Source organism: Tursiops truncatus, chromosome 5, assembly GCF_011762595.2.
Source record: "Tursiops truncatus isolate mTurTru1 chromosome 5, mTurTru1.mat.Y, whole genome shotgun sequence".
NCBI lineage: Eukaryota > Metazoa > Chordata > Mammalia > Artiodactyla > Delphinidae > Tursiops > Tursiops truncatus.
In genome coordinates, this window is record NC_047038.1 from 44,726,761 (window position 1) to 45,015,118 (window position 288,358).

Below are 288,358 nucleotides of genomic sequence, written 5' to 3' on the forward strand. Positions count from 1 at the left end.
ATAAATATTTCTATAAATAGGGAATAAATTCATCCTTCTTTATCCTAATTATGGGGACTGCATTTAACCAAAGGCCCATGGAGGGAGAGTGTGAAAGTGGTAAATTCACCCCTAACCCCACACCATGGCGCACAAAAAGAAGTAAAGGCTTAAGGCTTATTTAGGTACCTATCAATCATTTTGTGCAACCTGGAATTACTTATATACAAACAAATGGGTTCAAATCTGGGTCTTGACTGCATATCTGACACTTTCCTCTTCAAGTATGTTTCTTTTCTAGAGCTGCCAAGTCACCTCCTATCAGATACACTGTATCTCTATGGACTCTATTCAGCACTTGGTGAATGTTGAATATGCCTTAAGCAAAGCAGAATCTATTTCATTTGTGAAGAATAAATGACCATACTCTGTTCAGCATGTACAAAGCTGTTGGTTTATTCAGCTGGGAAGCTGGGGAAAGGCTTCCTTTGGGAATGAACAGCAAAAATGTGTTCATGAACAAGGCACTTTTACACACACACACACACACACACACACACATAGGAACATATTATGGTTACATAAACATCAACAGATTTTAATTTTTAGACCCCTCTACCTCTTCCCACCTTCCCCTAAAAAAAAAAAAAAGAAAAAAAAAGAAACAAAGAAAGAAAGAAACAGGTTTTTGTAACATTTTAAAAACCAACTTCATAGAACATCTACATAGGAACAGTTACTGATACATTCAGTTACACTAACATTATATGGTTTCAGTTCAGTAACAAATTTTCCATTAACAAGTATTTTTTTCTACCTACTATAATTCCCTCCTTTTTCCTTAAGAGGAGACAACTAAGGTTCAGCAGAAACTACTCATTAGGTTATAAACATTCTCCTCTCTCCTTAAAGTTGCTATACATTTATAGAATTTGTGATTCCATTAATGCTTCAATTTTTTGATGCCACACTGTATACAGCACTTAATTATGGAGAACAGGAAAAAGCAAAACTAAAATAAGGAGAGATATATATCTTTAACAATCTGTTTTCTGATTCCCTTTAGATGCCCAGTCAACCAGGATCACACAAAGGTTTCACTCTTTATTGTAGGTGTGTGAAAAGACTTACTGGTCTCATGCATTTTATGTATGTTGATTTCTACGTTTTGACTCATCTAAATAAACACAGCAAGATTCATTTACAAGGGTACATATGCTTTCTATTCAGCCAGAAAAAAAAATCTAAAGCTAGATGTAGAAAAACAATGATGCTAAAAAACTCTTCAACTTCAGACTGTATTAGGCTGAGAATTTCTGCAGTAAAGTTCCTGAAAAGTTTGCAATGGACATGGAAAGTGCATGAAGTACTGCTCCAGGGAACATCATACAGATGAAATACTTTAATCCACTAACATAAATGCTCTCTTAATTTTTTCCCATTGGTCTTTGGAATGGGTTTTATTTGCTCTTGACTAAAGTCTGGATGCCAAGATGCAGGAAATATATTGCCTACGGAACAGGAGTCTGTTTAATCCCCAGGTATGATCTTATAAGCCACTTTAGCTAGAGACTGCCTGGTGGGAGCCTATAAAATGTTTATGCTGTAACTGCAGGTTCCATAATAGGTTTGGAGCAGTGTAGGCTACTACTACACTACTGCACTCCCTCCCCCCAAAACAGGAACTCCTAAAGGGTGCCATATATAGGTCTACCAATATAAAAAGAGGGAGATAAATCCATATTCCCACCATTTTCTTTTATCTAGTTATTCAATTTAACTCAGCTACCTCCCTAGAAATGAGTATCAGAGAAAAGTATGCTCAGAAAGGTGTTACTGGGAGTAGCTAACTTACCGCTTTCCACAATGGCTACTCTGAAGGTTGGGTAACAAATGGGGTAGTGGCCTCCTTTTCCTTCCCATTAATAATTAGGTATCTAGTTAAGTCCATTAGACAGGCAGAGTAAACTGCGGGGAGAACTAAGTGTGGAGAATAGTCAACTTATCTCTTGTAATAAGGTCCCTTTTGACTAATTCTCTACTGAAGTTCTCATTTTAACCACAGGGTCTTTCAAAGTGAATGCTCACAATGCACATCTTCTGCACTGGAGTTACAGGACTCTTGGGTATTATATTCAGTACTTGATCGTATTTTGGCATATCAGGACAGTTTGGTTGAGATGTTTGTTAGTTCCTCAACTGTGGGCTGTGTAACTGTATTCCTTTCTCAACTGGCAACACGAGAGATATGAGAAGGAATGGTGGATCTTTATAGTGATGCAGTTAGGAGTTTGTTAACTGCCTTTTGGAAGTCAGTGTAGGAGTAAGTAGTGTTGATGGGTTCAGTGCGGGTTGTTTCCTTAACTGTTTTAGTTAACCAGCCACAGCAACAACCAGAAACACATGAATTAGGAATTTGTTTTAGGTACTCGGGTATGGGAGTGGCTCTACTCAATGTTCGGCTCAACTGTTTGGTGGCAAATTGCAGTGCCCCATTTAGAGTGGCATGATCTCTAGAAAGCCGGCTGGGACTCATAAGGGGCTTTTGAAAAGGTGGGACTCCACAAGAAGCTAGAGGAGGCCATTCAGGAATTGGTTCCAGTTTGGGTACACAATGGGAGCAATGGGAGAGTCTTAGTCCTATCTCTCGTAGTATATGGACTGGTGTGCTAGCATCCAAGAGTTTAGCATGATACAACCAGGAATTAGGATTTAAAGGTTTCCAAGTTGTAGAATATTTTAAAAGGCACTTAACCTGCCAGGCAAGACTCTCAAGAGGTGTTAGGTTGGGCACCACAGGGTCCTCTTCTTCAGAGGAATCCCACTCTTCCCCAGAACTCTCATTTAGGTAGTTAGCATTTTCTTCTTCCTCACTTTCTGATTCTGATAAGGGGTCAGGAGAGGGATTTCTAGGACCCATTAGAATAGAACAACAGTATAGAAAAAAAGGTAACAGAAAAAGGTAACAATCTAAGCCAGTAAAACACTAACACTGGCAAATAGAAGCAGAAGATGAGAAATCCTTTCAATAGGATTCATTTGTCTGTTTCTCAGTCTGTTACACACACACAGTATGCCTCTGGCTCGCACCACTGTGCAGTTCTTCAAGATTATGTTGTATATTCTTCACTTACAAAGAAGACAGCTCAGTTCTCAGGACCAGTTCAGTGTGTAAAATTTAGTCACTTACCAGTGGCACAGGTCAGAGTCTCTCCTTCAAATCCTGGCTACCCAAGAAGAGAAGGGGTCCTCATCTAGGCAAGCTGATTTTCTTAGCATGGTCTCAACTGGTTGTGAAATTATGAAGAGACACTTTGTGTACTCTTTTTTGCTGGCAGAGATATTATATCTATTTCATAATAAAAAGAAACTCAGTGGTCGCCTTCTTTGTCCGCTGGTGCAGCAACTTTTGCGCAGAGAGATGGTGGGACGAGGTGTCAAGGATCTGTCTGGTGTGCACGGATCTGATGTTTTCCATAGGTGGTGCAAATGTCCTTGGAAACTGGTGACTTAGTTGTTGGACTATCTGGAAAGGTAGCCTTAACCTGTGAATGAGAAGACTAGAGACATGATATTAAAGCCTGAAAGCACTAGGTAACATTATTATCCATCTAACTTCATAGACTATCCAAGCACATGGTGTTGAGCAAGAAGCCTTATCAGCTTTCCCATCTCTAGCACATAAGTTTAGGCAGAGTTTCCTACTGGGAATGGATCCTACCAAGACAAAATTGGGAAGAAGAGCATGGGGCCACTTTAATCTTTTGTTGGTACATATCTGGGCTAGTTTGTTTTTTATCATGCAGTTCTAGCCCAGGAAATTACTTCTGCAAGAGCAGATCCCTTATGCTCCAAACTCCAAATAGGGAGCTATAAAAGATATCTTTTTTATCTTTAGAGGTGCTTGTTGGGATTAGTTCTAGGGGACCTGTGCTGGTTGTAGAGCTGGTTGTAGAACTCTTGCTGGGACCCCAGAGGTTGTGGTCCTATGACCATACTCTACAGATAATGAGGGAAGATGGCAGGTATAAATCTTAATATAGCAGGAGTTAAAATGAATATAAACAGCTTAAATTGACAATTGAAAGGCAGACACTCAGACTGGATCAACCAAACAAAACAAGATTTAACAATATGCTGCTAACAAAAGATATTTTAAAGCAAAAAGAACCAAAAAAGGTCAAAGCTAAAAATATGAAAAAATATATATCAGGTAACTGTGGACCAGAATAAAGCTGGGACAGCAATCTTAATATCCAACAAAAAATATTTCAAGGCAAAAAAATATAAGGGACAAAGATTGATGATAATACTAGTAAAAGGAAAACAATGAAAGTGATACACTCATCATAAACATCTATGACCCTAAAAGCACATCCTCAAAATTTCTCTAGTAACAACTAATAGAACTGACAGGGGAATATAAGCAGGGATACAAACATTCTGAAAAAGTTAAAATATTAATATACTTTAGGTATTATATTATTTAAGTATACAAAACTCTATACCAAACAGAACAGATATTAAGTACACACATACACACACACACACACACACAAATAGTTCATGCATTAGGTTATAAAGTATAACTAGATTCCAAAGGGTCAATTTCATTTAGACTAAATTCTCTAACCATAATGCAATAAAAGTAGATATTAAAGGTTAGTTAAAAGTAATCCTGTTAGGAAACTAAATAGCTCATGAATCAATAAAATGGAAATCATAAAAGATATTAGATATAAAACTGAATAATAATATAACCTCACAAGCAAACATTTGTGGGGTATGGCCAAACCAGTACCTAGAAGAAATTTATAGCTTTAAATACATTGATGAGGAAACAAGGAAGTTTAAATACGCACAAGTTAAGCATTCAATTCAAGACAATCTAAAAGCGCAACAGCAAAATAAGCAGAAAGGAAATAATAAAGGCAGAAATTAAATAGTATATAAACGAATAATAGAGTGATAAAACTGAAAGACGGTTTTCTGAAAATATGAATAAGAAAAACAAAACTGGTGAGAGTTATCAGGAAAGAGATTTTAAAATACCCCCCCAAAATTAAAAACATAATATATGCTAAAAAGTGAAAACCTAGATAAAATGGCTAAATTCTAGAAGAATATAAAATACTAAAATTTGTACAGGAAGAAATAGATAACTTGAATAAAACAGACCAGTATTAAAGAAACTCAAAAGGTAACAACCTATTAAAAACACCAGGTGCAAATGGTTTTATAAGAGAGTTCCACTAAACTTCCAAGGAAATTAATACATATTTTATATAAATTGTTCCAGAAAAAAGAAAAATAGCATAAAACTCCTTTTATGAGGATAATAAAATATTAATTCCAAATCTAGAGATGAAGCAAATAAGAAAGGCTCATTTCACTTGCAAAAATTTCAAATATTACCTAACAAAATGTAATAGTGTATTAAAGAAAAAAAGAATGTCACAATCATATAGCGCTTATCATAGGAAAGCAAGAATATCTCAACTTCATAAAATTTATAAATATAAGTCACTACAGCAATAAATTAGATAATTTTATTAACTATGGATATTTAACCGTTCTTGGTTCTTGATCAACACCTATTTATGTTTTAAAAAACAAAATGCTCTTACCAAACTAGGAAGAGAAAGTTACTTTCTCAACAAGGTAAAAATTATCTATGAAAAACTTTCAACAAATATCCTAAATGAGAAACTTCAGATATATTCCCTTTAAAAATGAAATTAGGGAATTCCCTGGTGGCGCAGTCGTTAGGAATCCGCCTCTCAATGCAAGGGACAAGGGTTCTACCTGTGGTCCAGGAAGATCCCACATGCCGCGGAGCAACTTAGCCCGTGCGCCATGACAACTGAGCCTGAGCTCTAGAGCCCGCGCGCCTAGAGCCCGTGCTCCACAAGGAAGAATAGCCCCCGTTCGCCACAACTAGAGAAAGCCTGAGTGCAGCAACAAAGACCCAACGCAGCCAAAAATAAATTAATTAAAAAAAAGAAATTAGATAAGGACGATAAGGACTGATATTGTATAACAAAGTACCAGTGTAACAAAGTACCAAAGTCCTAATCAATGTTTTTTTAAAAAAGGTGTGAGAACTGGAAAAAAGATATAAAACTACTAATTTACAGATGATATGGTCATCTAACATTAAAAAAAGCCTAACTTATAAACTATTAGAGCTAATAAAAGAGTTCAACAAAGTTCCTGGATCTGAGATTAACCTATGACTATTCATTAATTTATTTATATAGCACTTAAAATTTTCCAGGTACTATTCTAGGAACTGCACAAATGTTAACTCATTTAAAATTCTCCTAACAATCCTATAAGATAGGTACTTTTATTGACCCCATTTTATACATGAGGCTTAAGCTACCTGTCCAGGGTCATATATCTACTAAGTGATAGAATCAGGATTTGACCCCAGGCACTCTTAACACCAGCAATACTAACCATGAAATGTATTACATACATCACTTGCACAATAGGGGCAAAATACAAAACCTATAAAGGGTTTAAGAACTAATCAATAATATGCGAGACCTCTATGAAGAAGACTGTAAAATTCTAATGAAGGACATAGATGATTTAAAATAGACAGACATTCCATGCTCTTGGATGGAACAATGAATATTATAAAGGACTTTTTTCCAAATTAATTTATACAATTCCAATATGTTAAGAATAAAATTCCACATATAGCTAAACAAACTATTTAAGCAGAAGAGTAAAGTAAATATCATGGCCTACAAGATATTAACACATATTATTACACATGTTACAGAAGCCACAGAAATTAAAGTAGGGTGGTTAGTATAAGAACAAATAGTCCAAGGGAACAAAGCTCAGAAATAGAGCCACATAAGACTTAAGAATGTAGTATACAGTAAAGTTGGCACATAAATCAAGGGGGAATGAATGCATTTAGTATGTAGTAATACTGGTAAAAACTGGCTCATTACATGAAGAAAAATAAAACTGTACACCTATATAATGCCACATACAAAGGAGGACTCATGACAGGTTAAAGACCTAAATGAGAATTGTAAAACTATATAGTTAAGAGAATATAATGCAGGAGAATATCTTTGTGACTTAGGGCCAGAGAAGCACTTCTTAAAAAAACATAACGCACAAGACCAAAATACGATGAATTCAATCACATCAAAATTAGTATTTTTGGATTGAACTAAACACATCAAGAACAAAGTTAACTACAAATCAACAACAACCAAAAAGGTAGCAGTCTCAATAAAGAAATGGACAAAGGACAAAAATATCCAATTTACAGAAGAGAAAATCCACAGGCCATTAACTATATGATGAGTAAATAGATATCACACTATTCTATTATTTTTGGTAAAAATTAGAAAGCTGGAAAAAGCCAAGTGTTCGTGAGGGGACTAAAGGAACTCCCTTAGAAACCTGCACTACTGGTGGGATTACAGACTGGGGTAACCTTTCTGAAGAGCAATCTGGCAGCACTACTTAGTCAAACTATTTGCACAACTCATGATGTAGGAATTCCACTCTTGGGTATATATAGCAGAGAAATTCTCCATAAGACCAACATGTACTCTGGGGAGTCATCTTTGATGGTAAAGAAATAGAAGCATTCCAGGCTTCCATCACTGGAGGAGTGGATAGGTTAACGTGTTAAAAGCACATTAGAAGTATACATAGCAACATGGATGGACTAAAGGCATAGGTCTGAACGAAAAAAGCAAAACCAAAATATCAAGATCCCACTCATGCCATCATGTAGCAATGATTTCCAAAATGAAAGTTAGTAAACATCTCTAGTTTCAAATACACAATGAAGTGGATATGGTCTGGCTTCGTGTCGGTACTATTCCTCTAAAAAACATTTCTCTGACTTCTACTCATTCTTTATCTAATTTAGTTCTCTGCAGTGTCCGGCACATATTAGGGGCTTAGCAAATTTTTTGGAAAAATTAATGAGAGAATGATGAAGGCCTGCTGTAAGTAACTATACAAGCATGTTTCACTTTTATTCTAGGGAGACAAAAATTCCTAAATTATATTCAGGTGATTTGGTAGTATGTTGTACAAAGACAAATGAAACAATTTTTTTAAACAAGATCAACAAAGATAATGCTACTAAAGCAATATAAAGGTCACTGCTTATAACTTCATCTTTAAGAACATGAGTGCAAATACTTTTAAAAGTTTATAATATTATTACCTACTTCAATCTGAAAACAAAAGGAAAATTTAAAACATACCGTAAGTATTTTATTGAGACAGGTGTTAACTTTTTTAAAAAACTAATTAATTATTTATTTATTTTTGGCTGTGTTGGGTCTTTGTTGCTGCACCCGGGCTTTCTTTAGTGTGGCGAGTGGGAGCTACCCTTCGTTGCGGTGCATGGGCTTCTCATTGTGGTGGCTTCTCTTGTTGCGGAGCACGGGGTCAGTAGTTGTGGCTCCCGGGCTCTAGAGCACAGGCTCAGTAGTTGTGACGCACGGGCTAGTTGCTCCGCGGCATGTGTGATCTTCCCGGACCAGGGCTCGAACCTGTGTCCCCTGCATTGGCAGGCGGATTCTTAACCACTGCACCACCAGGGAAGTCCCCAGGGGTTAGCTTTTAATTCTTCTGTCCTCTTATATTTTTACTATTTTCATTTCAACCAGATTCCATTTGCATGATTATTGATTGGCTATACTTCAGTAATTATGTTGCTCAAAGCATTCTTTAAAAGGCTCACCCTACTTTTTTTTGTTAAGCAAAAATAAAACAAAGTTTCTTTGAAGGCATATGTAAATTCTAGAGTGAACCCATCACTGTTACCTCTTTACATTCCATGAGTAATACCCTCATATCAAAAGTGAATTAACCACTTACTCTGTACACTCCCATGCATAATTTACTTTGAAAGAACCATTTTTCTGTAATTTCAGAACTAAATAGCCTTACCATACGAATTAGTTAGTTTGCTTAGTTTAGTTGCTACAGTGTGTTCTTTTCCCTATAGCATTTAGAGAAAAAGTCAAGACACAGGTAACCTAAAGGCAGTGAGTTTAAGCTTAATATAGCATCTTTTTTTTTTACCAGTTTTATCGAGGTATAATTAACAAATTACATATATTTAACATGTACAATGTGATGCTTTGATATACGTATTCACTGTGAAATGGTTACACAATCAAGCTAATTAACATACCCATCACCTCACAGTTACTATATATATATATATATATATATATTTTTTTTTTTGCATGTGATGATAACACTCGAGATCTATTCTCAGCAAATTTCAAGTATACATGATCAACTATAGTCATTATGATGTACATTAGGTCTCCAGAAAGTCTGTATGCTTTGATATCTATTTCCTCCACCCGCTAGCCACTGATAACTCCCATTCTACTCTTTATTACTATGAGTTCAACTTTTTAAGATTCCACATATAAGTGGGATCATACAGTATTTGTCTTTCTGTGTCTCGTTTATTTCACATGGCAGAATGTCCTCCAGGTTGACCCATGTTGTTGTAAGTTGCAGGATTTCCTTCTTTTTAAAGACTTAATTGTGTATGTATATAAATGTCACATCTTCTTTATTCATTCATTCATTTATGGACACTTAGATTATTTCCATATCTTGGTTACTGTGAATAATGCTGCAATAAACATGGGAATGCAGATATATCTTTGAGATAGTAATTTTATCCTTTGAATATATACCAAGAAGGGGGATTGCTGGATCATATGATAGCTCTATTTTTACTTTTTTGAGGAACCTCCATATTGTTTCCCACCAGTGTGTATAAGGGTCCTAATCCTCACCAACACTTGTTATCTTCTGACTTTTAGATAACAGCCATCCTGACAGGTGTGAAGTGATACCTTATTGTGGTTGTGATTTGCATTTCCCTGATGATAAGTGATGTTGAGCTCCTTTTCATATACATGTTGGCCATTTGTAGGTGTTCTCTGGAAAAATGTCTATTCAGGTCCTTTGCTCATTTTTAAAGCAGGTTATTATTAATTTTTTTGCTACTGAATTATATGAGTCCTTATATATTTTTGATATTAACATCTTACAGGATATATGGCTTGAAAATATTTTCTTCCATTCCAAAGGCTGCCATTTTTGTAATCTAGTATCTTTTTTTTTTAACTTTTCAGATAATGTTCCAAAAATACTGAACAAAAACATGTTATTAATCCCCCCTGCCCAAGCTGGTCAAAATATACTTAGGCTGACCTCTGGTGGCCAGATGCCTCATCCCTCAGTAATGACAAAATGGTATGAAGTCACCTCTCATTTGTGGGTAACCAAATAAAATATGGTAAATGAAATAATATTGTTAGAAATTTCACAGTTAAACAAAGCAACAAAGGTAGCAGGCACCCAAAGCATAAGGAGAGCTGAGCAATTAAAGGCCACAAAATAAGAAAAATTTCTCCAAATATTAGTTTGTTCTAACTTTTAGTTCACCAGTTGATTTTACATGAAAAACAAATGGTATATTCAGTGGTTCCCAAAGTAAGAATAGTTATACACTAATACTGTAGTCACTAGCCCCATGTTTATTGAGCAGTTTGAAATGTAGCTAGTGTAAAATAATTCCCAATTCCAAAGACTTAATAGGAAAAAAAAGAATGTAAATTATCTCATCAATATAATTTATGTTGAGTACATGTTGAAATGATACTTTGGATATAGCTGGTTAAAAAATTAATGCCCGTTCTAGGTTTCTTTCACCACAGCTGTCTAGGTATTCTACATTTTAGCTATAGTGAGATTATAAATGTTATCGACTATATTCCATGCACTCTTAAACCTCTGCTTTCCCTCTAGCTGATTAACCTAAAATACCCACCCCTCTTGCCTTTTCAGAAATTAGACATTTTGATAATTTTGAAATTATGGGCAACCCAATATTTACTATTACTGCTACCATATTTACTATTTTAACTAGCATTTGAATACCTGCAATGTTTCAGGAATTAGGACTATGAAGAGAATAGATGAATAAATTATGGCATGCTCATACAATAGAATTCTAGAGCAACCTATATGTACCTCAGTTTCCTCTTCTTAAAAAGACGGAAAGAATTTACAAGGGTTGTGCCTAAGGATTAAATGAAGTAAAGTGCTTAGAACAGTGTCTTGGCATATAAGGTGATGAAATAAAATTCATACTTTATGGCAAGACAAGAAAAATTTAAACGTAAAATTTTTCTCTGCCTGTTTTGGGCCTCCTCCCTCCCCTTTAGTGTGTGTTGTGTATCCGCACTAACCAAACCTCCTTAGGAGATAACCTTCCTTCTTAATCTTGTAAGGAGTCAAGATGACCCATGACCTACTACTCTCTTTGTAACTATAGATCTGGATTGTGTAAACTGTCAATAATACGTCATTTGACGTATAACCCTTTGTCTCAAAAACATATATTACTGGGCTTCCCTGGTGGCGCAGTGGTTGAGAGTCCGCCTGCCGATGCAGGGGACACGGGTTCGTGCCCCGGTCCGGGAAGATCCCACATGCCGCGGAGCGGTTGGGCCCGTAAGCCATGGCCGCTGAGCCTGCGCGTCCGGCACCTGTGCTCCACAACGGGAGAGGCCACAACAGTGAGAGGCCCGCGTACCGCAAAAACAAAAAAAAACAAAAAAACCCCCATATATTACTGTGCTTAAGACCTCAAAAGGGCAGGACAGTCCTGAGCTTCCTGAAAGATTGTCTCACAGGTTACAACCCTCAGGTTGGCTTGAATAAAATTCTCCATTTCTTTCCTAGATCAACCATTGGTTAATTTTTCCTCGACAATGGGTCCAAAAGGTGTTGTTATGGTTATGAAAATATCAATATGAATAAACCTCAAAAATAATACTGAGTGAAAAAAGCAAGTTGCATACATAGGATCATTCATATAATGTTAGAACATGAAAACAATACAAGATACTTATTCAGAGATTTATTCAGATATCATTAATACATAAAAATTAACAGTAAATTCAGAAAATCCATTGCTGCTAGGGAGGAAAGGTAGTCCAACAGGAAAAAAGGCGTACAGGCTGCTTTGTAATCTATTTCTTTAGATGTTAATAATTGTCTCAAATAATTCCATTAAAGAACAGTTTAAATAAAGACTTAGTTCCTGCCGGAAGGCACTCCAAATTTCTTTATCTTACCATTACCCTAAACTCTTTTTCCATTCTGTGTTGAAAACATTGCCGTTATGCACCTCTGTAAACAGGCCTCGAAAGCCGGTACATCTAGAACAAGCTGTACCTAAATTAACCCGTGCCTCTCTTCCCATACTGCCTTACACGTTTGCAGACTCTCCACCAGACGCGGACCTAAGGCTTAAAAATACTGCGGCCCGCCTCCATCTGGAGACCTCGGAACATCCTCCCTTCCAGTAGAAACCAGGCCGCCGCCCAGCACTCCCGCACGCCCTAGCTCTCCCTTCTTGACGGATCTCCGAACGAATCCCTCCTCCCCTTCAGCGGGGGCAGGGATTCGTCCCCTCAGCAGATTCCCTTTCTCACCCAAGAAGGATCCGTTCTTCTTCCTCGCCTCACTCCCAGCCTCAAGACACGACTAAGCCTGGCGCCACCAGCTCTGATCCAACAGTCACTCCGCCGTAAGGCTCGCACTCCGGTGGATACCACTTCCGGGGGCGCCAACTCCTCCTCCTCTTAGAAACGCCACTTCCCACTCGGAAAACGGTTTAAAAGACCCTAAGCGCAAGCGCCCCATCGGTGGGGTTGAAGGGGGTGGTCCCATCTCTTCCCACTCTCGCCGCTCTAAACTCTCGCGATAGTCTCGCGTATTTCCTTCTCCCGCGGGAGTTATTTGAACGCTCTGGCGGTTACCACGCCCTCGGCTGTCGGCCGCCTGCAGACTGGAGACTGAAGCGTACCTGTGGAGTCCCTGACCGTGGTCAGTCGGTCAGCTGAAGCCGAGCGCTGACAGGCTTCGTCACGACAGGGTCCCGGCGCCATGGGGGCGGAGAAGAGGCTGCTGCCGATTAAGGAGGCCTTCCAGCTGGCGCAGCAGCCGCACCAGAACCAGGCGAAGCTGGTGGTGGCGCTGAGCCGCACCTACCACTCGGTAAGCGATGCGGCCCGCGGCACCGGGCCCCCACCCCTCCCTTCCCCGGCTCGGCCTGGCCTCTCCCGGGGGCTTCCCGCGACCTTCCCAACTCCGCGCATCAAGACTCCAACCTCCTTAACTTTCACGACCTGGTTCGGAGAGGCACACCCTCCCCTCCCCCCCGCCTCTTCCCAGCGGCCTCCGGCGCGGACCGTTAATCCTCTGGCGGTGAACTTGGAGAAGAGTTTGCGCGTACCGTGGCGACCGGGCATCTAGTGTAGGGCCGCAGCGTGGATCCTGAACGCGGTGTTGTCCCTCAGATCACCGCCCACATTTAATTACGTAAACCTCGCCCCACTGTTAAATTGTATCAAATCACCAATTAGCAAATTAATCGTTAGGACTTGGCTCTTCTTAGTCATGTAAATACTGTTTGTTTCGTTTTTAAATGAAACCTCAAGAAGAATAGGACCATGAATTTACTGTTTGTTTCGTTTTTAAATGAAACCTCAAGAAGAATAGGACCATGAATTTCGGGAGAATAAATTATCTTGAGGTCCGAGAAAAACTGTAAGTCAGTATAGGGCTTGAGGATATGAGGTAGGATGTGAGTTATATCAAAAGGAAATTGCTGTGTAATATTAAGGGTAATACGGTAAAATGCAAAAGCTGTGGTTGATTTTGGGTTGTTCATGAAGAAGCAGATTTTTACTAAACTGGTACCAAGGCATCATATTGAGAATTCAAGGGTGTTAAAAAAAAAAAAAATCAGAGGAGTCCTTTCACTGTCAAAATTCATGTTTGTTTTCTTCCTGGGAGAAATAAATTTCTCTGGAGAGAAATTAGTGCAAATTTATTTCCCCTTTGATGGTTTGGATAATTGAGAGTTTACTAAATAATGATTTTAGTTTGTTTGCGTTAGGGCTGGTGTTTTCAGTGTCTTAGAGTAATGTTGAGAAAAAAGGATTTTATCCCTGCAGTTTGTGAAGGGTTTCTTTTCTCTTTCAGGTGGATGACAAAACAGGTTTTTATGAGGAGTTTGTTAATTACCTTAAATATGCTATGGTGGTCTATAAACGAGAACCAGCTGTGGAGAGGATAATAGAATTTGCAGCAAAGTTTGTTACTTCATTTCACCAATCAGATATGGAAGATGATGAAGAAGAGGAAGATGGTGGCATTTTAAATTATTTGTTGACTTTTCTATTAAAGGTATACGAAAACTAGAATTTCGAGGGAATATTGTAGAAAATTTTACTATTTTAAATGGGCCATGGGAGTTTGTATATCTTAGAGAATGAATATCTGGTAATTGAGAAAATGTCTGAACGAATCTGCCTTTTATAGGAAATATTAGAACTGTCATTAAGATTAAAAAGTGAACTTTTAAAAACTCCAGCATGAAATTTTTAATGACCATTCTAAACCAGTTCTTACATACATTTGTTTGAAATGGGTTCTCTAGTTCAGAAGTAAAGAGTTCCTCCGGAGAGGAATATGCTCTTGTAATTTAGCAGATACTTTAGACTGTGTATTTTGAGATTTTTATGTTATGTAATGTGTATTTAGCATGTATATATGGATCAAGGTAGCATTATAGTTTTTCTGCAAGGAATGAATTATTGCTATAAATTCTTGAATTCTAAACATAGAATTCAAATGGTATGTCATTATTTAGTAATGGTATGTGACTTGGAATAAATTTTGTTTTGTTTCTGTTTTAGTCTCATGAAGCAAACAGCAATGCAGTTAGATTTAGAGTGTGCCAGCTCATAAACAAGCTCTTGGGAAATATGCCAGAAAATGCCCAGATTGATGATGATTTGTTTGATAAAATTAATGAAGCCATGCTTATTAGATTGAAAGATAAAATTCCAAATGTAAGGATACAGGCAGTTCTTGCTCTTTCACGCCTTCAGGATCCCAAAGATGATGAATGCCTGGTGGTTAATGGTATGTATAGCTCCTTAAATCCTTTTTCAGTTTCACTGACTTTGTTAAATTCTCAGCAGATGAATTTTCTTATTATGAAATATTATGGAAGAGCATAGTTTATATACACACACACACATACATGTATGTAAAATATATGATTAAAAAAAAATACCCAAGTAGCCACCATCCAACCTAAAAATAAATAGAGCATCATCAATACCTCTGAAGCCTATCTTACGTCCCTTTCTAGTTATATTACTCTCCCTCTGAATTAACGAATATCTTGAATTTTGGGTTCCCTTTTGTTTGTTTGTTTAAACAGTTAACCACATGTATATACTTCTAAATAATGTTTAAGTTTTGCGTATCATTTTGTATGTTTTGTGGATCATACTATATTTTTCTGTGCTCTCAACATTATTTCTCATTGTAACATTCATCCATGTTGATACATTACTGATATACGGTTCTATTGTATGAATGTAAGACAATTTTATTATTTCTATTATTGATGGACCTTCTAGTTGTTTCCAGTTATTTTCCTCTTAAAATACAGTGTCGTTGCTATGAACTTTCTTACACAGTACATGGCTTCTGGTGCACAGTTTTTCTAGGATATGTACCTAAGGGTGGACTTGTTGGGATATGTGCATTCAGCTTTATTAGATGAGGTACAAGTGTTCTACAAAACATTTATCAATTTATATTTCCAATAACAGTGCATAAACTTGTTCATTGAGCCATATCCTCTCTAGTGTTTGGTACTGTCAGATTTTTAAATTTTTGTTAATCAGGTTGTGTGTATCATATGTCATTGTTATGCATCTTTTCATATATTTAGCAGCCAATTTTGTTTCGTCTGTATAATGCCTATTAACGTGTTCTCATTTTTCTATTGGTTTGTCTTATTAATTGGAGTTCTTTATATATTCTGAAGGGAAATTCTTGGGTTATATGAATTGTTAGATCTTCCTGATTTCGATGGATTATTTCACTGTCTTCACTATGTCTTTTTTGGGGCAGAAATTCCTAATGTCAGAATTACCAGTCTCTTCCTGTATGATTTGCACTTTCTTTTATTTAAGAAATCTTTCTCTACCTCTGGGCTCATAAAGATAGTCATATTCCAGTTTTCCATATATGCCTAGGTTTATTTTGGGAACTCTTCTGGTTTGTTTTTCTCTTTGTCCCTGTTACTACCTTTATAATTTTGATAACTGGTGGTAGTTGATATTTTTTGGTGTTAAATGAGGGGCATAATAATATGTGAAACATATATGTTTAGTAGTCAACATATACTTGATTATAAAGCATGGGAAAATCTGAGAAATAGAGGTGAATAAATATTTAAATACAGGAAATGAGTTTTGTTCAATGATAAGATCAGAAGTTATTTCTTTTTAGGATTCATTAAAAATCAAAATACTGAGCTCTTTATAAAGCCATATCCGTTTAAAATAAACTGGCTTCCATCCTAGACTTGTTTCTAAATCTTAAAGAGTAGCAAAGACATAATCTGAATGATGGATTTGCCATGATCTTTAGGGTTATTTATTTTCAGTTTTAGCCTTCCTGCCTAGTCCATTGACTAATTTCTAATTCTGTCCTTTTTAAGGGATGTTGGCAGAAAAAAATCTTCAGCTAAAATTAAATGTGTAAGACTAAAAAATGATTTTTATCATTTTAAAGATTAAATATCAAAATGTGGGTTATCTATGACTATGGCTAACTAAATAATATGTTGTTAGCGTACTAAAATGTATTGCTCTATTTTTAGCATATGCTACTTTGATTGAAAATGATTCAAATCCAGAAGTTAGGCGGGCAGTGTTATCATGTATTGCGCCATCAGCAAAGACTTTGCCAAAAATTGTAGGGCGCACCAAGGATGTGAAAGAGGCTGTCAGAAAGCTGGCTTATCAGGTAAATAAGTCCAATATCTTATATAGACATGTTCTTAAAAGACAAGAAGCTGTATTCTTAAAATACTTTTTTTTTTGGAGTATAATTATTGGAGTATAATTGGAGTATAATTGCTTGACAATGGTGTGTTAGTTTCTGCTTTATAACAAAGTGAATCAGTTATACATATACATATGTTCCCATATCTCTTCCCTCTTGTGTCTCCCTCCCTCCCACCCTCCCTATCCCACCCCTCTAGGTGGTCACAAAGCACCGAGTTGATCTCCCTGTGCTATGCGGCTGCTTCCCACTAGCTATCTATTTTACATTTGGTAATGTATATATGTCCATGCCACTCTCTCGCTTTGTCACAGCTTACCCTTCCCCATCCCCATATCCTCAAGTCCATTCTCTAGTAGGTCTGTGTCTTTATTCCTCTCTTACCCCTAGGTTCTTCATGACATTTTCTTTTTCTTAAGTTCCATATATATATGTCAACATACGGTTATCTGTCTTTCTCCCTCTGACTTACTTCACTCTGTATGACAGACTCTACGTCCATCCACCTCATTACAAATCACTCAATTCCATTTCTTTTTATGGCTGAGTAATATTCCATTGTATACATGTGCCACATCATCTTTGTGCATACATCCGATAATGGACACTTAGGTTGTTTCCATCTCCTGGCTGTTGTAAGTAGAGCTGCAGTGAACATTTTGGTACATGACTCTTTTTGAATTATGGTTTTCTCAGGGTATATGCCCAGTAGTGGGATTGCTGGGTCATATGGTAGTTCTATTTGTAGTTTTTTAAGAAACCTCCATACTGTTCTCCACAGTGGCTGTACCAATTCACATTCCCACCAGCAGTGCAAGAGGGTTCCTTTTTCTCCACACCCTCTCCAGCATTTATTGTTTCTAGATTTTTTGATGATGGCCATTCTGACTGGTGTGAGATGATATCTCACTGTAGTTTTGATTTGCATTTCTCTAATGATTAATGATGTTGAGCATTCTTTCATGTGTTTGTTGGCAGTCTGTATATCTTCTTTGGAGAAATGTCTATTTAGGTTTTCCGCCCATTTTTGGATTGGGTTGTTTGTTTTTTTGTTATTGAGCAGCATGAGCTGCTTGTAAATTTTGGAGATTAATCCTTTGTCAGTTGCTTCATTTGCAAATATTTTCTCCCATTCTGAGGGTTGTCTTTTCATCTTGTTTATGGTTTCCTTTGCTGTGCAAAAGCTTTGAAGTTTCATTAGGTCCCATTTGTTTATTTTTGTTTTTATTTCCATTTCCTAGGAGGTGGATCAAAAAGGATCTTGCTGTGATTTATGTCATAGAGTGTTCTGCCTATGTTTTCCTCTAAGAGTTTTATAGTGTCTGGCCTTACATTTAGGTCTTTAATCCATTTTGAGCTTATTTTTGTGTATGGTGTTAGGGAGTGTTCTAATCTCATACTTTTACGTGTACCTGTCCATTTTTCCCAGCACCACTTATTGAAGAGGCTGTCCTTTCTCCACTGTACATTCCTGCCTTCTTTATCAAAGACAAGGTGACCATATGTGTGTGGGTTTATTTCTGGGCTTTCTATCCTGTTACATTGATCTATATTTCTGTTTCTGTGCCAGTACCATACTGTCTTGATTACTGTAGCTTTGTAGTATAGTCTGAAGTCAGGGAGCCTGATTTCTCCAGATCCGTTTCTCGTTCTCAAGATTGCTTTGGCTATTCGGGGTCTTTTGTGTTTCCATACAAATTGTGAAATTTTTTGTTCTAGTTCTGTGAAAAATGCCAGTGGTAATTTGATAGGGACTGCATTGAATCTGTAGATTGCTTTGGGTAGTAGAGTCATTTTCACAATGTTGGTTCTTCCAATCCAAGAACATGGTATATCTCTCCATCTATTTGTATCATCTTTAATTTCTTTCAACAGTGTCTTTTAATTTTCTGCATACAGGTCTTTTGTCTCCTTAGGTAGGTTTACTCCTAGGTATTTTATTCTTTTTGTTGCAATGGTAAATGGGGTGTTTTCTTGATTTCACTTTCAGATTTTTCATCATTAGTGTATAGGAATGCCAGAGATTTCTGTGAATTAATTTTGTATCCTGCTACATTACCAAATTCATTGATTAGTTCTAGTAGTTTTCTGGTAGCATCTTTAGGATTCTCTATGTATAGTATCATGTCATCTGCAAACAGTGACAGCTTTACTTCTTCTTTTCCGATTTGGATTCCTTTTATTTCCTTTTCTTCTCTCATTGCTGTGGCTAAAACTTCCAAAACTATGTTGAATAAGAGTGGTGAGAAGGGCAACCTTGTCTTGTTCCTGATCTTAGTGGAAATGCTTTCAGTTTTTCACCATTGAGGACGATGTTGGCTGTTGGTTTGTCATATATGGCCTTTATTATGTTGAGGAAAATTCCCTCTATGCCTACTTTCTGCAGGGTTTTTATCATAAATGGGTGTTGAATTTTGTTGAAAGCTTTCTCTGCATCTATTGAGATGATCCTATGGTTTTTCTCCTTCAGTTTGTTAATATGGTGTATCACATTGATTGATCTGCGTATATTGAAGAATCCTTGCATTCCTGGAATAAACCCCACTTGATCATGGTGTATGATCCTTCTAATGTGCTGTTGGATTCTGTTTGCTAGTATTTTGTTGAGGATTTCTGCATCTATGTTCATCAGTGATATTGGCCTGTAGTTTTCTTTCTTTGTGACATCCTTGTCCGGTTTTGGTATCAGGGTGATGGTGGCCTTGTAGAATGAGTTTGGGAGTGTTCCTCCCTCTGCTATATTTTGGAAGAGTTTGAGAACGATAGGTGTTAGCTCTCCTCTAAATGTTTGATAGAATTCGCCTGTGAAGCCATCTGGTCCTGGACTTTAGTTTGTTGGAAGATTTTTAATCACACTTTCAATTTCAGTGCTTGTGATTGGTCTGTTCATATTTTCTATTTCTTCCTGGTTCAGTCTTGGAGGTTGTGCATTTCTAAGAATTTGTCTATTTCTTCCAGGTTGTCCATTTTATTGGCATAGAGTTGCTTGTAGTAATGTCTTATGATCTTTTATATTTCTGCAGTGTAAGTTTTACTTCTCCTTTTTCATTCCTAATTCTATTGATTTGAGTCTTCTCCCCTTTTTTCTTGATGAGTCTGGCTAATGGTTTATCAATTTTGTTTGTCTTCCCAAAGAACCGGCTTTTAGTTTTATTGATCTTTGTTATCGTTTCCTTCATTTCTTTTTCATTTATTTCTGATCTGATCTTTATGATTTCTTTCCTTCTGCTAACTTTGGGGTTTTTTTGTTCTTCTTTCTCTAGTTGCTTTAGGTGCAAGGTTAGGTTGTTTATTCGAGATGTTTCCTGTTTCTTATGGTAGGGTTGTATTGCTATGAATTTCCCTCTTAGAACTGCTTTTGCTGCATCTCATAGGTTTTGAGTCATCATGTCTCCATTGTCATTTGTTTCTAGGTATTTTTTGATTTCCTCTTTGATTACTTCAGTGATCACTTCGTTATTAAGTAGTGTATTGTTTAGCCTCCATGTGTTTATATTTTTTACAGATCTTTTCCTGTAATTGATATCTAGTCTCATAGCATTGTGGTTGGAAAAGATACTTGATACAATTTCAATTTTCTTAAATTTACCAAGGCTTGATTTGTGACCCAAGATATGATCTATCCTGGAGAATGTTCCATGAGCACTTGAGAAAAATGTGTATTCTGTTGTTTTTGGATGGAATGTCCTATAAATTATCAATTAAGTCCATTTGTTTAATGTATCATTTAAAGCTTGTGTTTCCTTATTTATTTTCATTTTGGGTGATCTGTCCATTGGTGAAAGTGGGGTGTTAAAGTACCCTACTATGATTGTGTTACTGTCGATTTCCCCTTTTATGGCTGTTAGTATTTGCCTTATGCATGGAGGTGCTCCTATGTTGGGTGCATAAATATTTACAATTGTTATATTTTCTTCTTGGATTGCTCCCTTGATCATTATGTAGCGTCCTTCTTTGTCTCTTCTAATAGTCTTTATTTTAAAGTCTATTTTGTCTGATATGAGAATTTCTACTCCAGCTTTCTTCTGATTTCCATTTGCACGGAATACCTTTCTCTATCCCCTCACTTTCAGTCTGTATGTGTCCCTAGGTCTGAAGTGGGTCTCTTGTAGACAGCATATATATGGGTCTTGTTTTTGTATCCATTCAGCCAGTCTGTGTCTTTTGGTGGGAGCATTTAATCCATTTACATTTAAGGTAATTAACGATATGTATGTTCCTGTTCTTATTTTCTTAATTGTTTTGGGTTTGTTATTGTAGGTCTTTTCCTTCTCTTGTGTTTCTTGCCCAGAGAAGGTCCTTTAGCATTTGTTGTAAAGCTGGTTTGGCGGTGCTGAACTCTGTCAGCTTTTGCTTGTCTGTAAAGGTTTTAATTTCTCCATCAAATCTGAGTGAGATCCTTGCTGGTTAGTGTAATCTTGGTTGTAGGTTTTTCTCTTTCATCACTTTAAATATGTCTTGCCAGTCCCTTCTGGCTTGCAGAGTTTCTGCTGTAAGATCAGCTCTTAACCTTACGGGGATTCCCTTGTGTGTTATTTGTTGTTTTTCCCTTGCTGCTTTTAATATGTTTTCTTTGTATTTTATTTTTGACAGTTTGATTAATTTGTGTCTTGGCGTGTTTCTCCTTGGATTTACCCTGTATGGCACTCTCTGTGCTTCCTGGACTTGACTATTTCCTTTCCCATATTAGGGAAGTTTTCAACTATAATCTCTTCAAATATTTTCTCGTCCCTTTCTTTTTCTCTTCTTCTGCTGGAACCCCTGTGATTTGAATGTTGGTGCGTTTAATATTGTCCCAGAGGTCTCTGAGACTGTCCTCAGTTCTTTTCATTCTTTTTTCTCTATTCTGCTCTGCAGTAGTTATTTCCACTGTTTTATCTTCCTGGTCACTTATCCGTTCTTCTGCCTCAGTTTTTCTGCTATTGATCCCTTCTAGAGTATTTTTAATTTCATTTATTGTGTTGTTCATCGTTGCTTGTTTCATCTTTAGTTCTTCTACGTCCTTGTTAAATGTTTCTTGCATTTTCTCTATTCCATTTCCAAGATTTTGGATCATCTTTACTATCATTATTCTGAATTCTTTTTCAGGTAGACTGCCTATTTCCTCTTCATTTGTTAGGTCTGGTGGGTTTTTATCTTGCTCCTTCATCTGCTGTGTGTTTTTCTGTATTCTCATTTTGCTTATCTTACTGTGTTTGGGGTCTCCTTTTTGCAGGCTGCAGGTTCATAGTTCCCGTTGTTTTTGGTGTCTGTCCCCAGTGGCTGAAGTTGGTTCATTGGGTTTTGTAGGCTTCCTGGTGGAGGGGACTAGTGCCTGTGTTCTGGTGAATGAGGCTGGATCTTGTCTTTCTGGTGGGCAGGTCCACGTCTGGTGGTGTGTTTTGGGGTGTCTGTGGACTTCTTATGATTTTAGGCAGCCTCTCTGCTAATGGGTGGGGTTGTGTTCCTGTCTTGCTAGTTGTTTGGCATAGGGTGTCCAGCACTGTAGCTTGCTGGTCTTTGAGTGAAGCTGGGTGTTGGTGTTGAGATGGAGATCCCTGGGAGATTTTCGCCATTTGATATTACGTGGAGCTGGGAGGTCTCTTGTGGACCAGTGTCCTGAAGTTGGCTCTCCCACCTCAGAGGCACAGCACTGACTCCTGGCTGCAGCACCAAGAGCCTTTCATCCACACAGCTCAGAATAAAAGGGAGAAAAAGTAGAAAGAAAGAAAGAGGATAAAAGAAAATAAAATAAAGTAAGATAAAATAAAATAAAGCTATTAAAATAAATAATTATTAAAAAAAAATTTTTAAAAAGAAAAAAAAAAAACGGACTGATAGAACCATAGGATAAATGGTGAAAGCAAACCTATACAGACAAAATCTCACACAGAAGCATACACATACACACTCACAAAAAGAGGAAAAGGGGAAAAAATAATAAATCTTGGCCTCAAAGGCCACCTCCTCAATTTGGGATGATTCGTTGTCTATTCAGGTATTCCACAGATGCAGGGTACATCAAGTTGATTGTGGAGATTTAATCCCTGCTCCTGAGGGTGCTGGGAGAGATTTACCTTTCTCTTTGTTTGCACAGCTCCCAGGGCTCAGCTGTGGATTTGGCCCCGCCTCTCCATGTAGGTCGCTGGAGGGCGTCTGTTCTTCGCTCAGACAGGGGTTAAAGGAGCTGCTGATTCGGGGGCTCTGGCTCACTCAGGCCGGGGGGAGGGATCGGTATGGAGTGCGGGGCGAGCCTGCGGCGGCAGAGGCCAGCGTGACGTTGCACCAGCCTGAGGCGCGCCGTGCGTTCTCTTGGGGAAGTTGTCCCTGGATCACGGAACCCTGGTAGTGGCGGGCTGCACAGGCTCCCCGGAAGGGAAGGGAGGGTTGTATAGTGACCTGTGCTCGCACACAGGCTTCTTGGTGGCGGCAGCAGCAGCCGCCTTAGCGTCTCATGCCCATCTCTGGGGTCCGCGTTGTTAGCCGCGGCTCGCGCCCATCTCTGGCGCTCCTTTAAGCAGCATTCTTAATCCCCTCTCCCCGCGTACCAGGAAGCGAAGAGGGAAGAAAAAGTCTCTTGCCTCTTCGGCAGGTCCAGACTTTTCCCCGGACTCCCTTCCGGTTAGCCGTGGTGCACTAACCCCTGCAGGCTGCGTTCACGCCGCCAACCCCAGTCCTCTCCCTGCGCTCCGACCGAAGTCCGAGTCTCAGCTTCCAGCCCTGGCCCCGGCGGGTGAGCAGACAAGACTCTTGGGCTAGTGAGTGCCGGTGAACACCGATCCTCTGTTCGGGAGTCTCTCCACTTTGCCCTCCGCACCCCTGTTGCTGTGCTCTCCTCCGTAGCTCCGAAGTTTCCCCCCTCCGCCACCCGCCGTCTCCGCCCGCAAAGGGGCTTCCTAGTGTGTGGAAGACTTTCCTCCTTCACAGCTCCCTCCCACTGATGCAGGTCCCGTCCCTATTCTTTTGTCTCTGTTTATTTTTTCTTTTGCTCTCCCCAGATACGTGGGGGAGTTTCTTGTCTTTTGGGAGGTCTGAGGTCTTCTGCCAGCGTTCAGTAGATGTTCTGTAGGAGTTGTTCCACGTGTAGATGTATTTCTGATGTATCTGTGGGGAAGTAGGTGATCTCTGCGTCTTACTCTTCCACCATCTTCCCTGCCGTAATCCCTCCTAAAATACTTTTGAAAAATATTTGGCACATAATAATTCAATTGAGATTTTTATGGACGGAGAGTGTAGATAATTTAGGTAGAATCTTATTGCATTAATGTGTTACCAGATATTAATTTTTTTGGAAATTCTGGATAATTTTCTTAGGTGAAGGAGATATTACTAGTTATAAAATACATAAATTATATTGAGTTTAATGGCCATTTTTTTATTATCATCTCTTTAAGGTTTTAGCTGAAAAGGTTCACATGAGAGCTATGTCCATTGCTCAGAGAGTAATGCTCCTTCAACAAGGTCTTAATGACAGATCAGGTAAGTTAGATATCATTATAGACAAAACATTAGTAGATTTTGAGGTTAGATTTAAAAGGTTTAGGAGAGTGTCCTAAATTAGGTCAGGTAAGCCTATCATTCCCACAGCCTGTCAAAGTTTATCTACGTGTATTGTATAGAATACATTTTCTAGGGTTAAAGGTCTTGGTACTTAGAAGTAGCAGTTTGTTTTAATTTTTCTGTGTTTTATGTGTGGAGAAACTAAAGCTTAAGGCTATAAAAATAACATCAGAAGTAGGGCAGGATCTCTTTTTCACCCCTTTCGCTTCCTTAAAAAAAAATGCTGTCTTATCCCTTTTGTGTATATCCTCCTATGAATGTGTTCTGTGTATCCGAAACAATTAGAAATGGTCAGACCAGTATAATTTTTCTAGTCCCCCCCACCTTTTCTCTTTGTTACAGCTGGAGAATCAACTTATAGCAATGATATGAAGAATGATATATTTTAAATTTCCAAACCCCATGAGAAGGTTAAGATGGCTTAATTTTGCTGTAGCAAGAAAACATGAGTTTGAAGGACTAATGACTAGGATGACTTTAAAAACTAAGAATAAGGTTTTTCAATCATATGCCTGTATGATTCACTACTGCACATATCAATCATGTAATAAATGGATGAAGTCAGGCAACAAGTAAAATAATAGGTATTATATATAGTCTAGACTAGTACCTGAAGCCCAGTGAACTCAGGGGAGAAGGAATGCAAAAATATTTTTGTAGGCCGTGGTAGTGGTTGTATATTTGGTTCTGACCTATTCCATTTTCATATGAAAGTGAGCATCACAGTGACTTTTCACTTTTTACAATATCATTGTACTTTTAAGTTTTTCTTTAGTATGCGTTGTTTTGCCTCTGTCTGGTCCCATTTTTCTAGTAAATGTCGACTTAGTTAACATTGATCTGATAAGAGTTAATTAAAACTGACAAAATATAGGAAATGGAAGCTAGAGGGAGACTTTGTTCACCTGTGTTTCAAATGACTTAACAGATGCTGTGAAACAAGCAGTGCAGAAGCATCTTCTCCAAGGCTGGTTACGTTTCACTGAAGGAAGTATATTAGAGTTGCTTCATCGGTTAGATGTGGAAAATTCTTCTGAAGTGGCAGTCTCTGTTCTCAATGCCTTATTTTCAGTGACTCCTCTTAATGAACTGGCAGAAATCTGTAAAAATAATGATGGCAGGTATGTAAAGTATTCATTATTTGAAATATGATACGGATGAACCTCTGCAATTAAAATTAGTCCTCTTCTGCATTACTTAAGATTGTATCAGTACTTTTTATCTACATGTCTTTTCTTTAGTCTGGTGGATGTCTTTTTTCCCTTTTTTTCCTCCTTGTGTTAGAACTCACTACTTTATCATAGACTACTTTAGCTGCGTTTTTTGTTTTGTTTTGTTACTTTGATTTTTGCATTAGCTTACCATGGAAAGTCCAACAGCATGGATCCCTATTGTGTTTGCTCATTTGATTTTCTTTTTTTCTCTTTTGGTTTAAATATTTTCATTCTCTTTTGTGTGGATAAGTTAATGACTCTGCAGTTAAAATGATGGTGGTTATAAATCAAGTCTGCTTATTCCCACTTTTCTACTCAGTTCATATTTTTACTGGATATTAAGATATATTCTGTCTCCCTTTTAAATGAAGGAAATTGATTCCAGCAGATACATTAACTCCTGAAATTGCTTTGTATTGGCGTGTCCTTTGTGAATATTTGAGATCAAAAGGAGATGAAGGTGAAGAATTTTTAGAGCAGATTTTGCCAGAGCCTGTAGTATATGCTGAGTATTTACTAAGGTAAAATTGTTTTCTTTGGTTTGGTATGTACTTGTGTTGTACTTGTGTTGTTGTGTGTATTAACTTTCCAGCCCCCTCCCTCAAAGCAATGCTTGATTGAGAATAAGTTGAAAACCATTTTTTTGGACAGGCAAGGATAAATAGGTATACACATTGAGTCTTTCTAAAGAATATCCTGTGCTGGTCAGTATACTGAAAGACCAAAGTCAATATGTTTTGGGACATTTCCTTAAAACTGGTAAGATGTAATGATGAACATTTCTCCATAAAGTTGATGATGATGTGTTGCTCTTTGAAATTGGTTGGCAAACTTTTTCTAAGTGCCAGACGGTAAATATTTTAGAGTCTGTGGACCATGCTCTGTCCCAACGACTCAGTTCTGCTGTGGTACTGCAAGAGCAGCCACAGAAAATATGTAATGAATAAGTGTGATTGTTTTCTGATAAATCTTTCATCAACTTTTATGGACACTAAAATTTGAATTTCATATAATTTTTACACATATATTTACATATATATATATCATTTAAAGATGTAAAAATCTTAGCTTGCAGGCTGTACAAAAACAAGCAGCAGGCTCTCTCTGGTGCATGGGCCATAGTTTTCCAACTGACAGGGTGGACCTCTGGCCAGTTTTAGTATTAATTAAAACTGTTACGGTTTGGCTTTTGTTTTTTAAAAAGTTTTTTCAAAATATCTTTTTCTTAAATTATTTGAATTACTCTAGTTTCTACTTGGTTCACTTTAAAATTATACAAGTAGGGTTTCCCTGGTGGCGCAGTGGTTGAGAGTCCGCCTGCCGATGCAGGGGACGTGGGTTCATGCCCCAGTCCGGGAAGATCCCACATGCTGTGGAGCGGCTGGGCCTGTGAGCCATGGCTGCTGAGCCTGCGCATCCGGAGCCTGTGCACCGCAACAGGAGAGGCCACAACGGTGAGAGGCCCGCGTACCGCAAAATTATACAAGTAAAATTGTACAAGTAAAACATGAATGCATTTTTGTCAAAATTCAAATACAGAAGTATACAGAATAAAAGTGCGGTATTTCCTCTTACTCCTAATTCCTCAATCCCATTAATCTCCTTAGAGTTAACATCTAAACAATTTGGGGTATACACTTTAAACCCTCTTTCTCTACATTCACATACACATATACTAAGTGCATGGTTTTTAAAAATATAACACATTATACATATTTTTGGTTTTTTTCAACTACTATCTGAGATCATTATATTGGTACATATCAGTACAAATCTATCGCAATCTTAATAACAGCCTATCACTCCATAGTACGGTGGTAATGTTTAATTTACTTTTCTACTGATGGACATTTAGGGTGTTTTCAGTTTTCACTGATGAAGGTGTTTTAAATTTTCTTTACATTTTTATGTATGTTTGGGATTTTGTAGGGTTGATTCCCAGAAGTGGAATTGCTGGGCCAAAGGTTATATATTTTTTCAATAGATATTGGTGTGTAGATTTTTAACTTCATGATTTTGATGCAGTTTTTAAAAAGCTTTACATATAATATGGATTATGGGCCTGAATTCTCTTGGTGTGAAATATAGTGTCCTGCTTTTGTGTATAATGGCCCCACATATAAGTTAGGGAGCGAAGCTAAGAACGTATTTGAATTTTGTATGCAAAACATTGAATCCATAAATATCTTAAATGTGAGCCAATATGGAGACTTACAGCTTGAGCTCATAGTAACATGAAAAACGTGGGAATCTACTTAGAGTTTTAAGGATAATTATTTCAGGCTTTAATGCTTAACTGGAGTATTCATTATAATGGTGTTTGGGCCATGTTGAAATGTACCCAAAAGGAATGAATTTTGATGCAATGCTTAATAATATATGTTTATATAAAAGTAATAAGTGCTCATAGAAGATTGAAAAAATATAAGAAAATATGAGGAAATGTTAAATATTATATTTAAATAACAGAGGGTGAGCATCTCAAAGACTGGTTCACAGATTGATTAATTCTTAGTTACTGAAAATTGACATGTAAAGAGCTTGGTTCCTCTAACTTTAAGAGGTCAGGGATTCTTATATTTCCTTTGTCACTTAATCTGTGAGTTTTGAAATAAGTTACTTGGATCAACTTGTTTTTTTCACATATAAAAAGGAAAACTTTAAAGATCATATTTAATTATTGAAAGAATACTTAAGAAATAGGATGATTTTCTTTTTGAAGCAGTGTCACTAGATAGGATTCGTTTTCTCAAGAACAGAGACAAAATTAAATGGAAAAATTGTTTCTTGATAATCTCAAGTGTATTCTCAGACATTTTGTAGCAGGAAGAGTTAGTGACTCAGAATGCTGATACAAAATGATTTCCTGTTAATTGAGGTGTTCACATAAAGAGAGAAATTGGGGATGTTAAATGAGGCCTATCAAATTTGAGTAAGAAAAAGGGACACTAATAGAATTTTAAGAAATCTACCTTAAATTCTTAGAGAGTTTAAAAAAAGACTTTCTTGAGTGGTCTCTTCATTATAATGACTACCTTTAAAAATGGTTGGAAAGAGACGATTTCATGGTAATTAAAATTGGTAGGTCGATTTTAAGTTGTATTTATGCAGTTCAGGATTTGTAATTATTAATGAAACAACTACTCTTTAGGTATTTTTAAAAATAAATTCAAAGTCTTGATACTATGCATTGTGCTAAAGCTGGGATGGAGAAGTAGGAGGGATTCAAAGGTGAGTGAAGATTTCTTAGCTTGTCAGAAATCAGTAACTCTACTGATTTATTGATTTTGATAATTATCAGTTTTGTAGCTTTAGTTTCCTGCTAGAATCCAAAGGGTGGCTGATGGCCTTGAAGGTCCTAATATCATTGCCAGAGATTTATGAGCTTTTATTTACTCTTGGCTGTCATTTTATGAGTCAGTTCATTTATTCATCATTATTCTGCAGTGTTTATAACTTGATTTTTGTTGACAATTTAAAATGACATTTTTCATCAGGATTATCATTTCATATATTACTTCCAACCTAAAGGCACCTAGTTCTATAGGTTTAAACTCTTAATTCTACTTAAACTCTTAATTCTGTTTTTAAGTAGCTATTTTTGTTCCACATAAAAAAGGAGACCTTCTGGTAGACTCTTGAATGTTATCTAGGTGAGGGTTGTAAAAGGCTTTACTTTGGGCAGTGATAGTAAAAATAAAAGGGTAGTTGACGGTGCTTGCTTAGTAGCACCTACACTAAAATAAGAACAATATAGAGATTAGTAGGGCCCCTAAGCAATGGTACTACAAATTCATGAAGCTATCTATATTTTTCTGATTTTTTTAAAAAGATCGTTGTATTCATGCATTACTTATGTAATTACTATTTCTACTACTATACTTTTAAACAAAATAATGGTTAATTAAGGATGACGAGGGAAGACTAGCTCTTTCTGAATAATTGGATTTTGGAGACGGGATTTAGAACTTTATAATTGAGAATACTAGTGACATTGAAATAGTTATTTTGAGAGATACAAATATGTACCTTTTGAAAATTTCCCATAGGAAATTTGAATCTTTAATGAAAATATATTTTCCAAATTCTTTTGAATCAAGCCAGTAAGTTCACAGAAGTTCATGACAGTAACACAGGAAGTTACTCTGTAGATCTGGATTAGTATAACATGGTATAAATATCCATATATTTGGACTGATATGAGCAGAAAATGACCTTTTCTGACTTAATGGGGAGCTGTTTAATGTTTAATGTTTCTAAACAGATTCTACATCTTATTAATTGTGCTTGTTTTAGTTATATTCAGAGCATTCCGGTTGTTAATGAAGAACAGAGAGGTGATTTTTCTTATATTGGCAATTTGATGACAAAAGAGTTTATAGGTCAACAATTGATTCTAATTATCAAGTTTTTGGATACCAATGAAGAAGGAGGAAGGTACATTTAAATGTAAACCCTTGTTCTTATTTGCGCTTCTAATTTTATGTGTTGAAATATAGTCTTGTTACAATATGATTAAATATATTTAACCTAGCTCCCTAAAGTGTTATATGAAGTGTTCTCTTTCCTCTTATATAATATATATGGAGTATGTAAGAGGAAATATATTTATATACTGTCTCTCTCCTAATTTTTCTCTCTATGAATATATGTATATATGGAAATATAAGTTTCTAATTCAGTTCCTTGAGAATAAATCAATAAAATTGCAGGTTTTTGCTTAAAAATTTCTATTAGTATTACTAGTCCTCTCTAATAAATACTGTCTAAAAGATTTGATTCAAATATGGTATTTTGTCATTTCATCATGTTGATTTATGAAAGATTATAGGGCCATTTATAAATTTTTTTCAGAACGTGAATTTTGGTCTAAAGTCTGTACATATATTTTTGTACCTATAGTGATAAATATAAAAAAGAAGACAAATTAAGCCTGTAATTAAGTCTGCAGAATAGGTGAAACGTTAGAGATATAATGTGTTTCTACTCTTGTACTGAAATTAAAATAGTTCTTTTTGAATGCAGGAAACGACTGCTGGCTATCTTACAGGAGATTCTTACTCTACCCACCACCCCAATATCCCTAATTTCTTTTCTTGTTGAGAGACTGCTCCACATTATTATAGATGATAATAAGAGAACACAGATTGTAAGTAATTTTCTTCATTCTTGATAAAAATAAAAGATTTTGGTCAATAACATTGAGGGCTGTCTTATTCTCTTTTCAGTACTTTTGGCTTTAATTGCTTTTGTTTTAGTTTTGTCTCTTTATCAAGTCTTTAAACTTCTTAAAACCAAATCTCTCTCACACACACATTTTAAAAAATATCTCCTTTCTTTTACCATACCTATCATTGTGTTGAATCAGTTTGAAATGGAGCAGGTTAGGGAAGAGGTGACATATAGGCATTGGTTGCTAGAAGGTTTGAGGGCCGACTGAATTTATACATACCTGGGTTCAAATCCCCTCGGACGCTTTCTCGATTTGTGGCTTTGCCTGAGTTATTTAATTTAGAATTTTTACCTGTCTGCAAAATAAGAATAACAATGAAATTTATCTTTCATTGTTCAATGAAGCAATGTTCATAAAGTGCTTGGTAAATACAGAAATAAATATTATCTATTATTTTACTATATTCAAGTGTTATTTTCTCTGGGGTAGCCCAAAAAGAGAGGCCTGTATCGTTGATTTTCATAAAATCGTATAGTCTTGGAGTTGCGAGTTAATTCAAAGGTTGTCTTTTCCACTCCTTCCTTATATAGATATACATAACATAAATTCTTTCTACAACATCCCCAGTTAGTGGTTATCCAGCACCTGCTTAAGGTACCTTCCTTTGGGATGCAGCTTTTTCCTGAATTGGCCAACTCCAATGCCTAGTGGCTCTGAAAGAAAAGTGTTTAATCTGCTGTCATTATTTATGCCTTGTATACCCAAAGGAAGAATAAAAGAGTATTCTAATTTTTTATATTCCACTTCCATTGGAGCTGAACAAGGGAGGGAGTTGAGGATTTTAGGCAGAAAATTTTAGTTTTATGGTGCCTAAGATTAGATGCTCTTTTCATTTTTTCTGTTTTAAAGCACTATATGAAAGAGAATTTATCTTCAGTGTCTATGTGCCTATTTACCTTCCCATAATCTTAAGGGTTTTTAGTCAGATGTATTGTTTGGTCATTTTTTTTCTAAAATTGTCTAGCAAATAGAATGTGTGCCATTTTTGCTTGTATATTTTGCTCTATTTTTCAAGAGATTGTGGATACAGTTTGGAGTTTTGTATAACAGTTCGATGTCATTTTCTGATATATAACATATATTAAAGCATGTATTCTGAATTATAACTTATCAGGTTACAGAAATTATCTCAGAGATTCGGGCACCCATTGTTACTGTTGGTGTTAATAATGATCCAGCTGATGCAAGAAAGAAGGAACTCAAGGTAACTGTCTTCTAAATTAAAGAAATGCTTGAGTATATTGTAATTGCACAAGTCTTTTATTTCTTCTTGTACATTTTCAAAATTGCACAAAGTCAAATTATTGGTTAACTATTAAACTATATAAGAGTATCTAAAATGTTATCAGATTATGTCAGTCTGAAAGATTTGCCAATCTGTTTCAGGAAGACTACCACTTTTTCTGTATGTACCTGACTGCTTAACTTCTAGATGGTTGAAATGGTTTTAAATAATACTCTTCAGTTTGCTACAGATTTCACATTAATAGTTTTTGTTTGGTGTTTACACAATTTATATCTTTTCTTAGATGGCTGAAATAAAAGTTAAACTTATTGAGGCAAAAGCAGCTTTGGAAAATTGCATTAACTTACAGGATTTTAATCAAGCATCAGAATTAAAAGAAGAAGTAAAAGCGTTAGAAGATGCCAAAATAAACCTATTGAAAGAGACAGAGCAACTTGAAATTAAAGAAGTCCACATAGAGAAGGTATAGATACATTTTTCATATTAAATTTCAGCTACTGTTAATCATCTCAACTAAACCTTGTTTTCTTAACTCAGCTGCTGGAATATATTCACTTAGGAGGGATTTTTTTTTTTTTTTTTTGTGGTACGCGGGCCTCTCACCATTGTGGCCTCTCCCGTTGCGGAGCACAGGCTCCAGACGCACAGGCTCAGCGGCCATGGCTCACAGGGCCCAGCTGCTCCGCGGCATGTGGGACCTTCCCAGACCGGGGCACGAACCCGTGTCCCCTGCATCAGCAGGAGGACTTTCAACCGCTGCGCCACCAGGGAAGCCCTAGGAGGGATTTTTAACAATACCATGAACTAATACAAAAATAATATTTTTCCGCCTGTTCCTTTCTATTTTGGACTTCGAAAGGCTTTAATGAACTTTAATTATTGTAGCTAAGACTTTATTTGATTTGCTCCCTTGTCATGCTAATCCCTAGAATCTGAAGTCTTTCTTCCTTGCCAAGGAAACCTGCTTTCCAGTGGTTTCCTTCTCTTTGTTTTGTTCTGTTTTGTTTGTCTTGAATGGTTTAGAAAAGGAAAATGCATCTTTCTCTTATTTGTGGAAGACTCATGACCTTTCCACTGCTAGGAAAAGAATTTCTATAGTAACAGTGCAATTATACACATATTTTTTTAAAGTTTAATTACTCTTTTGTTTTTAGAAAAAGCTAAGTAACTTTGTTATTTTAAATGAAATACTGTATAAAATAGATAACTAATAAGAACCTGCTGTAAAGCACAGGGAACTCTACTCAATACTCTGTAATGGCCTATATGGGAAAAGAATCTTAAAAAAAAAAAAAAAGAGTGGATATATGTATATGTATAACTGATTCACTTTGCTGTGCACCTGAAACTAACAACATTGTAAACCAATTATACTCCAATAAAAATTTTTAAAAAAAGAAATACTAAACATATATCTAATAACATTTAAAGCTTCGTTTCAGCAGTCTTTTTTAATTAACTTAGTTGTATTTGATACATGAATATTATTTTAATGTAAGGTAAAATGGTATCAATTACTATAATATTTGCTATTAACTTTAATTCAGGAGGTCTTTTAGGATCTTGCCTTTTGTAGTAAACATCATTTATTACTGTAGTTTTGGTTTGGGAAGTGCTGATTATTCTTATAAAGAGAATGCTGGATAGGGAAGAGTTTACTATACAGGAGAGTTTTGTAAGTTATGTTATGTCCTTGAGCTCTGCAGCCATAGATATCCCTGCTCTAACACCCTACCTTCCCAGTGGGTATGCCTGAATTTTATTTTCATAGCTAAGTAGCTTATTTCTTTTGTTTGACCAAGTCAATGGATCGTTATAGGCTCTTAAATTTGAGGAGCAAATTTAAAGTGAAAAATGAAAATATAAACTGAAAAATGATATAAACTGCAGGTCTGAATTAGGAAAATTTTAACTAGGGTGATCTATCATGGTTATTATTATCTGTTTAACTTTACCTGCTTTGACCATTTATCTGTTCACTTGTCCTATTTTAAGGGTTATAAATCTATTACAGTATAATTACAGTATAGTATAATAAATGCTATGTTCAGGTAAGTATAGGGGTTTTATGGAGAGGGTGGTATTGGCTTCCCCAAAAGAAATGTTTCAGCTTGAGATTTGAATAAAAATAATATAAGCAAGTAGTTACAGGATCCTTTTTTTGTGGTATTCACAAGTATAAATTCATTTGATTCTCATTATGACCTAATGGAATTGGTACAATTATCCTTACTTTATAGAAGGCAAGTAACTTGCCTGAAGTTATACAGATAGTAAATGGTAGAGGCAGGATTCAAACCCAGGCAAGTGGCTTTGATTGTGCTTTTAATGCACTCTGTGTCATCTCTCCTCAGTGAGTTGTTAAGGGAATGTTATAGGCAGATGGAATGACGTGTGTGAAGGCCTAGAAGTTAAAGAGTGCCTGTTGTGTTTAAAAACTTCAGGTCCACATGACTAAAGAATTGAGGTGGAGAGATAAGAGATAAATCTGGGGGGAAGAAATTAAGGGCCAATTCATGTAAGGCCTTGTATAAACAATATTTTAAAAATTGTCCCTTACCCAAAGATCATGGTGAACCACTAAAGATGAGATTTATGTCTTATAAAGATCACTGTTACTCAGGAAATGAATTGCAGGCAGGCATACTAGTTTGAAGACTGTTAACAGTAATGTAGGATTGAGATGAGTGCAGTCTGAACAAGATAATGATGGTGGATATGGAAAGAAGTGATGGATTTGAGAAGTATTTAAGAATTAGTAACAAGGAGAAGAGTGAGTCAAGAATGTATCCTAGGTCTTTTGGTTTGGACAGCTGGGTAGATGGCAGTGAAATTTATGGAGGTAGCACAGGAGGAGGAATTTGGGTAATGATTGGTTAGTTCCCTTTTGGCCATTTTGAGTTTGGGAAGCCTGTGGACCATACAAGAGGAAATGTCTTATGGCAGTTTTATATATGAATCTGAAACTTAGAAAATAGTTGAACCAGCTTATAAATGGTAAGTTTTGTGACTGGATAAGGTTGTGCAGGAAGTGTGTATAGAGACAACATATCTTGGACAAAAAGCCTCGAGAAAGTAAACATTTAAGGGATGGGCAGAATATATTTTTACTAATGCTGAATATTTTGTGTTTCATTTTAGAATGATGCTGAAACACTACAGAAGTGTCTTATTTTGTGCTATGAACTGTTGAAACAGATGTGCACTTCAACAGGTATAGGTGCAACCATGAATGGCATCATTGAATCTTTGGTATGTTGGTGCACTTTGAGGCTTTATTTTAGCTCGCGCCTTCATCATTTTATAAGTAATATGTTCCTTGGGGTTCAAAAGAATGAAAAGACGATTTTAAACATCTGATAAATATAAATGGTAAAAAAGAAAAAATAATACAGTGGCTGCTTCATATTGTGAGGATTAGATTAAGATAATGCATGTAAATGACCTGGTATATAAGTTATAATTATTCCTTTAGAAAATTTGAAAAAATTATTTTATGCTGGAAAGAGATGCAGAATATCTTCATTTTTTGAATAGTAAGAGGAAATACTGAGGTACATAAGGAATATTTAAGTACCAGAATCTTGCTGTGTAGAAAGACTGAGAAGGTTACATTGTAAGCCCTGTGAAGGGAATTTGTTTATTATTATATATTTAAGGACTTTACTAAAGTAACCCTTCATAGGTAATCTCCATTTTACTGAGCAGAGGGATATAAATACCTCAAGCCTTTAGAACCACGTTGTCTGACAGAAATATAATGCAAACCACATGTAACTTTAAATTTTCTAGTAGCCACATTTAAAAATTAAAAAGAAATGTGAAATTAATTCTAATATACATTAATTTAAATATATTTTAATATATTTAACCCAGTATACCCCAAATATTATAATTTCATCATTTAATCAATATTTTATTGCGATATTTTACATTCTATTCTTCATACTAAGTCTTAAAGCACAATCTCAATCTGGACTAGTCATATTTCAAGTGTTCAGTAGCCACATGTGGTTAATGGCGACAGTATTAGACATGCAGCTTTAGAGTATTCTTTTTAATAGTGCTACTTATCCAAAGCAAATTTTGAATGTATCCAAACTCTTCCAGGATTCTCCCCAAATTGATTTTACTTGGGATTAGTGAAAAACAGCCAATGAATGTGATCTAAAATCTAGTTCCTTGGATTGTCATGAGTTTCTAAATGTAGTAAAGAAAACCAATTATTGTTTATAACAGTCCAGAGCTGATTAAAACTAGATCTGTTAAACCGTTAGAATTTAGTTTTATTTTTAACAAAGCAGATATCTAGTGAAAAGTGATACTGTTAAAGTTCTGCTTGTATACTTTATGTCTGGTTCTATTGCAAGAGAATGATAAATGATGGTATAATTAATTGCACAATTGAAGTAGTAAATATAAAGACTTACATATATATGTGGGGAAACACTATTGAGGGAAGAAAGAACACAAAATTGAATGGTCATAATGATTTTAAGTATATAAAAACAATCTTCTAAAGATTGAAAGAGACTATAGAGGGATGTAAATGAGTAAGGTATTTAAATATAGGAGTTATAATATTTTAATGAAATTACTGTGCTTTAAATAAAAATCATATATTAAGTGAACAAATATTTATTGAACATCTATACACCCAGTGCTGGGGATAGAGTGCACATGGTGTACAGAACACATATAGACTGCCCTTTTTGGATCTTCCGGTCAAGTGAGGGGGGGCATCAATCAAATAAACAAGTGAAAGCTTATGCCATTGATAGTTGCTATGAAGAAGAGCTTTATGGTCATATGTGAATTTATGATAATGAGATTTCATCTATTTATGGAAGGTGACCTTGAGGTGATGTTTGAGTTAGACGTTAACTATGTGACAAAGAGGGAAGAATGATCTAGACCTACTCTCTTCAGTATGGTAGCCACCAGCCACATGTGGATATTAAAAACCTGTGGCTATTAAATCTAGTCCAAATATATATATATATTTATACATATTTATAAATGTAAAACTACATTGGGTTTCAAACACTTAGTACAGACAACAGAGATTATCTCAATTTTTTATAACATGAAAAAAGCCACAGCTAAAAAACAAATCTCAATTTTTTAACATTGATTACATGTTGTATTGATAATATTTTGTCTATATTGAGTAAAATAAAATGTATTAAAATTAGTTTCATCTTTTTCTTTTCACTTTAATGTGGCTACTAAAAAAATTTTAAATGACATACTTGGCTTGCATTATATTTCTAGTGGACAGCACTGAATGGGAGGCGTTGAAATCAGCTCAATTGAATAAACAGAGAGCAAGAGATAGCATGGTATAAGGTGATACTGGGAAAGACTACAGAATGAGGTGTATCATATATTATGTTAAGGGGTTTTATCTTTTCTATGAGCATTGGGAAGCCATTGAGTCAGTTTCGGCAGGTGGAGGGAAGGTATCTCATGATCAGACTATATTTTGCTCTGACTGTATTCTTCTGTTTTACTGATTTAATATTTACCTTTTTTTAAACCAAAGGTTGACTTTTTTGGGTTAATAGACTACATGGAAATGAAGTAGGTCTGCAAAATCATACAGAAATTTGCATTTTTTAAAATATACTATTGTAAATTTCTTATCCTAGTCAAAATTATTTTAATTTCTAATTCATTTTAGATTCTTCCTGGAATAATAAGTGTTCATCCTACAGTAAGAAATCTGGCTGTTTTGTGCTTGGGATGCTGTGGACTACAGAATCAGGACTTTGCAAGTAAACACTTTGTATTACTATTGCAGGTAGGATTTATCTTGTGATTAAAATCTTGATTATACTTCTTGAGATAAATACTCAATCTGTGGTGATTTTGCTAGTGTTATTAAGTTTAATTGATTCCAGGGCTTGTTGATGATGATGATTATGGATGACTTTTAAGGGCTCAGTTTTTATGTTTTGATTTTTTTGTTATTAAAACTTTTTTGTAGAAGAAAGATGAAATGTCAATTATTTAAGGTATTTAAAAAATTAATCATATAGCAAATATTTATTGAGTGTATATTATATGCCCAACATTATTATAGACTTTAGAAAACAATAAGATAGGTAATGAAAAACATAAAAGTTGCTGTCCTAATGGAGCTTACATTTTAGAAGAGGAAATACACAATGAAAAATAAACAATATGTAGTATGTCAGATGGAAAAAAATAAAGCAGAGAAGGGGAATGAGGACTGGAAATAGGGAAAAGGAGCAGTTTGGTTTAGAAAGACCTCACTAATAAGTCAAAATTTGGGCTGTTACCAGAGGGAAGTGAGAATGAACTTTGTAGATCTGGGTAAGAGGTTTCCAAAGAGAGGGAAGAGCAGGGGAAGGGGTCCATCAGTAGGACTCTGCTTCACATATTAAAGGAGCGGGAGCTCATATGGCTAGGCCAGATTGAGCAAAGAGGAGAATAGTAGGAGAAATGATTTGCAGGCAGCTGGTCATCCATGTCTTCTAGGGATTTCTAGTCTGTAAAGATGTAGCCTTCACAGTGAATGAGATGGGAAAGAATTGGTAGTTTTTATTTTCTTTTTTTTTAAAAAAATTTATCTATTTATTTGGTTGTGTCGGGTCTTAGTAGCGGCATGTGGGATCTTTTGTTGTGGCATGGGCTCTTCATTGCAGCATGCAGCCTTCTCTCTAGTTGTGGTGTGCGGGCGTTGGAGCACACGGGCTCTCTAATTGTGGCCTGAGGGCTCTAGAACACAAGGGCTTAGTTGCCCCGTGGCATGTGGGATCTTAGTTCCCCAACCAGGGATCAAACCTGCATCCCCTGCATTGGAAGGTGGATTCTTAACCACTAGACCACCAGGGAAGTCCCAGAATTGGAAGATTTTGAGTAGGGGATTTTTATGCTGTGACTGGATATAGTGTTGGTTAGACCATGGGTTGGTTGGCAAACCTTTTTTCTAAAGGTCTAGAGAGTAAATATTGTAGACTTTGCAGGCCATATGGTCTGTCTCAACTGCTGCTTTGCTGTGGTAGTATGAAAGCATCCATAGATGATACATAATTGAATAAGCGTAGTTGTAGATCAGTAAAACTTGTATTTATGGACACTGATACTTAAATTTCTTATAATTTTAGCATATAATGAGATATTATTTTTTAACCATTGAAAAATGTACAATTATTCCTAACTTGGAGGCTGTATAAAAACAGGCAACAAACTGGCCCATGAGTCATAGTTTGCAGATCCCTTATAGTAACTATAGGGATACAGTATGGAAGGAAGGATACTCATAAGGAAGCTATTGCAATAATCCAGGAAAGAGGTGATGATGACCTGGACCAGTGTTGTGATTACTGGGGTCATGAGAAGTGATGGTAATTTAAGTTTGAAGACAATGTCTATAGAATTTGCTGATAAATTTGATGTGGCGTGTGAGAGAAAGAAGTGGAAGAAAACAGGATTTTGGCCAGAATAACTGGAAAGATGGAATTGCCCTTTCCTGTGATGGGGAAAACAGAATAACAGGTTTTACGGCAGATAGGTGAGATAAGGAGTTCAGTTTTGGACATGGTAAGTTTGAAGTTTGAGGTACAAGTGGATATACTGAATAGGCATTTTTAAGTGGGTTTGGAGATAGGAGAGAGGCCCAGGCTGGGGAGAGGAATCTGGAAGTCTTTATTCTATAATAGTATCCAATGCCTAGAAACTGGATGTTACCTGACAAATGAGTATAGTTGGAGAGGAGATCTCAACTTTATAGTTCCCTAGGCCTCAGGTAACATTTAAGGTAAGAGAGATGAAAAGGAACCAGTAAAGACCAAGGTGAAGTAGATAGTTAGGGGAGAGTGTGATGTCCTAGAGGGCAAGTGAAGATGGTATTTTAGAGAGGCCAGGGTGACCTAACTGTCTAATGCTGGTGACAGGTTAATAAGGATTCATTGTTGACCATTTTTGGCAAGTAAGGAAGTGTTTGGTGACTTTCATGTGCCCTAGTTTATGCACAGGGCAAAGCCTGTTGGAGTGGTCCAAAGAGAATTATGGGAGAGGAATTGGAGACAACCAGTGTATACTACTCTTTCAAGATTTTATTTTGTTAGGAGTAATGGAGAAATGGAGTGGTAGCAAGAGAGGATATGGGGTAAAAAGAGTTTTTGATTTGGTTTGAATTATTTGAGGATGGAGAAAATTACAGCCTGTTTGAATCCTAATGAGAATGACCCATTTGAAAGGAAAAAAACAATATAGGGAAGAGAGGGCAGTTGCTAGAGTGCTACTGAGTAGACAAGAGGGGATTAAGTCTAGTGTATCAGTAGAATGCATTTGACTTTTTAACTCCTTTGGACATGTTTTTAACATTTTTGGGCCTAGTTTTATTTGGAAAATATACTTCCCTCCACCTCCCCCTGTAAAAAGACAGTGTGATTCATGTAGCCTCTTGGTGTTGTCAAACGTAATGGGATAAAAAAGCTGCAAGGAATTTTAGTGCAAATTGCTTGCCAACAGGTGAATGGGAGTGCTTTGCATGTTCAACATGAAAATAACACATGACAACATGGATTATCATTTTTATGAAGATTATATTAAAAGACTCAACCAATAGTTGAATTTTCCCCCAACATAAAATCCTTATCTTGAAGCATCCTTTAATGTTGCATATGACATTGCCAAGAAAAAGAAAACATACAATTAGGGAGAAATTGGGGAAGTCATGTGTTCTGGAAATGGTGAAACTGTTTGTGACTTGTATCAAAGGAAGAAAATTAAAACCATACTTTTGTCAAAAGGCAGTCCTCAGAAATTTCATTTTGTTGTAATTTCCTTTTTTGGAGTACTTGACATCTAATCAGTTCATTTAATGTGCAAGGATTAAATTCCTGACAGTGCTTTGTTTATATTTATCATCGCATGCTTGTTATCAGAGAAAAATTTCTATTATTGTGAGATCCTTTTGGAAACTTAGAATGTCAAGTATTATCTTTAAAATGGTGTACAGTTTCTTTTCAAAGAAACTGGAAGAAAAATCTTGGTACTTTGTCCGGATGAATCATTTATAGTGCTTGGCCATACATCTGGTTTTGCTCCAGGATGAATGAATGAATCTCCCTGTGTTATACAAAGTCATTACTATTTATATCAGCAGGTACTGGCATGAGTGATTCTGGTAGTAATTCTAAAGGGAGTCTTGTTTACTATTTTGAAATCTATTGGCTTTATAGGTGCCCAGGAAATAAAATACTACATTTTCAAAGAGGTTTTGCTAAGAAATTAAACCAGTAAGTTCTCTATTTCAATTTCCTGGTTTTCTAGAGGATGGGTCATTAAATGCTAGATTGACCCCTGGTCATTACTTTTTATTTAAGTGGAAGAAAAATCTTACTAGAAAATTTGATAGTGAAGGGTTCATTTATGTCTAGCTTATTAAGTATAGCGCTTTTTACTCTACAAATGAGGTAGAATGTTCATTAAGATGCCCTATATACCATTATGAGTACTTCTGAAAAATTGTATTGAGAAGTTGTTGTTTTCAAGTAGAGGAGATTAGAGTTAGACAACTATATAAAATTTCTAGTACTGCAGCAAAAGAAATACCATAGAACTCTTTCCAAAGACACATAAATTCACTTGACTTTTAAAGATGAAATGTGGATTTTGATCCTTTTAATTTTTGCTGACATAACATCAATAATAAGTGTTCTGGTCATTTCAGACAGAAGAAATTAATATGAATTTAATGCTTACAAGTGTCCTGGAGCATTAGGAAGCTATTTAATACTAACTCATACCCCATTTGACGGAGCTATAGGAGCCTTGATACTGTTTGCTCCTATATAATTTTCTGTAGTGAAAAAGAATTGTCAAAATCAAGTTCATGTGAAAAATAAATGAATGTTTCTTATCAAGACCATTCCATAATTTTACCTTAATTTCAAATCAAAACAGTTAATAGCAGCCTTGTCATAGAATTAAAATTTTTAAAAATGAAAGTTTAGGGGCTTTCCTGGTGGCACAGTGGTTGAGAGTCCGCCTGCCGATGCAGGGGACACGGGTTTGTGCCCTGGTCTGGGAAGATCCCACATGCCGCGAAGCGGTTAGGCCCGTGAGCCATGGCCGCTGAGCCTGCGCGTCCGGAGCCTGTGCTCCACAACGGGAGAGGCCACAACAGTGAGAGGCCCGCGTACCACAAAAAAAAAAAAAAAATGTGAATGATACCAGATACAAATGCAGTAAAATAAATTGTTTGTGGAATTTTGCCTATATTTTGACTGTTATTTTGAGGTGGGCTCTTATTAGGTCCTCAAAGGGGTTCGCAATCAAAAGAATTTAACCACTGAGTAGATTCAATTATTTATCTTTATAAAGGTATTTTCAGAGCTATCATTGGAAGATTTTAGATTAAGAGAAAAGAGCAGTATTTTGGGGGAGTAAGAAATCAGTTTTTTTTTTAAATCAAGTTTTAGTAATAGAAATTGACTTAAGAAATATATCCACACTTGTTAGAAAGGCAGGAGAGGGAAATTATTTCATTTAGAAATCTTAAATAAATATCCAATATTGAGAGCTATTGCTAGCCAGTGAGGGACTGAGAAGGACAAGGAAAACCAAGATGCTGTTGAGAGTAGCATGTTTAGAATTTGTAGTGAATAGTCATGACAGTACATTCTTATAAATAAGCATTTGGCTTTGGCAGATTTGCAAGTCTTGCCATAAGAAAGTATGTAATAGATGTGTCTTGAAATTTCCTTCAAAGTTTTGTAATTTTGAGCCATTTTTCTCGACTCATTCATTTGACCAACTTGTGGGTGATTTTTCTTCATTCTATGGGCTAAGCTGTATAGCCAAGTAGCTTATCAGTGACCAAAATTTAAGTGTATTAAAAAATATAGTAAATCTTTTCATAGTAGAAATATTCAGCTCTATTTTTTTCATGGCTTTGAAATTTGGTATGTAAGAATTTGGTTTTCTTAAGTCAGGATAGATTCATACAAGCTGCTGGGTTTTATGGATTCAGGATAGACTCATAGAAACTGCTGGGTTTTATGGTTCACTTTCTTTTGTAAAGAAGTCCAGTTCAATGAAAACTGAATTCACTATTAATGAAATCTGAATTTATTGAGCTAATAAGAAAAATTTCTTTAATGAAACTTGATAACCTAGAAGAGTACTGATGTTCCAATGAATGCTTTTCATTGGTTAGAATGTAATGTTTTTATCTTGATAGATGGCCCCAAACAATTGCAATATATTGAACAGTTTTTCTAGATCTTAAAAAAATAATAAAATCATAGTTAAACATATACTTTTTTGTATATAAAAGGAACAAATAATATAATTCAGCTTGACTTCAGGGATTTTTTTTGACTGAAGACAGAATTTTTCTGAAGGAAATATAAAAGTGTCATGGTCTAAATAAAAAAAATAACTAAAATAAACTTCTAAGTTTTAAAAAATATTTATATAGACTTGACACTGTTGTTGCAGTTCGATTAATAATAAGATATATGTTAATTTTATGTAGCATAAACAATAAAAATATACCTAATTTGCTTTTGGTGGGGCATGTTTCGATTTAGGTTTTGCAAATTGATGATGTGACAATAAAAATAAGTGCTTTAAAGGCAATCTTTGACCAACTGATGGCATTTGGATTTCAACCATTTAAAACGAAAAAAATCAAAGCTATTCAAAGTGAAGGTGCAGAAGTAAACACTAATGAAGAGCAAGAGTCAAAAGAATCTGAAGAAGAGGCTGATACAGCCAAGAATGTTCTAAAACTACTTTCTGATTTTTTAGATAGCGAGGTAAGAAATAATCATAGCCCTATTATTGTGAAAGGTAATTGTCAGCATATATATGTTTATCCTCTTTGTAGTTTTTAGGCTGAAGTTTAAACTTGGCTAACATTTTTTTTAAATTTGCCTTTTGAATATTATAATTAAATCCTACTTTCACTTCTAATATATCTAATTTCTCACTATCAAATTACATTGTGTAGAGAATTGAAGTGTAAACAAAAATGAAATGACTGTTGGGGGGGGTTATTTTTTTATCTTTTTTCTCTGTCTTTGTGATCTGTGACTTACAAGTTTCCCCCCCAAGGGTCTTAAGAAATAATTTAAAATAATCTTACATTGGGTGGGTAGAAGTTCTAAGATATGATATGGGATTAGATCTCTTTCCTTAGGGTACTCATGAACTACATTTTTATAGCATATGTAAACATTTAAATTATAAAATTTTTATTTTTTTTGTTGAGGTGAAATTGACATTACATTAACAATTTTAGAGTGAACAATTCATTGACATTTAGTACATTAAAAATATAGTGTAACCACTGCCTCTGATTTTTAAAACATTTTCATTATCCCAAAAGGAAACTACCCATTAAGCAGTTGCTCCCTATTTCCCCTACCACCAGCCCCTAACAACTACCAATTTGCATTTTGTCTCTATGGATGTAACTCTTCTGGATATTTCCTATAAATGGAATCAGAAAATATGTGGCTTTGTGTCTGCTTTCTTTCACTTAGCTTGTTTTCAAGACTGTTGTGGCTTATATCACAAGCCTTCTTATGGCAGAATAATATTCCATTTTATGTATATACCAGAATTTGTTTAGCCATTCATCCATTGAAAGATATTTGGGCTGTTTCCACCTTTTGGCTATTGTGAATAGTGCTGCTATGAAGATGTATTTGTCTGAGTAGCTATTTTCAATTCTTTGGGGTATATTTCTAGAAGTGGGGTTACTGGGTCATATATTAATCCTTTTTTGTTGTTTTTAGGATTTTACCCCTGATCCCTATCCCAACTAGTTAATTAATACATCCTCACATATTTATCTTTTTTTTTTTTTTTTTTTTTGAGTGAGAACATTTAAGTTCTCTCAGCAAATTTCAGTAATACAGTAGTGTTATCAGCTAGTCACCATGTTTTACATTTGGTGTCTAGAACTTATTCTTTTTTTTCTTTTCTTTTTTTTTTTTTAGGTATAATAGAACTGATAGTATACCCTTTTCCATATTTCACCCACCCACCAGTCTGTGGCAACCATTTTTTCTACTCTGTTTCTATGAGTTTGACTTTTAAAAAGATTCTGCATATGTCATATCATGCAGTATTTGTCTGTCTTTGTCAGGCTGTTTCACTTAGCATAATGTTCTCAGGGTCTACCCCTGTTGTTGCAAATGGCAGGATTTCCTTCCTTTTATGGCTGAATAATATTGCACTATATATCTCACATCTTCTTTATTCATTCATTGATTGATACGTGGGTTGTTTCCATATCTTAGCTCTTGTAAATAATGCTACAATGAACATGGGCATGCAGATATCTCTTTGAGATTCTATTTTCATTTCCTTTGGATATATACCCCCAAATTGGATTGTGTTTTTAATTTTTTGAGGAACTTCATTCTGCCTTCCAAAATGACTGTACCAGTTTACATTCCCACCAACACTGCACTAAGGTTCCCTTTTCTCCACATCCTTACCAACACTTCTCGTGTCTTTTTGATAAAGCCATTCTAACAGTGTGAGGTGATATCTCATTGTAGTATTGATTTGCGTTTCCCTGATGATTAGTGATATTGAGCAGCTTTTCATGTATCTGTCAGCCATTTGTATGTCTTCTTTGGAAAAATGTTTATCAATTCCTCTGACCATTTTTTAATCAAATTATTTGCTTTTTGCTATTGTGTTATATGAATTCTTTATATATAATTTTGGATATTAATCCCTTATCAGATATATAATTTGCAAATATTTTCTCCCATTCCATAGGTTGCTTTTTCATTTTGTTGATAGTTTCCTTTGCTGTGCAGAAGGTTTTCAGTTTGATATAGTCCCATGTGTTTATTTTTGCTTTTGTTACCTATGTTAAGGAGCTTACTATCCTGTTTTTTGTAGGCGTTTCATGATTTCATGTGGTAATTTCTTTAACTTTTTGAGGACTTGCCAAACTGTTTTCCATAGCAGCTGAACCATTTTACATTCCCACCAACAAACACTTGTTATTTTAAAATAATTTTGTTTTATTAATAAGAAAAAATTGTTAGTAAAAATTTTAGCCATCTTGTTTTGAATTGCCTTTCCCTAATAACTAATGATGAGTATCTACATGTGCTTTTTGGCTATTTGTATACCTTGTTTGGAGAAATATGTATTCAAATCCTTTGCTCATTTTTAAATTGGGGTGTCCTTCGGAATTCTTTATATATTCTGGGTAGTAGATCCTTATCAGATAACTGATATGCAAATATTTTCTCCTATAGGTTGTCTTTTCAGTTTGTTAATAATGTCCTTAGATTTTTAAAAAGTTTTAAATTTTGGTGAAGACTAATTTATCTTTCCTTTTGCTGCTTGTGCTTTTGGTGTTATCTCTAAGAATACATTGCCAAATCAAAAGTCATGAAAATTTATCTCTGTTTTCTTCTAAAAGTTTTACTCCTTTAGCTTTTAATTTAGGTGGATTGGTGCATTTTCAGCTAATATTTGTACATGGTGTGAGGTAGAGGTCCAACTTCATTGGTTTGCCTGTGGACATCCAGTTGTCTGAGCACCGTTAGTTGAAGAGACTATTCTTTTCCTATTGAATTGTTTTAGCACCATTGTGGAGGGTGAGAGAATCAATTGATCATAGGAATATGGGTTTATTTCTAGACTCTCAATTCTTTTCCATTGTTTGTGTCCACCCTTGTGCCATTACCTGACTGTTTTGATTCATGTAACTTCATAGTAAGTTTTGAAATCAGGAAGTTGAGTTTTCCAACTTTGGTTCTTTATTTTCAGTATTGTCTTGGCTATTTGGGGTATCTTGCAGTTCCTTATGAATTTGAGGATTGGCTTTTCCATTTCTGGAAAAAAGTCTATTGGAATTTTGATAGGGATTGCATTGAATATGTAGATTGCATTGGGCAGTATTGCCATCTTAATGTTATGTTTTCCAGTCCATGAACTAGAATATCTTTACATTTATTTAGGTCATTTTTAATTTCTTTCAGAAATGGTATATAGTTTTCAGGGTACATGTTTTTTACTTCCTTGATTAAATTTATTCCTATATATTTTATTTTGGTTGCTATTGTAAATGGAATTGTTTTCTTAATTTCCTTTTTTGGATTGTTCATTCTTGTTGTATAGAAACTCAGCTGTTTTGTGTGTGGATTTGATTTCATATCCTGCAACTTGGCTGCATTCATTTGTTAGCTCTTGTACAATAGTTTCCGTGTGTGTGTGTGTGTGTGTGTGTGTGTGTGTGTGTGTGTGTGTGTATTCTTTGGGATTTTTTCTATAAGACCAAGTCATCTGTGAAGAGACAGTTTTAATTCTTCCTTTGCAATTTGAATGTCTTTTATTTGTTTTTCTTGCCTAATTTCTCTGGCTAGAACTTGCTGTACAATCTTGAATAGCAGTGGTTAAAGCAGGCATCCTTGTCTTGTTTCTGATCTTAGGGGGAAAGTTTTCAGTCTTTAACCATTGAGTATGATGTAGATTCTTCATAAATGCCCTTTTTTATTTTGAAGAAGTTATCTTCTGGTTTTTTTTTCCAGTCATAAAAGCATGTTTAATTTTGTCAAATGGTTTTTCTACATCAATTGAAATGATTATGTGATTTTTTTCTTTTTTTTTTTTTTTGCCGTACGCGGGCCTCTCACTGTTGTGGCCTCTCCCTGTTGTGGCCTCTCCCGTTGTGGAGCACAGGCTCCGGATGTGCAGGCTCAGCGGCCATGTCTCACAGGCCTAGCCGCTCCGTGGCATGTGGGATCTTCCCAGACCGGGGCACGAACCTGTGTCCCCTGCATTGGCAGGCGGACTCTCAACCACTGTGCCACCAGGGAAGCCCATGATTTTTTTTTTTAATTGCTATGGTACATTACATTGCTTGATTTTCTTATGTTGAACCACCCTTGCATTCCTTGGATAAATCCCAGTTGGTTATGGTGTATAATCTTTTTAATATGTTGTTGGATTCCATTTGCTAGTAATTTATTAAAGATTTTTACATCTGTATTCATAAGGGAAATTGGTCTGTAGTTTCCTTGTATTGGTCTTTGTCTGCCTTTGGCATCAGTGTAATACTGACCTCATAAACTGAAATAGGAGTTGTTTTCTCCTCTTCTATTGTTTTCGAAGACTTTGAGAAAGATTGGTGTCAAGTCTTCTTTAAATATTTGGTAGAATTTACTAGTGAACACATCTGGTCTTGGACTTTTCTTTTGGAGAGGTTTCTGATTTCCTTATCCAATCTGTTTATTGTTATAGGTCTGTTCAGATTTTCTATTTCTTCTTGAGTCTATTTTTGTAATTTGTGTGTTTCTAGGAACTGGTTCATTTCATCTAGGTTGTTTAATTTGTTGGTATTCAGTTCTTATTATTCGTTTATAATCCTTTTTATTTCTGTAAGGTCAGTTGTAATGTTGCTGCTTTTATTTCTGATTTTAGTTGTTTGCATCGTCTTTTTTTCTTTGTTAGTCTAACTCAAGGTTTTTCAATTGTGTTCATCTTTTCAAAGAACCAACTTCTGGTTTCATTGATTCTCTCCGGCCCACCCCCGATTTTCTATCTCTTTTTTAGTTCTTTAAAGTGTAAAGTTATTGATTTGAGATTTTTTTTTTTAAATGTAGGCATTTACTGCTATAAATTTCCCTCTGAACACTGTTTTTGATGCACACCATAAGTTTTTGTTTGTTGCATTTTCATTTTTATTCATCTAATTATTTTCTTTTTTTTTTTTTTGGCTGCTTTGGGTCTTTGTTATTGTGCTCAGGCTTTCTCTAGCTGCAGCGAGCGGGGGCTACTCTTCGTTGTGGTACGCGGGCTTCTCATTGTGGTGTCTTCTCTTGTTGCAAGCTCGGGCTCTAGGCACGCATGCTTCAGTAGTTGTAGCTTGCAGGCTCAGTAGTTGTGGCCTATGGGCTCTAGAGTGCAGGCTCAGTAGTTGTTTCACACAGGCTTAGTTGCTCTGTGGCATGTGGGATCTTCCCAGACCAGGGCTCGAACCCATGTCCCCAGCATTGACAGGCGGATTCTTAACCATTGCACCACCAGGGAAGCCCCCATCTAATTATTTTCTAATTTCCATTTTGATGACTTCTTTGACCTTTGGTGTGTAAGAAGAGTGTATTGTTTAATTTACAGACTTGTGAATTTTACAGTTTTCGTCTCTTGTTGCTTTTCAGGTGTATTCCATTGTAGTTGGAGAAGATATTTTGTATAATGTCATTCTTTATGAATTTATTAAGACTTGTTTTGGGCCTAATATAGCCTCTGTTCTTGAGAATGTTCCATGTGCACCTGAAGAATGTGTAGTCTGCTATTTTGGGGTGGAGTGTTCTATATGTTTGGTAGTTCTAGTTCGTTTATGGTGGTGTTCAAGTCCTCTATTTCCTTATTGGTCTGTCTAGTTGTTCTATCTATTACAGAAAGTGGAGTATTGAAGTCTTCAGTTATTATTATAGAGCTGTCTATTTCTCCCTGCAATTCTGTCAGTGTATGTTCATATATTTTGGGGCTCTGTTGTTTGTTGTGTATATGTTTATAATTATCTCTTTGATGGATTGACCTTTTTTTAAATCAATATTTAATGTCTTTTGTATATTGTAACAGTTTTTTACTTCACATTTGGACTGCAGAATAGTGGAAATAAGTCCTTCCTTATCAGTATTTTCTTTTTTCTTTATTGGAGTATAATTGTATCAGTATTTTCTTAAATTTTGAGTTATTAGCCAAGTGATAGACTAACTTCTCATTGGCAGTTGTCCAGTGCTGTGGGCTTGCTGACATTGCATAGATGGAAAACTGTTGCACATGAAAACTGTTTGACAGTAGATGAATGGTTTTTGTTTTTTTAAATAGTGCAGGTACTTTAATCTTCTTTTGGCTAAACTAGATTCTGTGGCTTTGATTTTATTTTTGTCATAAACACTAAAAAATCTTGACTTCCTTGACTGTCCTCTGGACCATAAATAATAGTTTTTCACATGCTTTAAAGACTTGCAGTCCTTATACTCCAATAAAGATGTTAAAAAAAAAAAAAAAAGACTTGCAGTCTTGTCCCAATTAAAATTCCCATATTAGAAATTTTTAAAAAGACAGAGGGCATGCAGCCTTTGGAGTTGGAGACTTAAAGATTTGTGTTCTGGTAATGTCTGTGAATCTTCAATAAGGTATTTACTGTCTCTGTCCTGTTTCCTTATCTTTAAAATGGAAATAATGATGCCTATTCAGTGGGATAATTCTTTAATTTAGTCAACAAATATTTGAGAGCTATTTATGTGCCAGTCATTATATGCTCTTGAGAGTACAATGCTGAGTGGAACAAAGTCTCTGCTCTCATGGTTGTTGTGAGCCCTAAATGAGTTTGTATGCGGAAAGCACATGCCAGTACCCTGGCACTTATTAATCTTATCAACCTCTACATTTTTCTTCTTATTTTTGAGTTTTGAAAAATTTCTGAAGTAGTTCTTGTATCTGCTCATTCCTCTGTTTTTCCTCCTGTCCCCTCTAGTTTAGACTTGTCTTTCATTCCCAGATTATGGCCTGTCTAGATAATTTTTCTGAAATCTCATTCAAATCTTATCTCCCTACCCTTTCAAAAATCTTCAACCATATTTCTTTACCTAATTTTCGAGGTCTCTCTAATCTGATCACTGAGCAAACTTACTTTCCATCAATAATAATAATCACTGACATTTGTTGAGGATTTACTGTGTAGATAGCACTCCTTAGAGCTTTACATGTATTATTTCTTTGTGTTTTTTGATAAGTAGTTTTATTATCCCTTTTTTTTTGTATATGGAAAAAGTGAGGCACAAAGAAATTAAGTAATATGCACAGGATCAGATCATGCAGCTAGGAAGTGTCAGAGGCTTGAATTTAATTCAGGCTCAATAACCAATATTTTTAATTACTACTCTTTTATACCTGTACCTGCATTTGAATACCACTACATCTTTTCCATTTTCTTCTCTAGGTTTGTTTTGGTTTCTCTTTCTAGGAATGCCTTTTTCTACTTGTACATGTTCTATTCACATTTTACCTATTACCTATCACACACATTGCCACACCCACCTCTGGAGCTTTCATTTATAGGCACCTCTGATGGCAGAGACCATTACTGAAGGTTTTCTATATCTTAGCACCATGATAAGTGTTTAATACATATAGTTTTGATTTCTGGTTTCACAATATTATAAGATCTTTTGGTTTTTCTAAAGAGTTTAAAAGGAATTGAAGTTTTCATAGCTAGACTAATAATTTGTCACATAGCCTTAACCTAAAAGGAAAAAACAAAATCTTTTTATATGCCTTTAAAATAATTCATAATAACAGGAATGATTTTGGATAGTTTATATACAAATACTTATTTTGGGCTACAATGTAAGGCTTAAAAAGGAAATACAAATAAAAAATTTCTTTTAAATGAAAGTCATTTTTAATAGGTGTCTGAACTCAGGACAGGAGCTGCAGAAGGACTAGCCAAGCTGATGTTCTCTGGGCTTTTGGTCAGCAGCAGGATTCTTTCTCGTCTTGTCTTGTTATGGTACAATCCTGTGACTGAAGAGGATGTTCGACTTCGACATTGCCTAGGCGTGTTCTTCCCAATGTTTGCTTATGCAAGCAGGTATTTAGTCATATCGATAAATCAAAATCTAACTTGAAGTTAAATTCAGGCTCCCTATGAGTCATATCTGTAGTATTTTGTTGTTAATGTTCTTTTTCTTCAGTGGTAAGTGAAGAACTTACTTAGATTCTATCTACCTGAATCATTTGGCTCTTTCCTAGATGAATATGTACTCTATCTTGGTGGGGTGCATTTAATATATAATGTTGTCGCTGCTTTTTAAAGAATCATATGTTTTTTCTTTGCCAACATACCTCAAATTGTTTTTCAATAGGACTAACCAGGAATGTTTTGAAGAAGCCTTTCTTCCAACTCTACAAATACTGGCCAATGCCCCTGCATCTTCTCCTTTAGCTGAAATAGACATCACTAATGTTGCTGAGTTACTTGTAGATTTGACAAGACCAAGTGGATTAAATCCTCAGGCCAAGAATTCCCAAGATTATCAGGTAGGTGAGTATGTTAGCCTGTGGATGGTCTAGGGATGGTAAATAGCATGCTTTGGTAAAATAACCCCTCTCACAGATTCTTTGAAATAGTGAGAAGCTACATATAGATCTTGAGATTTCTAGTTTATATGGTAGCACATAACACAAAGCAAGAAAAAGAAAAAGATCTTTTGCAACTATGTGGGTGGACCTAGAGGGTATTATGCTTTGTGAAGTAAGTCAGAGAAAGACAAATACTCTGTTATCACTTACATGCAGACCCTAAAAAGTAAAACAAATGAATGAATATAACAAAACAGACACACAGTTATAGAGGACAAACTAGTGGTTACTAGTAGGGAAGGGGAGGGGAGAGGGACAAGATAGAGATAGGGGATTAAGAGACATAAACTACTATGTATAAAATAAACTACAAGGATTACTGTACAAGGATTACTGTACAGCACAGGGAAATGTAGCCTTTTTTTATAATAACTTGAAATGGAGTATAATCTATAAAAATATGGAATCACTCTCTTGTGTACCTGAAACTAATATAATATTGTAGATAACTATAATTTTTTAAAAAATCTTTTGGGAAATGGGGAGATAATCATATAAAAATAGAAGTAATCAGTGCTAACATTTTTGCTACTGAAAAGAAGTTACCGAAAATTCATCATCCTTACTACCCCCTCCCCACCTAGTTCTGGCTGTTAATCATTCTGAATAATGACCTGTTATGTAGGACTCATTGAGTCCTCAGTTGTTGGCTTACCTGCTCTGTTCCTGATACAAGGAAGGAGAATTCAAAGATTGAAACTCACCTCAGGCTTAGTTTTGTTTTTAATTCAAAGAAGATATAGTAAGTGCATACTCTCCCACAAATTACATGTAGCTGGTTTTTAACCCTTTAATATCATTTGATCAAACATTCACCATATTGAAAATTAATGTGTTAATTATTTCAGATGCCAGCTGATTAAGTTGAAAATATTGGTCTTCTGTTTTGTTACTTAGTGACTGCATACTTCATCTGAGTTACTATGTTACACGTTATTGGAAAGAAGATTACAATGGATATTAAGGCAAAATATAGTAAGCGTCAGTGATATAGCTACGAAGTGCTTCAGCGCTTTAGAAGATGGCAGGTTTCATGTGGTATGGGTGATGAGTACAGCATTACTAGTTTTAAATCTCACTGAGTAAAATTCACTTAGACCTTGTTGGGATTTGGGGAGTGGTTTGGATAGAGAGAAAGACTTTTAGTAAAGGTGATTAAATGTAGCTGGTAGTACAAGTCATGTTGGGGAACTGTGGAAAAAATCTGTCAGCTAAGGATCCTGACAGGGATCCTTAGGGAAGAACATTAGGATAGGGAATTTGGAGTTGACTCTGTTTGCAGGGCGTATAATGAAAGGGTTAATGGGATGACAGTTACTTATTAGGCAGATTAATTTGGTGGTCAGTTTCATTAGGTGAGGTGAATTGGTAAGAGGAATAGGGAGAGAATATTAATAAAGAGGGCAGTTAAAAGTTGATATAATTAGGAGATAAAAGCTTACAGAAAAAGAATAATATAAAGTAGTAGTAGAAAGTAGACAGAAAAAAGTAGTAGAAATTGACATAGAAAAAAAATTACGGGTAGAAAAGCCTAGAAGAACGAACTTTGTGTGAGGCAAGGGAGATGGAGGAATCCAAGATAACTCTGAGGTCCTAAGTGTGGGTGACAGAAGACTTCAAAGAAGCTGTTGACATTAGGGCGTACTCTCATGATCAGCATCTTGGAGGAGTGAGGGAAATAGATTGGGCAGAGGAAGAAGTTGAACTGTCATGCAGTCTTTTTTTTTTTTTTTGTGGTACGCGGGCCTCTCACTGTTGTGGCCTCTCCTGTTGCAGAGCACAGGCTCCAGATGCGCAGGCTCAGTAGCCATGGCTCATGAATCTAGCCGCTCCGTGGCATGTGGGATCTTCCTGGACTGGGGCACGAACCCGTGTTCCCTGCATTGGCAGGCTGACTGTCAACCACTGCGCCACCAGGGAAGCCCTGTCATGCAGTCTTAAGGTCCCAGCTGATCTCACAGAAGTTCCAGAATTGGGATAGTTCTTTGCTTTGTCCAGAATTGAAACAAGGCTAGGCTGTTGTACCTGTACATCTGCCAGTTATTGAATGTGGACTAACCGTTGCGGGGAAGGTGTGACCTTAGGCAGAGCCCGTTGTCTTCAGCTTGGATCAGTTCTGCACCTGGGAACTTTTAGCCTCCATAACTCGTGGTAGCCTGGAGAATGAATGGTCAGTAGTAAAGCAGATGGATCTGAGCCCTGTACCATGGCATCCACTCTACAAGAAGGGGAGCTCACATGGGGAGGACTATGATAATTTTGTTTTAGACATTTTGGATTATGTCAAGATAATTAGTTGGAAATGATAGATGTGTCAGACTGTATTGTAATCATACCATTTCAGTTGACAAGGATTTTTCTCTTGATTTTCCAGGCCTTGACAGTTCATGACAATCTGGCTATAAAAATTTGCAATGAGATCCTAACATGTCCATATTCACCAGAAATTCGGGTCTATACGAAAGCCTTGAGTTCTTTAGAACTCACTAGCAGTCTTGCTAAAGATCTTCTGGTTCTGCTGAATGAGATTCTGGAGGTAAGTAGTTTCTAGTTACTCTTAATGTGTATAAATTTTTATCAAAGTAGAATTTACATGATTCTATTAATTTATGCATACATTAGTATGCTGTGACTTTGTTCATTTGAAGTAAATATTTCCTTCATAAATTTAATAGAATTTTTAGAATGTTGTATTATCAGTATGTAGCGTTTTTGAAAGAAGATTAGAAAATGCTGCATTAAAAAAAGTTTTCTGTTACAGCAAGTAAAAGATAGAATGTGTGTGAGAGCTTTGGAGAAAATCAAGGTTCAGTTAGAAAAAGGAAATAAAGAACATGGTGACCAAGTTGTAGCGGCACAGGATGACAACACAACTACAGCTGTTTTTCAAAGTGAAGATGGTAATGACATACTAACCTGAGTATTTTTAAGATTCTGTCCTTTTCATCTTTACTGAGATACATTGTTTTCCTCCTCTAACGTATATGTGATTGTATGTCAGAAATGGAAGAAAAGTTTTTCTAATTAAATCCCCTCAGGAAAGTGTATTACTGAGAAGTGTTCACTCACCATATAACCATGCATACTATGTTCCTAAGAGTTTTGTTTGCTTATTTTCCAGTGTTCACATTTTTTTGGAACACTTATTTATGATAAATTTTCAATAGCTGCTATTGGGACTGGTTGTCTTTGATTTGATCATTTAAAGTATTTCATGAGGCTACTTTTAATTTAGTTCATTAATAATTGTATTATTTCCTTTAATAGAAAACAACAAAGAAGTATATATAACCCCTGTCAAGGATGTAAAAGCAACCCGAATGAAATCCACTCAGCAAAAGACCAACAGAGGTAATATATGGATTGACTAGCTTTTTTAAAAAAAATTTATTTATTTATTTAATTATTTAGTTTTGGTTGCATTAGATTCTTCGTTGCTGCACATGGGCTTTCTCCAGTTGCAGCGAGTGGGGGCTTCTCTTGTTGCGGAGCACGGGCTTGAGGCACGTGGGCTTCAGCAGTTGTGTGTGGGCTCAGTAGTTGCGGTGTGCAGGCTCTAGAGTGCAGGCTCAGTAGTTGTGGCGCCCGGGCTTAGTTGCTCTGCGGCATGTGGGATCTTCCCAGACCAGGGATTGAACCCGTGTTTCCTGCATTGGCAGGCGGATTCTTTTTTTTTTTTTCAATTTATTTATTTATTTTTGGCTACATTGGGTCTTCATTGCTGCGTGCAGGCTTTTCTCTAGTTGCGTCGAGTGGGGGCTACTTTTCATTGCGGTGTGCGGGGTTCTCATTGTGGTGTCTTCTCGTTGTGGAGCATGGGCTGTAGGCGCGTGAGCTTCAGTAGTTGTGGCTTGCAGGCTCTAGAGCGCAGGCTCAGTAGTTTTGGCACACGGGCTTAGTTGCTCCATGGCATGTGGGATATTCCTGGACCAGGGCTTGAACCCGTGTCGCCCACATTGGTGGGCGGATTCTTAACCCCTGCGCCACCAGGGAAGTCCCCTGGATTGACTAACCTTATAATAAAACTTTTCAGTTTTGTTATCCAGTGAAATACTTTGTTTCCTTAGATAGGTATAAAGATCATTCATTGTCTTCAGTATCCTTAACTTTCTTTTTGATTTGTTTTAGCTGATATTAGGTTTTGCTTTGTGTCTAAAAGACATCAGTGTTGCTTCAAGTGCTTTTGATTGAAAGAAATATGATGCAAAAGATCATACTGCAAAGGACTATTTGGGTTAAATTAAGATTTTTATTATCAAATGATGAACAATGATTTTATATTTATATTATCAGTTGTTTGTGGTCTGTCCTTTATATGATTAAGCATTTTTGTCCCTTTTATCCTCCTAGTATATTTCTGGGCTTCTGTTTTCCGTTTTATTTCATATTTTCCCAACATAAATTTATTTTCAAAGGGATATCCAACAATAGGGGATTTGCTGGAATAAAGTAAATGTTGACTATTAGGGGATCACTTAGGAAAAAAAATGTGAAATTCAAGGTCTTTTTAATCTTTTATTATTTTCTTATTACAAAAGCAATGCATGCTTATTACAGAAGAATCAGAAAACACATCCAAGCAAACTAATCAAAAGAATGCTAATAATTCCACCTATGAACCAACCATTATTTTAATCCTTGAAAAATATTTTTTGAGGCCCTTTTCTGTGTAGACTTAATTTTTTTCTAAATGGAAAAATAATATTGTTTTGTAGCCAATCAGTTATTTAAATGCTAATTGCTGGCTAACTGTTTCACATTAGTCCCATATTGTTGGATGTTTTCTTGGGGATAACTGCATTAGAAGTTTACAAGCAAATATGTACAGTTGGAAGAAAACAGAAAGAAAAAGTCTCACTTGAATAAGTAGGGTATATAAATTTCAACCAAATGATCATACTGAATAATCTGCTTTTGATCAGATTGCTTTTAATCATGTATAAGAACTACACCTCTTTTTTTTTAATAGCTCAAACTTCATTTATATATGCTGTTTTATTATCATAAATGAGCATCACAGGCCACTTCACTGCTTAACCTTGTGAATTTCTAGCTAGAATTTTTGTAACCCCCCAGCATATAAAGGGCTTTAATTTTTATACTGAAATGTTTTAGAACACACATTTGAATTGACCATGTATATGTTCGAATATTTTATAATAAACTATACCTTACTGATTAAAGTTCTATTTATTTAGGATCTGTTTTATGGGCTTAATCTCTCTTTTTAACCTTAATTTTCATTAGGTTCTCCATATACCTTGTGCTATGAGGTACTTTCTTTATATAACATTTTTCACATGCTTCTTTCCCCCAAATAAATTTAACAAAATTTGCCACCTATAACTCAATTTCCATCTTTTCCCTTACCTATTATAAGAGCTTACAAAAGAAATTAGTAAAATTTTGATCTTGCTGGGGTTCCTTTTCTCCATGGTGTTGATCATTTGTATCAAGGTGGCTGGGAACTAGGAGGAAAGGGTGTTGAAGAGGGAAAAATAAAGGATTTGGGTAGCCCAGAAAACAGGTTAAAAATGAGCAATTGATAATAGATTTTGATAATGATTTATATACTGTCTTTAAGGACGGAGAAAAGTGATAGCTTCAGCTAGAACGAACAGGAGACGTCAGACTGTTGAGGCTGAGGCTGACTCTGAAAGGTATGCCATGCACATCTAGAATATGTAAAGAGGTTTATCGTCATTTAAAAAAAAATGTCTAGAAGTAAAAAAAAAAAAAAATTGTAGTTTGTTTATACTGTGATTATTTAACAAGATAATCCATGAAAATTTACAGCTTTTTAGTTTATGTATCTAAGAGCATTTGACTTCCACTGGCTTGTGTGCTTTTCCTGTTCGTTGACATGGCTTTTAGTACTAGGTAGTTATCTTTATGTTCTTTCAAATTGTATTTCCACATATTCCTCTAATTATAAGATCATGTATGTATGACTTCTCTGAACTTGAATTAGCAAACTATTGAGATTCAGATTTTCTACATTTATAATGATAGAATAATTCTGCCTATAATTTGGATGATATTAGTTATATAGTTTATTTTTGGTTTCTGCCAATAAGCCATTGTTGGAAGCTGTCTACAGCTGTCTTGCATTCATTCATTCATAGGTAAAATGTATATATTTTCAGTTTATAACTTTAGATCAAGTTTTAATTAAAGTATCTTTTGGGGAAACTTGCTGTTTACAGTGTTTTAAGAATGTATTGCCTAAATAAAATAGAACTTATTTTTTCACTACTTGAGTTTCCAAAAAAACTCTTGGGCAGTTGTTATGGTTCCTGTTTAATTACAAGTTTCATTATAGAAGTTTGGGTTTTTGTTTTTTGCTTTTTTCTGTATAATACCAGGTTCCATGTAGATATAAAAAAAAATTAGTTAGGTTAGGTTTTCCATGGTTCACTTTGCTGGATAGCCAATCGGTGTTTTTTGGTTTTGAGATTTTAGTTTTAAGCTTAATGGAATCAGGATATCAATCACACACGGATAGAATGACGGAAACAAAGTTTTATTTATAAATAAACTGGTTTTAAAGCTTGTATTTAAATTGGTGTATTTCAACATCTGTTTAGTGATCATGAAGTTCCAGAGCCAGAATCAGAAATGAAGATGAGACTACCAAGACGAGCAAAGACAGCAGCACTAGAAAAAAGTAAACTTAACCTTGCATAATTTCTCAGTGAAGATAAAAATTAGGAGAAGACATGATGGAGGTGGAGTCCTTTGAAAAATGTCCTTTAAAATTATATTCATTTCTTTGCTTTAATAAAGTTACCCTTGTATGAAAATTAGAAGAAGTCTGATTCTTGTAGAACTTCCTGCTGTGTGATTCCACATTAATTTAGCCTGTATTGAAGCAGTGAGACAGCGTCCATCAGTGTGCTCCACAGACCATCTCCATCAGTCATGGATTTAATCAGAATCTAAGGTGGGCCCAGGAACCTGCTTTTTAACAGCCTTCCCAGGTGATGCTTATGAGTTCTCACATTTAAAATCATGGCATTATAGACAACTTTTAAATGTAACTAGCTGGTAACTTGCATTTGAAAAGTTTGACTTAGATGTGGCAGATCCAACATAGATAAAAACACCTCAGGACACATTTTAAAAACGACATCTTAAGGGCAAATGAAGTACCACAAACTGGCTAGAGAGGAGCTTACTTCCAGGAAAGACTAGTATAATGAACCAAAGTCCCCAGCATCCAAGTTCAACAGTTATCATTTTGATAATTTTGTGATTCTTACACTTAAAAATATTTTGATAATGCTACATGCATGAGTAATTTTTTTCATAGAATGTTTGCATATAAGAGCCCAAGTTTGCTTATGTTGCGATGGTTCCTGGGTTAGGGAAATGTTCACATATACATATTAATCATGGAGTTCTCTATGTTTTTGGCATAACAAAATATTTATTGTGGGTAATAGAAAATACTAGTAGGAAAAGAATGTGACAGGAAGTCCACTATATACTAATGTGTGAATGAGCACTATTTCTTCACTGTAAATTTATTTTCTGAATTGGCACTGGCCTGACTTAAGAAACTTAAAACTGTGTCAAATCAGTCCTCTTTCCTTCTGTAACTCCCAACCAAACACCTTTTACTCCTCTGATAATCATCTCTATTATTCAGAACAGAAATACCCTAACATCGGATCTAATACATTGGTTTTAATAATAATTGTGCTTTTTTAGGTTTATTTACCAGAGGCCATTTAAGGTGATGTTCTAAGATGGAGCTAAAGTAAGAATGCTGTGCTTTTTTGAGCCAAATTGCTACATTACATATGTATATGTGCTTTATAAAACTTGGAAATATAAAAGGAGTCTGAAGGTTACAAAGAATGCTTATTAAGAAAAAGGAAAAGGCAGATATGGTGGTGATATAAAACAATGAAAAATAGATGATTGTTTCTCATTCTGTTGGCTCTGTGTCTTTTCCTGTGCTTCAAATTCCTTACGTAAGCCTTTTTGTTAAATCCCTGTCTTTTTAAAAATAATTTGGGGGTTGGGGTAGGCTGGGAGAAATAAGGACTTAGAAGGTACACAAAATGTGCCATAAGTAAAAGTCTTTAGAAACACACTAAACTAAAATCCCATTTAACCCACAGCCAGGCAATCCAAAGGGAAGGAGCCATGTGCTTACATACTTTACATGGACCACCATACCAAAGCTTTCCTTCTCAGCCATGGGAAAAATTAAGCATCAGACTTTGAGTATTCTTACTATTCAAGTTTTGGACACAATCACACAAGCCAATCACAAAAGCTATGCTTTTGTACTACTAAAGAGGTAAGGAATATTATCCTCATTTTAAGACATCCCTTTACACTTTAAAATAAATGGCTAAAATACAGTAAAATCAATGGATGTAAATCCATTTACCATTTTTCATTCAAAATGGATAACTTAAAAAAACCAAACAGTATTCTTATCTGCAAGAGGCACAGATTTGCTGAAGAGTCAACATGCAATTGTGCCATTGCTCTTAAAACCCAGACTTCATAGGTTTAAAAGTACAGAGAAATAACTGATCAGTTCAAATTCTCCTTATGAATGGAAACATGCTACTTGATGATAAACTATGATCAATTTTTCTATACATATATAACTTTGAAAGAGATAGATATACTTCTAAGAGATACCTTTGCCTTTTACCAATTTGCTTCGAGGTAGTTGGTATCCACCTGTTATACAACTGTTCATGGGTCAGGTAATCACAAATCTTTACAATACTAGCCTTCTAAATCTCACAATGCATTATATATTAAGACATTGTGCACGGAAATAAAACTGGGGACAATTATATATTTAAACTTAGGGAGTAAAAAATTCACAAAATACCATTAAAAAGAGAAACTTCAAAAATCCATTTGTACTGCAAAATTCCACAATGGTCTGGTGTAAAACATGTAAAAAGACATACAAAGAATATAATCAAAATGATTAATGCTAATGATTTAATATATAGACAAATCACAAGACTAGAAATATTTCAAAATCAATCGATAAATGCTTATCAGCAGGAAGAATGTTGACGTACAAAATAAGGATAGTGCAAGAAGAACTGCAATCTATTTCTCTTCACTTTTGAGATTTTGGTTATGAACTGTACAGCTCGCTAGAGATGCTGCTGTCAAATTCAGATTCCATTCAATGGGACGATTAAGGCACATCTTAATGGGGCTCAAAGGGCGACTTGCTGTATTCCCATCAGACAAATTCACTTTCTCATCAGTTTTCACTTGTAGCATGCTGGAAAAAAAAAAGTGTAAAGCACTTTAGTTTTTACTTTAATTTCAAAGAAACTATCAACCTTGTAAAAGAAAATTCAGTAGTTTTATTGTTCAGACCTCTAAACAATAGAGATAATTGATTGTTGGGTTTTTTTTAGCTCCTGTCTCCTTAATGAACTGAATTCAACACAGGTAATTGAGAGGTCACTCAGATACCACTGGACAAAATTAGCATATACAGATTTCATCAGTGTACATCAGAAAGGATATTTAACTTACTGACCTTGGCCAGATTCAACCTTTCTTTTAACTTTTCCTTTAACGTACCAGGATCACAGCCTCTTTGAGACAAGAAGGAATTAACCTTTGTTGAATGCCTACCATATTCTAGGCACATTCACATGCATAATCTCAAATTTCATAACCACCAAGCAAGGTTGGTATACTGTAAGCTCATAAGAAACGATAAAAGTGAGTCACAGAGTTCCAGTACAAATAAAGTCGAATGGGCTGGAACTGGAATACAGTCCTTGCTCTTTCCCTTATGCCTGTCTACTAGCTCTCTGATGAGAATCTTCTCTAAAATCACAGAAACTTGAGAGTCCAAAGGATAGCTAGCCACTCCACATGTGTAATATTAAAGTCAATTCACATCTTCCAATGTGAATCCTTACGTTTAGAAATGATTTAATAGCTTGCTATACATTAGCTCATTTGACACGACTGATTAGTTCAGTTAGACTACATCATTCCTAAGCTTTCTTCAACCGCAGGTCAATGATCCTTCCCACTTGTAAAGAGGAAGCTGAGTTGGGTAGTATTTTAGTGGCTTATTAGAGTTGGTAAATGGCAGCAGCATCCAGACTTCTCTCCTTACAACTTCAAACAACTGACTCACTTGCCATTCAATAAGCCAGAGATTTAACCTGTTAAACCATATTTTAACAGCCATTATATTTTCACTGAGTTGAGTTCTCCCCAAACAGTCCCAGTTCCACCGAATGACATGGTTTCAATTTTTATAAATAATGAAACAAAATGACAGCTTAAAAGATTGTTCATCAAAAATAGTAAATCATCATTAAAAAAAATATCCAAAACCTAGAGATATGATCAATAACAACAGTAATGTTTTTCCTTCCTCCAAGGACTGCTAGTCTTCATATTTTTATTTGTATTTTCAAAACAAGGAAGTCTGATGTATGACTCTTTGAGAAACTCTAAAGCAAGCTATAAAAATACAATGATATTAATTGAGGTAGCTTGGTAGGTAAGTATATCAGGCATCAAACTCTACAATAAAACAACGGCATGGAGCAACAAATCATAGTCCTAAAAACGATTTTTTTTTCTGTTTTCTGTTTGCTATTTGATTGACAAAGGTGTATTCATCAGAGAATACTATTCAGTAACTACACTATTGTTCTTTTCAATACTTTAAAGACTTTTAAAGTTACTTTTCTAGAGAGTGTACTCCAAACTTGGGAACACAAATGCCAGGGATGCACAAAACTATACACATGCATGGGAAGAAAATAGTCAAGAAAAATAACTAAATGTTGTTAGTACCAATATACAGATTGACATGTTTAATTCATAAATATATACCTACAAAAACAAAACTAGCTGGTGTTTGAAGTTTGGGCACTACTGATCTTGAAGTGCTAGAACCAGAGGCATTAGAACAGCAGAGCTAGAAGTGACCTTTCTAGTCCCCACTTCCCCGCTTTTTTTTTTAAAAGAGATGATAGGGAAACTAAGATATAGGAAAATAGAAAAATAAACTGCTATTTTTCAGAGTGTTCTAACCAGATGTATGAGAACTAATATAAGAATCTCGATCTCTAATTATAATCCAGTACTTACCAGAGCACTTTTCAATTCCATCTTCTCTACCAGTCAAATTAACAGTTTTTGAATACCCATCAGAAAGCACTTTTGGATACAAAGATGAAGATATAGTCCACGCTTTCAAAAAATTTGCAGTCTACAGGAATTTTTAACAAATATACCTTTATATTTGGAAATTAAAATTTTGACTAGTTAGGTTTAATGTTAGAAATTTGTCATAGAATCATATACATTTGTACCAAGTGAAAGATTAATGTTCAACTTAATGTATTTTTTAAACAATGATTTTTTTTCATGTTTTAAAAATAGGTAATAAATTTGCAAAATTAAAAATAGATGATAACTACAAAATGTTATACAATGAAGTCTCTCACTGCTCCTAGCCCCTCTTCCAGGAGCAACTACTGTTGCCAATTTCGTGTGTATTATTCCAGATAGTCTCTCTGCATTGATATATATGTATATATGACTGTTTCAAATATCTCCTTTCCCCCTACACAATTCTGAATACTGTTCTGTATCTTGCTTATATATTTTGGAGATTGTTCCATATTTGTACAATGAATATTTGATTATTTTAATAGCTACATAGAACTCCATTCTACGGCTATGTCATAATTGACTTAGCCAGTCTTCAACTGACAAACTTTTGGGCTATTCCAATCTTTTGCTTAAAAATATCAATGTATTGAATATTCTTATGTGTGTCTCTTTAAGTATATGTGCAAGTACATCTTCAGGACTGATGTCTAGGATTGGCGTGGCTGGGTCAACGGGTGCTTTAAAAATTTTGATAGATATTACCGAAATTCCCTTCACAGACTGTGTACATTTTTACACTCTGACCAATGATATATGAAAATGTCTTCCCTCAAACTCTTATAACAATGTATAATAAAATTTAGGGAAGCTTAAAAAACTGTATGCCCTGGCTTAATTTGCATTTCTCTTCTCAGTAAACTTATTTTCATATCTTGAAGCCATTTGTATTTCCTTTTCTGTGTTGCCAGTTGAGACGACTTCTCTCGTATTGCCAGGCAGTTAAGAATTAATCCTGTGTTCTGTGTGATTAATCCACAGGGGTGGGATTAATCGAATCCCACCCCTCCCCACCCTGCCTAGTTTATTTGTTGTTCGTATCTGCTTACAGTGAGTTTGTCATGAATCCATTTTAAATTTTATATCATCAAATTTATCAGTCTTTTATTTCATGGCTTCTCTGTTTTACATCATGATTAAAAAGCTTAAGGAGCAGCATTTGAATCATCTGATAAAGTGGCTTTATATGTCCATATCCAGGATTCTAATGAAAGCCCAGCAATAGTGTATCCAGTGGTACTCTTGAGAGTAAAGAATTGGGGAAAATAATGTAAGGACCCAGGTTCCAGTTCTGACAATATTAATAAGCAGCCTTATGACCTTGGACATGTAACCTTAGCCTCCTTCAGCCTCACTTTCCTCATCTGTAGAAAAACAAAAGTAAATGACATCTTCCCTGCTTACATGTTTCTGATGATCTAATTAGAGTCAGTTAACATGCTTTAATAAGCATATGGAGCTATAAACAAATGCAAACGCACATACTTTGGTGAAAGGGGGAAGAAGCTGGAGAGAGGTACTTATCCGAAGTAAGTCCCCTTCTAACTCTATCTCTACCATCCAGGAACCCAGATGGCAAGTGAGGCTGAATAAGGGCAAAGGGTGCCTGCAATGATTATGGCAGACAGCTCAGCCTATTTTCAATACTCCAGTAATTTCACTCACCCTAAGACAAAGCCCCTCTCCACCATCTGAATGAAAGTTTATAGAATATGTGCATTTGGAAAGTATCAAAGATAAAAATCATTTGTGAGTTATGAAAATCCAAACAATCATCATCTGTGATTTAAAGTAATGATACTGATAATTCTAACAAAAATAATTTTTAATATATACAACTTATAATTTAAACTTGTTTTACTTATTACTGGAGATATGTGATAGTTCATTTCTGTCATACAGACAATAAACTTAAGGTGAGCCACACTGCAGGAAACAAATTTTAGTGTGATCAAGACAGGTCCGAAAATAGCATTTGTAGAGCAGTTGCTATATGCCAGGTACTATGCTAAAAGCCTTTTTTACATTACCTGATTAAGTTCTAACAATCATCCACTGAGGCTCAAAGAAGTAAAATGACTGACCCAAGGTCACACAACTAAGTGAGTCTTCAGGGCCTATGATCTATTTACACTATCCTGCACACTGACTCTTGGTTTGTGATTCTGTCATGATTCTCCCTTCGTGTTAATATCCATTTATCTATTTCTTTAGAATACTTAACATACGCCACATGTCTGGCCTACGGCCATAACCTTATCCAGGAGACCTATATGTTTAGAGCATGACTTTTCTTTATGTTTAACTAAAGAGGGGGCTGCCAGTCATACTTTTAATTTCTCAGTGTGAAAAAAGAAAAAACGTTAGGGCAGAGACTGACATGAGAGCTACCATAAAACTATTCTTTAGGTTAAGGGTTTCAGGGAACACAAGTTTATCTTTTCAAAGAGAGAAAGAACTCAGTTGTATGCATGGATAAACAATTCTGATATAGGATTTGGAATTTGAATAGTTGCTATAATGTCGCTGAAACCATCAAATTTGAACTTAATGCCAGTGGGTGACTGGTTTATTTTCCTTTGGAAATAATTAACTGAATTAATTACTGTTAATTCAGTAAAAAGTTTACTGAATAGTTGTAACTCAGCACTGTCTTTGACCCTGATCTCTCTCCAAATCTGACCAAATATCATGATATGGTTGTCAGTTTGCAAAACTAGAGCAGAGAACCTTCCTGAAGTAGACAAGTGTATTCCCATGTTTTGGATGTAATAAGAAGTTATAAAAATGAAGTCATTGGTCTACTGGACCCTAAATGTGATGGTTCTTAGGTTCTAGGAGGCCAGTATAGAGGACCATGCCACAGAGCAAAATGTTTCACTTCTATACGGAGCTGGCATGTGTTCATCAGCAAGGTCCGCTGTTAAGTAAAGTTAAATCCTTAACCAGTACCTACCTAATATGTTAGGAATATAAAAGACTGTGATGGTATCTGTCTTCAAGGGTTTTGCAGCTTGGTAAGGAGACAGTGGGGAAAAAGTATTCATAAGTTACCAGAATTAAAAGCAGTAAAAAAAGGAGTAGCTAAGGGCAAAGGGATTACAGAGAAGGGAAAGATGAATCCCAGAAGTGGGGAGATGAGGGGGAAAAACATTTGAAATAGGTCTTTAGGGATGAGGATTTTAGGAAAGTGGGACAGAGGGAGACTTTAGAGCCTGAGTTCTGATCCTGAATCAAATCACTCACCCGCTGAGTGTACATTCCTTAGCCTCTAAGCTTCAATTTAACTGGATAGTGAAGATAGAATACCACATCTTAAGGGTAATGTGATTATTAAATGAGTTGATGTAGATAAAGCACCTGCATAGAGAATGCATGTAATATGCCCAGCTGGACACATAGTAAGGAGTCAATAAATGTTAGTACTAATAACAAAAATCAAAATAAAAAATTACATGTGTGGGAATAAAGTATGGCAGATATGTGTATGATTTGTTTCTACAATGTTCACCATACTAGTATGTTCCTATAATTTGTATAGTCAGATAATAATACGACAGTTTAATTTTGAATCTCTGGGCTTAAAGGGGATCAAACGTAAAAAAGCCATACAATGTAGCCAGGTAAACATGGTCCACTAGTGAACCATGAGGTCTAACACGACCAAATAGATCCTTTCTCTTGTTGGCAAACTCTCTAAGAGTTAGGTTGTACAGGTTTTTTGGTTTTTTTAAAAGACTTAATTTATCTCAAGAGTAAAATTTCCCTTTGGTAAGATACTGATGAATTTAAAGACGCATGAGGGAGAAGATATGGGGATATATGGATATGTATAGCTGATTCACTTTGTTAAAAAGCAGAAACTAACACACCATTGTAAAGCAATTATACTCCAATAAAGATGTTAAAAAAAAAGAAAGATTAACACATGGTGCATAGTATGTGCTTAATTAGTAAGTGCTACCATGATTATTAGACAGCAAACCATGGTAATCAAGAATTCAAAAGAAAACATTTAGAATTGAATCATTTCTACTGAGAAATAAGATAATCTACCTGAATTTTTAGTTGAATGGAATGAAGGAGATTGCAGTCAGATCAAAGGTACAAAACAAATTCTCTCCAGGAATCAATGAACAGTTTGCATTGCTACATGACTTAGAAATGATTCTTGGCCTTGTAGGGATCCCTGAATTTCTTAGTGAACTTGTATATTAAATTAGTACAACACAACTGTGCCTAAAGCAGTACTGTATTCAAATATTCAGTAACTACATGTGATTCACATACCTTTATAAAAATAAAATAGAAAACTTCAGTACTAAATTAATATGAAAATAAAAGCAATTAGCAAGTTGTTTATCTAAAATAATGCCAACTAACTGTAAAAGATCGCCGAACCTGGCATGACTTAAAACAAATGTTTTTGAACCCTGTTCCCATAGGCCTTCTCAGGAACTTATCAATGATCATCATCAATGATTCCGACCCTCTTTTTTTTTTTTTTAAATATACCATCTGTGGCAGATTAATTCCATTAATAGCCTCAGTTCTTCACCCATCACTATATGCACTCTCTCTGCCCTGTCATTTTACCATGTCCTCTCATTCTGCCTCACCTATGTGATTTGCTCTAGCTAATGGGATATTAGCAAATATGATGCAAGCTGAAGTTGAGAAATTGGGCATTTATGCTCACTTTTACACCTCTGCTTTTGCCCTGAGAACATGCCTGGGCTGGTTTACTGGATGGCTATGAGAGACTCAGGCTGAAGCTGCTATGGAGCAGGGCGAAGCTATCCACTTGACAGCCAGCTAACCCCAAAACACTCGACGGAGCCCAGCCAATATCCAAAGAACCTCCAGGCTTATTTTCAAATCACTGATTCATGAGTGAAATAAATGCTTATTTACTTTAAGCTAACGAGTTTTGGGGTGGTGTGTAATGTAGCATTGCTGTGGCAATAGATAAATATAGACCATCTCTTCTCAATTGGATCCTCACCATGATGTTTAAACAAGTGCGAGGTCTCTCATTCCTTAAAAAACAAGGCTTCAAAAAAAAAAAAAAAAAAAAAAAAAAAAACAAGGCTTCACTCAATCTTTTACCTTCCTGAGGTTAATATTTTTAGAGTTAGATTACTTTAATGAGTTGTCCTATACTTGCTACCACCATTTTCGATACCTCTCATTCTTTAACCTACTCCAATCTAGCTTCCAGGCCTTTTACTCCATGAGGACAGCACTAAAGTCACCAATGAAATGATAAGTCTAATGAACGATCTTTAGTTTTCAACTTTTTTGCCTTCCTAACAACATTCAACACTGTTGCCCATTTCTTCTGCTATGGACTGGATTGTGTCGGGCCCCTCTCTCCCCCATGCCCCTCCCGTCTCCCTGCCTCAGATTTATATATTAAGAGATATAGGGCTTTTAGGAAGTAATTAAGGTGAAATGAGGTCACAGGGCAGGGCCATAATCCAATAGGATTGATGTCCCTATAAGATGAGAAGGAGATACCAGAGAACAGGAAAATGGCCTGCAAGCCAGGAAGAGAGCTCCCATCGGCAACACAGAACCCTCCAGATCTTGGACTTCCCAGCCTCCAGAACTGTGAGGCAATAAATTTCTGTTGTTTAAGTCATGCAGTCCATGTTAATTTGTTATGGCAGCCTGAGCAGAGTAAGATACACTCTTTCTTGAGACTCACTTTTTTTTGGCTTTTGAGACAAAAAACAATACTGGCTTTCCTCTGCCTCTTCCTGTCACTGCAAGGCATCCCACTCTACCTGCAGAATACATATTGGCATTTCTCAAGGTTGAGTCCCAGGCTTTCTTTTCTTCTTCTCCTATACTCTCCCTTAGCTCTCATCCATACTCAGTTTCAGTCATGAATGATATCCTAGATATCTCAATTTTCCTGAGTACTCAACCTAAAGCAGCTCTCCCTAAAAACTCCTTATGTCATTTAATTTCATTAACACAGAATTTACCAGTGCCTTCTGTTTTCTATTTTATTTTTCCCCCCTCCCAAAAAAATACAAGCTTGATGACAGTAGAAATCCCTGCTGGTCTTGTTCAGTATATTATTTTCAGCACCTAGCATACAGAAACTGGATAAATATTTGTTAAAAAAATAAATCTGGGATATTTGTTTCTGGCCATGATGAAGTAACAAAATGAATTTGCCCTCTCACTTTAAACAGCTTAAAAAAACCCCACAAAATATATGAAATAATGTTTTTAAGATAATGGATGACAGGAAGTACAGGATGACAATGATTCCTGACAAAAGGGAAGCAAAAGGTGGTAAGACCTAAAATTTTCTCTGGCTTACTGCTTGGAGAGTTTCCAGGCTGCAATATAGGGGGAACCCAAATAGAGCTTGGAAATCTTCCTGAGAAAGGAAGACAGAGTTTGGAGGTGAAGGAGTCCCAGGTGACTAGAATGTGTGGAGCAGAATACAGGATAGAGAGCTGCAGAGAGAGCTAGTTGCAGAGCTCCTTGCAAGTCTGTAGATAAATACTGATCAGTACATTAATGCTTCCCAGGGCTGTGAGAAAGACCACTGAAAAGGACCAGCTGGAAAATACATAGAGGCCATACAGGACTGGATATGATTGGTGTTCCCACCAAAAAGAATGGAAAGACCTCCTAGCCCCTGGGGCATTAAGTAGAGTCCTCAGACAGGTGTTGGTACTACCTGACTAGCGGGGTAAAATTAGCCACTGAGAGGATGTGAACATGGTTTTTGAGAACCTGCATGGTCTATCCTTCACTTGCTCCTCAATCTTCACCACACCTGACATCATGCTCCTCCTTTCCGTCTTGACTCAAGACACACCAGTCATGTCTTATCCCTCTTACCCGCCAGGAATACCATGCCTCATACTTTTTTCACATTCAGTTCTTCCTGGAAGATCACTGCTCCCCTCCCCATTCTCTGCCTTGGCCTAGTTGGTTCCTACTCAGTCTTCCTACTCACTCTCACTCAGCTCAATGGTCATTTCCTCAGAAGTCTTCCTTCACTTCTCTGACTTGATAAGATCTCCTTATAAGGATTTCTCATAGTACCACCTACGAATTAAGAAGTTGTAAGATTTGTGTAACTGTTTTTTCAATGTCTGCCTCTCCAAACAAACTTGACCGTGAATGGAGTGACATCTGGTTTTGTCCCCCCATCATATTCCATATGTCTAGCATACTGCCTGGCACACAGGAGACAAACCTTTTTGAAAGAATTAATGGGGTCTATAGATACTGGCTTTTAAAATCTAGCCTTCTGTACGTTTATATAACACAGAGGCAAAGAAGCAAACAAATGAATTTTCCAGGTTGCCTAGAACTGGAATTGAGGGGGAGAAAAAAGAAGCCAAGGTCTTGCTTAAAATTAAACAAAAGCAAGGAAGAAAAAAACCTGGCAGGATGAAATCATTCACACACCTACTCTGCCTTTTATTTTTCTGTAATTAAACAAAAGGTGAATTCAGTAGGCTTTATATTATGATAATCACAGGATACTCAGCTCCACTACAAAGAAAACTATTTACTGCCCAGGAAAAATGAGGAGAAAAACATGGTAGCCATGAAAGCTGAATTAAAAATTTTGAATTACTAAGTGAAGAAATAGAGAAGGAAAAAAGGGGTAGAAAAGGGGAGAAGAGAACACTTGAGGAAGGAATTTAAGGTGTGAAGCACTGAAATCAATCTCTTTCTAACAGGTGGTAGCAGCTGGTTAAGGAAGAGAAGGGTGACCCTTGAACTTACCTCAGATAGACAAAGCAGGTCTGGAGGCTGCTGGGAGAGAATAAAGGTTTACAAAACAGAATAAAACTGGCATTGATGCTCCCCCAGCACCACTGTGCTGGATAAAGACAGGTCTTGTTCCATAGAGAAAAACAAAATAACACAACTACGCGTCAGAAATGTATTGTGTGTGAGGTGGGAGTGGACAACAGGGAGTGAGTATGGATGGGTGTTGGGAATTAACTGGATATAATAATCTTAATTTACTAAAAAAATACAGTAATTTTTTTTTCTAGTCACACCTTATTAAAATTCTACTGATATTACCAGGGGTCAGCAAACTTTTTCTGCAAAGGGCCAGATAATTAATATATTAGGCTTTGTGGGCTTTATAATCTCTGTTGCAACTACTCAATTCAGCTTCTGTGGCATAAAAACAGCAATAGACAAACACATAAGTGAATGAGCATGGCAATGTTCCAATAAAACTACTTACAGACGCCCCAAGTTAGAAAGTTAATTTTGTTTGAAAATAGTGCTGTACTCCATATCCATTAAAAGGGAGAATCAGGGCTTCCCTGGTGGCGCAGTGGTTGAGAGTGCCTGCCGATGCAGGGTCGCCTGGACTCAGGTTCGTGCCCCGGTCCGGGAGGATCCCACATGCCGCGGAGCGGCTGGGCCCGTGAGCCATGGCAGCTGAGCCTGCACGTCCGGAGCCTGTGCTCCGCAACGGGAGAGGCCACAGCAGTGAGAGGCCCGCGTACCGCAAAAAATAGGGAGAATCAAACAAATTATCTTTCTTTAACTTATACTAATTATGTTGCCAAAGCGAAAAAACAACTTGAAATATTTTTTGATAAGTTCCCTGAGTTCCTTTGTAACTCTAGTATCTAACAATGCATGGTAGATCAAAAGAAAAATATACAATATTTGTTGAATAAATTGAATAGTTTTCCATGAAAGATATGGGGCAATTAGTAAAGCAGAATGTCCGTAACAGTTGACAAAGCAATGGTATATAAGATATGCAATAACAATTCTAAGACAAAAAATCAAGACAAGGAATTACTAAAGTAGCTGTTTCATATTTTAACATAGTATTATGGCAATAATACTATATTAAAACTCTTTAAAACCTAACATTCTTCTCTTTACTCAGTTCCTATGAAAATTATAATGATGGGAAAATAACCGATTGTAAACAGAATGGATTTTTATTAAAATTTTTTGATTTCATTAGAATACTTTAAATTATTGGGTCACAGTTTTAATATTTTTACTGATGGAACTGGCAAGTAAAATGGTAATATGAAGCCCATGTAATAAAGAATAGGTCAATGTATTTATTATTTCTTACATTAAAATATCTGTCTTTGTTTCATCCAGTTCTGACCAAATTAAGTGTGGATAAATTAAGACTTGAGGAGACACTGATCTCGTATGTTTTCCTAAACTCGTAAGATACTTTCTCATGGTCTGTAATACAGAGAGGAAAGCCACCTGAACTGACCGCTACCACAGCTCTTCCTTTCTTAACTCATTATGAAATAAAATCTAATATACAAAAATGAAACTTATTATACAAAATAGGCTGATCCACCATGCATTGTTAGACATTAGAGTTACAAAGGAACTCAGAGAACTTATCAAAAAAGATTTCAAGTTGTTTTTTCACTTTGGCAGCATAATTAGTATAAGCTGAAGAAAGATAATTTGTTCGATTCTCCCTATTAATGGATATGGAGTATAGCACTATTTTCAAACAAAATTAACTTTCTAACTTGGGGCATCTGTAAGCAATTTTATTGGAACATTGCCATGCTCATTCACTTACGTGTTTGTCTATTGCTATTTTTATGCCACAGAAGCTGAATTGAGTAGTTGCAACAGAGATTATAAAGCCCACAAAGCCTAAAATATTAATTATGTGTCTTCTTTCAATGGTGAATCTTAGTAAAGCACTTACAATTTAATTTTGATTACTCTAACAATTTACGTACAACAAGAACAAATCTAGTACATAGATTAACTTACATTTTTACAGTCATTGCTTTCTTTCTGGGAACATCACAGTAAGTACAGAGAAAGCCTAGCAGGAAACTATGTAGAGCAGTGCTTCCTAATTATGTTGCCCAAACTGTGTTCCGTGGGATATAAAATTTGGAGAATGCAGTTTAACATGCTAATGGGGCACTGCGACTCAATAAGCGCAGGAAAGAGAAGGGAGCATTTCCCAACGTTATTAGACCACAGAACGCTCTGCTCACAGAACATCTTGGTGGACGAGCATTTCCTGGAATACACCTTTGGAATGCTTGCGTAGCAAACTAGATTAAGGTGACTAAATCATCTGGAAACGTTTTTCTATCAGAATGAAATTCAGAAAATCATCTACTCTATGCTTCACAGTTCTTCCATTAGAAGATAATTATGATGCTGAGTAACAGCACATGAAGTAACTCTAATTCTAAATTTTATTTTTAAATGCTAAAGGATACTCTGTGCCGAGGGTTGCCTCAACCATACAAATTTAAAAGAATATCTTGAGTTAGGATTCAAAAAAAATATGGTAAAATGTTCATTAGCAGGACCAGAGAGGTATGCACGGTTAGTATCAGTTTTAGGTAGTTAAAGGAGTAATCACCCATCAGTTATATACCTGAGTGAAAACCAGAATTCTGAATGGAAAGAATATATATATATATATATATATATATATATATATATATATATTCAGTCGGTTTTGAGGATAGACCACAAAACAGGAGAAGCTGACAAACTGAACTTTTTTCAATCCAATCGAAAGTGTCAACTTGAGTTCTGAATTTTTATGGGAAAATTTAATGTTTTAGGAAAATAGTAGCTTTAAGTACACATTAGGTTATTCTAGTTTGAAATTTCCTCAGAGGTGTCCAAAGTCCATTTATTATATCCAGATATGTATCAATTAGGAAAAGGCACACCTTTGCTTTAGGAATTCAAGACACTGACATTGAAGAGGTCTATATTATTATTTTCAATAGTCACACACAATTTTAGGCCATTATCACCTCCGAAACTATCTCTTACAATTGGCCCTTCACACACCCCATTCTGCCCTCCCCTCAAATCTACACTGTGTGCAGCTATTAGAAAAAGACTCCTTAGAATTACACTTTGATCACATAGTTTATCACAATTCACAGAATAAATTCTTGGTTTGATCTCTTTTCTTCCTGTTACACCCACTTGGTGAACCTAATTACTCTTAAGTATAAGGGCCCACCTTTCTCCAAGCTTACATGCTGGCAACTGAGATAAAATCACAAAGCTGTTCAATCCTGTTATTTCTTGAGACAGTATTTCAAACATTATCCACAGAGCTCAATGCCCACCATGCTACTCTTAGATTACCTCTTGATTCATAGAAAACAGACTCTACTATCCTCAATACTCTGCCCATAAACTGCTTTGCATCCTCATATATTATCCCCACTATCCTCATGTTTTAAGAGAGAAATGACTCTTCTGGCCAAAACCAATCTCTCTAATGATGCCCCAAGATATCCCATAATGAAGTCAGGGGCTTCACTCCATTTCTCCTACTTGCCATCTCATTTTTCTATCTTCAATCTTTTTTTTCCACTGGCTTCTTCCCATTGGCATCTAAACATCCTTCAACTGGGCTTCCTCTCACTACTTCCCTATTTTCTCTCCAATCGTAGCTATTTACATTTTTCTGTGCTAATTTTCTTCATTTCCTCTTCCTGCATTTAGTCAATCACAACATTTCTGGCTCTATTAGTCCACCAAAACCGCTCTCTCCCAAATCTCTAAAATAACCTCTTGTGCTATGTTCAATGGAACATTTCAAGGCCTAACTGACCTCTTAATAACATTTTACACTGTTGTTTTTTCTCTTCTTAAAACATATTTCGTTTCGCCACGCTCTGCTGGCTCTCCTCTTACCTCCTGACTACTCATCAGTCTCCTTTTGCACATATCTTTTCCTTTCTCCATATCTTTGGGGCTCCGAGACCCTATGTTCTTCATATTTTACACTGAACAGTCTCTTCCACTCTCATGGCTTCAATTATTTGCTGGCCCCCAAATCTGTATCTCCAGCTCAGACCCCTCTCCTGAGCAAAAAACCCATATTAACTCATTCCTTCCTAAACATCTTTTCTTGGATACCCCACTAGATACCTCAAATTTCTTATGTCTAAAACTGAACACCTTGAGTGTTCTCTTATATCTCAGTGAATATTACAATCACCTACCCAGATGCTGAAGCCGAAAACCTGGATGTTATCCTTCATTCCTCTCTTCTCTAAGACAGGTTGATTCTACTTCATGGATCTCTCTCAAATATATCGATTCTTCCCCATTACTGCCACTATTAGGGCTCAAGATATATTTTTTTTCATCAACTGATGCTGACCTCACAATTTGGGCTATGCTTCCATCGGTAGCTTTATCTTCTGCCATTTTTCCATCTACCCCCTGCCCCATCCTTAATTCCTATTTTGTGTCTCAGCTATATGAACTAAATTAACCAGTGCTCCAGACAAGCCTGCTCTCTTCTGCCACCCAAATTTTCCCTCTGCAATTTGCTTCTGCCTGAAATACTCTCTGGACTTCTAATACTTTGTCATCCTTCAAATTCCAGCTTAAAAGTAGGAATCCTTGCCTAATTCTCTGAACCTGGGTTCAATTTCCCTGTGACGTGCTCCTACAGTCAAATCTCTCCCATCACAGCACTCATCTTTCTACCAGAATTGCCTATTCACTATCCCCCATGAGATGATAAGCTCCTTGAGAGTACAAACCATGACTTTCACCATTCTACCCTCTTAAACCATATAATATCCCACTTAAAACATAAAATACACTCTATATATTGAATAAATAAGTGATATAGGTCTTCTTTTTCTCACTTAGATGGAAAAAGAACTTTTTGAACCTTTTCCGGTGCCTAAGAGCATATTGTAGGCATTCAAAAAGTATTTGTTGAAACAAGAATAGAATAGAATTGCATTTCTTCTTCTTCTTTTCCATGTCTACGGTTGATATATAGCAGTACAAATGTAGTCAAGTATAACTTTTAAAACTTCTGTGTATTAAGCTATATATGGACAGTTAATCTTGAAATGTTTAAAAACAAGGCATTTGTGGTAGAAGCAAAACTCTTTATCAACAGAAATATTCCATTAATTCATTATATACCTAGAAAAGTCCTGTTGTTAAAAGTCTATCTCAAATTTCCAGTCACTAAGTACTCTATGAAGAAGAAAAACACATATAAAACTAATAATGAATTTTAGTGTCATTTCCAAAAAGGCAAAAAGAAGTATGGAATATCAAGAATAATGAGAAAAAAACAACACCTTAAGAAACATTTAGAAATCGGATAATATAACAAATATCGCTATAAATACAACTTTATAAAAATAATGTCCCTGTTGATTGAATGGAAAAAAAAAGAATGTTAAAAAATAAAGAAGGAAAGTTATCAGTAAAAGATAAATAAAACTTTAAGCAGAACAGGAACTACTACTAGTAATTTTTAAAATGAGAAAAGGTGAAAAACAACTCTTAATATGATATTAAAATTTTTTTAAATGTCACAAGGATTTGAAATTAATTTGAAAAGTAATAATTAGGCATCTTCCATTTTATTTTTCTAGGGTGATCTCATATTTATAGTGAGGTGAAGAATCATATTAAAATAAATTTACACTTATACCTTAGAAAGATACAATGGTTAAGAAGCTGGAAGGAACAAAATACAGTTCTGTTGAAAAATGACAATGTAAACTAGCTTTAGTATGAAATGAGGATGGTATAAAGAATTAAAAATGAAACACTACACTTTATTCTCCATTCATGGCAGTCTTTTAAAAAATATGTGTGAATATTTTTAGGTGAATTATAAGTTCTTTTAAAAAAATAACTATCAGATTTCTTCCCTCTTTTTCCCTGATATACTATTGGTTATAATATTATTTTCAGTTATCCTTAGGGCAAGAAACAAAGGGCATTACTTTTAGATTTGACTCATCTTTCATAATGGAGACTCTAATTTGACCACCTTTAAAATTTTAATCACTGAATGTTAGATAGTTAAAATTTTAAAATCACTGCATGTTAGATATACTGAAATAGGTATTATAAAGTTATTCAGTTAAGTAATTGAATTTTGGGGGTCATAATAATCTTCTAACCTATTAAAACTTGAGTTTAATTACTGATTTTAATATTTTAATTTAGGACCCGAGAGTGTTTTTTTAGCTTTTAAAAAAGTTTTTTAAAAAGGTAACAAAAATAAAGCTGCCAATACCTTCTGGACCCCACAAAAGCCTCCCCTAAAATACACAATGTAACAATGCAACCATATGATAAAATATCCTTAAATTTCCAAATGTAACCTGGCACTCTTTCACGTCAGGGAAGTAATCAACAAGCACTACCACACTCTCACTTATCCTAAATTGTCTAGCACCTATCAATAGGCAGAGCTTGAACTCACTATGATGGCAACTACAGTGTTTACACCCAATTTTTGCTAGGTTCTAGGGGTAACAGTCTCCCTGAGGCACAAATGCCAGGTCAGTATAACTGAGTAAAGCCCATGATTACTTGCTGAAGTCATTTCAGTTTGCATTCTGAATTTAGCATTACCTTAAAATTACCTGTATACGACTTTCTCCCTTGCTAGGCTACGGATCATCTCCGTAAAGAAATCCTTTATATACATGGAATCTAGTTCAATGTCAGATATGAAAAAACTATTCAACAAGTTGCTGATTTATTGGGAAAAAAAAATCTTGTTCCTTGATACTCTTTAAATAATAAAATCCTAAAGTGGTTCCCAAAGTAGTACCAAAGGGCCTAACTTAATGGTATGTAAGACTGATACCCTAGGATTATTACATGTTATAGTCTGTATCAATTTAGCCATGAGATAGTTTTTACTTCCTTCCAGATGGTCTCAAATCAAGACAATAAATATATATTAGCCTGTAGTGTAGTAGTTAATTTTTAGACAGTTGTTTGGGCATATTTATTTGTCAAACTGTTTTCTATATTTTATATTAGAGCTATCAGATGCAAAAGCAGGTAATGTTTACATTAATATTTTTAGAAGCTTTCTATGTCTCAAATATACTTTAATTTGCTTGAAATCCTGGACACATTTAGATGTGGGGAAGTGCACTGGGACATTTAGCAGCACCTAATTTCACGAGTTTCATACTAGGTGCCAAGAAATTAGATTGTCCAAATTTTTTGGAAATAAAACTAAATCAGCTGTTCTTTTTCTACCCATTATCTCATACTTTACTCAAGGCACCTACAATGAAACTTTAAAATTACGTAGAGAAAAACTTACCTAGTTGGGATTTTGAATAATAGTTTGCCATTTGTCCACTGTTGCAAGACTGCCGTTTATGTCTTTTTGTTGACATTTCTGTGGTCTTCCATGGTGGTCTTTTTCTTTTGTTCAATTTGCTAAGAACTTCAGAACTATCAGAAGGATTCTTGTCATAGTTAACACATTTATTTAATTTACTATTGTCAAGTTGGCTAGGAAATTTATTGCTTGAAGGACTATTTGCTTTAGCATTTTCTATTTCTTTAGATTGCTTTTTAAAAGAATTTTGCCTAGCAGAATGGGATCTTAAGGTAATGTGCTTTGATTCTTCTATGTGAGTTTGATGATTACTTCCACTGTTAACAGATTCAGGAGAGTAAATGATTGTATTTAACTTAAAAGTATTTCTGTGTTCAAGATAGTTGATCTTCCTCAAAAATATTCTACAATCTTTTAAGGTTTTTGACCTCCAATTATTTGGACATACATTTCCTAGTCTTGGGCCCTTTTCAAAATCTTTTTGGCTGCAGTTTGTTCCATTCTCCTTTGCTTCTGACTTAAATTTATTCTCTAAACTACCATGTGTTTTGAAGTCAGACATTGCCACCCTCTGTTGCAAAAAGTCATCCCTGACCTTAGGTGGCAAAATAAACTGATTATCTACTGTGTTTTTTCCTTGGCGTGGGATGTCAGCATTTGTTCCTCCCTCAGTCTTACTCAAAAATTGGTTCTGACAAAAAAATCTTAAGTTCCTCCTTTTAGAGATCCAAGCACCTGTTCCATGGCTGTGCAGCTTTCCCTCTCTTCTCCACCTTTCATGCCGCAACCTCTTAAACTCAGTTCTTTTTAACCTAGTTAGTGTTAAATTACTTTTCACATTTAAGAGTGGAGAGCTAACCACTTTATGCAGTATATGCAACTTCCCTGCTGATTTTGAAGGAGAAGATAGTGCAAATTTTTTAAAGTGCTTTCTGAAGGGGCTGGTATTAAAATCAGAATATTTGGTCCCTAATTTAATTCCTCTGGTATTTATTACTTCCAAAGGGTTTCGTGCATTTGCTTTTCTAACTAGTGAAAGAGACTGCGTTTCTGTTGTTTGCATAAACCAGGTACAGAGTTCATTCAAATCATACTTTTTCCGAAAAAGCATTTTTACAGGTGAAACTTCAAGTTCTAAAAAACAGGTGTCCAAAGGGCTTGCTATTTTGAAGTTATCATTTTCAATGTGTTCTCTTTTTTTATGAACACAATTTTCAGCTTCATCTCCACTCACGGGCACCCAAGCATTTGTTATTTGCTCAAATCTATTGTTTAATTCCTCTAATAAGGAATCGTTTGAAGTAGAAGCAGCCCACCACCTGAGCAAAGGGTTTGATGAAATTATAGGGTCCAAGGATACTTCAGAAATGGGTATTAATTTATCTTCCAAACGCTTTTTTGCATTCCTTGAATTTCTAGCTCCTGGTGTACCTTTGGAAGCTATTTTAATCCTTGACTGCTTATGTTTGTCCTTCTGACTTTTACCTTTCTGCAAATGGAGTTTACACGATTTATGGAGCAGAGCATTTCTATAAATAAGTGAACCAGAAGATGCTAATGAATGTAAGAAATGCAGAGATGGTTTTCGATCCCTAATAGAATGTCTCAAAGGTATAGTAGCAACCATACTTTTTGATCCATTCTTAAATTCGTCAGCTTCAGTGTGCCTTGTATCCACGGTGCACTGGTGATCATATTTTACTTCAGGCAGATTTTTTTCTAATATATTCTCTTGTTCTAAGGGAGGTAAGCAGCTGCTAATACTTACTTCTCTCTCCTGAGGTGAAATTCTATTAATAGTCACAGATATGCCAGAGATTTTCACTTTTGCAGGTCTACCAGGCTTCCTAATTATTGCCAAAGACTTCTGATTTGGTCGAATAATGTTCTTGGAAGGTTGAGGTATCACAGACTTGTTCTTGATAGGTCTAACATGTTCAAAGCCAGACCCCAAGGTCTCAGTTTCAGTAGTCAGACTTGAAATAGCACTTATTCTTTCACCCGAGTCTATTTCACATTCTCTAATATTTCTGAGACTATTATATTCTGTTGGAAAATCAGCAACGTTATTATTTAAAGACATACCATTACTTATGTTTACACTTCCTTCAGAAACATGCCTTTTAGTTCTTCTTGACCTTCCATAAATAACAGTTACTATAATACTCTTCTTATATATACCTTCTTTTACTTCTGATAAGAGAGATTCTGGGCTTTTCTTTTCAGCACTAAAGGACTCATTTTGGCAAATGGTGATGTCCGTTTGGTCAGTTTTAGGTTTGGGTGGTCTTCCAATTGGTCGCTTAATCTGTTTCACAACCTGGGGACCTATTTTTTTAGGTCTACCTGGTTTTCTTTTAAAAGATGAATCAATAGCACTGCTTGAATATTCCTTAGGTTCCTCTTGTGGCTTATCACTATTCAGATCATCTGTAAACACTGCAGAGGATTCTGCAGTTTCTTTTGCACAATTAAATTTGTTTAGTTCTTTTTGGAGACCGTCACTATCATTAAGATTAGAACTATAATTTTCAAAGTTGGCATTTGGGATATTCTCATTTGTTTCTTTTGTTTTTTCATTTACTTGATGAGTTGGTCGTTTTTCTGAAGGAAGATAGCAATTTGATTCGGAATTACCAACTGAAGTTAAAGTATATTTGACTCCTTCACTGCTTTTAACCTCAGATAAAAACATGAGTTTGATAGGACTAGAATAGTTGGCAAAAGAAGAGCTTTCAATGGCTTCATATTTTGTTGGTACATTTTCAACACTGGAAATCAAGCTACCTGTATTTAAAACAGATGACTTTTTCTGGTTATCAAGTCTTTTGTTATTCAAATCTATTGTAGGTATATGATTGCTTTTAATATTGGTGGATGCCACTATGGGTTTTGATAAACTCTGCTCTTTGCATGTCATTCTACTTACAGTAAGAGTCATATTTCTACCAGCATGTTGATCTTTATCATCAATTTCGATCAATTTCTTGGATGCTTTATATCCTTCCGATAATGACTGATTATTCCAAGACTTTTTGGCCATATTTATTGTATCTTCCAAACGTTCCACAACAACTTGTAAATTAGAATTCATTGCAATTCTGTTTAAATCTATATTGTGTGAGCTTTCAATCTGAATATTTTTTACTGGATCTTTTTTTTTTGTAGAGTCACAGACTTTTTTGGCCTTAGGTGATTTTTTGAAAATATAATTATTTGTTACGTATATAGAATACCACCCTGGAGGTACAATATTTCGTTTAGTTCTGCTCAAAAGTCCAGGGACATCACTTTTCAAAGGAGTTTGAATATTCTCTAATTTTGGATTCTCTTTATGATTTTGCAAAAAATTTTTTCCAGCCACAGATTTCTCCTGTGATCTTCTTATGCTCCTTTTCTCAGAAGTTGTTTTAAAGCTTTCTGGAAATGCATCAAAAGCCAAGTTAGCTTCTAAATTAAGAGGTAGTTGCAATGATTGTAATCCATAATCTGGTGAAAATGTTTCTGCATGATTATTACCTTGAAGGTTTTTAGAATTTTGTAAAGGCGGCCCTTGGCAATGATAGAATTCTTCTTTGTCCGCTGAAAATAGTTCATCGTGGCACACAAATTTCCTTGGATTTTTTTCAGTGTATTTTTTTCTTACAAAATTTTCATCAAGACTAGCAAGTTCTCTTTTTATCTGTAAAGACTGCCTTCTAAATATGGGTGAATCAGGAGAGTTGCGCATTGCAAGTAAGGTTTCTTGACGCTTTCGAAATCTTGTCTGAATAATTTTATTTTCTACCTTTTTATCATGTTGACTCAGTAATTCCATAAAACTGTAATCACTGGCCTTTGCATTATGCAAGAGAGAGGTTATTAAATCTCTCAATTTTAAATCATTATCTCTATTACAATCACTGCTAGATAATTTTATAAGGTTTGTCATATCTATCGTTTCTATTGATTTTAACTTTTCATTGATACGATCCATTAAATCTTGAAAAATTACAGTAGTTTCACCTTTTTCTTGATTTGTAGTACAATTATTGCTGTCTTCCAAGAGCAAACAATCAGAGTTACTGGATTTTTTAGTTTTATGCATTTTACCTTCATGATCATCTTTGTCACTGCTTACTTCTGCTGGTGTCAGAGATGGAGGCTGGTTAATGTTTGTTTCAAGTCTGTTATTTTCTAAGGTTGAAAGCTCTGAGATGACATCTTTCAATTTTTCAAATCCTTCAGTCTGTACAGGTGATAATGGTGGGGGTGAGGGACTTCGAGATCTACAAACGTCTTTAAGACTTATTGAAACATCACGTATTTCCCTTGATGAAAGAGGAGTCTGAAAGGCTGATTTTGTGGAATGAATGTTTGGTAAGAGTCCAGAACAACACCTGTGAGAATTATAACTGTTTGCAATTCCTCTATTCACTACTGTCTTAATGTGTTCAATAGTTACAGTTTGGCAAGATAAACAATGTATATCTTTAATACAGACTGGCAGAGGCACAAAACCAGGGCTTTGTCTTTCATTGTGTAAATACCCTCTTTCTGCCAGCCTATATTCACAACTACAGGAGAGCCCATCTAAATCATCTTCAATAAGGGGATTTTGAGATTCTGAAGACACAGAATATGATGTATTACAACAGCAAAGAGAAGCAGCATTCTGCTCTTGGACTAGAAATTTCAACATAGCCAAAACTTGTTGCTGGTGATGTATGCACAAAGATTCCAAAACTTTGCTTAATGCTGATTTTCCTTTTTCCATTTTAGTAGCTTCCTCTGATTTTGCATCAACAGTTGAACTAAAAATAAAAATCAAACAAAAAATGAATTACAGCAAAAATACTAATATCGTAAGGAATTTTAATTTTAACAGAGTTTGAACAAAAGATATTTTGGTATTGCTGGACTCCTAACTCCTATGGAGAGCTGCAATAGTGACATCTTCATTATTGTTTAGCAAAAATAAAATGAAGCACTGGTGATAATTAATTTCCTATGATAAAATATGAGTCAAAGCAAAGCCCTATGTTTTGTGATATAAAAGCTGCTGTTGATGATAGATATGATTATATTTAGAGATTGCTAATGTTTAGTGCTTTGGATATATTAAGAATATTTAATGGAAAGTGCTTCAGAAGGAGTTAAAATTTTTGTAAAGTAGACATGTTATAAATTATTTTGATGGTTATCAGTCCATATTAGTACAAATAAGAAAAATAAGATGTAGGAGAAAATCTTTCTTATCTTTATTTAAAATAGATATTTTTCAAGGTAGTGAAAATAAAATTATGAATAAAAAAGAGTTTTGCATAGTCACAATCAAGGGATTTAGATTTCATATAAATAACAGAATGCCTTTTCTAAGATTAAACTGTAGGCCTTTTAACCTAATAAGAAAATAAAAATTGAAGCTATTTAAAAATGAAATCTATTTTTAATTGATTTTAGATACTAAATTAATTACATCAAAACTAAAGGCATTACTTACCTAATTATTTAATTTCAAATGCTGGAAAATGTCCCACTGCAAAAACTAACATACATCTAATGTTAACTAAAACCCAGGATTACTTAGCAACCAATGTAGAGGTCTACAAAAGGCTTTTTAATCCAATACCAGCAGCAAGAAGAATAAAATATATTAAAAGAATTCTGTTTCAGAAAAGTATCTATTTAAATTAAACATATCACCAAACTCTGTACATGAAAATAGCCTCCCACTTGTGATTTCTTTTATTTGTTGTTGTTAGTTCCTGACTTGTAGAAATTTTATTTAGGGTTGGAGTTGAAATATGCTGATTATGAATTGCTACAGAAGATTGTATTTTGTTTAAATAAAGGGTTATTATGTTCATGAATATTAAAAATTAAAGAATTTTTCTTTTAAAATGAAGTGAGATTTATTTAAAAAATTTTCCTCCCTAAAACTGGCTTACCCTGTTTCACAGATAAGTATGCAATATTTTATCTACATTTTATAAAAACTACGTCGAATAACAAAAACAACAAATTTTGCAAATTAGATCAAAATTTTTCTAGAAAAACAGTATCTTTGCTAGATTCAACCAATGTTTCACTACTACAACTAGCATGTGATTTGACATAAAGTAGCTATCAAAGAGATAAGAGATATGAAAGTACAGTAAAACTTTTTAAGTCCACTGCCACCTCTAGACAGATGAAGACAGGACATGACCTCAGTATCCTTTCTTTTCTGAAAATAATTTTTTGTAAATGTTTTCATGGTTGGGAGTGTAAAATAATTGAACTGAATCTGAAGATTCACTACTGGATAATTCAAGAAACCTATGTAGAGAACAGAGGCAGGAGTAAATGTTAACTATCAAATAAGAAGATATAAGTGATACTATACTCTTTGCCAGTAAATTAAAAATTATAATTTTCACATAAGCAAAAGAAAACCCCAGAAGTTCTGACAGACACATTTCCAACACGTTTCTTTAAAAGTTATGTTATGGCCTATTAAACATATCTGTGACTAAATAAAGAGATTTTACATGTCTCTCAGAAAAATACATTGCACTATATTTTAAAGATTAACATGCTTTTATAACAGTTCCTGAAATGCTCAAATGATTTTTCTCTGTTAGTAAAGTCTAGAGTAGAAATAATAAAAATTCATGACTAGTGTTAACTATTCTGAAAACCACTGATTTTTATAGCTCTCTTTTGACTTTCCAAGGAAGTCGATACTTATTATTTTTAATAATGGAACTTCAAAAATCTCAAAAATACCACAGTGGCCAGTAATTTCTATCTAATGCCATATGAAGAACAGCTTTAAGAAGTTACTAATTAGATATTCAGGTATTAAGATTTTATATATATTTATATATATATCAGATATTAGATAACTAAGTTCTCAAATTATAAAACTCCACAATATGCTTATTTGCCTTCAATTTTTTTCTTTTCCATATTTCTTGTATGTTAGAATCTCAAAGAAAAATCTAATATATAATAGTTGAATACACATAAGCCTCCAATCTAGAATTTATTCTCAATTGATTCTAAAATTGTATGTTTCACAGCTCCCTTGTTTTTCATGTTAAAATTTTTTTCTAACCTTTTCCTGTTTGATTTATATATAAAAAAAATTCCACTTTTTTTTGGTAAGTTTCCATCCATTTTGCCATTACAAGTTTTGTTGTTGAAATAGTTGTCTTTGGAGAAAGTTAATTTCTAATATTAATATTAATAAAGCTGCTTCCTAGAGTGAATCAAAGAAGCCAGTGTAGTCAGTTTTTTCTTTGCTTTTCTTTTTTTTCCTTTTACTGAATGAGTAAATCAATCACACACCAACAGTGTTGTAAATTTAAGTGCAAAAGCATTGAAGTGCTTTACTACAAATTACAACCTAGAAACACGTTAACTGAACAATTAAAATTCATACAATCAGATTTAGATATATAACAACACAAAGTAGAAACAGAATTACAGTACATTTACAACACAAGACAGATACATGAATTCATTAGAAAATATTGTAATAAATAATTCATGAATTATAGTGCAATTGATTTATGCATAAATATAACTAATTGCCTAACAATCAGTTTATATTAACAAAATCTGTCAAAATCAAGGCAGCCACAGAGTTTTACTAAATTACTGCGACAATGGAAATACTGCAATTAAAAAACAAATACAAGTATTTGTACTGTAAACAACTAAAAAAATCGGTCTCACTAAAGTTAGTATACAATTTAATATAAAATTGTCATTAGCTACCAGAAATGGTTTAAACAACTTTACTGAGCAGTAGTTTTCTAAAAACAGAGGCACTGTTTTTTCTTTTCCTTTTTTTTTTTTTAAATATAAAATACTTGAACATTCAAATAAGTAGAAAGCACATAAGGGTTGCTTTCACCTTCATTAAAAGTCTGCTGAAACTGGATTTTTCAGAAAATTGTCAGTTAATAAGTAGTAACTGGTAACTAAATTTATAAAGTACTTTGAAAGTTTAACATAAAGAACATCTTAACAGAATCACTGGGGAGAAGGGGAACCCATAAATTTCCCTGCCTTTCCTAGTTTGTATAATCAAAAGTTAACTCAACAATTAGAAACATTTTGTTTCTTTTAAAAGTTATGGGTTGATCATTACCTATAAACTATCAAAAAATATTTAATTTACTATTTCTGACCAAAAATAAATAATACAAGTACTAAAATGCTGCAAATTAACTATAATATTACCTATAAAACTACTGATCACTGTGAAGTCAATAGCAAAATGATCCCTGATTTTATGAATCCTGTAAAGTTTTTGGTCAGGTCATCTTTTAAATGATATAAAAGTGTTCTGTAAGTATCCCTTTACTATAAACTTCTCAATCAATTTATTAATGTAAATATAGTGTGAGGAATAAAAAAGCTCAATACAATATAAATATTATGTAATGCATTCAAGCCCCCAAATTCTTGCAAGTAAAATTCTGTATAAAGCGGTCAATAAAATTGTGTTGAAACATTTACTTTAACTTTGTTTTTCAATGGGGGGGGAAGGGAAATATATTAAATAATCCAAGTTCTGGCCCTCACAAAATATGGCTTAATTCTTTAAAAAGAAAGATGACCCTGACATCTGCTGTTTTGCAATCTATTATGTATACTTTCTTAGTGGGGAAAAAAAAAGCAAGAGGATTCATACCCTAGTATGCAGGTAACATTAATAGCTGAAGAGGGTTCAGTATGGATCTAAGAGACCAAATAACTACTCGGTTGTGTAGTTTCCCACTCTTCAGTTTCCTTAAAGATATGTAAGCAGTTTTTAAATGTAATAGCTGAAAATTTCTTTAGTATTACATATATATGTGATTATTAGATACACACAAACACAAGTGTAAAAACACATGTATTTGACAAGGTGCACTTATTTTTTTAATTCAGCTTTAAGTATTCCTTTTGGACTTAGGAAAACTGGCTTAGAAAAAATGATCAGAACCTGAATTTTAATAGAGAAAAGGGGCACTCAAAGAATTTTGAATTTGTGAAGCAAATCCCCATTCTTTCTATGGAGGCACATGCTTTATAACATTTTACCACTAAAACTGCATACTTCATAAATCCAACATGGATACTCTGAACCACATTTTGAAACTGCTATATAAAATTACTGGTCTCTCTTATGAGTCTAGTAAAAGTTAAAATGCACTGCCCAGCTTCTAACTACCCAATTAGTAGAGAGTTTACATTACTGAAAGTTCAAAACAGCTTCAGTGTTAAATATCTGTAAATCTATTCAAGACCCTGAACAAACTGCAAATTTGGTTATTAGCAAAATGATAATGTATCGCCCACCAAAATGAAATCTGTAATTCATTTTGATAAACTGAAAATGTTTTGAAATGTCACAGCAGCAAATATATTAAAGTTACACTGAGGTTTTTCAATAGTAGGAGTGTGTCACAATCCTTAAAATTTAAAGTAGTCATAACATCAACTAACCAGCACATTTTAAACCAAAATTATCATTCTCAAGCTTTTTCTGTGCACATTATAAACATGCTCTAAGTTGCATTCCAACTTTCTTTTCTAACCTTACACATTAGCTTATTTTTCAAATGAAAAACAAAATTAAATTATTTTAATAATTAAATTTAAATTACTTTTTGTTCTTAGTATTCCATCTTACATTAAAGGACTCTATAGCTGCTGGGGTTAACTATGTGTCAGTTTTTTTTAAAGTATATACCTTATAAACCCCAACTTCCTGCTAAATCAACTATTAAATGATAAATATTAAATTTCATTATACATATCATTTAAGGTTTTCTTTTCTATTCCCAGTGGATGCACTTGAGTGCATTTCATATTTCATAGAATGCACTGTAGTGTACTAATACTGTATATATTAATTTTTATTAGTGTGGAGATAGCTGTCCGTTTAAACTTTGATTGGTTGTTTGATATACTTACAACAAATGTAAGTATGCTATGCAAAAATGTTTACAAACTATTAATATATTTCCATTATAAGATGGTTCAACTGAATGGCTGGAGTGGTCTTTCACCAATAAAAATGTTTCACTTGACAATTACTTGTTTTCCCACAACGCTTTATGCTATTGACTACTAAAGAAAACCTGAATCTTTTTCACCTATTTATACAAGGATTAAATACAAACTATCAGAATTAAGTAAGCAACTATATAGTTCTGTCCACAGTGAAAACCCTGAATAAAACTTTTTTTCAAAAGGCATGTAAGTGGTTTTTGAACTGTAAAATTTCATGTCTCCTGTCAGAGTGAGCATCTGTAATTCCCACATGTGTGTATACAGACACACAAATACACACCTGTGCACATACACACACACACAAACACGCATACACACACACACACACACACGCACATACACACATTTTCCTAACAAGTAATCTACACAGGCTTGCCGCTGTTTTTGCAGCTGCCAGTCCCTGAATCTGTCATATTATATAACCCAGTGTCTGGTAATCGGAGTTTCTTCTTCGGAGGAGTCTTCAGTGTTCCAGATCTTTCTTTTACCTTGTATTCTAAAGTGCTGTGAGGTACCCCATAAATTCCTTGTGCTTTGGAAACACTCATTTTTCCGCTCATTACCATTGCAATAGCCTCTTCCATTATTTCATGATCATATTGCCGATAACGGCCACGTTTTTTCCTGGGCTGCTTATTATCTTTTCGATCCAACCCATCTTCAGTATTTTCAGAGGTTCCATCAACTGTTCCATTTTTAGAATTAAGACACAAAGGAGAGAGGTCCCCATGTAGAAAATAAGAGTCAACACTTGAGTGAGTTACGGGCCCAGAACATTCTATTTTGTTCTGTTTAGGGAGTATATTTTTCAGTTTTTGGAGAGCTGATCCTTCCAGGACTGGAGAGGTTTTGGAAACTTGATACATAACGTCCAGCAGACCAGGACCATCAGGTTGTGGTTTTGAAACAGAACTTACTCGTAGCTGAGGAATTTTTAACTGTACAGTAGGATGTGTTTCATATTGTAGGCTTTCATTTTTTTCTTTAAATTGAGTAACCATTTTCTGTAGAGTTAACTGATGGAGGTAACTGGAAGCTGTTGGGAATTTTAATTCTGAGGTTTCAAGTAGATTGAGTTTACTTTTTTCTGTGCGCTCTGCTTGAGCTCTCGCCCACAAGGCTACTTTTTGCAGCACTGCACAAGTTTCTTTACTGTCTTTATATGAGTAACTATCATTGAAATCTCGAGTTTTGTTTTTAAAAGATGCAGGCTTCCCTGCTGGTAAGGCTTCTAAGTGGAGAAGTAAAGTTTTTTGAGGTATGCCATAAAGTATGCCTGCTTTATTTATGTCCAGTGCTCCAGACTGAATGTCTTTCAAAGCTTTTGAGAGCAAACCATCTGCAAACTCAGCACTTCTTTCCACATAGTCCTCTCTGTTTCTGTGTAGTCTCCTGGATGGATGGAATGAAACGATGGTAAACTGATGCATGAGAGACTCTCACACAGCTATGGAAGGGGAGGGTCCACTCCTTTATTATACTCCTTGCTTAGGTAACATCACTGCTTATGACTCTTTTAAGTCTGTGAGATGTAGTAGTTGCTCCTTATCAAAGCAAACGCTATAGTCCTGGTAGGACAATGTGTCAATCATACGGTGGCCTCAACGGGCAGACCTTCCAAGAACATAAAATCCTAACTCAGTATTTGTAAAAATATTCTCATGATGTTGCTATTCCTCTGACAGATGCTTGCAGAGCAACACTTATAATTTTTTTACAATTAGAGTTCCATTATATAAAATACCCAAATCCTAAAGGAGTTTTTGTTAGTAGAAAAGTGACGTTACCGCTAAACAAGTAATAAAAGAGTCAACCCCTTTAAAGGAAATTTGTAGCAGCAAGAATATTTCCAAACACAAATACCCCATATTTCCACAAGACTAATTTTTCTCTAGATAAAAACTTAAAATCTGAAACAAGTAGATAAGTTATATTTGGGTAAAATACTTTTAGATTTTATACATGTTATTTCTATTTCGAATGTATCACTATAACTTTTAAAGTTTCTTAAACAGAAAGCTCACTATACCTCATGACTCAAAAAGCTATTACAGCCTTAGTTGAAACAGATTACACTCTACATCTGAGATTTAAATGTTACTAAAAAGCTTCCTATGCAGTTTGTTAATGGGAAGATGCAAAAGTTACCAAAAAAAAAAAAAATCCAACAGAACAGCATTTCACTATTAACTATTTAATTAATTTAACAACAGCTTTTAAAGCATGAAAGGATTTTTTGTGGTGATTACTAGATAAAGTAGTCTGCCACCACACCTAGAACACAATGAAAAAAGTCTAAACACTGTTAAGTTAGTTGTAAGAATTAGTAAGCATAGTACTTTTAAAACTGGTTGATTGTTTTAAAAAATTAAATAGTGAAATTACATATTTTCCTTAAAATTGCCTCCTAAATATTGAATTTAAAATTCTCTTTACTCGTCCTGCTTCTTAGTTTGTATTCTATGATTAATTTGGTAGTTCATTTAGTAACATGAACTAAAGTTTGGTGATTGTTCTGATAACTTTTCTTTAACAGAAAGAATAAAAAAGAAAGAGAAAGGACAAATGAAAGGTATGAGAGACACACACTTATGAGTGACAAAAATTCTGGAAGAAAACTATATATGTCAATCTATTCAGAGTAGTATTAAGAGTTCTCTCCATAATTTTATATTAATATTAAATTATATTTCCTAGATATTGCTTACCCAGCCATTGAATTTTCAGAAGAAGGATCACATATGGATGACTCTTCAGATTTTATGCTGGTTTTCTTTGTAGAGAGATCTAACACTCCATCCCCTATAATTTTTGCAAGAGAAAAAACTTTATATTTGTGACAGGTAATCCTTAACATTTTAACATTTCATATTTTGATGATCTACTAATTCATGACCTAAAAATTAACACTTGTATTTGACACATGGCCATCACCAACTCATCTTGTGGTTTTAGCAACAATACATGACTGGGAAGGCACTACATAGGAAAAAAGAACGGAGAAGGAGCTGGCACTGCCAAGTGATATGAAGAAACAAAGAGACTAGATATAAAATGTTTAAAATCCACCCTTGGTCACCTTTTCCACTGTTCTGCAGTGAACAGCCATTGACTGCTCATTCAATAGAAACATGACTGCTTCCTATTCAAGGCTGCCCAGATGATTTTGGGAAAGTAGGAATAATGTACGTTGAACAAAACAGAAAGCATAGAAAATATGATGATGAATAAGAAAGCGATAATTAGCATTTACTAGGACCAGTAATATGTGGAACACATACTTTAGGTAATCTTTGACTCTATGTACAGCCAATCTGTTTTTTAGAACTCAGCATAGAATTTTCCTGTTTTAAATAACTGAAATGTACAACAGTTGAATCACTGCCTATGTAATGTATTGTGGTTATACCTGTGATTGGAAGAAGACACAACAATATAACATTTTAGGAAAAATAAACTGTTAGAAAACAACTGCTTATGTATGTTACTAACATGTAGTTATTTTATTACTATTATAATATTGAATCTACATAGATGAAGCTTCAATGATTCAGATATGTTGTTAATCTGATAAACTTCAAAATCAAAAAGAATAAAAATAAAACTATGAATTTAAAACACAGCAATACATACTGGGAATATATCTCTACAGATAGCTAAAAAATTGAAAATTAAAGCTACAAGGAATAATTGTAAGAAAACCCATGTTTAAAAAATATACTAAAAAATTCAACTAGGTTTAAAAATAATTTAATTATGTGCAAAGCACTGTTTTAGGAACTTGGAGACCAGCAGTAAAAAAAAAAAAAAGGTATACAAAGTACCTATCCTCACAGTGCTTGTGATCTAGTTAGATAATTCGTACACCACCACCACTGACAACAACCATATTTCAGGTTGATGATCAGTGCTACTTAGGAAAAATAAAGCAGAGTGAGCTGATAGAGTAATGAGGGTAGGACTAAGGCAGCTGCTCTTTTCTCAGGTATTATCAGTAAAGGCCTCTTGGACTTGAACAGAGTCCTGAACAAAGTGACGGTACCAACCAAGCAGATTATCTTGGGGAAAGCTTGTAGAAGGATCAGTGTGCAAAGGCTATGATATGGAATCATATCTGGAATGTTTAAGGAACAGCAAAGAGGCCAGGGTGACTAGAGTGGAGTAAGAAGACTGTGAGAGATGAAATCAGAAATCAGGCAGATCACATAGGGCCTTGTAGGCCATGGTAAGAAATTTTATTTTGAAAGACAAGAAACCACTGGAGGATTCTAAGCATAAATCTGGCACAATTTTAATTTATGTTTTTAAAGGATCAATCTGCTGTGGGGAGAATGGACTGCAAGGGGCTAAGAGGGGAACAGGGACACCTGTTGGGAAAATGCTATGCTATTTCTCACCTCTAGGCTTTCACACTTTCAATCAGTTTCCTCTGCCTAGAAGTCTCTTAATCCTCTCCTTCTTCTATCCCCACACTCATCCTAATATTCACCAAATCTTACTCATCATTCAGTCATTCATGACACAACTTGAACTTGGCTGTCATTATTCTAGGTTCCTATACTTGCAATACTTACCTAGAGTATTTAGCATTTAGCAGGCTATATTCTAGTTTCTTATTGACTTATTAGTGTTAGCCACCAGACTATAAGCTATGTGAAGGCAGAGATCATGTCTATTTTATTTACTGATGTATCCCCACTGCCTACAATAGTGGCTGGCACACAATAAGTGTTCAATAAATATTTGCTGAAAAGAACTGAGAGGAACTAGAAGGAATCCAGTTATTGCTAGAGGTTAAAATGCCTAGATTGAAAGGGTAAAAAGGGAGACTGGACAAATAAAGTACATGGTACATACTACCTTAAAAAATTATTAAATGAAGTATCTTGCCCCAGTTTATCCATCCAGCCCAATCTTAGGCTTAGTTAACAACTCATCTCAACCATCACACTTCCTGTGCATCTAAACCACTTGCAGTTCCTCAAACATCCTATGTGGTGTCAGGTCTCTCAAACTGCAGTGCATGGTTCCCTCTGCCTAGAATGTTCCTTCCACTTTTCAACTTGCCAAATGCCTCATCTTTAAAGATCCAGATCCCCCCAAGTAGAATCTTAGTGTTCACCTTGTCAACAGCATCCTATAACACTTACGACACTCTCATGCAATTTTTGATTTACGTATCTTTTTCTTCCATGAGACTGAATTCCTCAAGGTCAAGAATCCTGACTTACTGATTTGTATTTCATAAACAAAAGGAGAGTGCTATAACCTACTAAAATAGAGAAATGAATGTTGTCTTCTCCTTTACTATCTCATTTCTCTTCTTCAGCACTTAAAATTTTACTATTTTAAGGTCTTACAAGACCATCTTCAAAAACGTCATTACTACCTAATCCATATTCAGATTTATCACTGAATTCACTCGTTTTGATTCTGCTCATTTTATGTAGTTTATAGCATATAAAATACACTCTTCATAAGTGTGTTATTCCTTGTCAGTGTTACAGAACAAATTAATGAATTTCTCCAGTTCTAAATTTTAGACTTTTGATATGGTCGATTTCAGGTTAACTACTCCACAAACCATAAATAAGGAGGTGCAGAGAACTCCTTCTCTCTCTCCTTTATATTAAGTGTGAAAACTAGGCTGTAGCTCCCTAGCTAGGACAGTAACGGTCTTCTTGTCCTTTTTGGACCACTCCTTGATTGCTGGTTTGATAGCTAGTTTCAGTCTTGAGGATGAGCTAGACTTAAGCCCTGCTCCATCTTTAAAAGAATTACCCAAATCAGGCTTATATTCCTGATTCTTCTTCTTTAGGAACTCTAAACAGTGGCCCAGGTGAGAAATGCTTTTATCTTTTTTCCATAACCCATTCTCCATACCTAGGCTGCCCATGTTATCTATTAAAAAATCTCACTTTTTGTTAGTGGTTTTGTCACCTATATTAAAATATTTTGCTGGTATCATGATTCCTTTTTCCATCATAAAGGCTGTGGCTCAAGACCTAGGAAAATCATAAAGAGTAACCCCTAGGTTTATCTGAAATAGAAAAAACAAAAACAGTAAGAGAAGGGGAGAAATAGCTTGGGAACTAGGATTAAGAAAAAGAAAAAATCAGAAATGGCAAAAAAGGGCATTTTCTTGCCGCTGCTGATTTGCATCTAACAGCATCACTTCTTCACAATGGAGATATCACATCATAACTAGATTGTTTTGTGTGTATACATTTTCAAAGTACTAATAATTAACTTGATGGATAAAAAGTAAGCACGTATCATGCTAAATGCTTCAGGGCAACAGAAAATAAGTAGAAGACAGAAAGAGAGACTGAAATTTATTTATCATTCACCTACTGGTAGGTACTTAGGCTGTTTTAGTTTTTCACTATTACAAACAATTCTGAAGCGAAAATCCTTCTAAATGTTTTCTTGTGTTCACGTGTAAGAATTTTTCTAAGATGCACACCTAGGAGTGTAAGTGCTGGACAGAAGGGTATACATTTTGAACTTCTGTAGATATTACTAAAAATTTTTTCCATAACCTTGACAACACTTGGTGTTGTTGAGATTTTTAATTTTTGCTAATCCGATGAGAAAGAGCAAGTTGCAGGAGTAAATGAACATGAATGCATTTGGTATGCATTTACGTGAATCTCTAAAGCACATAAAACTATTTTGCTTAGAGATGCATAAATAGGTATTGTCAGAGGTTGCTTTCAAGGATAAACAAAAAGATGTGATAGTTCCTCAAGAGAAAACATATTAGAAGCAAATATGATCAAATAACACATTTATTAGTTCTGGGTGACAGGAACATGATTATTACACTGCATTTTGCTGTATATAAGAAAATTTTCCAAATAATAAAAACAGATTGTTTCCATTTACTGGTTGTAGACTGAGCATTAACAACATGATTTAATTATTTCTCAGCAAACACTAGTGCAAAAGATATAGGATTAAAGACAGGCTGATGTAATCTACCAACAAGGTCAGGTAACTGTCTACATGACACTACCAGATAACTTTAAAAATGGACTGGTGTTTGGAAAATTGAAACCATGACCAAATTAAGCAATTTCTTGAGTATCAACATTTTATTGGGTTAATTTTTTTGAGAATTTGCATTCCAAAACCAAGATTTGGATTTCTGTTTACAAATTATTTTCAGCTCTGTATTCTCCTGCAAATTCCTGATGAAGAATCTATTAAAAGCAGACAAGTACAACCCTCATAATACAGAATTGTCTTTCACTCCTCCAAGGACACCATTCTTTCTCATCTCTTACCTGCCTCTGTCCATTCTTCAAAGTATGCTCTGTGCTCTCTTGGCCTGGCTAACTTTAAAATATCCTTCCGGATCGTCCCCTCAAAGAAAGTTTTCCTAACTTTTCCCCAGCCTTCTTTCATATTCCCATAGCACCCTTCATATTCTTCTATACTGTATTTATGATGTGTTATTATAATTTGCCTAGTTTAGCACCTGAAGCCCAATAGTACTGTGGGGATTTAGTAACTACGTTTAGAATCTATTTACTATTTATATCTAATTAAGTATACTTACTTAGCTGATTTTCTCACAAGACTCACTTCTAAGCAAGGGCCTGAAAGCAATAGTACCTCAATAAAGACCAATTCACTGACTCATCAATGACTTGCTCAATTCTGTCACACCAATCCTAAGCATATAGCACTGCATACAGCAGACCCTGACTGACAAAATAATCATGAAATCAATGAACTTTGTTCAGCTAGTCAGAAAATGACAGCACAGTCAAAAAGTTGATATCTATATGGGAGAGAAGTTAGCTTCACACAAAGAGAAACTCCAGTTCAGTTAAAGAGGCTGAGAATGATTTTTAATCATCAATTTCTATATTCGTTAGGCTCTAATAATAACAGATTTTTCTTTAGAAATATCAAGTTGATGATCACTAACCACTAAATTAAATATGAATATTAAATATATTAAAAACGTATTTATTAACTCATCACAATACTATTGGTCACCGGTTGCTATACAAGACAAATTCATCAAGCTCAGTCCATACCTGAGTATGAACATGAGTTAAAAGACCTTCAAAAACACATTACCTATCATCAATATTAAAGATGTAAATATCAGTAAGATTCAGTACATGAAGGCAAGTGAATTTTAATGACAAAATATCACATACATTTTATGTTGTTTGGACAAGGAGAAAATATTCCAAATTAAATTTCATAATAACACTAATCACTAGCAATAAAACTTTCATCCAAATCAATGCAATGTAACATTTCATGATGTTTGATGCAAACCTATGTTAATAGTTTTAATAAATACCTTAATACTATTTCTACTTTATGTCTTTGATCACCTCTTATCTCTCTCCTTAAATGGGTCTTCCTGTCTTTCTTTTAGCCCCTCAATGTATTGTTCTAGTCAGCCTTCAGCTCTTGTTCTTCCCTACTATACTCTCTAGGAGATTCCCCTGATTTCAAATATTGAGTATTTATATTTAACTGATTTCTAGAAAACAGAGCTTATATAAAAATCTAAATATATAAAACCATAACATTTTTATAGTGTGCAGAACACCACTCTAAGAGCATTATATGTCTTAACCCCACTTAGGGCTCACACAGCCCAATATATAAATAGGTTTTATTTATTTGCAATTTTTAATGATAAAACTGAAAGCAAAAGAGGTTTTAATTATCTTGCCCAAGATACCTGTAAGTAGTGAAATGCCATTCAAACTCAGGCAGTTATTCCAGACTCTGTATTCAACTACAATTCTAATCTGTGTAATGTTTTAAAAAGTCAAGTTACAATGTTGGTAATGGTGCAATAAATTTGCCACTATCACACATTACCAGTTTAGGAACAAATGCTTTTCTAAATAATCTAGTAATATGCTATCAAAAATCTTAAAAATGTTCACACTCCTCTAGGCATCTATCTTAAGAAAACAGTATTTTGGGCTTCCCTGGTGGCACAGTGGTTGAGAGTCCACCTGCCGATGCAGGGGACATGGGTTCGTGCCCCGGTCCGGGAAGATCCCACATGCCGCGGAGCGGCTGGGTCCGTGAGCCATGGCTGCTGAGCCTTCGCGTCCGGAGCCTGTGCTCCACAACGGGAGAGGCCACAACAGTGAGAGGCCCATGTACCGCAAAAAAAAGAAAATAGTATTTAAGTGGTTTTATATACAAAGATATACCAAAGATTTCAGTATTACTGATAAGCACAAATATATATAAAATACACACTTAACAGGATCTCGCTAATTTTCTGCTTTCCCCAGGTTTGCCATAATGAGCATATATTCATGAAGAAACCCCACAAACTTATTAACAAAATAATACCAAAGTGTAAAAGCAATCACTTGGGTTTATCCAAATTTTATTTTAAAATTGTTTTTATTACTTCTTTAACCATTGAGTTAAAGTTTCAGGGTCATGGACGAAATAATATAATATCAGAGTAGCACATCAATTAAGCTTTAACATTGGTTTTTCCTTCCTTCATTTGCCTTCCTCTGCACATCAAACACTTTTTTAAAAGGGAAGAGTTATTGCTTTCTTGACGTGTTTTTATTTAGTGCATACATAGCTGAAATCCCATAAGAATTCACTCACCTACTATTCACTAATAATGACAAGGGACAAAATAAATCAGAGTGAAGTGCTTATAGTAAATTTAGAATATAAAAATTAATAATACTAAATTTAATTAGGAAATATTACTGGTAAAATTAAATAGGGTTTTAGCACTTCCACCATATGCCATTTTAGAATTTCACTGCAGTTCTTTTTTTTTTTTTTTTTTTGCGGTACGCAGGCCTCTCACTGTCGTGGCCTCTCCCGTTGCGGAGCACAGGCTCCGGACGCGCAGGCTCAGCGGCCATGGCTCACGGGCCCAGCCGCTCCACGGCATGTGGGATCTTCCCGGACCGGGGCACGAACCCATGTCCCCTGCATCGGCAGGTGGACTCTCAACCACTGCGCCACCAGGGAAGCCCTTCACTGCAGTTCTTTTTTTCTTTCTTCAGTTATTCTACAAATACTGAACTAAAGCAAAGTTTCAAAAGGCTTCAAGTCAATACCTTGAAAAATATTTTTAAAAACACACTCTCTTTTTTATCCCATGTATTGTACTGTGTATTATGTAAGTTTAAGTTTCAACCAAACATTTAAAATGTGGGATGTATACTTATTACAACATCATATTGGAAGACTTTAGACTTGCTAGCCCTTAACATGCTCATTTAAAAGTGATTTATGAGTTTTAAAAATCTTTTTATTGAAATACAACATTCATAACAAGAATGAACCTAACTACACAATTTAATGAATTTTCACAAACTGAACATTTCGATGTAAATAGTACCTAGATCACCACCATCAACCCAGAAGCCCCCCATCATATCTCCTCTGGTCCTTACACCTACCTCCACTATCTTGACTTCTAACAGCTTTATGCATGCTGTTTTATGCAGCAATTTCACTTCTAGGAATATGTCCTAAGGTAAAAATTAAGACTGACTGCAAAATATCAGCTCGAGCATGTTCACTTATATACCTGAAGATACAGAATTAAGTATAATGTGATCCTTCCAGTAAATTGAATACTATTCAGCTAAGTAGATCAATTTAAGTATTAAAATGGATCTGCAGAAAAACAGTAACATATGGATGTTTAAAAATATTTAAAAAATACAACTTATAGAGGATTATATAATGAATGATTTGTGGGAATGAGCTCTGGGAGGAGAGAGTGAGAGTGTGTTAAGTGTGTGTGTTGAGTATGTTTTTCCAGAAAATGATTTGGAAGGATTGAAAACCGAATCAGTTACTTCTGGGTGGATAAATAAAAGATCAGTGCAGAGCTTTACAGTTCATTCATTTGATTAATATTTATTGCATGGTTATAATATGCCATTTTTCTAAATGGCACAAAGGAAACAGTAGGGAGCAAAACAGAAAATGTTCTTGCTCTCATGTAATTTACATTCTAGTAGAACAAAGAGAAGTCAATAAAATATTGATTTCACAAGGTGGTAAGGCCTTACAATGAAAATAAAACACAGTGACAGACAGAATAATAACAATGGCAGGTGGGAAGAGGTTACTATGTTGGAATAAATGATCAGTTAAAGCCTCTGGGAAGATGACTTGCTCTTTCTTAAAAAAGAAGTTTAATTGAGATACCTTTCAAAAATGCAAAAATATAGAATGATTGCTTCTATCCACTCTTCAGTTTATACAATTACCTAAATTTTTGCTACACTTGCTCTATTTATCTCTATCTACTTAAGTATTTTAAAGTTAATTCCAGCTGTCACATCATTTCTATATTCTTATGCATCTTTAAACATATGAACATTTTTGTACATAACTATATATAAAAATTCCTTGTTATCACCTAATACTTAGTTTGTACTGAATTTCCTCTAGTGAGTCCAAAATGTCTTTTTACAGTTTGTATGTTCAAATTAGGAGCTAATTTGTCTGTGTTATTCTTGATGGCTATGTCTCTTAAAATTTATAGCAGCCCTTTCCCTCATTGTTTAAAATAATGACACTGACTTTTTGAAGAGGCCAGGTCATCAGTTCTACTAGAGAATGTCTCACATTATGGTTTGTTCTTTTTGCTCTCCTATGGTGTCGTTTACTTTGCTCTAAAGCAAATGGTTCTCAAACTTTTGGTTCTCATGATCTCTTCACTCTTAAAAATTACTGTGGACCTCAAAGAACTTTTGTTTAGGTGAGTCATAATATTTACCATATTATAAATTAAACTAATTAAAAACTTTAAATATTTGTAATTGATAACTCTATAAATGTTTATAAAACATTTTAATGAAAAATAACATTGTCAAAATAAAGTGAGAACTTTAAAAAATAATTTTGCAAATCTTTTAAATGCCTAGCTTCTATTAAACTTCTTGTTTAATAGGAGACAGCTGGATTCTCATATATGCTTCTATATTCAATGTGTTCAGAAATCATACATCAGCCTCTGACTGACTGCACTACACACTTGTGAGAGAATGAGAGTGAAAAGGGCAAATAATATGTTATTATTAGTTTTGACCTGGTGTATCCCCTGAAAGAGTTTCAGAGACACTGAGGGCTTCCCGGACCACATTTGAGAACCACTGACCTAAAAAATCGCTTAGATTCATGTTCAACGTTTCTGGCAGGAATACTTCACAAGTGATGTATAAAGTCTATTTCTAATGATGCCTAAGTGATCGGTGTATTCTGATGACAACAGCCTGACCTCTCCATTGTAAAGTTCCCCAAGCAACCTCTCCTCTAATAGTTTTATCTTCTGATAATGTTTGATTCAGTTATCTTACTAGGCATTGCAAAATAATATTTTAAGTCTGTCGTGTCTGCCATATTTATTAACTGAAATTCTTCTTTAGGAATCTTCCTCAAAAGGCTATTTGGTTGTCCTGAAATACAATTTGTAAAAGCAAAGCAAAATAAATGCTTAACTCTTTCCTCTAATTGCTCATTTTCAAAGTAAGGAGTTGGTATGCTATGCTTCTCCAGTGTAGACTAATGACTTTGAGGGGCACCTTGTTTTTGTTTTTTTTTGGATTATCATGAACTAATGGATTTTAAAACATTCAACATGTTTCAGTTGAAACTGTTTTTCCTTCTGATGCTTAAATGTTCTCTTATTTGGCCAATGGGGAACCCTTAACGTTGCCTCCTGTATTTGGTTGACAAATTAGTCTTTGGCACGTCCTTGCTTGCTGGCACAAGATGTTCCAGGCTCATCTTGTACATTTTCTGATCCAGACCTGGATTCCAAGGAAGCCTATTTCCCTTTAAGGGAAAATAATGTTTAGAAGACCACAATCTTGGTCTAAATTCAATGCCACTGAGCTGTCGTGTTATTGCTTTTAGAATATTTCAGTGGTCAGACTAAGAAATGCACATTTTTGAAAAGAAAAAAAATCATGAGTTTGCAGTGACATTTCCAATCTACACATATGTAATATTACAGGGTGTTTACTTTGATTTTACACTTGTTTGTTTCTTCTCTTACCCTGAAAATCTTGGTTTCCCAAAACAATGTTAACATGATTATATATCTGATTTATCCTAGAGATCCAAAATAACAAATGGCAATATTATTACTAATATTACTAAAAGAAGTTTAGAATTTCTTTGAAGCACTCCTTTGTCCTTAGAATATATTCCACCAAGAATGTATAGTCAAAATACTGGGTAAAGTCACCTGACATCATTCTTTTCTTAGTGTTAATATATTACTAACTTGATGCAGCTATGCTCATTTGTTACATTCTTTTTCAAATTTTAGGGACTGCTTTAACTTTAAAAAATGCTTATTCTTGGGGATCTGAACATTTATATAAAACTACATAACAAGGTCCATTCACAACACTTCTATCCTGCCTCCTCCGCCTCATTTACTTCATTCCCTTATAGGTTTTATCTTTCCTGCTTTGTTTATACAAAAAGAGAACATACATATACTGTTCTGCATCTTGCTTCTATCTCCTAAAACTTGAAAATGCCACTAAAAAGGGATCTTTCTCACTCTTTTTATTCAAATGCTCAGTTTGCCACTGTGTGGATGTACAGTAATTTAGTTAACCATTTGGGTTACTTCTAATCCCTTGCTATTGTAAATAATGCCGCCCAATGAATAACCCTGAGTGTATATCATCAATATTTGTGTAAGTGTAATTATAGGCTCAATTCCTTGAAGTGAGAGTTCTGGCTCAAAGAGTAAATGCATATATAATTTTAACACGTATTGTATTGTCAATTCCCCTCCAGAAGGATTCTACCAGTTAGTATTCCCCTAGCAATAAGAATACTAGAGAGTGCCTGTTTCTTCACAGTCTCACCAGAAAGATTATGTTGTTAAACTTGAATTCTTATCAGTCTGATAGGTGTGAACCATATATGACTATTTCCTATGAGTTTATAAGTGTGTTTCCCTATGTTTAAAGGCTTTTAAAACCTCTTCTTCTATGAATTGACAGTAAAACAATGCTCATTTTTCTATCAGTGGTATATCTTTCACTTCTCAATTTTTGAAACTCTTAATGCATTAGAGTATTAGTCCTTTATTTTGTAATATAAATTATAAATACTTTTTTCATAGACTACTATTTCTCTTTTGATTTTTCTAATGGTGCTTTCTTCTTTATCACTCAGAAGTTATTTTTATACACTGGCATTTATTATTGTCTTATTGTTAAGCTGATATTCTAGCTAAGATATAAATGATGAAGAGGGCCAAGCCACAGAAGGAAGAAGATCTAAAGGCAGAGTAATCCAGGAAAGCCATCAGCAAGAGTGAAGGTTCAGAAGTGAAGTGAGCTTAGAATGTGTCAGAAATAGACAGACAGTATGACTTGCACATACTAAGCCAGGAAGAGAGGAAAAGGAGTTAAGTCCAGAGGGGTAGACAGGGACAAGGTCTTAGCAAAGCCATGTAGGTCATGGAAAGAAAACTTAAATTTTGTTCTTCATGTAACGGAAAACTAAGAGGAAGATTTAAATATAGAAGTAATATCAGCTTTACTCTATTCAAGCTGTTATTTTGAACCCCATTTTGGCACACTGATAACTTCAAAGTTAAGGTACATATTATGGAAGCTGTATTTGGAGGGAAAATACATGAAAAAATTATAAGGGAAACCAAAACTCAGTGAATTATCACCTGGAAACCATGTGGTGATAGAGTGGCCAATTTTATATCAAACTATAACAAATATTCAGGAAATGTAATGGCTATAAAGAAATTGATTTTCTTTTTATACTTCGTACAGCTAATTAGGTTAGTCAAGTGACAGTTACATAACATTTATTTATGGAACTTCTGAATTTAAAGTGCATGGCTTTTTGTGATATTCTTTACAAAACAGAAAAGAGAAAAATCCAGCTTAAATATACCATAACAATTATATTTCTTGACACTCTATAATCTGACTTTAGGGAAAAGTTTTGACTAGTCTCTTGATTTTTAAGTGACTGAGACAATCTTCATACAGTTCCTCAAACATACCTGATTTGCTCCTGCCTTCTTTGATTTCTGATATTTTTTTCTCTGTTTTTGATATTTCTTCTGCCTGGAATGCCCTGCCCTCAGATCTTCATGTGGAGGACTTCTTCTCATTATTCAATTCTCTGTTCAAACTCATTTCTTCTGGGAGGCTTTCCTGACCACCTTACCTAAAATAATCCTCTCAAATCTCTCTTGATATCTTGCTTATTGATTCTTTTTGTAAAATTAGGGGCACGCTGACAGGCATATTTCAAAACAGTAACAAATAACTTCTGGAAATGGAAAAATAATAACAAATTAGAAACTCAAGACAAAGGTAAAACAGTGATTAGAATAGCTCAGGAGGGAATCAGTGAATTGGACATAGTTCTAAATTAAGTAATCAGGCTATAACACAAAGGGACAAAGAGGTGGAAGATATGAAAGAGAAGATAAGAGATATGAAGGATAGAATGAGAGGATCCAAAATATGTCTCAGTAAATTTTGACAAGAGAAAAAATGGGAGCTGCATTACACTGAAAAGATAATGGCTGAAAAATCACAAGTGATAAAAGAAATTTGTCCTCGGTTTTAGAAATGATAGGACCTCCAAGCAGAATGAAGAAAAGAAATCTACACCCGGGACTTCCCTGGCAGCACAGTGGTTAAGAATCTGCCTGCTACCGCAGGGGACATGGGTATGAGCCCTGGTCTGGGAAGATCCCACATGCCGCAGAGCAACTAAGCCCATGTGCCACAACTACTGAGCCTGCACTCTAGAGCCCATGAGCCACAACTACTGAAGCCCACGTGCCATAACTACTGAAGCCCACGCACCTAGAGCCTGTGCTCTGCAAAAAGAGAAGCCACCATGATGAGAAGCAAGTGCACCGCAATGAAGAGTGGCCCCCGCCCACCGCAACTAGAGAAAGCCCACATGCAGCAATGAAGACCCAATACAGCCAAAAAATAAATAAATAAATGAATAAAAAGAAAAAAATAATAAAGAAATCTATACCCAAACATATCCAGGACAACCTGCAAAAAAGCATAAACAAAACACAGAGAGAAAAGTGAGAGAGAGATGCTAAACAAAAAGCGTGTAAAGTTTACCTACAAAGAAAAGATGATTTGTTGGGTGGTTATAGCAAAAATAGAAGCCAAGACACTATCATGGTAGCAGTGCTAAGAAAATAATTGTCAGCTTAGACTTGTGTACCCAGAAAAAAAATCTCTTTGAAGATCAAGGTTAAAAAAAAAGAATAAGAAACTGGAAAAATAATCCCAAAGGTTTACGACCAGTAGACCTTTATTAAAAGGATCTCTGGAGCCTGTGCAGCCCACCACTGCCAAGGTCCCGTGATCCAGGGACAATTTCCCAGGAGAACACAGGGCACACCTCAGGCTGTTGCAACATCACGCTGGCCTCTGCCGACAACGCAGGCTCACCCAGCATTCCATACCCCTCCCTCCCCCCAGCCTGAGTGAGCCAGAGCCCCCTAATCAGCTGCTACTTTAACCCTGTCCTGTCTGAGTGAAGAACAGACGCCCTCAGGCGACCAACACGCAGCGGCGGGTCCAAATCCAAAGCTGAACCCCGGGAGCAGTGTGAACGAAGAAGAGAAAGGGAAATAAAATGGACAACCTGGAAGAAATGGACAAATTCTTAGAAAAGCACAACCTTCCAAGACAACCATGAAGAAATAGAAAATATAAACAGGCCAATCACAAGCACTGAAATTGAGACTGTGATTAAAAATCTTCCAACAAACAAAAGCCCAGGACCAGATGGCTTCACAGGTGAATTCTATCAAACATTTAGAGAAGAGCTAACACCTATCCTTTTCAAACTCTTCCAAAACATAGCAGAGGGAGGAACACTCCCAAACTCATTCTACAAGGCCACCATCACCCTGACACCAAAACCAGAAAAAGATGTCACAAAGAAAGAAAACTACAGGCCAATATCACTGATGAACATAGATGCAAAAATTCTCAACAAAACACTAGCAAACAGAATCCAACAGCATATTAAAAGGATCATACACCATGATCAAGTGGGGTTTATCCCAGGAATCCAAGGATTATTCAATATACAAAAATCAATCAATGTGATACACCATATTAACAAATTGAAGAATAAAAACCATATGATCATCTCAATAGATGCAGAAAAATCTTCTGACAAAATTCAACACCCATTTATGATAAAAACCCTGCAGAAAGTAGGCATAGAGGGAACTTACCTCAACATAATAAAGGCCATATATGACAAACCCACAGCCAACATCGTTCTCAGTGGCGAAAAACTGAAAGCATTTCCTCTAAAATCAGGAACAAGACAAGGTTGTCCACTCTCACCACTATTACTCAACATAGTTTTGGAAGTTTTAGCCACAGAAATCAGAGAAGAAAAAAATAAAAGGAATCCAAACTGGAAAAGAAGAAGTAAAGCTGTCACTGTCTGCAGATGACATACTATACACAGAAAATCCTAAAGATGCTACCAGTAAACTACCAGAGCTAATCAATGAATCCGGTAAAGTGGCAGGATACAAAATTAATGCACAGAAATCTCTGGCATTCCTATACACTAATGATGAAAAATCTGAAAGAGAAATTAAGGAAACACTCCCATTTACCACTGCAACAAAAAGAAAAAAATATCTAGGAATAAACCTACCTAAGGAGACAAAAGAACTGTATGCAGAAAACTGTAAGACACTGACGAAAGAAATTAAAGATGATACACAGATGGAAAGATGTACCATGTTCTTGGATTGGAAGAATCAACACTGTGAAAATGACTCTACTACCCAAAGCAATCTACAGATTCAATGCAATCCCTATCAAACTACCAATGGCATTTTTCACAGAACTACAACAAAAAATTTCACAATCTGTATGGCAACATAAAAGACCCTGAACAGCCAAAGCAATCTTGAGAAAGAAAAACAGAGCTGGAGGAATCAGGCTCCTGGACTTCAAACTGTACTACAAAGCTTCAGTAATCAAGACAGTATGATACTGGCACAAAAACAGAAAAAGAGATCAATGGAACAGGACAGAAAGCCCAGAGATAAACCCACACACAAATGGTCACCTTATTTTTGATAAAGGAGGCAAAAACATACAATCGAGAAAAGATAGCCTCTTCAATAAGTGGTGCTGGGAAAACTGGACAGCTACATGTAAAAGAACGAAATTAGAACACTCCCTAACACCATACACAAAAATAAACTCAACATGGATGAAGGACCTAAATGTAAGGCCAGACTCTATAAAAACTCTTAGAGGAAAACATAGGCAGAACACTCTATGACATAAATCACAGCAAGATCCTTTCGACCCACCTCCTAGAGAAATGGAAATAAAAACAAAAATAAACAAATGGGACCTAATGAAACTCAAAAGCTTTTCTGCAGCAAAGGAAACCATAAACAAGACGAGAAAACAACCCTCAGAATGGGAGAAAATATCTGCAAACGAAGCAACTGACAAAGGATTAACCTCCAAAATATACAAGTAGCTCATGCGGCTCAATATCAAAAAAACAACTCAAACCAAAAATGGGTAGAAGGCCTAAATAGACAGTTCTCCAAAGAAGATATACAGATTGCCAACAAACACATGAAAGGATGCTCAACATCACTGATCATTAGAGAAATGCAAATCAAAACTACAATGAGGTATCACCTCACACCAGTCAGAATGGCCATCATCAAAAAATCTACAAACAATAAATGCTGGAGAGGGTGTGGAGAAAAGGGAACCCTCCTACACTGTTGATGGGAATGTAAACTGATACAGTCACTACGGAGAACAGTATGGAGGTTCCTTAAAAAACTAAAAACAGAACTACCGTATGACCCAGCAATCCCACTACTGGGCGTATACCCTGAGAAAACCATAATTCAAAGAGTCATGTACCACAATGTTCATTGCAGCACTATTTACAATAGCCAGGACATGGAAACAACCTAAGTGTCCATCGACAGATGAATGGATAAAGAAGATGTGGCACATATATACAATGGAATATTACTCAGCCATAAAAAGAAACGAAATTGAGTTATTTGTAGTGAGATGGATGGACCTAGAGTCTGTCATACAGAGTGAAGTCAGAAAGGGAAAAACAAATACCATATGCTAACACATATATATGGAATCTAAAAAAAAAAAAAAAAATGGTTCTGAAGAACCTAGGGGCAGGACAGGAATAAAGACGCAGATGTAGAGAATGGACTTGAGGACACGGGGAGGGGGAAGGGTAAGCTGGGATGAAGTGAGAGAGTGGCATGGACATATATATACTACCAAATGTAAAACAGATAGGTGGTGGGAAGCAGCTGCATAGCACAGGCAGATGGGCTTGGTGCTTTGTGACCACCTAGAGGGGTGGGATAGGGAGGGTGGGAGGGAGGGGATATGGGGATATATATATATATATGTATAGCTGTTTCACTTTGTTATAAAGCAGAAACTAACACACCATTGTAAAGCAATTATACTCCAATAAAGATGTTAAAAAAAAAAGGAATCTCTGATTCCAGAAGACACTTCGAGATATAAGAACAAATAATGAGCAAAGGAAAAAGGTAATCATGTATGTAAATCTAAACAAAACTTGATTATATAAAATAGTTACAATGTTTTAATTGTGATATCATAAAAAGAGAACAAAAGCATTGATAAAATGGCTATCGTGTCAGGGCAGGTAAGAAGTTAAAATATTCCTTACCGGACTTCCCTGGTCGCACAGTGGATAAGAATCTGCCTGCCAATGCAGGGGACACGGGTTCGATGCCTGGTCCAGGAAGATCCCACATGCCGTGGAGCAACTAAGCCCACGTGCCACAACTACTGAGCGTGCGCTCTAGAGCCCGAGTGCCACAACTACTGAGCCCGCGCGCCTAGAGCCTGTGCTCAGCAACGAGAGAAGCCACTGCAATGAGAAGCCCACGCAACACTACTAAGAGTAGCCCCTGCTTGCCGCAACTAGAGAAAGCCTGTATGCAGCAATGAAGACCCAACGCAGTGAAAAAAAAAAAAAAGAAAAATTCCTTACATTAACTACTGAGTTAACTGAGCATTAAAAAATTTCTAGGGAAACCACTAACGGAACAGCAGTAGAGTATATAACTTCAAAATTAGCAAAGAAAAAACGCAATGTAAAAGAAAAAAAACAAAGGAGGGAAAAAAGCTTAACAAATGGGACAAACAGAAAGCACAAAATAAGATGGTGGAAATAATTACAAGGGTTATGAGGCTACAAAAGAATACAGGATGCTATGGGAAAATATGAGACCGAAACTCAATTTTGGTGGTAATTAGTAAGAATGCATGTGTTATGTCTGTGTGCATCCAATTTAGGAGGTGTGGGGGTTGGTTTTTCTTAGAGAAGTGATGTTTAAATGGAGACCTGAAGAAAAACCAAGTAAAATTTATTTAGAAAAAATTGGTGTGGGTAGGGGGTAGAGTGGCTTCTACACAGAGGCAAAAGCATGTACAAATGTTCTGAAGCCAGAGTATATGACATTCAAGAAACAGAGAAAACCAATATGAAGACTAAAGAAAGGTGCAAGATGAGACTGAATAGATAGGTAGGATCTGGATCTTGGTGAGTTTAGGATTTTACAGTTTATCCTAAGGACAGTTCAAAGCCATTAAAGTGTGTGTGTGTGTGTGTGTGTGTGTGTGTGTGTTTTGTTTTGTTTTTTTTTTAAGTGTTTTTAAGCAGATGAGTGATATGGCTTTGATTTGGAATTTTAAAAAACCACCTGTTTCGTCTATCCCTAGAGTTAGAGAAGGTTAGATCAGAAGGGACATGAATCATTTAGATATGTTTTATTCTTCAGGTTTACTAAAATATGGTATCTTCTCAAGCATGGAACATAACATTTTCTTCCATATGTCTTCAGCCTTGGAAAACAAAAGTTCAGCATAGAGAAACAAGATGGATAATTTTATTGCCTTCATTAGTAGATATGGAAATATCTTCTGAATTGATATTTAAAAAAAAACAAACTATTCAGTATTTTCCTAACAGAGTAACAACAAACTTCATTTATAAACAGCGTAGTTTATAATACGTGATATCATAAAATGATACATTGCTCTTTTAATTATAGTTTAACATCTCAGCTGACAGTGTCACCTACCTTAATCTCAGCCAAGAAACCAGACTAGAATGGCAGCAGCAGCAACAAAGGATACTTAATAACAATTAAACATATCACTGAAATTTATATATTTCATTCAATGAAATATAAAATTTACCTGAAGCCTAGTTTATATGTCTCATACATAATTTATTTTTTAAAAAAATCTTATTCAATCTAGGAGACATGATTTCCAAAGTTTAGCCTACTGAGCAATGTGAAATAATAATTTCTTAAAAGTATTTTTAACTTAATCTGTTGCCAGTTAGCTTAAGGGAGAATAATTCTAAAAATGTCAAGACATTACAGGTCAGTGCAATAATTAATGTTCATCATGACACAATGTTCCATATGTTGTTTAAGAAAGTATAACGATATTTCAGGATAATTTCCATCCAATATGTTTAAAATAAGAAATTTCACTGCTAAAAACCCATAAATCCAATGATCAGGTATCAGTTCTCAGTTCAGCTGTCAATAGCATTTGAAAATAGTGAAGATTTTTAATCCAGTAAATCCAATATGTCATATATCATACACGCCCTGGGGATACAAAAGTGAATACACAGGTTCCTGCGCCCAAAGGTTGATTACAGTGGGGAGATAAACACGGAAACAATTACAATGAAGTGAGAAATTTACTATAATGAAGATTCTACCAGAATATTCACTGGACCTCATGGTAGACAACACCACCACCAAGGCCAATAAAGTGCTGCTCTTTCATCTCTGCCCACATTTGATCTTGTTTTGTACAGAACTGGTAAATTCTTCATGGTTGTCACGATAATGATAAAGGTCCGTAAGTTGCAAATTTCTTCCTGTACTTTGGAATTCAGGAGAAGCTTTTACTTTGGGCCCAGATTAAAATCGAAAAAAAATTATTTTTGGTTATGCTAATGTTATTTCTACCTGTTTTTTAAGCTACTGCTCCAGGACAAAAGAATTCATAACTTACTTTCTCCCAGTTTCTGTGGCTCAGAGTATTTATACAAATCTGCAGAAATGAAAGTGCACATAGAAATCTCTCTAATATTTGAAATACCTGGTTAGAAGGTACAATGGAGAGGCAAATAGGAATGTATCTCTCAGGGCAACAATATTTTAAGTCAGTCTACAGTTTGTGGAAGAGAGGACAAGGAAAATGAGAAGTATGGAAACTGATTTATGAAGAACAATTAGAGAAGCTATATAAAGATTAGCATGGAAACAGAAGTTTAGACAGACACAATAGTTTCAACAAATATTTACAGCACTAATAATAAGTAAAAGGAAAAATTTTCTCATATTGTTGCAGATGGAAAAGAAACCCCAAAACCCTAAAGGTTAGCATGGGAAAGAGAAGTCTGGAGATACAATAATTTCTACAAATATTTACAGTACTATTGAGTAAAATAATTACTGCAGATGGAAGAAATATAAAATGAAGGGTGGATGTTTCAGAGATAGGAGCTTAATTGTCAGAGCTGTCAAACAACGATTTTTTGCATGTACTTATTGTCAATCAGAGGTTGAATTACCATCTTTTATATGACAGAATAAAAGAACCCTATATTGGGATGAAAGCTGAGCAGGATATTCTTTTGAGCATCTTTTACTTTGCTTATTTGGTTATTCTGTAATCTTCTGATAACTGTTTTTGCCTATTTTTCTAAGGTGTCATGTTTTCCTCATTGGCTGTAGTTCTGTTTGATTAGCTAAATGGTTGTTAGTTACATCAGTTGTAAATACTGTCTCCAAATTTGAGGCTTGAATTTTCACTCTCTTCACAGTGACGTTTATAACACTTAAGTTTTACATTTTAGTACAAATTTACACAATTATTGCATGGATTGTTATTTCTGCATCTTAAGAAATTCTTCCTTATTTTAAATTCATTAAGATATAATCCTTTATCTTTTCTAACTTTTAGTTTTGCTTTTAACATTTAGCCCTTTAACCCAACTAAAATTACTTTTGTGAGCGGTGTAAGGTAGGGATCCATTTTTTTCCCCCTCCAAGTGGCTAAGCAATTGCCCTGGAACTATTTACTGAACAGGCCATCATCCTGGTGATTTATAATGACATCTCTTCTGGGCTTGCTAATCTGTCCTAGTGATTTGTATATGGCCCATAGCACCCTGTTTGAATTATTATACAAAGTCTTGATATGTTTTAGAGAAGTCCCTCACCACCTTGACTTGGTAATTCTTGGCTCTTTTAAGTTTTACTCATAAATTTTATGATTGGCAAGTCATTTTTCACAATAAACCCTATCAGAATTTTGACTAGAATGACATTGAATTATTAAGTACATTAAAGATGAACTGCTATCTTCTAGAGTCTTCCCATTCATTTAAAATATAATCACTCATTTTGGGAGTCTTCTTTTATAACCTTCAATAAAGTTTTATAATGTTCTCCATAAGGTCTTAGTTTATTAGCTTCAATCTTAGGTGTTTTAATGTTTTTCCTGCTTTTGTTGCTATTGTAGAAGATTTTTTAAAAACTGGATTTTCTAATTGGATGTTATCATACTAATCTTGTGAGTAGTACCTTTTCTGAACTCTTTCATCAGTTCTAAAACTTTACATAGATATTCTTTCATATTTTCTATATACACAATCATACTGTTTGTAAGTAACCACAATTTTGTTCATTCTTTCCTTATAACCTATTACTTATTATTGCTTACTTTCATATTTCTTTTTTTCTCATCACGTTACATGAGTCAAGACGTCTCATAAAATGTTGAAAATTTTTATCATGTCTGTTACTTTAAATCATTTGGTTATGATGTCCCTCATAGCAGAAGTACTCATCTATTCTTGGGGTGATAAGCATTTTTTATAATAAATGTGTCAGCTTTTGTAAATTTTTTCTGTATCTATTAGGATGATATGGCTGATTTTTTTTTGTAATGTGTAAAATCATAAAGGTGTCTCAAATGCAGAATCATCTGTGCTTCCCCACAGATGATTTATAATATTTTTATGATTTATAATTTATATAAACATTTATAATGTTTATAAACATTTATAATTTATAAAAACATTTATAATGTTTTTATAATTCACTATATTCAATTTGCCAACATTTTGTTTAGAATTTTTGTACCTAGGTTTGTAAATAAGACTAGCTTGCAAATTTTCTTTCTTTTGCTATCTATGCCTTGTTTTGGTAAAGATTATATCAATATTTCTCTTTTCTATTCTTTAAAATAGTCTGTAAAAGATAAGAATTATCTACTGCCTTAAGGTTATATAAAGTTACCTGTAAAACCATTTGGGATTAATAATTTTATAGATTTATAGGTCAGACAATCCATAAATTATCTACATTATTTATGGCTAGATTATCTACTGGATTTACAGATTACAGCATCTAATCTGAATAAAATAAATCACAAAATGAACAAATGACTTAAACGAGTATTGTTGCAAAATTACAGTGAGAATAATGTGAAAAAAGTTAGCACTAGCAAATAATAGACAAACAAAGGCAGAACTAATCCTGCTACTACTAGTATGAGCATTTTACTAATTATACTATAAGGTATGAACAGTGAAGTCAGTCCAAAAGTTTTTTTAGTTCTTAAGAAACCATTTGAAATAAGGATTTATACCTTGTATTATTACTAAGGAAACGCTCCAAAGTCTACATTGTGTAATAAGATACTGGGGGTGAAGTCACCACGATTAGCAAGACATTTAAAAATTGTTTACAACATCTTTATTTCAACCTTAAAAATTTTAATTTGTGGAAATATTAGTACATATAAGGTACTGGTGTGTATAGGTACACACATACATGTGCTACATTAAAAAAAATTTGGTATGCAAGTAGACAAAGTTAGAGCTTACCAATCTATACCACGGCAGAATAGTTTTATAAAAGAAAATCTGATTTGTTACTCTCTGCTTAAAGAAACCTAGCAGCTTTCTAGGGCCCTAAGAAAAGTCAAAATCCTTAATATTTCCTACATGGCTTTCTCACAATCTTACCCCTACCTATTTCTTTAGCCTCACCTATTACCATTCTCTCCCTTGCTTTATACACTACAAGCCACACTAAACTAAATGACTTTTCAGCCTCAGAATGTTAACATATATATTTGTGTACTTTGTCTAGAACATCAAAATAATTTAAATAAGTAACTACATTACTTATTTTCTATATATACTTGGGTCTGCCTTATTACTTAAATTCATAGAATCACAGAATGTAAGGACTGGAAATTTACTTTTAAAATGTCATCTATTCCAACCACTCATCTGATGCTTTTGAATGCCTCTAATGATAAGGCAACCAGGGAATCTTTTCCCCTTTCCCCTTTAAAAAAAAATGTCTGATCTTTAGAAATATTCTTTCTTATATGGACCTGAAATCTGTTTCCACCTAACTTCTAGGTAGCGATCCTAATTCTACTCATTGGGCCATTCAGAGAAAGTTCAGTCCTACTTTAGTGGAAGAGCCATACAAATATTTACAGATAACTACCATGTTACTTCCAAGCCTTCTCTTCTGCGGTGGTAGGGAACAGGAGGTAGAGAGTAGGGAGAGACTAATGTCTGAGTATCTTTTATGAGTTGGTGACTTTATATTTAACTTTCATATTGCTCCAATGAGTTTGTTATTATTATTGCCAAGTAACAAATGAGGAAATTAAAGCTCTGGTAGGTAAAGTTAACTATTCATGTAACTTAAGTAGCAGAGCTGGGATTTCAACCACAAGTCTGTCACAGATACCAAAGCCTATGTTTTAGTCTCTTTAGAACACTGAACTGCCTCCCACAAAGGAGAAGAGATATAAGAGGGTATGAAACATGGAAAAGCAAGACAAACAAAAATTCTAAAAATCCCATGCTTTCTAACTTCCAAAATTCAATGTATTGATATATTTTTGTCCTTAAGACTTACATCAAAATCATCTTCAACATTTCTTTCTCTGTCTTATAACCTACCTAATTATTATCTCAAATTTCTCAGATCTTACTACATAAATGAACTCAACCTACAATTAGGGAAGCAAAAAGAGAAAAGTATTTCCATATTTCAGCCTCTCTCAATTTTAATGTCTTACACAGTGAAAAGATTATCTTCTTTAAACACTGACTAGTGTACTCTTCTTTACAGTCTCCAACACCACATTGCCTTCTGCAATCAAACTTAATGCTGACATTTTTTCTGGCTTTGAGGCCCGACAACACTATCCTTAACTTGTATTAACAAAAGCTACTTGTTCTCTCTTCTCCAGGCAAACACTTGTTTGGCATCCTCCACAAGCACTTTAAGGTCTTCCTTCTTTTCCTCTGAGAATCACAACTCTTCCTTCAGTTAACAATTAGATAAGACCAATACCGCCTCATCATTCATGCTTCTTATGAAAAATGTATCTCCATATAGTTAATTATATTTATCCCATGCATTAACTTTTCTCTTTCCCTAGTTACATCATAAACAACTGAATACAAGTCATCTATTTCTTTTTATCTTTCACCTAAGTGCAAAAAACTGAACAGCAAGTGCTTAATGAATGTTCTCAGCTGTACATTACAAAAATACATTTTTATCATATATATCTTTTTATTTGTACACTTTCCTTTTAGGTTGCTTGCTAGAATTCTTTCACCATACACTTTACTGTGAAAAAACATTGAGAGAAACTCTCACTTCCAGTTTTATAAACAAAGTCAAATGTAATACAAAAGCTCTAATTCAGCACTTCTCTCTAGTCCATACTACATAGGTTAATTACAAGTAATATTACTTCTGAAGTAAATTTCTCTGTGAATATAAGGTTATATATATTTAAGAATACTAAAACATAAAATTATATGTCACACACACACATACACACACATACCACACACAGACACACAAATCTTACCTTGCTGAGTATTTTGTTCTTGCATTCGATTCACAGTGAGGTCTAAGGGGCCTTCCTGCTCTTCCTGAAGGGAGTTTTCTGCTTGATTCATTTGGATACTCTTACATATTAGACTTGGTCCAATTGAACCATTTCTATTCTCTTGAATTTTACCACTTTTTGAAATATACTCAATTGCAAACTGACGTATCATCTTTTTCATTAATTCCTGAGCAACTAGGGGAATGTTAGGATCACAGTTCTGAGGAAGATCTAGGGAAGAAATAAATATAATAAGAATTAAAAAAGAGAATGCAAAATACCTATGTTTAAATTTATCTTAATTACAAATTAATGATTTCACAAGTCTCAGATTCAGTCCATAATTGCAAATGGTTTCTAGGACTTAGCAACAAAAACCTTGTTGGTTTAATTAGTATTATGAGACTATATCAACCCCAAACTTGGCATTTTTAATTGTTTCTTAAAAATAAATATTTTTGGTCCCAAACTAAAATATAAACAACTAGACATAAAAACAGACAGCTTATTTTCAGAGTTTTAATTCAAATGTATTCTACAAGATACTAAGACACTTAGTATGTGAACATAAATTGTATATATAAGTAACCAAGCAAGTTTTAACCTAATAGAGTAGGTATACACATTAACTATTAAAGAAAATATCTAAACTCTGTAACTATTTATTACTATTAATTCTTCAATTCTGTCAAATGTGCACTTCATATATAGCCTAAATGTCATCATCAAGGATTTTTTTCTTTTTTCAATTTTTCATATTGAGAAATTTCAATCAGAAAGAAAAAAATAAAGAACACTACAATGACACAGACAGCCTCTACCAAGATTCAAGAATTGTTAGCATTCTGCCACATTCACCTTCTTTTTACTTTTATTGGTTTGCAGAACTACCGGAAAGTAAATTGCAGAATTACGAGATTTCACTCTTAAATATTTCAGTGCACATCTACTAAGATTCCCCTATAAAAACAGCAGTACCACTACTGAGGGTCTTAATCAGTCCTTGGTCCCAAAACATGTTGGTCAGCTACAACCAAAATAAAGGACAGCAGTCATATACAATTCTGCTTGAAACCTGTACAAGAGGTAAAAACAATTGAATGATTTTGTAAGAGGTGTGGAATAAAGACAGACCACTTATAAACACAGTATATAATAAGTAATAAATAGTTTTAATATTGGATGGTGGTGGCTTTTTTCACACACACACTACTGGCCTCACCCCAATCCTTTTATTTACTCTGCTCCTTCAGAGGCAGAATGATTGGTGAACTAGGAAGGATGACTAAGTGTATTTGGTTAGGCTCCATACTTCTTCCTCTTAGAAGTGGGCCTATTCTAGAGATAACGGGTTGGCCAAAAAGTTTGTTTGGGTTCTTCTGTAAGATGTTATGGAAAAACCCAAACGAACTTTTTGGCCAAACCAACATGCTCCTCTGCTCCTTAAATGCCTCAACTCTTCCCCAGGCAGATCAGTGCTGTGTGAACAGGCCTGCCCTGATCCTGGGCTGTCTGAGACTGAAGGGTTGAGTCTCCTTAGTTTTGGGGTTCAGTATTAGATGGAGCAATTGTCTAAGAGATCTAAAGGCAAGTCCTCCAACTAGCATCTACTTTTATAGATCCATGATTCTAAAATGCAAGAAGATTAGAAAACATACTATTTAAAGGTGAGGAAAGGCAACAAAACTACCTCCACCATATCTGATAGCAAAATGTGACCTCAGCCGACATCAATCTGTTTATGGTCCTGCAGAAATATCAATATATTTGATCACAGGGTGCTGTTTTGGACCTGCTGGAGATGTTACATAATAAACATCTCCATTACATTAGCTCTTTCAAAACAAAGAACACTGAATTCTGAAAAAACATTTGAGAAGGGATTACGGGCCTATAAAAAAAGTAACATTATAGTCCTCACATTTATTCTTTGTTTAGAGCCCAGAAGGGAAGAGAGGTACTATTTGTTTCTGAGTACGAGAAAAAAAGACTTGGCTATACAGTTGAGCACTGAGCAACATGCGTTTGAACTGTGTGGGTACACACAGACATGGATTTTTTCCAATAAATACATACTACGGTACTGCACAGTCCATGGTTGGTCAGTCTGCAGATGTGGAACCCCGAGTATGGAGGGCCCGCTGCAAAGTTAGACTCATTTTTCACTGTGCAGAGGGTCAGTGCTCCTAACCCCCACGTTGTCCAAGGGTCAACTGTATATATCACATGCCCGTGGCTCATTTATTTTATAACTGGAGGTTTGTACCTCTTAATTTCCCCCTTCACCTATTTCATCCGCCAACACTCCTCCCCTCTGGCAACCACCTGTTTGTTCTCTGTAACTATGAGTCTGTTTTAGCTTAGTTTGTTTTTGTTTTGTTTCTTAGAGTCCACATATAAATGAGAATATACAACGCAAGGAATATGGTCAATAATACTGTATTAACTTTGTATGAGGACAGTTGCTTTCTAGACTTATTATGGTGATCATTTCATCATGCATGTAAATGTGAATCACTCCATAGTATACCTGAAACTAAAGTAATATTGTCAACTGTATTTTAATGAAAAAAGAAAGACTTAGCTATAGATTGAAATCTTAGCCATCTTCCTGAATTCAGGCTAGTTACATACCCCTCCGTGTTTTAGTTTCTCTGTTTGTAAAAATGGAAATGATAATAGAACCTTGGTAGTCATAATAAGTCTTGCTCACAGGATATTTTAAAGTTATATGAGATTGTAGATAAAATACTGAACTCCTGTACTTGTCATTTTAATAGCTGACATTTACTCCACTGTTATCTTAGGTTATAGTAAAAATAACAGAAACAAAAAGATGCAGGCCAAGCAGTTACATTTTACGTAAATCATAAAATGTCAAATAAGTAAAAATATTAACTAACTAGGTTAATATGTAAAATTATTAACTAGCTGGGAAAACACAAAGGACATAATTTCTAAGCCCATGTGATATACTGTGCTCCAGAATAGATAGTATTAGCACATGTAACCCAACTAAAGTGATTTGTAACAAAACGAGAAATTTCCATGTTACACATAAGGATTCCCAATTTATACCATTTCTTGACTATTACTTCCAGGAATCCTTGAAAGCATCTGTGAACACTCTTTTCCATCTTTTTTCAAACCTAATCTTGCTTTGAATTATGTGTTAAAAGGAGATACTGATTTACTTCTAGGTATTTTGGTTAATTATCCTGTAATGTATTGGCTAATATCACTTTAGCAATTCAAAATAATTATATTTATCAAAAAACAACAGAAATATGATCAGACATATCATGTGACTAGGGCTATACTTTAGAATTGAGTTTAGAGCTAAGTTTAAAGCAGAATAGATAATGCTACTTTACTCTATTCATCTACTCAGTTTTTGTTTATATTGGGAATAAGTCTATGTGTGAGACCAAAGGACGTGGCAAAAAACAAACAAACAAGATAAAAAAGAGAAAGAGACAAAGAAAATGCTGCTCAGCTGCTGATTAGTGAGCCTTCTAGAATACTTGTGCAAATTATCAAAACTATAAAAAAAAACTGAATTAACTAAAGATCTAGGCCAGGGATATAAACTCAGATAGTTTCAAAATTCAGGCAACTCACAAACCCTGGGCTAGAAGAGAAAATATGTTGCCAAATGGAAATGGTATGCCCCAAGAAGATAGAAATAATTTATTTTTGCCCTATCTCTTCATTTTCCAAATTTATCTAATTCAAGAGTTTAGCAAGTTGTTTGTAGTAGCCAGTTTCAAGATGGTCCTTAATGATTCCCACTCCCACCTCCTGGTTTCCAGGGTTGTGTAGTCCCTTCCACATTGTATTAAGGGTGGAATGTGTGATTAATAATAACATACTGCAGAAGTGTATGTCACTTCCAAGATTAGGGTATAAAAGAATATGGTTTCTACCCTGGATACTCTGAATACTGGTGTTCGCTGTGACCCCCACCCACACTATTCTGTCCTCTTGCTCTCTCATCACTCACTCTGGAGAAAGCTGTCCTGTGAGCGGCACTGAGGAGGCTCACAAGGAAAGGAACTGAAGTCTCCTGCAAACAGCCAAATGACTGAACTGGGAAGAAGATTCTCAAGACCAATCAACTCCCAAATGACTGAAAAGGAAAACAACACAGCAAAAGTTATGTGATGAAGCTAAAGCAGTGTTTAGAGAGCAATTTATAGCAATAAACACATATATTAAAAAAAATTCAACCCAGTAACCCAATAACCTAACCTTCCTCCTTAAGAGAAAACGAATCAAAAATTAAACCCAAAGCAAGCACAGAGAAGAAAATAAATAAAAAGTTAGGGCAGAAAAAAATAAGATAGAGAATAGAAAGACAACAGAGAAGAGCAATAAAACCAAAAGTTGGTTCTTTGAAAAGATCAAAAATTTGACCAAGAATAAAAACCAGAATAGACTTAAGTTTGTAAAATCAGAAATGAAGGAAGCATTATCAGCATTAACATTAAAGGTAATCAAGAAATACTACCAAAAAAAAAAAAAAAAAAAAGAAAAGAAAAAAGCTATACATCAACACATTAGGTATCCTAGATGAAATGGCCAAATTGCTAGAAAGACACAAACTATCAAACTCACTCAAGAAGTAACAGTAAAACCTGGACCTGCAAGTAAAAAGACTGAATTAGTAACCAAAAATCTTGCCACAAAGAAAAGCCCAGGGACAAACAGATTTACTGGTGAATACTATTAGACATTTAAAGAGGAATGAAAACCAATCCTTCACAAACTCCAAAACAAGAGATGAGAACACTTCCCAACTCATTCTATGAGGACAATATTAGCCTGATACCAAACCTGGACAAAGAAATTACATGAAAAGAAAACTACTAAACGAAATGAAAACTATCCATGATGAATAGACAAAAATCCAGTTGACCCTTGAGCTACATGGGTTTGAGCTGTGCGGGTCCACTTATATGTGGATTTTTTCAACAGTAAATACTACAGTACTACACAATCTGTGACTGGTTGAATCTCTGGATGTGGAAATGCAAATACAGAGGGCTGACCATAAGTCATACACAGATTTTCAACTGCATGAGGGGCCAGCCCCTATCCATCACATTGTTCAAGGGCCAACTCTCCTATCACACAGAAACAGGCAACACATAAAAAGGATTATACAATAAGACAAGGTTGTCCACGCTCACCATTATTATTCAACATAGTTTTGGAAGTTTTAGCCATAGCAATCAGAGTAGAAAAAGAAATAAAAGGAATCCAAATCGGAAAAGAAGAGGTAAAGCTGTCACTGTTTGCAGATGACATGATACTATACATAGAGAATCCTAAAGATGCTATCCGAAAACTACTAGAGCTAATCAATCAATCTGGTAAAGTGGCAGGATACAAAATTAATGCACAGAAACAAAATTAATGCACAGAAATCTCTGGCATTCCTGTACACTAATGATGAAAAATCTGAAAGAGAAATTAAGGAAACACTCCCATTTACCACTGCAACAAAAAGAATAAAATACCTAGGAATAAACTTACCTAAGGAGACAAAAGACCTGTATGCAGAAAACTGTAAGACATTGATGAAAGAAATTAAAGATGCTACAGACAGATGGAGAGATATACCATGTTCTTGGATTGGAAGAATCAACACTGTGAAAATGACTCTATTCCCCAAAGCAATCTACAAATTCAATGCAATCCCTATCAAACTACCAATGGCATTTTTCACAGAACCAGAACAAAAAATTTCACAATTTGTATGGAAACACAAAAGACCCCGAATAGCCAAAGCAATCTTGAGAACGAAAAACGGAGCTGGAGGAATCAGGCTCCCTGACTTCAGACTATACTACAAAGCTACAGTAATCAAGACAGTATGGTACTGGCACAAAAACAGAAATATAGATCAATGGAACAGGATAGAAAGCCCAGAGATATACCCACGCACAAATGGTCACCTTATTTTTGATAAAGGAGGCAAGAATATACAATGGAGAAAAGACAGCCTCTTCAATAAGTGGTGCTGGGAAAACTGGACAGCTACATGTAAAAGAACGAAATTAGAACACTCCCTAACACCATACACAAAAAGAAACTCAAAATGGATTAAAGAACTAAACATAAGGCCAGACACTATAAAACTCTTAGAGGAAAACGGCAGAATACTCCATGACATAAATCACAACAAGATCCCTTTTCACCCACCTCCTAGAGAAATGGAAAAAAACCCAAAAATAAACAAATGGGACCTAATGAAACCTAAAAGCTTTTGCACAGCAAAGGAAACCGTAAACAAGATGAAAAGACAACCCTCAGAATGGGAGAAAATATTTGCAAATGAAGCAACTGACAAAGGATTAATCTCCAAAATTTACAAGCAGCTCGTGCAGCTCAATATCAAAAAAACAAACAACCGAATCCAAAAATAGGCAGAAGACCTAAATAGACATTTCTCCAAAGAAGATATACAGATTGCCAACAAACACATGAAAGGATGCTCAACATCACTAATCATTAGAGAAATGCAAATCAAAACTGCAATGACATATCATCCCACACCAGTCAGAATGGTCATCATCAAAAAATCTACAAACAATAAATGCTGAAGAGGATGTGGAGAAAAGGGAACACTCTTGCACTGCTGGTGGGAATGTAAATTGATACAGCCACTTCAGGGAACAGTATGGAGGTTCCTTAAAAACCTAAAAATAGAACTACCATACAACCCAGCAATCCTACTACTGGGTATGTAACCTGCGAAAACCATAATTCAAAAAGAGTCATGTACCAAAATGTTCACTGTAGCTCTATTTACAATAGCCAGGACATGGAAACAACCTAAGTGTCCATCGACAGATGAATGGATAAAGAAGATGTGGCACATATACACAATGGAGTATTACTCAGCCATAAAAAGAAACAAAACTGAGTTATTTGTAGTGAGACAGATGGACCCAGAGTCTGTCACACTGAGTGAAGTAAGTCAGAAAGAGAAAAATAAATACCATATGCTAACTCATTGTGTGGAATCTGAAAAGAAAAAAAAACTGTTCCTGAAGAACCTAGGGGCAGGACAGGAATAAAGACGCAGATGTAGAGAATGGACTTGAGGACACCGGGAGGGGGAAGGGTAAGCTGGGACGAAGTGAGAGAGTGGCATGGACTTATATACACTACCAAATGTAAAATAGATAGCTAGTGGGAAGCAGCTGCATAGCACAGGGAGATCAGCTCGGTGCTTTGTGACCATCTAGAGGGGTGGAATAGGGAGGGTGGAAGGGAGACGCAAGAGAGAGGAGATATGGGGATATATGTATATGTATACCTGATTCACTTTGTTATAAAGCAGAAACTAACACACCATTGTAAAGCAATTATACTACAAAAAAGAAGTTAAAAAAAAAAGGATTATACATCAAGACCAAGAATGACAAGAATACAAGGTTAGTTCAACATATGAAAACCAATCAGGCAATGTAATGTAACGTATTAATAAAGAACAAAATCCACATAATAATCTCCATAGATGTAGAAAAGCACTTGATACCTTTTCATGATAAAAACAATGTACAAACTAGGAATAGAAGGAAACTACCTCAATCTACGAAAGAGCATCTATGAAAAATCTATAGATAACATCACACTTAATGGTGAAACATTGAAAGTTTCCCCCATAATATGAGAACAAGAGAAGGACTCTTGTCCTTGCTCTCATTACTTCTATTCAACATGTACTGGAGGTTCTAGCCAGTGCAATTAGGCAGGCAAAGAAATAAAAGTAATTTGGATTGAAAAAGTAGAAGTAAAACTCTTTTTACAGATAACATAATGTTGTATATACAAATTTGTTAGGAATCCACACACACAAAACTTTAGAACTAGTAAGTTCAGCAAGGTTACAGGATGCCATATCAATATACAAAAATCAATTTTACTTCTATACAATGGCACTAAACAATTCTAAAAGGAAATAATTAAGAAAATAATTCCATTTACAACAGTATTAGGAAGAAAAGACTTAACAGGAATACGTTTGACAAAACATAAATAAACAGAAATACATCCTGTGTTCATGAACTGGAAGGCTTACTATTGTTACATGATAAGAACTCCCCAAATTGATCAACAAATTCAACACAATCCCTATCAAAACCCTAGCTGGCATTTTTTTTTTTTTTTTTTGCGGTACGCAGGCCTCTCTCACTGTTGCGGCCTCTCCCATTGCGGAGCACCGGCTCCGGACGCACAGGCTCAGCGGCCACGGCTCATGGGCCCAGCTGCTCTGCAGCATGTGGGACCCTCCCGGACCGGGACACAAACCCGCATCCCCTGCATCGGCAGGCGGACCCCCAACCACTGCGCCACCAGGGAAGCCCCTAGCTGGCATTTTTGTATAAACTGACAAGGTGATTCTAAAAAGCATACTGAAATGCAAGGAATCCAGAATAGCCAAAATAATCCTGAAAAAGAACTAAACTGGAGGATTAGCAATTCCTGATTTCAAAACTTACTATAAAGTATAATAATCAAGCCTAGATGTTAATGTCCTAAGGATAGACATATAGATTAATAGAGTAGAACTGATCCCCAAGATAAACCATTAATCTATTTTTGATAAGAGTACCAAGACAATTCAGTGGGGGAAATCATTGTCTTTTCAACAAACTATGCTAGGACAACTGGATATTTACATGCAAAATAATGAAACTGGGGCTTCCCTGGTGGCGCAGTGGTTGAGGGTCCACTTGCCGATGCAGGGGACACGAGTTCGTGCCCCGGTCTGGGGAGATCCCACATGCCACGGAGCGGCTGGGCCCGTGAGCCATGGCCGCTAAGCCTGCGCGTCCAGAGCCTGTGCTCCGCAATGGGAGAGGCCACAACAGTGAGAGGCCCACGTACCAAAAAAAAAAAAAAAAAAAAAAAAAAAAATAATAATAATGAAACTGGACCTTCACCTCATACCATATAGAATAATTAACTCAAAATGCATCAATGACCTAAATGTAGGAGCTAAAACTATAAGAATCTGAAAGAAAACATACATGTAAATCTTCATGGCCTTAGATTAAGGCAATGATTCCTTAGATTCGACACTAAAACACAAGTAACAAGAGAAAAAAATAGATATAATGAACTTGATTAAAATTTAAAACTTCTGTACTTCAAAGGACACTAAGTGAAGAGAGTCCACAGAATAGGAGTAAATATTTACAAATCACATGTCTGATAAGGGTCTACTGTCCAAGTATATAAAGAACTCTTATAACCCAACAATAAAAAGACAAATGCCCAAATAAAAAAACAGCAAATGATTTGAGTAGACATTTGTCCAAAGAAGATATTACTAATGACCAGTAAGCACATGACAAGTTGATTAACATCATTAGTCTTTAGGGAAATGCAAATCAAAAGCACAATGAGATACCATTTCACACCTTGAAGGAGAATTATAATAAAAAGTGCAGATAACAAGTGCGAGTGAGAATGTGGAGAAATCTGAGTCCTCATACACGGTAGGTGGGAATGTAAAATGGTGCAGCCATTTTGGAAAATAATTCTGAAAACACATTAAAAAATGTAAACACAGAATTACCATATGACCCAGCAAATTCCACCTCTAGGTATATAACTACGAAAACCGAAAACATATGTTCAATCAAAAGTATGTATGGGGCTTCCCTGGTGGCGCAGCGGTTGAGAGTCCGCCTGCCAATGCAGGGGACGCGGGTTCGAGCCCTGGTCCGGGGGGATCCCACATGCCGCGGAGCAACTGGGCCCGTGAGCCACAGCTGCTGAGCCTGCGCGTCTGGAGCCTGTGCTCCGCAACAAGAGAGGCCGCGATGGTGAGAGGCCCGCGCACCGCGATGAAGAGTGGCCCCCGCTCGCCACAACTGGAGAAAGCCCTCGCACAGAAACGAAGACCCAACACAGCCAAAAATAAATAAATAAATAAAGGCAAGAACCATTTCCTTTATATTAAAAAAAAAAAAAAAAAAGTATGTATGAATGTTCACAGCAGCATTATTCACAACAGCCAAAAAGTAGAAACAACCCAAATGAATGTCAACTGGTGAATGTATAAATAAAATGTGGTATATCCATACAATAATTATTCAATCATAGAAAGAAATGAACTGATGCATGTTATAACAAGAATGAACCTCAAAAACATGCTAAATGAAGGCTGCACATAGTGCAATTTCATTTATATGAAATGTTTAAAACAGGCAAATCTACAAAGAGAGAAATCTATTAGATTAGTGGTTGCCAAAGCCTGGAGAAGAGTAAGAGAATGATGAGTGAGTGTTCATCTAGTAATGGGTTTCTTTTTCAGGGTGAAGAAAATGTTCTGGAATCAGACAGCGGTGATGGTTGCAAAACTTTGTTAATGAGTGTACTAAAAACCACTGAATTTTATACTTTAAAAAAGTGAATTTTATTGTATGTGAATTATAACTCAATTTAAAAAAATAGGAAGAAAGGATAAATTAGAAAGTGGAACTTAGAGCCCAGAAGGCAGATTCAAGAGCCATAAAGAATTTTTCCTTAAGATCTAATCGAGTAACTTCCAACATTTGCCCAGCTGGATTTCAGGATTGCTATGGAACAGTGACCCCTGTGTGCACCCCATTTTGCCATTTTTGAACAAGAGTGTTTACAGTGGTTATCCTATGCCTATCCTAACATTGTATGTTGGGTGTGTGTGAGCAAGTAATTTGCCTTTTTACTTTTAAAGGTCTACAGATCAAGAGAAACTATATTTGAAGTGCTATACCAAAGGAACTACACTCAAGGAACTTCATTTGTATCTGAAACTGAGTTAGATAACAAGAGTGTGGTCTCTGAGATGATGTTGTAATAAGATAAGACTTTTGGAGGTCTTGGGCAGGGGTGAGTGTATTTTACATATGGGAGAGATGTGAATCACCAGAACCAACTGATTCCAACTTCCTTGTATTCACTCCTTTGTTCAGTATTCTTCCACACTCATAGGTAGCATATAATGCTACTATTTACCTAGAGAGAGAGTTGCTCTTAGGACCAATCTAAGAATATCTGTGTAGGCTGTCTCAATTATGAGACTGTCAAAGTGGATAATATTGGTCACTAATCCAACAAAAATTTTAAAGACCAGGATGATGGTATTTTTCTTATCTTCTCTTTCTCCAAAATCCATTTCCCTTCTCTCCATGTTTGATATGTATTAACAATTAATACTTGTAGCACTTTATTTAACATGAAGACTTCTGACACACATTGGTATCATTTAATGACAAATATCATATTAGTGCAGATAATGATATAACGAAAGGTAAGAAGGAAAGCATAGTTCTACTGAACCACTTATGGTGTACAGCTGTTGCCCTTGCCTCCTATTCTTCCCCAAATATTTTTTTTCTAAAAATTTCAATCTACAGAAAAGTTGAAAGAAGAGTACAATGTACTTCCACAAAATTTTACCTCTATAGATTCAACAACTATTGACATTTTGCGTCATTGGATTTACACATAAACTCACACACACAGGTTATTTATGGGTGAAGCATTTGAAAGTTGCAGATATCATGAAGCTTTAACTCTACTTAAGAAATAAAGAACAAGAACATTATGATACATAACTATAATGCCATCACCCCTTTCAAAAAATTTAACACAAAAAATATAGTCCCCAACTTTCCTCATTATCTCCTTTACAGCTTTTTCCTCCCCAATCTCAGGTTGCAATCTAGGATTACACATTGTATTTTTTTTTAACATCTTTATTGGAGTATAATTGCTTGACAATGATGTGTTAGTTTCTGCTTCATAATAAAGTGAATCAGTTATACATATACATATGTCCCCATATCTCTTCCCTCTGGCGTCTCCCTCCCACACTCCCTATCCCACCCCTCTAGGTGGTCACAAAGCACCGAGCTGATCTCCCTGTGCTATGCAGCTGCTTCCCACTAGCTATCTATTTTACATTTGGTAGTGTATATATGTCCATGCCACTCTCTCACTTTGTCCCAGCTTACCCTTCCCCCTCCCTGTATCCTCAAGTCCATTCTCCAGTAGGTCTGCATCTTTATTCTCGTCTTGCCCCTAGGTTCTTCATGACTTTTTTTTTTTTTAGATTCCATATATATGTGTTAGCATACGGTATTTGTTTTTCTCTTTCTGACTTACTTCACTCTGTATGACAGACTCTAGGCCCACCCACCTCATTACAAATAACTCAATTTCGTTTCTTTTTAAGGCTGAGTAATATTCCATTGTATATATGTGCCACATCTTCTTTAGCCATTCATCTGTTGATGGAAACTTAGGTTGTTTCCATGTCCTGGCTATTGTAAATAGAGCTGCAATGAACATTTTGGTACATGACTCTTTTTGAATTACGGTTTTCTCAGGGTATATGCCCAGTAGTGGGATTCCTGGGTCATATGGTAGTTCTATTTGTAGTTTTTTAAGGAACCTCCATACTATTCTCCATAGTGGCTGTATCAATTTACATTCCCACCAACAGTGCAAGAGGATTCCCTTTTCTCCACACCCTCTCCAGCATTAATTGTTTGTAGGTTTTTTGATGGCCATTCTGACCAGTGTGAGATGATATCTCATTGTAGTTTTGATTTGCATTTCTCTAGTGATTAGTGATGTTGAGCATTCTTTCATGTGTTTGTTGGCAATCTGTATATCTTCTTTGGAGAAATGTCTATTTAGGTCTTCTGTCCATTTTTGGATTGGGTTGTTTGTTTTTTGATATTGAGCTGCATGAGCTGCTTGTAAATTTTGGAGATTAATCCTTTGTCAGTTGCTCCATTTGCAAATATTTTCTCCCATTCTGAGGGTTGTCTTTTCATCTTGTTTATGGTTTCCTTTGCTGTGCAAAAACTTTTAAGTTTCATTAGGTCCCATTTGTTTATTTTTGTTTTTATTTCCATTTCTCTAGGAGGTGGGTCAAAAAGGATCTTGGTGTGATTTATGTCATGGAGTGTTCTGCCTATGTTTTCCTCTAAGAGTTTGATAGTGTCTGGCCTTACATCTAGGTCTTTAATCCATTTTGAGTTTCTTTTTGTGTATGGTGTTAGGGAGTGTTCTAATTTCATTCTTTTACATTTAGTTGTCCAGTTTTCCTACCACCACTGTTCTCACACACTCGTACCAGATTTCTATGCAGGTTCTTGTAAGTAACTCTCGATGTTACATCAAACATTATAATGGCACACTGAGCTTGGATATAATAGCCATCTCTCAGTCCACCAAATTTCTCCTGACCAGCTGTATCCCATACATTGAACTGAATAGGTCCTTTGCTGGTATGGAACACAAGGGGATGGACCTCAACACCCAAGGTAGCTACATACTTCTTCTCAAATTCACCAGTCGGATGACGTTTCACAAATGTAGTTTTACCAGTACCACCATCACCAACCAATACAAGTTTGAACTGAACTTGGGGTTCTCCTTGGGCAGCCATTGTTATGTTACTCCTCCCGGCTGCCTCCCGCTGTCGCCACTGGGACGTCCCGATCCCCGGCCCCGCAACCCCTGCCCTGGCCCCCTTCTTACTTATTTTAGATCCACTTTACCGATCTAGGACTGAAAGTAACATGTTAATACACCTGAGGTGTTTGTCCTTTACTCTGAATTCTCTCAAGTTTCTGCTTTATGAAGTTCACTGCTATATTATTTGACACAGATATTAATAAATACTATTTATGAGTTAAGGCCCTTAACAAAGTTTTTTGTCCTCAAGACAACCAATGTAATTTGGTATGCAAGAGAAATATTTTGAGTACTTCACATTTAATTGTACAGAATATTTTTAAAAATGTCTAACCCAAGGGTTAAAATTTCATAAATTAAAACAATTTTATTCCTTCATCAGGGGCATTCTTAAGTGTAATAGCCCTTTTTTTTTACTACAATGTGTGCGGTGCTGAAGAACACAAGGACTACTAGGTAGAGTTTAGTGCCACTGGTTTGACTCATGCTGGGGTACCAGTAATTTTAACCAACATTGCTCTTGCACCATCAGTTTTAAGGTCAACACAGCAAAAGTGGCAAATAACATCTTAGAATCATATTTTATAAAGTTTTGACCTTGCAGATTCCTTCAATGATTCTTAAGAGACCCAAGAGTTCCATGTATCACTCTTGGAGAACCACCAAACTTAGTATATTTTTAACCCATAATAAATAGTACACTGGAAGGCAATATAGAAGAATGGTTGGAAATACATCATTGTAATCAGATACACCTGGAATCAAATTTCAGCTCTGCTGATTACAGGCTGTATAACGTTGTGTAAGTTACTTTATAAGCCATAATCTCTTTATCTGTAAAGCAGTTTTACTAATAGTGTCTAAAGGAGTTGCTTCAAGGATTAAATGAACTAATGTATAGAGAGTGCTTACCCAGTGCTTATCACATAGTCCTCAAAAAGAAGTAACCTAATTACATAATTTTTATATAATGCAACTATTTTCTAACAATCCCTATCAGGAGAAAAAAATTAAAGACAGTAATTTGGGAAATCTCCCTAGACCAAAAACTTTAAAAATGAGCAAAATACTTGAAGCATTAAATTCCTAGAATTTTAGGATGTAAAATTTCAGATACCAGCAAATTCTGACATTTTCACTTTAATAGCCTTTTTAAAAAAATTGTTTTAACTTTATCTTTTCTATTTTATCTTTGCATATTATTTCACCAGTTTTGTTGATATCTTGTCTGCCTTTCTCCTAATTATTTAGGGTTACTTTATTTTATTTTGTATTTTATTTATTTATTTTTGGCTGCGTTGGGTCTTCATTGCTGCGCGTGGGCTTTCTCTAGTTGCAGTGAGCAGGCGTTACTCTTTGTTGCGGTGCGCAGGCTTCTTATTGTGGTGGCTTCTCTTGTTGTGGAGCACAGGTTCTAGGTGCGCAAGCTTCAGTAGTTGCAGCTCACGGGCTCAGTAGTTGTGGTTTGCAGGCTCTAGAGCGCAGGCTCAGTAGTTGTGGCACATGGGCTTAGTTACTCCGCAGCATGTGGGATCTTTCCAGACCAGGGCTCGAACCTGTGTCCCCTGCAATGGCAGGCGGATTCTTAACCACTGCACCACCAAGGAAGTCCCTTAGCGTTACTTAAAAAAAAAAAAAAACTCCTTCACTTAGATGCTCCGCTGACTTACTAAATTTCCAATCTTTTGCTTAATATAAAAATTTAAGGCTATAAATCTCCTTCTATCAAATCCTATAAGTCTTATAAGCTTTAAAATATATTTTTAATATTATTTAGTGCCAAATATATTCTGATAGCCATTAGGATTCCTTCTTTATCCCATAAATTACTTAGAAATATAATATTTCCATATGCACAAACTTATTCCATGAAAGTTGTCTTTTTTGTTACTGACTGCCATCTTAACTGAACTGTATCAAGAAATATGGTCTGTGTGATATCAGTTTTTACATGTTGATAACTTCTTAATGGCACAAAATGCAGTCAGTTTTTATAAAATTTTGAGTATACTTGAAAAAATGTTTACAAGGTTTCAAAATTTGCAATGATTGGGTTTGGGGCTCCATGTATGTCCATAAACTCAAACTTATTAAAACTATGTTGTTCAAATCTTCTTTCTTCTCATTAACATTAGGTCTGTTGGACTTAACAAGATCTTAAACTCCCTATGATGTTCTCCTTGTACTTTTGATAATTTTTGCATCATATTTTCAGGCTGTGTTATTCTGACACACATATTCACAACTGTCATGGTTTTCTGGTGAAACAGTACCTTTTATCATGATATAAAAATCCAATTAATTTTTAATATTTCTGTCTTCATAAGTCATTATGCTTGATGTTATACATTGTTATGCATATTTGGTCAGGCTTTTACTAGTGTGTATTTTTTTCCAGCCTTTCACGTTTTCAAGGAGTCTTTTATAAAGAACATATAGGTGGATTTGAATTTTTAATCTATCTAATAATCGATGTCTTAATTGGAGAACTCATACTACATCTATTTAAATAACTAATATTTCTATTTATTCCTATTTTTTGCTTTTATAGGTCCCAATTTTTCTTTTGAAAAAAATTTTCCATGTATTTTCCCTCTTCTACTGGTTTGAAACTAGTATCTCTAGAGCTATTCTTTCATTACTTAGCCCCCAAAATTTCAGATGTGTTATTTTTCCTTGTCAAGGAAAGTCTGAAGTTAATAAATATATTTGCTCTATTAAAAAGGGCTGTACAATGCTTTAATTCCACTCATACCACTCTAGGCTTACATGCTCTTGTTTTCAGGTATTAACAGGATTTATTAATCCCACAAGTAGCTATTATTTTTATTATCTTAGGCAATCAGTTTTTCTTTAGATTTACTTCAATGTTTACCAGTTCGTACTTTCATTCCTCCTTGCATTTCAGACTTTTTTTTCAAGATTGTTTTATTTCTTCCTCAAGTATAACCCTCAGAGGGTTTTTTGTTTTTGTTTTAAGTCTATTGGAGGTAAAGTTTCTGGTTTTTTCTTTCTTTTTTTTTTTTTTTTGCGGTACATAGGCCTCTCACTGTTGTGGCCTCTCCCGTTGTCCCCTGCATTGGCAGGTGGACTCTCAACCACTGAGCCACCAGGGAAGCCCCTGTTTTCCGTTTTTTTAACCTGCAAAAAAATTTGTTTCTTGAAAGAGCTTTTACCAGATCCTAAGTTGATAGTCACTTTCTTTTGTAGGAGTCCATTTCTGCTTAGAAAGCAGCTGTCAGTCTTATTCAACTGTAAGTAATCAGTCCCGTACTTCTGGCTGTTATCAACATTTTCTCTTGCTCTGCAGTCTTCAACTAAGTCTGATGTGAATTTATTTTCACTCATCCTGTTAGGTAACACTAGGATCCCTGAATATGATTCATGTCTTTCATAAATTCTAGAAAATTCTCTGGTAGTATCTCTTTAAATATTGCCTCTCTTAAATTCTATTTAGAATCCCCACCTTAAATTCTGATTAGACACACAATACCTCATTTCACTATATTTTTCATGTCTCTTAGCATCTTTCAAATTTTTCATTTTGTTGCTGCATTTTTTGTGACTTCTTCAACCTTTCCAATTATCAATGACCCTCCCAAATGTAACTGGTTGTTTAAAACTTTCATTATGTTTTAAAATTTCATTATTATATTTTTCATTTTTAGACATTCTATTTGGTTATTTTTTATACATGTTGGGTAGTTTATGATAGTCTCTAGCTTTTACTCATGCTTTTAATTTTAAACTTCATATTTCTTTAAATAGATTAAAACATACCCTTTTTATATTCTTATCTTTTAATTACAAAATCCAGTCTTTGAAGGTTGGTTCTGGTTCTTTATTATTTCTGCCAACAATTATAAACTGTTTGCTTATGTGTTTTATGATTTATTTTATTTTGGGGGGAATGAATTCATTTTTTAAAGAACTTTATATTTGGGACTATTTTGAAAACAAAGATGATTAAAAAAGTTTTTTTTATTGTGGTAAAATACACATAAAATTTACCATCTTAACCATTTTAAGTGTATAGTTTAGTTCAGTGGTATTATATACATTTATAACGTTGTGCAACCTTCAGCACTATCCATCTCCATAATTTTTCATCTTACAAAACTGAAACTATACCCATTGAACAATAATCTCTCATCCCCCTCCACTCACAGCAACTGCAATTCTACTTTCTGTCTCTATGATTTTGACTACTCCAACTACCTCATATATAAGTGGAATCACACAGTATTTGTCATTTTGTGACTGGTTTATTTCACTCAGTGTAATATCCTCAAGGTTCCACCACGTTGAAGCATATGTCAGAATTTGCTCCCTTTTAAGGGTGACTAATATTCCATTGTATATATACACTACATTTTGCTTATCCATTCTTCTGTCCATGGACAACTGGGTTGCTTCCAATGCAAGATGATTTTAAATTAAATTCTAGATTTTTGAATTAGTTTGAACTCAGAGATTCTTAAACCCTGTGGCAATTAGTCAATGGCTAAAAATTACCAGGGGAGATTTTCTCCTTTTAGATACAGATATATATTCTTGCTCTCTATTTTAAGTTTTGATTTTTAATCTAGGATTTTTCATTGTTTCTTTAATGAGAGCTTCATATTTCTAATCGTCTATATTTCCAGAATCAAGAAACCAAATCTTCCTTGGTTATAAAATTCCTTGTCATTTCAAAAATAAATACTTCTTTAACAATTCATTTAAAAAACAAATTATTCATATGCCTTACGTTTAAAAGATATAATTCATGTAAACATACAGAATTATCTCTTTAGACAGTTTAAATATACTAAGGTGATTTATGTTATCTACCTTTAATAACCTTTGAAGCTTAATGATGTAGTGAGGCATTTAAACTTCCTAGGGGAACATTCTGAGCAGCTCTAACCCTGTGGAAAAATTTTAAGTCTAAATGTAGAATAATAAGCAAAAGAGCAAATGATTTTTCAATGTTGTCATATCTCATGAAAATTCCTGAAGATTTAGTGTTGAATTCTCATAGGAAAGGGTAGAGTTGGTTAAATCCCCACAGTAAAACACTCCTTGGGGCAGAGTTACTCATCATGACAAAAAGCAACTCTTTGCTATCTTTTTGATATGCCTTTATGTTTCAACATTAAGTAAGATCTGAAAAGCCTATGGGAACCATAAAGTAAAAATCAGATTAAGGGAAAAAAATCTATGATATGCTTTCAGAATCTTTCCTTCCTTAATAAAACTAAAAAGCAGATGATATTAGAGAACTTTCAGAATAAAGAATCCAGTATATATAGTCTATGCCTTCTTAAAAACTAAGATCACCTGGTTCTTTGAAAATGTCATTAAAATTGATAACCTCTAACCAGAATGCCAAGAAAGAGTGGCAAGACACAAGTTACAAACACAGAAATGAAAAAAAAAGCCATCACAATTGATCTCATGAATATTAAAAGAATGATAAATAAACATTATGAACAACTTCATACCCACAAATATGATAACTTACACGAAACAGACCAATTATTTGAAAGACACAATCTGGCAAAACACACACAAAGAAATACATAACATGGGTAAGCTCATATCTGTTAAAACTGAATGAATAATCACCTTTCAAAGCAGAAAGCACCAACCCAGATGGTTTCACTGGTGAATTCTACCAAGTATTAGGGAAGAAATTACACCAATACCCTACCATCTCTTCCAGATAATAGAAGAGGTGGGAGTACTTACCAATTCATTCTAAGGTCAGCATTATAGTAATACAAAAGAAAGATAAAGACAAAACTACAAAGCAATATCTCTCATGAAAATAAATTTAAAAATCTTGCTAAATACTAGCAAATCAAATCCAACAATGTACAAATGGAATTATACACAATGACCAAGTGGAATTTATTTCAGGTATACAAAGCAGATTCAACATTTGAAAACCAATTAATGTAATCGAGCACATCAACAGGCTAAGAAGAAAAATCATATGATCACCTCAACTGATGCAGAAAAAGCACCTGACAAAACCTAATACTCATTCATAATAAAAACTCAGCAAACCAGGAACAGAGGAGAACTTCTTCAACTTGATAAATAACATCTACAAAAACCTACAACATCATACTCAATGGTGAAAAACTAGATATTTTCCCCCTAACATCATGAACAAGGTAAGGATGTCCCATCTTATCACACCTATTCAGCATCATAATGGAAGCTCTAGGTAACATAATAAAAAGCTCTAGGTAACAAGAAAAAACAACAAGAAGTACACATTCGAGGAATAAAGAAATAAAACTGTCTTTGTTCACAGATAACATGATTGTCTATATGAAAGACTCAACAAAAAAATTCCTGGATATGAATACAGTGAGAAGTTTGACAAAGAGTTGCAAGATATAAAGAACCAAACAGAGATGAAGAATATAATTTAACTGAAATGAAAATTACACTACTAGAAGAAATCAACAGTACATTAATGATACAAAGAGACAGATTAGTGAGCTGGAAGACAAAAGCAGTGGAAATCACTGAAGCTGAACAGAAAAAAGAAAAGAAATGAGAGCAGTTTAAAAGACCCCTGGGACAACATCAAGCAAACGTACAGTCCCACTAGAGGAGTCCCAGAGGAGATGAGAGAGAAAAAGGGGCAGAAGACATAATAGCTAAAAAATTAATTAATATGGGAAAGGTCCAAGAAGTACAGAGAGTCCCATACAGGATCAACCCAAAGAAGACCACACCAAGACACATTGTAATTATAATGGCAAAAATTAAAAATAAAGAGAATATTAAAAGCAGCAAGGGAAAATCAACAAATTACATAAGGGAACATTCATTCAGCTACCAGCTGACTTTTCAGCAGAAACTCTGCAGGCCAGAAGGGAGTGGCATGATATATTTGGAGTAATGAAAGGGAAAAACCTACAACCAAGAATACTCTACACAGCAAGGCTTTCATTCAGATTTGATGGAGAGATTAAAAGTTTTAGAGATAAACAAAAGCTAAGAGCTCAGCTTCACCAAATCAGCTTTATAAGAAATGTTAAAGGCACTTGTCTAAGTGAAAAAGAGGCCACAACTGGAAACATGAAAATTATGAAAGGAAAATCTCACTAGTAAAGGCAAATATACAGTAGAAGTAGTAAATCAGCCACGTACAAAGCTAGTAGGAAGGTTAAAAGACAAAAGTAGTAAAATCATCTATATCCTTAATTAGTAATTAAGGGTACACAAACAGAAAGATGTAAAATATGATTCAAAAACTAACCATGGGGGGAGGGGAGTAAAAATACTGGGGTATTAAAAATGAGTTTGAAATGAAGAGATCAGCAACTTAAAATAAATAACACACACACACACACACACACACACACACACACACACACACACACACACACACACACCCCTACCTCATGGTAATCACAAATCAAAATAGATACACAGACAAAAAAGAGAAAGGAATCCAAACATAACACTAAAGACAGTCATCACATCACAAAGAAGAGAAAAAAAGGAACAAAAAAGAACTATAAAACCAACCCCAAAACAGCTAACAAAATGGCAATAAATACATACTTATCAATAATTACTTGACACACTGACTGAAAGTGAGAGGATGGAAAAAGGTATTCCATGAAAATAGAAATCAAAAGAAAGCTGGAGCAGCAATACTTGTATCAGACAAAATAGATTTTTAAAACAAAGACTGTAGCAAGATACAAAGAAGGACATCACACAATAATCAATGGATCAATCCAAGGAAATATAACAATTATAAACATACATGCACCCAACAGAGGAACAACTAAATACATAAAGCAAATATTAACAGTCCTAAAGGGAGAAATTGACAGTAACACAATAACAGTAGGAACTTTAACACTCCACTTACATCAACAGACAGATCATCCAGACAGAGAATCAACAAGGAAACTGGCCTTAAATTACACATTAGATCAAGTGAACTTAATAGATATATACAGAACATCCCATCCAAAAGCAACAATATATACTCTTTTCAAGTACACATGGCACATTCTGCAGGATAGATCACATGCTAGGCCACAAAACAAACCTTGGTAAACATAAGAAAACTGGTATCATATCAAACATCTTTTCCAACCACAATGCTATGACACTAGAAATCAACTACAAGAAAAAAAACTGCGAGAAACACAAACATGTGGAAGCTAAACAATGTGCTAGTAAACAACCAATGAATCACCAAAGAAATCAAAGAACAACAAAAAAATACATAGAGACAAATGAAAACGAAAACACAATGATCCAAAATCTATGGGATGCAGCAAAAGCAATTCTAAGAGGGAAGTAAGTGATACAAGTGTAACTCAGGAACCAAGAAAAAAGAATCTCAAATAACAACCTAACCTCACATCTAAAGGAACCAGAAAAAGGAGAACAAACAAGTCCTATAAACAGAAGACAAGAAATCATAAAGATGAGAGCAGAAATAAATGAAATAGAAGCTTAAAAAGCAATAGAAAAGATCAATGAAAATAAGAGCAGGTTCTTTGAAAAAATAAACAAAATTGATAAACCTTTACTCAGACACATAAGAAAAAAAGAGAGCAGGACCAGATCAATAAAATCAGAACTGAAAAAGGAGAAGTAACAACCAACACCACAGAAGTACAAAGGATCATAACAGATAAAAAACTATATGCCAGTAAAATGGACAACCTAGAAGAAATGGACAAACTCATAGAAATGTATACTCTCCCTATACTGAACCAGGAAGAAACAGAAAATATGAACAGACCAGTAATGAAATTGGATCAGTAATAAAAAAAAAACTTCCAACAATGCTGTTCATAGCAGCAACAATGCTGTTTAATAGCCAAGATCTGGAAGTCACCCAAGTGTCCACCAACAGATGAGTGGATAAATAAGATGTGGTGTATATATATATATATATATATATATATATACACACACAATGGAATACATTCAGTCATAAAAGAAGAATGAGATTTTGCTACTTCCAACAATGTGGATGGACCTGGAAGGTATTATGCTTAGCGAAATGAGACAGAGAAAGAGAAATACTGTATGCTATTACTTATATGTCAAATCTTAAAAATAAAACAAATGAATGAATATAACAAATCAGAAACAGACTCACAAATATAGAGAACAAACTAGTGATTATTAATGGGGAGAGGGAAGGGGGTGGGGCAGGGTAGGGATTAAGAGGTACAAACTACTATGTATGAAATAAATAAGCTACAATGATATATTGTTCAATGTAGGGAATATAGCCAATATGTTTTAAGTTGAAATGGAGTATAATCTATAAAAATTTTGCATCATTATGTTGTATAACTGAAACTAATACAGTATTATAGATCAACTACACCTCAATAAAAATAAAAGAAAAAAGTCTATTAGGGTGAACATAAGATTATTCTCATTTTAACATTGATTTGAGGAATCAAGGCAATAATAAGGTTACTAGGTCATGGATTATTATTTAGATTATTATTCTTTCAGTATACTTTTGGATTCAAAAGATTAATACAGCATTTAGAACTGTTGTCTATATATTCATTAGAGGATGATAATTTTTCAGATTTTGAACCAGTTACTTTTATTCTGAAAATGCACTGACAATGTTCATATTATTCTGTACTCTTAAAAAAAAATTACATATAACATTGTTTGGAAAAATTAAAAAAAAAAATCCTGGAACTAATAATAGCAAGGTTGCAGGATACAAGGTGAATATACAAAAGTCAATTATCTTCCTATACACCACCAATGAACAAGTGGAATTTGAAACATAATGCAATTTACATTAGCACCCTTTTAATGAAGTACCTAGGTATAAAGCTAAGAAAATATATACAAGATCTATATAAGGAAAACCACAAACAGATGAAAGAAATCAAAGAACTGAATAAATGGAGAGACATCTTATGTTCACAGATAGAAACTCAATATTGTTAAGATGTCAGTTCTTCCCAACTTTATAGTTTCAATGTAATCCTAATCCAAATCCCACAATACTTTGTGGGTATTGACAAACTGATTCTTAAGTTTATATAGAAAGGCTAAGGACACAGACACAATAGCAAAAAAGAGCCATATTGGAGAACTGATACTACCAACCTCAAGACTTATTATAAAGCTACAGTAATCAAGACAGTATGATAATGAGCTCAAACAGACAAACAGATCAGTGAAACAGAACAGAGCACCCAGAAATAGACCCACACAAACAAGAGTCAACTGATCTTTGATAAAGGAGCAAAAGTAATCAAATGGAGAAAGGACTGTCTCCAAGAAATGATGGTGGAACAACCAAACAACCAATGCAAAGAAAGAACCTAGACAAAGACCTTGTATTTTTCACAAAAATGAACTCAAAATAGGTCATACACCTAAATGTAAAACACAAAACTATAAAACCACAAGAAGACAACACAGGAAAAACTCTTGGTGTCTTTGGGTTTGGCAGACTTTTTAGATAAAACAACAAAAGCATGATGCATGAAAAAATTTGATAATGTAGACTTTTAAAATTAAAAGTTTTTAATCTGTGAAAGATTCAACTTAAGAGAATGGAAAGACAAGCCACAGACTGAGAGAAAATATTTACAAAACACTTACCTGATAAAGGACTTTTATGTCCAAAATATATAAACTCAACAATGAGAAAATGAAACACTGATTAAAAAATGGGCAAAAGATCTGAACAGATTATCTCACCCACGAAGATACGCAGATAGCAAGTAAGTATATAAAAACAACTGTAAATTAAAGAACTGTAAATTAAAACAATAAAAAGATACCACCACACACCTATGAGAATGTCTAAAATCCAAAACACTGACAACAGCAAATGCTGGTGAGGATGTGGAGCAAAAGGAATTCTCATTCATTCCAGATGGAAATGCAAATTGGTACAGCCACACTGGAAGATAGTTTGGCAGTTTCTTAACAAAGCTAAAGTCTTACCATAGGATCCAGGAATTGCACTCCTAGGTATTTACCCAAATGAGCTGAAAACTTATGTCTGCATATAAACTAGTGAATGTTTATAGCAGCTTTATTTATAATTGCTAAAAATTGGAAGCAAACAAAATGTCCTTCAACAGGTTAATAGATAAACAAAACTGTGGTATATCCACAGCATGGAACATCATTCAGTAATAAAAAGAAATGAGCTATCTACCAAGCTACAAAAAGACAAAGAGGAACTTTAAATGCACATTACTAAGTGAAAGAAGCCAATCTAAAAAGGCTATATACTGTATGATTCCAACTATATGACATTCGGGAAAAGGCAAAACTATGGAGACAGTGTTTGACACAAGTTGGGGCAAGGGGTAGAAGGATGAATAAGTGGAGTACAGGGGATTTTCACAGTAGTGAAACTACTGTGTATAACACTGTAATGGTGGATACATGAAACTGTACATTTATTAAAACCCACATGACTGTACAGCATACAAAAAGTGAACCTAATGTAAACTACGGGCCTTATTTAATAATAATTTGTCAACACTGATTCATCAATTGTAACAAATGTACAACCAGCAATGAAGGATGCTGATAATAGGAGAAACTGAGTGGGGAAAGTATATGGGAACACTCTGTACTTTCTGTTCAACTTTTCTGTAAACCCAAAACTGCTCTAAAAAATGAAGTTTTATTAATTTACCAAACAAAACAAAAAATTGGATTAAGTAAAAAATCCATTTGATTTCACGTACTTTTCTTCCTGTAAAAAAAACTATTCAGTAGGTGGCACCAGAGACCCTTTAGAATAAGGAATTACAGCCGTACTATTCATAATGCTTAGTTTTGATGCTGATACATGCGTTGAGATTGTATTTATTCACTAATGAATAATATGATTGATGCTCTTGAAAAAGTGTGTTATAGACAACTAAATTTAGATGCAAATTTTATTATTCCATAAGTAGGTAAATAATCATGATAATCTAGGAATGCAGATCTGATGAATTATGGAACAACAGTAATCTTACACTATGGGTAAATAAAAAAGGTGCTATATTAAGCCATTTAAAAAACAAATTCCAACTCACATTTTGACAACTACATAGCACATCCATTTGACACTTCTTGACTACTAGTGAGCAAGTATCTCATTAATAAATTGTTTGTCTCCACAGACTAAAAGCAGTCACTAAATGTGGCATCAAGGCATTTTAAAATTCATTTTCTCTTCAAGCCGGGACAGAAAAAGTATTATGCCTTTCTAAAATGCAGACGATGAAACATGTTAACTACCCACCGAGCAACTATTGCCTGTCCACCCACTGGGATTCAATCTAACATACTCAATACACAGTTTTACAGAGAACAAATGAAGTAGCCCTGACTTATAAAAAATAATCTCTTCCCCATCTTCTTATTTATATCACTTTAAAGTGATCTTATTCAGGTGCTCAGGAATTATGTATTTTACCCATTAATGGAGACCGAATACCATATACTGCCACTTTGGTGGAGATAGGAGAGAAGGGGTAGAAGAAAGGAGGGAATCAAAGAGGTATCTGGAGAGAAGAGTAAAACATATTCTTATTTTTCCAAATTTAGAACTCAATTCTCAAAAACAAATGATCAACAAGGCAGCATGTGGCTGAAATATAAAAACAAGTATATTAACCTTTAATTATCATTATAGAGTTCTGTACAACAGAGAATTGTTATTTAACATTTATTTCCAATAAAAAATACTATTCAGTGCCCTAAAACAAATTAATCCAAATTTTAGAACACAGTTTAGCTGTAGTTGCAGAACAACAGAAATGGAGTAGAATTAAGTCTAGGAACACAGTAATTGAAAACGAATCTTGGAAGTGAATCCTCTGAAAGTCTACTACACGTGACTAGGTAATACAAAAACATGGCCACTGATGGATCTCTGATTTGTCCACAAATACATGTATTAATCTTAATTTGTAAGAGTAAACTATGGTCACTTACACCTTGGGAAACACTGGATGATATATAGCCCAGTGATTTCCAATCTTTCATAATTTAATTCCCTATTTACTTTAATTAAAAGACATGCCAATAAGAGGTAAGTTGTTTTGTCTGGCAAATTTTATGAAGAAAAAGTAATATCAATTTGAACCAAATATAAAGAAAATTTTTTTTGTTTGGTTTACAGTCTTATCGCAAGTAAATATTTGACGTTTCTCTGGCTTTTTAAAATGTCAAAAATAGCTTCTGTACTTTTTACCAACTTTGAGGACTACTAGACTTCAGGATCTACCACCTGAGACAAAATCTAATCCAATCTCATAATTTTACAGAAAAGGTAGCAAAAATTTTACATTATTTTGTAATCTTTCATAATTCATTACATAAATTTTATAATAGCTCATAATTTACATATAGGGTTAAGAATTTATAAAATGACACATACTGTATGCCCTTTTAATCCCCCGAACAAGTTAGGGTATTCATCCTCCTTTTACACTGGGTCTCCATTCCCTGCACCTATTCCTCAGTGCCAAACTAACATTGTTCTGGGATAACATTCTAATCATTCTAAAGTTTTCAGACAAATTTTGCCAACACTCTATTGCAACTGTTTCTAGCATGCTATAATACATCGCCACTGCTAGATATATTTCAACAAAACAAGCTCTAGCATCCATACTCTACAAACAATTGGGAAAAAATTTTTAAAATAGGGGTCTATTAATAAAGAAATGTTGGGACTTCCCTGGTGGTCCAGTGGGTAAGACTCCACGCTCTCAATGCAGGGGGCCCGGGTTCGATCCCTGGTCTGGGAACTAGATCCTGCATGCATGCTGCAACTAAGAGTTCGCATGCCACAACTAAGAAGTCCACATGCTGGAACGAAGATCCCACATGCCACAACAAAGACCCAGCCAATAAATAAATAAATATTTAAAAATAAACAAATAAATGTTATCTTCTGCAATCACTGAACTATATTACCAGGAAAAGAAAATTCCTCAATATAAAGAGTAGTATTAATATATCTAACTTTTTAAAGCATTTGTAAGAAAAGAATGTAAGAAGAACATGGGCTAACTGAATCTCTCAAATTAAAAAAACACCTGATTTTCATTAATAATTTCATCCTTCCTTTACTGAAAATCTCTTGTGATAGAGGCAATAAATGGAAAACCTTACAGACCTGGATTTCTTCTCCTTTTCCTCATCATTCTCTAGAGAAAGATATGAGCAAGTATGACACTTAGCACACCAGAGGCCAAATGGCAGCACACTCTCCTGCCTCCACAATTAAGAGGTACAGCTAAACCATATAAAAAGAAAATTCCTAAGTCATTATATTAACTATCAATTTATCAATTGTAAGACTAGTTACATTTTTCTCAAAAAGAGGAACTAAACCGTGTAGAAGTGGAACAAAGTCTGCTCTGTCTAGTTTTATCTAGCATATAAGCAGCCGGGAGAGTCATTTGACCTGGGCCTCACATTTGCAAATTTGCTACATATTTATGATTTTAGTATCATCTTCAAGTGAGGTTATATACTTATATGTGGCATGACTAAAAAAAAAAAAAAAAAGGCCTACAACTTCAAATTTCCATCCCTCTACTGGACTTCCTGGATATTACAAATTAATACCTTTTGTAGATCTAATAATGATCGTGTAAATACAATTTTATTTCATGTTTTAAATGTGTTTAAAGCTTAATCTGTTAGGCAAAACATTTCAAATATACAACAGTTTGTAAAGCCCACTTCAAAAAGGTAAGGTTGCCAAGCCTCTTTCAAGTTTTCAGAGATCCCCTTTTAATATTTGTAGTTTTCTTTACCTTGGCTTAGTTTCATCTTATGTGTCTAGTTAACTTAGCTACCACATGGAGGATATCAAAACTATGTCTTCTACCTCACAAGGCTGAACAAATTAGGAGGTATAAAGGCACTTCAACAAGGTTAAAGGCCTATTCAACAAACACAAAACATTACTAATCATCTTATAAAAGACTTGTATCCAGAATTTATAAAGAATACATAAATCAACAGTAGAAAGCAAACAACCCTACTAAAAATGGGCAAACTAATTGAACAGATCTCTAAAAAAGAAGATCTACAAACTGCCTATAAGAACTTGAAAAAGCACTCAACATTATTAGTTATGAGGAAAATACAATTTAAAGCAAAATGAGATACCATTTCACACCTACCAGAATAGCCAGTAACAAAGATGGGTAACAGTAGTTACTGACAGGGATCTGGAGCAACTAGAACTCTCATGCATTTCTAATGAGTAAAATGATAAATTTGGGAGAATTATCTGTCAGTTTCTAATATATTTTAAATATACATTGATGCTATGACCCAGCAATTCTACTCTTACGGATTTTCCCAAGAGAAATGAAACAGGTGTCCAAAAGGCATAAGAATGTTCATAGCAGCCTTATTAATAATCCCTAGTGACTTATTAATAATTGCTTTCAGAGGACGTTGTAAGAAAGAACAAAGAATCAAAAGTGATTCTTGTATTTTAATACTGAGTGAGTGGGAAGGTGTCAATGGCACTAATTAATGGGGGACATAAGAAAATGAACAGGCTTAAAAAGGAAAATAAGTTTAGATTCACTGAGCTTAAAATTCTTCCATAATATATATGTGGAGATGTCTAGAAAACAGCATGGAACTTGGAGACTGTGGCTAATCAAAACAGAGGTTAAGAGTGGAAGCCAGGAGAGTGGATGAGGTTTTTTTGGGGGGGCACAGTCAGGGAAATACATGTATGTATAGAAATATACATATGAATGTATATATAACTCTAAGGACACAGTCCTTAAGGTATAACATTCTGGGGACAGCATGAAGATCAAATAGTAAAGGAGGCAGACAGGATTCTTAACCCTTTTTGTGGAAGAATTCCTTTGGCAGTGTGGTGAAGACTATGGTGGTCTCCTTCTCAGAATCATGTTTTAAATGCACAAATTTGTAGGATTACAAAAGAAACCAACTATACTGAAATACAATTTTAAAAAATTTTAAGTTAAGATACAGTAATATATTACCTTTTCTTAATGCATATATTATAATGCATAATATAAGATCTAGTAGTAAGTCTAATATCTACTATAATTTCAAAGTAGTCAGAATATAAACAATAATTATGTGTGATATGAAAATATCTATGATTTTTATTGCTAGAACAGGTATTATTAATACTACTGTTGTTTGTTATCAGCATTTATATTTGAAGGAAATGTTAAACTTCAGCTAGGGGTTAGTGAAAATAAAGATGTCATTTTTTCCCCCCCATTCAAGTTCATGAACCCATGAAATCCTGTCCATGAACTTTTTGGGGAATATCCCTGGTTAAGAACACTTGAATTAGAAAGTAAAATTAAAGAGACATAAAAACTTGATAAAACAATATCATGGAAACTACAGCAGCAAAATAGCATATGTTAATTTTAAACTGCAATGATAAAATACTATATCCCCTGCTTCATTTCTTACAATTGTCAAGTAGAACAAGATACAAAGGCCAGAGAACAGCATGTTAAGCAAAGTAAGGTGGAAAAGATTCAGAGGTTTCTGAATATTTTCAGAGAAAGAAAAGAAATCACAACTGTATTTAAACTAATTTTTAAAAATTTATCCCCATTAGGAATCACTTGATAACCACTATAACCACAGACTGCCAATACAATGATCATTCTATGTCTCATACATTCCACTCCCAACCTGCTTCATCCAGCCTCTGCTTCTTATACGATCTACTGATACACTCTGCCATGCAAGCCAGGGTCAGAACAGATGAATAATGATGGCACAAGTCCTTCAGTTGGCCTACCTGCTACCCTAGAGATACAAAACAATTCATTATACTGAACAGGAGGGGTAAACCATTTTCCTCTTAGAGAGACGCAGTCAGGCAAGTTACGCTAGATACATTACCTCAATGCTTATGTCTCTCTACACAATAGTCTGTGTTGTAGTGAAAATCTGACTAGAAATTATTTGGAATGCTGAGTCATCTCCCATGACAAACTATCTTTTTTTCTGCCTCCTCAGCAGCTATGGCACTTGCTATTAAGTACTATCAATCTCTGACCCAACAAAGTAGTTGTTTAGACAATGCCTTATTCCTATCAAAGTCACCGTCAACAGAGCTTAGAAGTTACTGTCCAGAGGCTATTATTACAGGGGAATTATGGCTGAGTGTGCCACAGTGTTTGTAGAACATATCCACTTGTAGATATACTACCCACTATAACCAATGTGGCACTCAGAGAGATACGAACATCTCCAGAGAAGCTTTTAGGTCTGCTAAAGCTAGGGCATTCCTGAGAACAAACAGAAAACAAAATAAAGGTGTTAAAAACCAGACTCCCTACCAAAGAAAATCTAATACTTTAATTTAACAATATAGCAAAGCCCAAATAAGGCTGTAAAAATTCTATTCTAAATGAGTTAAGTTTGATAAGGACTACAGTAGGATCAAGATCATGGAGAATATCTTCAGTAACAGGCAGAAAGGAAAACTGAAGAATGAGGGCTTAATATTCAACTCACAAGGCTAATACTATTTGCTCTGTCTTGCCTACTGAATATGAGCCATAAAAGCTCCTCCCAAGTGTTGCTTTCTTACTTTCTTACTTTTAATTTTAAATGGAATGAGTCTCTAAACAAAATGCAAATAAATTACTAATAACAAGCATTAAAATTTTTTTATCTAGAAAATAACAGCATAGCTACAGAGGCACAGAGCTATTTTTTAACTAAAGATCTCCCTTCATTGTTATAACTAAAGTTATTAAAAATCAAAGACTCTAAAAAAAAAGACTCTAAAATAACTATGATACTTGCTCAGGGTAATAAAAGAGACACTAAGGGAAAATACACAGTTTCTGCTCTCTATGAGTTAGCAATCCAGTATGGAAGGATAAAATGTAAAGATTGTATATTTCTTGGAGGAGTATCTTGAGGCTTATTTGGTCTTCAATTTCAACGTTCCTGAGTAGAGTACACGAGGTTTAAGTCCACAAGAGAATCAAGAGCACATGAACTACTCTCTCTATTCTATCTCTACTGTATCCTATTATTAACATGCCAGTGTCCTCCTTGAGACTAAGCACTGTATCTTACTCATTTACCTATTCAGGGATCTACAATGGTACCACAACAAGGTAACAATGAATTTCATAAATAAACGATGCTTCACACTTCAAAGGGAATAAAGGGCAGCATTAACAGCTGAGCAATGAGTTATTAACCTTTTTTGGTTTTGGTTTTGGTTTTCTTAATTTTTTTTTATAGGGCATAGAAAAGTAAGAATGAGAAGACATCCCTTTACTCTCTCACACTTCGCACAAAAGGTTTCTGAACAGTCACTGAAAGGAATTATTACCAAAAAATGATTTTTTTTTTTTTCTGGAAGTCTTATGAGCTAGTTGGTTCAAAGGCAGAAAAGAATGCAGACTTAGACACTGCTTATGTTGCTTTCACTTTGGTTTACTATGCCACTACTGAACATGCACTGCAAAGGATAAATATAAAATCAAGGATCGGGCTTCCCTGGTGGCGCAGCGGTTGAGAGTCCGCCTGCCGATGCAGGGGATACGGGTTCGTGCCCCGGTCCGGGAGGATCCCACATGCCGCGGAGCGGCTGGGCCCGTGAGCCATGGCCGCTGAGCCTGCGCGTCCGGAGCCTGTGCCCCGCAATGGGAGAGGCCACAACAGTGAGAGGCCCGTGTACCGCAAAAAAAAAAAAAAAATCAAGGATCAAATGAGTGGACATGGACTTCCTGAAGCTCCTTTTTATTCCACAGATTTGACTGTCTCAACTGCCCATGTAAAATGAGGAATCTGCCAGACAAGAGGAACATGGAGAACACATAACCATAGGATCTCTGCCTTTTATAACATTTTAGGGGTTTTTTTGGGGGGGGAGCTAAGGGATAGCTGCACCCCAGTTATACTTCCAAGTTTCATTTCTTAAAGCCTACCTGAAGCTTTACTAAAAGTCATGGTCTACCACAGCTGAATGCTGCTATTTAATCCTTTTGCCCCTCCTTACCCTTCCTGCTTCTCCTGTTTTTTTGCCTCTTTAAAGCCACGATCTGACCATGGTATTTGTGAATCCCCTAGCCTTGTTAAAGCCAAAGTCCAACTCCCCTGTGACTACAACTTTCCTTGTTAGGCTTTTTAGCAATTAAATGTTCTTTGTAAGTTCAGCTCATCAATTTTGGACTTTGGAAGAATCAGTCTCTAAAGTATGCCTTTAGAGCAGAGTTCTTCAAATTCTGTTGGATATTCACTCATCAACTAACAAAACTGAGAATGCACGTTAAAAATATGTGTATTTTTCATTTTTATTATCTATTTTTATTTTATCTATTGTATCTATTTTTATTATCTATTTCATTTGTATTATCTATTTTTCAGACTTAATTCAGATAAAACTACATAGTAGAATAAGTATATCCATTTAACTGGCCATATAAATTATAATATATCACAATACTCAGAATGCAAACCAAAGAATAAGGGCTCCATTATCAATCCCTCCTTGTCCTCACTCTTCTCCCAAAACACTAGGTCTCCTTTATATGACAAGGGACTTCTGATATAAAGCCCAAGTAAGGGTGCCACTGTTAGTCAATCTGTCAAAGATTAGTAACGGTTAATCTATTTTTTTTTATGTTTTAAAAAATATTTTAAATTTTAAAGTAATTTTAGACTACAGAAAAGTTTCAAAAGCAGTACAAAGATTTCCTGTATATTCTTTTCCCAGTTTTTTCTTAATGTTAACTTCCTATATAACCAATTATCAAAACCCAGAAATTAACATCAGTACAATACTATTAACTAAACTGTAGATTTTATTTGGAATTTATCAGTTTTCCCACTAATGTCCTTTTTCTGTTCTAAAATCCAATCCAGGATCTCACATTGCATTTAATTGTCATGTTTCTCCTTAGTCTCCTCTAATCAGTGAAAGTTCCTCAGTCTTTCCTTTCATGATATTAGACATTGTGGATGAGTAACAAACAGTTATTTGGGAGAATGTTCCTCAGTATATCTGATGCTTTCTCATGATTAGTTCAAAGTTACACATTTTTGGCAAGAATACTACAGAAGTGATGTGCATTTCTCAGTGCACCATATCGGTGTACCAGTAAGACTGGACATTTGTTACTACTGGTGATGCTACCCTGGATCACTTGGTTAAGTTGGTGTCTGCTCGGTTTCTCGATTGCAGAGCTACTCTTTCTCCTTTGTAATTAATATACTGGGGAAGATACTTTTAGAATATGCACATACTCGGATTCTCATCAAACTTTTGCCCACTGATTTAAGCACTCATTGCTGGATGTAATAATTGTGACTGTGGTGTTCTAAGGGTGATTTTCATTTCCTGCATTCCTTCTACATTTTAAAATTGGAATTCTTCTCTGAGATAGAGCTGTCCCTTCTTCCTTATTTATTTACATCAATATGAAAAAGTGGATATTGATTTTATTCTATGGGTTATCTTATTTATTTTTTTGCTCATATTGTTCCAGCTTTGGCCATCAGCAGTTCTTTCAGGTTGGCACCTGCATCCTACCAATCTACCTTTTTTTGAGACTTCCTTACTTTCTGGCACCACAAAGTGCTCCAAATTCATTTTATACTTTCCCAGCCCCAGCCATGGAAGCAACCACTTCTCCAAGGAGCCTCGGTTCCCTTTATTGGAGAAGTCTTATTTTATCAAGGATGTACATCAATGTAAATAGAATTCCTGCACTCCAGTGGATCACCTTACTTAATCCCTGACTACATGCACACGTGATATTGGACAGCACCATTTTACAGCACTGGCTCCATGATGGTAATTGTTTTTTCTTTTTTTTGGTCTAACAAAATATTCAACAACAATGAAGGAATGTTCTCTATTAATAGTCTAAAACATTTCCAGGGTTAACAAGGATTAAGTCAAAGAAGTGCATGTAACAGGAAGAATCACAGACTTGTCAATATTATCCATAGTTTTATCTCTATAACCTTCTAGACACATGTAAGGCCTGCAACTCTGGAACTCCAATAACTCCAACAAACGACAATGCCAAAGGTACATAAACATACCCTAATCTAGGTAGGCAGTGACCATTACTCCACCAAAAAGTGAGTGCTTCTTTTACAAACAAACCTCAACAACATCAACCAGTACTGCCAGAACAATAAGTGTGCTTTTTAGAAAAACAAAAATGGATAAAGACTCCCATGAAAAAAATTGCCATCATTTAACATGAGCTCACAGATGGTTTTGTAGAACTCTAGAGTATTTTAAGTTGAAAAATGAAGTATGTGCAAAGTAAATCAGGATCCACTAGGCCATAACATACCCAAAAGGCTTTGGAGTTCAAATAATACCAGAATATTAGAGCATATGATCAGACTCACTAGAATATTTGGCTAGTATCATGGTTCCAGTTGCTCATTAGAAACACTGCTAGCCTAACTTAGTGTATTTAAGACAGAAGCAACCCTAAGGCAGGTCACTTTAACATGTTGCTGGCTTAAATAAAAAATAAATTTTCTTAAATATATATAAAAGTATTTTAACATTTCTAGTTACTATAATGTATACTCTTCATTACCCATATCTAAAGAAGCAAAAGGTAATCTAAAATAATAAATAGTTCCCAAATAATCTATATTTTGCTTTAGAAAATGTGACCTTTCATTACACAAATATATTCATACAAGATTTTCACTCTGTTATTAGTTAATATTTTAAAATTAGCTTCGGTTCTCTGATTAATCAGAACATGAAGGGAATATGAAAAATGGCTAGCAGGATTAGCTAACTTTTCAAACTATCCATGCTGAAATTTTACCTCAAAGTGTCTCACATGATTATTGAAGGCTGACTGGTGTATATGCCTGTACAATAATTTTTTTCAAATATTCCTTTACCTTTGTTTCACTTCCTTAATGCTACATCGACTAACAATATATCAACACACTTTAGCAAACATTTCCCCATTTTATCAACTAAGAAACCAAAGCAAAAAAGTGACTTTTCATTTGTATAAAATAAACACAAAGAACGTTATAATTTGTATTCTGTTTACCTGACAATTCTACTCCCCCAAAGTACCCGAAGAGTACTATTGATATATTTACTGCTGACAGTTCTGAAGTATTACTACTCACTTTTGACACTGTATGATGCCTTACACCCTGATGTTAGTTATTAATTCATGGGCTCCTAAGGACAATCTTCTTAATGATTACAAGACTTAATTTGAGAACTAAACCCTATATGATCTTCCTTTTTTGATTTACTGTGATTCCAAGTAACTGATGATAATGATAATAAATAACAGTAGCAGCAGTTTTAGATTACTGAGTCCTTACATTATCTCTTCTTCCCACCCCTCCCCAACTTTATTGAGGTATAACTGGTACACAAGAAAAACTGCACATAAATAATATATACAACTTGGTCAGTTTGGATGCATTATCTCTTCTAATCATCACAATAATCCTCTTAAAAATGCCACAATTATTCCCATTATATAGAAATGGAAACTAGTCTTAAGGAGGTTAAAAAATTTGCCTAAGGTCATGCAAGGCTGAGTAAGTAGTAGAACCAGGACTAGAACCCAGGTCTAATCCAAAATCTGACCTCTTAACTACTATGCCATACTATGAGTAGAGCAAGTCATTTACATGCTGGTGCCTCGATTTCTCGTACACTCAAAAGCAAAAAAAAAAAATTAGTGTAATCCACCATAGGGCTACTCTTCACTGGATGCCTAGTATACATATGGCACTAAGCTGCATGTTTCATTTACATTATATTAATCTTCACAATAATATCACCAAGTTAAGCTGCCCAATATCACAGCTTCTTAATTAAAAAACAAACAAACACAACAGCAAGCAACCCATCTAGGTTTGACTCCATAGCCCATATTCTTTTTTCCACCAGAAGCTACTACTGAACACACAGCATACCTATCAAACTAAAATCTAAACTAGTACCTTTTGTTTTAATAAAACTATTTTTTTGGTGGGTGAGGGTAGACAACAGAGTATAAATAAGCATCCACAATTATTATGCCTCTTGTGCATATGAGAAAACTAAGTCACATAAAAGGGTAAGTAGTTTATCAGAACTATGTAACTAATGTATGGTAGGGCAAGATTTGAATCCATATATGTTTCATGGTAAAACTTATGCTTTGCCCTTTCTACTGAAGATAGAAACGTTTTAGAAGACTTCACTCAAAACACTTTAAGGGGGAAAACACACACACATACAAATATATATCCATATGGAGAAAGGTAGGAGGTGATCGCTACTTGGTAATAACAAATCAATGAGTTCCAATCAATAGAACAGTCTGAGCAGGCTGTGAATATAATGGACAACTAGCCAACAGCAAATAGTAAACTGTAACTGACAGTTCATAATTACATGTAAATTTAAAATGGTGAGATGGTAATTTATAAAACTAATTTATCACATTTCACAAGTACAGTATTTGATCAAATCCTCTGCTAGAATCCTAGACTCCTTATATCTTTGTAAGAGAAATTCAGAAAGAATTAATCAGCCACTGAGGTTCCAAAGTGCCAGAGAGAATAAGTAATTATTCAAAAGAGAATTATAACTATATCATATTAAATGAGATAGGAGAGTTCATGTGTTAGAGCATATTTAACAAATGCTATTTCTACAAAAATTGCACTAAAAAAAGATCTTTATGTGAGATTAAGAAACTGAAAATACAGACTCAAAATTATGGCAAGACAGAACTTCAACTTTTTATTAAAAAGTTGAGGTGGTAGATTGATTCAGTGGCTGGCTTATAACTCAGGTGTTTTTTACACTATAGTTTATCATCCACAAAACCACAGTATATGAAGAAAATTATCTGGAAAAAAAACAAAACAGCTGACTAGTAACATACTTCTCCCTCTCCCTTATTATTTCAGTTCAGGACACATGAACTATTTCAGTCTTTAGCTAATGTTCTTGGCCATTAAGTTTTCTTTCTTTCCTCAAAAGGTCCTGATCTTGAGATTCTAATACCACCCAATTCAGTATGTTGGGCTGTCTTAAGTTTGCAGGCAGACTACAATCAGGTTTAAAGTCTTACAGCTAAAGTACCAAGAGGAAACATACTTTTAAGAATTCTGGATTAGAGTTTTTAGACGTATTATTTACAATGACAATGAAAACTTTCTAAATGTATGCTTTAAAAGTACATCTTAAAAAGAAACTAAGCAAAAGAATAGTCATAGTAGTTTTTACTCTGAAGTCATCTAACAACCTGCTGTTTTTAGGTATATAATAAGACATAACCACTGTTTTAAAAGCATACAAACTAACAAATATTGTGGTTTAATTTAAAAAATTTAAAATAACATGAAGAAATTGAAACTTAGTGACAAAATTTAAAAAGATAAAAATCAGAGAAAAGCAGACCTCTAAGAAATGTAGGCTTTCCAAGAAGTTTTAAAAAAACACAAACCCTTATTTTCACAGCATCTAACAAACACACACAATTTGCAGCAGGAGGACTGAATGAAACGTATAAACATCAGTTCTCATAAAAAAACAAACAAAAAAACCCCTCATCTTAGAAACATAATATTTCATAGAGCAAAATTTTAAGACACCTGAATATATAGCAACTGAAAGCAGGAACCTGCTTTTGTCTTGTCTTTTGAGCAGGCTTCGCCTGTGTCTGCTTGGCCCCTTGCCAACACCCCTGAACCACACTGCTGTATGGTACCCTAAAATCTGTTCAGCAGCTGAGCCATGTTATTCCACCACACATACATGTAGGCAGTGTTCTCACTTTAACCCTAAAATGCATAATTATACATAAATTGAGCAGCAAATATATATTACATGTTGAAGAGTATCTTCTATGATTTTGATTTATGTCTTTGACCAAAACTCTATTCAAAAAACTAAGAAATGTTTATAAGGAATTGGAAAAATAAAAATTATTAAAATAGTCTTTGCCTCCAAGGAGTTCAAAATCTACTAAAATCAATACTCTTAGAGGGATATGATGGAATAATACTTAAAACTGACAAAGAAGGTAGAAATCATTTCACAGAATCAAAATTATCCTAAAAATCTCTTAAATAGCCCACCAGTACAGTGTATACTTATGGTCTGCAGTCTCATACATTATTATGTATTATGAAACACACATTTTTTAACATGAGAATCATGCTCTATTTTGCAGAGATGCTTTAAAGTACAGGAGGTGTGTAGAAACTGAGAGCTATTAAAAAAACAGTAAATTTGCTTAATCTCCCATCTCATGGCCCCTACTGGGGGACCAAGGGACGCCACAGGTATTCTGACAAAGTAGAACAGTGGACAGATACCCACGTGACACAGATTTTTCTTTTTCACACTTGGCATGAAATATCTGCTGTGGGATGCTGATGCATTTGACACTTCTAGAAGTAGGACTTATGAAAGTGTTTTGATAAAAAGATACTCTCAGTCAATGAGGCTTGGGAAACAGTATCACAATAAACAGTGAATGGAGTATGAACAAACCTAGCATATTCTTCTGTTAACTTCAAGGAGTTAAAAGAAATGTTGACTGTAAAGCAAAAAGTCTTACATCTTGCTAAGGAGGCTGGGTTTAATGAAGTGGACCATCGAAATGTTAACTGTTAACATCACATAGTGAAGTTTATGATTAGAAAATCTTTCAACTTGATGCTCATCATTTGTCAGGCAAAGATAAAGGAGTCACAAATACTTGACATCAAATCTTTAAAAAAAAATTTTAGATCATGCAGATAAAATGTCTGTTCATACAAGTGAGTCTGATCATGATATGAGAAGACTCCACACATTAAAGGGTGACCAGGAGCTGAAAAACTACAAGTGACGGGAACTTAAATAGTTCATCCATTTTTAAAAGAAGTTTTAAAAAAAATCCCAGTGCCTTTTCTGTGGCTTCAGCTGATGGTTCAGATAAGCTAGTTCCATGGATTCAGACATGGATGAACCTTAGGCATTTAATTCACCTGTTCAATACTTCACCAGCTCACTCTGACTTAATACTACTCATCACCAAACAGCAACAGGAACTAAGCCTCCATCTCTTTTATTACCATCAAACTTCATGCAGGCAACTCTTTAATCAATTAAACATTTTAAAAATGCTTTTTTGATTATTTTACTAAGTACTATTAATAATCATTAACTATCTTACATTATTTAATCAGTTGTTTACATTATAGTACATGTTGCTTGGTCAAGTTATTTAACTGTTACTTCTTTGTATGTAAGTAAAGGAACAGAGTTAAATAATCTCCAAATCCCCTATCTGCTTTTAAATGCTATAATTTTAGCTTGGTCTTAAAAGGAAAATAATCTGTAAAACTGAGGAACGGGAGTGGCGATCACCTCCTACATGCCTGATCTATAATTTTTCAAAACTGATATTAGCTTTAACTCCTGAAATGTATTTCCCCCAGGTTTTCTGTAGTTTGAGTTTGATACCCTATTTTTTTTCTTTTTAGCGCTTGCTCAAATGTTATTCGACTGCTCTTTATAAGACTGCAATTCCCACCTCTACCCTGGCATTCCCTAAGCTCCTTTCCCTGCTTTGCCTCCACAACACCTACATATATATTTATATCCAGCACGTGTGAAAGGTGTGTGTGTGTGTGTGTGTGTGTGTGTGTGCGCGTGCACGCATTCACATTCAACCACAAACAGAATTTACTTGCTTACTGTCTGCTTCCCCTCACTAGCACACAGAAGACAGGGATGTTTTCTGCCTTTTTTCCACTAGTATGGTACCTGGCATATAGAAGGAAACTTAGTGGAACGTTGTTGAATGAATTAACTTCTCTAACCATGGACGAGAAATATGTTTTATAAAGGCCAACATGCTAGTCTTGCTCTGGGGAAAGTCATACTCAGGGAAAGAAAGAAGTAAATTAGCAGGATTTTATGAAAGAACACATAGGTGATGACACAGCTGGTGAATTCATGAGTTACTCAAGAAAATCAGAAAAATATTCTAGAAAGATTTTTAAATGATTACTACGAAACAGTTAAATAGCACGTAGTAACTGTCTATTACTTCCACAAAAAAGTGCTTTTTCCAATTCAGTACTCATTAGTTTGAACAGCATATACAGATTACTACATTTATTCACATACAGGCTAATTTCACTATCTGCAGTATTAGAGACAGAGCACAGGGGAGAAATACTACCCAGGGACAGATGGTAATTCAAAAAATAGGGCCCCAAATAGAATTATATCTCTTCTGAGAATTAGGTCTTCCCTCTCACCTAACAGACTACACTTTCTCAACTGAATTAGAATATGCAAAGAAATAATTTAGACAAACTTCTAAAGAATTATATAAAGATAAATGAAAGAACCACTGCTTCCCCAAAATTTAAATTATGTCCTCAAAATGTTATGAGTTGTGTATAACCATTGAAAGAATAATTCAATGACTAAACATTTCTGAAAGGAATTTAGAATCACTTATATTTTCATTATTTGGGCTGATTCCTAGAACATCTTAGAATATTGGAACTTTCTTATCACATGCAAGGACTCATTAAAGACTTTGCTAAAAGATCTAGCATACTACAGCTATAAGTAACATTTTAAAAAAACTGGATAGACAATCATGATTTTAAAGCATTACTGTTGACCTTTAAAATATTCCTCTTCTACAGGCACTCAATTAAGTTATTGAGTTTTAACTGTACCGGGTATAATTCTAGGTGCTGAGGAGATATAGACAAAATCCCTGTCTTATTGTTCTTATATTCTAGAAGTGGCAGATAACAAACAGATACTAAAAGAGGAGTCAGGGAAACAAACAAACAGACAAATGAAAAGAAGAATGATGGGAAAGAGACTGACTGAAAGAATTATCATAAATGGGGTGGTTGGAGCAACGAGTGGTCAGGCCAGGGTAATGTTTGATAATATGAAGGAGTGCAATGCTCAAGTGCAAACAAGGATTCCAGACAGAGGTAACAGCAACAGCAAGTAGGAAGACCCTAAGGTGGGAATAAGGTTAGCACATCTGAGGAAAAGCTAAAAGCCAGAGTCTGCAAAAGAATAAACAATAAGAGATGTGGCTAAAGGGGAGGCAGAAGTAGGCCATGTAGATTGAATTTTTGATAGATTTTACTCTCAGTGACATGCAAAGCCATTGGAAGCTTTTGGGCAGAGGAATAATGTCCTGGTTTAGGCTTCAGAAATATCATTTTGCCTTCTGTGTAGAAAAAATGAATTGTTAGGGAAGAGAAAAGTAGAAGAAGAGACACCAGTTAGGAGGCTCTTTAAGTAGTATATGCCAGAGATGAAGTGCCTTGGATTAGGATGGCAGCTATGGAAATGGTTTGAAGGTAGAACCAATGGGAGTTGATGATAGGTTGAATGTGGGTATACAGGATACTGAGGAATCAAGAAAAGCTCCTAGCTTGGGGACTGACCAACTGGGGTCAAGGGTGATACTTTTTACTAAGATAGGAAAGGCTGGGGCAGGGGAAGGTTTGGGGAGAGTAAAGTCAAGTGTTCTGTTTTAGATAGGTCATTCTGAGATGGCTACTGAATATTCTACTGAAGAATACCAAGTGGACAGATATAAGAGAGTAAAGCTAGAGAAAAGATTAGGATTAGATATAATCCTATAATATTCAGGTGTCATCAACACATACATCGTAGTTAAACCCACTGGATGAAATGATGCCATCAAGTAAGAGAAGGCATACTGAGAAGAAAAGACAACTGAGGACTAACTCCTAGGCTCTTCAATATTTAAAGGTAAAAAAGACAAAAAGCAGCAAGGAGCATGTGAAAGAAGTAATCTGCAAGACAAGGAAAACATTAAAAGAATATAGTTTCCTAGAAACCAGGATTAAGGAAGTGCTCATCCCTATCAATTGATGCTGAAAAGCTGAATAAGGTGAGAACTAATAACTTTCCTCTGAATAGTACAAGATGGAATTACCAATGAAACTGATAAAACAATTTCAATGTTGTAGTAGAAAAGAAAGTCTAATTGGGATGGGTTGAAAAGAAAAGGGGAGTTGAGAAGTGAAGATGGTAAAAGTACAGAAAATAATTATCTACTACCTGTCAGATGCTTGAGATATCTCAGCAGGCAAAAATACAAAAATCTAATTCTTCATAGTGCTTATATTCTAGCAAAAGGAATAAGACAATGAACAATAAAAATAAGTAAATTATATAATATGTTAGAAGGTGATTGTGCTACAAAAAGGAAGCACAATTTTTAGTTGTGAACTTTTGAGAAGGATATAAAACAACCACCTGTAACAGAGGAAAGGGACTAGGTGAGACTTAGAAAGTCAGCATAATAGGGTGTTTTACTTTAGTCAAGTTCAGCTGTTCCAGGGTAAGTGTGTAAGATATTGCGAATAGGGTTAAAACACAGATAAGGTTCTGACAAGCAAATATGACAAAGGAAAAGAGAAGCAAGGGAGTTAAAATTTTACAGAAAGATAATTACAGCGATTGAGCACAGTATCTGAGCTGAGTAAGGAGAGACGTGAAGTCGTAAGACAGTAACAGTGAGAAGTGGTATGGTCAATAGATTGGGGGTTGCAAGGAGGTTAAAAAAAATACTGGGATGACTACTGAAATAAAATGGTAGTAGAAATAGGGATGGTTGAAATTATTTTTGTGAGGTGGCAAAGGTCTAGGGATGATCATGGGAAAGGTGGTTGGAGTGGAATGGAGGAAAAGATCATTGGAAATGAAGAGGTCAAGTAACTGAGAGGCCAGAATGTAGAACCTAACAGTTACATAGAACTTGAAGTCACAAAGAACTAAGATGGGAGGAAGAAAGTGAAAAGGCTGGTAGAGGTGTGCAACATGATAATATGGATGGAATATTTAGATATTCCAAACAAGCTCAGGGTTTGGAGTAAGGATGGCAAATAAATGATTGGAAAGCAGCTATAAAGATCTCAGAAGTTGCTTGTTAATTTTATCACCCCCATATTACATAAAGCAAGGAATTAAAAACATCCAGCAAGGGAAAGGTCTACAAAAGCATCTTTTATGAATATATAGGTTTCACTTAAAGCAATAAAGTAAAGGGAACATTAAGAGAAAAGACTGAGGATATAGGGGATTGCTGATGAAAGACCACAAGTTCCAGAAAACACAGTGGAGAAAATTTGGGTGCTTGTAAAGGTGTAAATGACTGGGTCAAATTAGAGATTAAAAAAGACAAAAGGAGATAAGAATCCATGTGATGACGAATGAATGACCTGATAGTCGGCCTTCAATTCCTGCTATGGATGGTGTTGCAGGCAGAAAGGTGATTTTAACAGAAATGCTTAAAATCTTAAATAGTTATAATTTTAAGTGTGTTCTTAGAATTTTATTCATATCCTCTACATGGCAAAATAAGAAAAATCTTTTCAAGGATACCTCTGGATTGTGGCTCATAATGCTATGTGGATTATTTTATGACACTAACATACAGTTCCCTAAGAGTTCTAAAAAGGCAGCCCACATATAAAGAAAAAGTCAATGTATGACCACGTGTTATCACAAAGGCACATTTGTATAAGAAATGCTTAGGGCCTGAATGAATCAGGTCAAATTTACATAGTCATTCTAGGATACCTGCATTTAGAGAAAAGCAATCTTAACACTCCTGTTTCTAAGAAGTCAAACGTTTTTAGTATCAGTCATAATCCAATTAATTAATAAGCAGTATTAATATTTATTTCATGCAGTATTATAGAGCTTAAAAATTAAAAGTTTAAAAGGAAAAGGATCTGTGTTCAAAAGAGCCATGAAAAACTTTATATAAAACCTAGCTAACAATTAATTTAAGGGGGAAAGGTTGGTTAATAGCAGCTTTCAACTATATACCAAGGTCTTCGAAAAGAAAAGGCCAGAATAGTAGTTACATGAATGCTCAATGTGTGTGGGGGGGGGTAAAAGATAAAGTAGGAAAAACATTATATTTTGATGAAGGAAGGCTTTATTTTGTTATATACACTTAGCAGTATGATTCATTCAGCTACAACGTGCATACTATCTGTCCAATTTAGTCAAGTAGCCTTCTTTAACTGAAAAATAAAAGATGAGATATCTTCCTGAATCGTAAGCCAGTGATTTACACTGCTTCAGGTGATCAGAGAATGTGAAGCCAAAGTCAAAACAGTTTAGTTCATATCCTATGGGGACAGCTTCAGAAAAGGCATTTTATATCTATATGCCTATGTTTACCCACATTTCAAAACAAATAAACTGACTGATATTCAGGCTATACACAGCAATATACTTAAGTACAAAGTAGGAAAAGATAAACAATACATACACGCTAAATAATTTCCTTCTTCAAATAAAACAAATAAGTACTAATACCACTGAATATGTAGAGAAACTGGAAGATATATGGACAGTTTATCTTAGTACTCATTTATTCATTCAAAAATACTTACTGAAGATCTAAGATGTGACAAGTACTATTCCAGATACTAAGGATTCTGCAATTAACAAAACAGAAGTCCCTACTATCATGGAGGTTTCATTCTACTCTAGCATTCTAGACAATTGTCTAGGTTAACCTCTAGAAGGAACTCAATTTTGAAACATTTCTAAAGTAAAGAATATATAAAATTAGTTAAAAGTTCATCTCTGCACTAAAATATCCACTCCCCTGACTGTACTTACTCAACCCTACAAGAGTATTTTTGACTGGCTTCTAATTATAAGGGATAGTCCAAACTGTATTTAGATTAAGTAATAAGTTTTCTCCAATTATTAAATACTATAAGGGAACTAATCACTAAAGCTGTTCATGTTCATATAAAGCAAAGATGGAATGCTCTGTATGTCTCATAGGTCCTCTCTAGCCTGCCTAATTCAAATAAAATAATACTAATTCTAGGCTGCTAAGTAGTAGAGAACAGGAATGATTTTCTACTTAATACTTAGAATCTAAGTGTTCCTCACATAGAAAATCTTTGGCCTTTTAAAATTCCTTCCAAGGATTCAAACGTTCACAACACAAAACTTCTCTGAGCTTCATTATCTCAGTCTGTTAAAGCGATAACAAGAGTACCTATCTCTTAACAGTGTTTTGAGATTAAATGAGGTAAGTCACAAAACGGACTTAGTGTTCAATCATAATTGATGACATCAACCATCTTAATTATCCTAAGTGTGAGTTCTCAATAACAGCAGCTTACATCATCAACTTCCATAAAACTATAGTTAAGAAAGATAATAAACAAGCTACAATAGGGATATTAGAAGATTTCTCTACGTTTTGGCAAGATGATCACGTGCTTATGCTCCTCAAACTAAGCAACAGATTTAAAGTATCAGTAATACTAACGCTATTAATATGCAGCACTCCTATAAATGACCAAGTTTGAGAAATTTTCAGGAATCAAATAAAAACTTCACTAACAAGATGCTTTATTAGCATTTTATTTGCTTCCGAATACTCGGAATTTCCTATCTTTAAAAACACATTTTTTGCCTTTTATTTCAAAGTAAAGTTAAAAGAACTTACTAAATAAATAAACAAATACACAAACAAAGGAGTTAAAACCATTTAAAAGATACTGTTATTATCTTCTAGTCTCATCCTGCTCAGACCATATTGGAAATCTCGAAAATGATTTCATTCAAAGAAATTAAAAACAAACAACAGAAACAAAACCAAGTAAACAAGCAGAGAAGTCCTTATGTTTAATTAAATCTGGAAAGTGATGAGGGACTACAAATAAAGAAATTAACAAAGACAAAAATACTGAAGACCTGAAGTAAAGCAAAAATACTACTAATAAGAATCTTTCATTTAAAAACTCTGTGATCCTTCAAAGATCTTGAAGAAAACCAAAAAAATCCCCAAATGGAGAGGTCACTAAATATCCATGAACACTCACCCAACCATTGGTAGGAGACCTCTTGGAGACCCAGATGCTTGAATCAGCTGAAATAGTACCAAGTTTTTACTGATTACTCTTAACAGGGCAATGGAGCACAGGCTAACTCCATACTATCAAATACTAAAAGTCATTATTATTGATTAATTTCTACCTACTACCATTACAAATTATTCAAAGGAGGAGGCGACTGAGTAAGTTCTAAGGTGAGTGAAACTTACTGCATGCATGTGTGTAAATGCATACATTTTCTCCAGCTCTCTTAGTGATGTAAGTCTGATAACATAATTCTTATAAATGTAAATATAAAGACAGAATAAAATTTTCTAAGTTAATATAAAATTCTTAAAGAAATCATGTAAATAATTTTTATATTGGTTCATAAAGAAAATTTTAAGAAAACAATTTGTTTTTTAAAGATACTGCCAATTTCTCAATACTAAGTACTTTCGTAACACACAGGAAAAGGTTTTCAGTCCCCTGCACTTAAAAAAATATATAGTTCTTAACTTTAGGCCTTTTAATATACTAATGGTTCTTCTCATCAGAGGATTTTCATATTTCAACACATAGAAGAACTCGTAACAGTAAGACTAAACAAAAGCTTCCTTTCTCAAAGGTGAGGACTATATTCAACATTATAGATTAAAACCTGTAAGTCATCTGATGTTACCTAATTCAAAAGAGGAGTAAAAGCACTATCAATACTTAGATGAAAATACAGTAATGTTTTCCCCAATCTCAGGAAGCTGGGAGGTACAGTGATCCTCCCACCACCATCCTTCATTCCCCCTGCACCATGACTTATTCCAAAGGTCTATGTGATAAAAATTAAGACACTTTACTACTGCGCAAATGGCCAAGAACAAAAAATGGAAGGGTCTATATTTCTGTATTTTTCTCAAGTAACTTAAGATATAAAAATAACTTCTGCCTGATACATGTGTATCAAAGCAAGAAAACAGTGAAAACAGCCCTAATTTGGATTTAATGTTTAGATAGACAGGAAGCAAAGAACAACACTGACATTGTAATGTCAAGTAAGCACATTCAAGCTATCAAAGAAACACTGAAATCTCAAGCCAGCAAATATACTACCGACCTGGCTGATAAATGATTTAACTGTTACATTTCTAAAAACAGCTTTGCAATATATTATATCTATCACTTATTGAACACAAAAGAACTTTTGAAGTCAGAAACAAAATAAGGAAGACCAGAAGCATATAAAATTTTCTTCTGCCTATAGTAGATTAAGAAAATAAAGTCAGGGAGAGATTTGAGAATAGAATGGTGAAAAGGAAAGCCTAATAGAAGACAGCTCTACAGTGATTGCAAATCCTAATGTCCCTAAAAATATGAAGAAAAACTAAGGACAAAGAAGGAAATAATCAAGAATGGAGTAGAGATTGACATATTAAAAACTTGTGTGAGAGAAAATTCAAACATTTTAGATGTCTACTGCAAATTTTAAATGACAAAGTATATCAATATTACCTTTCTTTCGAAAGAGTGCATTTAGGTAATTTTCTGCTTGGCATTCAATCTTTTCAGTGTTGGACTGGCCCTGAGATGATAGTTCCTCTGTTGGTGTCGACTGTGAAGAATCAAGAGATGGTATACAATCCTAAAATTAGAAGAAAACAACATAAAAAAATCACTTTTTATTTAAACATGGGGCTCCATTTAAAATGGCAAAAAAATTCTGTTTATTTTTTTATCTTTTAAATATGTCAAATTATATACAGAACATAAGATTTGAGAAAGGAGTCGGGAAAAAAGAAATTTATCTTTGATAGAGGGACAAACTAGCCTTATTCCTTAGCAAAACTATTGTCAAAAAGGGGGTGGGGGCAGATAAAATATATTGTTAAATAAACTCACTATATAGCATGCCAGTAATGAGAGTTTTAAGAACAAAGCAGATATGTTTATCCACTAATCTGACCAAAATGGGTGCAAGTTCTCAAATTCCCATTTCTTCTCAGCCCTTCCCACAACAGTACATAAAGAATTAGGACTTCCCACCATGCAAGAAGATGCTGCTTGTCTATTTTATGCCCTGTTTACAGTAGAAACTAATAATTAATCATTTCACAGGAGATAATTATGATATCCAAAAGACTTCATGAGAAAGTAAAAGGCTAAAACGTAGTACTACATTATCCTCCAACCACTGATTCCTAAGAAATCAGACTACAGGGCGGTCTCAGACCAAACTCGGCTCACCCGTGTCTACCTAAATACAAAACAGATCTGAACTGAACTTTATGAGTCAAAGAGCTTTAAGAAAGAAATGTGAAATGAGCAAAAAAGATGAGAATGTTGCTGGGATTTTTACCTGCAAGTTAAGCTAAATGTTAGACTTCTAACATAAGACTTTAAAATATTCTTCTCATTACCAAAATCAAGTATTTAAATTTCACTGTAAGTCACAAATTCTCAGAACAAATTAAGTTTAAAAAATTGTGTTACAATTGTGCAATTAGTTTAGACATAATTTCATAGCACTAAAACTTACACTGACTGCTTCTCTCTGTAGGTTACAAAATGAACATTTTTCATCCATAGACCAGTCAGTCAGCTCTTCTGGTTCACAGTCTTCAAAAGAGGGAAAAATATTGATTAAATACACTAACTTTATTAAAACAAATAAAATTACCACTCGCCATAGCAATGGCTCATATAAAAAAGCTAGCTGCAATAGTAAGGGGAAAAGGCCCCCCCCCCAAAATTAAACTGGTGACATCTAGAAAGAAATACAGAGAGTAATTTTGCACTATTATCAGACAAAGTAGCAAGAACAATGAGCTGGTTATAAATTAATTTTCCAACAATAGAATTTTAAGTATCATCTAGCCTTCTGAAAGATTCAATTTATCATTGTCTATTAATTTTTCTTTTCACTATGAAAGAAGTCAGAACAAACAGGGAGATATGGGGATAAAGGAATAAATTTTGCACATCATGAAAGACAACATAAAACAGAGAAATGGAATAAAGCACCAGAAAAGCCTACAGATTTGAGAATATGGAATGCTATCCAAGAAAAAAGTAGAAATCCACTGCTAAGAAGTCAGATCAGATTTTCATTACGTGCTAAAGGCTTTGTTGCAAGAGTGAGAGCAAAAAGCAAGTAAACAAGTTATATTATTCAATACCAAACATGGATTTTTTTCACAAGAATGTTCCTTATAATCCAACTGTTGTAATATATTAGTGAGTTCGTGGAAAACATTTTCTAATGAAGGAATTTTATGAAGATATAATAACATTGCCATCCTAACTGTACTTGGTATAGACAGTGATTTTTCAAATTTACTCCTTGCAATAGAAATTCCCTCCAATTTCTTGTCCCAAATAAATTCATACACAGAACCTCAAATACATAAACTATTATCATCTGAGGCAGCTACATTGGAACTAATTTGAAAAGCACTGGTATACCACAGTAATTTCTCTTATACTTTTGAAATACATAATGAAATTGAATACATGTTTTCTGCTAAACTACACAGGAAACAAACTCATCCTTCTGGAATGATAATGAATAAATACTACTTAGGTTTAGCCCGTGGGATACTCTTGCATTAATCCAGATATATAGGTCAGAATAGAAGATAATATAATTTGCTGGAATATAAAGAGTACAGTGATAGCTTCCTTTGATTTTGGCAGTGCTCCAGAAATATTCCTTTTATTTATTTAAGCTTGGAAAGAGGAGGGAATGGGAACATAAGATCCAGTATGGAGTAATGGAAAGATGACTGGATTTGAAGTCTCCAAAAATCTGGAATGGAACTTATTATTTGTAGCCTTGCCAAGCCACAAAGGTTTCGTTTTAATTTCCACATCTGTAAAATAAGGATCCCATCACCTAACTTATTTGTGATCAAATTTTAAAACTATGAAAATACTTCATAAACTGCAAAACATCATGCAGAGGTGAATTATTAACGAGGTAGAGTCGCTAGTCATTATTTTTTAAATCCTGTACTATCACACATATATTTAATAAGGTTAGTTTGAAGAAGACAAATTTTAATTGAATATCTGCTTAAGAAAACTGATCACTTTTTGTAAACAACCTGACAAATGAAAAGGTTTACATAACCTATACAGTTAAAAACCCAGAATTGTAGTTATGCAGGTTCATAATTTTCTCCAACCTTTCACCCAGTCAGTACAACAGAAGCATAGATTCACACTCTTGAATATAGGACTGTGCAGTGTCTCTTACAGAGAGCGAGGCACAGCTTTCTGACCAATGAAATGAATATAGAAGAAGTGACAGTATACCATTCTAAGCAGAGGCTTTTAAAGGCATGGCAAATTTCCCCAATTCTCTTGAATTTCCACCATCCAACATCAGAAGAACTTGGCCCGTAAAGCCATTAATCCTTCAGTCTGGAACATGGAATCATGAGATGTTATCCCCATCCACAGCCTAGATTCCAGTGAATAAGGTCACCCATAAACATGAAACAGATTTTGGAGCTGTTTGTTATGTAGCATTACTGTAGCAAAAACTTGACTCATATGCTAAGCATAACATAATTTTGATAGATCAAGGAAATCTTACTGCTTTTAAAAATTATGGCCTCATGAATAGGGACTATGAAAGGAATCCAGCATTGGGATTTTTGAAAAATAGCTGGTAGGTCTGGAAAAGGTATTTCTGAAAAATCACTGAAAGGTTTCATAAAGTTTCAGTGATAAATATATTGACTCAAGGGACAACAACTTTGGGTTAATTAAGACCATTACCAGTTGTAAAATAAAATTGGGCATGCTGAGATTATCCTCATTTATTTTAGTTATTTTAGGTGAAGTTCTTCAAGGAAATTCAATTAAAATAAATGCCTACATAGTTAAACAAATGGCACTGAATAATCAATGATTACATAAATGCCATTAAATGTTACTGGGTTCAGAAATCTATGAATTTACTTAAAAATATTTAGTAATTACTCTGTATATAGCAGCTTTTAATTTTCAGTCCAAATAAATGATGATGGTATACTTTTTTTATATATAGGAAAAGCGATTTTGAAAAATCACCTGGAGGCCAGACTTCTCCCTCTGTCCAGGTTGTCCTTTCAGGTCATAAAAATTAAATAAGCACTACAACAAAACACATTCATTTTATCTCTCAAACAAAATTTGACAATGATTCAGATATTCATCTCTAAAATAAGTTGTCTCTCATTTTGAAACTTTAATACATGAAGGTATAAGCTCAAAAAGGGTCAAAATATGTACCTTATACAACTAACCTTATTAATAAAAGGCAATGTCATATATGAAACTGATAGTAAATGAATGATAAAAATCAACCTTTCCACCATATATACATATTCTTGTGGTCAAAGTCTGGCTCCAATCATTCACCTGATTTATCTGGGAAAGATAACAGTCTTTGAAATTAGAGAGCCTTGTAGTGAACCACGGTCTTTCCACATACTACTGATAGATGTAGCCTTGGGCTAGTCACTTTCTCTGAGCTTCAATTTCCTCACTGTACAATGAGGATAATAATAATTGCATCTTAAGGCTGTAGTAAAAATTAATTAAGAACATACACAAAACACAGAAGTCCAGTAGATGTTACTTTCATTTTCTTTTAACTAATCACACTTCTTTTTAATGTTTTTATTCTCTTCAGTACCCTCAAGCCACAGAAAATAAATTTGGAGTTCCTAAAGATAAAGTTCAATGAAAAGTGAAAAAGGAGAATACTGAAACTAGATTTTTCATTAAGGTCATAAAAACTGATTATAACTTTGTTAAAAGATACATAACAGTAGGCAATATAATTAAAAAATAATTTTTCATTATGAAACTACATATTAACTATATTGAAAGTACAAAGGAGAAAAGAAAAACTATTCATAATCCCATCATCCAGAGATAACGATTAATAGTTTGCAATATATCCTTCCAGTTTATATTCTATACCTTTTAAAAAATTAGGATCAGCTGATTTTTTAAAGATCAATAAAATGATAAACCTCTAGCCTGGCTAACAAGGAAAAAAAGAGAAAATATCAGAAATGCAAGATGGGCCATCACTACTGACCCTATGAACATTAAAAGAGTAACAAAAGAATATTATGGACAACATTAGTTTCCCACAGATTTGGATAAAATGGACAAATTTCTTGAAAGACACAATCTACCATATCTCACACACAAAAATATATGTAACCTCAACAGGCATTTATCAAAGAAATCAAATCAATAATTAATAGCCTTCCAAAACAGAAAGCACCAGCCCAAATGGTTTCTCTATAATCTGTTCCAGAATACAGAAGCAGAGGAAATATTTCCTAACTCATTCTTGACGCCAAAGCCTGTCTGAACAGACACCTCACCCAAGACGATATGCAGATAGTAAACAGGCATATGAAAAGGTGCTCAATATTACATGCCATCAGAGAAATGCAAATTACGACAAGATACCACTACACACCTATTAAAATGGTTAAAGTCCAAAACATTGACAACATGAAATGCTGGTGAGGATGTAGAGCAAAAGGAACCTAAATTCACTGCTGGTGGGAACACAAAATAGTACAGCCACTCTTGAAGATAGTCTGCTTCTTACAAAGCTAAACAGAGTGTTTCCTTTCCAAAGGATCCAGCAATGGTGCTCCTAGGTATTTAACCAAGTGAGTTAAAAATGTATGTTCACACAAAAACTTGCACACATATGTTTATAGCAGGTTTATTCATAATTGCCAAACCTAGGAAGTGAGCAGGTCTTTCAAATAGGTGAACAAACTGTAGTCCAACCGTATAAGGCAGTTTTATTGTTTTATTGCACTTTGCTTTACTGCACTTTGCAGATATTGCATTTTTTTACAAATTGAAGGTTTGTGGCAACACTGTGCTGAGCAAGTCTATCAATGCCATTTTTCCAACAGCGTTTATTCACTTTGTGTCTCTGTGTCACACATTTTGGTAATTCTCACAACATTTCAAACTTTTTCATTATTATATTTGCTATGGTGATCTGTGATCAGTGATCTTTGACATTACTATTATAACTGCTTTGGGGTCCAAGAACTGTGCCGATATAAGTTGTCAAAGTTAATCAATGTTCCATGTGTGTTCTTTTTTTAATTGAAGTAGAGTTGATTTACAACGTTGTGTCAATTTCTGCTGTACAGCAAAGTGGTTCAGTTATACATATTTATATTCTTTTTAAGATTCTTTTCCATTATGGTTTATCACAAGATATTGAATATAGTTCCCTGGGCTATACAATAGGACCTTGTTGTTTATCCATTCTATATATAGTGGTTTGCGTCTGCTAACCCCAAACTCCCAATCCTTCCCTCCCCCACCCACTCCCTCTTGGCAACCACAAGTCTGTTCCCTATGTCTGTGAGTCTGTTTCTATTTCATAGATAAGTTCATTTGTGTCATATTTTAGATTCTGCATATAAGTGATATCATATGGTATTTGTCTTTCCCTTTCTGACTTCACTTAGTATGATAATCTCTAAGTCCATCCATGTTGCTGCAAATAGTATTATTTCATTCTTTTCTATGGTTGAGTAATATTCCGTTGTATATATGTACCACATCTTCTTTATCCATTCATCTGTCAATGGACATTTAGGTTGCTTCCTTGTCTTGGCTATTGTGAATAGTGCTGGTATGGACATAGGGACGCATGCGCCTTTTTGAATTATAGCTTTGTCTGGATGTATGCTGAGGAGTAGGACTGCAGAATCATATGGCAACTCTATTTTTAGTTTTTAGAGGAACCTCTATACTGTTTTCCACAGTGGCTGCACCAACTTACATTCCCAGCAACAGTATAGGAAGGTTCCCCCTTTTCTCCACACCCTCTCCAGCCATTTGTTAATTGTAACTTTTTAAGAAAAAAGTCTGACTGGTCTGAGGTGGTACATAATTATAGTTTTGATTTGTATTTCTCTAATAATTAGTGATGCTGAGCATCTTATCATGTGCCTGTTGGCCAACAGTATGTCTTCTTTGGAGAAATATCTATTTAGGTGTTCTACCCAGTTTTCAACTGGGTTTTTTTTGGTTGTTGTTGTTGAGTTATATAAGATGTTTGTGTATTGTGGAAATTAAGCCCTTGTCGGTCACATCATTTGCGAATATTTTCTCCCACTCTGTCTAAGTCGTCTTTTCGTTTTGCTTATGGTTCCCTTTGCTGTACAAAAGCTTTTAAGTTTGATTAGGTCTCATTTGCTTATTTTTGCTTTTATTCCTATTGCCTTGGGAGACTGACCTAAGAAAACACTGGTAGGATTTAAGTCAGAGAATGTTTTGCCTATGTTCTCTTCTAGGAATTTTATGGTGTCATTTCTTATATTTAAGTATTTAAGCCATTTTGAGTTATTTTTGTGTATGGTGTGAGGACGTGTTCTAACTTCATTAATTTGCATGCGGCTGTCTAACGTTCCCAGTACCACTTGCTGACGAGACAGTCTTTTTTCCATTGTATATTCTTTGTGTGTGTGTTCTGACTGCTCCACCAACTGGCCTGTCCCCAACATCTCTCCCTCTTGCTGGGCTTCCCTATTCCCTGAAACACAACAATATTGAAATTAGGCCAATTAATAACCCTACAGTGGCCTCTAAGAGTTCAAGTGAAAGGAGTAGCAGCAAGTCTCTCGCTTTAAATCAAAAGCTAGAAATGATTAAGCTTAGTGAGGAAAGCATATCAAAAGCTGAGACAGGCTGAAAGCTAGGCCACTTGTGCCAAACAGTCAAGCTGTGAATGCAAAGAAAAAGTTCTTAAAGGAAATTAAAAGTGAACACATGAATGATAAGAAAGTTTTAGTGGTCTGGATAGCCAGCCACAACATTCCCTTAAGCCACAGCCTAATCCAGAGCAAGGCCCTAATTCTCTTCATTGAAAACTGAGAGAGATGAAGAAGCTGCAGGAGAAAAGTTTGGAGCTAGCAGAGATTGGTTCATGACGTTTAAGGAGGGAAGCCATCTCCATAACATAAAAGTGCAAGGTAAAGCAACAGTGCTGATGTAGAAGCTGCAGCAAGTTATCCAGAAGATCTACCTAAGATAATCAATGAAGATGGCCACCCTAAACAGCAGATTTAAAATTCAGACAAATCAGTCACATATAGGAAGAAGATGCCATCTGGGACTTTCATAGCTAAAGAGGAGAAGTCAATGACTGGTTTCAGAGCTTCAAAGGAGAGACTGACTCTCTTGTTAGGGGCTAATGCAGCTGACAACTTGAAGTTGAAGCCAATGCTCATTTACCATTCCAAAAGTCCTCATTTACCACATTACCTGTGCTCTATGAATGGGACAACAAAGCCTGGATGACAGCACATCTGTTGACAACATGGTTTACTGAATATTTTAAGCTCACTGTTGAGACCTACTGCTCAGAAAAAAAAATTCCTTTCAAAATGTGAATGTGACTGCTTGTTGATAATGCACCTGATCACCTAAGAGCTCTGATGGAGATGTACAACAAGATTCATGTTGTTTTCATGCCTGCCAACACAATATCCACTCTGCAGCCCACTGACCAGGAATCATTAAGAAAAACATTTCATAAGGTTATAGTTGCCATACATAGTGATTCCTCTGATGGATCTGGGCAAAGTAAACTGAAAACCTTCTGGAAAGGATCCACCATTCTAGATGCCATGAAGAACATCCATGATTCATGGGAAGAGGTCAAAATACCAACATTAACAGGAGTTTTGAAGCAGCTGATTCCAACCCTCATGGATGACTTTGAAGGGCTCCGGACTTCAGTGGAGGAGGTAACTGCAGATGTGATGGAAATAGCAAGAGAACTGGAATTAGAAGTGGAGCCTGAAAATGTGACTGAATCATTACAAACTCATGATAAAACTTCAAAGGATGAGGAGTTGCTTCTTATGGATGAGCAAAGAAAGTGGTTTCCTGAGATAGAATCTACTCCTGGTAAGATGCTGGGAAGACTGTTGAAATGACAACAAAGGATTTAGAATATCACATAAAATTAGTTGATAAAACAATGGCAGGTTTTGAGAGGACTGACTCCAATTGTGAAAGAAGTTCTACTGTGGCTAATATGCTACCAAATAGCACTGAATGCTACAAATTGTTTGTGAAAGGAAGAGTCAATCAGTGTGGCAGACTTCATTGTTGTCTTATTTTAAGAAATCACCACAGCCATCCTAATCTTCAGCAACCAACACCCTGATGAGTCAGCAGCCATAAACATCAATGCAAGACCCTCCACCAGCAAAACAATTACAACTTGCCAAAGGCTCAAGTGACGGTTAGCATTTTTTAGCAATAAAGTCTTTTTTAACTTAAGGTACATACATTGTTTTTTAGCATAATGCTATTATTACACACTTAATAGACTACGGTATAGTGTAAACATAACTGTAGAAACCAAAAAATTTATATGCACTGGGAAACCAAAAATTCATGTGACTCACTCTATTGCATTATTCTCTTTATTGCAGTGGTCTGGAACTGAACCTGCAATACCTCTGAGGTATGCCTGTACACTTGGATAAGTCTCTGTGTACACATTGAGGAAAGCTAATATAACTTATATAACTAACTATAAAATAGTATTAGATTCTCTGGTTTTAATATAAATAAGCATCAATTCATATTAGAAAGCTACTCATTTTTTAGTTAATACTAGGGTATGGGTTCCTAGTAGGAAGAGATACTACCTATTCATTTTTCTTTCCTCATTGCTCATCACAGTTCCTAACACAAAATAAGCATTCAAAATATGTCATCCAATAAATCTTATTAAAAAGTAGTTTTGTTTGCTCCATCATCATAGTGTTAACAGTTGGGGAAAAAAAAGGATATTAAGCCAAAAATATTAAATGTTGGTCAGTGGTATAAGTCAGGGATTAGCAAACCTTTACTATAATATAAACAGCCAGAGAGCAAATATTTTAGGTTTTGCAGGATATATGGTCTCTGTCACAACCATTCAACTCTACTGTTGAAGGACAAAAGAAGCCATAGACAATATGTCAACAAATAAGAGGGGCTGTTTCCAATAAAACTGTACTAATCGGGCATTAAATATGGACTTCATATAGTTTTCACAAGCCACAAAATATTAAATCTTCTTTTGATTTTTTTCAACTATTTAAAAACATAAAAACCATTCTTAGCTCACAGGCCATTCAAAAACAGTCAGTGAGCTGGATTTGGCCACGATGCAATCGCTTGCATACCTCTGACATAATTTCTCTTTGAAATGTGGACACAGCTAGGGAAAAACCAATAAGGATCTATCAGCCACTTTATGCCTGCCTACTGTACTCTTTTCATATTTTGTAAATATCCATAGTCAGGGCAAGTAAATCAGACAATCCTACAAATGAAAGAAACTGGTTCCCCAATAAGACATGAGAAAGGATTGACTAAAGCAGAAAACAAGAGTGAATTTCTGCTTAAAAGTCATGTGATAGCAGGAAAAGTGAATTCTGGGTTGGTAGAAGAGAGGCATAAGGTATGGGGAACTTTTCAAGGAGTACATAAAAATTGATGACATTCAAAGTTTCTTTGGAGACTTTACTCCAAAAAGAAATAATAGTTATGTTTTCCTCAAAAGGACAAAAAGTCCTAAGAACAGATCAAAGAAGACAGAAAGCTTTTGTTTCCAACAAATTAAAAATTAGCAACACTCAAAAGCTTTCAAAACCATTCAATCTGGAGGTGACTCTGAATAGATTTCAAGAATTAAAATATAAACTTCTCAAAACACTAATACAGATGATAAAAAGCCTTAAAATTAAAAACACACTGTATGGCAAAGTTGACTTTCAAGGTAGCACTATGAATTTTAGAGTACATTTTTCCACAGAAGCAGTAGCAGATTGGCAATGCAGTCTATTTAACTTAAATGTATTACAAAATAAAAATACTATGCATTTAATTTTATAATAAAAATAATTTAGAGTAATATACAAGGATCCCTTGGCTAGCCAATTCATCTAGTTCCTGAGTTTTGGAAAGTGAGTAACAAGGGTTCAGATTTCCAATGATTTATCTAGAAACATACACTCACCTATGTGATTCTTGCATACAGATTTGTATAATGAGAAATACCTACACTTGGTAGTCCTAACATCTAAATATTTAACCATTTTAAACAATGATAACAAAGAAAGCACACTTATTTAAGAAGAGGATAAGAAAAAAGCTGGAGATGTCTATAATGGATAGCTTCTATATGCCTTTTCAAAGGCTCTACACTTTGATAGCTCTGTTGTAACCTTCCTTCAAAATGTATGGCTGTCTTTATCTTTGCACAGATACAGATTTATTACTACAATTAATATTATCCCTCTTAAGCCTGAAACTTTGATTAGAAACCTTTTTTTTTTAATTCAAAAGAGCAAAGAAAAGGAGGAAGAATTTACCTAAGAAACCTGGAGAAAAGTTACAACGTCTGGGGTGAAAAAGGGCAACATCAATATGTGCCTATGTGTGAGAAGAAGCTAAGTTCCAAAGCTTAGCTAATTTTGTAAATCCTCCCACCAAAAGCTTAGCTAATTTTGTAAATCCTCCCACCAAAAAAAGAACAAAAGAGGATATAAGGTACAAGATCTATCAGAATTAAAAGAATAAATGGAATGAGGTATAAGCAACAGGGTATTAAATTAATTAAATTAATTACCATAGATCTACAATGTAATACTGTGCTGCCATTAAGAATGATGATCCAGAACTTTATATACCCAAATGATACACCAGTGAACAAAATCAGTAGGCACAAAAAACTATATACACTGTATATACAGTATGTACTACTTTAATAAAAGAATAAATACATCTAAACATATATTTTAAATTTATATAAAAATGGTGAAGGTTATCTGTGGGTCATAGAACTAGGAGTAATTTTTTTCTTTCTGATTTATTTGTATTCTCTAATTTCCAAAAATGAACATGTGTTACTTGTATGCTAAGGAAATACTAGTCTAAATATAAAATACAAGAATTTATTTCATTAGGACATTCTGCCCTTTATGTAATAAACTAATTTCCGAAGACATAAATATATACACACATAACTACATAAATAAATAAATGACAGTGAGGGAAGCAAGACGCTTAGAGTTACAAGTTGCAACTTGGGTTATCAGAAGGCAATTAAGTATAATGCTGACTTCTGATCTGAATGAGGACAGCAGGTTTAAAAAGAAAGGTTGAAGAAATATCAAGCACAGGTTAAATTCTTGTTTCTTCGGATTTTTCCTTTCTTCATTTACATGCTCAGAAAAATAGGTGAAACTACAATTAGTAGTGTTTATAAATATATCAGGTAAAAATATTTAATGCAGTGTTAAACTACGATAAAACGAAAAATGAGTACAGTTAAGAGATAAAAGAGAAAGCTCTTAGCCATAAGAATGATAATACACTAGAATAAGGCACGTTTTAGAGTCTCCATCCTAAAAGTCATGTTCTGCATGGATATCATTTATCTGACTGAACGTGGGTGGTTGGCACAAATGATCTTTCATAGATACCAGCTCTATGGTTCATAACTCAATTATCCTGCTCAACATTAATTTAAAAAAAAAAGAATAAGTAGAAAACTTTTGATTGCCTCAACTCAAAAGATTTATTTATACAAGATACCTTGGGTCTTTGTAGAATGGAAAGTACCAGAGAAGAATAGAAGCTAAAAGAGTTATTAGCATATAAAACTGAACAGGTACGAGATTCAGAAATAATTGTACCAAAATCAAAGTAGAAAATCTATACTAGCACTGCCCATTTTGTGAATGAGCTGTACTATAAAATTTCAAATGTCTACAAAAATGTTCTCTCCTAGTGCTCTACATTTCCAAGCAAGTAATAAAAAAACTAAACTATATTATAGCAATTATAGCATAGATCAAAATCTTCCACCAGGATTTATGCTAGAGTGTTTGGAAGAGGAGGCCATAAGAAATAACAAATAGTATTAAAACTCTGAACACACATGGCGGCGTATCTCAGAATGACAATCTGAGTTCCAGGCTGCCTATATCATAAGCAACAGGAGATATTTATTTAACTGAACCTTTTTAAGGCCTCTTTAAGAATAAGTCAGGGTACATAATGTTTAAAATAACAAAAATTAAATTTTACCATTAAGCCAAAAACAAGCTTTGTTTTCTACTTTGATCAATGTACTAAAAGTTTTTTAACGATTATATAATAACGTAATAATAGAAATTTTGTTTTAAATTTTGTAATTATCATTATTACATTATGTAATAGAAATAATATTTAGATCATTTTATTTACTTATTTAAAAATATTTTCTAATTAAATGAGATCACAAATTCATTTTAATACAAAGTTAGTATAGAACAACCATTTTTCATTTGTAAAATGGACAGAAGATTAAAATTTTTAAATAAAATTTAAAGAAACATTACCTTCAAATAAACTGAGGTCTCTTCGTAGCCGTGGTCCATAAAGCCCTTCTAAAATACTCTCAAAACCTGTGTTTAATTAAAGACAGAAAAGTATATTAACTACTAAAAAAGCTTAATTTTACAATAATCAAAAGCCATAAATTCTATATGAATCAGATAATTATAAATTTAACATACTATGAGGTGTCATTTTTTCCTTTAGATGAATTAAGTTGAACTAGGCAATATATACAACACAGCAAGAAGTCACACAATGACTACCAGGAATTACATGATTGTAAAAAAAAAAATGTAAATATTCAAATGTAAATATTCACTTCTAAAACAAGTAAACACCTCGTCATTTAGAAATAGTCCCAGGTTAAAATAATGAGCAGATTTATTTTTTTGTGGTTTTTTTTTTGCAGTACGCGGGCCTCTCACTGTTGTGGCCTCTCCCGTTGCGGAGCACAAGCTCTGGATGCGCAGGCTCAGTGGCCATGGCTCACGGGCTTAGCCACTCCGCGGCATGTGGGATCTTCCCAGACCGGGGCACGAACCCGTGTCCCCTGCATCGGCAGGCAGACTCTCAACCACTGCGCCACCAGGGAAGCCCAGCAGATTTGTTTTGCAATGATTTGTAGAGATGAAAAGAATAATTAGAAGAGACGTGTATTACAATCCTGTTTATACTGGTTACAAAAAATGTTAACTTTAAAAAAAGTAGCATCTTTAACCTCAATTTTAAAAACGAGTAAATAAGTGTCAATGGGGAGAAATTTTTGCTGTGAAAATTATGATATATAAAATTTAAACCTGCTTGTAAAAATTAAAACACAACAATTTTGCCTTGTTTTAAGGAAAAAAATTACTGAAAATCTTATTAACAAAACTCTAGTTCATGAACTGAGTATTCTACTTTGTGGATAAACTAATATTAAGATTTTACAATTTTCTTTTTGAAGTTTGCATCATATTCAGTATTAAGCAGGTTACTGATAAACTACAAGGCATCCTGGAAAATGACCAGGATGGCAAAATAAATGGAAAACCAAAAAAAGGAACTAATTTAGGGATGCTTAAATTATGAAGGAAGAAAACGAAAGGAAGCATGATAGACCTGAAAAATTAAAGACAGATTTTCTCAGTAATATTTCTAAACTGTAAAACACGAGAAATATTTCTGTAGAAATGTTTTATAAATCATAAACTGCTTTTAAAAACGTTTAAAAACCTCTATACTCAAGATGCATGTTAAAAATCAATGGTGTGTCAGTCGAAAAGTGACTTTTTTATTTAGTAGAACATGAAGAAATGATGCATCTTACAACTGATGATGTCCTAAATTTGACAAAGTAAAGGTAGCTCTCATGGTACTTGGTAAATATGTACTTAAAAAAATCTCTGTGAAATGATTCAGTACTAGTTCCCGTGAGTGGAAATTTCAGGCAGAAAAGTGAATTAACTCCCACCAGAGGATGCTTTCAAGAATGCTACAGAAAAGACTTACTATTAGATAAAGACTCAGACTGAACAAGCCCCAAATCTCTATTACCAAGATATTCTATTTTGATGTGATCAATTTACTCCAAAAATAATACTGCAAACAACTATTTTAGGATGTTATTCTGTGGTATTTTGGACAAAATGCATAGCGCCCCCCACCCCGGGGTAAGCATACTGAATTTAAACAGTGTATATTTCCTAGATTTAAGCCTGAAAAGAAAGCAAACAGAGACTTACATTTTTCTACTGGGTTCCTCAACTGTTCACTAGATAAGACCAAGGTCTTACATACAGCCTGTTAAGATTTATTCATATTGCATAGTGTTGGTGCTATTGTAAATGATATCCTTAGTTAAAAGTTTTATTTCTTGTAGGCATATAGAAACACAATTGATGTTTGTATATTGACTCTGTTATCTAACAACATCGCTAAACTTTGTAATTATAATTTATCTGGAAATGTTCTACATATACAAATATATCATCTATAGATAATGGTAGTTTTGTTCCTTTCTAATCCTTATTGCTTTCTTTTTTCTTGCTCTTGCCTTATTGGCTTAGCTAGGACCTCAATTATGATGTTGAAAATTGGTGGTCAGAGTGAGCATCCTTGACACATCCAATCTAAATGGGAACACATTCCAAGTTTCATCATTAAATATGTTTGCTGTATTCTTTAAGAGAAATACTGCTTATCACATTAAAGAAGTTCATTCTATGTCTAGCTTGCTAGGGGTGTTTTCCTGCCATGCAAAGATATTGAATTTTACCAAATCAATCAGTTTATTTATATTTGATTTACAATATTGCATTTCAGGTGTACAACACAATAATTCAATATTTTTATAGACTACACTCCATACAAAGCTATTATAAAATATTGACTATATTTCCTGTGCTGTAGATTACAACCTTGTAGCTTATTTCATACCTAGTAGTTTGTACCTCTCAATCCCCTTCACACATTTTGCTCATCCTCCCACCCATCTTCCCTCTGGTAACTACTAGTTTGTTCTCTGTAAGTCTGTTTCTGTTTTGTTGTATTCATTTATTTTATTTTTTAGATTTTATTTATAAGTGAAAACATACAGTATTTGTCTTTCTCTGTCTGACTTACTTCACAAAGCATAATACCTTCCAGGTCCATCCACATTGTCACAAACGGCAACATTTCTTTCTTTTTTTTTTAAGGCTGAGTACCAAATTTATTTTGAATTTATTGAAATAACTATGTCATTTTTCTTTCTTAAATCTCTGAATATAGTGATACAGTGAATTACATTGAATATTAAACCAAACCTCTTCCATTCCTGGGAAAACCCAACATTATCATGAGACATATTTGCTGGGTTCCTTATCTTGATTAGTCCTTTCAAATTTCGGCATCTATGTTCAGTAATGAGACTGGTCTGTAAATTTCCTTTGTATTTGATCAAGTTTTTATATCAACGTTATGCTACCCTCATAAAATGAGTGGCAATGTCCTTTCTTTTTCTATTCTCTGGGAAAATATTAGGAAATGTAGGATGCCTTGCTTGAACATTTTAAAAGAACATGCCAGGGATGCCAACTGGAAATAAAGTCTTTCTGAAGTGCCTATTGCTGATCAAATTTATTTAACTGTTAAAGGATTATTCATGTATTCTATTTCTTATGTTAGTCATAGTTTTCTGGGAACTTGCCCATTTCAACTATATTTTCTAATTTATTTGCATAAAACATTTCCTTGTATGTTTTTATCTATCTAATGTCAACAATATCAGCAGTCATGTCCTTTTTGCTTTTCATTCCATACTTCAGTTATTTATGATTTCTCTTTTTTCTTAGTCGAGCCATTAAAAGTTTCTCTCCCTCTCTTTTTTTTAGATTTAAAAAGAATTCTTTTTTGATTCCTTGATCTTCTCTATTGTATGTCTGTTTTCTTATCCATTAATTCCTGTCCCTGCTTTTATTTCTTCCTGCCCTCTATTTTATTCTGCTCTTATTTTTTCTTCCTGAAATGGAAGAGCTCATTAACTTTCAGCCTTTCTTCTTTTCTAATATATGCATTTAAAGTTACTGATTTCCATCTAATAAGCTGCATTCCAGTCATATTTTCTCATCATTCAGTCGAAATATTCCCTAATTTTCATTATGTCTTCTTTTCCGGTTCACAGTTTTTAGAAGTGTATTTCTTAATTTCCAAATATATATGGATAGTCTATCCTTTTAATAGATTTCTAACTTAATTACACTGTAGTAAAAGAAAGTACCCAACATGATTTCAATCTTGAAATTTTCTGAGACTGTCTTTATGGTCAATACACAATTTTTGAAAATTCTCTGCATATGCTTGAAAAGAATACATACTCTAAAATCGCTGGATGCAATTTTACACTTTTGGTTTTTCAATGTCTGTTTTTTCTATCAATTGTTGAGAAAAGTAAGCAAAATCTTCTATGAAATTGTGACTTTGTCTATTTCTCTTTTTTACTTCTTTGAAATTTTGCTTTATAAGTTTTTGAGGCTACATTATTAAGTGCTTATAATTTTATAATTGTTATATCATCCTGGTGAATAGAACTTCATATAATTACAAAATGAACCTTTTTATTTCTAGCAATGATTTTTGCATTCGGCTATATGGTCTTTTGTTACACACCTATAAAACACTTTTTGTTATTGTTTCCATAATGTCTTTTTCAATTATTTCCTTACAACCTTTCTGTATTATTAAATAATATGGAATTTCTTTTTCTAAAACACTACATTTTGTCAAAATTTAGTAATTTAAATTTAAGAGTTTATATTTGGGTTTAAATTCCTTATCTGTTTTTGTTCTATTTGTATCAAGCTTCTATTTTTCACCTTTCTTGCAAACTTTGGAATTCACTGAATATTTATTGCTTAATTTTGTTTTTCCTCTATCAATATGATAATTATGCCCTCTATTTCTATTCTTTTTGAGGTTATCCCAGAAATTAGGATATAGGTCTAACATTAATCAAAATCTTTACCCATCCTTCTAGGACTTAGACCTCCTTCCTATTTATGCTATTGCTCTATATACTTCACTAAACACTATGTTGTTTTATGTTTGCACACATATTTACCACTGTCTCTGCTCTTCATTACTTATCATATCTCAGAGCATTCATCTAGGAATACTTTGCTTCTGCCTAAAGTACCGCCTTTAGTGAATATGTGTTGCTGTTAACACCCTTCCTAAGACTCTGATCAAAAGTACTTAAGCTGTTCTCATAACATACTTCATGCTGCCCTCTCTCCTATATTTTACATTTCTTTCTTTTTTCTTAACTGCATTTAATTTCTTCTACCATATATATTCCACTTCACAAATTCCCTCTGTTGCACAATCAGCTGACAAACACACCCTCTGATATTTTTAAGTCAGTTTTATAGAGATAAAATTGTCATACAATACTATGTACCCATTTTAAAATAAAGTTCACTAAATTTTGACAAATGCATATTTTCATTTAACTAAGAACATAATCAAGCACAGAATATTTCTATCAACTCAAATAGTATCTTTGTGCCATATAAGGAAATTTCCTGGAACAACCCAAAGCCCAAAGAAACACTAATCTATTTTCTGTCATTATAAATTAGACTTATCTTTTCTGTAGTTGCATATAAATGGAATCAGAGCATATATTGTTTTGTGTCTAGCTTCTTTTGCTCAGCCACCTGTTAATGAGATTTATCCATGCTGTTGCAGGTATCAACAGTGCTTTTAATTTCTGAGGTGTATTCCTTATACGGATATAGGGCAAGTTGTTTATTAAGTCTCATGTTGATGGACATTTGAGTTGTTTAAAAGTCTTTGTGAATATATGTTATCATTTCTCTTGAATAAATAAGAGTGTTATTGCTGGGCTGAGTGGTAAGATTGTTCTGGTTTGCTGTTAATATTTTAAGGAATTGTACAGCGGTTCTGCAAAATGGCTGTACTCTTTTACATTCCCACCAGTAAAATGTGAGAGATTCAGTTGCACCACATCCTTACCAACATACAGCACTTAGCACTGTCAATCTTTCTAACTTTAGCCACTGTAAGGAACATGTATGGGTATATAATAGTGGTTGTAATTTGCAATTTCTTGATGACTAATGATTTTAAGCATCCTTTCTATTGAAACGTCTATTTTGTTATGGTAACAGGGTTATGCTATGCAATTTGTATAAATTATAGTATTTATTTGCATAAAGTTGTTCAAAAGATTTTCCTACTACCCTTTTAATGTCTATACAATCTGCAGTGATAGCCCTCTTTCATTCTCATAGCAGTTTAATTATCTCCTCTACTTTTTTATTGATCTCTCTGGCCAAACTTTTAGCCATTTTATTGATCTTTTCAAAATACCACTGTGGTTTAAATAATTTTATTGTTCATCCTTTTCTATGGTTTTTATATCTGTCCTACCTTTATTATATTCTTCCTTATAATTATTTTTTGTTTCATTTGCACTTATTTTTCTAAGTTTTTAAGGTGAAAGCTTAGAACATTGATATGTGACCTCTGTCCTTTTCTAGTAAAAGCATTTAAAGCTATAAATTTCTCCCTATTCATTACTTTAGCTCCATCTCATAAATTCTGATAAATTGTCTTTTCATTCAGTTCAAAATGTTTGTAATTTTCCTTATGATGCATTGTTATGCGCCCAGGTTATAAATGTGCTGTTTATCTTCCAAATATTTGGGAATTTTCCAGAAGTCTGTTACTGAATCCCAACTGAATTCCTTGTGACCATAAAACATGCTTTGTTAGATTACAATCACTTTAAATTTATTGAGATTTGATTTACAGGTGGCACATGATGTACTATGTTGGTGAATATTGCATGTATACTTGAAAAGAATGTGTATTTGCAGTTATTGGGTGGAGTGTACTATAAATGTCACTTAGGCCTAGCTGACAAAGTGTTCTTTAAGTCTTCTATAGTTCTATTGGTCTTCTGTCTTATCTTTCTCCTTTAAGTTCTGTCAGTTTTTGCTTCATGTATTTTGAATCTACGATATTAGGTGCATATATATTTTTTATATTGTCTCCTTTGCGAATTGATTTCATCATCATTAAAAAATGCTCCCCTTTATCCCTGTTCTAAAGTCTTATCCTTTGGCCTGAAGTCTACTGTGTCTGATGTTACATCAGACACAGCAACTTTCTTATGATTAGCATTTTTTTTATACAGTTGACCTCTGACGAACATGGGTTTGAACTGTGTGGGTTCACTCACACATGGATTTTTTCCAATAGTTAATACTATAGTGCTACACGATCTGTGGGTGGTTAAACCCACAGATGCAAACCACAGATATAGAGGAACCATAAATATGGAAGGCCGACTACAAGTTATAGGCAGATTTTCAACTGTGTGGAGGGACGACATCCCTAACCTGCTTGTTGTTCAAGGGTCAACTATATATCTTTTTCCATCCTTTAATTTTTAACCTATGTCTTTATATTTACATTGAGTTTCTTGTGGAAAACATACAGTTAATATTTCAATACAGTGTAAATATCTGCTTTTTAATTGAAGTGTTTAGATGATTAATATCTAATGTAGTTATCAATACGGTTGGGTTTATATCTGCCATCTTGTTATTTGTTTTCTATTTATTCCATCTGTTATATGTTACTTCCCCCAACTATCACCTCCCACAATATTCTTTTGGATTGAATAAGGATTTTTTAATACTCTGTTTTATTTCCACTATTCGCTATTATTAGCTCAACCTCTTTTTAGTTTTTTAGTGCTTGCTACTATAGGATTTATAATGTTCATTTTAACTTTCAGTCTACCTTCAAATATTATAATATGACTTAACAGACAATGATAGGAGCAGTATATATCCATGCTCCACCCCCATTCTCGGTGCCACGGTTATACATTTTACATCCACGTCTGTTATAAATCCCACAATACATTACTTTTACTTTAAAAGAGAAATTATTTTAAAGAAATTTTAAACAGGAGAATGTCTCTCTTATATTTATGTACATATTTACAATCTCTGTAAGCTTTTTTTCCTTTGTGTAGATCTTATGTCTAAAGAACTTCCTTCAATATTTTTTGTACTAAAAGTTAGCTAGCAATGAATTCTTTCAGCTATTGTTTTTCTGGAAAAAAAAATCATTCTGTCTTCACTTAAAAAAAAAACATTTTGTTAGGTATAGAATTCTAGGTTGACAGCTTTTGACGCCAGCACTTTAAAGATATCATTCCATTGTCTAACGGTTTGCAAAGTTCCTGACTGTCTGCAGTCCTTCTCATCTTCGTTCCTCTGTAGTAATGTGTCTTTTTCTCTGGCTGCTTTCAAAATTTCCTCTTTATTACTGACTTTGCGCAATTTGATTATTATGTGCTCTGGGTGGCTTTCTATGTGTATATTCTACTTGGGATAAATAAGTTGAGCTACCTGGATCTCTGCAGGGTTACAGTTGTTATCAAATTTGGAAAACTCATGGCAATTATTTCTCCCAATATTTTTTGTATGGCCTCTTTTTGTTCTGGATTCCAATTCTATATTGTTAGACCACTTGATATTGTTCCAAAAATCACTAATGCACAGTTTACTTTTTTCCCTAGTTCTTTTTCTACCTGTTCTGTATTTTCGGTTTTTTCTGTTGCTATGTTTCAATTCACTGATCTTTTCTTCTGCAGTGCCTAGTTTGCAATAGGACACCAGATATTTAAAATATATAATTTGAAGAGTTCTGACATATGCATATGCCCATAAAACCATTACCACAATAAAAAAAACTAACACTTGCAACACTTCCAAACACACGCTCACTCTTTTTTAAAAATAAATTTATTTATATATATTTTTGGCTGTGCTGGGTCTTCGTTCCTGCGTGCAGGCTTTCTCTAGTTGCGGCGAGTAGGGTCTACTCTTTGTTGCAATGCGCGGGCTTCTCATTGTGGTGGCTTCTCTTGTTGCGGAGCATGGGTTCTAGGCGCACGGGCTTCAGTAGTTGTGCCACACAGGCTCAGCAGTTGTGGCTTGCGGGCTCTAGAGTACAGGCTCAGTAGTTGTGGTCCCAGGCTTAGTTGCTCCGTGTCATGTGGGATCTTCCCGGATCAGGGCTCGAACCCATATCCCCTGCATTGGCAGGTAGATTCTTAACCACTGTGCCACCAGGGAAGCCCCCTGCTCACTTGTTTTTTTTTTTTTTTTTTTTTTTTCCGGCACGCGGGCCTCTCACTGCTGTGGCCTCTCCCGCCGTGGAGCACAGGCTCCGGACGCGCAGGCTCAGCGGCCATGGCTCACGGGCCCAGCCGCTCCGCGGCACATGGGATCCTCCCGGACCGAGGCACGAACCCGTGTCCCCCGCATCGGCAGGCGGACTCTCAACCACTGCGCCACCAGGGAAGCCCTCACTTGTTTTTAATCCATCTATCCCTCTACTCAGAACCCTAGGCAAACACTATAGATTAGTTTACACTTTCTAGAATTTTACAAAAATAGAAACTTACAGTACACACTCCATATATTTTTTTTTTGGCCTGACCCGTTTCACTCAGCAGAATGATTCTGAGTTTTATCCATACTGTCACCTGTATCATTACTTTGTTATTTTATTTTCTAGTATACTCTATCGTATGGAATTATCCAGTCAGATGTCGGTGGATATTTTCATTTTTCTTGCATATATAATTAACAGTGAAATGGCTGGGTTATATGGTAGGTTTATGTTTACCTTTTTCAAATTAATTTATTTTTAAAATTGAAGTACAGTTGATTTACAGTGTTGTGTTAATTTCTGCTGTATAGCAAAGTGTTTCCATTATACAGATACATATTCTTCTTTATATTCTTTTCCATTATCGTTTATCCCAGGATATTGAATATAGTTCCCTGTGCTATACAGTATGACCTTCTTGTTTATTCATTCTATACGTAATCATTTGCATCTACTAACCCCAAACTCCCAGTCCATTCCTCCCCCACCACCCTCCCCCTTGGCAACCCCAAGTTGTTTAGCTTTTTAAGAAATCAAAATGTTTTCATAAGTTATTATATCATTTTATGCAAAAATCCTCAACAAAATATTAGCAAGCCAAATCCAACAACACATGAAAAAGATCATACACCACAATCAAGTGGGATTCATCCCAGGGCCACAGGGATGGTTCAACATATACAAATCAGTCAATGTGACAGACCACCTCAATAAGAGACAAAAACCACATGGTCATCTCAAGAGATGCAGGAAAACCATTTGATAAAATTCAACATCTATTCATGATAAAAACTATTACCAAAGTGGGTGTAGAGGGAACATATCTCAACATATTAAAAGCTATTTATGACAAACCCACAGGCAACGTAATACTCAATGGCGAAAAGCTGAAAGCCTTCCCACTAAAATCTGGAACAAGACAAAGATTCCCACTCTTCTCACCACTTCTATTCAACACAGTATTGGAAGTCCTAGCCACAGCAATCAGACAAGAAAAAGAAATAAAAGGTATCCAAATTTTAAGGGGTAAAATTGTCATTATATGCAGATGACATTATACTGTATATAAAAAACCCTAAAGTCTCCACATAAAAACAACTAGAACTGATAAAGGAATTCAGCAAGGTAGCAGGATACAAGATTAACATAGAAATCTGTTGCATTTCTTTACACTAATAATGAAATATCAGAAAGGGAAAGTTAAAAATCACATTAAAAAAATAAAGTACTTAGGAATAAATCTGATCAAAGAGGTGAAACACATAAAAATCACATAAAAAAATAAAGTACTTAGGAATAAATCTGATCGAAGAGGGAAACACTTATATGCTGAAACTATAAAGTACTGATAAAGGAAACTAAAGATTCAAGGAAATGGAAAGATATCCCATGCTTTGGGATTAGAAGAATTAGTATAGTTAAAACGGCCATGCTACCTATCCAAAACAACCTACAGATTTAATGTGATCCCTACCAAATTATGCATGATATTTTTCACAGATTTAAAACAAATAATCCTAAAATTTATATGGAACCATAAAAGACCCAGAATTGCCAAAACAATTTTAAGGTAAAAGGACAAAGCTTAGAGGCATAACCCTCCCAGACTTCAGACAATGCTACAAAGCTACAGTAATCAAAATAGCATGTTACTGGCACAAAACAGACATATAGGTCAATGGAACAGAATAGACAGCCCAGAAATAAAACCATACACCTGTGGTCAATTAATCTTCGACAAAGGAGGCAAGAATATACAATGGAGAAGAGACAGTCTCTTCAGCAAGAGGTGTTGGGAACACGGGACAGCTGCATGTAAATCAGTGAAGTTAGAACACTCCCTCACACCACACACAAAAATAAACCCCAAGTGGTTTACAGAGTTAAATGTTAAGACATGACACCATAAACCTCCTAGAAGAGAACATAGGCAAAACATTTCTGACATGTTATAGCAGTGTTTTTCTTAGGTCATTCTCCCAAGGCAACAGAAAAATAAAAAGCAAAAATAAACAAATGGGATCTAGGAAAAAACCTTATAAGCTTTTGCACAGCAAAGAAAACCATAAACAAAATGAAAAAACTTATGGAGTGGGAGAAAATATTTGCAAATGATGAGACCAACAAGGGCTTAATTTCCAAAATATAAAAACAGCTCAGGGCTTCCCTGGTGGTGCATTGGTTAAGAATCCACCTGCCAATGCAGGGGACACGGGTTCAAGCCCTGGTCCAGGAAGATCCCACATGCCGTGGAGCAACTAAGCCCGTGCACCACAACTACTAAGCCTGCACTCTAGAGCCTGCGAGCCACAACTACTGAGCCTGTGTGCCACAACTACTGAAGCCCACGTGCCTAGAGCCCATGCTCCACAACAGGAGAAGCCACCGCAATGAGAAGCCCACGCACCTCAATGAAGAGTAGCCCCCACTTGCTGCAACTACAGAAAGCTCACACGCAGCAACGAAGACCCAATACAACCATAAATAAATAAATAGATAGACTCAACTCAAGGGCTACTTAAATACAAACAAAAAACAAAAAAATAGCTCAACTCAATTACAAAAAAACAAACAACGCAATCAAAAACTGGGCAGAAGAACTAAATAGACATTTCTCCAATAAAGATATGCAGATGGCCAACAGGCATATGAAAAGATGCTCAATATCACTAATTATTAGAGAACTGCAAATCAAAACTACCCTGAGGTATCACCTCAAACCAGTCAGAATGGCCATTACCAAAAAGTCTACAAATAAATGCTGGAGAAGAGTGTGAAGAATAGAAAATCTTCCTACACTGCTGGTGGGAATGTAAGCTGGTACAACCACTACAGAAAACAGTATGGAGATTCCTTAAAAAACTAAACATAGAGCTACCATATGATCAGCAATCCCACTCCTGGGCATATATCCAGAAAAGATGATAACTGTAATTCGAAAAGATACATGCACCACTATGTTTATTGCAGCACTATTCACAATAGCCAAGACATGGAAGCAACCTAAGTATCCATTAACAGATGAATGGATAAAGAAGATGCATATATATGCAGTGGAGTGTCACTCAGCCATAAAAAGAATGAAATATTGCCATTTGCAACACATGGATGGATCTAGAGTTATCATACTAAGTCAACTAAGTCATAAAAGAGAAAGACAAATATCCTATGATATCACTCATATACAGAACCTAAAAAATAATACAAATGAACTATTTACAAAACAGAAACAGATTCACAAACATAGGAAACAAATTTATGGTTACCAAAGGGGAAAGGGGGGGAGGGATAAATCTGGAGTTTGGGATTAGCAGATACAAACTACTATATATTAAATAGATGAACAAAAAGGTCCTACTGTATAGCACAGGGAACTATATTCAATATCTTATAATAAACTATAATAGAAAAGAATATTAAAAACAACATATATGTATAACTGAATCATTTTGCTATACACCAGAAACTAATACAATGTTGTAAATTAACTATACTTCAATTCAAAAAATGTTATTGTATCGTTTTACATTCTCACCAGCCATGTACAAATGTTACATTATGGCTTCTCAACTCCAACATCACTTGGTATGGTCAACTGTGTGTTTTTCTTTTGTTTACTTTTTTTTTCTTTTCAACCATTCAAATGACTTAAAACCTTCCTAATGTCATGATATCTCATTGTGATTTTAATTTGCATTTCTCTAATGATTAGTGATGTTGATCATCTTTTCACATGCTTACTGCCATTCATATGTCTCTGTTAAAATATTTTGCAAAAATTTTAATTGGGTTGTTTCACCTCTTATAATTGAGTAGTAAGAGCATTTTTGTTTGTTTTTAAATATATTCTGGATACTATCCTTTTGTCTGATATATATGTTGTCGCTGTTTCCTCCCAGCTTATGGCCTTCCTTTGTTTTCTTAATGCTATCTTCCAAGGAACAGAAGTTAATTTTGATGAAGATCAATTCATCCATTTTTTTCCTTTATAGTTGTTGTTTTTGTGCTCTAAGAAACTTTCTCTACACCAAGGCTGCAAAGCTCTTCTCTGAAAACTTACAGAAATTTAAGTTTTACATTTAGGGCTATGGTTCATTTTGATTATTTTTTGTGAATGGTGTGATAGAGCTGATGTTTTCTATATTGATATCTATTTGACCCAGCACCATTTATTGAACCATTTCTTTCCTTTTTACATTTTCCTCTTCATTATGTTCACGCTATCCTTTTAATCCTTGAGTATACTTAGGAAATTTTAATAGTTTTCACATCCTTATCTGTTAATTCTATTATCTGTTAATTCTGGTTCTAATTCTATTGACTGATATTTTTCCTGATTATGAGCTAAATTTTCCTGCTTTTTTGCATGTCAAGTAATTTTATTCGGATGCCAGACATTATGAATTTCTATATTGTGAGTCCTTTTTTTTTTCCCCTTGAAGAGTGTCACATTTGATTCATTCAGTAAGTTAACTTACTTGAAGATCACTTTGAGGTTTTGAAAAAGGCTTTAAGGAAAGAAGCAGAAAAGCCTTTCTACTACTTCCTTTAGTTTTCTTGGATCTCCACTGAATTCCTCTTGTATTCCATGACTGTACTTATTCTGGTTGGTGTGTGTAAGTTCTGAAAATTGTTGAAATTATAGCTCACTGGCACTTGTCCTTTCCTAAAGGTGTTATTTATCAGGCCTTGTAGAATGTCATCCTACATATGCATGAAGTGGTTTTCAGCCAAAGATTCAAGGGTACCCTATGCTGGTTTCTTGAGCTCTTTCTACATGTAGCTCTCCCCTTTCCAGCCACTGGAAAGTTCCAGCCACTCATACACCGCCCTAAAGGCTGACCTTTGTCTTCTCCAGTCAGCGAGATCACTTTTTGGGCCAATCCTGCCTATGCTACAGTCTGGAAACTACCTCCGGGCAAAAAGCTGGAGTGATCATTAGTTTCCTTTTCCTCAGGGACCACAGTTCTGTGCTGCCTGTTTTCCAATGTCTGAAACAAATTTCTTTTAAATATACAGTCCAGTTTCCTAGCTGTCTATAGTGGAGGATAAGTCCAAACCCTCTTACTTCCTCATGGTCAGAGGTGGAAGTTCATTCTCTGACTTGCTGATTTCAGTAATTTTAGTTAAACAAGTTTTATAATGTTCTTTTTCAAATATTTAACATCTTATTTACAGTTCCCCATTTCTTGCAGATATTTAGGTCTGTCATTTCTTTAAATATGGTAAGCACAGTGATTTAAAAAATTAGTATCTGACCATATAGTGTATATATATGTGTGTGTGTGTATATATATATATATATATATATATATATAGTCTTTTATGGGTTGGTTCTGCTGTCTGATGGGTCTTGCTCATCTTGCCTTGTTTCTTTGTGCACTTAATTCAGTACTTACTGGCTTTTACCATCAAAAGATTAAAAATTCCCTAAGGCCTAGGATGGATGTGACCTTCTCCAGAGATGCTTATCATTTGTTTCCAGAAAGCATCTAACGGCACCGTCAGCTAGAAACCACCCTGTGGTAAACAGAATAATGAATGGCTCCACAGATATATCCATGTTCCAATACCCAGTACCCATGAATAAATTATGTTACATGGCAGGGAGGAATTAAGATTGCAAATGTTATTAAGGTTCCTAATCACTCGCCTTAAAATGAGATTAACATGGTGGACACAGTATAATCACAAGGATCTTTAAACTGGGAGGAAGGAGGCAAAACAATCAGAATAAAAGACGGCATTATAAGAATGACTCAACTGACCACTGCTGGCTTTGAAGATGGAAGGGGACCACAAGGCATGGAATGTTGGCAACCTTTAAAAGTTAGAAAATGCAAGAAAATGGATTCTGCCCCTGAAGCCTTCACAAAGAAACACAGCCCTGCCAACAACATGATTTTAGCCCACCAAAGCCCATCTCAGGTTTCTGACCTCCAGAACTGTAAGATAAATTAATGTTGTGTTAAACCACAGAATCTGTGTTAATGTATTACAAAAGCAATAGGAAACTAATATACACTTGTCTTAGTCCATTCAGGCTGTTGTAACAAAATACCAGAGACTGGGTGGCTTATAAACAGCAAACATTTATTCCTCACAGTCCTGGAGGCTGAAAGCCCAAGATCAGGGTGCAAGCACAGTCAGATTCTGGTAAAGGCTCTCTTCCAGGTTACAGAATGCCAACTTCTCCCTGTGTCCTCACACAGTGGAAGGGGCAAGCTAGCTCTCTGGGGCCTCTTTTATAAGGGCAGTAATCCCAATCATGAGGGCTCCACTCTTAGGACCTAATCACTTCCTGAAGGTCCTACCTCCTAATACCATCACTTTGGCCCTTGGGTTTTCCACCTAGGAATTCTGGAGAGAGACAAACATTCAGACCACAGCAACACTTCAACCCATTTCATGGTCTGAAGTTCCTTGATTGACTCAGGGTACAGATCTGCTAGAAGGCCAGTCTGTGACAAGTTCAATCTCAGATATTTTCCTTCCTTTACGTTTTCCTTTTCCTGCTTTGATCATCAGGCAACCTCCTGGGTCTGCAGGGAAAAAAGATGATATAGGTCTGGTTGCATTTACTCTGAAGGCAAGGTCCTCTGAAGTCCCAGCTTAATTTGGATAGGAATATAAGGATATCTACCTTGAACAAGTTACAGGACTTGAATTCTGATCCTCTTGCCTAGTCAGCCAGGAAAGAACAAATAAAACAAATGACTTCACGCTTAAGCAGTTTTTTACCTCTTATTTTCTTCTTACTTCTAACATTAGCCTGTGTATTCCCAACTATCTTTTCAGCTCTTAAAAAAAATTTTTTTAATCTAGCATTTTCCATTGTTTTCAGCAGAAGGATTGATCTAGATAACTTAGATCACCCTTACCAAAACCCAAAATTCCTAGTTCATTCTGTTTGACTATAGAGTTCATTTATATAAGTACATGCAGTTTATCCATTTCTCTGTTGAGAACTGTGTGACTCTTCACCTTTTTTGTTATTACAAACAGAACTGCATTAAAAATCTTCATAAATGTGTGATCCTGTCCAAGTGTTAGAGTTTTTTGGGGTAGAAATCTATAAGTGGAAGAATTACTTGGCTCTCAAGTATGAACATTTTCAACTTTACTAGATATTGCATTATATGGTTGAATCATCCTACAGTTCTAACAGTAATGTTTAAGAGTTCCTGGTTCCCACAAATACTCACCAAAACTTGGCTTTATATTTGTCACACATATGAAAATAAAATCACTTATTTTAATTTGCAGTTCCCTAATTATTACTAAAATTTAGCGTATTTTGAAATGTTGTATTTTCATATTGCCCTTTTGCAACTTTTCAACTGAACCACGGGCTTTTCAAAAATTCAGTCAGTTTTAGTATTCTGGGTAATAATTAGCAATTTCATGAACTGTACCCTCCCCCACCCCCCCAGTTATGGCTTGATTTTTCGTTTTGTTCTCTTGTAACAGGAGTTTTGCAGGGGTTTTTTGAGGTATAGCTGATTTTAATATTTTTTTCAGAGGTTTTTTTTGGGGGGGGTTGTTTTGTTGTAACGTAGCATAAACAAACTTTTTTTGTATCTTGTGTTATGGTTGTACATTTTTTTGTATAGGAAAAATTTTTTAAAGTCATAGGTTAATTATTCTATGTGTATGTATAAAATTTTGAAGTTTTGCTTTACAAATGTAGTTCTTTAATCCATCAGAATTCATTTTTATGAAGAGTCTAATATAGAAATCTAATTTTATCCCAAGCGCCATTCCATCTCAATTGATTAGTAAGGCTATCTTTATGTCCTAAGAAATCCCAAAATGCAAGTCTGGATTTTTTTAATTAATACTTTACTGAGATATAATTTCCTACCATAAAATTCACTCATTGTAAGTATTCAATTCAATGATTTTAATATATATACAGAGATGCACAATCATCACCACAATCTAATTTTAGAACATTCCATCACCTCCAAAAGAAACCTTCTGACCATCTAGTCTCCTCATTCCTATAACCAACCCCAGGTACTGATTAATCCACTTTCTGTCTCTATAAATTTGCCTTTTCTGGATATTTCAAATAAATAAAATCATGTAATATGTGCACTTTTCTGTCTGGCTTCTTTCACTGAGTATAATGTCTAATGTTCATCTATGTTGTAGCACATATTAGTACTTCACCACATTTGTATATCCATTTGACAGCTGATGGAACTTTGGGTTGTTTCTACTTTCTGTCTTATTGTCAATAATGCTGCTATGGGCATTTGTGGATGTATATTTTCATTTCTATTGGGTAAGTACACATAGAAATGAAATCTTTGGGTCATATAGTATTTTTATGTTTAACATTTTCAGAAACTGCCAAACTGCCTTCCAAAGTAGCTAGACCATCTTATATTCCCACCAGCAATTTCTCCACAGTCTTACCAACACTTGTCTTTTCAATTATAGCCGTTTTAGTGAGTATGAAGTGATATCTCATTTTCCTAGTGATTAATGATACCGAACATCTTATTATGTGCTATTGGTAATTCACATATGTTCTTCAGTGAAATGTCTATTCAAATCCTTTGCTTATTTTTTAGTTGGGGTCATTTGTCTTCTCATTATTGAGCTATAAAAGTTCATATGGATATAGGTCCCTTATCAGATATATGATCTATCTGCACGTATTTTCTACAAGTCTGTGCGTTGTCTTTTCACATTCTTGATGATGTCTTTTGAAGCACAAAGGTTTGTAACTTTGATTAAGCCCAACTTATCAACCTTTTTTCGTGGATCTGTTTTTAGGCTCTCATTGATCTGTTCGTCTACTCCTAAGTGAATACCACAATGTGTTAAAGATTACTATTTTATAATTTGAAAAAATATTCTTAATACCACTCAATGATTTTCTTAACAAAGGTCAAACATATCATTTATTGGAGTTATTCTTGCTTATAGTTCTTATGGCCAACTAAAAATGTTAACTTCTAAAAAAAAAACTTGTTTCTTTTTGGTATACATGGATGTGGCCAATTTATATCCAGTAAACTTGCTAAACTCTTCTAGTAGTTTTAAAAACATATCTATAGATTCTCTAACATTTTTATACACAAACACCTGTGGAAAACCACAACTGTAATTTCTCTTTCAAATCACTGTGCCTCCCCCCACACACCTCCTTAATTTAATTGTTTTGGCTAAGGCCTCCAGTTAATGTTGAACAGAACTGGTAATACCCTAAAATACATACACAAGAAATAGGTGAGAATTACAGCACACTTCACATCTAAAACTATGCAACCTAGAAGACAATGGAATGATACCTTTAAAGTGCTGAAAGAAACTATCAACCCAGAATTCTATACTCAACAAAAACACCTTTCAAAGATGAAGGTGAAATAAAGACATTTCAGACAGACAAAAACTGAAAGACTAATTATCAGAAGATCTGCACTACAAGAAATGTGAAAGGAAATTCTTCAGGCAGAAAAAAATGTTACCACCCAAACATTTGGATTTACAGAAAGAAGTTAAGATTCCCCCCAAATGGTTAAGATGAAATGAAATATAAAAGAAATTTCCCATTTTGGGGGATCTAATCAAACTTGAAAGCTTTTGCACAGCTAACCACAAACAAAATGAAAAGACAACCTACAGAGTGGGAGAAAATATTTGCAAATGATGTGACCGACAAGGGCTTTATTTCCAAGATATAAAAACAACTCATACAACTTAATAACAAAAATACAAGCCAATCAAAAAATGGGCAGAAGAAGGGCTTCCCTGGTGGCGCAGTGGTTGAGAGTCTGCCTGCCGGTGCAGGGGACACGGGTTCGTGCCCCGGTCCAGGAGGATCCCACATGCCGCGGAGCGGCTGGGCCCGTGAGCCATGGCCTCGGAGCCTGTGTGTCTGGAGCCTGTGCTCCGCAACAGGAGAGGCCACGACAGTGAGAGGCCCGCGTACCGCAAAAAAAAAAAAAAAAAAAAAAAAGGGCAGAAGACCTAAATAGACAGTTCTCCAAAGAAGACATACAAATGGCCAACATAACCTGGAAAGCTGTGTATGCTGCATCTTGACAGGTACTTTAGCACCCTCAGAAGTCAATTTTTCTAGGCTGATTCAGTGAGGTTCATAAATATATTGTTTTGTTTTTGTTTATAGTTCCAAGTCAACTGATCTTCCTGATTAGTGATGAGATAGAGCAATGCTGAGCTAAAAAGAATTTTTCTAGGAAATAGATCCTGTAAAGGCGCTAATATTTCCATAACCCAACTCCAACAAACAAACAAAAAAAAACAAGAAAACAAGGAAAACAGTAGGGAGGATCCTTAAAAAACTAAAAATAGAGCTACCATATGATCCAGCAATCCCACTCCTGGGTATGTACCCAGAAAAGATGAAAATTTTAATTTGAAAAGATACATGTGCACCCCAATGTTCATAGCAGCACTATTTACAATAGCCAAAGTGTCCATCAACAGATGAAAGGATAAAGAAGATGTGGTATACATACACACACACACACAAAGACACACACACACAAAGGCGTGCACACACACAGAGAGGAATATTACTCAGCAATAAAAAAGAATGAAACATTGCCATTTGCAGCACATGGATGGACCTAGAGACTATCATAAGTCAGACAGAGAAAGACAAATACCACATGGTATCACTCATGTGGAATCTAATAAATAATACAAATGAATTTATTTACAAAACAGAAACAGGGGCTTCCCTGGTGGCGCAGTGGTTGTGAGTCCGCCTGCCGATGCAGGGGACACGGGTTCGTGCCCCGGTCCGGGAAGATCCCACATGCCGCAGAGTGGCTGGGCCCGTGAGCCATGGCCGCTGAGCCTCTGCGTCCGGAGCCTGTGCTCCGCAACGGGAGAGGCCGCAGCGGTGAGAGGCCCGCGTATCGAAAAAAAAAAAAAAAAAAAAAAACAGAAACAGACTCAAAGACATAGAAAACAAACTTATGGTAAAGGGGGAAGAGGGAAGGATAAATTAGAAGTATGGGATTAACAGATAAACACTACTATATATAAAATAAACAACAAGGATTTACTGCATAGGAAAGGGAACTATATTCAACATCTTGTAATAATCTATAATGGAAAATAATCTGAATATATACTTACATATATATACATATATATATACATATATCTGAATTACTTTGCTGTACACCTGAAACTAACACAATATTGTAAATCTACTATACTTCAATTACAAAAAAAATAGAGAGACATTTTCCCAGTTTTAACTGCTCTAAAAGATAACTGACTAAAGTAAAAGTAGTATCAATACTGGTTAATAGCATATGTAAAATTTTTGCAAATAATATATTTAATGAAGAATTTATATCTAGAAACACAAGAAAACAAACCACTCAAAAAAAAAAGGGTGAGGGTAACAGATTTGAACAGACACATCACAGAAAACAAATGGATGGCAAATTAGCATATGAAAACGTACTCCACATAATTTATCACTGATATGCAAATTAAAATCTCAACAAAATATCATTACACACCTATTAGAATGGCTAAAAAGAAACTGCTAATACCATATGCTTCTAAGGATGCACAACAACAGGACTTCTCATAAATTATAGGAAGGAATGCCAAATAGCACAACTTTGGAAAACAATTTGATAATTTCTAACAAGCTATACACACATCACCACGTGATCCAACAATCCCACTCCTATTTAACCAACAGAATGAAAACTACATTTATACAAATACCTGTACACAAGTGTTTGTAGAGTTTCATTCACAATTACCCAATGTCCTTCAACTGTTGAATACATAAACAGTGATATAAGAGACTACTACGCAGCAAAAGGAATAAACTATTGATACATGCAACAACATGGATATATCTGAAATGCATACTGTTAAGTGAAGGAAGCCAGACTCAAAAGTACATACTGTATGATTCCATTCATATAACACTATAGGGTCAAAATCAGATCAATGGTTGTTAGTGCTTGGGTATGGGTAAGGAGATGACTACCAAAGAGTAAAAAAGAACTTTTGGGGATGGTGAAACTGTTCTGTATCTTGAATGCTGAGGGGTTGGTTATCCAACTGTTAGTGTGTGAGAACTCACAGAACTATACTTTGTATATTATACCTTAATAAACCTCACCAATGGGACTTCCCTGGCAGTCCAGCAGTTAGGACTCTGCACTTCCACTGAAAGGGGCACGGGTTTGATCCCTGGTCAGGGTATTAAGATCCCGTAAGCCAAAAAAAACCTTGCCAAAAATTTTAAATATGGCATAACATGATTTTTGAAGCAGAGAACAGTGAAAGTCATTATTGAGAACTACATGAACTGTGAAGTTTAGGCAACTTGATAGGCTATCCTTATAAAAAATAAAGTCAACAAAAATGATGTCAGGGTTGAGAGTAAAGATGGAAGAATGAAAATTAGATGGCACAGTCATCAATGAGTGTGGAAAGGTAACTTAGCTTTCAGTAAACTCAACTGAATTCAGGAAACTGGGGTTCTGGTAGTTATACCTTTTAAATTTGAATATCTGAGTTCAGAAATATCTTGAGAAATCTACTGTTCCATAAGCCATAAAGAGGCATTCTAATATTTGGCATCTAAACCAATCCCATGATAGCCGCATATTTCTAGATAGATTAACAAAACCCAAAGCAAACAGAAACCAAAACAAAAAACCCACCTCTCTTTAGAAGAGGCATCCAGATCTTTGGTTTGGAAAATACAGTCACCAAATCTACTACAAATAAGAAGAACAACAGGTCTTTTGTCCCTTTCCTAGAACAAAAGACAAGCCCTGAGCAAAAATTTGAAGTCTTCTCCCTCCTCACCCAAAAAGTCACATTTTCCTTTCTTAAGTTCTCTTTGGCTCACTAATACCATTTCTGAAGGCCTAAAATTATGCTGAAATGAATCTTTCCTCATCTTGGTCAAACAGAGATATATCTGAACTAATGATTACAGAAGTGAAATATACCAAGTGATGGCGAGATATGGGGAGTAGTGGGTAACTAAAGTAGAGCAGCAGTAAAACTTGCTGATGATAAGCAACAATATTATAAACTTGAGTGAGGGTAGGTACCCATACTGATGCTTTCTGCATTCCCCACTCTGCTTATCATAATGCTAATTATTAAAGTTGACCTGATACTTACAAATTTAATACTGTATTTTTGTAATGAAAATACATCTGCTACAATGCTTTTCTATTCGTAAATTTACCTTCAGACAAATTCGTGAGTTGCTAGATTCAATTCTGTGTTTTAAAATCTAATTAGATGTATGTAATTATCATTCAAGTAGCAAATGTGAAAACTGTGACCTATGTAACATACAAACTATCTTTTCCTAAGGTCACAATTATTTAATGAGGTGCTTCTCCAGTAAGTACTCAGATGATAAATCTATTTAAGTGTATCTTTACTTCCATGGTGGCAAATCCATGCACCACACTCAGTATAAAACTATATTGACTAAAACTATAATTTATACAAAATTTCAATACTTTGTATCTGCTGGAATTCTGCTTTCAAACACTGACTCCTGAATTTAAATGCAATAAACATTAAGGCAAAAGGCAAGAACTCAGACTTTGGAATTGGAAGAGACAAGAAAAGGTGGTATCAGGGAAGGTTTTCCAGAAATCAGGACATCCAAACTGAGTCTTAATGGAAGAATGAGAATTAGCGAGGCAAAACAAGGAAGGGCACATTACACATTTAGCAAAGGAGAGCAGCATGCGTAAAGAGATAGGGGAAAAAAAGCTTAATATGCTTAAATATAGCACTACCCAACAGAACTTTATGTAATGATAGAAATGTTCTGTACTTGGGCTCTCCAGTACAGGTGATGAAGAACTGATTTTTAAATTTTAAGTTTCAACTAATTTAAGCAGCATGTCTAGAAGCTGGAAAAGTATGGTAGAAGAAAGAAGGTCAATATAAAAGGTTGGAGAGATGCACACGACAGGGATCCGGAAGAGCCTAGCACATTTTGCCAAGTAGTTAATATTTACCCTTAGAGCCAGAATGAGCTATGGTAGGCATTTAAGTAGTCAAGAAACAGGATTAGCTTTGCATTCAGAAAAGATCACTCAAGCAGGAAGTGGCACACAGACACATTAAGGGCAAAGACGAATAAAGCTAGAATGGTTAGAAAACCAGCAGAAATACAGCAGAGAGAAAACAAGAACATAAATTTAGGCAGAAGTATACCTAAGAAAAAGAGAATGGCTTTAAGCCATATAATACAATTAAATGGAAAAAATAATTAAATGGTGACACAGTTTCATTATTTTCAGGTGGGAGTGAGAGGGGTAAAGATTTCTGGCTTGACACATAGCACAGGGAGATCAGATCGGTGCTTTGTGAACACCTAGAGGGTTTGTGAACACCTAGAGGGGTGGGATACGGAGGGTGGGAGGGAGAAGCAAGAGGGAAGAGATATGGGGATATATGCATATGTATAGCTGATTCACTTTGTTATAAAGCAGAAACTAACACACCACTGTAAAGCAATTATACTCCAATAAAGATGTTAAAAAAATTAGTGATCTTAAGATTAATGAGATTGTAAGATTTATCTAGTTCTTGTGTAAAAATAGTCCAGTGCCATTGGCTATGCACACTCTTCTTGATTTTTATTGTAGATTTGTTAGCATGTAAACAAGTATTTTTCTGGAATAAATAAGACTATGTTCTTCATCCCTGTAAGAACAACTCAGAGTAAATTCTCACATGGCTAATTTAAAGGCTTTCCATCAAACTCAGCACCATGAAGAGGATGGTAGTGCTAACCAGCAGGACAGCTACATCCATGGATGATGCCATAAAGAGATATTCATGGGTTCAGAAGAAATCACCTCTAGTTCATAAGTCAGGGAACATATTATGACATATAGGACGTGGGGGAGAAAGTAAACAAAGAGATTTATTAGAGCATTAATTGTGATAAAGATACAATTTCCAGAGGTAAATTGATTTTGCATATATATTGAGGTTTTCATACTTTTCATACATATGATAGTCTAGTAAAATATTCTCTATGGTATTTCCACATCATACATTTAGAAAATATTTTTGTGGGGAAAAACTTTTATATTTGAATAAATATCTGTTTTACTAACAACAACAACAACAAAAAAGATGTTAAAAAAAAAGATTTCTGGCTTGAGAAATTGAGAAACATTCACTGACAATCCATGAAATTTTTTTTGTTTTGCCTTATATGACTGGTAGATATAAAAGGAGTTCACTTTTGGATATGCTAACTTGGCTATGTGGGCATAAATTAAAACAAAAACATCTGGAGGTAGAAACACAGACTCAGAGATCATCAGTACACAGATGGAAGATGGAGTCTCATTTTCTAATTAATTAAAACAAGTTTTCATCAAGTATCAGAATCAAAATATTTTTAAACTACCATTTAAAAGTTTTTTTCTATTTTAGTTGCTAATATTGTAATGACATTATTGTTTTTACTACAAATGTTCAGTATTTCAGTACATAATTGAAGAAAAGTTAGTATGTCATCTGGTACCATGCTACCCACAAGCCCCCACCCCAAGCCTGCCAACACTCAAACCCTAAAAAAAGCCACACTGTATCCCAACTCAGGCATTCACACAAAGTTGTTCCTTCAGCCTACAGTGCATTCCAACCCCCATTCTTACTCCCAAAACATGTCTAGATAACTCCTACTCATTCTTAAAATCTTGGTTTTAAAAATCACTGAAATCCTAAAATTCCTAGAAGAAAACATAGGGGAAAAGCTCCTTTATACTGGTCTTGGTGATAATTTTTTTAGACATAATACCAAAAGCACAAACAACAAGTGTAAAAATTAACGTGTGGGATACATCAAACTAAGAAGCTTCTGCACAGAAACCAACAATGAATAGGCACCCTATAAAAATATTTGCAAACCATGTATCTGATAAAAGGTTAACATCCAAAATATATAGAGACTCACACAACTCAATGGCAAAAAACAATCTGATTAAAAAATGAACAGAGGAACTGAACAGACATTTCTCCAAAGAAGATATACAAACGGCTACAGGTTCATGAAAAGGTGCTCAACATCACTAATCACCGGGGAAATGTAAATCAAAAGCACAATGATATCACCTCACGTCTGTTAGGATGGCTGTTAAACTCCCACCAACACCCTTGCGTACTGTTGGTGGGAATGTAAATTGGTGCAGCCACTATGGAAAACAGTAAGGGAGGTCCTCAAAAAATTAAAAATAGCACTAACACATGATCCAGAAATTCCACTTCTGGGTATATATCCGAAGGAAACAAAATCACCATCTCAAAGAAATATCTGCACCCACGTGTTCATCGCAGCAATATTTACAATAGCCAAGTGTACTAAGGAAACAATCTAAGTGTCCATCAGTGGATGAATGGATAAAGAAGATGTGATGTGTATCGACAATGGAATATTATTCAGCCATAAGAAAGAAGGAAATTCTGCCATTTGCAACAACATGGATGAATCTAAGGACATTATGCTAAGCGAAGTTAGCCAGACAAAACAAGTACTGTATGATCTCACTTATATGTGGAATCTGGGAAAAAAAGAAAAAGTCAAACTCAAAGAAACAGTAGAGTGGTGGTTACCGGGGACTGGAGTGTTAGGGGAGATGGAGCAATGCTAGTCAGAGTATATATATATAGCCTTCTGCTATAAGATAAATAAGCTCTGGGGATCTAATGTACGGCATGCTGACTACAGTTAGTATTATTGTGTTGTGTACTTGAAATTTGCTAAGAAAGCAGATTTTAAGCTTTCTCATCACACACACCAAAGAAGTTAACTATGTGAGGTGACAGACATGTGGTAACCTGATTGCGGTAATCACTGCACAAAGTATACATATGTCAAATCATCACATTGTATACTTTAAATATATACAATTTTATTTGTCAATTATACCTCAGTAAAGCTGGGGAAAAAGAATCACTGCCTAAAATTAAAGCTTCATATAATCTAATCTAGCTTTAGACTAGGTTAGACCCATTATTACATGCTTTATATTATATAAATATATATATATATAATACTCCCTTTGGAGCACCTATCACAATTCTGGTTAGTCATGTATAATTTTTTAATGTCTCTTCCCAACTAATCAATTATTCATTTAACAAATATTTGTATGTCTACCAGGTGTTCTAGAAGCTGGGGATACATCAGTGAGAAGAAGAGACAAGAATTCTGCCCTCAAACGTGGGAAAGAAGAGTGATAGAGAAAAAAAATCACATAAATAAATCTTTGATATTTTTATTTGATAAATGCCACAAAATTGTATAAGCTCCAAAAAAGGAAGGGACAATGTCATCTTGCTTGCTATGATAGTCCTAGCATCTGGCCCATGTAAGGCATTCAAATATTTGTTGAATACATGTTTGAGAGAAAAATTTCACTCTGGGACCAAAGACATTCATTCTCAAAACAATTTTTAAAACACAGCCCAATCTGTAAATTAAAATCTTAATAATTACCTTTCCCTCATCAAGTATCTTTCTGAAATTCACAACCATTTATTTATTTACATGCTACCTTGTTCTAAGAGGAACCCATATTTGTGTCTTGCTTAGTTTAGTGCTTTTTCTATTTCTTGGACGCTACAACACTTTAGCTTCAACGTAACCACTGCCTCTTTCTTAAGTAGTTTCTTGACTGTGTTCTTTCTGTAAGCGTATGTCAAATATACATTCTACTCTGACTTAAGGACTGCAGTGCCTCTATTAATAAAAGCGTTTCTATTACAAGGCCCTGAAGTCTCCCTAATCCCCAAACATAAGGATATAAATGCAACTACTGGTATCTACTGGTATTAAGGATGCTGCTAAACACCCTACAATGCACAGGACAACTCCCCACAATAAAAATTTGTCCAGCCCCAAAATAGAGCCAAGGCTGGTTTGAAACTCAGCATTAAAGGAACTGAGTTCAACATGTCGGAGTAGACACTAGAAGAGAAAAACTCAAAGAATACCTTAATTATCCACCTCTTTCTCTAATTTACATTTATGCAACAAATGGAAACCAAACTAGTCATAAGGAATTACTGAGGAATAAGCACATGTATAAGATAGTTACCCTGTTCAAGACTTAAACATAGTTGGATTTGACACTAGAATAATTATTTTACTGTATTTAGATGCTTCTTAGTTATTGGTGGGAAAAATAGTCTCATCCTCTCATTAAGAGCTATTAGCATTCCCTGATTTTTATATCTAGTATGAATTTGTTTTGCCCTCTCATAAAATATAGAATGATAATAGATATGGAGTCAAGATCCATGCTGGAGTCTCAAACTTCCCACCATACCAGCCATGTGATCTTGGACATATGACATAACCTCTCTGAATCACTAATCCTTCTTCTATAAGACTTGGAGTATCATCAACAATTCATATGTTGAAGATTTAATTATTGTTTTCAAACATTTAATAAAACACATATATTCCAGGTAGAAGTTAATTTGTATGGAATTTCTTAATAAAATGTAATCAATCAATAAATAAATGCTAAACTTTACCAGAAACTAGAAATACACAATTCAGGTATCTGAACTAGATTTTACTCCTACCTGAGTACACAGGCAAAAATTCAGGAAACACATTCTGACCAGGCTGTGTCCATATTATTTCCGTTTACCTCTTATTAAGTTTGTAAGTTACTCTTATAAAGTTATAATACTAGAATATTCATATTTTATAGCACTGATAATGTCTCATTTCAAGCAAACTTAATAGGTATAACAACTAGGTCTACATAAAAATGAAAAGAAAATATGGGATGACAATATGCTTTAGGAAGAAACAATAATTTAAAGAGAAGGTTTGCTGGGCATTTAAAACAGACACAAAAAGTCTGTGCAACTTTTATGAAAGACACCTAGTACATAAAGCATATCTGTCTCTTACACTGAAATAACTTATAGAAAGTAGACTATAAAGGCTTTGTAGAAGACTGACAGCAAGAGAAAAATACATACCTCCAGGATGGAGGAAAGGGAATGGGACTGGTAAAAGATAGATGAGAATTTCAACTTCATCTGTCATGTTTTATTTCTTAAGATAGAAGGTACTTGAATATGTATTATATTACTCTGAAAATTTTTTGGAGGTCTGATACAGTTCATAAGTTGAAAAAGGTTTTATGGTTTCAAACAGTAAATGTGTTACCTTAAAGATTCACCTCTACTGAACATTATTCGTAGCAGTACAGAAAATGTGAAGTTTTACTGGAATGTCTCTGATTACCAAGGCTCTTATAATGGATATTGAAATCACTGTTCTAATCAACTTTCACCATTTAAAAGAACAGCCAACTATACTAATTCTGCTTAAAACTCTTCAATGGGTCTCTATTGATGAATTATAAATATTCTAGGATAGCATATGTGGCCTTCCCTGATCTAGCCCCTGCCTATTCGCCAACCTCATTTTATACAACTCCATTATAATTCATATGCTACTTACAAGAAACAACTAACCTTTTACATTATTTACAAATCTGAGCTTTTGCACCTGCTGTCTATCTGAAATGCTTTTTTCCCATCTTTGTTCATCTGTCAAGTGCCCTGTCTTCCAAACTAACCTAAAACATTTTCTTCCAACTTTATAACTAGCTGAGTAATTAATCATATTAAGCAGCAGTTTGTTCACATGCAAAATAAAAGGTCTCTGGGATTTCCCTGGTGGCAGGGGACACTGGTTTGAGCCCTGGTCTGGGAAGATCTCACATGCCACGGAGTAACTAAGTCCATGCGCCAAAACTACTGAGCCTGCGCTCTAGAGCCCGCAAGCCACAACTACTGAGCCTACGCATCGCAACCACTGAAGCCCGCGCACCTAGACCCCACGCTCCGCAACAAGAGAAGCCACCGCAATGAGAAGCCCGCGCACTGCAACAAAGAGTAGTCCCCGCTCGCCACAACTAGAGAAAGCCCGCGCGCAGCAACAAAAACCCAACACAGCCAAAAATAAATAAATAAAATAAATAAATTTATAAATAAATAAATAAAATAAAAGGTCTGGCATACTGGCATACAACAAATACTGTCCAGATGGTATCACAAAGACTTTTCCAATCTTACTTGTCAGAATTCACTGTTACCAGCACCACATTCTCCCAAGTATGTTCACATCCTAACTTGAGACTTTTTTTTTTTTTTGATTGAGAAAGGTAGCTAGAATGTTTAACAACTTGACAACAGGGACAACATTACTGCCTTTCTATTAACCCTAGGATCTATCACAGTGATTCACCTAATAAATGTAGTTGAATTCGCCTAAAATGCAGGTTACAGAGGATTTGGCTGAAGAGAGAGAGGGACCACCTACACTTAGTAACACAATGATTTTTCAAGAAAGAAGTAGAGAGTTTTTAAATAATAAGAAAGATTACTACTGTAAAAATAAGCATTTGTAGCAAATACAGTGTTTTAGAGAAGACTAAAACAGGTGATAAAGTCTTCACAGAGTCAACATTTTTGTTACACTCCTAATAAACACCTGCCTTAAGGTCATAGTTTAATGGGGAAGAAAAACAAAAAGCAGACAAGCTCAATAAACATTACATAGAATCCCTGTGATGAGCAAGAAAAGAGTGCTAAAGCCAAACAGAAAGTGAGAGAAATAAGATGGTAGAAGGTACATTATCTTTAGCATTTAATTTGGGGAGTTGGGTGTTAGTAATGGCATGGTGTTTAAGCAAAGATAAAAATTTTGATTTCTGAGAAGACAAATTCAAGATGAAAATGTCTAAAAATGAAAAAGAAAACACTTACAAATTAAGGAAATAATGCTCAAGTATAAATTAAGTACAAGGTAAGTAACTTGCAAAATAATCAGCTTTTAAGGCACAAGAAACTCAGAAGCAAAATATACTATAAACTCTGGCTTATCTCAATGACTTAACTCTATCTGAATTCAGTGACTTAATTCTGTAAAAAGAAATAGTTTTCAAACCCACAAGGGGATGAGGATAGCAGAGAGTCTATGTTCCTTGAAATCTCAACTCACTTTTGATACAGTGTATCATTCATAAAATTACTGTCATAGCTCCAAATGTCTTTTGGCTATGTCCAAAACAACACAGCCTTCAAAGGGCAAATAATATCATTCGCCACAAATAAGGTTATTAAATGTGTCACAAATTATAAAGAAAATTTCCAAAGATACTTTGCAAGATATCTGTATGGCAGAACAGAAGCAGAAAAGGGAGTAAGTAAATACCGGACAAATTTTAAAATTTCAATATAACTTGATAATAATCAATTTTTAAGGTAAATCTATATATTTAACTGAAGAGAATAAAACAAAGGCAGAGAATAAGTATATTACCCAATTTCCATTAAGTTTATGCTTGTTTATTTTTTAGCAATGCAGGGTAAATGTACTGAAAAAAAACTCATTCACTCGACAATTATTTAAGGACTCAGTGGGTGCCAAGAAAGGGAAGGAAAAAACATGTTTTTTCCTTTACCCATAGACGCGCGCGCGCGCACACACACACACACACACACACACACACACTTTTTACTTAGCGGGAAATACAGCATAAATGTTATATGATAGAGAAAGGAGAGAGTGATTATCAGTGCATACAGAAGGGTACCAAATACAAACTTGGAAAGGCTAAGAAAAGCTGAAAAAATGAAGTCTAATTAGCTAAAATGCGACAGAAAAATAATCCAGGAGTTGAATCAAAACTAAATACGTATAATATATAAGAATGTCTGGAGGGGTGGGGTAGGGAGGGTGGGAGGGAGGGAGACGCAAGAGGGAAGAGATATGGGAACATATGTATACGTATAACTGATTCACTTTGTTATAAAGCAGAAACTAACACACCATTGTAAAGCAATTATACTCTAATAAAGATTAAAAAAAAAAAGAATGTCAACTGTATTGTCTGTAATAATGTAAACTGGAAACAGCACCAAATCCTTCAAAACCGATTAGATGAATAAGTTATCACATATATACATATTAGAATATTATTAGAGCAATGAAAATGAATAATCTACGGGAGACCACACGAATGACTCTCACAACCATAATACGTTAAAGAAGCTATAACAAAGAATAAATGCTATATAATTCTATTTAAAGAAAGTTTCCCAAAATAGGCAAAAAATAATTTATGATGTTAAGAAGTCAGAATATTATTCACGTTTGACGGGAGAGAGATTAGTGACTGGGAGGGATTATGAGGTGACTTCTGGGGGTTTCTATTTCTTAATCTGGTGGTGGTTACAAGAGTATGTTCACTTTGTTCCCTTAAGTGTAAGTTTATAATCCATATACTTTTCTCTATGTAGTTATACTTTTTAAAAATGTTTACAAAAGAAATGGATAGCAGCTACTTGGTAATCCAGAAGGAAAAAAAAATGCAAAAGCCCAAAGACACAGTGCTTGATGATCCAAAAAGGGTTCAGCATGGCTCCTCTGTAAAATGCTAACTATAATACCTATACTCAGGGTTACTATAGGATTAAAGGACAGAATATGAGTAAAGCACATATCTGGCACAAATATTTATAGGTGTTTATAAATGTTAGCTGTTATTATTACTATACTACTATTACTGTGCTACTGAGGCGGCTCCTTGATGGTAGTGCTCAAGGTAGAATGACAAACAAAAAGGCTAAAGGAACAGAGGCAGCAGGTTATGATGGGCTTTTCTAAAATATATTATGAATTTAGACTTTATCCCAAGGTGGTGGGGAAGCAATGAAGAATTTTACACGGATGGTAATATGATCACATTTGAGTTTAGGAAATTTGTCAAAGGAAAGAAAACGTGAAGCTTAAAAAAGGATGTTAAGAAGAGGTTGTCAGCAAATCATACAGAGAGGTCCAGAAAGGAAGAAGGAAAAAAAGCGCTGACTTGAAAATCAATACCTAACAACTTTGAGAGAATAGCTTATGACTTTCTAAAGGTTACAAAGTTAATAAGTGACACTTAGAATTAAAGGTACTCTAAATTCATAATTTATTACAAAAATCTCAATTTAATACTTTTTATATAATTGTAACTTTAAGCACACAAATATCAACAGGACATTCTCTTCAACTATTCATTAAAATTAAACTAAAAATACTTTTTAAAAAAGTCTCCTGGGGGCTTCCCTGGTGGTGCAGTGGTTAAGAATCCACCTGCCAATGCAGGGGACACGGGTTCGAGCCCTGGTCCAGGAAGATCCCACGTGCCGCAGAGCAACTAAGCCTGTGCGCCACAACTACTGCGCCTGTGCTCTAGAGCCCGTGAGCCACAACTACTGAGCCCATGTGCCACAACTACTGAAGCCCGGGCACCTAGAGCCCATGCTCTGCTGCAAGACAAGCCCTGCAATGAGAAGCCCGCGCACCGCAACGAAAAGCAGCCCCGGCTTGCCACAACTAGAGAAAGCCCGCACAGAACAACGAAGACCAATGCAGCCAAAAATAAATAAATAAAATAATTTTTTTTAAAAAAGTCTCCTGGAATCATCACAATTGTTATTACTAATGATAAATTATACATATATGTGTATAGATGGATACCTATATATACTTCTATGTCTCTATATATCTGTCTATCCATATCTCTTAAAATTCAGACTTTCCAAGTCATAAATTAATTTGATGTGGATCTGAATAAACACCAAGACCAAAGTGTAAGTACCAAATTACCATGAGTGCTAACAAATAGTGTAAAACTAATGTGAAAACATTTTTAGTGAGTTATTGTTATTTCAGCAACAACCAAATAAGAGGAATGCTCTGAGACACTTTGACACATTAGCTATCTCTGTTGATTCAATGGCTCTACAAGATGAAAAACAATGAACTGCTCTTCAACATACACAGTGAATCTATTAATAAGCAGTACCTTCTTTGATTTGCCTGATGAATATAAAATGTCAGATAGATCCAAGACATAAGCAGCCAATGGTTTATTGGTTTTACAGCCATTCAAAAAGCAGAACAAAAAGATGGGAGGGGGAAGGGAGGGGAGGAGCAGGGAGGGGAAGGGAGGAAAGGGAAGAAAAAAGTAAGCTTCTGGGGTCCAGAGCTCAACTTTTCTGCCTCATAAACAAACCATAAAGAACCAAAAATAGTTTATATTAAGCCTAAAAGCAAGCAGTAAGATATCATAAATGTCATGATGTTTTTCACAACTGTAGCATAAATCCACAACTACCACAAAAAATGTGTAATCTGGCTTTGTTCACATTAGAACATGGAACGGTTTGACTGCTGCATTCAGACACCAACATATAAAATGCTTTGTTTAATAAAAATTCTACTATTAAAAATTAGTCCAGAACCTACAATACTATTGTTAAAGCTGGGTCACAGAAATATGGAGATTCATTATGCTTTCTTCTTCTTTTTTGTATATTTAAAATTTCCCATAATGATTTTTATAAATTATGACCAAGCTTTCAAATATTCTCCTGGGAAAGCTACTTTTGATTTCCCCAGAGAAAGAGTAATCAGTGTTTGCAGAGGACTGGTATAAAACATAACTGCAACAGTAAATTCACTGAATAGAATGTGGAAAGTGGCATTCCTGTGAACTTCACCACTTAAAAGCAAACTAACAAAAATGTCAATTGACACTCAATTAAATATCAGAATAAGGACTAATTCCTTAGGGGGGGGAAAACATTCACAGTCTGGCATCAAGTCAATTTTTGTACTCTCATGGTTCCTGCCACATTGCAACTTTTGGGCATGCTATAATAATTTTCCAAAAAACAATATCTCAGACTTCCATGCTTTTGCCTCTGGTGCAAAAGGAAGTCATCGTTCGGTTGAGAATAGAGCAAAAACGTCATCATATTGTTGTTGTAGGACACAAGATTAAACTAAAAAGAATCAGAGCAGAAGAGGGGAAACTATTAAGAATCTGAGCAGTAGTCCAGGCAAAAAAGTAAGGTTTACTTAGACTGGAGTGGAAATGGAGGGAAAAGAATGGACTTAAGATATATTTGGCTGAGTAATGTTCCACTGTATATATGTACCACATCTTCTTTGCCCATTCATCGGTCGATGGGCATTTAGGTTGCTTCCATGACTTGGCTATTGTAAATAGTGCTGCAGTGAACATTGGGGTGCATGTGTCCTTTTGAATTATGGTTTTCTCTGGGTATATGTCCAGTAGTGGGATTGCTGGGTCATATGGTAATTCTATTTTTAGTTTTTTAAGGAACCTCCATACTGTTCTCCATAGTGGCTGTATCAATTTACACTCCCACCAGCAGTGCAAGAGGGTTCCCCTTCCTCACACCCTCTCCAGCATTTGTTGTTTGTAGATTTTCTGATGATGCCCATTCTAACCAGTGTGAGGTGATACCTCATTGTAGTTTTTTTTCCTATAAATGTATTTATTTATTTGTTTGTTTTTATTTTTGGCTGTGCTGGGTCGTCGTTTCTGCGCGCGGGCTTTCTCTAGTTGCGGTGAGCAGGGGCTACTTTTTCGTTGCAGTGCACGGGCTTCTCATTGCAGTGGCTTCTCTTGTTGCGGAGCACGGGCTCTAGGCACGCAGGCTTCAGTAGTTGTGGCATGTGGGCTCAGTAGTTGTGGCTCATGGGCTCTTGAGTGCAGGCTCAGTAGTTGTGGCACATGGGCTTAGTTGCTCTGCAGCATGTGGGATCTTCCCAGGCCAGGGTTCAAACCCATGTCCCTTGCATTGGCAGGCGGATTCTTAACCACTGCGCCACCAGGGAAGCCCCCTCATTGTAGTTTTGATTTGCATTTCTCTAATAATTAGTGAGGTTGAGCAGCTTTTCATGTGCCTCTTGGCCATCTGTTGGAACGAAACTGGGTCATTTGTAGAGACATGGATGGACCTATAGACTGTCATACAGAGTGAAGTAAGTCAGAAAGAGAAAAATATTGTACATTAACGAATATATATGGAATCTAGAAAAATGGTACAGATGAACCGGTTTGCAAGGCATAAATAGAGACACAAATGTAGAGAACAAACATATGGACACCAAGGGGGGAAAGCGGGAGGGTGGGTGGTGGTGGGATGAATCAGGAGATTGGGATTGACATATATACACTAATATGTATAAAATAGATAACGAATAAGAACCTGCTGTATAAAAATAAATAAATAAAATAAAATTCAAATAAAAAATATATTTGGAAGCATAATAAATAATAATCGGTGAACTGGGTATAGGAGAGGAGATGGACAGTAAGTGAAAGATGACTTCCAGGTCTCTGACTTGTGAAACTAGGTATAATGAGATGAAGAAAACCAGAGGAACAGATTTGGTATTTGGTAGAGGGAGATCAAGAGTTCAGTTTTAGATATGTTATATTTAGGGTACCTGAAAGAGATACAAGTGGAGAGAGATCAAGTAAATCAAATATCGAGATAGGCTAATAAATGGGAGCAGACAGAGAAAATGAGGGTCACAAGGAAATGTTTAGGGTTTTGTTTAAAGAAGTAATCATTATATGTCAAAGCTATGGAAGTCTAAAACCTACTGTGAACCATGTTACATTCACTCTACTAACTTCGACACAATTTGTGAAAACTGACTTCAGGTAGTCTTTCCAAATTACTTATAACTATAAAGTTATTCACATACTAAACAAAAAAATACAACATAAAATTACTAAGTCTATCTAGGCTGTATTTTCCTGACAGATAATAATGGATAAAATTTGTGGGGGGGGGGGGCGGGGAGGGAAACAAAACACCACACATGATAATAATCAAGGTCCAAAGCCACCCCTGGACCTACAAATGTTAAGAATTCAAGAATGCAGAGGTGCCACATCATTCCTGCAGCAAAATTTCTAAGTTAAGAAAGCTCAGAATTTATACTCTACTGTATTCCACTGTATGATTGGTTTCCTTAGCGGTCTTGCTGTACATATTCTTGCAACAAACTGGCTTACAGCAAACTACCACACCCTAATGGTTGATCCTAGATATTGATATGCCTATATACTGACGCTACTATCTCAAATATGAAAACCGCTCTATGTCCTATCCTGGATAATGGTCCCACAATCCAACAGGCCTCTTAAACAGAAGCCTGGAAATGATTCTCTACTTTCTCATTTTTCTGTATGCCCACAGCTCATCTATGACTAAAATCTGTTGATTGTAATAACTTATCTCTTGAATTCTTCTCCCTCCTCCATTTCTACCACTACCCTTATTTCAGAGCCTCATTATTTCTTAGTTGGGCTATCCTGACATTCCCGATTGATTTGCCTGTCCTATTCTCCTATTACTCTACTGGCCAAGTAATCTTATAAAACCACAAATTAAATTATGTCACTCCCATGCTTTAAAATCCTTCAATGGTTTTCCACTACCTGTGAGTTACTTAACCTCCTTATCTGTAAAGTGGGGATGATAAAAATAGTTTCTACTTATGTGACTGTTTTGAAAATCAAATGAATTCTAGTGTAATTAAGCACTTAATGCCTAATGAACAGTAAAATAAAATAATTTAAAATAATAATAATTATTGTTATATTCTGCTTAGATGTTTCTCCATGATTCAGCTTCTATTTCTCTTTTCTCTTCTCATGTCCCACAGTCATTCCTGGACCCATACAAAGAAACCTGATCACTCTTCTCTATACCACAACTTTAATACTGTATGTGCTTCTATTATACCATTTACCACACTTCAGAGTAGGAGAGGCTTGTCTTCACTACGAGACTATGCTTCACAAAGACAATCTAATGCATCTGAGTCACCTAGCACAATGCCTGGCCCATAAATATTTACTGAAAAAAATTATGAAGAGAAAAGAGATGTATGAAAGGATTATAGCAGATGGCCATGCTTCCTTCCACACTGAAAATCCAATTATTCTTGATAAAAAACAAAACAGCAATTTCAGAATAGGTCTAAAGAATGAAAGAGTCAGAAAAAACTCACTCTGTGACAGAGGATGAAAGCACCTATGGGTTCATACTGAGGAGAAGAATGAAGATAAATTAGTTAACTAAGATAACTTAGTAAGATAAGTTAGGTAAGTAAGCTAATCTGTAGTCATATAGGGAAATTTTACTTCATTTATGAGTTGTATATATCTGTGCTAGAATAGAAATATTAAAAGGTCAAATAATAAGGCAAAGGAGAAAAAACAAGTAAAGATTAAGCTGATGCCATAATATTAGTGTTAAAAAAAAAAACAAACCCAAACACATATTTTACCAGGGCACTACTTTCCTATACTACGCTAAATGGGTAAAGGGGAGCATAGGCAAAGGATAGCTAAAATGAAACAATAAATTGTCATCAGCTATTTCTATTTGATCACTTGCCATTCTTGGGAAAAGTTCAAAAGAGTTGGAAAGGGGATGGCCGTCATTCTTGGAATTGCGATAGAGGGTTAACTGTATATCTTTACATCAAGACTAAAACTTAACATTGACAATCTATGCTGGGGTAATCCCTTGCCCCACTAACTCTATGTTCTTACCTCCCCCCCCCGCCCCGTTCCCAATGTTAAGACCAAGAAAGAAATTTGGGGATATTATTCCCTGACTAACCCATCTCAAGGGAACACTTAACTGTAATATGTGCATTCAAATACAGAAGCCCCTGGTTCTCTCTTATTCCAGGGCCAGGAACAAAAGGCCAAGGAGGTCTAGACCCAGAATACTTCTCCCTACTCCTGATTTCAAAGTTCTGAAATAAAATAGAGAACAGCTCTGGTACTAAAGTTTTAAATGCAACTATCTGATCAGAAAGCAGGAGGGATCAGACTTGCTAATTTTTAAACTAGGTTTCACCAAAAGAGTAATATAGACTTATATGTTAATTCTATCTTTATATTTTCTAGATGAAAAGTCTTCGGCAAGTCAGCTTCTCTAAGCCTTGGTTTTTTCATCTGTAAAATGAAGATAAAAATTGTACTATTTCTCATGTGAAAATTAAATGTGATTAATACAAATAAAAGCTTATTAGCACAGTGTCTAACACACGATGGTAAGCATTCAATAGACATTAGCTATCATTATTTCAAAGGGCAATTCTTAGTGTTGAAAAGTGTCAGTTTATATATTACCAACTATGAGATTTTAAGGGCTGAAAGTGATTAATTCAAGAGAATGTAATATTTAGACTAATGACATTGCTTTTAAGTATTTATTTTTACTTTGTATCAATGTTAAATTTACAGAAAATGTTTTAAGTATGGTAAAACCTTTTACTTTTCCAGCTATTTGAGAGTAAATGGCCTACGTGATAACCCGTCACCCTTGAATTCTTTAATAAGCGTTTCCTACAAAGGCATTCTCTTACAAATATGACCATTAAAATCAGGAAATTAACAATGAAGCATCATGCTCACTGCTATTGGGGTGTCACTGCTCCTAGGTGCCTTCTCAGTGAACAGTTTAGGGCATAAGTGTATATTTCTTTATTCTACATCTATATATAAGAAAAATCATGAATTCACACACCAATATCTCTTTTCCAATCCAACACTACAGAAAGCATTCTAGTTTTTTCCACTTCCATAATGGTAACTCCCTTCTCAGACAGTGACAGGCTGGCTCCCATTATCCTTAAGGATTTATTTGACTAGTCTCCCTGTATGTTACCAGCCTCCCATTGTGGCTGTTTCCCCATCCCCACATGGACGCTCTCTTTACCCCTCTCTGCCCCAACACCCACATACTTCCTCCACGGGTATAACCTCCCCTATTCCTCATGCCTGGCACTCCTCCTACAAGAATATCCTCCTCATCTTGCTTAGGCACTAACATCCCATGTTGAGCTGATCCTCCACTGGGATGTCTTCCTCTCCCCACCCTCAGGTTCTGATATTGCACTGGGATGCCTCCAACCATGGACTCCCACAATATCCAACTTGAGGCTGAATACACCCAAACCAGGCTACCCTCCTACACAGATGATTTTCTGCTGCCACCCCTGGTGGCCATCACCTCCTAGTAGATGCCCTCTTATCCCTCTTACTCTGTACCAGGCTACTCACCTTCACAAATACCGATCTGACCCTGCTTGGCTCCAACACCTCACACTAGTGCGCCCCTCCTATTCAGACTGCTTCTCATACCTCCAGCTCCAACAACCCACATGGGGACCCTCCTCAACCCTGCCAGGCTCTGATATACCCACTCCTTCAAGAGGACATGCCCCCTCCCCCCATATACCCTAACCAGTGTGGACACTTTGTTTGGTCCCACCTGATGGTTTCAGTACTGAAACGTTCCGAAAGGAAAGAAGAAGGGAACAAGGAAGAACAACTGATGACATTTAAAAAAAAAAAAAAGAGAGAGAGAGAGATACCAGTGAATAAACTGCATAAGCACCCATAATCCAAGCTAATTAAAAGGCTAATCTATTTGTCAAAGTATCTGCTTTTTCCACTTAAAGAAACAGTGGTCAATTCTTTTATATTAATTCCTTCTAAATTTAAAAAGTCAATTGAAAATTGATAAAGAAGGAAGTCTTGTCTTTCTTTTCTAGCCAAATATGCATTTTATTTAAGTATCTTACACAGGCCTGTAGAAAAATCTAGTTCATCAAAAAAACAAGACTACCAATTTTATTTTAAGAGTTTAAATAATATATGAGTGTTTCAAACACTAGAATTAAATATTTAAAAAATATTTAGAATATGCAAGTTTGAGTTGTTTTCAGTATAATGACAATTGTATTGTTTCCAGTACACTTATGCCCAGATACAACTCTGCAAAAATTAGCCTTGATTGTTACAGGAGTAACACCTTTTCCTTGCTCCCTGTTTCTATGAGGAAGGATGGGCATAAGCACAATCTGAGCCTCTCTTCACTCCTACGGAAGCGAAGAGACTGATCTGATTGGTGATTTTGTAAAGAATAGTTGGGTAGACCCTTAGGAGTAGCTATCGAGAGAACATACTCACAGAGAGCTCATATTCCGCTCTGCTTCCCTAGTATGCCTAGCACCGGGTGGATAAATTGGCTTATGCCAGAACACCTGACTCCTTCACCAACCTATTTCTCTAGCCTGGCCTCTATTAGTAATAAAAGTAATATTCTACTTCCATCTTTCTCCTTGTTTTAATTTTCAAGTTGTTCAGAACCCAAGCAAAAGAGAAGGGTGCCATCTGAGAGTACTTCAGCAATCCAATATCTTAATTAATTTACTGAAGTGGAGATTGCTCGTTTTCCCAGTTTTGACTCAAAAGGGCTGCTTCAATTTGAGCTTCTTAAAACTATTAGAAATAAAAAAAAACCCTCAAACCTGAACCAACAGCAGATGTTCAAAATGAAAATAAGCCGACTTATCTGATCATGCTTATTACCCATTAAAAAAAAAAACTTCAAAGGCTTATAATTTCCTCCTTATAGATGCCATAATTTATACTTTCAGTCCTACTTCCTACTCCCACCCTATACTCCAGTGACACTAGAGTGCTGAATATTTTCAGAATATACATTACTTAAACTTCTATACCTTTGTTTACACTATCCTTCAACCTGTTCCTTCCAACCTACTTTTCTGCTGGATCATTTAACTTAGGCATCAGCAAACCATGGCCAGTAGACCAAATCTGCCTATTTTTGTAAATAATTTTGTTATTGGAACACAGCCATGTTCATTCATTTATAGATTGCTTTTGTGCTACAACAGCAGAGTTGAGTACTTGCAATAAAGACCATATGGCCCACAGAGCCTAAAATATTTACATCCAGCCCTTTACAAAAAAAAGTCTGCCAACCCCAGCTTTCAGTCAATCCTTTGAAGCCTAGTCATTTCAGATTCTTCAAATCAAAATTAATTGCTGTCTCCTAAGCCTTTCCATTATATTATGCCATCTCTAATACTTAACATCCTTGATAACTGTGAGCTCTTTAAAAGCAAAGAATTCCTAGTGTAGGAATTAGCTTTTTTACCCAACTCACAGTTCCCACCTCTCCTAATTCTTATCACGTTTTTAGGGGAAGTATTCTGGAAGAAGCTTCTGCTCTTTTCTCTACCCCTTATTCATCCTACCAAAGGAGAGAGGAATAACTAGTATTGGCAACATGCTGATAGGTGTTCCTAGTGGAATGGATTAATGTTTTAAAGGTCACTTTTCATGCATGTTCAAGCCTACCGTTCATTCTGCCTAGATGGTCCTACCTACCTATAAGCAAACCACATGGGGTAGAGCTTCCTTGTATTTTAGAAGAGGCCTGCAGCTCTAGCTGCTCTGTCTTTGATAGGTTGGTAAGTTCAGTTCAGGATGATATTGTCTTAATTCTGGCCTCAGCTACAAGCCAGGTTCTTCAATACAACCTTACCATCTAAAGAGCTAACATTTCGATCCCTGATTCCTAAGTCTATTTCTAGTTCAGAACCTGGTTAAGGAAGAAACATAGAATTACACTCCCATCAACCAGCACACATTAGGACTCAAGATATTTGATGATTGACTGACAACAGTAAATTAACTGGAAAAAATCAATCTTTTAAACTGTGTAACACACTAATGTCACAAACCATATCTTACTTGATGAACTTAATTAGGAAAATATGTTTTGAAGAGAAAAAGAAACAATTTTAGAGTTCACATTCAGTGATGCAAACCAAGCCCATTCTATTTATCTCTCAATATTTTGTTGCTATCAAGTCTCAGCTTAATTAACATATAAAGTAATCATGGATATTATCAATTCAAAAAAGTATTCTCCATCTTATTATCCATGCATGAAACAAACATCTCTAGATCCCACACCCTTCCAATTACTGCTCTATACATCTGTTCTTCCTCAAAATGTAGCTTCTCAAATGGTTTCTCCTCTTCCACACATCTTAAATACTTTCTAACCTATTACAATATAGCTTCCATCCCTGCCACTCTGCTGAAATCCATCTGGTCAAGGTCACTAAGAACTTCCATGCTGCCAAAAACAATGCACATTTCCCTGTTTAAGGGTACTTGACATCTCATCAACATGTAACAATCCCTCCTTATTTTAACACTCTTCTCTTAGATTTGGTAATACCATCTCTCCTGGTTTTCCGACATAGCCAATGGCCTTACTTTTCAGTGTGAAAGTCCAGTGGCTTTCCTTTGAGGCTCCTCTTCCTCCATCCAAGGAATGCTAAGATTCCTTAAGACATGGTACTGAGTACTCCTCTCTAGTTATACTATCACTTACCCTTAGGTGGTCTCATCCATTTCAAGGATTTAAATATCATCTTTATGCTGGTAATTCCTTAATTTATATTTTTAGCCCAGAAACCACTACTATATAAGTATTTTAACACCTTTCATAAAAACAAAAGATAGTGAACATTTAAGGACAGCTATAAATCTATTATCTGTAGATTTCCAGCTATGAAAAGTGAAATGACTCTGCCTAAGGTTAAAACAATAGAGGCTAAAAAAGGAACTATGTTCTTTCAATTCTTAATCCTTTTTACCATTTGTGAAGACTTAGCCCCTTGTCCCTAAACTGTTTACTAAATAGTTTACTATTTAAATATGAAGACGACTGGACAAAGCTTCTTCCCTACATACACACCTTACACATAGCCATCAGAAAAGAACTGGCCAATCTGAATTAACAGAGAAAGCCTCAAACTCGTTTTTCAAGAAATATTTTAGAAAAGACTCTAGGCTACAACTGAATTTTAAAGGAGACTGAGGATGCAGGCAGGGTAGCTGTTATGATTAATAAGATACTCAAGAATTTGGAGCAATGTGTACAAAACAGAAGTAAAGGCAGATAAAAGTGGCTGGGCTGTCTAAAGAAGAAACCAGGCAAACGAACAGGGAAGGAGCCCGGTGGACTATGACCAACTAACTGGATACGGTCAGGAGCTTTCATTTGATGAAAAAAGACAAGTGGGAGACACTACTGCTTTGTAAAGTACAAAATCAAAGTAGCTATTCCAAATAATGATTTAATATAGGTTATAAGCTAGACTGAAGGACAGTAAAATCAATGATGCAGATACTGATATAAACTAGAGTCTTACCTAAATCGGCCCAAGTGCTTAACACTTCATCAGAAAAACTGAATCCAAGAGATATTGTAAAGAAAATAATAATAACTTGGTAATAGATCAAGGTAAAGAGAAAAGAAAAACAAAGAAGCAAATATAAGTAAGCAGCGTTGTTGCCAATTAATGGGAGAACCATATAAAAGGAAAGGAGATATAGAAAAGTGATTCTTCATTGGAAGCTGTTTTCTAGAAAACATAAAAAGCCTCAAAACAAATTTTTATTTAGCTTTATTAAGAGCAAAGTGCCATTCTTCAAATATAAATATGGCATTGTTACCTTAATTAGTTTCCTAATGGTAGCAGTAGGTTGGTCTGGGCCTAGTCACAGCCTCCTATCTTTATTCTGTGGTGAATAAAATACACACACACACACCCAAAAAAGAAGGAATATTATCAAAAAAGAAAAAGATAGAAACTCTAAACCTCAATAACGTATGAGATTATAATTGAAAAACTGGATTTACCAAAAAGGAAGAAAAAATTGCATATCCAAAAATCTACACGCCTCTGTTGCTCCTCCCAAGACTGCACAGTGGTGGAAGAATTAAACACCAGGATTGAAAGATAAACCAGGGGAGCATGGAGGATACATAATAGCTACTTCTGGTGACATAACAGGAACTTATCACAGTACCCAGCCAAACAGGGAGGGATACACACATGTAACCAGCCAAGGGAAGTAGCATGGACAGGAAGAGACAGCACCACACAGAAAGGAGAATACATGTGATATGCTCAGACCAGCATACAGCCTGTTTCTAACATATGCAAATATACGAAATTCATATACTGCTTGAACCCAAGGATGGCAGAACTTCCAAGTATACAATCCAAGAGTACACAGAATTTCAAATTTTACAAGCAAAATTCACAATGTGCCTATTTACAGAGAAATTTGGATATGTCTTTACCACCCAACTACTCATGATCATCACAGATTCCATTTGCCTGATACATATTATTAGATAGTGCTTTAATTCACATCTTTTTTTAATGGATAAAAAATCTGCTAGTGCCTGAAAAGACAGTTGTGCAAAGTTTTTGGGTAGTTGACCCATTCATACCAGTTCTCATCAAATCCAGATTTCTAAGTAAATCTACTCTTCCAGAATTTACATAGCAATAGTGACAAGATGAGGTAGAAGTTGGTGGAAAAATAAGAGTAGGAGGCAAGAAGCAGCCGGAAAGAAGTGTCAAGTTGATTATCTAGAACTTTATTTACCTGGACTATCCCATCTTTAAGTGTTATAGCTCTATGAAGTGCTCCCGTAACTTCTTCAGAGGTTAAAAAATAGAGGAAGAGAATATCTTCTGCCCCTGATACTGCTGATTATCAATGGGGCAGGTAGTTTGGAAAAGTCTACTCTGCAAACACCTGCAGAGTGTAGAACTCTAAGACAGTGATGTGGTTAACAGGAAGAGTACAGAGAGTAGGTACCAACAAAGAGTAGGTTCAAGATGATATAATGATACAGATTTTTTTAAATGAATTTAAACAGATTTCTTGTATTCAGCTACCACAAAGCCAAAATGTTCCTTGCAACGTAGGACGGCATCAAATGCCTTTTGCTTTTCTTATACATAAAAAGCGAAGATCAAGCTAAGTGATTATACTGTGATTCTTAAACTCCATGACTCTACGGCTCAAGAATACCCTAGAATATAGATCTTTCAAGCCTTTACTATCTTTTTCTCTAACATGCCTCATGATCTCTTCATTGTTCATCAGCATTCCCACCAGAAAGAATCTACTGGCAAAAACATAAAGCTCAAAGCTTTTAATAACCTGTATAAATAATATTAACAGCAAATGTTTATGGAATGTTTTCTATATGGCAGACACATATTAACATATATCAACACAATTAATTTTCGAACAACCTCATTATCTTCAATTTACAGGTAAGAAACTGAAGTACAGAAAGGTTAAGTAACTTGTCCACCCTGGTAGGTGGTAACAGCTAGAGAGCTGGAGTTCAAACACAGGTAGTCTAGCTCCAGTGCCTATATTCCCATTCACTATATTACGTTATTCAAATAAAAGATTTGGGGAATAAAAGATTTGGGGAAAGCTATCAGTTTGGTTAGTATCAACAGATTTGAAAAAGTGGTACCAAGGTAATCAAGCCTTGGCTGGAGTCACTACACTATAAAACTGTGCTGTCCAATGTGGTAGCCATTTGCCACATGAGGCTACTAAGCACCTGAAATGTAGCTAGTCCAAACTGAGATATGCTATAATAACTGATTTCAAAGACTTAATGTTTTAAAAAGAATGTAAACTAACTCAACAATTTTATATGGATTAATGTTAAAATATTTTTAATATATTGGGCTAAATCAAACATGCTTTCTTAATGTAGCTACTAGAAAATTTTAAATAATATATTTGGCACCCATTTTATTTCTACTGGACAGCAATGGTATGTTGGAGTTTATTAAATGATTCTAATCAAATCTTCATTGTTTTACTGTTGTAACCTTAGGCAAATCAGTTACACTGGTTACACTGATCATTAACTTCTGAATCAGAAAAAGAGGGCTTAAAAACAGTCCTGGGGGCTTCCCTGGTGGCCCAGTGGTTGCGGGTCCGCCTGCTGATTCAGGGGACGCGGGTTCGTGCCCCGGTCCGGGGGGATCCCATGTGCCGCGGAGTGGCTGGGCCCGTGGGCCGTGGCCGCGCCGGGCCTGCGCGTCTGGAGCCTGTGCTCCGCAACGGGAGAGGCCACAGCAGTGAGAGGCCCGCGTACCGCAAAAAAAAAAAAACAGTCCTGACACCTCGTGTTCATATTTTGGTATCTAAATCTATTTTCCACTAAAAAGAATGGAGGGCTCCTTGGAAAAATGGTTGATGTCGGGGCTGGGACATGTGAAGTACAAGATGAACCTGGAATATCTTGTTTGGGCAGGAAGGAAGTGCTCAAAAATAATCATTGGGCAGGGAGGGGTTGGGGAGACATGTGATTTGTCAAAAAACACTGGATAGCTTGATGAGGCTCCCACTGGCCAGACCTGGGACAATTTGGAAATCAAAATGATGACAGTAATGGATTTAACCACTGAATAAAATAAGAACCCATGAGTTCATACGGATGAAAATAACTAACAAAAATAAATAAAGAAGACAGGATAGACTGCTTTATGACAGAATATCAACTACTAGTTACAGAATGATGAAGCTAGAAAAATCATGAATGAATGTTAAAACTTGTGGGTAAAGTTTTGATGAGACTATGTAAATATCCTGTTCCTCAAAAGTATTTCCCCACAAATTACATATTAATTACAAAAGAACAAATAGTAACTTTCAGGGAGAAATATGGAAAATACCACATTAACCAGATTTTCAAAGCTACCATCACCAACACTGGGACAAAACAACATTATGAATCTCAAGATATGATGTATTAAGAAGGACAGAACATGTCTTCAGAGATATTCCTGCCAAAAATGCATAACCAATCTAATCAGGAGGAAACAACAGACAAATTCAAATTGAGGGACATTCTACAAAATAACTCTCCTGTACTTTTCAAAAATGTCAAGGTCAAGAAATACAAGAAAGGCTGAGAAAGTGTTCCAGATTTAAAGAGACTAAAAGAGGACAACCAAATGCAATATATGATCCTAGCTAGGGGGAAAAGCTTATAAAGTAAAGTGGATAAAATCTGAATATGGATTATGAATTCGATAATAGTATCATTAATAGTATGTCAATGTCATATTTCCTGGTTTTAATAACTATACTGTAGTTAGGTAAGCCAATGTCCTTGGCTTTAGGAAATATAACTGAAGAATTTAGGGGTAAAGAGGCATCATGTCTCCAAATTACCCTCAAATGGTTCAGAAAAAAAAAAAAAAGATATAGATATAAGGCAAGAATGATAAAGCAAATACTTCAAAATGTAATACAATTGGTGAATGTGGGTAAGGGTATAGAGGAGTTCCTGGTACTATTCTTCCAACTTTTCTTGTAAGTTCGAAATTATATCAAAATTAAAAGTTAAAACAAAACAGAACTTATTTCCCAGATCAAATATCCTAATGGACTACACAAGTCCTGATAATGTTTAAAAATATACTAATGCATTTCTTTTATCCTGGACTTGACTTTGCTTTAAATTATATGATTTATCAGATACTAATTATATATTCCATATATAATTCCATAAGATCCAGGACTATATCTGTTATCACTCAACATGCTGAGTACTAGGATACTATTTATTATATCCAATAAGCACTCAAACATTTGTTAGATGAACATATTCAAAAGTATAGCACAGTACAGGATGATTACAGAGAAAAATCAAATTGTAAAAAGCACCACATTGTAAATAATGCTATTAATTGGGCCACACAGCTTACAGGACAACTCTTCAATTATAAAAAAAGAAAAACCAGGATTAAATCACAGAGTAACCATAAACCTAACCTAAAGAGATGAGTTCCACAAATAAAGAAAGGTAAATATCATTTTCCATATCAAGAGTTAAATATCTTATCTAACTACAAGCAGTCATGGCAAGGAAAATGAACTTTTTGCTCATAAAATTAGAATATATATGTTATTTAAAGAATGAATGAGATTACTTTAAAGATTTAGGCTAAGAACTGAGATTTTAAAACTTCACTACTGGCTCAATACTAATTTGCTGTAAGGCCCTGAGACACTACTTACAATTTCCATATTTCATTTAAAAATAAGACTTGTGGATCATTTTCTTCCCTAAAGGTAGAAAGAATATTTTATAAAAATTTCAACCAATAAGAGCAATGAATATTCAATACAGAAGTACATATACACATATATGTTCACACACATACACACATGCAAAGTAAAAAGAATATAGCTTTTTTCAAATATATTTACAAAGTAATAGCAAAAGGTGACTTAAAATAGTTACTCAAAATACATTTAATCCCAATTCATACTGTGAGTAGGTGCTTCACATATAGACTACTGAAAAAAACCCAATCAACCAGTGTATATCCTGCTTAAGAGAGTTTTATTGTTTATTTAAAAAACAAGCATGATAAAAACAAACTATGAGATGGATCTTCCTAGGTCTCCTGACTAGGACTGGGACTGTGGGAAATAATTCTCAAATACAGTTAGAGCTCAGGAAAAAATTTTCTTTCAAATACGATACAACTGTATACTACATTAAAAATGTAATACAGAGACTACATATTAGACACACAGCATTAACACAATCTTCAATGTCTTCCAATCCTACTTGAATATCCAAGTAGGTAAGACAGAAAGACATCCTATTTCCCTTCTTCCATCAAATCCAATTAATTTTGTGTTTAATTAAAATTCGACTATTTTTCAAAAGCACATATATTTTTGTGAGACGAAGCCATACTTAATGCTTCTAAACAAGATGAGAAAAAAGAAAAAGCCAAAGTATTCTAAAATATAAAAATTGTCCAAAGACACCATCAAATAACTGTGCCTCGGCAAAACTTAACACAATAGTATCTCGAGCCAGTGTTACAATGCTATCATCCTGCCTGATTCTAACTGAACGAACTCAACAATTTTCAAACAGGTTGTCAGTGGAAGAGATCTTTACATAAGCAATTATAAAAACAGGGTCCATTTTGTATTCGGGAAGCACCAGCAACCCTTCGCTTAAAATTTTTATATAAGAATACCGTGAGGGTTTTTTTACACTTTTTAAAAAGAGATAAAATCACTTATGAATACCTGACTAAAGCTATTTCCTAGAACATTTCCTTAGATAAGAACAAAACATATTTTAAAGCGTAAAACAGTGAATTGCTTGAACATAACTTAAATGCCCCTACTCAGAGCAAACTTCCTTCTCGTACGTTTTCCTATATCCACCGTATTCTGCAGTGCACATTTCTAATTTGAAGTTGTACTAGTTTATCCTACCACGACCTCCTTTTCACTAGTGAAAAACAAGAAAGATCTTCAGGCGCTAACCAAACAAATCTGAGGGGGCTTGGGGAAAAGGGGCGCGAGGTGGCGCAAGAACAGATGGAAACAGGGTAAGAGAGTTGTTTTCTTAGGGCACTAAGGTTACTCCTCAACTCCAAATGCCAAGATTTAACTGCCAGTCGAGCAAGCTGCTGCCACTATCCACTCTTTAAACAATGCAACCTTCCCTCTACCTCTTCTACTCGCCCACCCATCAACCCCTTCCAAAACAAACACAACACACCCCATCCCATAAACCGCGTTATCCCCTCGGTGCCCACTCGGTGTTATCCAACCTGCTGGATAACAGCTCCACGCACACGTCTTACTCAGACAAAACAGCGACGGCGGCAAGGTGGGGAGGTCCCACCACCTCTCGCCACCCCCGAGCAACCCTCAGAATGACAGCCCGGAGCCCAGAAGTTTGAAGCAGAAAGATTCCGACCCAACCAAAAGGGAAGACGGAATTGCAGAACGGGGATGGGAGTTGGGGAGGGCGATGTGCGTGTCTGTGCAAGGAAGGGTCCATCACATGACAGTAAAAGAGGACCCGAGTCTTCGGGGCGTCCGCGAGGAGAACGGGGGGGTTGCCGTCGCCATGGCAACACCCCCCCTCCGTCCAGACTTCCAAAGAGGGAGGAAGAACTTCAAATCCCAACCGTCAGCGCTCGAGCGGCTCCTTCTTAAAGGAGTACACACGGCGCCGCCGCCGCCGAGCGCGAGAGGGCAGAGTTGGGCGCCCCCGCCCCTCGGGCGACGCCCCCGCCGCCCCTCGCCCCCAGCCGGCTCACCCGCGGCCCCCGCCCCGCGAGCACCCGGGGGTTGTTCAGGTCCCCGTCCCCGGGAACCCTGTCGCGTCGGCCCGCCCGGACCCCGGCGGCAGAAGGGGGTGTGTGTGCACCCGGCGGGGGCGCGGACCAGCCCGCCTTCCTCCCGCCGGCTCTGCCCGCGGGCTCCTCTCCGGCCGGTCGCCGACCCACCGGCCCGCTTCCTCCCTCTTGACAGGGTGGACAGCGAGCGGCCAGGGGCGCCGAGGAGTTTCGGGGAGAGCGCAAGCGAGCCGTTTCCTTGGGGGCTCGGCAAGCGGGTCCGAACTAACAGTTCCCGGGAAGCCAAAGAGCTGAGGAGGGGAAAGGAGCGCGGACCGCGCCGGGCGAGGAGCCCCCAGACAAAAGGCGAGCGCCGGATCCGCCGCGCCGCCGCCGCTCCCATCTCGCTCCCCCAATGAACTGACCCGAACGGGAGATTCAACTAAACCCCTCTGCCACAAACTCCTCGGGCTGCGGCAGCCGTCGCCGCGCGGAGCCGGGGCCCCGGCCCGTGTCTCTCTTACCTACACAGTGCATGAGGCGGTGGCGCCAAGAGTCGAGTTCCCGCCGGAATCCTCTCCTCTCCGCCGCGCACCGAGGGCTCCGGCACTGAGCGGCGGCGGCGGCGGCGGCGGCGGCAGCAGCGGCGGCGGCAGCGGCCATTCTCTCTCTTCCCTTGTCCATCTGCGTCCCGCGTCACGCGCCCTCATTTACATACGAGCGGCGCAGGCACGAGGCAGGGGCGCGAGCCCTCGGCGCGAGCCCCGGAGCGCGCGCCCCCCGGAGGGGGGTTGATTGACACGTGTCACACTACCTTCCCTCTGCCCTTCCCTCCCCCTCCCACCGCTCCCTCTGGGAGAGGCGGGGAAGGAGCGTGAGGAGAAGGAAGCAACCTGCCGCTTCCGCTGACCCCGCCTCCCCATCTACTCCCCTGTCTCCCCTCCCCCCGGAGTTTACTCAAGCGAGCCATACCGCTCCCGCCGCCCGCGAAAACCCTGAGCAGGAGCCAGAGGCTCAGAGCCCCGCCAGGAACCGGCGTGCTAATGGAGCGGACTAGCAACGCTTCCTTTCTGTCTTCGCGACGCGACTCCGGCCTCCCGGAGACTTCACTTCCCAGGTCTCCTTGCGCTGGGGTCCCGAAGCGGAGCTTGCTGCCGCGGCGCGGTGCATGCCGGTTCTTGTAGTCCACCAGGGATGGGCGTGTTTCCGTACCCTTCGCACACTTGGGTTTGCAGCCTGGCCTTCGGCTTCTCGGGTCTGTGTGCGGCTTGTGGGTTTACCGCTCAGGGCAGTGCGCTGCGCGCGTTGCGGGGTCCGACCCAGCCACCTTAACTTCCTTAGGATTCACAATAGAAAGGCGGTGGAAGCCGCTAGAGTTGTCGGTATCTTGAAGTTTCGGGCTGCGCTTTGTGCTTTAAGTGCTGGAAACTTTTGGTGGTCACTGTGATCTCGTCGCTGCTGAGAAGGAACAAGCCGGTCATTCGGCTGCATCCGAAATAACTGCCAAATGTCCAGAGAGAGAACCCATAGTAACTTCAGTTTCCAGGGCGATGACATCTCGGAAAGCGAGAATATTTGTAAAGATTAGGGAAAGATTGCGGGGCTTTTCACCGGAAATCGTTTACGGGGGGCTTGGAGGTGGCTGAGTGAAAACTCCAAAAGGGGACACTTTTATGCTCCGCAAAAAGTAAACTCCTGGAGGACAGCGACCCATTAAGTCTTGTGTACCGTGTCGTCTTTCACTTGCCTAACCCTAATACAGTGCGCAGCACGGGATTTAGCACTTAAATGTTGTGGAATGAATTCTGCGCTGAGCTAGAGGAAATATTTCTTCAGAGAGAGAGAAAGCTTTTGATTAGATATAAACTCCAATGACATTTTTAACTTTTGCCCCACAGTGATTGTGCATGCATTTCTGTATACGTGCAGGGGGCCTAACCGAAGCTATGACACACACAGTTTGCTGAGAAGTACTGTGGATTACTGGGAATTTATGCACAAGTTTGTGGGAAATATGTTTTAATTCTTCTTGGAAACTTCTGTGAATTCTGAATTCAGTTCCATCCTCCCTGTTTTGTGGATTATCCTTCCTTATCCACCTCCACCTTTTTTTTTTTTTTGCTTCCTAGGAAAAAGTAGTCCTTGCTCATTGTTACCTCCTCAATACTGAATACGTAGTTTTAAATTTTCAAAAATTAAAAAAAAAATGAAGTTTGAAATCTCATAATCATCTTTTTTAGAATGGACACAATTGGAGAAGCAAGTGAAATCACTAGTGAAGGTGCTTTTGGAGTTATCAGTGGATGGTGTCAGTTGTGGGTTCTACTCATGTTGTAATTGCTAAGATGGTCAGCCTCTGTAGCTTTTCTCTCTCAGTACTCTACATTGGTTAGGATGTTAGGGCTAGGTTATGGTGCAGTAACAAAGCATCCAAGAGTTTTAGTGGCTTAAAAACAACAAAGAAAGTTATTTCCTGCTCATCTGTATTTTCATCTCTGGTAGAAGGAAGGGAGAGGGTGGGGAGAGCGTCACTCCATGAGATTCTCACCAAGCAACCAAATGGCTTAGGGAGGCTCCAACCAATCTCTGGAACTTCCTCACTTACATGATAGGCAAAAGGAAGATGAATGGCAAACAGGTTCTTTCTGAAAGTGATACAAATCAATTTCACTCACATTTCATTGACAAAAGCAAATCATATGGGCATGCTATCTTCAAGGGAGCAGGAAAGTGTAATCCTACCATTTGCCCAGAAGAAAAATTAACCCAAATTTACTGGTGAACAGCACCAGTGATTACTACAATCCATCCTTCTAGTCACCAATATACATATCACTCTCCTTACACTACAATATACATTCATTCCTATCACAAGTGAAACAATCCAAAAGTTCTATTCAGTAATGGCATTAATCTCAAAGTCCAGCATCTCTGGGTGATGCCTGGTAGTCCCTGTATTAGAAGAGGAGAAAAACTTCTGTTGTTATAAAGATCTGAAAAGACTAAATATCTATCCTCCCTGGTTACACACACACACACACACACACACAAACACACACGTGCACTCAACAAACAAACACTGGTGGGACAGGAACAGAACAACCGTGGTAAACATTTCTGTTTAGAAAGGGGAAGAATGGGAGGCATGCGTGAATAGCTTTAGCAAATATTTTACCACAGCTAGCGTGGATTACCAACTTTCCAGCCTCTAACAACACTTTCCTCGCCACCACCCACTGAGCTTCTAAGTCATAGCTAAATATTTTAGATTTTCTATCATAACTGTACTTCCTTCTGGGTACCAAATTCTGTGTTAGTCAGAATGGGCTCGGTTATGCTCCAGTAACAGAAACCCAAAATCTCAGAGGTTTAATACAGAGATTTATTTCTTACTTTAAACTATATGTTCTCCAAAACTCAGTACTGCGGAGGAGAGGAAGAACTGTTATATGTCCACTCAGGGACCCACGTTTATGGGGCCCCACCATCTGAAAGTTCTGCAGTCAGCATGACAAGAGAAAGAAGATGCCAAAGCACAGTCCAGCTCTTAAAGACCTGCCAGAAGTGAAATATTTCACTGGGTGAAGCAAATCATATGGCTATGCTTAACTTCAAAGGAGTGATATATCAGATAGCTTTGAGGACATAACAAACCGCCTCAGAATTTAAAAGCTTATAACATCAACTATTTATTTAGTTCATGATTCTATGGAATAGCAATTTGTGTTAGGCTCAGCCAGACAGTTCTTCTGGCCTGGCCTGGGCTCACTCAGGTGTTTGTGAACAGCTGCCTGTCAACAAGGCAGCTCTGTTTCTGAGGGTGTGCCGTCAGCTGGGACAACAGAGCAATCAATCCAGGTGTCCCTCATCATCAGGAGGTTAGCCTTGGCTTGTTCACATGGCGGCAGTCACAGGGTTCAAAAAGAGCAAGCCCCAATGCACAAGCACGTTTTATTTTTTAACACCTTTATTGAAGTATAAGTGCTTTACAATGGTGTGTTAGTTTCTGCTGTATAACGAAGTGAATCAACTATACATATACATATATCCACAGATCTCCTCCCTCTTGCATCTCCCTCCCTCCCACCTATCCCACCCCTCTAGGTGGACACAAAGCACGGAGCTGATCTCCCTGTGCTATGGGGCTGCTTCCCACTAGCTACCTATTTTACATTTGCTTGTGTATGTATGTCCATGCCACTCTCTCACTTCGTCCCAGCTTACCCTTCCCCCTCCCCATGTCCTCAAGCCCATTCTCTATGTCTGCGTCTTTATTCCTGTCCTGCCCCTAGGTTCTTCAGAATCTTTTTTTTTTTCTTTTAGATTCCATATATATGTGTTGGCATACGGTATTTGTTTTTCTCTTTCTGACTTACTTCACTCTGTATGACAGTTTCTAGGTCCATCCACCTTGCTACAAATAACTCAATTTCGTTTCTTTTTATGGCTGAGTAACATTCCATTGTATATATGTGCCACATCTTCTTTATCCATTCATCTGTCGATGGACACTTAGGTTGCTTCCATGTCCTGGCTATTGTAAATAGAACTGCAATGAAAGCGTTTTTTAAGTTTCAGCTTGGGTTACATTTGCTCCAGGCCCATTGGCTAAAGCAAATCATATGGCCAAGCCCAGTGACAATATGGGGAAATAGATCCTACCTCTTAACAGGAAGAGCTGCAAGACACATTGCAAAGGGGTATGGAAAGAGGGCAAGAAATAATTTGTGCCCACTTTTCAATCTACTGCATGAGGAAAGTGCAATGCTACCATGTTCCCACAAAGCAGGGGAAATAGAAGTATTAACGAACAGAACTAATGAATATCATATCTATAGAATTTCTGGGAGAAGGGGAAGATCATGGCCAGATACAATGAAATACACAAATAGAGTTAACTTTGGAATTCAGCTTGACTTTGAAGAGCAAAGACTTTTCCATGGCAAGTATCAGAGTATGTTGTAATAATCCAAAAACTTGATGTTCGTGTGAGCTCAGTGAACATAATGATAGAAGTCTGGCTGATTCACCTTTGTATTTTCAGCATCTAGCGCTGTTCTAGGCACTTAGTTGATGCCTAATGTTTATTGATTGATTTGACAAATGTTAGGGATATCTATAAAGACAAGGATAGAGAGGGGGTCATATCCAAGATTGTCTCCTACACTGAAAATCTAGTCACTCACAAAGGAGTTTTAACATAACAACAGATATATGATATGAAAATGTTAATGTTCTTTGGAAAGATGTTTTTGTTCTGTTGTCTATTTCCAATACATACTGTATCATTGGTTTATTGCTGTGTAAAAAGCCAGTCTATAACTTAGTAGCTTAAAAGAACAACCATTTGTTATCACTCAAAAATCTATGGGTCAAATGGGCAGTTCTGCTCAGTTGGTGAGGCTCTGCTGGTTTTGACTGGGATTTCTAATGCTGGAAGCTGCTTGATCTAGGATGGCCTCACTCTGGTCTGCAGTCTGGCTCCCTGTTTGCTAGGTAAAAGCTATGACTGAGCCATGCATCTCATTATCCAGAGACTAGCTAGAGCTTATTTATTTAGTGACAGCATATAAAACATATAAAGAGGGTAAGCACTAATGTGTAAGTGTTTTTCAAGTCTTTGCTTGCATTTGTTTGCTTGCTACTCTCCTATTAAACAAGGCCACTCATAAAACCAAGCCCAAAATCTGAGAGGGAGAATACTAACTAATGGCATGGATACAGAAAGGTATCACCAAATTAGGGTCATTACTTCAATCAAACCACCATAAAGGGCTTCCATGGTGGCGCAGTGGTTGAGAGTCCGCCTGCCGATGCAGGGGACATGGGTTCATGCTCCGGTCCGGGAAGATCCCACATGCCGTGCAGCGGCTGGGCCCGTGAGCCATGGCCCCTGAGCCTGCGCATCCGCAGCCTGTGCTCCGCAACGGGAGAGGCCACAACAGTCAGAGGCCCGCGTACAGCAAAAAAAAAAAAAAAACACCATAAATATACATCCAAATTCACTATTATTCACTAAAGCTTATAAGCACCTCTACAGAGTATCAAGTATACATATAAACGGCTGGGAAAATTACATTTCTTGATTTATGAGATCATTTGGCAGTCAATTCCCAATCTGGGGTACATTTTAGGAGAATATGATATAAACATACAAATAAATTGGAGTAGTTTGAAATACACATGTTTCCATAGTAAAGAAATATAAAATCACAGAAGTACATGACAAGAGATGTTTTTTGAGATACTAACCAAAAATGAAAGCTATTCTTTTACTTTGCAACAAAAATAAACAACCCAGTATACTAATAAGATTGTAAAATACCTATTCAATTATAAATTATCAACATGTAACATAAAATAATATACATTTTATAATTTAATAAAATATAAACATTTTTGTATGAATTAGATATTTGGAAGTATAAGGCATAGCCATTAGATGCCTTAATTAACTATAAATCATATTTCTGAGAAGCCATTTTTTGAGTAAACTTTATTAGCTGCTTTTAAAATATCACACTTTACTATATTTCCATTAGTTCTGAGTTATAATGCAGTGCACTGATCAGAGATATAAAAATCAAAGACAAATTTGATCAACCAGTTATTAGGACATGGAACATAGCCCTTTCCAGAAAATTTCTAATCAGCCACATAATCGTATTATGCTAAATTTTATGCAAACATCTTAGATTCATCCATGTTTATGAACCAAAGATTTTTCAGTACTTTTTTTTCTTGTGGGAGTTTGGACTCTAAGGACACTGTTACCTCAGATATACATGCTGATGCTTTTAATTTCAATACTGTAGTTAAATAATTAGTTAAATAGATGAGTGATTTTGTCTTCTTGATACATTTCCAAATATTATCAACATCTTTTTTGTACATTTTATAGGGAACAATGATAAGATTTCAAAGGAGGGAATAAAAATTGAAGAAGCAGAAATATAATGATGATGTACTTCATTTCTTCTACTGTAATGTCTATTTCCTATTCCCAGGCTGTCCTTAGTGTACATAAAAATGGACATGATAGTTGATTCAATATGGTCACTCATCTCAGGGGCATATCTCAGATTTTTGTTCTCCATGTTCTTTGTTTAGTTCAACCATTGGATATTTTTAAATACATTTTAAAAACATTACTATTACACCCTGTAACCTCTTCATATTAAATATCTTATAGTTGGATATAATTTTCCCTGTATTAGGAAGACTCAGGCCCTAAACTGTCAGGATAACCAATACTGAAATTAGGGTGAGCATGTTTTCTTTTCTTTTTTTCTTACAAAATCATACATCTTTGAGCTTGGCATCTGAATTGAATAAATTTACCATCTATTTTCTCTTACATCCAGGCAGATGTTAATAGGATCTGATCTATCACTACTCTTTTTGTGTGCACTTGAAATTACTTCTGCAGCCTAACTCATTATTATCACTTTCATTTTCAGCCTTTTAATAAAATTTCAATGTATTATATGCTTAATGATGGCAATTTGATCCAATTTAATCCAATTGCATAGTTCAGTATCAAAGTCAAATAAAAATGTCATCTACAGCACCTAGTCTATTACAATTTAGGAAGAGTATGTGTTGTCTAGGTCAATCCCCTACTTTTTCAGATAGGGATACTGAGGCCCAGACAGAATAAGCAATTTATGTAGGTTACACAGCTTACAAGCAGTAGTACCCAAACTAAAGATCAGATTTCCTGATTCCTAATATTGAATTTTTTTGCTATACTAATAGCCATGATTTGTTGAGCATGTACATATGTTATTAACTCATTTAACTTTCCCATAAGCCTATGCAATAAGTACTATTATTAATATCCACATATCACAGAGAAGGAATGATGAATTGGCCCAGAGAAGTTAACTTGTCCAACTTCACTCAGCTAGTTAGTGATAGGACTGGAATTTGAATCTGTCTTTCCAAATTTTATGACTGCTTTACACTGGGAAGCAGAAAAGAAGTTAATAATGTTGCCTTGTTATAAGTCAGAAATTGAGGAACCTGGACTTTATATGATTTTCATGAGGGGCTCCTCATTATTTGAGTGAAGATAGTGACACAAACACAAAAGTACGGTTCCCCAGTATTTAATATATCATTCAGCCAAACTGGGGTTTTTGCCGCCCACTTTCTGATATTTCCATGCTGTCTACTGTCATGGAGCTCGTCTAATACTCCTTTCTGTGCTCTTAAAGCATGTTTTTTATACTTTTTCTCATGGGTTTTTATCATATTCTTCCATATATTATAGTTATTTGTGGATGTATCGTTTTATTCCACTCTATCACCTTGTTGATTGTGAAGTCAAGGCCTGGGTATTCATCATTTCTTTATACCTGTATTCTACACTTTGTTGATACCAAAGAGGCTTTTGTTAAGTTGAAATAAAAGGGTAACAAACTGGGATTTTTAAAAGAAAACAGGAAAGATATAGGACTTCTTTCACCCCCACCAACATTCTCAAGACCTACTCATAAATCCAAACTTATTTTTCACCCCTGATGTCAAGACAGTGACAAAAGGAGGTGGCATGTTTGCATTTTACAGAGGTTATATTTCAAACCCAGAAATAATCATTTGGCCTTTCAGTGTGTTGAAATTCCTCATACAAAATAAACCACAATGTCTTGTATGAATAAAGCAAATCACTTTACCTACTAAAATGTCTTAGGGAGCGAAATACGAACAATTTATGAATTTGAAAAATCTTTTCCATGCTGTTGACAATAGCTAGGATTGAGTCCTCAGTTTCAAATATAGAAAATATTTATGTATTTTGATATAAAAATAGTACAAAATACTAATATTTCATGGTAAACAGGCCCAGCAATAAAGCTCTGAAGTAAAATCCAGTGGACTGAAGAAGTTTATCTTAAAATATTACTATAAAGAAGGCTTATTTAACCAGTGAAATATGGTAGTAGTGCATATTAATATCCACCTAGAGAATAGATGTGAAATAAAGATAGAAAAGAAAGAAGCAATTAAATTATACTGTGATTTACCCTTATGAAGAAGAGATATGAATTAAAATATGAAGCTGATAAAACTTTAGTACCTTTTAACTTAGTAGTCAATATGTCAAAATTATATAACATTTGATGATTTAAATTATATTAAGATTTAAATTATAATTAATAATCACTTATGCAACCGTAGAAGGTAAAAAATAGTCTAATATGATTCTATTGTAGACTTTCAAATTTAATAGGTAAAATCACCTGATCTTATTAATATACACTAAAGTTATTAAGCTCTAAACCAGAAACTTGAAAGAAAAGGAAATCTAAATATAAAACTCAGAAACTCTTTTGAATACCATTGGTCTCCCCCAGTCTCTGTTTCTCCATTGTTCTCAGGAAATAGGAGAATCACAAGACAGAAGGTAGAAGTGAGAAGGTGGCTAAAAAGCCTGGGAATTGGTTGAAAGAGTGTGTAAGGAGTGTTGAGAATCACCTCCTCCTCTAGACTCCTTCTTGACCATGTATGTGCAGCCAGCCCTTTTTATCCCAACTCCTAGAAGAGATTGGACATTCACTCTTTGGAGAAATTGGACTAGAGAGATTATGGTTGTGAGGACGCCAAGTTTAGTAGAGGGAGGGGCTAAAGTTGCAGACTGAACACAGATTATTAAGTAAAAGTTTGCTAAGTTTCCCCCCAACTTGCTCCTAGAACATCCATAACCAGAGTTACACCTTTTAGCAGAAAATTGGAGCTCTTTCTCAAGAGAAACTCAAAAGTCTCACAGAAAAGACTTATAGATGCTGACATTTGAATATCTTCATAATGAAAAGCTTATCTTCTTCTTGATCACACTTCAGTAAAGCCCACCAGTCATAAGGCTCACCCATTTACACAGAGCATCCAAAAAATGTTTAAGGGTTTCACTCATAAATGTGCATTGGCAGCTAAGAGTCCTTAGACATTTGAGGCAAAAATCCAAAAGACAGAGACCAAAACAAGCAGATAAAAGGAATTCAAAATAAAACAGAGACAATGCAGGGAATATAAGAAAGCTTCCAAATAATTATAATTAGCATCCTCAAAGAGATAAGAGAAGATATTGCATTATTAAAACAAGAATTACTTTGAAACAAGATGCTGTGGGAACAGAGAACAACAAGGAATCAAGAAAGAGCTCTTGGAAATTAAGAATATTTCAGATGAAATTAAGACAAAATTCCATAGAAGTGTTGAGAGGTGAAGTTGGAAAATTTCTTAAAGGTAGCATCAAAAAACCGAAAAGATGTAGAGACAGACAGTAGAAGATGTGAAAATTTCAATCAGTCTGGGAAGTCCAACATCTGACCAACCTGAGTTCAAGAAAGAGCCTATAGACAAACTGAGAGGAGGGTATTATCAAAAAAATAATAAAAGTTCCCAGAACTGAGGGAAATGAGCCTCTAGATTAAATGGCTTCATTCCAAGACAAATAATTATGAAATTTCACGATCCCAGGAATAATGAGACAATTCTAAAAACTTCTAGAGAGAAAATATAGACCATGTACAATGAATAAGGAATTGGAATAGTATCACACTTCTCAGCAAATGACAATGGACAACATCTTCAAAATTGTAACTAAAAATTATCTCCAATCTAGAATTCTAAAATCTGTCAAACGATCAGTCAGTTACGTGAATAGAGTAGATAGTTACGGCTTGCAAGGTCTCAAAGCATTTACTTCCCATGTATTCCTTTTCAGGATGCTACTGGGGGATGTGGTTTCTTATAATTAAGGAGATAAGTAATCATAGATACAGGGAATCCAACATAAAAAAGAGGTCAAAGGAATTCCTAAGGTGAGGAAGGACAGTTATAAATGAGAGCTGGCAGAAGACCCCAAAAGCAAATCCAAATGCAGGATGGACTTGCTTTTGGATGTAAGATGATGGAGAGATCCAAGAAAGAATTTCCTGGGACAAAATGGAGCAGAAATTGTATGACTGGTTTGACTTGTGGAAAAATAAAAATTGGAAGGATGTTGGGGAGAGCAAAAAGAACTAGTAATAGGCACATAAGTAACTTAGAAAATGAAAGGTCCTCAATGTATGTGACTTTGAATTTTTATCTTTGCTTCTCCAGTGTCTATGATAGTGCCTGGCATGGAAGAGGATCTCAGTGAGTGCTTACTGTATGGATAGATGGATGGATGAATGAATGGATGAATTAATAATGTAATAATAATAATAATAGTAATAATAATAATAAAATAATAATGAATTTGTGCCTTCCTCCACCTGAGAGTTCCTTGAACATAGACAAACCTCTGTGGATGTTTATTGAATTTTGTGAATGCATATTGTTTATTTAATCATTTGTTAATCCCTTTAGCCAGATTTTCTAGTTTTGAAAAACAAATTAAACTTAAATTTGTTTGATTACAGTAGGCTAATTATTAAGATTCTGAAAAATTCCAGGTGGTACCTTTAGTCACAGAAAGAATCCAGGTACTCAAAAATAATCTGTTTCTGTCCATCTTTTACCATTGCTTTCTTCTTTGTTGTTTCTGTTCTTAGGTCATATTTCCCAATGTGCTTGGCCAAGGTAACCACTAGTAGTTACAGCTTAATCCCCCAGATTAACCCCACTTCTTTTTTATTAGTTACCCCAAAATACACAGCTTATTCAAAGTCGACCAACTTTTATCGACTTCTTGAGCCAATTATTGCGGCCAGGGGAATAGAATATTCTGATTAGTTAGGCCTGGGTCACATGACCAACTCTAGAACCATGGGTCAGCCTCATCCAAACCACATGGACTCAAAATCAGGGAGAGAGAGTTCCTCGAAGGTGACTATTACCAGAAAAAGGGAATGTAGATATCCATACAGGCAAAACCAAATAGCTATACTTTATTGAAAAAAATTCACCTACTTTACCCTGACCTCTATTACAGAGATGAATATTCCTCCAAATAAGCCTTTCAAAACAGAAAATAGCATTTGAGATTGCTTGTTAAATATGACTTTGTATCTCTTTATATCTCATCTTTGACCTTTCTAACTTCTTGGCATGTAAATTGTAGACCAGCTCTGTTCAATAGAAACATAATGTGAGACATAAATGTAAGCCACATGTGCAATTTAAAATTTTCTAGTGGCCATATTTAAAAAGTAAAAGTCATTTTAAAATATATTTTATTTAGTCCAATACATCTAAAACATTACCACTTCAACATATAATCAATATAAAACTTTTAATGAGATATTTTACATTCTTTTTTCTGTACTCTTTGAAATTCTATGTGTATTTTACACTTGCAGCACATTTCAATTTAAATTAGCCACATGTGGATGAAGGCTACCATTTTGGACAAAGCATTTCTGGACTGTGAAAGCCTTTATATTCTATCAAGTAAAGTCTTTATTCTTTCCCTCCGCCAACCAATTTCCTCTCTTAAAAGCCATCTCTTTCCATTCTAATCATCTTTCTCCCTCCAATCAAATAGTACAATGCATCAAATTGGACAATGTTAATGAGGTCACAGTCTTATGATTTTGAAAAGGGAATAAAAAGAAGTGTTCACATATTTTCTACTTTTCAGGAATGAGAACTGAAATAAAATGGCAAATCATCCTGGTGCTTTCATTCAGCATGAGTTAAAGCAATGTGAAACAGATGATCACATCTTGATGACAATTACAGTACTACTTGGCAGGAAGAAGTGAAGAAGAAATTTGTCCTGGTACTATTAAATAGCTGCCCAGATAGGTTCTACAAGGAATAGAAAGAGTGAGAAGAATCAAATTACCCACATGCAGGTAATGAAATAGTTGCATCATGTTGTTGGGGGAATCTCAATTGCTAAGATAGAATGTCTGTTAGCACACCTTTATTCCTCAAAGAAGTCTGATTTGCACATACTCACTTTTGAGGATAAATCTTCAGATGTGCTTTTTTGTATGTTTAAAAAGCAGGCTCTTTTTTCTACTAAGAATCCCTTGATCCAAGGGTTTATTTTGGCACCTTGAGGATTATGTAAAACTTATTGCCGAAGCAGCATTTTCTTTTAAAGCGTCGGTTTCCAAGCACTCTCTGAGAAAGATAAAAAAGAAAAGAAAATAAAAAGCCCTCCAAAATGTCAACTACTTTGGGATGGATTTTACATGATTTTCTCAGTTCAAACAAAACTGTAGTATATATAAAAAATGTGACAGAATTTTATTTTGCAAATTTAGTATGATTAGAATTTACATGCAGTTATAAAATACTGTTCATTTTCACAGAAATATCTTAAACAACTTGCATTTGTAAACACTGGGTGATTCAATTTAAAAATATCAACACTTAAGATATATACCTTATCATAAAATATATCTTTTAGTCAGAAATCAATACCCCACACATAAAAATTCAATAAACATTTTGGACATCTAATGCTTTTCAAGTGCAACACTAGGCTCTGGACTTCAAGGATAAGTCACAGAATTTGCTCTCATGATCATGACATATATCTATAGTGTTTGTTGCACACTATTTGTAGACCTTCCTTTTAGAAATCAGATCTTAATTTTCCCCTGAAGACCATTCCCTCCCCTATCCTCAGTTTATCTGCATCTTATGGAATTGACACTACTCCTGACTGCAGACTTGAGCAGGTGAGTCAGGACTGGCCAATCAGCACACTGTATTCCCCTGTATAGTGATTGGCTCAAGGATAGACACATTACCTAGTCAGGGCCAATGAGACACAGTGAACTTTGGGAGAGACCTTTGTTTTTTTCCGCTAAATGTGCTACAACCATTTTGCAACTAAGTACATGGTGTTTGAGAATGAACCCACCACCAAAGAACAGAGCTCACAAAAGGAGAGAAGAAAACCAAGTCCTGTAATGAGCTCTGTCTAAAGCCAATAACCCTGGACAAAAAGATATTATAAGCCTAAAGGCAGCTACAGCATGATGAAAGAGGAAACAGTTCGTTTTGAGAGGACATAAAATGACAATAATAGAGTGATCAGAGAAGAGACTAGGAAGGCAAGGGACAGATCATGGAAGATCACATCCTCCAGGTTAAGGTCCATCACACAGAGGATGGCAGGATCACTGACATATTTTAAACAGGGGAGTGACATGGTCATATTTATTTTGTAAAAATCATTTTAAAAGTGTTTTATTTAAGCAAGCACTTAATGAATTTGAACAAAAGCTGCAGTAAGAAGTAGATTATGTGGGGACACATTTTAACAAGTATTAGATTGTGAACTCATGGAAGACAAAGTCATTTGCATCATATCAAGTTCAATCTCTGATCTATTGTATTGAACCTATGAAATTACTGATACTTGAGTGTGTCTAACCTATTAAAAAAAAGCAATTACATATGGTTCAATCCAATATAAGTATATTTTTATATGATAAAGGCCAGAAAAGAGCATTTCTAGATTTTTTTTCTCCCATACAGTTGATTTCGTTGATTTAGAATCAGTTTTTTTTAGGAGACTTTTTTTTTTGGCGGTACACGGGCCTCTCACTGTTGTGGCCTCTCCGGTTGCAGAGCACAGGCTCCAGACGCGCAGGCTCAGGGGTCATGGCTCATGGGCCCAGCCGCTCCGTGGGCATGTGGGATCTTCCCGGACTGGGGCACGAACCTGCGTCCAGGGGACCCTGCATCGGCAGGCAGATTCTCAACCACTGCACCACCAGGGAAGCCCTGAATACACGTTTTTAAACACATAGGTGCTTGTTATAGGCTGAAAGATGTTCTCCGAAAATTCATATGTTGAAGCCCTAACCCACACAACTTCAGACGGTGACAGCATTTGGAGACAGGGCCCTGAAAGAGGTGATTAAGTTAAAATGAGCCCATGAGGTCAGGCCCTAATTCAATCTGACTGGTGTGCGTATAAGAAGAGGAAATTTGGACACAAAGAGACACAAGGAATGTGTGCACAGAGGACACAGTGAGAGGGCAGCTGTCCTCAAGGCAAGGAGAGGGGGCTCAGAATGAGATCAACTCTGCTGACACCTTGATCTTAGACTTCCAGCCTCCAGAAATATAAGAAATATATATAAGAAAATATATAAGAAATATATATATATATGAAAACAAATCTGTTGTGTAAGGTACCCAGTCTATAGTATTTTTCTAGGGCAGCCCTAGCAAACTAATACAGTGATTAAAATTTTTTTAAATCTAATATACTTTTATTCATCAACTGTAGCCAATGTATTTGATTCTCCATTTCTCCAGATGAAGGTTTTTAGCACCCTTATCTTTCCATTTGTTCTTTCTTTCCCTTTCAGTTTTCATCATCTACATTTTGCATCGTTTGATAACATTTACAATCTACTCTGCAACTGTATTTAAATGTATGCTTTATCTATAGGTTGATCCTAAAAATTGGTCATCAGTAAATGTTGTCTATATGCTATGCCTATGTTCACTGTATAGCCAAGCAGTTTAATTGTTATTTTCCGAAGTGCTTTTCTCTCTCCCTCCCTCAATTTGATGAGCCTGTGGGTTTTCTGGGTTCGGGTAGGCTTAGCTCCAAGTTGCAGGTTGGGTTCATGTGCATGTGCCTTATTCTGGGATCCATGGCTACTTGGGGCATGCTCTTGTCATGAAGATGACAGATAGGCACAAGGGCAAGCAAGACAACATGAAACATTTAAAGCCTCTCCTTATATCACATTGGCTAACATTCCATTGGTCAAATCGAGTCACACAGTCAAGTCCAAAGTCGATGGAGGAGATGGTATATTCTGCACACAATGAACCACGGCAAGATTGTGGGAAAAGGAAGGATGAATTGTTAGCCAATCATACTATCTACCACAGATACCGATGGCTATCGAAAACCACTATACTTTTCCCTAAATTATTTGCTTAATTCCTTTAGAGAGGAAACCTACTTTTTTTGTTTTCTCAAGCAAATACCTGACTTTTGTTAAAGATTAACTTACATTTAAGAAAAAAGCCCATGTAATAGAATAATAAAGCAATAGTATCTAGTAATGCCTTATATGAAGCAAGCACTCAGTAAATATTTGAATGAATAAGCAAATGAATGAATAAAAAGAAACTAGCTTTTTCAAAGGGAGCACTCAGATCAGAAAGTTTTAAAAATATTTATCTTTTTTTTTCTTCCAGATAATTGAGAGTTTCAGGGTTATACATGAAAATGTACCTTATCTGTCCTGTATTCTTCCTTCTCCTGTTAACTGAAGTTGTTCAGTGAATATATTTAATTTTCATCCTTAAAATACATACAAGGCTAATTTAAAATTGTTGCTGCATTATAAATATATACCATGAAGGATAATTTACTTGAAAAATTTAGGATTTCATAGTATAGCTGCTTTAGAATTTAAATGGAAAATATTTCATATTGGTAAGTTTCTGAAAACAAATTTTTATCAACTATCTCACTTTAAACGAAAAAGGACTGGCCTGAAATATATGAAAAAATTCAGCCACAGAGGCGATTTTTTCCAGTCCTTGTGGGACTACATCTAGCATCAATTTAAGCCTGGATTTGCAAACATTCTTAAATTAGAAAGTATTTTCACAATGATTTTCTTTTCTAAACAGTTTTAAAATAATTATTATTAAGTAGCAAATTTTGTTTAAAATAATTTATTTAATTAAGCTCTTTGGCAAAGATTAAAAATAAAAGAAACCATTTGGGCCAGCACCATGGATTCCATTCATGAAATGAGGCCAACTGAACAGCTGCTTTGGTAACCTTGGTTTGATTTCTTTCTGAAAATGGTGAATTTGGTAATTGAGTAACCTCTGTAATGTTAATGGAATGCGAGTTTGTACTGGGAGTAGCATATCTATTCTAAAGTGCATGATTTGGCTCTACCATCCTTTTTATTTATTTAAAAACTTTGCTCTGTCTGCAGACAGAAGACTATTATTGGAGACTATTAATGAGATCTATATTCACATCTTGGTCTGAATATCTCATTGTCCCCTTGGCCATTAATATCTTCGTATTTCAACCAGTTATTTTTCCTCTCAGAGTGCATATGATAGAGATGTGGAAGATCATACAGACAGGTGAAGGAAGTTTCTGTTGTCATGGAATGTTTCAGGTTTAGGAAGCTTCTATTCTTGAGAGTTTAGATCTCAGGAATAAGCTTACTATTCATAGCTTGCCAAAGCACGTTTGTGACAGCTATTAGTATCTAATCTCTAGATTTATTTTGAAAAGGTAGGTCTATGGAGTACGAAGCAAGGGAACTTTGCATAATGTCAAATTTCTAAGCTTAAAAAAATTGTTCCACATCTGTGATTTTTTTTGTACAAGCTCAGGTGCCAAATCAGCTATCACTGGTTGTGTAAAGACGACTTCCTTAAATTCGCTACAGCTTCTGCCTCAGACTAATAGACTTCCATCTAGCAAGGGATAAAAAAAGGATGAAATGGGGAAAAGTACCTGCTATGTTGATAGTAGGCAGGGTATTTATTTTGTGTGTGTGTCTGGGGTGGGGTGGGGTGTTGGGTCCTGTGTTTAATCAGCCTCACCTGACAAAGTGAAAAGATACTAGGGATGTATATTGGTTTCCTAGGGCTGTTGTAAAAGGCACCGCAAACTGGGTGGCTCGAAACAACGTAAATGTATTACCACACAGTTCCGAAGGCCAGGAGTCAGAAATCAAGGTGCTGACAGGGCCGTTCTTTCTGTGAAAACTGTAGGAGAATTTTCCCTTGCCTCTTCCTAGCTTCTGGTGGTTTGTTGGAAATATTTGGAGATTCTTGCTTGCAGCTGCATCACTCCAGTCTCTGCCTTTATTGTCACATTGTGTTCTCCCTGTGTGTCTCTGTTTTCACATGGCTGCCTTATAAGGACACCAGTCATTTTGGATTACGGGCCCAGTCTACTGCAGTATGACTTCACTTTAACTTAACTATTTACATCTGCAATGACCCTAGTTCCGAATATGGTCATATTCTGAAGTAACTGAGGGTTAGGACTTCAGCATATTTTTTTTGTGGGGAACACAAATCAACCCATAACAGAATATAAAACAGAGAGAGAACTCAAGCTCCGAAGTGAGTCTAGTCAGAAAAGGACCTCTGTTAGCCTGTAATGGAGACTGTGTGAATTAGGAAAGATGGCCCCTCTGGGTGGACGCAGTCACCATGGCAGGGCTCACAGCTGGAGAGAGAGCACAAGCTGGATTTCAGCCCCCTTTATCCCCTCAGCATAGTGTCTTTATGCAGTGCACAAACAGCCCAAACTAACAGTGGTCCTGAGACTGGAAGTAGATGATGATAACGTGTGGGCAGTAATACTGTTGGCAAGAACAAGTTGATGAAAATGGAGTATTTTGATGGAGATGGAGCAGAGTAGGGAGGGTGGATGGCATTCATTGTCTCATCTCACCAGTATTTACTGAGTATCTACTACATACTAGGTGCTCTGGTGGTGCCTGATATACAGCACAGAACAGAATGGAGTAGTCCTCTTCTCTGTCCTTAAGAATTTACATTATCTGTCTAGTGTAGACAAATAATGAATAAGTGGACAGCAAGCACATTATCGTAAATCATGGAAAGTGTTCTGAAAGAAATAAAGAGGGTATAATGAGAGAAGAAAATAGGGGAATAGATAACTTTTTTTGGATGGAGTGATCAGGAAACACCACCTTAAAGTGATATTTAAATATAGACCTAATGGTTAAGACTTAGGGGTGACATTGGTTAAAGCTGGATCTAATATATACTACCAGATGTAAAATAGATATCTAGTGGGAAGCAGCTGCATAGTACAGGGAGATCAGCTCGGTGCTTTGTGACCACCTAGAGGGTTGAGATAGGGAGGATGGGAGAGAGATGCAAGAGAGAGGAGATGTGGGGATATACGTATATGTATACCTGATTCACTTTGTTATACAGCAGAAACTAACACACCATTGTGAAGCAATTATACTCCAATAAAGGTAAAAAAAAAAAAGCTGGATCTAGTGGGGTGGGACATAAAAGATACCTAACCTAAAAATTATTTGGCTCATTGATTTAGATCTTTGTATCTTTTTCGATTTAGCTTTTTAATACTACTTTTCTTTTCTATAATTAATAGAATTCATTATTTTGTTGAGAGTTTTTAGTACTCTCCCATTGGAAATAATTTCATAAATACAATACCATTTAATTTTTTCAGTTCAAAATTTGCAGTAATTGTGAAACGTACATATTATTATACAAGAATTTTATTTCCTCAGAGAACTGGAGCCATCCGGCTTTCCTATGAGGCCCACTGATTCTCCCAGAACTGGGATGAGTTATCAAAATCTCTGGAAGCAAAACTGAAGATGGATTTGTGCTTGAAATGTTCAAACAAGTTCCCCACATCTTGGGCATCCAGACTGGTCTCAGTCATTCTAGGCAGGATATTGGGTACCAAAATAGTTAAAATGAAATTTGCATTTTCTGATCACCACTTCCTTCCAGTTCTGTATCATTACATTTGAGGTTCAAGATGCAACAAGCAAAATAAACTTCTTTTAAAATAGGCAGGGTGAACTAGCTACAAGCTTTTCATATTCAGATGCTTTTTCTGTGCTCAAATACTACTTGCAAAAAAATTGGATTTGAAGTATCAGTGATACAAAAATAAGGAATAAACTTTGGTTGTTTATGGCCAAAGGGAATTCTGTGGCTGAGAAATGCATATGGTACTCTAGGTGGGTCCTTCCCACTATGTAGACTTCACTTGGTGTCACTTCCCCAGACCCCTGGGAATCACTCAGTACTCTGTCATCCCAATCACTCTCCTGTTTTCTTTTCTTCATAGCACTTATCAATATCTAAAGTCACTACATTATTTATTTGCTTATTGCCTGATTTCATACAGTAAAACTCCAGCTAGACCTTGTCTTCTTCAGAGCTGTATCCATAGCACTTAGAACATAGCACACAGTAAATGCTCAATAAATATTTGAGAATGATTGTAAGAATGAATGAAATTCAGGAATAGAGAGACATTCCTGCTGACAAGAGCACTAAAAACTTATTAACTCAAAGGTGGTCAAATGTTTTTAACATTATATGATTCTTCTACAAAAGTTATTTTATCATGTAAGTCACTTATATTTAACTAATTCATTAAAAATATTGTTGGATACAAATTCACACAACTAAACCATTAAGGAGACCATGACTCTATTTCTCTTGAGTTCAAACTATAATTTATAGGTTGTTTATTCATGAGGGTAGAAATTCCTTCTAACATTCAGTTGGCACTCCTTTGTATTATGTATCACATTGCTTTGCACATTGAACATAATAAGAATAGTAATAGTAAAAATAAGAATAGCTAATATTTATTGAGCAGTTACTACATGGCACTAAGTGTTTTTATAGATATTTTATGTATATCTCATAATAACCCTATAACTTTCTCACAGTTACACAATTAATAAGTGACATAACCAGAATCTGAACGAAGGAAATCTGAACCTATTTCAAATTTTTGAACCTATCTTCTTAATCTCAATCATATACTAACTCTAGAGTGAAAAGTTGTTACTATAAAACAGTTAAGCCAATTATTTAAAATATGAGTATTCAGTGAGTGTTCTTCAAATCCTCACTTTTGTAAAGTTATGTATCTTTGAAAGAGTTTTGGTTGTTAAAATTTTTTTTAAAGATTAAGATATGTCATCAAATGAAAGATCGTGATCAACTCAGAAGGCAGTTCTAGAGTAATTATCTCAAAAATGACTTACATAATCAAAGACTGATTAGAAAGAGATATAGTTTCTTTACTTAGAGTTTATTTGCAAGTAGCAGAAACCCACACAAAATAGGTTAACATAGGGGGCAATTCATTTGAAGTAAACAAGGATATACTGGAGAAATCCAAGTACAAGAAATAGTACTGTGTTTTGTAAATCTAGAAGTGGGATTTGACAAGTAATCAAAATCTACGTTCTCTCTCTCTTTCTCCCTCTGGAGCCACAAAGTCCATGTAATTTTCATATCTGCATCATTAATTATCATTCTTCCTCCCTCTGATGGGGAGGAGGGGAGAAGATGGGTGATCCAAAAATGGAGTTTCAGCCCTTATACACAAGCTCAGCACCTGCAGATAACTGAAGTGTGTTCTTTATCTCAGGTTCTCAATTACAAATTCCCAGTAGAGAGAGCTCAGTAGTCCAACATATCTCTGTGTCTATTTGACTGTGGTTGGGTAACAGAGCTGACCCTGTACAAAGGCTCAATACCTTGGATGAAGTGGTGTGGGTTTGGGAGAAGTCCTCAGAGAAGGAGAGCAGGAACTGGGCATATGTCCCAGAGGTGTTTTCTATAACTTTCAAGATGACAACCTTGAGGGAGATGGTCACTTATTTAAAAGTATAAGTTCTTGAGTGTTTGCTTTAGAAAGTAAGTTTAATTTCTTTATAGTCACCTGACCTTTACAATTTGCAGAATTTTGACAGATGGAATGGAAAATGATGGGAGGATTACTTTAGTGTGGAATTCAGGAAAGGCCTCTCTGATGAGAAAATATTTAAGCTGAAACCAAAATAATAGTTGGTTTATGTATTAAACAGACACTTTGACCTTATGTTAGATCCTGTTTAATATGATTTACAAATATTAACAGTTAGTTTGCACTGGCTTTCTTTCACCAGCAACGGGAAGAGTTCAGATTAATACATATGTCAATTGTTCTCAAATACAGTACCAACCAAATTTCCAGTTTTGTCAAATTTAATTTCCAAAGTTAATAACATATGTAATTACAATAAAAATTCCAAAGGAATTATTTATTTCACTTTATTTTTATTTTTTAAAAATTTGGGGTAACATGAAATATAAAACCAGCCAAAAATATGGAAAAGAACAAGTAATGGGGGGAAACTTGCCATGTAAAATATTAAAAAACACTAGAAATATTATAATTAAAAATTATTGCATGGGGATGCCATAAGAATAGATAAACTAATCAACATTAAAGTATAAATAACCTGGAAACGGGATCTTGACATATATATATATATATATGTCATATATATATATGCTACCTTGACATATATATATGTCATATATATATGCTATCTTGATATATATATATATACAAACATATATAATATGATGAAGGTGGCATAAAAGACTAACTGGCAATGGGAGGAATTATGAAATCAATTAAGCTTGATAATTAGCTAAAAGTGATAAGCAGAATTCTAACATGACCCCCAAGATTTGTGGTCTCTGGTGCCAACGCATACTCTCCTAGTTATTCAGTCAAGTACTAATGTACGTACTTCTGTGAAGGGGTTTTGCAGATGTAACTAAGGTCCCAAATCATTTAGCCTTAAAAATAGGGAGAGGATCCTGATGGGCCTGATCTTATCAGATGAGCCCTTAAAAGGGATAAGCTCCTTCTGGAAGGAGACTTGAAGTGTGAGAAGGATTCCATGTGAGAAAGAGTCTCCCTTGCTGACTTTGAATATGTGGGAAGCCTCCAGGAGCTAAGCCCCCCGACAGACAATATGGACCTCAGTCCCACAACCACAAGGGCTGCAATTCAGCCAATAATCTGAATGAGCTTGGAAGCAGATTCTTCACCATACGATCCAGAAAGAAAGGCAGCTCAGCCAAAACCTTGATTTCAGCTCTGTGAGACCCTGAGCAGAGAACTCAGTCACATCATGATTGGACTTCTGGCCTATAGGACTATAAGCTAACAGATTGATGTTGTTTTAGGCTGCTCAGTTTGTGGTAATGTGTTATATACATCAATACAAAACTAATATATTAACTTTGTGGTGGGGGGAGTAAACATAGAGAATCACCTCTTTGTAATACATCACAATAAAACCCATAAGTATTAATGCTTTCAATGAAAGGAATGAAACCATAATACAAACCTATCTTGTCAAAAATGTGACATATTCCTTAATTTTTTATTATGTAATATTAGGTGCAAAAAAAGGATACATGCACTATATATGTAAGATTTGATGCATAATCCCAGAATGAACACCTTTGAGCCCACCATTTAATTTAAAAATAGAATATAACCAATGCTGTTGAAGCTATCTGTGTTTTTAGGATTCTTCCCTTCTTTTTCTGGGCCTCCACTTCTCTATTCCAACCAGATAAACTCTATCTTGAAATTTATGTTTATATTTCCTTTGCTTGTATTTGTATTAGCAATAAATTTAATATATGTATGTATCCTTAGATAGCATATTGTTCAGTTTCCCTTGTTTATGAGCTTTATAAAAAATTGTACTCAACGTAGCCCTTTATGGTCTGCCTTTCTTCCACTCAAGGTTATGTTTTTAACATTTTATACCTTGTTGTATATAGTATTGGTTCATTCAATTTTACTGCTATATAATAACCCAATGTATCAACATATTATAATTTATCCAATCTCCTGTTATTGGACACTTTTGTTATATTCATTATTTTTGCTATTAGAAGCAACACTTCCATGACTATTCTTTAACATATTTCCTGGTTTCTCTAAGATGTATACTTACGAGTTAAATTGTTGGATTTTAGGTATGGGCATTCTCAACTTTACAGGTTAATGCCAAATTCTTTTCTAAAGTAATTGTAACAAACTGTAATCTCACTAGCAGCAGTCTTGTCAATATTTATTATTGTTATATTTCCTAATTTCTGCCAATCTAGTGGCTATATCATGTGCTTCATTTTGTCTTAGTTTACATATCTATGTTATTAACGGAAATGTGGGCATTTTCATGTTTAGTGGGCTGTTAGCTTTCTTTTTACATCTTTATTGGAGTATAATTGCTTTACAATGGTGTGTTAGTTTCTGCTTTATAACAAAGTGAATCAGTTATACATATACATATGTTCCCATATCTCTTCCCTCTTGTGTCTCCCTCCCTCCCACCCTTCTTATCCCACTCCTCCAGGCGGTCACAAAGCACCGAGCTGATCTCCCTGTGCTATGCGGCTGCTTCCCACTAGCTATCTATTTTACGTTTGGTAGTGTATATATGTGCATGCCACTCTCTCACTTTGTCCCAGCTTACCCTTCCCCCTCCCCATATCCTCAAGTCCATTCTCTAGTAGGTCTGTGTCTTTATTCCTGTCTTACCCCTAGGTTCTTCATGACATTTTTTTCCCTTAAATTCCATATATATGTGTTAGCATACGGTATTTGTCTTTCTCTTTCTGAATTACTTCAGAAAGTAATTCAGACTCTAGGTCTATCCACCTCATTACAAATAGCTCAATTTCGTTTCTTTTTATGGCTGAGTAATATTCCATTGTATATATGTGCCACATTTTCTTTATCCATTCATCCGACGATGGACACTTAGGTTGTTTCCATATCCGGGCTATTATAAATAGAGCTGCAATGAACATTTTGGTACATGACTCTTTTTGAATTATGGTTTTCTCAGGGTATATGCCCAGTAGTGGGATTGCTGGGTCATATGGTAGTTCTATTTGTAGTTTATCAAGGAAACTCCATACTGTTCTCCACAGTGGCTGTATCAATTTACATTCCCACCAACAGTGCAAGAGGGTTCCCTTTTCTCCACACCCTCTCCAGCATTTATTGTTTCTAGAATTTTTGATGATGGCCATTCTGACTGGTGTGAGATGATATCTCATCGTAGTTTTGATGTGCATTTCTCTAATGATTAGTGATGTTGAGCATTCTTTCATGTGTTTGTTGGCAGTCTGTATATCTTCTTTGGAGAAATATCTATTTAGGTCTTCTGCCCATTTTTGGATTGGGTTGTTTGTTTTTTTTGTTATTGAGCTGCATGAGCTGCTTATAAATTTTGGAGATTAATCCTTTGTCAGTTGTTTCATTTGCAAATATTTTCTCCCATTCTGAGGGTTGTCTTTTGGTCTTGTTTATGGTTTCCTTTGCTGTGCAAAAGCTTTGAAGTTTCATTAGGTCCCATTTGTTTATTTTTATTTCCATTTCTTTAGGAGGTGGGTCAGAAAGGATCTTGCTGTGATTTATGTCATAGAATGTCCTGCCTATATTTTCCTCTAAGAGTTTGAGGGTGTCTGGCCTTACATTTAGGTCTTTAATCCATTTTGAGATTATTTTTGTGTATGGTGTTAGGAAGTGACCTAATCTCATACTTTTACATGTACCTGTGCAGTTTTCCCAGCACCACTTATTGACGAGGCTGTCCTTTCTCCACTGTACATTCCTGCCTCCTGTGCTTCCTGGACTTGATTAACTATTTCCTTTCCCATATTAGGGAAGTTTTCAACTATAATCTCTTCAAATATCTTCTCAGTCCCTTTCTTTTTCTCTTCTTCTTCTGGAACCCCTATAATTTGAAGGTTGGTGCATTTAATGTTGTCCCAGAGGTCTCTGAGACTGTCCTCTGTTCTTTTAATTCTTTTTTCTTTATTCTGCTCTGCAGTAGTTATTTCCACTATTTTATCTTCCAGGTCACTTATCTGTTCTTCTGCCTCAGTTATTCTGCTACTGATATCATCTAGAGTATTTTTAATTTCATTTATTGTGTTGTTCATCGTTGTTTGTTTCATCTTTAGTTCTTCTAGGTCCTTGTTAAATGTTTCTTGCATTTTGTCCATTCTATTTCCAAGATTTTGGATCATCTTTACTATCATTATTCTGAATTCTTTTTCCAGTAGACTGCCTATTTCCTCTTCATTTGTTAGGTCTGGTGGGTTTTTATCTTGCTCCTTCATCTGCTGTGTGTTTTTCTGTCTCCTCATTTTGCTTATCTTACTGTGTTTGGGGTCTCCTTTTTGCAGGCTGCAGGCTCATAGTTCCCATTGCTTTTGGTGTCTGTCCCCAGTGGCTAAGGTTTGTTCAGTGGGTTGTATAGGCTTCCTGGTGGGGGGACTAGTGCCTGTGTTCTGGTGGATGAGTCTGGATCTTGTCTTTCTGGTGGGCAGGTCCACGTCTGGTGGTGTGTTTTGGGGTGTCTGTGGACTTCTTATGATTTTAGGCAGTCTCTGTGCTAATGGGTGGGGTTGTGTTCCTATCTTGCTGGTTGTTTGGCATAGGATGTCCAGCACTGTAGCTTGCTGGTCGTTGAGTGAAGCTGCATGTCGCTGTTGAGATGGAGATCTCTGGGAGATTCTCGCTGTTTGATATTATGTGAGCTGGGAGGTCTCTTGTGGACCAGTGTCCTGAACTTGGCTCTTCCACCTCAGAGGCAGAGCACTGACTCCTGGCTGCAGCACCAAGAGCCTTTCATCCACACGGCTCAGAATAAAAGGGAGAAAAATTAGAAAGAAAGAATTAGTAGAAGTAGAAAGAAAGAAAGAAAGAAAGAAAGAAAGAAAGAAAGAAAGAAAGAAAGGAGGGAGGGAGGGAGGGAGGGAGGAAGCAAGGAAGAAAGGAGGGAAGGAAGGAAAAAAGAAAGAAAGAAAGAAGATAAAGTAAAATGAAATAAAATATAAAGTTACTAAAATAAAAAATTATTATTAATAAAAAAATTAAAAACAAACAAAAAAACAAAAGAAAACAAACAAACAAAAAAACGGATGGATAGAACCCTAGGACAAATGGTGGAAGCAAAGCTATACAGCATAAATCTTGCTCTCAAAGTCCACCTCCTCAATTTGGGATGATTCTTTGTCTGTTCATGTATTCCACAGACATCACGTTGATTGTGGAGCTCTAATCCGCTGCTTCTGAGGCTGCTGGGAGAGATTTCCCTTTCTCTTCTTTTTTCTCACAGCTCCCAGGGGCTCAGCTTTGGATTTGGCCCCGCCTCTGCGTGTAGGTCGCTGGAGGGCGTTTAGTCTTCGCTCAGACAGGACGGGGTTAAAGGAGCAGCTGATTCAGGGGCTCTGGCTCACTCAGGCCGGAGGGAGGGAGGGGCACGGAGTGCGGGGCGGGCCTACAGCGGCAGAGGCCTGCGTGACGTTGCACCAGCCTGAGGCGCGCCGTGCGTTCTCCTGGGGAAGTTGTCCCTCTATCGCGGGACCCTGGCAGTGGCGAGCTGCACAGGCTCCCAGAAGGGGAGGTGTGTGGATAGTGACCTGTGCTCGCACACAGGCTTCTTGGTGGCGGCAGCAGCAGCCTTAGTGTCTCATGCCCGTCTCCGGGGTCCGCGCTTTTAGCCGCGGCTCGCGCCCGCCTCTGGAGCTCCTTTAAGCAGCGCTCTTAATCCTCTCTCCCCGCGCACCAGGAAGCAAAGAGGTAAGAAAAAGTCTTTTGCGTCTTCGGCAGCTCCAGACTTTTCTCTGGACTCCCTCCCGGCTAGCCGCGGTGCACTAACCTCCTGCAGGCTGTGTTCACACCGCCAACCTCAATCCTCTCCCGGCGCTCCTACCGAAGCCTGAGCCTCAGCTCCCAGCCCCGCCCGCTCCGGCGGGTGAGCAGACAAGCCTCGGGCTGGTGAGTGCCGGTCGGCCCTGATCCTCTGTGCGGGAATCTCTCTGCTTTGCCCTCCGCACCCCTGTTGCTGTGCTCTCCTCCGCGGCCTCGAAGCCTTCTCCCTCTGCCACCCGCCGTCTCCGCCCGTGAAGGGGCTTCTAGTGTGTGGAAACTTTTCCTCCTTCACTGCTCCCTCCCACTGGTACAGGTCCCGTCCCTACCCTTTTGTCTGTTTATTTTTTCTTTTGCCCTACCCAGGTACCTGGGAAGTTTCTGGCCTTTTGGGAGGTCTGAGGTCTTCTGCCAGCCTTCAGTAGGTGTTCTGTAGGAGTTGTTCCACGTGTAGATGTATTTCTGGTGTATCTGTGGGGAGGAAGGTGATCTCCGCGTCTTACTCTTCCGCCATCTTCCCGGAAGCCCTCTGTTAGCTTTCTTTTGTAATGCAATTATTGTCCACATCTTTTGGGCATTTTCCTGCTGAGTTATCTGACTTCTTATTGATTCACAGAAGTTTTTGGTGTATTCTGGAAACTAATTTTTTGTCAGTTTTTTGTGTTGCCATTTCTCTCAATAGTTTCTGGTTTGTCTTTTCATTTTCTTTATGGTATCTTTTGATGAAAAGAAGTTCTTAATCTTATTATAATAGAATTTATAAGTCTTTTCCTAAAATTTATAAGTCTTTTCCTTAATAGCTTGTATCTCATTTAAGGAATAATTTGTTATCCCAAATCAATAGTATACTCTCCTAGATTTTGTTCTGAAAGTTTTAAAGTTACCATCACATTTTGTTTATAATGCATTAGAATTTGATTTTTATATATGACATAAGGTATGGTTTCAGTTTATTTTTTCCATGTGGATAATTAGTTGTTTCAACATCATTAAAAAAAACATTGATTTTCTTCTAATTACCTCTAGAGTTGTCTCTGCCAGATATCAAGATGCCATAAATACATAATTCTCTTTTTTGGCACTGCAATTGGTCAATTTCTTTATCTCTGTGCTTATAAGACACTATCTTAATTAAAATAAATTCATAATAAATCTTTGATATTTGATAGGGCAATTTCCCACGTTTTATTTTATTTTCCAGGTTGTTTAGGTCTTTCTTTGGCCATATAAACTTTAGAATCAGCTTGTTAACTTCCTAGAAGAAATCTGTTGGGATTTAGAAAAAACTTTTTTCACAAAAAATTACAAGTGTATATAAAAATAAGTAGAATGGTATAATGATTCATTATTTTATGAGAGAAAATTATTTTTGTAAGGGAATATGGGGGTTTAATCCAGAAAGATGGTATATTAGTTTGCTAGGGTTGCCAAAATAAAGTACCAGAAACTTGGGTGGCTTAAACAATAGAAATATATTGCCTCAAAGTTCTGGAGGCTAGGTGTCTGAGATCAAGGTGTTTGCAGGGTTGGTTCCTTGTGAAGGAAGTTGGTTCCATGCCTTTCTCCTAGTTTCTGTTTGCTGGCAATCTTTGGCGTTCATTGTAGATGGCATTGTCCCTGTGTCTTCATATGGTTTGCCCTCTGTACATGTCTCTCTTCACATGAGGTTCTTTTTATAAGGACAATATTAGATTAAGGGACTACCTTACTCCAGTATAAACTCATCTTAACTAGTTACATCACAATGACCCTATTTCCAAATAAGGTCACATTCTGAGGTACTGGGAGGTGGTTAGGGCTTCAACATATAAATTTTTTGGGGGACACATTTCAACCCATAATGGATAGCTTGAGGTCACAATGTGGAAGGTCTTGGAGAGCATTTGAAAGGGTTTCATATTTGTCCTGTGGGAAGCTTTTGAAAGTTTTTGAACAGAGTAGTGCTTTGATTAAAAGATATTTCTGAAAAACTGATTTGACAGCAGTGTTTTATCAGAGTTATGGTTAAAACATAACATAAGCTCAAAAATGATTTTTTGGGGGGAGCAATATATGGGAATTCACAGATGGGAAACAGAGAATCAGACTTGGAAAAACATAGGACCAAGTACACTCTAAGGGTCAAGTTAGAATGGTCAGAGTGTTAGATCTGACCATTTTCAGTCTTTGTATTACATCTGGTCAATATTGCTATTCTAAGAGGCAGTATGTGATGATTTACCTTGGGTCATAGATCTGCTATTAGGATTTGTAGGTCAAGTCACCTTGATTAACAGTCCAGATACAATGGAGGAGAGGTAGTTATCCAAAAGAAAGTTGTAGCACTGTAACTAAAGAGCAAATGTCCACAACAAATGTGTAAGGGAAGAACCTAGAGGCAGGGAGCCAGTGAAAAGATCATTTCAAAAGCACAATATGAGGTGATGAGATAATGGACCAGGGTGAAGGAGGTACTATAAGGTAAATTTGATGGTACCCCAAAACTGATTGATAATGAGGTGGGGTTTGCACAGAGTGATTTGAGGGTGATGACAAAAGCAGTGTGGTCAAGAGGGCAAGCTGGTTTTACCGGAAGGTGTAGAAACACTTCTACTTTTTGGTTGTGTAGCATCTAAACATTCTTCATATTTTGGAAAGATTCCAAAACAAGAAGGTAGAGTCCTACCTTCTACCATGGGAGACAAAAGTGTGTGTTCAGGAGCAGATAATCTCCCTCCAATCTTCTTCATACAGTAGCTGAAGTGTAGGTGATGTCACCTAGGCTGGACACAACAGATACACCCATGTGGAGCTTTAGTTCTTTTGGGAGTGATGGAAGAGGGCAGTGGATGGTCAGAGGTTATTTTTTGTGTGTGGCAGAGTTGTGAATCCGGTAGCATAAGAGTAACTGTTTAGTGGTGATGACATCCTCAGCAGCCTGTGACTGCGGTGGGGTGTGGCTGTGTCTTGGTTTCTGTTTATTTTCGAGGCTGGTTTTCCAGCCCTCCCATCAATCCTGTGAGCTAGCCTCTATAGACTTCCAAACAATTCATTTCTACTTAAGTGGAGAGTTTGTTCCTTTTGTTTGGAAAGATGGATGATGATGTACAGAGGCCACCGCAGGGTCGACAGTGACTGGCATTTTAGTCATGATGAGTGAAAGCAAACAGCGTGACAGTCACACAGAAATGTTCAGAGTCAGCTGGATAAGGGCAAGCAGTGCATTCAAGGGGTCAGTAGTGGAGGTAGTTTGTTAGTATCTACCTAAATGTGGTTAAGACAGTTATGACAGTGGATGAATTTGCTGGGGAGAGAGAGTATGAAGAGTGAGAATGCCTAGGGCTAATCTTCGGACTATATCACAGTGAGAGGATAGAACAAAAAAATAAACAACAGCAATCACAGAGGTGGGCAGAAAGGCAATACAGTTCAATCAGGTACGTCAAAGAAGCAGAGAAGTTCAAGGAGAAGCTGAAAAGTCAAATGGTCCATGAAGTGTTCAAAGAGAAGGTGCAATAAGTGTTCAAAGAGAATGAGAACTAACTATAATTTATTCAGTTTGTCACGGGTAGCATTTAAAAAATTATGGATATCAAAGCAAAATATAACATATGTAGTGCTAACGCTCATTTGAATGTGGAAGGTCCTGTGATAAGCACTGTATATTATTGTACGGAAAATAGATATTATTTTCTGCCTTATGTACGTAAAGAAACTGAAACTTAGTGAAATGAAGTAATATGCCTGTGTTCACATGGCCAATAACTTGCAGATCTGGAATAGAAACAGGTTTGTAGGATTCCAGCAACCATGCTCTTAACCACTGCACTATAGTTAGTTCACAAGCATGGCAATACAAATGTTTTTTTTTTTTTTTTCGGCGGTACGTGGGCCTCTCACTGTTGTGGCCTCTCCCGTTGCGGAGCACAGGCTCCGGACGTGCAGGCTCAGCAGCCATGGCTCATGGGCCCAGCCGCTCCGCGGCATGTGGGATCTTCCCGGACCGGGGCACGAACCCGTGTCCCCTGCATCGGCAGGCGGACTCTCAACCACTGTGCCACCAACGAAGCCCATGCAAATGTATTTTAATATACAACTTAAAGCTGAGTTTGCCAGTCCTGTTAAACTTCTTGCTACAACCCAGCAATCTCTCATCCTGTTGATTCATTTGCACCTTGCACCATTTTATAGTTTCATTCTATTGGATCTTTGCCACTTATATATGCAATCACATATGGCCCAGTTTTTAAAATGAACTGTGGTTATGTGTGTAATCTTTGGATTTGAATGATTCTTAGTACCAGAAAGTATACTGAACTTTTGAAAAATATGGACGCCTCTCCTCTCATAATTTGGTTGTTTTGACTTCAGAAAAACAAATGTACATTATCTTCAATAGTTTCCTTAAAATTCACCAGAACACTGATAAAAATCATGTATGCAATGATTTACATGAATGTATATATATGTAAATATATCTAAAATATATCTTTATCTTTAATACAACATTTTAATTTTAGCCTACAAAGAGGAAAACATTCCGAAGTCATCATTTCCCTTGCCTTTTTCCTTTCTCTCTCTTTCATTTTCACATCATAATTTGTTATGGACCTAATAGCGTTTAACTCTTGGCTGTGTCACTTATTAAGTATTTGGCCCTAGGCCAGATATTCAACCACTCCAAGTCTCCATTTTCTCACCTGGAAGTGAAGACTATAATGGTACCTACTTTTTTGGGTTCCTGTGAGGACTCAGATACATTGTGTAGAGCTAAGAATAGTGCCAGACACAGGTTCTCTCAATCTCAATGCAGTGGGCAGGAAAACTTGCTTGCTGGTCTTAGCATGTAGTTGGTTTAGAGCATTCAAATGTCTGTTCCCATCTCTTCTTCCCACCAATTGCCTTCTCTGCTTCATCTTTCCATGTTTTCCACTTTTCATGAAAATATGATTTAAAAGTATTCTTATGTGGCCCTTCTGACTAACCTTACAAATATGATCATTTCATTCACTCAAGTGTTTTCTCAACTTGTAAGTCATTTGTTTCTCACCGTTGCATCATTTTACAGTTCCTTTGTATATCAAGTTATATGTATTTTCAAATTATTTTTCCCACTCCTATTTCTTTGTGTGTGTTGTTGTTATGATGTTGTAGAGGATGTGTTGGGAGAATTAAGTTACAATTCATGCCCTGATACTAACCATCTGTGTTGCTTTGAACAAATCCTTTATGTTGTCTGGGTCTCATTTTTAACTTCTGGAAAATAGGGGATTAGGCTAAGAATGAAAGCTAACATTGAGTGTTTTCTGTGTGCTAGCCACTTTTCCATACGTTTTATAATAATCTATGAAGTAAGCTCTGTGATTATGTCCATTTTACATGAGACAACTGGGGCTTACACTGCTAACTAATTTGTTTCACCTGAGCCAAGTCTGTTTAACATTTGAGTTTGCACTTTAATATCTATAATGATTCTAGAAGGTAATGAACTGCTTGGAACCTAGACTGACATTCTGTTCAGTTTTTTGTTTGTGTATTTTTTTATATATAATTTTTGCACAAAGCAGGGCCAATAGTCTTGATTACCTATCCACTTCAAAATGAAAATTGTTTAGGACTGCTTTGAGGAACTGTAGCTAACCAAACTTTGGGTAAGTTAAAAAAAAAAAAAAAACCCTTATACATGCATTATCAACATTTTGGAAAGAATAAAACTCATTTAAAAAATATTTTGTTTCAGAAAGCATTTAAAAATATAAAACTCAGACTTTTGAATTCAAAATTCTTAGGGGATTCTTATTTCTATCTATGGCTATAGAACTAGGTCCCAGAGTAATGTATAAGATTTTTGTTGTTGTTGTTCTTAACCTTTAAGAATTTATGTTGACTTTGGAATAAATAGTTGTATTTTTGTCTCAAAAATCTGATAAAGATGGTAAATTGGTGTTTACACAGTTTGAGGAAAATAGACCATTAGAGAAGCCAGAGCTAGACCATCTTCTGAGCTGGTTAATTCTCCCATAATGTTAGGAAACTGAACAAATTTTAAAAGGTTCTAAGTTCTCTACTGCCTGCTTGAATTCCTGTCTCTAATGGGAATTATTCAGACCTCTGGAAAAGAGTATGAGTCTTTTTAGGGCTAGCCAAAATTCTAGAGAATTAAAACAAAATATTATCTAACCTTCAGAGCAAAATAGGTTTTCTTTTGTTTGATTTACCATACCTATCAACGTTTCCTAGAATGTGATCCATAAAACACGATTTCTTTGAAAAAAGGATTCTGTGTTCAGATATATTTGGGTAACTCTGGGTGAAATAAAACTGAAAAAAAATGTTTTAAATTGTAGTTCTTCTCAGAGTATTTAGTATTGGAAATGCATTTAATTTTTTGATTGGCAAATTCTCGTTAAACACCTTCCAGGGCCAGACACTGTAGTAGCATTTGGGGCATAGTAGATGCATTATTCCTGCCTTTAGTGAAGTAAGGGCTGGTGAGAATCTCTTGTCATTCTGCAAGCAAATGTAAGGTATGCAGTTTCTCTTACTTTTTAGACCACAGGAATCTTTTCTTCCTTCCTTCTTTATAGTGGAGCACTTCTGGAGACTATCTTTCGGAGGAACATGCTTTGAGAAAAGGTAGGACTACATTTACTAATAGATTCCCTTTATATGACTTTTCTTAGTGTTTTCCCTGAGAAGTCCAGATGCTAGAGAACAAGGCCAGGATGGAAGCAATGAAATAGACCCAACTGATGACTTTACACACCTAGGTTACCTAAGTGCACCCAGCCACGGTGAGGTCAGCACCGGGAACATAGGGACAAGATGGGACACAAGTACTTTGAAGTAGTGAAGTTTTTCAATGATTTAATATCAACAGAGATGCTGATGGATAGCATTTATATTTGGAATTTTTCAAAATATCAATTATCAGTTTGAATTCTAACCAGAGGGTGCATTATCTTTTTTTCTTCCTGGTGGTGGGGAGATGACACCAGGAGATTTCTTTGTGCTCAGAGGATTAAAGAACTCTGGGTATCTTTTCTTTGTGGAGAAGAACCAAGGAGGCAAAGGTTTGAGACGGTGAGAGCAAAGGTGGTGGGTCAGAGAAGAACATGAATCAGGAACACAAGTTGCGGACCTGAAGTATTTCCAACCAGTACTATAAACTAGTCACTTTGCAGAAGTGTTGAGGGTTCTGTGGACAGCAGGTCTTACACTTATATGTACGATTTTACATATAAATATGTAAGACCTGCTGTCCATGGAACGCTCAACACTGTTCTACAAAATGACTAGTTTATAGTACTGAGATGGTATCAGGAAAGGACAAGGCTTTCGATGTTAGATAGATCTGGATTTGAAACTGAGCTTCTTCATTTCTTATTGGGTGCCTGTGACATAATTATTATGCTCTCAACTATGTGCAAAAGTTCTGTGAAGGTTACAAAGATGGAACAAACAGGAACTTTGTCCTCAAAGAGCTAATGATTTGAATAGGAGATAAGGCATGTACTTTTACCTTTGATATAAGGTAGAAAATGAATAAGGATCATAGAGATTATGCAGCGCTATTCAACCTTATATTTTCTGTTTACAATTTCATTCCTTTGAAATAAGGGCCTTTCATTTGCATCTGAAGACTGTATCATAGTGAATCTAATTTCTTAAGAAAGAATACTTTGTTGCCAAACACACCGAAATCACACATATTTTTACTATGCCTGTTTCTAGCAAGTTTTGCTTTTATTTGTTACAATTAGGCATTAAACAGATAATGCTATTTCTACTCATAAACAATTTGAATAATTTGTATAGTACTTTCTAAGTTTCAGCCTGCTTTCACATCTATTTTCTTATTTGTTCCTTGTAATAATTAGATGTGGTAGGAAAGGTACTAGCATTTCTTTTCAACACATGAAGAAACTGAGGCTCAAGATCATTCAGTGATTTACCCAAGTTCAGCAAATGAGGTAGAGTTGGAAATAAAACCACAGTTAATTGTTTCCAATTCCTGTGTTCTTTCTTGCAGATTGTGGTTTGCCAGCTTTTGGACTTCAGAATCTTAAAAAGGCCTCAAACTTATTCCAAGAGATTAGTGAATCCAAATATATACCAAAAATTAACTATAGTCTAAAGAAATACATTCTCACACATATATTCTCCATGCAGTTAAGATGCTATTATGACAAAGATAATGTAACCTCAGTTAAAAATGTAATTAATTCATACTTTTTTTGTTGTTTTGCATTTTCTTCAACTATCATAACCAGTGTCCATTTATTATTATTATTAACACAGAAAAGGAATCCTTGATGCCTACTCCTCTAGAAGGAAAATCATCAACTATTTTAAATAAAATGCAAATCAATCAATTGAAAACAACACTGCAGAGGAAGCTTTTTTCTTTCTTGTCTTTCTTCCTTCCTTCCTTCCTCCCTCCCTCCCTCCCTCCCTCCCTTCCTCTCTTCCTTCCTTCCTTCCTTCTTTCCTTCCTGCTGGTCAATGATTTGGAAGCCTGTGGTTTCTTTGTAGTCCAAAGTGCTATTTTTAGTCTGCGCCCAAAGTCCTGGAATTCTCATATTGACACAGATGGCCAAATTTTCCTCTTGACCAAACTATTGGTGAGACAGGATACAGAAGTCTGTTTCTACCTTTATTTTTGTAATTGCTCTTAACATCTTATGAGATATTCTTAGAATATTTATGATTAGGTGATCCAGAAAAAAAAATTATCCTATAATTTTATATCAGATTAAACTAAAAACTGGTTCTGCTACTGTAACATGAAATGATAAAATCTTTCCATTTAAGTCCTCAATTAAAAGAAGCAGCTTTTTAATTGAGATTTTAAAAAAAAACAAAACTGTGCTATTTTAGGCCTGGAAAAGAACAATGGCAGACCATATGGAAGAAAATCACACAAGAGCGACTTCCCTGGTGGTGCAGTGGTTGGAAGTCCACCTGCCAATGCAGGGGACATGGGTTCGAGCCCTGTCTGGGAAGATCCCACATTCCGCAGAGCAACGAAGCCCGTGCGCCACAACTACTGAAGCCCGTGTACCTCGAGCCCATGCTCTGCAACAAGAGAAGCCACCGCAATGAGAAGCCCGCGCCCCACAACGAAGAGTAGCCCCCGCTTGCCGCAACTAGAGAAAGCCTGCGCTCAGCAAAGAAGAACCAATGCAGACAAAAATAAATTAATTAATTATTTAAAAAAAAAATCACACAAGAGAATGGTGAAATAGGAAGGAGAATCATATCAGCCCCCTCTTTCTATCCCCCTCTCCATTTGTCCCTCATTGCTAGAACACTTTTGATGGTGAAAGAAAATGCTATTAATAATTATGTTGTTATATATTGGACAGTCTGCCCCTAGGAAACTGGGAATCACGATCTTTTTACTTATCACAACAGAACCAAACATAAGAATCAGCTTCAGTAAGGTATGTTTTAAAACATTTGGAAAATTTTAGAATTCCTTTCCCACTCTCTCACACTTGAACTATGACTCCCTGTATTAGCAAAGTGGTATGCGTGCTTCGTTGCTTTATTGTTCAAAGACAGCAAGAATAGAATTCCCTTTAAAATATGTTTGAGTGGTACTCCCATTAATCCTTGTGTTTTAGTTTCATAAGTCTTAGTACTACAGATAAGTGGTTGACAAAAGCAAGTCTTGCCAAATATGCAAATAAGGGAGAATAATTTAAATATTTCTACTTAAAAATGAGTGTGTTCTATTTTTTAAGGAAGTAAAAAGGAAATTCAGTTCAAAAAGATATTTTTCTAAGAATTAATATAAATTTTCAAATTGTTTAACATCTTTTCCCATTTTTCTTCATTAAGTTCACCATTTCTTGTACTCTGCTTTTTTTCCATTAATTTAATTTGTTTGCATGTTGCCACTTCCTACTGGTTAATTATTGGCTAATTTATTTTAAAAAGATGAAAATGGTTGACTATTCTAAAGATTAAAAAGCAGACCTCTCCCCCACTAACGTAGATGATGTGCTGAGACTCTTACAAATATTCCAAAAGGAAATAATTCCAAGAAAATAATTTATAATTATTTTTAAAGAAAGAGAAAACACAATGTGCTTTAATACCCAGAAAAGATGGCTGACATAATCACATAAGTATTCTGACCATCTTTTCAGGAATTTAAGGAGACCAGTACTGGTAGATTATGTTTAGAACCTTTTTGCTATTGCAAGGAGAGGGAAGGAAGTTGGTAAATTTTAAAGAATATAGTTGGAAAATTTTTTTCAGGATTTTAGATGGTTTAAGTTGTTTTTTATTTATGCAAAATTATATACTTTTAAAAATTTTGTGCTCTGCTTGCAAACAATTTTTCAGTCAACTCTCATTATTCATGGTGTTTATTTCTATCACGTCACTATGAATACTGAAGTTCCACTCCTAGGCAAAATATAGAGTTAAGTTCCTGTGAATCTCCGGTCACAACATTTTTTTTTTTTTTAACATCTTTATTGGAGTGTAATTGCATTACAATGGTGTGTTAGTTTCTGCTTTATAACAAAGTGAATCAGTTATACATATACATATGTTCCCATATCTCTTCCCTCTTGCGTCTCCCTCCCTCCCACCCTCCCTATCCCACCCCTCTAGGTGGTCACAAAGCACTGAGCTGATCTCCCTGTGCTATGCGGCTGCTTCCCACTAGCTATCTATTTTACGTTTGGTAGTGTATATATGTGCATGCCACTCTCTCACTTTGTCCCAGCTTACCCTTCCCCCTCCCCATAGCCTCAAGTTCATTCTCTAGTAGGTCTGTGTCTTTATTCTCGTCTTGCCACTAGGTTCTTCATGACCATTTTTTTTTCTTAGATTCCATATATATGTGTTAGCATATGGCATTTATTTTTCTCTTCCTGACTTACTTCACTCTGTATGACAGACTCTAGGTCCATCCACCTCGCTACAAATAACTCAATTTGGTTTCTTTTTATGGCTGAGTAATATTCCATTGTATATATATGCCACATCTTCTTTATCCATTCATCTGTCAATGGACACTTAGGTTACTTCCATGTCCTGGCTATGGTAAATAGAGCTGCAATGAACATTTTGGTACATGTCTCTTTTTGAATTATGGTTTTCTCAGGGTATATGCCCAGTAGTGGGATTGCTGGGTCATATGGTAGTTCTATTTTTAGGTTTTTAAGGAACCTCCATACTGTTTTCCATAGTGGCTGTATCAATTTACATTCCCACCAACAGTGCAAGAGGGTTCCCTTTTCTCCACACTCTCTCCAGCATTTATCGTTTGTGGATTTTTTGATGATGGCCATTCTAACCAGTGTGAGATGATATCTCATTGTAGTTTTGATTTGCATTTCTCTAATGATTAATGATGTTGAGCATTCTTTCATGTGTTTGTTGGCAATCTATATATCTTCTTTGGAGAAATGTCTGTTTAGGTCTTCTGCCCATTTTTGGATTGGGTTGTTTGTTTTCTTGATATTGAGCTACATGAGCTGCTTGTAAATTTTGGAGATTAATCCTTTGTCAGTTGCTTCATTTGCAAATATTTTCTCCCATTCTGAGGGTTGTCTTTTGGTCTTGTTTATGGTTTCCTTTGCTGTGCAAAAGCTTTTAAGTTTCATTAGGTCCCATTTGTTTATTTTTGTTTTTATTTCCATTTCTCTAGGAGGTGGGTCAAAAAGGATCTTGCTGTGATTTATGTCATAGAGTGTTATGCCTATGTTTTCCTCTAAGAGTTTGAGGGTGTCTGGCCTTACATTTAGGTCTTTAACCCATTTTGACTTTATTTTGTGTATGGTATTAGGGAGTGTTCTAATTTCATACTTTTACAAGTAACTGTCCAGTTTTCCCAGCACCACTTTTTGAAGAGGCTCTTTTCTCCACTGTATATTCTTGCCTCCTTTATCCAAGATAAGGTGACCATATGTGTGTGGGTTTATCTCTGAGCTTTCTATCCTGTTCCATTGATCTATCTTTCTGTTTTTGTGCCAGTACCATACTGTCTTGATTACTGTAGCTTTGTAGTACAGTCTGAGTCAGGTAGTCTGATTCCTCCAACCCCGTTTTTCTTTCTCAAGATTGCTTTGGCTATTCAGGGTCTTTAGTGTTTCCATACAAATTATGAAATTTTTTGTTCTGGTTCTGTGAAAAATGCCAGTGGTAGTTTGATAGGGATTGCATTGAATCTGTAGATTGCTTTGGGGAGTAGAGTCATTTTCACAATGTTGATTCTTCCAATCCAAGAACATGGTATATCTCTCCATCTATTTGTATCATCTTTAATTTCTTTCATCAGTGTCTTATAATTTTCTGCATACAGGTCTTTTGTCTCCTTAGGTAGGTTTATTCCTAGATATTTTATTCTTTTTGTTGCAATGGTAAATGAGAGTGTTTTCTTAATTTCACTTTCAGATTTTTCATCATTATATAGGAATGCTAGAGATTTCTGTGCATTAACTTTGTATCCTTCTACTTTACCAAATTCATTGATTAGTTCTAGTAGTTTTCTGGTAGCATCTTTAGGATTCTCTATGTATAGTGTCATGTCATCCTCAAACATTGACAGCTGTACTTCTTCATTTCCGATTTGGATTCCTTTTATTTCTTTTTCTTCTCTGATTGCTGTGGCTAAAACTTCCAAAACTATGTTGAATAATAGTGGTGAGAGTGAGCAACCTTGTCTTGTTCCTGATCTTAGTGGAAATAATTTCAGTTTTTCACCATTGAGAATTATGTTGGCAGTGGGTTTGTCATTTATAGCCTTTATTATGTTGAGGAAAGTTCCCTCTATGCCTACTTTCTGCAGGGTTTTTATCATAATTGTGTGTTGAATTTTGTTGAAAGCTTTCTCTGCATCTATTGAGATGATCGTATGGTTTTTATTCTTCAATTTGTTAATATGGTGTATCACATTGATTGATTTGTGTATATTGAAGAATCCTTGCATTCCTGGGATAAACCCCAATTGATCATAGTGTATGATCATACTAATGTGCTGTTGGATTCTGTTTGCTAGTATTTTGTTGAGGATTTCTGCATCTGTGTTCATCAGTGCTATTGGCCTGTTGTTTTCTTTTTTTGTGTCATCTTTGTCTGGTTTTGGTATCAGGGTGATGGAGTCTCGTAGAATGAGTTTGAGAGTGTTCCTCCCTCTGCTATATTTTGGAAGAGTTTGAGAAGGATAGGTGTTAGCTGTTCTGTAAATGTTTGATAGAATTCGCCTATGAAGCCATCTAGTCCTGGGCTTTTGTTTGTTAGAAGATTTTTAATCACAGTTTCAATTTCAGTGCTTGTGATTGGTCTGTTCATATTTTCGATTTCTTCCTGGTTCAGTCTTGGCACGTTGTGCATTTCTAAGAATTTGTCCATTTCTTCCAGGTTGTCCATTTTATTGGCATAGAGTTACTTGTAGTAATCTCTCATGATCCTTTGTATTTCTGCAGTGTCAGTTGTTACTTCTTCTTCATTTCTAATTGTATTGATTTGAGTCTTCTCCCTTTTTTTCTTGATGAGTCTGGCTAAAGGTTTACCAATTTTGTTTATCTTCTCAAAGAACCAGATTTTAGTTTTATTGATCTTTGCTATCATTTCCTTCATTTCTTTTTCATTTATTTCTGATCTAATCTTTATGATTTCTTTCCTTCTGCTAACTTTGGGGTTTTTTTGTTCTACTTTCTCTAATTGCTTTAGGTGTAAGGTTAGGTTGTTTATTTGAGATATTTCTTGTTTCTTAAGGTAGGACTGTATTGCTAGAAACTTCCCTCTTAGAACTGCTTTTGCTGCATCCCATAGGTTTTGGGTCATCATGTTTTCATTGTCATTTGTTTCTAGGTATTTTTTGATTTCCTCTTCGATTTCTTCAGTGATCTCTTGTTTATTAAGTAGTGTATTGTTTAGCCTCCATGTGTTCTTATTTTTTACAGGTTTTTCCTGTAATTGATATTTAGTCTCATAGCATTGTGGTCAGAAAAGATACTTGATCCAATTTCAATTTTCTTAAATTTACCAAGGCTTGATTTGTGACCCAAGATATGGTCTATCCTGGAGAATGTTCCATGAGCACTTGAGAAGAATGCGTATTCTGTTGTTTTTGGATGGAGTGTCCTATAAATATCAATTAAGTCCACCTTGTTTAATGTATCATTTAAATCTTGTGTTTCCTTATTTACTTTCATTTTGGATGATCTGTCCATTGGTGAAAGTGGGGTGTTAAAGTCCCCTACTATGACTGTTTTACTGTTGGTTTCCCCTTTTATGGCTGTTAGTATTTGCCTTATGTATTGAGGTGCTCCTATGTTGGCTGCATAAATATTTACAATTATTATACCTCCTTCTTGGATCAATCCCTTGATCCTTATGTAGTGTCCTTCTTTGTCTCTTGTAATAGTCTTTATTTTAAAGTCTGTTGTGTCTGATATGAGAATTGCTACCCCAGCTTTCTTTTGATTTCCATTTGCTTGGAATATCTTTCTCAATCCCCTCACTTTCAGTCTGTATGTGTCCCTAGGTCTGAAGTGGGTCTCTTGTAGACAGCATATATACAAGTCTTGTTTTTGTATCCATTCAGCCAGTCTATGTCTTTTGGTTGGAGCATTTAATCCATTTACATTTAAGGTAATTATCGATATGTATGTTCCCATTACCATTTTCTTAATTGTTTTGGGTTTGTTATTGTAGATCTTTTCCTTCTCTTGTGTTTCTTGCCTAGAGAAGTTCCTTTAGCATTTGTTGTAAAGCTGGTTTGGTGGTGCTGAATTCTCTTAGCTTTTGCTTGTCTGTAAAGCTTTTAATTTCTCCATCAAATCTGAATGAGATGCTAGCTGGGTAGACTAATCTTGGTTATAGGTTTTCCTCCTTCATCACTTTTAATGTCCTGCCAGTCCCTTCTGGCTTGCAGAGTTTCTGCTGAAAGATCAGCTGTTAACCTTATGGGGATTCCCTTATGTGTTACTTGTTGTTTTTCCCTTGCTGCTTTTAATATTTTTTCTTTGTATTAATTTTTGACAGTTTGATTAATATGTGTCTTGGCGTGTTTCTCCTTGGATTTATCTTGTATGGGACTCTGTGCTTCCTGGACTTGATTGACTATTTCCTTTCCCATATTAGGGAAGTTTTCAACCATAATCTCTTCAAATATTTTCTCAGTCCCTTTCTTTTCCTCTTCGTCTTCTGGGACCCCTATAATTAGAATGTTGGTGTGTTAAATGTTGTCCCAGAGGTCTCTGAGACTGTCCTCAGTTCTTTTCATTCTTTTTTCTCTATTCTGCTCTGCAGTACTTATTTCCACTATTTTATCTTCCTGGTCACTTATCTGTTCTTCTGCCTCAGTTATTCTGCTATTGATCCCTTCTAGAGAATTTTTAATTTCATTTATTGTGTTGTTCATCACTGTTTGTTTGCTCTTTAGTTCTTCTTGGGCCTTGTTAAACGTTTCTTGTATATTCTCTATTCTATTTCCAGTATTTTGGATCATCTTTACTATCATTTTTCTGAATTCGTTTTCAGGTAGACTGCCTATTTCCTCTTCATTTGTTAGGTCTGGTTGGTTTTTGCCTTTCTCCTTCATCTGCTGTTTGTTTTCCTGTTTTCTTATTTTGATTAACTTACTGTGTTTGGGGTCTCCTTTTCGCAGGCTGCAGGTTCTTAGTTCTTGTTGTTTTTGGTGTCTGTCCCCAGTGGCTAAAGTTGGTTCAGTGGGTTGTGTAAGCTTCCTGGTGGAAGGGACTACTGCCTGTGTTCTGGTGGATGAGGCTGGATCTTGTCTTTCTGGTGGGCAGGTCCACGTCTGATGGTGTGTTTTGGGATGTCTGTGGCTTTATTATGATTTTAGGCAGCCTCTCTGCTAATGGATGGGGTTGTGTTCCTGTCTTGCTAGTTGTTTGGCATAGGATGTCCTGCACTGTAGCTTGCCAGTCGTTGAGTGAAGCTGGGTCTTCACATTGAGTTGGAGATCTGTGGGAGATTTTCTCCGTTTGATATTACGTGGAGCTGTGAGGTCTCTTGTGGACCAGTGTCCTGAACTTGGCTCTCCCACCTCAGAGGCACAACCCTGACACCTGGCTGGAGCATCAAGTGCCTGTCACCCACATGGCTCAGAATAAAAGGGAGAAAAAATAGAAAAAGAAAGAAAGAAAGAAAGAAGGAAAGAAAGAAAGAGAGGGAAAGAAAGAAGATAAGATAAAGTAAAGTAAAATAAACTTATTAAAATAAAAAATAATTATTAAGAAAAATTTTTGAAAAAGAAAAGGAAAAAAACCAGAAAATGGACAGACAGAACCCTGGGACAAATGGTAAAAGCAAAGCTATACAGACAAAATCACAGACAGAAGCATACACATACACACACTCACCAAAAGAGAAAAAGTGGGAAAAAAAATATATATCTTTGCTCTCAAAGTCCACCTCCTCAATTTGGGATGATTCGTTTTCTATTCAGATATTCTACAGATGCAGGGTACATCAAGCTGATTGTGGAGATTTAATCCGGTGCTCCTGAGGCTGCTGGGAGATGTTTCCCTTTCTCTCCTTCGTTCACACAGCTCCCGGGGTTCAGCTTTGGATTTGGCCCCTCCTCTGCGTTTAGGTCACCTGAGGGTGTCTGTTCTCTGAGACAGGACGGGGTTAAAGGAGCAGCTGATTCGGGGGCTCTCGCTCATTCAGGCCGGGGGGAGGGAGGGGTATGGATGCAGGGCGAATCTGTGGCGGCAGAGGCCAGCGTGACTTTGCAACAGCCTGAGGCGCGCTGTGCGTTCTCCCGGGGAAGTTGTCCCTGGATCCCGGGACCCTGGTAGTGGCGGGCTGCACAGGCTCCCAGGACGGGAGGTGTGGATAGTGACCTGTGGTCTCACACAGGCTTCTTGGTGTGAGCAGCAGCAGCTTTAGCGTCCCATGCCCATCTCTGGGGTCCGCGCTGATAGCCACGGCTAGCACCCGTCTCTGGAGCTCCTTTAAGGGGTGCTCTGAATCCTCTCTCCTCGCGCACCAGGAAACAAAGAGGGAAGAAAAAGTCTCTTGCCTCTTCGGCAGGTCCAGACTTTTCCCCGGACTCCCTCCCAGCTAGCTGTGGCGCACTAGCCCCCTTCAGGCTGTGTTCAGGCAGCCAACCCCAGTCCTCTCCAGGTGCTCCGGCTGAAGCCTGAGCCTCAGCTCCCAGCCCCGCCCGCCCCGGCGGGGGAGCAGACAAGCCTCTTGGGCTGGTGAGTGCCGCTCAGCACCGATCCTCTGTACGGAAATCTCTCCGCTTTTCCCTCCGCACCCCTGTTGTTGCGCTCTCCTCCGCAGCTCCGAGGCTCCCCACCTCCGCCACCCGCAGTGTCTGCCCGGGAAGGGGCTTCCTAGTGTGTGGAAACCTTTTCTCCTTCACAGCTCCCTCCCAGATGTGCAGGTCCCGTCCCTATCCTGTCTCTGATTTTTCTTTTTTTTTTTTTTTTTTGCCCTACCCAGGTACGTGGGGAGTTTCTTGCCTTTTGGGAGGTCTGAGGTCTTCTGCCATCGTTCAGTAGGTGTTCTGTAGGAGTTGTTCCACGTGTAGATGTATTTCTGATGTATTTGTGGAGAGGAAGGTGATCTCTGTCTCTTACTCTTCCGCCATCTTGAAGTTCCTCTTCAGGTCACAACATTTTTATCAACTTATCAATATATAACCTTGGGGCTTCCCTGGTGGCGCAGTGGTTGAGAGTCCGCCTGCCGATGCAGGGGACACGGGTTCATGCCCCGGTCCGGGAAGATCCCACATGCCGCGGAGCGGCTGGGCCCGTGAGCCATGGCCGCTGAGCCTGCGTGTCCGGAGCCTGTGCTCCGCAACAGGGGAGGCCACAACAGTGAGAGGCCTGCGTGTCGCAAATAAATAAATAAATAAAATAAAATAAATTAAAAAATATATATATATAACCTTGTTTTTAATAGGTGTTTCATTAAAAAAAATTTTTTTATTGGAGTATAATTGCTTTACAATGGTGTGTTAGTTTCTGCTGTACAGCAAAGTGAATCAGCTATACATATACATATATTCCCTCGTTTTTGGATTTCCTTCCCATTTAGGTCACCACTGAGCAATGAGCAGAGCACCCTGTGCTATACAGTAGGTTCTCGTTAGTTATCTGTTTTATACATAGTAGTGCATATATGTCAATCCCAATCTCCCAATTCATCCCACCATCTCCTTCCCCCTTGGGATCCATATGCTTGTTCTCTATGTCTGTGTCCTTATTTCTTTTTCTCTTTCTTTCTTTTTTTTTTTTTTTTTTGTGGTACACGGGCCTCTCACTGTTGTGGCCTCTCCCCTTGCGGAGCACAGGCTCTGGACGCGCAGGCTCAGCGGCCATGGCTCACGGGACCAGCTGCTCTGCGGCATGTGGGAACTTCCCAGACCGGGGCATGAACCCTTGTCCCCTGCATCGGCAGGCGAACTCTCAACCACTGCACCACCAGGGAAGCCCCCTATTTCTGCTTTGCAAATAAGTTCATCTGTATCATTTTTCTAGATTCCAAATACAAGCAATATTATATGATAATATAATATATGTTTTTCTCTTTCTGACTTACTTCACTCTGTATGACAGTCTCTAGGTCCATTCACATCTCTGCAAATGGCACAATTTCATTCCTTTGTATGGCTGAGTAATATTCCATTGTACATATGTACCACATCTTCTTTATCCATGATGGACATTTAGGTGGCTTCCATGTCCTGCCTATTGTAAATAGTGCTGCAGTGAACATCAGGGTGCAAGTATCTTTTTTTTTCTTTTTTAACGTTTTTATTGGAGTATAATTGCTTTACAATGGTGTGTTAGTTTCTGCTTTATAAAAAAGTGAATCAGTTATGTATATACATATGTCCCCATATCTCTTCACTCTTGCCTCTCCCTCCCTCCCACCCTCCCTATCCCACCCTTCTAGCTGATCATAAAGCACCGAGCTGATCTCCCTGTGCTATGCAACTGCTTCCCACTAGCTACCTATTTTACATTTGGTATTGTATATATGTCCATGCCGCTCTCTCACTTTGTCCCAGCTTACCCTTCCCCCTCCCCATATCCTCAAGTCCATTCTCTAGTAGGTCTGCATCTTTATTCCCTTCTTGCCCCTAGGTTCTTCATGACCATTTTCTTTTTTTTTAGATTCCATATATATGTGTTAACATACAGTATTTGTTTTTCTCTTCCTGACTTACTTCACTCTGTATGACAGACTCTAGGTTCATCCACCTCACTACAAATAATTCAATTTTGTTTCTTTTTATGACTGAGTAATATTCCATTGTATATATGCGCCACATCTTCTTTATCCATTCATCTGTTGATGGACACTTAGGATGCTTCCATGTCCTGGCTATTGTAAATAGAGCTGCAATGAACATTGTGGTATATGACTCTTTTTGAATTATGGTTTTCTCAGGTTATATGCCCAGTGGTGGGATTGTTAGGTCACACTGTAGTTCTATTTTTAGTTTTTTTGAGGAACCACCATACTGTTTTCCATAGTGGCTGTATCAATTTACATTCCCACCAACAGTGCAGGAGGGTTCCCTTTTCTCCACACCCTCTCCAACATTTATTGTTTGTAGATTTTTTTGATGATGGCCATTCTGACTGATGTGAGGTATACCTCATTGTAGTTTTGATTTGCATTTCACTAATAATTAGTGATGCAGAGCATCTTTTCATGTGCCTCTTGGCCAGCTATATATCTTTGTAGAAATGTCTGTTTAGTTCTCCTGCCCATTTTTTGATTGAGTTGTTTGTTTTTTTGATATTGAGCAGCATGAGCTGTTTATATATTGTGGAGATTAATCCTTTGTCCATTCATTCATTTGCAAATATTTTCTCCTAATCTGAGGCTTGTCTTTTCATCTTGTTTATGGTTTCCTTTGCTGTGCAAAAGCTTTTAAGTTTCATTAGGTCCCATTTGTTTATTTTTGTTTTTATTTCCATTTCTCTAGGAGGTGGATCAAAAAAAGATCTTGCTGTGATTTATGTCAAAGAGTGTTCTTCCTGTGTTTTCCTCGAAGAGTTTTATAGTGTCTCATCTTACATGTAGGTCTTTAATCTATTTTGAGTTTAGTTTTGTGTATGGTGTTAGGGAGTGTTCTAATTTCATTCTTTTACATGTAGCTGTCCAGTTTTCCCAGCACCAGTTATTGAAGAGGCTGTCTTTTCTCCACTGTATATCCTTGCCTCCTTTGTCATAGATTAGTTGACCATAGGTGTGTGAGTGTATTTCTGGGCTTTCTATCCTGTTCCATTGATCTGTATTTCTGTTTTTATGCCAGTACCATACTGTCTTGATTACTGTAGCTTTGTAATATAGTCTGAAGTCACGGAGTCTGATTCCACCAGCTCCGCTTTTTTCCCTCAAGACTGCTTTGGCTACTCAGGGTCTTTTGTGTCTCCATACAAATTTTAAGATTTTTTGTTCTGGATCTGTAAAAAATGCCATTGGTCATTTGATAGGGATTGCATTGAATTTGTAGATTGCTTTGGGTAGTATAGTCATTTTCACAATATTGATTCTTCAAATCCAAGGACATGATATATCTATCCATCTGTTGGTATCATCTTTAATTTCTTTCATCAACATCTTAGAGTTTTCTGCATACAGTTCTTTTGTCTCCCTAGGTAGGTTTATTCCTAGGTATTTTATTCTTTTTGTTGCAGTGGTAAATGGGAGTGTTTCATTAATTTCTCTGTCAGATTTTTCATCATTAGTGTATAGGAATGCAAGAGATTTCTGTGCATTAATTTTGTACCCTGCAACTTTACCAAATTCATTGATTAGCTCCAGTAGTTTTCTGGTGGCATCTTTAGGATTCTCTATGTATTGTATCGTGTCATCTGCAAACAGTGACAGTTTTACTTCTTCTTTTCCAATTTGTATTTCTTTTATTTATTTTTTTTCTCTGATTGCTGTGGCTAGGACGTCCAAAACTATGTTGAATAATAGTGGTTCAACACTATTGAGTGGATATCCTTGTCTTCTTCCTGATCTTAGAGGAAATGCTTTCAGTTTTTCACCATTGAGAATGATGTTTGCTGTGGGTTTGTCGTATATGGCCTTTATTACGTTGAGGTAGGTTCCCTCTATGCCCTTTCTGGAGTTTTTATCATAAATTGGTGTTGAATTTTGTCAAAGGCTTTTTCTGCATCTATTGAGATGATCATATGGTTTTTATTCTTCAATTTGTTAATATGGTGTATCACATTGATTGATTTGCATATATTGAAGAATCCTTGCATCCCTGGGATAAATCCCACTTAATCATGGTGTATGATCCTTTTAATGTGTTGGATTCTGTTTGCTAGTATTTTGTTGAGGATTTTGCATCTATATTCATCAGTGATATTGATCTGTAATTTTCTTGTTTTGTAGTATCTATGTCTGGTTTTGGTATCAGGGCGATTGTGCCCTCGTAGAATGAGTTTGGGAGTGTTCCTTCCTCCACAATTTTTTGGAAGAGTTTGACAAGGATGGGTGTTAGCTCTTCTCTAAATGTTTGATAGATTTTGCCTGTGAAGCCATCTGGTCCTGGACTTTTCTTTGTTGGAAGATTTTCAGTCACAGTTTCAATTTCATTACTTGTAATTGGTCTGTTCATATTTTCTATTTCTTCCTGGTTCAGTCTTGGAAGGTTATACCTTTCTAAGGATTTGTCCATTTCTTCCAGGTTGTCCATTTTATTGGCATAGAGTTGCTTGTAGTAGTCTTTTAGGATGCTCTGTATTTCTGCAGTGTCTTTTGAAACCTCTCCTTTTTCATTTCTAATTTTATTGATTTGAGTCCTCTCCCTCTTTTTCTTGATGAGTCTGGCTAATGGTTTTTCAATTTTGTTTATCTTCTCAAAGAACCAGCTTTTAGTTTTATTGATTTTTGCTATTGTTTTCTTTGTTTCTATTTCATTTATTTCTGCTCTGATCTTTATGATTTCTTTCCTCCTGCTAACTTTGGGTTTTGTTTGTTCTTCTTTCTCTAGTTCCTTTAGGTGTAAGTTTAGATTGTTTATTTGAGATTTTTCTTGTTCCTTGAGGTAGGCTTTTATAGCTATAAACTTCCCTCTTAGAACTACTTTTGCTGCATTCCGTATGTTTTGGATTGTTTTGTATTCATTGTCATTTGTGTCTAGGTATTTTTTGATTTCCTCTTTGATTTCTTCAGTGATCTCTTGGTTATTTAGTAACGTATTGTTTAGCCTCCATGTGTTTGTGTGTTTTACGTTTTTTTCCCTATATTTGATTTCTAATCTCATAAAGTTGTGGTCAGAAGAGATGCTTGATATGATTTCAGTTTTCTTAAATTTACTGAGGCTTGATTTGTGACCACGATATGATCTATCCTGCAGAATATTCTGTGTGCACTTGAGAAGAAAGTGTAATCTGTTGTTTTTGAAAGGAATGTCCTGTAAATATCAATTAAATCTATGTGGTCTATTGTGTCATTTAAAGCTTGTGTTTTCCTCATTAATTTTCTGTTTGGATGATCTGTCCATTTGTGTTAAGTGAGGTGTTAAAGTCCCCCACTATTATTGTGTTACTGTCGATTTCCTCTTTTATAGCTGTTAGCAGTTGCCTTATGTATTGAGGTGCTCCTATGTTGGGTGCATATATATTTATAATTGTTATATCTTCTTCTTGGTTTGATCCTGTGATCATTATGTAGTGTCCTTCCTTGTCTCTTGTAACATTCTTTATTTAAAGTCTATTTTATCTGATATGAGTATTGCTGCTCCAGCTTTCTTTTGATTTCCATTTGCATGGAATATCTTTTTCCATCCCCTCACTTTCAGTCTGTATGTGTCCCTAGGTCTGAAGTGGGTCTCTTGTAGACAGCATATATATGGGTCATGTTTTTGTATCCATTCAGCAAGCCTGTGTCTTTTGGTTGGAGCATTTAATCCATTCACGTTTAAGGTAATTGTCGATATGTGTGTTCCTATTACCATTTTCTTAATTGTTTTGGGGTTTTTTTTTGTAAGTCCTTTTCTTGTCTTGTGTTTCCCACTTAGAGAAGTTCCTTTAGCATTTGTCTTAGAGCTGGTTTGGGGGTGCTGAATTCTCTTAGCTTTTGCTTGTCTCTAAAGCTTTTGACTTCTCCATCAAATCTGCATGAGATCCTTACTGGGTAGAGTAATCTTGGTTGTAGGTTTTTCCCTTTCATCACTTTAAGTATATCATGCCACTCTCTTCTGGCTTGTAGAATTTCTGCTGAGAAATCAGCTGTTAACCTTATGTTATTTGTCATTTTTCCCTTGCTGCTTTCAATAATTTTTCTTTGTCTTTAATTTTTGCCAATTTGATTACTATGTGTCTCAGCATTTTTTTCCTTGGTTTTATCCTGTCTGGGAGTCTCTGTACTTCCTGGACTTGGGTGGCTATTTCCTTTCCTATGTTAGGGAAGTTTTTCACTATAATCCCTTCAAATATTTTCTCGGGTCCTTTCTCTGTCTCTTCTCCTCTGGAACCCCTATAATGTGAATGTTGTTGCGTTTAATGTTGTCCCAGAGGTCTCTTAGGCTGTCTTCATTTCTTTTCGTTCTTTTTTCTTTATTCTGTTCCGCAGCAGTGAATTCCACCATTCTGTCTTCCAGGTCACTTATCTGTTGTTCTGCTTCAGTTATTCTGCTACTGATTCCTTTTAGTGTATTTTTCATTTCAGTTATTGTATCGTTCATCTCTGTTTGTTTGTTCTTTAATTCTTCTAGATATTTGTTAAATATTTCTTGCACCTTCTCGATCTTTGTCTCCATTCTTTTTCCGAGGTCCTGGATCATCTTCACTATCATTATTCTAAGTTTTTTTTCTGGAAGGTTGCCTATCTCCACTTCATTTAGTTGTTTTTCTGGGGTTTTATCTTGTTCCTTCATCTGGTACATAGCCCTCTGCCTTTTCATCTTGTCTATCTTTCTGTGAATGTTGTTTTTGTTCCACAGGCTGTAGGACTGTAGTTCTTCTTCTTTCTGCTGTCTGCCCTCTTGTGAATGAGGCTATCTAAGAGACTTATGCAAGTTTTCTGATGGGAGGGACTGGTGGTGGGTAGAGCTGGCTGTTGCTCTGGCGGGTAGAGCTCAGTAAAACTTTAATCTGCTTGACAGCTGATGGGTGGGTGGGGCTGGGGTCCTCCCCTGTTGGCTGTTTGGCCTGAGGCGACCCAACACTGGAGCCTACCTGGGCTCTGTGGTGGGGCTAATGGTGGACTCTCGGAGGGCTCACACCAAAGAGTACTTCCCAGAACTTCTGCCAGCGTCTTTGTCCTCACGGTGAGACAGAGCCAACCCCCGCCTCTGTAGGAGACCCTCCAACACTAGCAGGTAGGTCTGGTTCAGTCTCCTATGGGGTCACTACTCCTTCCCCTGGGTCCCGATGCACACATCACTTTGTGTGTGCCCTCCAAGAGTGGAGTCTCTGTTTCCCCCAGTCATGTCAAAGTACTGCAATCAAATCCCACTAACCTTCAAAGTCTGATTTTCTAGGAATTCCTCCTCCCATTGCCGGACCCTAGATATGGAAGCCTGATATGGGGCTCAGAACCTTCACTCCAGTGGGTGGACTTCTGTGGTATAAGTGTTCTCCAGTCTGTGAGTCACCCACCCAGCAGTTATGGGATTTGATTTTATTATGATTGCACCCCTCCTACCATCTCATTGTGGCTTCTCCTTTGTCTTTGGATGTGGGTTATCTTTTTTGGTAAGTTCCAGTGTCTTCCTGTCAATGACTGTTCAGCAGTTAGTTGTGATTCTGGTGTTCTTGCAAGAGGGAGTGAAGGCATGTCCTTCTACTCTGCCAACTTGAGCCAATTCTAGTGTCCCTTAAGTTTTAAATGTATCCCAGTTGTATTGTCTTACTCTGTTTTATGCTCTTAAGAAGTTTGTGGTATACTAATTTTGTAAAGGTGAACATTTTAGATTAATATGAATACTTGTTTGTATAGGCTATGTTTCCTCTTTGAACTTGGAAAATCTCTGGCATCTAAAATTGATAAAAATTCTGATGCCAGTCTAAATCTCAGATCTTTGTAGTGTACCTGTTAACTCCTCCTCTCTGTGCCCCCTTTGGAAGATTTTAGGAATTTTTTCTTTTCCTTGAAAAAATGAAAATTCATGTGTATTTGGACTTTTTGAATTGGAACATTTATATCTTTCTGTAGTTCTGGGAAATTTTCTACTTTTATTTCATTTGTTATATCTTTTCCTCTATTCTCTCTATGATGACAGAAATCCTATTAAATGAATTATAAACGTCTGAATCTAGATGACATATTTCTTTACGTTTCTTTTCTATATTTAACACATTGTCCTTTCATATTGTGTTCTGGATGCATAAGTTGATTTAAATTTCTAACTCAAATATTTATCTTCAGTCATGTACATTATGCTCTTCAGTCCATGTGTCAAGTTTTAGCAAAAAACTTACATGTATATTCATATAGAGTTAATTTTTATATATGGTGTAAGGGGTAGGGTACAAACTCATTCTTTTGCAGGTGGATATCAAGTTGCTCAAGCATCATTTGTTAAAAGGATTATTCTTTCCCCTTTGAATTGTCTTGGCTCCCTTGTTGAAAATCAGTTTACCATAAATGCATGGGTTTCTTTCTGGACTGTCAATTTTATTCCATTGAGCTATATGTCTAGTCTTATGTCATATCACACTGTCTCAATCATTGTAGCTTTGTACTGAGTTTTAGAATCAGTGAGCTCTCCAACTTTGTCCTTTTCAAGATTGATTTGGCTTTTCTGGGTCCCTTGCGTTTCCCTTTGAATTTAGAATCAACTTGTCAATTTCTGCAAAAATGACAGCTGTGACTTTGATAGGAATTGTATTTGAATCTGTAGATCAATGTAGCATGTACTGACATGTTAGCAATACCAAGCCTTCCAAATCCATGAATGTGGGATGTCTTCCCATTTGTTTAGATCTTCTTTAATTGCTTTCAATGATGTTTTATAGCTTTTAGTATATAAGTTTTACACTCCATTTGTTAAATTTATTTTAAATATTTTACTTGTTTGAATGCTATTATAAATGAGATTATTTTCTTAGTTTCATTTTTGGATTGTTCATTGCTAGTACACAGAAATGTAAGTGACTTTTATATACTAATCTTTTATCCTGGCAATCTTGCTGAACTTGTTTATTAGTTCTAATAGCTTGTGTGTGTGCATGTGTATTCGTTAGGACTTTCTACACACAAGACTATATCATCCATGAATAGAGATAATTTCACTTCTTTTTTTCCAACCTGGGTACCTTTTTTATTTTTCTTGCTCAATGTCCTTGGGTAGACCCTCCAGTACAATGTTGACTGTAAGTGGGAAGAGTGGAATCTTTGTCTTAATCCTCATCTCAGGGAGAAAGACATTCCATCTTTCACCAGTAAATATGATGTTAACTCTAGTTTTTTATTTTGTAGAATTTCTTCACCAGGTCGAGGAAGTTTCTCTCTATTCCTAGTCTGTTGAGTGTTTTATCATGACTGAGCATCAGATTTTGGCAAATGCTTCTTCCACATCTATTGAGATGATGTGACTGACTCCCATTAAAAACCTCGGACTTCAAGGCTTGGGTGAGCTTCCCTGATTGACAGTACTCAGTACACGTTATCACAGTCATTGTAGGGAGAGTCTATATGACTCCAATAGGAAGACTTTGGAAGCTTCTGCCTTGTCTCTCTTGGAACCTGCCCTTTGTACCTTTTTCCCTTCCAGATTTTAATTGGTATCCTTTCTCTGTAATAAACTGTAATCATGAGTATAACTTTCCTGAGTTCTGTGAGTATCTCTAGTGAATCATGAACCTCAAGGTAGATTTAGAGACCCTTAACACAAGCTGATTTGAAATCTTTGTCTAGTAAGTCCAATGTTCAGACCTTCTCAGGGACAGTTTCTACTAACTGTCCCCCCCCACCCCCATGCCGTGTGGCCATACTTTCCCATTTCTTTTCATGTCTCATAATTTTTGTAGAAAATTGAACATTTTAAATAATATTATGGAAACCAGATTTCCCCCACTTCCTCATGTCTTGTTGTCATTGTTTATGCTTGTTGTCATGACAGTTTGTTTGCCTAGTGATTTTCCTCAACTAATTTTGTAAAGTCAGTATTTTTTGTCATGTGTGGCCACTGAAGTCTCTGGTCAGTTGGCTTAGTGGTCAGCTAATAATTAGACAGGGATTTCCTTGCATGCTTTGAAGCAATAATTCTCCCAGCCTCTGCCAAAGGGTTCTGGGTGCATGTTTGGCACTTTTCACATTCTGCTAGTTACAGCTCTGCCTTACCCTTCACTTCCTGCCTGTGCAGAGCCTTAAGTTTGGTCAGAGGTCAGAGACAAGAGCTTTCCCAGGTCTTTTCTGAGCATGCACTTTGCCACCTAGGTTCCCAGGAATATGTTGGTGCTTTCTCAAAGCCTTCTGTGGACACCTAATTCCTCAAAAAAAAAAAAAAAATTTAGACAGCCCTTTGTTTGCCCCAGCTGTTAATCTTAACTCAGGCAGCTGTGATGTTAAATCATAGCCACTGGTATTTTTCAGTAAATGCCCCATGGAAAAGGCTGTTCACAATGATGGAGTTCTAAGTCAGGTCAAATAAAGACAAGTCCTATGAGTGGGAATTTCCAGGTGTTTAAAAATTATACCTGAGATTTAACTTACAGAGATGTGACTGAGTGATGACATGGAGAGGCCAAGGTCATTAAAAAGAGACATACCACACCATTCAGGACCACAGGATAAATACCAGGTTTGGTTAGGCAGAAGCACAAATGAGGGGAAGGCCTACTTAAGAACATTTCTTGGGGTTTCTGTGGGAACGGCAAAGCAGAGCAAAATAAACAGTTTAGGATTGGCCAGTTTAAATAATTCTGATGGGCTTTGGGTTCTAGTTGCCTGAACACTGGCCCTACAGTGATTTATGGGAGGGGAATTACAGGCTTGGTGTGTGAGTGTCAGATAAGAAGGTGGGTGGGGGCACAACCTTGGATCTGCTCATGAAAGGTGAGTTTCAGGCAGGCTGACTTGTAGGACAGGTAAACATGTGGCTGATAGTTTGGCCCTGGGATTAATGGATGCCAAATAGACATACAGAATCTAAAAACATAGTTAGAACACCAGGGTACTGCCAGACAGGCCAAGTAATGATGGTTCTCTTGTAATGGAGGTTTTTGGGGAGATTCTAGGCATGTTCTGTACCTTCCATTGACTGTAGACTGCTGTTTTTCGTAAGTATAGTTCCATGGCTGTTGGATTTTACAGCTACTATGGAGCTGGGGAAAGGGGATGGATATAGAGCAAATTAAAACACCACGAAACTCACTGTTCTTACTGAGAATCAGCTTGTTTCTTTAATAAACACTCTTTACTGTTTCCTATGCATGGAACATTATCTCCCCAGGTATTCCCATGGCTTAATCCCTTATTTCATTCAGGCTTCTGATCTAATTTTACCTTATCAGACTATCCTATTAAAAAAATAGCATGCTTCTCTGTTCCTTTATACTGCTTTTTCTTTATAAATCATTACTATCTTAATGTATTCATTCATTTCTTTCTGAACTACAATATGAATGCCATAAAAGCAAAAACTTTGTCTTGTTCACTGCTCTATCTTCAGAGCCTAGAACAGTGTTTGGCACATAGTAGGTACTTAATAAATGTTTGTTAAATAAATAATTTTGTGAATGCATATCTGACATAAAACACAATCTGTTATTTTAGTCTATCATCTTACTTGACAAAATGTATCTGGACCCTAACTTCCTATTGAAGTTTGAGGAGTTAATATGGAGTATGAAAATAATAATGCTTCAAAATGTAGATGTTTAAACTTGGTTTTTACAAATCATATTTTGTCTAAGAACTGCTGGCAGTGGATGAAGCTCTCATTCTATCACAGGGTTGACTTTTTGAACTGCCAGAAACATTAAATAAGATAAATGAGTGTATAATCAGTTTTTGAGTGCCCATTGTATTGTGTTTTATAATCCTAGTTAATCATTGCTACATGTTAAACACAGATTACTAACCCCAATTTTCAAAGGAGGAAGCTGAGGCCAAAGAAGATGAATCATTTCACCAATGGTGCAATGAAATAAGTCACAGTCTGAATTCAAACCCAGGTCTTCAAACTCTAAGTGCAGTGCTTTCTCCATAGGTTGATTCATTAATTTTAAAAATGTTTATTGAGTAGCCACTATGCTCCAGGTTCTGTTTTTTTGTTGTAGGGTACATAGTGGTGAATAAAACAGAAGAAAACATCTTCATGCTTTATTGTATTCTAGTGGTGGTGGCAAGAGAGAAAAATAACGACTAATTGACAAGTAAAAACTATATGAGATGCCTGATTAGATGGTGACAAGTGCTAAGGAGAAAATGAAGCAGAAAAGGAGATATGGCATTCTGTATGGGGTGTTGACAGTGGTGGACTTAATATTTTAAATAAAGTGCTTAGGGAAGACTTCACTGAGAACGTGACATCCAATCTGCAATCATCTGGGGGAAGAGCATCCTTAGCAGGCGGAAGAAGTGTAAAGGCTCTGAGGCTCCTGTGTGCTTGTGTACGTGAAGAAAAGCAAGAACCTGGTGTGTCTGGTGTGGAATGACCATGGTGGAGGGTAGTAGGAGATCAATGTCAAGCAGGTAAAGGGGAGGGAATTCAACATCTGGAATTTTGTAGGACTTTGGTTTTTACTGTGAAGGAAATAGGATGCTGTTGGACAGTTTTGATCAGGGAAGTGAGGTGATAATTTATATTTTAAAAGGATCTTGGGATTTATGTTTATTGAACAGATTTGGCTTGAAAGACCAAAAGTTTAGTGTTATCCATCTTCAGTTTGAGATGCCTGACATATCGAGTGGAAATATTGAGCAGGCAATCGGATACAGAGTTTGAAATCCAAGGGAGAGGTCTGAGTGGTGATATAAATTTGGAAATTGTCAGCAGATTGATGGTATTACATTTACAAATGTATTACAAAGTAATGCATTTGTATGAAAACACCTAGGGAATGAGGGAAGATGGGGAAGAGGTCCAAAGATTGAAATCTGGGGCTCCAACGTTAGGAACCAGCAAAGGAGACTGAGAAGGAGCATCTTGTGAGGTAGAAAGACAACCAGGAGAATGAGGTTGTCCAAGAAGCCAAGAGAAGCAAATGCTGAAAGGAGGAAGGAATAGTCAATTATGTAAAATAGTTCAGAACTGGAGTGTGCAGAAGGGAGAGAAGAGAGAAAAATACTTGTGGATATGTCCTTCTGTTTCAACTAAGAAAGTTTTCTTCCTCCCCACCTCCTCTGTAAGTCCGGCCATGTGGTGATGTAAGGTGATGGACTGGGTTGGGCGCCATGGTTGACTTGTTTTTGGTATGTGTAATCCCCCTGTCCCTCCTCTGCCCGGATTACTGATGATCCTGGCGAGGAACATTTCCATGGGGATGTGTGCATTTGCTATGTCTGGCTTGTAGACAAGTAAATACAAATGCTGCTTTATCAATTTACAGTACAATTGCTTAGTGGCCAAAAGCAGAGTTGGAAGCCTGCCTCCAACTGTCTTCAGGATAGAGGCCAATCTCCTTAACATGCCATATCAGCCTTCATCAGATGTCTTTATCCCACTTTCCACCTCCTCCACCTTACCCCACCCCTCCTTCCTACACCGTACAATGCCTATGCTCCATTCACGCTGGGCTTCTGCTCACCTCTAGATGCACTGTGCTCTTCTATGCCTCTGCCTTTACACATGCTATTCCTTATGCTTGCAATGCCCTACCCTGCTTTTGTGCTCAGGAAGCACTGCTGGTCCTTGGAAGCCCAGTTCATGTGAAATTTCCACTGGGAAGTCTTCCTGATTCTTAGGCTGGAGTACTCATTCCTTTCTCTGCTACCCTGTCTCCTGTTGGATTTACATATTGCATTGAAATTGTTTATATGTCTGACATTTCTCAAAGGATTTTCAAGGTTCTTACTTGTCTCAGTATCCCCTACTTTGCCTGGCACAGAGCAGTTACTTAATGATAATAATAGTGACTTTAAAAAACTCTACAGGATGCTTGTCTTTGCGCTAAGTGCTTTTGCATGTATTTTTTCTTTTATCCTCATAACAACTTTCTGAGGTAAGGTTTATTATTTTCCCATGCCATAGCTGAAGAAACTGAGGTTCACAATAGTTATGAAATTGCCACTAGATTTCAAATAGGTTATATAAAGTAAATTTCAAATCCAGTTGATTGCAGGGTCTGAGTACTTAATTTCTGTTCTGTACACTTAAAGGAGAAAGGAATAGAAGTTGTTTTTTTCCCCCCTAGGGTCCAAAACTCCCATATTTTTGTCTTTCATTAATTTCTAAGTGAATGTGCCTTGCATTTACCATCTTTCTAAATGGTTATGTGGCATCCTTTCCCCTTTTGCATGTATTACAATAGTCCTCTTTGTTTATCCAGGAAATGTTCAATAGTGATCTGAACCCTGGGCACACCCAGACAGGCAGCTATAGCCCTGCCCGAGTCCAGGCAAAGGCTCCGAGTAGTTAGGTGTGTTGGGGTGGGAGGGGGGTGAATCAGTGAATAAGCTGGGCTATTATATTGCACAAGTCCTAGAGGAATTCCTCTCATTGTGATCTCATGTATGTGTTTTTCTGTTTGTTTGGCTGCGCTGCACGGCATGCGGGATCTTATTTCCCTGACCAGGGATCGAACCTGTGCCCCTTGCAGTGGAAGCGGGGAGTCTTAACAACTGGACCGCCAGGGAAGTCTGTGATCTCATGTGAGTGGTGCACTGAAGGCAGATAGTAGAAAGAGATGGGTGAGTTTGATGGTCAGTTGTATGTGTCAACTTGGCTAGGCTGTAATTCCCAGTTAATCAATCAAACAGTCATGTGGGTGTTGCTGTGAATGTATTTTGTAGATCTGTTTAACATCTACAATCAGTTGACTCTAAGTAAGAGGAGATTATCCTGAAAAATCTGGGTGGGCTGGATCCAATCAGTTGAAAGGCTTTGCGAACAGAGCTGAGGTTTCCCTGAGGAAGAAGAAATTCCACCTGCTGACTGCAGTGTCAAGCTCCTGCAAGAGTTTCCAGCCTGTCCTTCCTTCCAGCCTGCCCTAAGGATTTCAGACTTGCCTGGCCAGCCTCTACAATTGTGTAAGCCAATTCCTTGCAATAAATCCCTCCCTCTCTCTCTCGCTTTCTCTCTTTCCTTTTATCTCTATCTCTATCTATCTCCCATTTCTTTACATATATATCCTACTGGTTCTGTTTTCGCTGGTGGAAACCTGACTGATGACAGTGAGCAAATCAAAAGGTGTCTCTAAGAGAAGTTAGAGAGAAAAAGCAAGAGAAGAATATAATATATTAGATAATATGAAGAATGGTCAATGAGTGGAATTGGAGGATTAATTGTCATCCTTTAAGACTGCTTGGATGTTTCTTCATCCATTCCACCATCCTTTGCCTCATAACCCGGGCAGTTATTCTTCTTCTGTCTTGCCTATTGCCTCCTATGATGGTATTGAAGTTGCATACTGACATGTTTGTGATTCCCCCACCCTCCTTCTCCATCCCCTGGTATGTGAGTTTTGAGTCTCAGGGTGTAATTCTTTATCCCTGGCACATAGCTTAGTTCTTGACTCATATTAGGGGTGAGTAAACATTTGTTGATAAGTGAGTGAGAGTTCACAGCTTTAGGTGCTCAAAGATGCCCCACCCAGGCCATTCCATGGGCCAGGGTGGGCTTTCTGGAGGAAGCAGCCACTGAGAAGGGAAACCCCAGCCAGTTTTTATGGTTCTTGCTTCCCTCTATCCATTTGTTGGTGCCTTCAGGAGCACACAATTTGCTGGACCCCCTTCTCTGTAATGTGGTCCTATTAATATATTTACAGCACCCCTAGGAGACGGCATTCAGTGCCTCTCACTTGGTACTGTTTCATTGAAACACCCACTGGCCACTTTACACACACTGGCACTCTCACAAGGGTATCTTGATATCTTGAGGGGCTTGTGGATATTTTCATCTTCACTAGAGACATTCCTTGGGCTCCTTTTATCCTTCTCCGTGTTGGCACCAGAATTTGAACCATTTCCAGAGGACACAGATGTGCTGGATGGTGTCCTCTCTTTTCAAGATGAGATGCAAGGACCTTTCCCTGCAGGAAAAAAGAGAGCAGAGGTTCTTTTGGAGGGACAGCACCCACCCTAGGGGTGCTTTGAGGGGGTCCAGGTGTTGACTTTCTCCTGCAGATGGACTTTCCCCTCTGACAGTCTAGAAGTGTGACTTACCTCCTGGTAACGATAGGGAATAGAAGACGTGAAACCCTTTCTTCCTTCCTTCTCTCGAGGATCTGCTTCTTTTGAACTTATTTTTTGTGTGTGTCTGCTTCTCATCTCTTCTTTGTTGGAAGCAAAAGGAAACAGGAACTTCATACTTATTTATTGAATAAAGAATTGTTGAAACAACTAAAATTGATAATAAAGATGAAAATATAATTGGAGAAATGGCTAATTCTAGGACTGGGGCAGGAAATAATACAAGATGAACCTGGTGAATCTTGTAGAGCCCCCAAATAAGGAAGGTCTGAACAAATGAACAAAAAAACGAACTAAAAACCAAACCTACGTTGATTTGTATTACATCAAAGGGGCACAGGAGTCAATTGAAAGAGATGCCAATGCCAAAGCTGGAAATTTTTGGACAACAAAATAAACAAAGTAGTATTGGATCATAACCCAGAGTATAAAATAAATATCTGTAAGCCCACACTGATATAGATAAATGATTGAATAAAGAGGTAGATGGGGGAGAAGAGACAAATCTCCCATGCAGAAGACGTCCAAATAAGTTGTGCAGATACTCCACCCTCAGGGAAGGGGGCATAACTCCTCACTTCTTAAGTGTGGACTGTATACATTGGTTTCCTTGAAAAATGCATACAGTACAGAAAGGGGAAAAAAGAGTAACTTTATAGTGGATAAACCTGACAAACACTACTTTAGCCAGTGACCAAGGTCAACTTCAAAATAATTAGTTCTGTTGATTGTATGTACCCCTGATATGACTGTGGTAAAAATGACCCTTTACCTCTGTGCTCTTCCTCCCCCAAACCCATAATCCCAAACTGGACAAGAGAAAAACATCAAATTCCAGTAGAGGGCATCCTACAACACACCTGACCAGCACTCCTTAAAACTGTCAAGGTTATTAAAAACAAGGAAAATAGATAACGAATAAGGACCTACTGTATATAGCACAGGGAACTCTACTCAATACTCTGTAATGACCTATATGGGAAAAGAATCTAAAAAAGAGTGGAGATATGTATATGTATAACTGACTCACTTTGCTGTACAGCACAGATTAACACATCATTGTAAATCAGTTATACTCCAATAAAAACAAACAACAAAAACAACAAGGAAAGTGAGAAACGGTCATAGTCAAGATGAGCCTAAAGGGACATGATGACTAAATGTAATGAATGTGGTAGCCTTGTGGGATCCTCTAACAGAAAAAAGACATTAGGTAAAAACTAAAAAAAATATGTTAATAAATTCTGGACTTTATTTAATAATAATGTATCAATATTGGTTCATTAATTGTAACAAATGTACCATACTCATATAAGATGTTAATAATAGGGTATACTGGGTGAGGGGAAGGTATATGGGAGCACTCTGTACCATTTGCTCAGTTTCTCTGTAAATCTAAAACCTTTCTAAAAGAAATCTATTAAAAAAAAAAAAAACCTTAGGAGAAAAAGAGGGAAAAAGGCATAAGGGCCTGCTCTGGTGGTATAGGTGTGTAGAATTAAGTGCATGAACACACACATAC

General features: G+C 35.9%; 3 protein-coding genes and 1 pseudogene across 22 annotated transcripts; 2 read left to right on the forward strand and 2 right to left on the reverse strand.

The window, feature by feature from the left end:
- Window positions 1–414: 414 nt before the first annotated feature.
- On the reverse strand, window positions 415–13,022 carry DCAF16 (DDB1 and CUL4 associated factor 16). Of its 3 annotated transcripts, none has more exons than XM_073805110.1 (2): window positions 12,884–13,022; window positions 415–3,524 (listed from the first exon to the last, which is right to left on the reverse strand). In XM_073805110.1, the coding sequence occupies exon 2, from the start codon at window positions 2,897–2,899 to the stop codon at window positions 2,249–2,251; it is 651 nt and encodes a 216-aa protein (XP_073661211.1). In that variant the 5' UTR covers window positions 2,900–3,524; window positions 12,884–13,022; the 3' UTR covers window positions 415–2,248. The 3 variants fall into 3 exon arrangements, with proteins under 3 accessions (XP_073661211.1, XP_019783995.1, XP_019783996.1); XM_019928436.3 differs by lacking the exon at window positions 12,884–13,022 and adding an exon at window positions 12,510–12,715; XM_019928437.3 differs by lacking the exon at window positions 12,884–13,022 and adding an exon at window positions 12,510–12,715 and having other exon boundaries at window positions 415–3,539.
- NCAPG (non-SMC condensin I complex subunit G) lies at window positions 12,943–59,160 on the forward strand. The gene is made up of 21 exons (XM_019928433.3): window positions 12,943–13,074; window positions 14,065–14,268; window positions 14,781–15,009; window positions 16,769–16,914; window positions 24,327–24,411; window positions 25,421–25,613; window positions 26,078–26,227; window positions 30,003–30,143; window positions 30,732–30,855; window positions 32,054–32,143; window positions 32,469–32,648; window positions 35,327–35,437; window positions 37,869–37,988; window positions 43,756–43,983; window positions 51,625–51,806; window positions 52,081–52,255; window positions 54,732–54,893; window positions 55,119–55,257; window positions 55,625–55,708; window positions 57,942–58,017; window positions 58,945–59,160. Exons 1-21 carry the CDS (start codon window positions 12,964–12,966, stop codon window positions 59,042–59,044), a joined length of 3,030 nt encoding a protein of 1,009 aa, XP_019783992.2. The 5' UTR covers window positions 12,943–12,963; the 3' UTR covers window positions 59,045–59,160.
- On the forward strand, window positions 29,421–29,521 carry LOC117312536 (U6 spliceosomal RNA; annotated as a pseudogene).
- Window positions 59,161–61,322: 2,162 nt separating the features above from the next.
- On the reverse strand, window positions 61,323–227,426 carry LCORL (ligand dependent nuclear receptor corepressor like). 18 transcript variants are annotated; one of them, XM_073805103.1, is made up of 9 exons: window positions 226,911–227,048; window positions 176,647–176,712; window positions 171,930–172,009; window positions 167,285–167,347; window positions 164,745–164,824; window positions 163,721–163,850; window positions 115,787–116,038; window positions 91,442–91,535; window positions 83,877–90,125 (listed from the first exon to the last, which is right to left on the reverse strand). In XM_073805103.1, exons 5-9 carry the CDS (start codon window positions 164,790–164,792, stop codon window positions 89,096–89,098), a joined length of 1,554 nt encoding a protein of 517 aa, XP_073661204.1. In that variant the 5' UTR covers window positions 164,793–164,824; window positions 167,285–167,347; window positions 171,930–172,009; window positions 176,647–176,712; window positions 226,911–227,048; the 3' UTR covers window positions 83,877–89,095. The 18 variants fall into 18 exon arrangements, with proteins under 18 accessions (XP_073661210.1, XP_019783991.1, XP_073661207.1 ...); XM_073805109.1 differs by lacking the exons at window positions 83,877–90,125; window positions 167,285–167,347 and adding an exon at window positions 61,323–61,631 and having other exon boundaries at window positions 171,812–172,009; window positions 226,907–227,313; XM_073805106.1 differs by lacking the exons at window positions 83,877–90,125; window positions 167,285–167,347; window positions 171,930–172,009 and adding exons at window positions 61,471–61,631; window positions 82,791–83,491 and having other exon boundaries at window positions 226,907–227,324.
- Between the last annotated feature and the right edge of the window lie 60,932 nt (window positions 227,427–288,358).

What these genes read in the sequence shown, in the direction of transcription:
- DCAF16 (XM_073805110.1), bottom strand. Translation starts at nt 2,899, where the DNA reads ATGGGTCCTAGAAATCCCTCTCCTGACCCCTTATCAGAATCAGAAAGT.
- NCAPG (XM_019928433.3), top strand. Translation starts at nt 12,964, where the DNA reads ATGGGGGCGGAGAAGAGGCTGCTGCCGATTAAGGAGGCCTTCCAGCTG. An exon ending in AAGAAGTCCACATAGAGAAG is followed by an intron (nt 32,649 to 35,326) that starts GTATAGATACAT and finishes GTTTCATTTTAG; the next exon opens with AATGATGCTGAAACACTACA. An exon ending in TGCTGAATGAGATTCTGGAG is followed by an intron (nt 54,894 to 55,118) that starts GTAAGTAGTTTC and finishes TTTCTGTTACAG; the next exon opens with CAAGTAAAAGATAGAATGTG.
- LCORL (XM_073805094.1), bottom strand. Translation starts at nt 82,674, where the DNA reads ATGGATCGTATCAATGAAAAGTTAAAATCAATAGAAACGATAGATATG. An exon ending in TTTCACCTCAGGAGAGAGAA is followed by an intron (nt 61,632 to 80,466) that starts GTAAGTATTAGC and finishes TTTTTTTTCCAG; the next exon opens with CATGCTACAAGTGAAAACTG.